This window comes from Athene noctua, chromosome 4, assembly GCF_965140245.1.
Source record: "Athene noctua chromosome 4, bAthNoc1.hap1.1, whole genome shotgun sequence".
NCBI classification, from domain to species: domain Eukaryota; kingdom Metazoa; phylum Chordata; class Aves; order Strigiformes; family Strigidae; genus Athene; species Athene noctua.
In genome coordinates this window covers 16,924,602-17,198,979 of record NC_134040.1, presented here as the reverse complement: position 1 = coordinate 17,198,979, position 274,378 = coordinate 16,924,602, and the positions used below count along the sequence as shown (strand labels likewise).

The 274,378-nt window shown below is 39.8% G+C and overlaps 6 protein-coding genes across 16 annotated transcripts; 2 read left to right on the top strand and 4 right to left on the bottom strand.

The window, feature by feature from the left end:
• The first annotated feature begins 15,412 nt into the window (after positions 1-15,412).
• FGFBP1 (fibroblast growth factor binding protein 1) lies at positions 15,413-17,638 on the top strand. The gene is made up of 2 exons (XM_074903762.1): positions 15,413-15,472; positions 16,785-17,638. Exon 2 carries the CDS (start codon positions 16,805-16,807, stop codon positions 17,516-17,518), a length of 714 nt encoding a protein of 237 aa, XP_074759863.1. The 5' UTR covers positions 15,413-15,472; positions 16,785-16,804; the 3' UTR covers positions 17,519-17,638.
• Positions 17,639-38,654: 21,016 nt separating this feature from the next.
• On the bottom strand, positions 38,655-65,214 carry CD38 (CD38 molecule). The gene is made up of 8 exons (XM_074903763.1): positions 64,976-65,214; positions 47,526-47,655; positions 46,738-46,873; positions 45,858-45,940; positions 44,197-44,273; positions 43,364-43,456; positions 41,059-41,145; positions 38,655-39,177 (listed from the first exon to the last, which is right to left on the bottom strand). The coding sequence occupies exons 1-8, from the start codon at positions 65,212-65,214 to the stop codon at positions 39,096-39,098; spliced, it is 927 nt and encodes a 308-aa protein (XP_074759864.1). The 3' UTR covers positions 38,655-39,095.
• A 15,330-nt stretch (positions 65,215-80,544) lies between these two features.
• Positions 80,545-97,859, bottom strand: BST1 (bone marrow stromal cell antigen 1). 3 transcript variants are annotated; one of them, XM_074904556.1, is made up of 10 exons: positions 97,471-97,858; positions 94,543-94,672; positions 93,324-93,459; positions 92,757-92,839; positions 92,093-92,169; positions 88,833-88,925; positions 87,576-87,662; positions 87,001-87,060; positions 84,813-84,878; positions 83,772-83,886 (listed from the first exon to the last, which is right to left on the bottom strand). In XM_074904556.1, coding segments are annotated over exons 1-10 (903 nt in total). In that variant the 5' UTR covers positions 97,641-97,858; the 3' UTR covers positions 83,772-83,885. The 3 variants fall into 3 exon arrangements, with proteins under 3 accessions (XP_074760655.1, XP_074760657.1, XP_074760656.1); XM_074904554.1 differs by lacking the exon at positions 84,813-84,878 and having other exon boundaries at positions 80,545-83,886; positions 97,471-97,859; XM_074904555.1 differs by lacking the exon at positions 83,772-83,886 and having other exon boundaries at positions 84,322-84,878; positions 97,471-97,859.
• Positions 97,860-101,676: 3,817 nt separating this feature from the next.
• FBXL5 (F-box and leucine rich repeat protein 5) lies at positions 101,677-137,738 on the top strand. 3 transcript variants are annotated; one of them, XM_074904553.1, is made up of 11 exons: positions 101,677-101,825; positions 114,993-115,159; positions 116,926-117,021; positions 117,816-117,999; positions 120,281-120,463; positions 122,891-123,016; positions 123,936-124,084; positions 124,259-124,341; positions 126,028-126,750; positions 129,561-129,709; positions 135,792-137,738. In XM_074904553.1, exons 1-11 carry the CDS (start codon positions 101,702-101,704, stop codon positions 135,866-135,868), a joined length of 2,061 nt encoding a protein of 686 aa, XP_074760654.1. In that variant the 5' UTR covers positions 101,677-101,701; the 3' UTR covers positions 135,869-137,738. The 3 variants fall into 3 exon arrangements, with proteins under 3 accessions (XP_074760654.1, XP_074760653.1, XP_074760652.1); XM_074904552.1 differs by having other exon boundaries at positions 101,678-101,827; positions 114,944-115,159; positions 120,284-120,463; XM_074904551.1 differs by having other exon boundaries at positions 101,679-101,827; positions 114,944-115,159; positions 135,792-137,737.
• Positions 137,739-137,742: 4 nt separating this feature from the next.
• Positions 137,743-205,164, bottom strand: CC2D2A (coiled-coil and C2 domain containing 2A). Of its 3 annotated transcripts, XM_074904548.1 has the most exons (36): positions 204,976-205,164; positions 196,783-196,871; positions 196,172-196,273; positions 194,235-194,336; positions 193,267-193,425; positions 192,944-193,097; positions 191,421-191,557; positions 189,845-189,976; positions 187,762-187,971; positions 185,068-185,174; positions 182,008-182,148; positions 181,432-181,588; positions 179,219-179,454; positions 178,111-178,288; positions 176,777-176,933; positions 175,581-175,728; positions 173,216-173,354; positions 172,233-172,436; positions 165,962-166,054; positions 163,959-164,050; positions 162,664-162,678; positions 162,059-162,226; positions 160,897-161,002; positions 158,400-158,509; positions 158,178-158,274; positions 156,820-156,918; positions 152,213-152,389; positions 149,637-149,657; positions 148,348-148,551; positions 147,786-147,875; positions 146,871-146,984; positions 144,835-144,969; positions 142,707-142,829; positions 142,050-142,108; positions 141,412-141,589; positions 137,743-138,925 (listed from the first exon to the last, which is right to left on the bottom strand). In XM_074904548.1, the coding sequence occupies exons 1-36, from the start codon at positions 205,016-205,018 to the stop codon at positions 138,737-138,739; spliced, it is 4,665 nt and encodes a 1,554-aa protein (XP_074760649.1). In that variant the 5' UTR covers positions 205,019-205,164; the 3' UTR covers positions 137,743-138,736. The 3 variants fall into 3 exon arrangements, with proteins under 3 accessions (XP_074760649.1, XP_074760650.1, XP_074760651.1); XM_074904549.1 differs by lacking the exon at positions 162,664-162,678; XM_074904550.1 differs by lacking the exons at positions 149,637-149,657; positions 162,664-162,678.
• Positions 205,165-215,882: 10,718 nt separating this feature from the next.
• C1QTNF7 (C1q and TNF related 7) lies at positions 215,883-269,620 on the bottom strand. 5 transcript variants are annotated; one of them, XM_074904542.1, is made up of 5 exons: positions 254,394-254,641; positions 250,433-250,613; positions 218,753-218,954; positions 217,604-217,849; positions 215,883-216,886 (listed from the first exon to the last, which is right to left on the bottom strand). In XM_074904542.1, the coding sequence occupies exons 4-5, from the start codon at positions 217,839-217,841 to the stop codon at positions 216,255-216,257; spliced, it is 870 nt and encodes a 289-aa protein (XP_074760643.1). In that variant the 5' UTR covers positions 217,842-217,849; positions 218,753-218,954; positions 250,433-250,613; positions 254,394-254,641; the 3' UTR covers positions 215,883-216,254. The 5 variants fall into 5 exon arrangements, with proteins under 5 accessions (XP_074760643.1, XP_074760647.1, XP_074760645.1 ...); XM_074904546.1 differs by having other exon boundaries at positions 217,622-217,849; XM_074904544.1 differs by lacking the exons at positions 250,433-250,613; positions 254,394-254,641 and adding an exon at positions 269,549-269,620.
• Positions 269,621-274,378: the final 4,758 nt, after the last annotated feature.

The window sequence follows — 274,378 nt, the reverse complement described above, 5'->3', positions numbered from 1 at the left end:
GTGCCTGTAAATCATGTCAACTATGCAGGAGTGCACTCTGCTGTTTTCTGAGAGAATTGTTTAGGAGTTGTATGGTCATTCTTGCCAGGTTTGCAGTCTTACATTTTGCATTCTTGATTTTTCAATAGGTGTGGTAGTTGCTTTGACATGGATTTTAGGGACAGAGATCTTCCACAAAAATAAGGTGAAAAAGGAAAAACTAAAATTTTCCAAAGTTGCCCATTGCCATTCCTGCTTCTTTAGGAACTTTGTGGTTGTCTTTCTTTTTTCTGTTTCTCTTGCTGTTACTTTTCCCAATCTACATCTCTGAAGAGGAGTCAGATACAGCAGAAGATTGTTTTTGTCTCTTTCTGCTTTTCCCCTTAGAAACAAGAGAATTGCTCTCATCAGACTTCACAGATCATTTTACAGTGTCAAAAAGTATGTGATATATATACAAAACAGGAATTAAGGAAAAAAAAAAAAAAAGTGGAAGAGATGCAGCCAGTATGATAACAAGACATGGGTGTTATCTCATGGATGTGTCATACCAGACATCCTGAGAATTGTTTATTTCACTGTCACATCATGTATACAAAGTTAACTGCATAACCATTAGGCAGGAGGCCAGGTGCTGAATTTCCAGAGTAGCTATATTACAGTATGTACAGAGCAAGAAAAACATGAAGCTGAGGTCTGATTGGAGTGGAAGTTCACATTCCCCTCCCCGCCTCCCACTCCTCAACAGGTTATAAAACTGTTTGCATAACCAGGTGCTTGCCATAGGCATCCCTCCCATGGTATGCTCCTGCTGCCTCCGGGCTTACAAAGATTGTAGTCAGGAGGGGAAACAGAAGTGTCCTTTTAGGTCTGCTGGCTGCAGAGGTAAAAACTGCTGTACCTCTGTTGCTACCACTGCCACCCATAAAAATTAATATGCAAATAGTTAAATTGCTTGCCCCTTTATTTGTCTTACCAGCGTAATATGGTGTGTGAGGAGGCCCTCCCCACAGACTCAGTTGTAATAAAATTAAGACCTTGCCTAGGAAATATAGAGGGCTAGAAATCTCCTGCCGAAGGAAGGGGTGAGCAAAATTCAGGCTCTGAACTCGGGCAGAGGGGCCTTGCCATTTCCTCTGCCAAAATGGCCTGGCAGGCAGGCAGGAGTGCTGCCCACCGTCTGTCCTCCCTTCTCGCCCCCCCTTCACGGCAGGCACAAGCCACATGGGTGGGTTGACCACGGTAATGAGGTGATCCCTCGTCTTCTGCACTCCAGAACTTTAACGCGGGAATCTACAAATTTGTGTTTGTAACTGGGAAAGATTACCTGATGCCTTTGCAATAATGTGGGAGACCTGGTCATTGTGGGAAGGTGACAGGAGGGAAATGTGGAATAGCGTTTCCACATTTGTGTGCAGAACACATTACCTGAGACCATCATGGCTCTTTGGTGCAATGAAGCTGAAGCTCAAGTGTTTGAGCAGCATCTGGTTTTGCATGGGAGAAAAGTTGTGTGGCCTCCGTGAGGGTTGTCATCTGCGTGAGCCGCCCATGGCCCAGGTGTGAGCAGGCTGTGCAGGCCCTGGGGGACCGCATGCTGTTGTGCTGTGGGGCCGTGTTGCAGTGTTGGGGTTGGGTTACGGTTCTGGGGCCCTGAGCAGTGCTGAGGAGGGTGATTTGCAGGCAGATGTAGGCATTTTGGCTGTTCTGCAGGGTCTGGCTGGATGCAGCAGTGTTCAGGGAAACTGTGGCTGGCAGGACCCTCCTGCGGGTCAGAGGCCAGAGCAGCAGAGACTCCAGTGCTTTTCAAGTCATGTTGGTAAAGTCGTTCCAAGACTTGTCATTAAAACCTATCCATAGAAATCCACATTGCGTCTGCCATGAAGGCAGGCTACACCAGGATGACAGGAGATATTTTTTCACAATATGCCAGAGAAGAAGAGGCAAGAGCCATTGAGTAGCACCAAAAGGAACACCATCTGTAGCCATCAGCTTCCCCTGCCTTCTTGGGTCTGTAATCTTTTACATAGTTGGAATCAATTCAGTAGCCTTTGGTTTTGCTTCATACTGATCACATGGCATCTGGACATCTTGGCTCAGAGTGAATCAACAACTGAAAGAAATCAGAAACACTGTTTTCCTTCAGCTTAGGGAACTATAAAACTTTTTCTAGAATACTACACTACATATTTCACCTCAGCAGCATCCTTTGGCAGAAACGTAGTTTATTTGAAGTACAGCAGATGAACCACAGTGATATGATGGAACTTTTTTCCTTCCTCACTATTAATTTTTTTTTTTATTTTATTTTATTTTTTTTTTTGTGGAGGACTGCATCATAAGTGTTTCTGACTTGGGAAAAACCCAGAATCCAAAATTAAAGATTACCTTAAATTCTTACCACCAGACAAATTATTCTTCTGGGTATATCATGGTCCTTTTTAAACATCTATGTATTAGTTGAATTCAAATAGCAAAGAGCAGTATATGACTACTTTGCAGCTCCAGCATAATTTACATGAGCAAAGAAAATACACTGTCAAGGACTAGAAAGTAGTGTAGAAAACTGACTGCATTCAGCATCTGTGAGAAGACAGGCATGTTGTAAATATCTGAGAGAAAAAAAGAAATAGGTCTGAAAAGGAAATCCTCAGGTAATTAATTTTTCATGTCATCATCATATCTGTTTTCTCCTGCCTTATCTAAAAGTTATTCAAAACAAAAATAATTGTTTGCTATTTAAAGAGACATATAACAATGTGATTGCTAGTGTGCTTTCTACAGTAGCTTTAAGTGCATCACTTGTCTGCCGGTAGACCTAGAAAGGAAAACTGAATACAACAGAATGCTGAACTCAGCTATAAGTTACTCAGCTGTAGAAATTGTTTAAAATTGTAATAGACTGTATTTCCACATTGCCTTCTATTTGTGCATTTCAGGATGTTTACAAAAAAGAAATATAAAGGTAACTTTCTTGTGTCTCTGACACAGACAAGTATCATTAGCCATTATTAAAAGGTTAGGAAACAGAGACATCTAAGGGGGCATCTGACAGCAAATGTTTCAACAGAAGCTAGCATGTTGAACAGTACTAGGCATGTATTTAAGCAAAAACAAAAATTTAACACATTTTTGTAATTCTACTAGATGAGTACACACATGGGAATGAAGTCTATCCCTCACATGCCCCAGCTTTGGACCTTGAACACGCAATGAGGGCTCTCACACGGAGCCAACCTGGTACACAGTTTTACTGTGGCTGTAATCAGTAGGTTATGTGTATAGATACAATAATGAAATTCTACACTGTAAACTCCATCTCTTTCTCAGGTCTTGCTGCTTACAATTTTATCTGCAGGCATATTTGTTTGTCCACATCTCATCAGTTGTTGCAACCATAAATCTGCCGTGCTGCAAAGTGCAGATTATAGTGTGCCCAGTGAATAGAGGAGACCTGCCTGTCTGTGCCAGTACAATGTAAATCTTCACTCTGATTGCAACAGTGTTTCTCTGGTCTAGTTATGTTTATACTTAATTAAAACCATTACTCTTTGGCTCTTTCTGTTCATTATCTCAAATATAATGATTCAAAGAATGGAGAAAGAGCTGATAAGGAGAGGAACAAAAATAGTATTTAAAACCTAGCCTGTATTTTCATATATAAAAAAAGCTTTGTTCAGATAGTAAGCAACTGGTGTGGGGTAGCTGGAGTAGGAGAGTACATATTGATGTGTTAATGGGAAAGGGCCCTTGAGGTTGCCAAGATTTCACTGATTGCAAAACTACTAGGTGAGAAGACAGCAATGAAAAACGTTGCTTTTGCCCTTTGTAGTCATTCTATTTTATGCCATCCTTAAATTATAGTTTTGAAATGATTTTGTGAGATCATTTCATAGATTTTGTTCATCTTCCAAAATCTCTTTGTTCTTTTGGAGCAGAAGCTGTCCAAATGTTATTATTTTTCTTCTTGATTTCAGCCTAATGCCGAAGTGAAAGAAGTCTGTCTGGTACACCCCATCTCACACTACCATAGTGGTGGGGCAGCTGTGGAGTCCTTTTGTGCTGTAGACAACAATTTGGTCAGCAGCTTATCCTAGTTCAGAGCAGCTTTAGGCTTTTAGTGGCATTGAAACAAGGAAGGACTAAGGTTTGTTTGCTGAGCTCAACTACAGAAAGCTATAAAATACTCTTCTCAAAAGGAATTGGCTAGCTCCATTTATTTTAAGATCTGAGGTCAAAACCTGTCCAAAGCTAACAGAAAGAATCCCACAACTGTCCCTACCTATTCTGAGACCTGGCTTAAGGAAACACTTTATAAAAGCATCAGGACAGACTGCTTTACCGTGAGTGACATATACTCTTGTACTAATCACTACTGGATGTGAGTTCAGACCATTGGACATTTATTAAAAGGACGGTTTGCACACCAAATCTAGCAGCACCTGAAGTCTCTTCTTTCTATATTTTCTTTCATCTCTTATTCAACCACAAACCTTTAATCAAAACTGTTAAATTTTTTTGGAAGTTACAGGCATACATCAGGTATTTTTGTGATGGCTGAAAGCTATCTGAACAACCTTTGAGAACAGGGGCTGTTTCCAGTTCAGCTGTGAGAACAGGCAGGGGAGACACTGTCTCTCTTCATACCACTTTTGTTCCTTCTGGAGGGGTGCAAGGCGATGGTGAGTGCCAGCGCCTACTCTCCAAAATTCCTGCAGAGTATCAGGTGGTTCTCTTTTCTTATCTTTTCCATTTTCCCCAAGCCTGATGCTTATTAGTGTTTAATGAAGCAATTTGTACAGTGTAGTTGTCAACATGCAGGTAATACTATATATGAAAGAATTGTTTTAGTTATTGCATTAAATAATCTAGGATTCCATTTCTGAAGACTGTGTGCAGGCGGTATGGGAAGTGGTTATGGGAAGGCTGTTCTTACTAAATACAGCCTTCAGCCCTGTTCCCAACCAGCAGGTTAGTTAGCCAGGATTTAAGTCCTCTTTACCAACATAAAGGAGAAAATCCCCAAATTCTCTGATAGCATTAAGTAGGACATAGATGTGAGATTCCTATACAGGTACACAGGAACATAAAGAATTAAACATGAGTAAAAATTTAGTTTGTGTAATTCATGTGATAACAGAGGAAAAGGTAATTTAGACTAGAATTGGAATTGTAAGGCTGCAGCATTAGCAGTGGCATTCTGATGTATGGAATTACTGCACTGCTTTTCAACTGTTTTCAGAAGATGTGTTTCTGTCTGGGCTGAATGCCTCTTAAAAATGTCCTGAATATTTAGAATACTGCTAGTCCTCTTCAAATGCATTAAAAAAAGCTATTAGTACCTAGTGTTTAGGATTATAAATTTCTTGGTTTTTAATGATCTCCACATGGAGGAGCTGTAGAGTTAGAAATGATCCAAGAAAAAAACAAGTTTTGAAAGAATATAGTCAGACACATCATATCTTCTCTAGGTTAACTGAGCAAAACCCAAATCTATCATAAATGCTGAGGGATGCCTGTCCTTTAAGCTTTTGTTAACCATAACAAGTTTCACTAGAACTTGGAAAGATGGGTCAAGAAAATTTTTTCTTTGTTAATGGCTTCTATTCACTATATAACCCAAATATGCTGATCTCAGTAAAATGAAAATGGCAGATAAGATTTGTCCATTCCCTCTGTCCTTTCTCTGTGCCTTCAGAGACTTATGTCAGATGAAAATGCTGAGAGCTACCAGCTCACACAGTAGGTGTGAAATACAGACCTTTATAGTCATTCTTCTGACTTGCTGAGCTTTCAGCAGGACTTCAGAGAGGCCCTTCCGATGTGAGCTCTTGAGCCTTAAAGCCCAAGTGCATTTAAAGGATGCTTATACTATGTTTCAAGGATAACCCAAAGATGATGGAGGATAAATGTTATGGCTAATCCTGTCAGTGCGTAGGTCAGGCTATGGCTGCTGGCATGGCTCATGGAGGCATAGCTTGTGAGATCACGTTTTCCGTGTATTTGAAATAGTTTCTTCAAATGTAGTAATCTAAATCAGCAAAGGAGTTGTCACAACTGTGACTGTACCTTCTTGTTGTGTTTGCTGTGATAACTGTTGTTGTTTAGAGGCATGGAGCCGAGGTGGTATCAGTATAGCTTTAGCCATCAGTATTTTTAGCAAAGGCGAAGTTCTGCACATGGACTGAACTCTCTGTTGGTTTCTTTCCAACTGGAATCCACCAAAATAAAAATTTCTATTAGCTGTTTGCAGAATTGAAGTCTCTGTGGTGGGTTGACCCCAGACAGCAATGCAGTATCCACCAGATACTCGCTCCCACTCCCCAGTGGGATGGAGGAGAGAATCAGAAGAGCAAAAGAGAAAAAAATGTGGGTTGAGATAACGACATCTTAATAAGTGAAGGGAAAAGGGAAAAAAAAATACCAAGTGATGCAAAGACATTCACTCTACACCTCTCACAAGCAGGCTGATGCCCAGCCAGTCTCCAAGCAACAGCTATCCAGAAGGACTATCCCCGGTTTTATTGCTGCGTGCAATGTCTTATGGTATGGAATATCCCTTAGGTCCCTTTGGTCAGCTGAGGTCAGCTGTCCTGGCTGTGTCCCTTCCCAATCTTTTGCCCAGCCCAAGCCTACTTGCTGGAGAGGGAGCAGAGTGAGAAACAGAGAAGGCCTTAATGCTGTTTAGCAACAGCTAAAACATCCGTGTGTTATTAGCACTGTTCTAGTCACAAATTCAAAACACAGCACCATATGGGCTGCTATAAAAAAATTAATTCCATCCCAGCCAGACTCAGCACAGTCTCCTACGCTATAAAGTCCCTGGTTTTCCATTCCTGGTTTCCTTTTTCTGGAACAATATGTTGATTCCTGTTTCAATTTTCCTGCTATATTTAAAAAGTGTAATTGAAATGAATGTTTATTCCATAGCAAGTGCTAGAAACATCTTACTGTGCTTGGAACCAGTGCTAAAACCCACAAAATTGCCAGGCACTGATAAACTCATAGGAGTTTACGCAATATACTTTCTTAGTCAAGGTAGGTCCATCTATTCTCTCTCCACACACATCTATGAACCCATTATTTCAACAAATCTACAAATAAACCCACTAATATTAATGAACTATAATGGGAGAAAAACTTTCAATGCTTATTTTATTATATATACATTTGTGTATGTGTACACATCTATACTTTGTTGGTACAGCTTCATCTGTTTACAGAACAGCTTTAAGCTTTTTGGAAATGATCCTGAGAATGAACAAAGACCAGAATTATCACTGATATCAAAAACGGACTTTTCAAAGTTCGTCTATTCATATCAGGACTACATTAGAGAAAAACGAGAAGGAAAAGGATATCTAAGTTGCTTTGACTGCTTAAAGTAAAAAGTAGAAACAATAATTGCTGCATCTTCCTTGAAAAAAATACTGTTGATTATATCAGTTCAGATGAGATGTGGTTTACAGAAGCCTCAGAAAAAGTGGTCAGCAACTAGGAAAGAATGTCTTTCTAATATACCACTCCCTGGACCATACACACTCTGTCTTCAACTCCATTCATGTTCATCCTGTATCACTCTGCAACCACAACAAGGTGTTGAAGAATTTCACCACTGATCTAGTCAGTATTTGAAATGTTCATAACCATCAGCTGATCTTGGTTCCATTCACCTATGTAGGAGCAATTAAAATTTTTGCTACCTGTAAAGGAAGTAATTAAATGGAGACCACTGTGTATACCTCAGAATAAATGCCTAAGTTATTTAAAATTCCCACTAAGAAACAAAATTTTACCTTTATGAAAAGGTGAGTTACACCTAGAAGAGGGCTGAATCTCATCTTACTCTTGTATGCCTGTAGTAACTCTACCACTATTGCCTTAATGCAATGAATTTTCAGCTATTCATCTGAATAAGCATATGGGAATATTTTACTGCACTGCTTTAACGAGAGATCAGGCATTCATGACAGCTGAATGAATTTTTTGGTTGAAACTTTAAGCTTAGTGCTTATGGTAAACAGTACTACCCATAAGACAGTCCCTTGTTTTCTAGTGATACATGTCTGATGATTTCATGTAGTGTGTCAGATTCTTCCTTCTCACAGATATGCATGACTTGCCATTACTCTGGGTAGACTCCAGTCTAATGGCAGGCAGTAATTTACAATGGCATCTTTTTATCATTTTACTCGTATTATTCTTCTGTAAGAGAGCAATCCTTTGTCTGATGGTATTTCTGAAGCTTTTCTGGTCAGACAGACAGGCTCTTGCATTGCTCTAAGCTATGAAAGTCTTAGCAGACTAAGATGGCAATTAGTCAACAGTTGTTTTCCCTGACTGCCAAAAGAACGTGAGCATACCCTAAACATAGTGAATCTATGTTAATAAATCAAGCAGCCAGCTTGCTCAAATAAAACCACAGGACAATGAAATGATTGTGCTTGGAGAATCTGTGATTGAGACAGGGAAGTGATAACTTCCATTACAGCCAAAATTAAATGATAATATGTAAAATTTGGATTTTGAGGTTAATTTCTTCCTGATATAGGAAAAATCAGTATGAAATACATATTATGGTATGGTATCCTTCTATTTTACCTGATTTTTCTTCCAAGATTGTGTTGTTTTCTTTTAATAAAATATAGCCTTTGTATACTGCAGAAGCTAAATCCTAAAGAAGAAAAAAACCCCACACTTCTTTGTATCTATCAAATCCCATCTCTTCTTTGGTGATCCTGTAGCATTATCAGATGCAAACATGCAGGGACCAAAATCTTAGGATCTGCTTAGATTGGGATATGTTTTCCAGCAACTGTTGTGTAGTAACTCATCTTTATCATGATATCTGCATTTAACTTCCTTTATAGAAGAGGATAATCAAGTTTAGTTAGCAATGGCAATTATTTATACTTGTCTTTGAATTGTTTCAAAATCAAGGCAAACTTTAGTTAAGGTTGGTTCAACATACTTTCACAATAAAATTAAGAGAGAGGAGGCATCTCAAATTTTCCTATTCTCATTTGAATTTAGACGGTCTCCTCTTGCCAAGGCAAAGTACGCTGTAAACTCCATTTGGCACGGAAGTTTTCTGTCTACTGTTATACATGTGGTCCACAGTATTATCTAAAGAAAGAAGAGGGATTTCCTCATGATTTCAGAAACATTCATAATGGTCATGCTCCATCACTGACTTGGATCTCCTTGGGTTAATTAAAACCACTTATATTTTTCTAAAAACACTGCTGTCCTTGCCTGCCAAGATAAAGCAATACTCTGAAGGTCTGAAAACACATTCTTCTTTTCTGACTGCATGCGAGAATGTGTTCAATAAGCAGCTAGCTAATAGATGAACAACTGATGGCTGCCAGGTATGAGCTGGGAGCCAACAGGGTTAGACCTCTGCTAAAGAGAAACTACACCTTGGCAGTAATGAATTTCAGGATATTTTAACCAAAATATTGCCGACATAATGGAACAAGTAAATTAAGAATAACACTGCAAGTAAAAACTGTGGAATTCATAGGTGAGGAAGGTAATCAGTAATATTAGGGCTATAAATGATGGATAAAATGAGTAAGCTGTTAGATTCACTCATAGATAACCGTTGTATGAAGAAGAAATGTTCACTTAATTTACTAGTGTTTCAGGAATTTAGTTCTTAAAGGAAATGTCTGAGCATCTGCAAATGGGAACCTCAGCATGAACTGGTTTGCTATAAAATAACCTTACCATTTAGTCTTGTAAGGTGCTCTTCTTTTTATTAGCTTATTAGAGCAGTCATACAGTTTCTGTTGTTCTGTGATTAATTTGAAGTCATCATTTGTTTGTTTCTTGCTTATTTAGGTTTCATGATACTGATTTTTCATTTGGATAGTGTTTTGCCAAATTCAGTTGTCAGTTTTAGCCCGTTTGTGGAACAACTGAACACTGTTAAAGACTCAGTGAAGAGATAATCTGGTGCCTTTTATTCATATTTATTTAACTAATATGAATTTAACTCCAGGTCAGAACTAACTAAAAATTTTTGTTAACTGATGACTTTTCTTCAATCTCCTTTAAATAATTATGCCTCCATGTAAAATAGTAAACAGATCTCAGTGCACAGAAACCATCACCACATTTTAAATTAACTAGCCTCTTCCAGAGAAATTCCAGAAGGCTATGGAATATTCTTCTGAAATGTTGTGCACAGGCAGAGAGATACAGAAAAGTTGGTATTGGTGCCACTACCTGTGTGACAACTTTTTGTTGCTATGTAAAAGGACTTCAGCATTAGGGCTGTTGGCTTACTGTCTTTTGTAAATACTAGATTCACAGAATTTAAAAGGAAATAAAGTTACAAGTTACTTGCCTGAAGCTTATTTATCTAGATGTGAAAGTGAGGTGCCAGAGAACAACCCACTGGCACAGTAAAAATGGTATTGAACTTGGAGCTAGGGGTATGACTGCCATATTTGTTAATGCACTTAGTCTTTTGTTAACGCACTTAGTCTTTCAGCAGGTATTTTCAGCAAAATGGTGTACATCTACAGCCTGTACATGATTTTATTTCATTAGTAAACAGTACATGAGCAGGCTAGTCTGTTTTAATTATAGTAAGAACTGCATATTAATCATGTGTGTACCTATACACTGGAAATGTCTGGCTTACATACATTCATGGTATTTATTTACTTGCAGGGAACACCTGGAATGCTAGTCTCATTAAAAACAAACAAAAGAAACTCCACAACCTCCCACTTCTGAAAGTAAATGCATCTTAACATCATCCATTTATTTGGGCTGGTAATTTTTAAAGGAACTCTAGATGTAGAGTGCTTAATGTAATTCTTTCTTCAGGTCTTGCAGCAAATATATATTCACTTCTGGTGTATATGTAAAAGTAGAAAGTGAGTTTATAATACACATGCCTGGTCCTGTTCTTTTAACAAAGTGCAAACTCACTCTAGAGAACTGCTGTGAGGTACAGTGTGCCAGTGACACAGTTTCCAAGGAAGCCTGTGTGCAGACTGTTTAAGCTAAAAGGAGTATTGTGACAGAGGGACTGATTCTACACATGTCCCTAGAGTTCTGTTGAAATCAAGTCCACCTTTTATATCCTTGGAATCTTACCTGATGCAGTGAGTCACTCTCCATCAGCAGGCTTGCTTGACTGCTGCAGACCAATACTCACAGACATTAATTTGAAATGTAAGCAGCTGTTCACTTCATGGATGCAGGATCTGTTTCAATTCACTCTGCCTAAGCATTTGCATGGAGAACAACGTCCTGATGTCTGCACGTATGACTAACAGATAGCTGGTATTCTTATATGGAGCCATACATGTAGGTGGCCAAGGGAATTAATTGATCATTTATTATTTGAAATTTAAATTAACTTTTCACTGTTTATATATAAAATTCTTATTCTGTGAGGAAAAAAAACTATAAATGAACAGGAGCCTCACAATGTCACATAGACGACACCACAAGCAAACTGCAGTTTGCAAATAATGCACCAATGCAACTAATAGTTCAATTGATAATAATTTCCTATATAAATATATATATAATTTGAGGATAATGTATAAGCAGCAATAAGGACTAACTCAGAAAATACTGCACTTCTTCCACATCCATGAATCATAGTTAGGAATAGGGATGAAACCTTTTCCTCTCTTTGCTTGAACAGCAGAAAGACACCAGCTAGATTTAATTATAACTAATGAAAATTTTTAAATGTTGATTAACTGTCTCAAGTTTCAGTGAAAAGGCACCAGGAATATGTCTGCATTAAGATTTTCATTACAAAACTCACATTGGGATCTGGGCTTCCATGTTTTTAATTCTCAATGATTGCTTTTATTTGCTAGTGTTGCCAACGTTTTTGGTGCCTTCCTATTTTAATAACTAAACAGCTCCCAATAAATTTGGGTCTTGCCATAGGTTGCATGGATTGAACTGTATTTCAATTACTAGTCTGCACTTTTTGCTCTGCCACAAAATGGTCTGCAGTTTACAAGCAAACAGTGTTTAAGCTCAGCAGAGGGCAAGACGAAGGTATTTTTTTAAATGTACATGATAGCAAAAGAAAAACCCAACTTTCTTCAAAATCATATTACAAACAAGTTTTTGCTGCAATTTTTTGTTGGCAATTAAGTGCTAATCAAGCACTTGAGAAATGAAGGTTCTACTTTAATTGTGTGTGCTTTCTTTTCAAGATGAAAGCTGAAGAAAACAAATGTTCTGATCACCTGATCAGGCAGCTTCCAGCTGGATTATCGGGGTACAGTATGAATATGCGCTATATGCCCAGGTAGGTAAAAGGCATCCATAAAACATCAGCTCATGTCTAATTAAAACAAACCAGAAAGATATTCTGGGGGCATGTCAATAAAACTGCAGGGTATCTAAGCCAGCCTCCATAGACTCAGAATCTATGCACCTAAGTGGGTAAATCTTGGTTTACTGGAATTTTGAAATCATCTAAGCAGGTTAGGCAAGAGGTTCAGCTGAGTCAAAACAGATCATTTCAAAGATGTAATTGCTCATTATCATCAAGCACTTGCAGAATTCTCTACAGAAGTTTCTGCATACTAAAGATGGGAAGAGCTAACGTGTCCAGTCTGCCACAACCTCAGGGAGGGAATATCGAAGCAGCAGAAAGGCAAATCTTCTCTTGTGCAGCCTTTTCTCTCCCTGTCTCCCCTGTTTTTATGAAGCAGAAAGACTACGCTGAAATGGTCCATCAACAATAGGGCAGCTGAACTGAGACTGACAATGAAACCTATTTTGTGAAGCAAAGCTGTCAAAATAGGGAATTTTGGAAATGATGAATGGCTGAGGGCTTAATTATTTTCAATACATTGTGATTAGTTTCACCAGTAAATGGTATCTTGTAGACATCAACAAAAAAATCATTGCAACATCATTACAAGAATATTCCCTTTCCAGGTAAAGAACATCTGGCATCTCCTAGTGATTATCTCTGCAAAAGTCTGTGGGACAGGAACATGTAGTTCCTTACTGCAAACCTTGTGCTTGGTGCTGTTACCTGTGGTTCCTTACATATTTTGTAACCTTCCTCTCTTCCCTATTTGTCAATCTTTGTCAGCCACAGTAGAGAGGTGTGTGTTAGTGGCTTGGTGGGGGAGTTTTTTGGTGATATGCCTGAACCAACCCCCTGATCTGTCACAAAAAAATCCATCTCTATAGAATCATAGAATCACCGATTGATTTGAGTTGGAAGAGGCCTTAAATATCATCTAGTTCCAACCCCCTGCCATGGCAGGGACACCTTCCACTAGGCCAAGTTGCTCAAAGCCCCGTCCAACCTGGCCTTGAACACTGCCAGGGAGGGGGCAGCCACAGCTTCTCTGAGTGACCTGCTCCAGTGTCTCACCACCCTCACAATAAAGAATTTCTTCCTTATGTCTAATCTATATCTACCCTCTTTCAGTTTAAAACTCTTACCCCTCATCCTATCACTACACTCCCTGATAACAAGTCCCTCCCCATTTTCCTGTAGCCTCCTTTAAGTACTGGAAGGCCACTCTAAGGTCTCCCCAGAGCCTTCTCTTCTCCAGGCTGAACAACCCCAACTCTCTCAGCCTGTCCTCATAAGGGAGGTGCTCCAGACCCCTGAACATCTTCATGGCTCCCCTCTGGACCCACTTGAGCAGGTCCATACTCTTCTTATGTTGGTGCCCCCAGAGCTGAACACAGTACTCCAGGTGGGGTCTTAAGAACAGAGTAGAGGGGGAGAATCACCTCCCTCGACCTGCTGGCCACATTATAGTATGCTTACACAATGTAATGGGGCATGATAAAAACCATACCTGAATTCGTGCCAGAACCTGAGGTAATATAGCCACTTTGGCTCGATGCTGTCCTCAAAGAAATTAGCCCTAATGAGAGGCTCATTAGCTAGGGCACATAACCACATGAATGCAGCTGCAGTTTTGAGGATCTCTGCTAAATGGTAATACTCCAGATGATACTGTGCCTGCTATGTGGTGTTAGTTTAGCATTCCTGAGCAAGATAGTCCCTTCCTTACTTAACTCTCATTATCCTTGTCCTCTGATTCCCATCCAACCTGACACATTGTTAAACATTTTCTGATCCCTGAGCCAGTGCTAACCACAAATCTTTCACACTTAGTGGACTGTTGCAAACAGTTTCGTACTAATTCATGCCAATCAAAGGCACACGAGGCAGATCTAATGGCTCAACTCGATCAGAAAGCATTAAAGGAACATACATAGATAGATTAGGAAACAGTCCTGGTACGCAGAGCAGACTCTTAGTATTTCAGGTAAGTGAATCCCATTCCCTGCATGTCTGTCATGTACTCATTGCAGAATTACAGTTTTTCCTCCTTTTTTGGCTTCTGATTTTACAGAAAGTTAACAATCTCCTCATTGCCGAACCAGTCCAGACAATGCCTTGCCAATAGCTTTGTCCCTTTGTCTCATTCCATTTATATCTGATGGGAAAGAGACAAAGAAGAAGACCTGCCTATATCTTACACCAGTTTTTACTTTCATCTCTTCTTGCATCCCACCTTTTATTCTTGTATTTCCCAAGCACATAACAAATGTCCCGCTTATATTTCTCCAGCAAAAACACTTGAAGCAACTGAGCTACAAAGGTAGTAACTGCTCTATTTATTCTTTAAGGGGTGCCTATTCTTAGCTCTGAATGCATTTTTATATTTGTCTAATGCCTGTTCTTTCACTGTCATTATCTTTTTCAGGTTAATATGCATTAGACATGGTCCCATAATGAAAACTCATGATGTAACCCACTTCTTTACATACACAGAAGCTGGCAAAGAGGGAGGAGCATAGATCAGTCCTGTGCAATTGATCTCAGCTCTTAGAGCCCATAGAGTCACTAATTCTGAGGGTGTTTGAATTTGTTTCTGAACTTTGTGCTTATGACCATCTCACCATAATGAACACTGTCCTTAATGCAGAATAATGATTTTTTTTTTTTTTTTTTTTTTTTTTGTGACAGGAGGTAACAAAATGCTCAAAAGGTAACTTTGAAATGCTTTGTGGAATGCTTTTCATTTCACACTATTTCCCAAATTCTGCTGAACACAATGGTAGTGCAACATTGAGGGTATTTCAGGATACATCCTTCAGTGGCTGGGAAAAGCTCTTTCAGAGAAGCTCATGATCTAATCAAGTTCTTATCATTGTTCGTGAAGAGGGAAGGACTTGGCTAAAGTAACATCTAATTTACACAAACACACCTTGTCACCCCACCATAGCTGTGGGGTTTTTTTGTGCCAAGAATGAGAACTGGCACTTTCCCAAGGAGGTGTGTCAGAGGTAAACGAACAGGGCACTGAAGTATCCTATTGTGTTTTAAGTCTTGCTGGAGACCTGAAGGTGTGTCTCTGCCTTTATAAATACTACGCTGTTTTTACAACTAGCTCTGATTCTTTTGAAAGAGAGGAGTTGCATCAGGAGGTGCATTTGGATATCTCCAAGCCTGTGCAAGGTATGTCTTTTAGTTATCTTACTTTTGCACTGTTCCACTTGCAACAGGTTACTGTCACACCATTATTCATTCTAATGTTATTAGGTGCTGTATTTGCAACAGAACTGTAAATACTATATGAAGTTATCTAAAGAGGGTTTTACGGAATTAAAATCTCTGTGTATAGTATAAGGCATGAAGCAAGTCAAGTAAGAACTATGTAGAAATAGGACTTGCTCACATCTGCTGCTACCTATGTATTCTAGATTCTAAATTTAAGTAACTTTATTTGCAGATAGTTGAGTGTTGAAATAGGTTCCTTATTAATGTGCCTACACATGAATTTCTGCTTTCTAACACAGAAATTTGGCTACAGAAATTACAATAATGGAAACATCAGAAAAATACATTTAAGGATTTAACCAATTAAATGGCAGATTTAAACCCTCTACTTCAGTATGTTCTGATCCTGAAGGCTACTTCATAAAGAGAAGCACCTACAGAAAGAAATGTGCTCTGTGCTGATGCATGGATCAGCTTGATAATAATTTGCTGACTAGCTACATTTCAAAACTGAAGTTAGATATTTGTCCCTTGAATTTGGCAGCTTTAGACACAGCCCAGTACATTGCAGGTGTCTTCAAAAGCAAAAAGATAGTTCTGTTTGTTTAGCAGTCAAGGCAGCAAAGAATGAGTTGTTACTTTTTGGTATCTGGAAAGACTATTATCATTTTTTTTTCAACAGAAAACTGAAATACTGACATAACCAGTAAATTAAGACAACTTTTAGGATGCCTAAGAAACAATTTTGCTCAGCTTGAACCAAATGGTTTCCTTTCTGTCTGACGTATTTTTGAAGAATAGCCAGAGGTTGGAGTCAAAAATCACTTATGTGCCATTTACAAAATGGGAGATCATGGGAACAACTGCTTTATATATTATAACTTAAGATATCCAGCTGAGATTGACAAATCCCAGGTCCAAATTCCTTCTCTGACTGCAGAAGAGATTTTAATTAAAGTAACTCACTCACTTGGCAGCAGCACGACCTCGGAGTCACTCTTTTGTGTTCCACATTGCATAGATAATTAAGTCATTGGAACAGAAAGACTTACTCCATAGCCATCTACAGTTCTCAAGGATAATACATAATGGTTCTAGAAACAAATGGTTCTGTCCACAAAGGACAGAAGATTTTGCTGTTAATATTATTTTAATAGGTACCAAAGAGCAGTGCAATACCATGTCTGAAATACTGCAACTGTAAAATGGAGTCCAGCATTAAGTGAAAATGTTTTTATATTTTTTGGTTTTTTCTTTGTTTTGAAAGCAGATAACAAGCAAAAAGAGACCATGAGGATCAAAAGCTTTGGACTGCTCTGTATGTTGATTCTGGTCTCCCAGATGCTACTAGCCAACTGTGAAAGACCAAAGGAAAGAAAAAAGGGAAGACAAGGTATAGAAAACAGTGGAAAAAAACCTGAATCTAATCAAGAAAATGAAAAAGGGCAGAAGTCAAAAGGAGGAAAAGCATCTCCAAAAGGCAAGTTTAAAACCAAAGAAAATGCTGAGTGTACCTGGGCAGTGACTGCAATGAATGCTGCTACCATGCACGTAGAGTGCAAGCATGGTGACAGAGAGTTCTGGTGTGAATTCTCTGGAGACCCTTCCACCTGTCCACAGTATGCAGCAAACCAGAAATCCTACTGGAAACAAGTTTCCCGATCCCTGAAGAAGCAGAAGCAGATCTGTCAAGACCCCAAAAGTGTGCTAAAATCTAAAGTATGTAGGAAAGGCCCACGAAGTGCTCATCTCAAGTTGACTGGCTCAAGCCTACTAACATCAGTGGGTCCTGCAAAAGGTAACACAACTCATCATGCAAAAGAAGTTGTTCAGACTCCAGCAGCTGCCTCTGTGACAAAAAAAAAGCTAGAACACAGTCCTCAAGACTGTGTTGAAGACATAGATTATATTGATCAGAAAAAAGTGGCTGAGGAATACTGTCCAGAAAGCTTGCTTTCTTTCTGCAACTTCTTTATCACAATGGTGCAAGACAAAAGATGCTGAGCAAGTGATTCTAAAGCTCTGTATCATGAAAGTTCAGTCTCATCTAAGTTACTGCAAACTATTTCAGGTTTTATTCTCATGTTTTATAGTGTATATAAGAAAAAAAGGCATTTATTTTTCTGATCTTGTATATACACACAGAGTACACTTGACATAGCTGAAGATGGTACAGATTTTATTTACACTTAGATTGCTACACAGGTGTTACCAATGGATGTTATATACTCTACAAAGAAGTATGTAAGTAGTCTCCTTGTCCCTCTTTGAGCTGTGCTAGCCAAAGTGATAAATTCAGTGCTGTGCACTTCTTGGTTATGTACAATACTTTTAACCTAAAAATTATTGAGAAAAATAAACTTCAAAATACATGCAAAATATTCTCTCTCTCTGTCTTTAACTAGATTTCTCTATAAGTGCTAAGCCTTTGTCAAAGATTGATATTTCACAGGATCTAAGTAAAGTGTTGCTTATTAGCAGTTCTAAAAAACTGCAGCTTTGAAGACTTCACCTTTCTCAGCCAGTGCAAGCAACATTTGATAGGGAACTACATTATCATTAGTTTTTCATCATCATTATAATGAAGGGCAACAAGATTTTCAGATGTTTCCATCATTTGCAAAGCTTCAGCTTTCCAATCTCATCAAATGATGTCAGAAAACTTTGCAAATTTCCATTCTTTCTTTTCTCCTGTAGTATGAAGCACGTTGCACTCATTTTCTGGTGGGTAAACAGAGACACAGAGATAAAATGACTTATGCAAGTTCATACATAGGCCCAGGACTGGGCCCCTTACTCAAGCAGCTGAAGCACTTGTGCTCAACACAGTATATTCTTTTGAGGTTCCATTTTCTGTTATTTTTATGTATGGATAACACTAATAAATACTTTCCTATGGATTAGACTTCATCTGTATTTTAAAAAGGGAAATCCAAACTCTACAAGAATAGAGATTTTAGAAAATGTAAAGCTAAATAATCACAACTGAGCTTTGTTACTATTTGAAACTCCAGCTGGAAGAAATGTAATATACAAGTTACACTTTCTGATGGCATATGGTTGGGAAGGATGGTCTCCTACTACAGTAGTCCACTTGAGGAAACTTGAACTTTCATGAAATATAATTTTCCTGAACATTTCTAGCAAATTAAGATAATATTTCTGAGTTTTGAGAGAATATAGGCAGTTCCCTTCTAAAATTATCTCACAACTAGACTACTTGAGAAAATATTTTGAGTAACTCGCCTCTTGCAACTTTCCTCTTTTCCTTCATTATCACATATACTCACTTTTTCATTAGATGAGCATGTATGGGGAGGGCATTTTAATACTTCTGTGTCTTGTTGCTACAGCAATAAAGGCCATTGCTGTTATTTAGTATCTACTACTTTCTTTGCAATGAAGAATCAACTTAGCAAAAATACTTAAATTTAGGTGAAAGTTCTCAATAAGGGAGGAAAATGCTACTAACCACACAATTTTTTTTTTTTTCATTTTAGTAGGAATCAAGACTTCTTACATGGGGTTGAAATTATTTTGGCAGAGTTGGAAAGAAGGCACAGTATCAGCTCCAGCATTAGCCACAGTATTTCAAAGAGGACAGCATTCTGGAGACTCTCATAAGCACTTCATATGATAGTCATTTACATTTTTTTTGCTACTTACAACATGGCAATCTCTATGTGACTAGTACGTTGAATGTAGGATGTTGCTATTAGTCAGGTAAACTGTTTCTGAAAAGGATTCATCTGTATTTTACCAAGTCTAAATGGCAAAAAAAGAAGAATCTTCTTCTTAGTGAAGTTCCAGCCTCTGCATGCTCTGTGGAAACACTGGGTATTACCAGACTATGCACGATAAATTCTGTTAGACAGATGCCCACAGCAAACCAAACTTCCAGTAAAAAGGTGCATCAGTACTAACTCTTGTGGAGGCTGGAAGACCCCGTCATTCTGGTGCCCAGCAGGGTGGAAAACTAGCTACCAGGTCCTTATTATTAAGGTAGATATGTAAGTATTGAAAGTGCAGGTGAGTTCCAGCTGCTAGACACTTTGTGTGTTGGCCTACAGCACTTCACATTAGGAGATCATTGAGATAAGAGAGTCAAAAGATGCAGAGGAAGGATTAGGAGCACACATTTGGCTCAAGCAATCATACACTCTCGAAATTAATTATGAATATCTAATCCAGTATACAGACACCCCAGATCACAACCAGAGCACTGGACAGGCTTGGTTTAAGAGGCTCAGTTGCTCCAGATGTTTTGGAAAATGTCCAATCCTAACTACCCTTAGCTGCTGTTACCCGCAGGAGTACTACCGTAAGTACTTTGTTGCCTGAAGCGTGACCCACCTGGCTCTGAGTTGCCAGGAGGCACTGCTTTCCAGGTGGCAGCAGGCCAGCCAGGCACACCGAGTTTTCAGTGACATATCCCAGAGCAAATTCCAACTTGGGATTCCAGAGCTATGAGTTACATCTCCATGTGTAGGACTGTCAGCACCTGGACCCACATGTGGGAGCTGCACACTCCTCTCCAGGGGTAAATTACATTTCTGATGCTTCATCTTCTTATTTTCTTTTAGGACTGACTTTTATCTTCACATGTGGCTCTTTGCAGGAGGAAAACGATGCTCAATCTCAACAGTTCCTGGGTACATTTCACCTATGATGCATGCAGTTGTGCCAGTATCCTACAAGGACAGTTTGGAGCATTGGGAGAAAAAAGATATCTCCATGCAGCCTTTTTCCTTGGAAGGTGGGCTAATGAGAGAGTGCAGATCTCAAAATTGTGTCACCCAAAGGATAAGATTTTTAACGTCCATGAATATGTAGCTCTGGCTGCTCTTCAGAAGGGTACATTTCAAAATAGTAGGGTCTGAGGCAAATATATCTGGAGTTTAACTACATGAACAGCCTTTTCCATAGTTGCACAGACAACAGGTCTATGGCTAAGTGCATCTAAGTTCTCATTGCACTTACCAAGCCTTGTGTTTCAGTCCTACATCTAAAAAGCAATCACTTGACAGTAATTACATAAAAGTTTCTTTCTTTTGGGCATTTACAGAGCCAGTTAGGTCAGTATAACTTTGGTACTTCTGTAGTCAAGCTCCTGAGGATAACTAACACATTTGCTGGCATTCTTCGTCTTAGGATCTGTGGTCATTATGAAAAAGTGCACAGCCAAACTCTATTCTGTGCCTCTCTTCCCCAGGTGTGCCAGTTGTCATTGTGTCAGAACTTCATGTTTGAATAACTTGAAATAATGGTGGTAGTGACTTTTCTAACACATTCTATAGTAGGTCATATAGGAACACAGTGAAGGAAAACAATGAATAGATTTGTCTGTGCAGTCCAAGTCCTCTGTCCTAACATTCTGAAAACATAAGGATCTCTGCTTTCATAGCATCAACCTGAGTTATGGAAAATCAGCTCCATTTTACACTTGAGGAAATGGGGTATAGGAAAACTGGATGACGTTGACAGTCATGGGGAGAAATTCAGTGGCTGAATCAGGAACCAAACAGAGGTCTTCAGAGTTCCAGTGGTCCTCTTCACATGCCTCATGATTAGATCATTCTGCACAAGGACTACATGTATTTGTTCTTGAAAACATCCAGCTAACTTTTGGGTATTTTAAAATTATTAGGACTATCTTTGGGAAAAAGTAGTTTACTTTCTAGGCAATATAGTTTGTTTCTCCAGACAACCCTGGATATTATAATTTGAGTATTTACTTGGAAAGAAGGACAGAGCTTTTGAAGATAGAAAACTCATTCTAGCTTCAGAGATAAACAAGTTTCAGGGAGTTTCCCTGCTCTCACGATATGGAATACTTATACATTTGGTAACTGCTTAAGACTATGGATGATCTTTTTAGGCAGATCCAACCCCCACATACTCCCACAAATTCTCAAACTCTCACCAAGATTTGGAGAATCAAAAAAAAATTTTTTTTTTAAAAGGGGAGAGAAAAATTTTTAAAGTAAGAGTTTTTCCAAAGTTATCTCCTAATATATGACAGTCATACCTAGAAAATTTTAGGTGTATCCTTATAATCACTAGGAAACGGGGAGTCACTGTTAATGCCCAGCAAATAGCTCTGGCAATGCAGTACTACTTAAGAATCTGTAAAATTTCAACTCCTTTAATTTTGAAGTTTTTATTATTTTATTATTTTCTGCAGTATATTTCCTACTCACTTTCACACACAATTTCATTTGAATGAGTTTCCGTTCCTTTACAACCTTCTTTATTCATTTACCACTTTGGCGACAGTACACATTACATATCTAATCTCCTATGTTGCATGACTACTTGTAGGAGAATAGAACTGAGTGACTCAACCTTCCTGCTTCCAGGAGAGCCCTACCCTCCTCTTCCCCTGAGGGGGCCAATGAGTACCTACCGCCTGATATCACCTCACCTCAATTTGACCAACCATAGCAGAGACTGAGGGTTCAGACAAGATACATTTTACACAGCCGTGCTCAATCCATGTAGACATAGCTGAACCTAGATAATAAAATCCACTCCCTTTTCCACCTTTACCTTATTTTTTCTTTCTGATACTGCCCTGAGCAAGGCAGCTCAATACTTGTTGGTAGCTGCTGCACCTCACCCATGCCTTTGCCTGGTTTTCATTCCATTTCAATACATTATATTGTTTGTTCCTCTAGGGTATTTCCAGGAGTGATACCACTTTGATTAGCATGCTTGGGAATTGATCAAATGGAAAAATCCAGCTTCAAGGATGGGAAGTTCATCAGGTTCCAGCCTGCAGAGGTTACTCACAATCTTGTCACTAGGGTGGTACCATCCCATCCCTGGCTGTAGCTTGCATGGCTCCTGTCTTTTAGCACCATAAATAGTATAACAATTCTCAAGACCACTGTAGGTATTCCTGTGTATTCCTTGAAAGAGCAGGGGAACTTTAAAGCCCAGCTGCAGTCATCACCTCTCTTCAAAGAGCAAGAGAGGAGAAAGAAGGAGAGTGCAAGATTCCTCGTAGGATCCTAGAGTTATCAGACACTAAACACCTAGAGTTTTCGAAAGGATATCCAAGTGCCTCACTTGCTCCTTCCATTGGCATTAACTACTGTGAGATAACATAGGGTCACACATAAAGAGAGAGGACTGGCTGTGTCACAAAGCTTTTTACCTGTTTGTAAAGCTACTACTAACAGAAAAGGATGCGTTAGGGCCTAGCTTATCTCTTTAACAAGGATTCATGTAACAGATTTCTCCAGAAACTTGCTCCTATCCATATAAAGTGTGTGTTTTATTCAACTCCTAGAACTTCTTTCAGAGTTGCTTATTGATCTCACTAGAAATAGGTGTTTTAATACAAAGAAGTGATAAGAGGTAGAAGAAGAAGATAATGAGTAGGTGGAAGACCTGTGAAGACTTCCCACGAAGTTGTTGTTATATGGCTGCCTCAGTCACTGATCGTACCAGGGCCCCATGTAGAAATGATAGACTCTAATTAACCTGAAGCTCCCAGTGGACCATGGAAGTCTCACTCTGATTTCCAGGCAACAAACAGACACATCAAAGGGACTTTGTTATATAATGAGAGCCTGCAACATGTTGAAAACTGTCTTTGAGTGTGCGCATATAAGCACTCTGTGGTGCTTTGTGCATACCAAGGAAAAGGAAAATTTTTCCAGTCAGCCAGAACGCTTGATGTTAAGATGAATCTTAAAATTCAGAAATTACAATATTATCTGTAACAGGAATGTATCCTATACTTCTGTAATACGTGCACTAATTATATGTAATGAGTATGCTTAGATAATAGAATGCTACTTAAATAATATGAGTCACCTTTACATCTGTTGCCTGAAGGTGATGTGGTTTCTAAAGTCACTTTAGGGGTGGTGTGATTCCCTGGAAAATCTTGGACTGCTTTTGGGCTCTTCCACAGCAGCTGAATCTCTACAGATGTACATGCCATGGCAGCTCTGTTCCTACTCCTTGTTCCACAGGGCTCTCCAAAGGATGGCTGCAGTCCTTCCCTGCAGTGCAAGCTTTCAGGGAATTTCGTGTCTTGTCTCTTATGAGTGCAGGTATGAACATGGTCTTTGGTCTGTATGTGTGGCAGCCTATAGACCTTGGTCTCCTATAGGAAGGACTCCAGTTAAACGTTGATCTCAGAGACTCTATATTCCTCACTTACATGTGCAAATGACACAGAAGTGAACTAAAGAGGTCAGTTTGTGGACAGAGAAAAGTTGGGACATAAGGGATGCTGGTTTGTGTGAGATTTCAGATGACTTCTTGTTTTTGAAAAAATCCTCACACAAAGCATTAGGGGCTGCATGAGCTGCTGCAGATGGATTGTTTAGGTTAACAACATTCCACTTGGGTTAACAATCAGGTTGCTGGTGGTACAGGGTCGTTAGAGCTCCCAGGTTATTATCACTGTAAGAGTGAAGATGTTAGCTGATGCTGTCCTGGCTAATGTCCAGCCAGGTTATTACACTCTGCTGCCGGAACTCTTAAATTTTCAGTCAAATACAGCTTTCTTCATCTTAAACTACTTTGTGCTCTGAACATTAACACTTAGATGTGTCTGATTTTACTAGGCAGGGGACAAGGAGGATATTTACTGAAGTCCCCCCAAGCCTGAAGGAGGACCAGTTCTTAAGGTAATTTCCAACTGTTATTTACACAGAAAGCAAAAGGAAAATCAAAAGTGAGGGTGTAAAAACAAAAGGAGGAAAACTGCTGTTTTCAGAGAGGTAATGTTCACAGTTAGAATCAAAGTATTCTTATTCAGTGTTTTTATCTCGAAAGTCCTTGTGCTTGATATTTCATTTATACTACAACCCACAGAATCCTATGAAAATGTGAGTATCTTAGCATTCATTCAAATAAAGAAATAGTCTATCCCTCCCAATATGAGCAAGGCTTAAAAATACAGAGAAGTCAACATCAGCAGTTCAAAAGCCAAATACAAAGACCCCCCTATTTGTTACTCCCTTAAAATTTGCATTCTAACTTAATCTCATAAGGATGACCCATGACTTTTAAGTGCTTTGAATTGGTAAAATAGAGGAAGAGGTTCCTGGCAACAGAAATTACATTTGTAAAGTTGGCTTACTTTTTCAAACAAAAAGGAGAGAAAATGTACGTGTAAAAAGAAATGCTAAGAAATTATCACATAAGATTTTGCAGGTGTGATGCTTAGTGATGAATTAAAAAATATAATTTACAGAAAAGTGGTAATTTATGTCTACTTCAGTGTATTTTGTTCAGAGTATAGGGGAGGCTCAAAAAAAAATTATATCCATAAAGATAGAAGAACAGTGTGTGTTGCTATATTATGCAGAATAAAAAAAAAAAAAATTTGAAAAAAAAAAAAGGAAAGACCTATTTTAACGTACAATGATTTTACTACCAAGAGTAAGACAAAGCTGTCATGGTATTAAAAAGACTTCTCAGAATCTGAATATGTAGTATTTCCTCATGCAGCTGGAGTATGTTTCCAAGTAATGTTTGGAATGTGAGGAATATGTTTCCATTCCAGTGGAGTTTCCCTTTTCAAAAGCTGGCAATGTTTAGCTACCACTGCTATCATATGTAATATTTCTTTCTTGACATTATGAACCTACCCCTTATCTTCAGGTGGATATTCAAGTAGCAAGTTGTTTTATAGCCCTTTGTGGCAATTAAAGAACAGAAGAAGACATACATAAACCAGGATCACTCCAGAAGAACATCACGAAAATCTATGCCTCCTAAGTCTCTAAGAAGAACAGATGAATTACCATTCAGGGGCATATGGGGAAAAAAAACCCAAACCAGAATTATATTAGAGCAGGTTTAGTGAGGCTTGGTGAGTCATTACAAGCTCCTGGACTGGCAGGTGCTTGATGGCTTTTTGAGCCCTTTCCCTTAAAAACTGTAGGCGTTGCTTTTTTCCATTTTTTTATTTTTTGTACCTAGTACTGCAGATCTGAAGTCACCTTAATGCCTGAATTTAGGATTTTATTAGGACCTGATGATACTGGATGATGCCTGCACAGATGATTTGAATTTTCCCCATGCTTGCTCCTGTAGACAGTTCTGGCAAGAGTATAGCTAACTTTTCTATTAGTATATTGGCTTCAGTTTTTGGAAGCAGGGCAATACTTACTTAGAGATGAAAATTAGCTCATCTTCCTACAGATCACCAGTCTTCATACCACCTTTCCTGTCTCTTAAAACTAAAAGTTGAAGTTGGCTTCTCATCTGCATCTGGAAACTTTACATTTGTGTTTTCCTTGGCAGGCCCAGTGTTCTCCTCCTGAGGGCCTCCCATTTACAAACACTATGATTTTCAGGGACATATGTTTATTCAACACTAATGAAGTTCCTCTGGACTTACATAAGTACTACTCAGAAGTAAATCTGTTTAATAGCCTATCATTAGGATTAATTTTATTCTTTGAAATAGTTACTGTAAATTACTATTGACCAGGAAGCCAGAGGTGGTCAAATAATTAACTGCTTTCAAATAGGATTAATTGAATAACTGAGAACAGGACTAAAGAAGAAAGTAGCAAAGGTACAGAAAAATCACTGTCAACAGCTCTGCCTTTCCACACTCTTTGTTAATGTGAAGAAGTGTCATATCTTTTAGGCTACTTGAGTCCAGCAAACACTCCAGTCAATATGACCCCAATATGACTACACTAAGTCAGGTAGATGAGAACTCATCCTCTGTGTAGACACAAATTCTTAGAATCATAGAATGGTTTGGGTTCAAGGGACATTAAATATCATCTAGTTCCAACCCCCTGCCATGGCAGGGACACCTTCCACTAGGCCAAGTTGCTCAAAGCCCCGTCCAACCTGGCCTTGAACACTGCCAGGGAGGGGGCAGCCACAACCTCTCTGGGCAACCTGTTCCAGTGCATCACCACCCTCACAATAAAGAATTTCTTCCTTATGTCTAATCTATATCTACCCTCTTTCAGTTTAAAACTCTTACCCCTCATCCTATCCCTATACTCCCTGATCAAAAGTCCCATATTTCCTGTAGCCCCCTTTAAGTACTGGAAGGCCACTCTAAGGTCTCCCCAGAGCCTTCTCTTCTCCAGGCTGAACAACCCCAACTCTCTCAGCCTGTCCTCATAAGGGAGGTGCTCCAGACCCCTGATCATCTTCATGGCTCCCCTCTGGATCTGCTCGAGCAGGTCCATGTCCTTCTTATGCTGAGCGCCCCAGAGATGGACACAGCACTACAGGTGGTGTCACATGAGAGCAGAGATTAGCAATATCCAGTAATCAGTGTAGAAGTTAATGTACTGAGGTATACAGGGAGAGAAAAGAACAGGTTAATTTATTTCTTGCTAGCAACCTTTGACTCTTACAAGTGCAACAGATTAGATGCATTTATGTGTGTGTACAAGGCTGCATTTACTTGAAGATAGATTCAGAGAGAAAAAAAATCACACAATTTAAAGACTTACAGTCACACTTCTTGTTAAAGTTCTATGCCAAAAGTCTTTTTATTGAGTAGATAGCTCTTTCTTTTTTTCATAGTTCGGAAAGTAGAATTTATGTTCTTGGGGAACAACGGGCAGAGCTGGTCAATGAATGGTTACATGCATGTTACTGAAATTATTTCAGTTTTACAAACAGGGGAAAGGAGGTAGAAGACTAAAATAGCTAAGACTATATAACAGAATCATCTAGGTTAGAAAAGACCTTGTAGATCATCCAGTCCAACCATGAACCTAACACTGACAGTTCCCAACTACACCAGATCCCTCAGCGCTATGTCAACATAGTGGTAGAATCTGTAGGCTAAATTTGTTTCTAGTTTAAGTGCATGCAAGTTCTAGCTTACATTAAATATTAATCTGGTTTCAGAATTTGCAAATTGACTGTTCATTTCATTGAGTCACCACAGTATTGCACTTGGGAACATCATGATGCCAAGTGATCAGGAGCTATCAATTTCACTGCAACTTCTGATTAGTCTGTCTGAATGTAACAGCACTCTCCTTGTAAATCCTTAACGACTTCCATCAGCACCTACACTCTCCAAGAGCTCAAAATGTTAACACTTGGATCAGCTTCTCAGTTCCTCCAGAAACTGGCAGTGTTTATGTGGGTGTATGCCTGAACACAAGCAATACGAACAATTATGAAGTGGGAATCCAACCAGTTCCTAGTTTCTGGAAGAACTGATATGTAGTGCAAAGCCAGTCTATAAACTTGATCAAACTTCCTTGTAAAAATTATCAGTCTAGTGGGAAATCTACTCTATTCACTAAATCAACCAATTAGATTCAATTTACAAGCAAAAAAAAATCAACTTAAAATTTTGGGCATCTTAAAAACTTTTTTATTAGATTATATAACTGGTCACGTGAACAGAAATGTATGGGAAAAAAACCCTTAAAATTATATGCTCACATAAACTATATAAATTATGTAAAATAGTTACATGCCTAAAAAGATCCAGGCATATTTATTCTGGCTGGTATTGTGGTTATGACATCCAGTTATCATGGAGTGTTATTCCTACTCCTGGGCTGGTTGCTCCTGATTTTTTTTGATGATGAGAAGTTCTTAAGGGTGCCACTCCCTTGTAGCCCAGAGCTCACACTGATTGTTGATAGTAAGCAATAGTCTCATCCAGTGGCTGCTATCATGTCACAATATCCTTCCTAATTTAAGTACAGAAACAAACTTCACTGTTTGTAGTAACACTTGAAATGTTTGTTTTCTTTAGGCATGTTCCCACTAGTTTAAATGTTCTCATTACTGCAACCAACTATGATGAGTTACTGCTCATCACAGTCACCTCAGATTTCATCTACCAATTGCAGGCATGCAACAGACTACAACATATCTGCTGTTTGCTAGAAGCGCCTTGTCACGGATGCAGCGATGCACTTCACTCATAAAAGGAGCAATAGGTTTATTGATCTGCAACAGCAATTTAACAAAGTTTGACAGTAAATGTGATTGTGGTTTAATGAGATTTGATGGCAAGGTTCACTTGATATTTTCTGCATAGAGGACGGGGTCAGGTAAAACTGTCAAGGATACCCTCCTGTTGAGTCACAGTGTTCATAAAGGACCTCCTTACATCCTAAACTCCTTCTCAGAGAAGAGTCTAGGTGTGGCTGGATCCACTCCTAGCCCCAGACTTGATTACCAGTTTATGTTTAAACAATTACATATGTGCACAATCAATCCTTTGTATCAGTTAGGATTTCAAAGTTTAGCATGCTATTTTTATTCACTTACCAAGAATCTGTAGCAGCAAGGAATCTCTCAACCTTGAGGAGTAACCTCAAGAAGCGTCCCTACCCAAGGGGCGATCGTGACATGCAGCCTGCTGCCACGCAGGAGAGCTCAATGGGCCCCAGACTGTCCACTGTTTATGCAGTAAGTGGATTGATTTATAGGCATATTTGCATACCAGAAAGACATCTGGCTCACTGCTTCAGACAGGCCTTGGCTACCATGTTGCCACCTGTTCCCCAAAGTCCAGAGGTGACCTGGATGCAGCCCTCACAAAACCCAGTAGTGGTTATGTCTTAAGCAGGGGTGTGGGGCAGGGGGAGCACACCACCGCACGCCTTTGAGAGTAGACAATCTTATGGTCCTATTTTCTCCACTGTATTTGGGGTGATAAGTGTTTCCAAATACCTCTGGTCCTCAGAAGTCAATCAATAGGGTCTGAAACTTCACCTCTGAACTCTGAATAAGAAAATATATTTTCATGGAATCAGCAATCTTTGGATTTGATCCATCAGCTGATGAGTTAGACATAGCTGAATTATGCTTCAGAGCTCTGATGGAAGATGTGAAGCACTCCTTCTACTGTGTGCCATTTCATCATATGGTACTAAATCACCAAACACATACTGCTGGTGCATAGGAAACAGCATATAATGGGCACAATCTGAGCGGTGCACTGGAGTGCAGACCGTTCAGGGGCTGCAGGGGGTCTAGGCTGGAGGTGTAAAAGAAATCTCCTCTGACAATCATTGTAGAAAAACAATTACCAGTGCTCCTCTTTTACCAAGTTGATTTATTGCACGTTGGATACACTTCTGTCTGGCAATGAGCAGCACATATGAACAAAGCTTTTTTTGCTATTTCCAGAAATCAGCTTGCTTCACTGAGATTTGCAGAGACCTCCCACTGAGGCGTTAGTATGCAGTGAAGTCTGTCTGATGAAGGCATTGTTACTGGTGAGCTGCCAGGTAAGCTCCAGCTTGGAAAAAGTGTTTGAAAAATAACTCTTTTTCACCCACAAGGAAATTCATGTGCCTCTTTTGTGGTCAGCATCTCAAAATCTATGAGCAATGGATGCAGCAAATGAAGCAAGCTGGCAATCCTGGGCATCACTGTGTGCAGACTTTTAAAATGCACATACAGTGACTTCAATTTTCTGCACATTTCAAAAAGTTTAATGTCTTCTACATCCACATTTAAATCACTCAAACCTGTATGTTGCACTAAAGAAATATCTTCCCTGGCCCTACCATTGCTTTAAACTTTCAGACTATGCTGACAGCTGAGCAGGTCTACAGTATCCATCCTACCTTAGAGACGGAACACCACGCTCCAAGGAAACTCCCAGAGATGGAGGTGAGTCCCTTTTATATGGCTTGTACTTGAATTTGGCTTATGCTTTCCACTGTAAGGAACAGAATCATAGAATCATAGAATGGTTTGGGTTGGAAGGGACCTTAAAGATCACCTAGTTCCAACCCCCTGCCATGGGCAGGGACACCTTCCACTAGACCAGGTTGCTCAAAGCCCCGTCCAACCTGGCCTTGAACACTGCCAGGGAGGAGGCATCTACCATTTCTCTGGGCAACCTGTTCCAGTATCTCACCACCCTCACATTAAAGAATATCTTCCTAATAACTAATCTGAAGATGCCAAATCGAAAGGATTAATGTCTGTACACTGAATTTTTTGTGAGATGCAAGCATTTCAGAGCCATAGAAGTGTGCTATTGTCTAAGGTCCTATAGGTCATAGATTGAGTTTCTGTTATTCCTGTGCTATTTCCATGAAAGACTTACCCAAGACACATGAAATAACCCCATGGCTTAAAAGCAGCATTTTGTCCACAAAACCTGCTGATGTTGATCCTGTCTGCAGAAAATTAAAAGTTATAGCGGAAGCTGACAAGTCAAAATCCAACATTACTCACCCTTTAATTGCTTAGCACTATTGCCAGAAAATTGCCAGTAGTATTTGCAGGAAAAGAGCCTTTACCTGGGGCTATCTTGTGAATTTTACAGGCAGGAATATCCCAAGAAACACTGTTTTCTATAGGGAACAGTTTGTACTGTTTCAGTTGGTAACAAAAGCTGTAGTTTTGTTGAGACCTGTGTTGAGATACTATATCCATGACAGGGAAAACTATAATTACAATAATACAAGTTCTTTACATCTTGATTATGCTTTTCTCTTATCATAATTATTAATACATGCATATTACCCATAAATCTGTAATATTTCATTCAAGCACTGAATTTGGATTTAAATTCCTCGCATCTGCCAGTATGCTGAGCATCACAAAAATCTGAGTGATTCCTGGGTGCTAAATGGGAAAGTAGTCAGAGAAGCTAGATAATCCACTCTCTTCTGACTGCAGGTAGTGCTGCAGCATGCTCAGTGACACCTTCCAGAGACTGCATACATTTTTCCAAGCATTAACCTTTTTTAAGGCTTATGTATTCTTAGGGGTAACCAAAAATCTCAACAATTACACCAGGAATTAAAATTCACCACTAACAGTGATGCATCATATTTCTTCATGCCTCCTCCAGCTTTTTATTTCTGGGAAATGTTAAGTCTCTGGTGACAGAGTTCCTATCCAGCCCCTGGGGGATTTTTTCTGCAGTGGATCCTGTTTGCCCTTCCTCAGGTCTGAGATGCTCAAACAGGCTCAGGTAATGGCTGATACTCTCTTTCTCTGAGTAGTCTTCCACTGCTAGCACTGCTCTCTGAAATGGTGTCCATCACTAGTTCTGGCACACCATGGACCAGGCTGTAGCACAGTGACTACATTAAGGGTGCTGCTCCGTCTACACACACGGGGGATGGACTGTTTCTAGTTGGACTCAGAACTGGGGATGAAGAAGCACAAAAGTCTGAGTTCCATCTCAGTAATAATTAACTGGAATATCCCTGTCAATACTAAGCAGACTTTTAAACTGAATTCAAGTAATTAATAATAATAATAATAATAATAATAATAATAATAATAATGGCATTCTTGTCTCTGGCTAGGGATGTTTTGCAATAGACTTTACTGTGGGTTTATGGACTAGTACGTTCCTATCAGCTCACGGGACAGCCCAGACATTTTCTACTTTTGCTGCCATTAATATTTAGTGGAACTCACCTGCTGCTGAAAATAGTACAGAAGGAGATATATAAATAATTTCCTATCTGTTTTTAGTTTACTACATCTAGCTTTATCATAATGAGACTTGGCCAAAGTAACCTTTCCTGAACATATTGAACACACCGTCAGTGAAAAGAGTGAAAATATTCTGGTGTAAGTTTGAAAAAAAATCTTGCCTACTGTAATGTGTTAATTGATGCCATGATGTTAAGATATGAAAAAATAAAAAAGTGTGAAATAGATTAAATGAAAGATATACTTGAAAGAGAGTTTCCCTGAAATTTCCCTGCAGCTGAGTATTTTGACCACAACCACTTCTGCTGGTTAGAGTAACAAATGAGTTGGTTTCCAGCAGTGGAGAATCTGCCTCTCGACTTTGCTCCAACAAACCTGTGAGTACTTTCTGTAATCATTTTACTATGACTTATCAGTGATAAACACAATACAAGCAGGGACTGAAATTCAGTCTACCTATGTCAGTCTCATCCAATAGTCAACATACCAAGGTGGTTATAAGATGTCTATTTGCACTACAATAATAATAAAGAATGGGAGAGAGTGAGTCAAAAGTCACAGATTTAAGCAAATGTATCTTCCTGAAATGTTTACAAAACTTGGTCTCTTTAATTCACCACAAAAAGAGAGAGAAGTGTCTGGATTAATATAATTCCTTTCAGGAAAAGCTGCCCTTCCCCACATCAGAAAAGATCTTTAGTAGAGGATACAAGAAGAAGTTGCTAGAACCTGAATATAGGCAAAGTATATGGTGCTGAGTAATGCTTAAGAGAGTATGAGGCTAGTGCTTCTCTGCAAAGGGTGCATTAGCTTAAAGCAAAATTTGAAGACTAGAGGCATGATACAGGATGAAACTGAACAGCTGTAGTATCCATACCATCAGCTTAGATGTTATGATAACCCTCACGATCTTAAAATTTTACAATATCAGTCTATCACTCCTCCCATTCAGGCAGGAATTCTCAAATCTGAAGGGTAAATTGTTTGCCGAGAAATGAATCTACATAATGCATTCGATTCAGTTACAGCTCAAAGAAAAATGTAGCTGATTAATGAAAAAAAAATTCAGGCATCCCAGGACTTGCTTAAACTTATCAAACTGTATGTTATTATTTCACTTCTTCATGTGAAACAGCCCCACATATCACATATCAGAAGTGTCTGATATTACTCATGAAATTTATGAGCCTCTGATAAAAATTTGTGGGAACTGTCGCTGTCTTCCTGCTTCCTATTTTTAGTAATATTTTTAGTGTAAATAATGAGCTATTATCTGTATTAATATTTTGTTTATTTATATAACTTATTTCTGTCTAGACCACTTCTTACTCTTTTCTTAATGTTTTCCTGCTGTAAACCAAACACATAGCCACATACTGATGTTGAAAGTGTGACTTCAAGGGAAATAAAGCTGGCTCCTTCTGGTCACCTAATGTACGTAGCATATTATAGCACAAAAATACGGCTCTGCATAGGGCTCATCATCAAGAAGTTTGTTATCTATCCCAATGCAGCTCTAACAGACTGTTCAGTGAATTATACATCCCCTCTGTGTCCAACCCAGACAGGAGCAGACATTTTGCTAATGTTCTCAGGAGACCTTTTGCTCGAGCTCCTAAGGTTCAGACTTCAGCTGCAGAAGTCTCAGGTCTAATTGCAATGCAGTGCTATTGACTTGATTATTATTTCGAGTAGCAATGGAGAAAAGGTTTTCCCTGGAGTTTGTCCCAGTCCTGTGCAAATCATTTAGCATAACTCCTATATTAACTAATTTCCGGATTTTCAATTTCAGTAAGAGAAAAAAAACATTTAAGCTACACTTTAAGCTATTTAAAGTGTAACTATAATTTACACCTCTTGCATTTTTACTCCATTAGGCAATAGGAAAGAAATGGTAAGATTTTTGCCATGGTGGCATCAGGCAATTTTGGCTGTGCTTCTGTAACTAAATCAGCAAAAAAATTCTAAGTAGAGCATGTACACAAAAAGAAAACCCTAAAGCAAGCAAATGTGGTTTCAGTCTTGAAAATAGAGGCAGTAAACAGAAAAAAATGTATGAAATAGAGGCAGCAGATTAATAACAGGGGTTTTTTTCTTTAGTACAATGCCAAATTTTCTAACTGACTGCATTGGATATGTTTGAAAGACTGCATTATTACCCAGTCAGTTCCTGAAACGGCTAGCAAGTTTTAGAACTGTGGCTTTACATACTCAGAAAATGGATTGTGAATTTATGATTCTTAAAAGTTTTGCAAAAACCTTTCCTCTCTTCTATGTGAGAGGATGTTTAGATGTCCTTTTACATTTAGGAATATTTCTCACAAGGAAACATTTTGTGTTTGGGATTTATTTTATGCAACTTTAGCCACCTGGAAGCTGATTTTATAAATTTGAGCTAATAATCTAGACAACTTTCATAGTCAATGGAGATAAGCTTCTGCTGGAGTGCATATCATCTCTACTGTCTTACCCCACCAGTGCAGAGTGGGATAACCACTTTCAGGAGGTGTCTGATTTGTCCCTTTGACTATAGAGAAAGTCTGTAAAAGCAGATGACTAATCTAAAATACTGCTAATCCAATCTAAAGTATTTAGTATGGATTTTAACCTTTTAACCCTCCCCACTCTCTCTCACTGCACACCCAAATGCCAGCAGTGAAATGAATCAGGGTTAAAGTAGCTGTATTGCTGTGAAATGTGCTGGTGTGGAGCAGATGCTACTGTATGTGCTTCTTGGGCATTGCTGATTTGGACAAGCAGTGTTCCACAAGAAAGGAGGATCAGCGGGCAGGCAGCTGCCCCCTCCCACTGCACAAAGCAGTGATGAGAATAAACATGCGGTTTAAGCAAAATACTCCCATCGACTGGCCTCTTTTCTTTTTTCTTTTCTTTTTTTTTTTTTTTTTTTTCTCCAGCTAGATATAATGTCTTCTTACTCCAAGCAGGGAAAAAAATATTATCCCAAACCATTTGCCTGTCCTGGTTCATCAGGAGTTCCATGAAACATTTCTTGTTAACAGAACAGAGGGATGATGCTGCTGCAAGATAAAGGAGCAAACTGAAAAGGTTGCATGGGGACTGCTTAAACCTGCACAGCTCTCTGTGGCTTAGTCAAATGCTGAATCCAGCCCTTTGATTTTAAGGACAGGCAGATGGAGTGTACTCCATGGTCACAGATATGTAGGCAGTATTATATATCTTTTTCTTCTGCTACTGCAGCTCCCGTTGTATTTACTGCAGTTTTGCTTCTGTCATTCAGCTACACTATTTTTTATCTTTTTGCCAGCCTTCATGTTTTACATGCAAAGTGTTTTCTTTAAAACTATTTAATAGGAAGGATCAGCCTCTGATGAAGACATGAATTGTTGTCTTAAGCCTGTAAAAGATGTTGTTATTAAGAGAGAGGTTCAGAGATGCAGCCTGTTCGGAGGGTTTCCTATCTCAAGCTTGCTGATCTCATTTTTCTACTCTTTCTACTGAGCTCTTTTATGTAAGATGGTGTCTGAGGGTCACTGATTTGAGTATCAGAGAGTCTTCTCAGGTACGCGCAGGAAGGGTAGCCCGAATCAAGCCCAAATCAAGCAAGGGGAAACTTCTACCTCTGACTGACTGCAGTGCTGCAGCTACGTCGAGTCCCATCCAAAACCACTCCCCTATTGCCAGTGTCCAGGAGGATGCAGATCCATTGCTCTATATGCTGCCAATACGTATATACAAAAAATCAAAACCCCGTCTCCAAAGACTTTCTCCATAAATTATGTTACAGGCACTGCACTAAGAATTTTGGACTCAAAAAAAGTAGCATAATAACTTAAAAAAGAGGCTTTTAAAAAAAATAATGCCGAGGGTAAGGTTTATTGCCATTCACCTGTTTAAACCTCTATTTCTAGTTTTCAGTTTCTTCTCTAGACTCACGAAGCTTGTTATTTTAAATGAAGGCCTATAGTCCCATATATGTCCCTTTATGTGTATAGACCCATGTCCATACACATAAGCAATGGAGAGAGCTAGTGGTCCCTGACGGGTGACTGCAGGGAGATTCTGGAGGCGCATGAACCTAAGTGGAATTCAGGCCATTTGCACCCCATCCTATTGAGCCTCCTGACCCTAGGAGAGGCTGACACGTTTTAAATCAAACACAAGGCCAAACAATAGCTAGCAAGGAGAACAAATCAATCTGTATTTCGTTTCCTAACCTCAAAAGGAAGTTAAATAATTATAGGTTCTTGTCAGTTTAAGTACATCAAAGACAGCAGGAGAAGCAATGCTGTGGTAATAGGGTCATAGAAGTAGCTTTCCCAGTGCTGAGTGGTTCTGGGAGTGCATAACATTGATATCACCTTATCACACAATAATTCAGATTCCTCTCAGGTTTCTGGGCAGTGCTCTTTGGCAGTGCTTGCCTGGGGCACAAGCTAGCCATTTATCTTGAAGAAGTGGTGACAGAGGTTAGCTTCATCAGATTTAAAGAATATTTTCAAAACCCAACATGTTTCAAACTATATGAAGAAACATTACTTTCATGTAGTGGAAAAAAACACAGATTATTTTTCCTTTTATTTAGTTTTCGAAATTTGGGGCACTTTGTATTGGTTTGGGAGGTTTTCTGGTTTATAAATTTTCAGCAGAGCAATAGGATTTGGAATTATACTTGTCTGGTAGAGAATGTCTGCATGGCATTTCAAATGTGTGATCAGGGATAAAATGCTTGCTGGAAATGAGCTCACTCATGTTCTGCTATGTATGTAATCTGAGCAGCACAGACTCGAGCATGTGTTAGTGGGCCAGATGAACACCTACAGTGGTGGGCCAACGTTAATGCTCCCTCCTTAAGGGCAAGCAGCAGGACACAGTAGATGACACCAAGCTCTGTGGGCCTTGGGAGTGGTACTGGGGAAAGGGGCTGTTTTATCCAGAGAGTGGAATAGCCACACTGCTTAGGCTGACTCTTCTCCCTTTGCAAATGTTAATGAGAGGAAAAGCAAATGAGCCATTAGTGTCCTGCCCTCTCTTCCCAGTACATCCACCTGCAAATCCACAAAATTTGTCGCCCCCCTTGGCAGTGGAATAAACAGTCAGAAAGAAACCAGGCAATCACAAATTCAATTATTTCCCTACCATTAATTGTGTTTCTTGCCAAATTTCCCTGTAAAGATGTGTCATTTTACATACCTTTAAAAGAAAGCCTTCTTTTCTGGGACAACATTCATGCCAACCACCTGTGTTACAAAGCTGTCATTTACTCCAGCACAGTTGCCTGTATTAAATGTGGACCTCAGCTTTCAAAACCAGATTTGCTTCTTAGCATTTTACTATATAACCGCTGATAAGAACAGTCATCTTTCTTAACTAATATGGCTGAGAACAACATATATATTTGGATGTCTGTGTTCAAGGTAAAGACACAGGATGTTTCACTTCTAGCCACCTACAAACACATTGACTTCTCTGTGTAAGACAGAGAGCAAGGTAGCGAGAATACAGTCCGGGTAGGATGTGCACTGTGGCCTTTGTCTGTTTTCATGGGTGGGTATATGGAGAGTTTCATATGTTGACTGAATTTCTGAGTTATTTTTAGGAATTGCCTTATTTTCATGTTCAGTCTGAAGTAAAGTAGAATGTCAAACTGAATTAACAAAGTGCTATCAGCAATTTTATTATGGATCTCGATTTTACAGCCAACTTTTATATTAAAACAGAAGAGGTACAAAAGTGAGCATGAAGACAAACTCTTGACCTATAGTCAGAAATAACCTATTTGGAAGTATTTGTATGTGTCTGCATTGATGCATCTAAGCAGTTACGCAACAGAGTGCAAATAAAAATACATTTCACTTAATGTAAACATTATGGGAGAGGTCTTGGATGTGATCCAGCTATGCTCAGTGCAGGCCTGTGTATTACAGAGAAAAGGTTTATCTAGAGATGCTTGAAATTACATGAGCTTGTGCAGTTCCTTAAAGATCATTTGCAATCTGGGAAGTCACTAAAACATATACCATTTTAACCTTCTGCCTGTGGGATCATGGAAACCTCAGTCTGCCTAATAAATTGGCAGTTGCTGGTTACTCTGACACTGCAAAACCTAGGAGTATATCTGTAGCAAAGCCTGCTCTGTTTTTTTAGTGTCAGTGGTGCTGCACAAAGGCATTACAGCTGCAGCCACAAGTTGGCCTCAGATCTTTGTTTTGTTATAAACGCTGCACTTGACTACACATATGAGACTGGCAAAATAGAAATCAAAGGAAATCAATGAAATGTGCTGTTATTGGTGTACTGTGGCATGTCCATGTTTGTGAATTATACACCCACTGCAAGACATCACCTTTCACCTCAGAAACTGAGGTTAAGAGAGACTCCTTATTGTGACAACCTTTTGATGTTTGTCCCTCTTCCAGTGGATGGCCAATCTGTGGCCTGAGGGACCTTTTATGGGAGTTGGAAGGCTTATGCTTACTGCTATATTAAGAATAAAATGTAATTTGAACTGCAGCGGTGTTTCCAGTAGGATTTTAACGGGGTTGTCTGAGTCAGTCTTGCTATGTTCTCTCCCCAGCTACACAAAACATACTGACAGACGCTGGCAACTCTGAGCTGTTTCTGGTCTTTTCTTGGCTCACCTCAGCCATTTCCCCACCAGCCACTCACTCTGATGCCCATTAAAAGTGCCTCTTCCATCTCTTGCTTTACCTGCTCAGAGGTGCCACAGTCCCTGGGGGAAACATGATTTATACCACGTGTCACTGTGATGCAGGGAGTGTAGTATCCTACTCCAGTCACTTCCCATCTGGCCTTCCAGTGGGGAGCAAGCCAAGCACTGATCCCAGCAAGTTCTACATCTGCTGGAAAGTCTCTTTCTTCTCTGTGCATGCCCCAGGGAATCCCTGCTCTGGGGCTGAGGGCACAAGGGGAGCTCTACAGGAGGGAGAAAGGCAGGGCAAAGCATTTGCCCTCAATCACTGAACACGCCCCCAGCCCCTCTGAAATAGCATGTCTCTGTGTGTGTGTACAGTAATCACACCTAAAGTATCATCTCCTGCTATTTGGCTGTTAGTATTACAGCAAGGATTTCTGGTTATGGACTCTGTACACACCACGCTACTATTTATCACTCTAAGCTATGTAGCCATATCTTTTCCAGCTTTACACACAAATAACAAAAGTCTTCTGCAGTGCGGAGGACTCTGTTTCATGGAGCTGCTGTGGTGTTGGTGCAAAGGCTGCAGTCTGTGTGGTCAGGGTTATGCACACACTGAAGGAGCTGAACTGGCCTGTGATAAGACACAAAACCAAACAAATATTTAGTAACCATTTTTCAAGTACAACGGAATAACTCCACAGTTATTAAACGCAACAGTCAAAGTACATGTTACGTCTGTGCTTATCAAATGGATGTCTTGTCTTGGGATAATTTTTTTAGATGTTGCCACAGAAAGATAACTTTGGTGTTTGTTTATAGGGGTTAGGGACAAGAGCAATTGAGTAAAAAATAAAGTAGGGTGTGAATTCACAGCGTGTCAGTTACACAATTATTAACAGAATTATGAAAAATTAAGATTTCTTTCACAGACTATGGAGTTGCTGCTGTGCTGAGAGTTCACCGTCTTGCTTACTCAGTGGTAACGCCTACTGCTACAATGTAAAGCTGTTGCTAACAATGTCATATACGATTACATTTTTTGCTAGAAGTATATTCAGCTAATCTGTTTTTTTTTTTAGTTACTTCTGGAAGGCACTGCTGACATGGACAAAAGCAAGAGAAAATTATCAGCATCAATTGCTATGTGGATGAAAAGCTCAGCTGGCATGGACCCACATGGTTCTGCATGCAATGACTTGGGGGGAGTGCAGCTAACTTATATGGTCTATTCTGAAGAGTTTTACTGCACGTATAAATTGCTTGTTTTATTATTACTCTGTATATAAAATAGTAAAATTGTCTCTGTTGCTCTACACAGTTGTTTATGTGTGTGTTAGCTGAGCTCTGACAAAAAGCCCTGGTTATTCTATCTTAAGAAGTGAGTTGTGAGCCACAGCAAGTACTGTGTCTACAACTCTTCACCTGTTACAGGTTTCTCCTTGTGCTGAGCCACAAGGGATCTAAGCTACTACATATTTCCCGTTCCTCCCTGGCCCCTTATCTTATTTCATCATATCTGAAATACTCTCTACCTACTTACAAGTCCTGGGAGTACTGGTTACAGGCCTTGTTTACCCAAAGAGAGAGCATCACAATTTGACAGATTTATGCACCACACCAGCATTTTTTCACAATGTGCAGAGCACCCATTAATTAGGTTCAGCAATACCTAAACAGGAATGCTTTGCTCTGCCTTCAGGATTAAAGTCCTATCACCAGATAAAGCACTTGTCTCCTTTGCAGACCAACTTTTCCTTATTTAAAACTAATGTCACAAACTCAGTAGTTTATAGAAATATTTACTTTGGAAATGTTCTTATCCAAGTATGAGTTTTTCATTCTGAATAGCTGCTCCATACAGAGAAGATATGAGTAATATTGAACTTTTGCTGCTTTTCTAATGTCACTAAAGAACACTTTTGCTCTCTGTGAAGGTCTTGCATGCAGAGGGATAAGGGGTCTCAGGCTTCTGTATCTCCACAGAAGGCAGATAAGGGATCTTGGGCAAGTCAGAACTTGGGGTGCTGTTTCCCAGATTCCTGTTTTCTCTCTTGACAGTGATGAATTATAATAATTAATAATGCTTATCATGTCTCATGTCTCACTCTTTGACAAAGCAGCTGGACAGAAAGTAAGCTTAAACTATAGTAAAGGAAGTAAAGATCGTCCTTGATATACTGTGTTATCTGCATGCAGCGGGGGTGAAAGCTGCCTATTTGATTCTGATTATTGTAGACGAAAGCCCAGTCAGATTAAAATCTGTTGAAGGAGGCTGGATTGCTCCTTCCCTGAAGGCAACTGAACATGCCCAAAGGCAAGAGAGCAAGCCCAGCACTCAACCAACATGAGGTGCGAGTGGATCCCCTGAGAATCACACAGCCATGTTGAAGGGATGTGATGGCAATAAGTGGGGAGTCTGCTCTAGCTTGCTGTAAATATACATTAAGTCAAGAGGGAGATGCAGTATTAGTTTTATGTTAGCAAGTGGTCACCAATAAGAGCAGGTAATTACCTGTAATTGTCTTCACACGTGATCTTAAAGTTTCGCTCTTCTAGGATGCTTGTTAACCTCCTTATGGAATGACCTGAGCAGGATTCGCTGGAGAGAAAAGTCTTTCATTACTTATGTTCCTTGTGTGTACAAGCTCAGCTAAATTCCACACCATGTCACTTCATTTCAGGTAAGATTCTTTAAAAACTTGTTTACTAATGTGCTGTAAAGTCCATTGAGTTTGTGGAGCTTTGGCTACCATTCGGCCTTTACTGGTAAAAACTATGTGATATTTGGCTGTGCATTTTACACAAGAACTTTGTGCAGGAAGATATCTGTGGGAAATAACTCCATTAGATTCACAGTTGGATGTGCTCTAGAACTGCTCCAAAGCTGCTGGTGGCCTCCCTCCACAGGAACACAATACAAGGATCATTCAAATCTGTGGAAGGACAAAGGGATCAAATCCTCTGTGTGATGAGAAAGGGCTGGTCATGAAAACCAGTAGCTAAGTCCCAGGTAGGACATAAGACAGGAGGAAGCAGATAGAAAACATGGAAGGAAGCAGGCTATGAGCACCTCCTCTCTGTTTGACTCAGTCCATGGCTGCTGCTAGTGTGTTTTGATAAGGAGCTGTTTCAACCACTTTTCCACTGGTAGGAGTCCTAACCTGTATATTTATTTTCTATCCAGCTAATGGTTTCATGAAGCATGTATCAATGTCATTCCTTTGAGATCTTTATGCTTAATTTGCTTGAAATAGCCCAAGGGGCCCCAGAGCTGTAGTGGAAGATTGACAAATGTCAGACACAGACAGAGACACTGCAAAAGACTTGTTACCTCAGGGCAGAAATCATCTCCTGGTCCTGAGCACAGGACACATATCAGGGCAATAATACAATACTAGGGCAAATCCAGTTCCTAACATGTGGAATTAGTTTAAAGCAGAGCCAGCTCTTCTTTGTTCGCTATACTTGCCAGATGTTATCAGTGATTCGACATGGAATACAAATCAGAAGATAAAAGGAATACATATTATTGGAGCTACCCTCTCTGTTTCTCCTTGGAAGTAATTAGAAAATAAAAAGGAAACTGCTGTGAACTTGGCACGGGAGGAGGAGGAGGTGTCAGGAAGGCTGGCAGAGCACTGGGTTGTTGAAGCTGTTGAGGAGGAACATGATGGCTTTTCTAATGTTGGGAAATCATGGGAGAAAGGATCAAGTGCCATGGCTGGGGCGTCATCTTCTTCAGCAAACCTCTATGCAACAGGCCACAAGAGTATGTCTGGCATGCTGAGCACAGGATAGGTGCATGCCTGTGAGCTGCTGTGATAGATATGCCAGCTTGTGTGGCAAAGAGACACTTATGGGTGTTGGGGCTAGGGGAGGGGTTGCAACACGGGAGCTGGTACTGTGTCAGACAGTGAGGCTGTCTGAGCAAGGGTCTCTGCTGGGTCCGCACTCATTCCTGAGTTGCACTGCATCATCACTGCCTGCTTCCTGACCCACAGCATCAAAGCTGCTGCCTCTCTCAGGAATGGGAGAAACCATGGCAGTGCATTATAACCATGTGAACCACAGAACTGACTCTGAATATAAGGGTCAAAGGCACTGAGCCTCATGCTCAGTGCTGGAAATGTGATAGATCTGCAGATTAATCTGATCAGGACAAAAGAGGTCACTCAGAAAGGCTCAGATGTGATTTGAGGTCACTGTTCTGGTATCAGTAATTCCATGCTAAGTATTTAAACTACAGATTTGTAATTAAACATCACAGAATCATTTAGGTTGAAAGGGACTGTTGAGATCATCAACCAATATCAGCTAGAGCCAGCTGCCCAGGGCCCAGCTGGGTTTGGAGTATGTTCACAGGTGGAGACTTCACAACCTCTCTGGGAAACCTGTTTCAGTGTTTGAAATTATTTTATAAAAAATGGTTCTACTCAGCATAATTATACTGTTCCTGTGGACAAACATATTTTCCAGCTGTTCACTTTTGCAAACATAGCCTGCTTGGTGACCTCAGTGCTGCACCTGTAATAAAGGTCTGCAGAGCTCAGTGGGGTTGGAAGGACTTTAAAGGTCATGGTACCTCTTGAAAGCAAGGAAAATGTCATTGTGACTTAGTTATAACTGTTCAGCAGTTCCTATGAAAAATACTAAAGAAAGCAACAGTACATATGTTATTCTTTCCAGTAAAGCAAGCAGCTAGGAAGAGTGAATGTAGAGCAGGTTTAAGACAGTGTCACTGTTAGTCACTCGTCAGAACTGAGCTGTGCCTTCTGCCTTCTACACGCTGCTTGTCATTTTGTACCAGCATGACTTACATTTGAGGTCCACCGATGTCATGCATAAGCCAAATGTGTACTGTAGAGACTTTATTTGGATTTAGGTTAAAGATCTCAATACTTCCAAAGATGCTGTAAGAGTGGGACATGAAAAAGCAAAACATTCTTAGTTATCTGAGAAAGACATACAGAGTATGTTCCCCAAATACTAGTGCATATTACTGCTGCTATTATTCTCAGTGGAAGAACATTATTTTGCCAATGGATTTTCATAGACTATTTAATTGCCTTATGGTAAAATATTTCCCCCCCATTCTTATTTAATTTTCAGGAGAACTTCTGAAACTGTCTGCAGAAACAAAACTGAAACAAACTGAAACTTTCCCATCTTTAGTGCCTTTTCTCCTCTTTGGTTTATTGGCTATTGATTTGGTTTGGTGCATGGGAAATTAACATGGCTGTTCCCCTGACCAACACCTTCATCTTTCAATATTGTTCAAGACTGCACTTCCAACCAGGTAACCCAAGAAAGCCAGAGTCTGGAGGGGTAAAATCCAGTTAGCTCCATGAACAGTTAGAAATGTGTCATTCATGTGTAATGAATAAATAAATTGTAATAATAAAGTTACTTTTTGCAGTCAGAGCATACTGAACACCCCACTCACATGCCCTTTGAAGGATTTCAATTACAGTCACTGTATAGACGGAGTTAAGTCAATCAGTTCTACAACAGCCAGTGGTTTAGACCCCTGTATGAGTTTATCAAAATCCATCCTGGATTGAGTCCCCCATTCAGGGACTCACTGACAAAGACATGTTCACCAGCATGCAGGCCCCACAGAAACATGGATGGTAGCACGCTGAGTAAATACCTGCTGCTTCTGAAAGCTCCGGCTTCTACTGATCCATTGAGCATCACTTGAACCACACCACATGCTGCTTCCGCAAACTGAACAAAACAAATGGACATTATACCCTTGACACCACCTGCAGTGCCATGTCAGACTCTAGGCTAGTAGAAATCACTACAACTTCTTTGATGTCATCAGAACTGGTTTATACAAGTAGAGAATCTGACCACTATTTTTGCAGAACAAAAAAAGCCTCTAAAGGCTATGACAAAACTGTGATAGAGCTGCATTAGCCGCATATGAGTAGGTAGTCTGAGGTTGCATGGGACTGGTATAAACTTTGCTGTCACTGCTGTTTTCAGTTTTTATAGGGCTTTCCAGAGCCCCAGCAGCTACAGCTGTTTGACGGGGCTGTAGTAACCTGGAATAATCCCCAGCCTGCCTTAACTCAGGCAGTGAGGACGAGCCAGAACAGAGGTACCACTAGTTTAAGGGCACGCAAACCATCATGTATTCATTACCTTGTGACTCATGCTCTGTGTTATTTTGTGGTTTGGGATTTTTCTCCCCAGTGCTTTTGGTAAAACTCATCACCGAGTTTTGTTTGATTTGCTTTTTAAATTACTGGATCATGTAATCACTGCTCTTTTATTCTTTAAAACTTATGTCCAAATATTTAAAGACTACAAGGGTTACACATAAAGTACCCACTCTAAATATATAATCCACTGGTAAGACAAAGAATTCTTAAAGAGCTTAACACAGGTGACTACTTATCAAATCTTCCAAGTCCTGTTACATCTAAACAACATGGCTCAAACTCAGATCTCAAGAGCTGTGAAGTTGCAGGAAAGTTTCATTATGTGTAATATAATAAGCATGAGTTTTAGTAGATCTTAAATTTATTAGGACTAAAAAGCCTGCAGTCAAGCAGGCCTGACTCTGTATGGTGGTTTATGGCTCCCAGACTCTGGATCTGAGGGGATTAATGAAAACATCGAAACTGTTTTGAGCTTGGAAAATTTATGTAGTCTAGTTTACCTACAAAACAATTTCTTTTACAGTGAGTAGACTTTTTCTTACATACATGAGAGCTGAATCATAAGAAATGCTTGTTTTCCACCTGGGCAGTCATCTACTAATAGTCCTACCAAGGCTGAAGTCTTTAGAAACATGTAAAAATAAATTGATACAGGAGAGCAGATTTTTGGCTGGCAGGTTTTTTTGTTCAGGTTTATGCTGGGAAGGTGCAAGGGGATTCTCAGCTATTTGGAAAAATTCTGTGCCAATGTGGGCACTGATTTCAACATTAACACGCTAAAATGCATTTTGTTTCAGCAATTTCAGTCCTGTGATTTAATTTAGGTGGCAATTCTTATTATTGTAAACATTAATTGTAAACCTCCAGCTGTTTGCCAAGTGTTGTTCTGGACACTGACAAACAGTGTCTACAAAGAAGAATGCCCAAACTACAGTGACATTAAATTCTGTACATAAAATATGGGACCTTGGAAACAAATTTCCAATGCTGTGATTTTTAGCACCCGAAGCTAAAAAAGTTCATGTGAACTTTTACTATTCCATGTTTTAAGTCCAATCTGCAAACTCACATTTTTGGCAGTGTCAGGAACCTAGTGCCATTCAACATGCTTGGATTTGGAGAGATTTATTCTAGATCTTACCATCTTGGATGCCATTTTCCAGAATACAGAGCTAGGGTTGCTCTCACATTCACTTCGTTTGGGACAAGATTCATAGTTGATTCCTGAGAAGAAATACATTTATAGAATAGCTAAGATTAGAGTGAATGTTGTTGCAATGTTTATATGGCTTTGAGAGCTGATTAACAATGGCAAAAAGATTTGACCCCTACCAAAGCGAAGAGGGCTACATGAGAAAAGGGCTCTAAGAGGAAAAGGAATTTGCATGTGTTCAAAGGTCTTCCTGTTTGCTCACACACGCTTCAGGGAGGTCGCTGCAGGCCCTGTATGCAAATCATTCTCAGCAAACTGAGAAGGGAAAACATGCAGTCCTAAATGTGAGAAACGGGTTGGTTCTTGACAAATACTGTCTGATTGCATTGAAAGATTAAACTTTGCCTAACATTTTCAGTAATTCCTGTCCAGTTTAGAGGTTGGTAAGCCTTAGCACCAACCCAGGAGTCACGAGGGCAGGGTAACCCCAGGGTACCTACATGCTGCCCCTGCAGCTTGGACCGGCCTATGGCCAGGACCTTTTTTTGAATAGCATTCTTGTTTTGCAGTTTGTCCCACAGGACGGGAAGAAAGTGAGTAATCTAGATAAAGAGGGCTAGGTGTGAACATTAGTCCAAGCAGCATTTTCATGTTTTTGTAACAGCCAAGGTGGTGTTTTTTAAATTAACCTGAGAACTAACTATTGTCAGTCTTCCATAACATGAGATAAATACTGTTAAGGTTTTAAGCAAAATTACAAGAAAAGAATATCTGAAAAGAATTGTGTTTAAGTCTAGATGTACAAGAGAAAAGAATAATCTGGAATTCCAGTATTCATACTTGTTTTGCAAAAAATAGGATTAATTACCTGGGTCAGAGGGGTCTCCACACCATGAAACCCTATCAGCCATATAACCCAACAAGGTGTCCTCCAAGGTAAGGAAATTTTGATTGGATTTTGTATAACGATGAGCGAGGTCACTTGTCTTGCTCCAAAACAGTGACTGTGAAATAAGTTACAATGTCTAATAAGTGATACTTATACTAGAGCTGATCAGGAAATTTTCCTGGAGAAAAACCAAAAGCTTTCATGATAATGAAGGAGTTTTAGTTTTAGTGGGTCTGCCCACCTTATTTCTGCAGCCCACACTCCCATTGCTAAAATCTTTTGGGGTGATTATTTTTTGTGGAAATGGACGTGTTTAGCCTGAAAATAACTTTGAAAGAAAGGTTTTGACTAGTTCTCGTAGAATATATACCTAATTTGTTGTACGCTTTTGAACTGCACGTGGAAGAGCAGCTTTTTGGAAGCAATGTCCCTCTAACAGCATGAATGACAGCGTACTCCTTACAAAGAGCCGTACACGCAGGGAACAGGCACATCTCTGTCATTTCACCAGAATGGCCCTGCTACTGAGGTTTGAGGAAAACCTTACACAGAGATTATTTCCACTGATAGAGAATGAACAGGGTTACTGGGGTCCAAAGGTGATAACTGCAGGACTATTGCAGTAAGCACAAGGGCAAAATATCCTCCTCATCAACATACACATCCTCATAATCATTACGGACAAGATCCCATCACTCTGAGCACTGCACAACATGCCATCCCACAACAGTCCTACTTCAGCAGCCCACCATACATTGTGCTGTTACCTTGTTACAGGGTATAGGATGACTCGCTAACTCCATTAAAGGCTGATAATCTTCTGATGTAATATTGCAGGGATTCTTGTAAATGAACGCATGTTTTAATGATTCCCATATTTTTAGGCAATCCTTATCTCTGTCAAAAGATTAAAACGTAGTTAATTAGTGTTTATGAGTATTTATGGCTCATAAAAGAAGGATCTCCTTCTCTTATGGTCAAACACTATGGATAAGATTTTAAAGGAGTTCTAACTATGCACAGACACCAAAATACATTGTCCATTACAAAAGCAGAGTATCTTCAGCAAATTAAGTATAAACTGAGGAACAAGTGGTTCTAACATGCCTTTCTCTTTCTCCTGCATTTTAAATTACAGATTATTGCAATATTTAAATGTCCTCTGGTTTTGTCCCTTAAAAAGAGCAGTGCTGATATCACATAGCCAGAAGATCAGATTTCTTGATTATTCATACCAAATCATGAGAAGCAAGTGTGCCAGACTATAGCTTGTACTTTTCGAAAGTATGGCTGAAGGATATTGCCTCCTCAGATACAGTGAGCCCAAAATATTCCTATGTGTCTCCCTGTGGAGTGTTTGACCCTACAGAAATAATATCTATAATTTTATCTATAACAAAAGCAGGGGTCTGGCTGGTTTGGACCAGATATTATTTTCATTTATACACTAATTTTCAACTACTGACTTTGCTGGAGCCCAGCTGATTTGCACATGTACAACCAAGATCCAGATCAGGTGCTTTGTCTCCAGCGGGTTTTTCAGTCTCCTTCTGATCCTCCATCCGTTACAAGTTCTGGCCCTTTTGTTTTCACTGACATGAGTCAGAGGAATTCCACTAAATTTACATTTGAGAATTGCTACATGCCATGACACAACCCTATCACCTCGGCCTACACTTGTTTCTTAAGATGCTGCTTGGACAGCCTAGGAAATAAAGCACCTCTCTGCTGACAGAAACAGGGCTCCTTCCCTACTACCAAGAGGAAATCTGTTGCACGGTGTGGGCAAGCAATTGTATCTCTGTACTGGAGTAGTGCCATACTCCCTTCCTGAAACTGCAGGATACAGTAACATTTGGGATGGCTCAGGACATTTGCTTTCTTGTACCTGAGGTAACGAATGAAAACTTTGCAGTAAGATAATTTGTTAATTATTGTCTGATATGTGTTGTCAAGGCTGTCTCCCATGAGTGCACTTCCCTTCTTCTTCATGTTCCCATAGTTTCAGGCCCACTTGGAATGCCTGCCTCTCTCATTACAGCAGTGACAGTAATGCAGTGATTCTGTATCCTTTTCTTCCCCGTTTTTATGTAAATTTAAAACCCTGACTGCATTATCCTGCTGTCTGCATGTCTGAATGGAGCTACTCTGACTGTCTTTGACTCATCCACTCTTTCTTCACTGTTTGCAATCATCTCCCAGTGTATTCCCACTAAAAGCTGTTTGAAGAACGGACTTTATCTTGTGTGAAGAAATTAATACCTTCAGAACACTATAAAAATAGCACTGATCAATTAATATGTGACACAGCTGCAGCCTTTGTTAGCAGTTGGTAGTCAGGTAACATGCAGGATGTGGAATTTGGTTAGTCTTAAAAATAGTCCTAGAGGGATTAAGAAAACCAGTAGTAATTCATTGAAGATATCCAAACAATTTCAAGTTAATCTTCCCTATAGTTGTATGAGCTCATTCCTACTACTGAACTTGATCATGATTTGTACTGAGTGCCCATTTGAACATCAGAGGGGCAAATTGGAACACAGAGAGTTGAGCTGTTTGTATTATGTGGACATGAACTCTCTTCCTTCCCTTCCTAAGCCTTATGGAAAATAAACGTCACACAAAGAGGAGGCCAAACTCTGTCTGTGTTCAGAAGGAAGCGACAGCATCTGACAGGACTACGTACCAGAGGGAATACCTCTATCAGAAACACTGCAGGGGCTTGGGCCAGTATCATACTGGGAAGGACCAGGCAATCCACAGCAAGATGTCCCTGGCTGCCTTTTCCTTCTGCCTTTATTTATGCAGTGACCAATCTAACTTGGCCTTACATATGACATTGGTTACTGGGAGGTCATACCACCAAGGTGGTTACCACAGCAGGTTTCCATTCCTCAGCTTCTTCCAGTCCTCCTCTGTGAAGGGTCTGTGGTGGGTATGTCCTCATCTCTCACTCCTGGGGCAGCCAAGTGCATTACACTGCAGAGCTCTATCTCAGCTGCCGATATCCCACAGCCTCACCTTGATGATTTAAAATGAGCTGGGTATTGCCGCTGTACAGTGTTGTCTGAAATGGAGACAGAGCCTGGGGGCAGGGACAAGGCTGGTCAGCCTGGCATGTCTCTGGCCATATGGCCAACCGGGGCAGTTCTGGTCACATGCCGAATCTCATCTCTTACCATGCCAGTCTGTTACAGGGGCAGCCCCAGATGTGTTAGGGACTGCACCTCTTGTTTACATGAAACAAATTTACCTCCAGGTAACTAAAGACTAAAAACAATGGCAATGTTTTACTGGGCTATTGTCTTTTACCCAGGAGCCTAAATGTACTTTCAGTTACAGTCACTGTGGAAATAAGAAGCCAAAACTGCAGATGCTCTAGGGAGCACAGTCATTATTTTGCTGTTGCACTGACATGTTGGGGGATATTCATGTTTTACTTAGCAGAATTTAACTTGGGTGTATTAAATTTTCTCCTGGAGGAGCCTGACTCTGGCTGCAAACTGTGTAAGTAACACACAGAGACCATCCTCTCAACTTTGGTACTTCATTTAGGGGTTGCAAAGTTGTAAATACCTCTCCCTGGCCCATAGGATTACATAGCCACACTGAATGAGCCCAAAGAGAGGGCTCCTGCTGATTAAGCGGTGACATTACAGAATAGGCAGCTGTCCCTTTTGCTTTGCACAGTCAACAGTATCATAAAGAGAATTTGTAGGGCTTGACTCCAAGCACTGGTACATCTCACAGACATTTATATGGCTCACACTTTCTAATCTGTCAAATTATTTTTCCTCCTGGCAGGATTTCTTTTTTTTTTTTTTTTTTTTTTTAAGTTACTTTTGAAATCTGTTATGTGTACCGTGTTAACAGCAACAGGTGACAGCTGGTTACCTGGTCATTTATCCTTCCATACTGCAAAGTTTTTAAGCTTGGTCTCAGAAGACAAAATATTAGTCAAGGAATCATAAGAAAAACCTGGGTTTTTATTTCCAAAGCAGAGAGGGAAGTGATAGACACAGTACAAAGCACTTCCACTGCTGCACTCAAGTCATGGCCATGAGAAGCACAAACCAACAACTACCCATGTGATTCATGATGCTGCCCAGACAGCTTGCTGAGTCACACATTCAAAGCACCAGTTTTCTAATATTTCAACACTCAAGCACAGTACTTGATGATGTGCATAGATGTGTCATATCTGAGGGAAGAGTCTTACCCATAGTTCCAACAGAAAAACTATATGTTTAATGTCACAGCGTTAACTCAGCAAAACTATATGTTTAATGTCACAGAAGTGGTAGCCATCAGATGGGGGAAGCTCTTCTACAGCTGGTAACTGGTGTGATACTTTTAGTTGTGCCACACAGAAGAATAAGGCACAAAGATGGGCTTTTATAGAAACTAAGTAATTTCAGCATTGTTTTCAAAATCAAAATACAGATCTTCAGTGTAAAAAAAGTGCATACAAAAGATAAACAATATTTGATTTTTGCTATCCTCACCTATCAACTTGTATATTTTTACAACTAAACAAAAATAATTCACTGATTTGCCATTGGAAAACTGTTTCTCTGATATGAAATACAGGTTTTGCCTCACATCTCAAAGAAATTACCAGACACATAGAACTGTGATTTTGGTTGATATATGAAAAAATAAGCAGTGAGAAGACTTCAGGATTTGTTAATCCCAGCTCCAGGAAGATATGCTACTCTTTTGAGCCTCACTGTGAGGTAGATGCTATCAGTAAAGTTTCACCTGTCCCTTTTTCCATCATAGTAAGAAAATATTTGTCTGGTGTACATCATTTAACTCACACTGAGTGGAGGTAAGGACAGAGACCTGCTGTAGTTATGGATCTCCTGAAAACTATCTGAGAAGTTTGTTGGCACTTGGTATACTAAAAATTCCAGCAAGAACAGTTACAGGTTGAAACAAACACATCTGCCTTGCCAAAAAATGCCTGAGAAACAAACTGTCCTCTTACGGCTACTCCCAGGTTCTCATTGGGAAATTCTGAGTCACAGAATGGGCTCATTTAATTTTCTTTCTTGGTTTGCAAAAGAAAGGAAGAGTGTGAAAGAGATCACCAGTCTACCAGTGAATTAAATTTATCTAATTCAGGTACAGAAGTCCATGGTGAATATGCTTATGTTCCACACTGCTGCAGGGCTTGTGTGGTCTCTTTCTCTTGTTTTTGTTTATATGGTTTGGGTTGCATATTAATTCTGCATTGTATCTGCAAATATCATATCTTTATGCATAATGGATTTCTTCCTTTGAGGCTAACTTTGCTTATGCTGAAATATTTTATTCTACTACAGAATCTGAAATATTTGATCCAAATCCAGTGACATGTGAAAGAAATATACCCTAATTTTATGTTTAATAGCATTGAATAAGGAATGGAATACATTAAAATTACATTTCTTTAATAAATCCAAATGCTATACATACTGCAAAGCATATCCTGCATTTGTCCTTACATTTGGGTAAAAGTTACATTTTCCAATGAATTTGAGTATTTCTACCTATTTACCTTTTATATGAATATCACATTAATTTATCAAACAGGAGCTGGGGCCAAGAATATTTCCATTAGTAGCTATCCTAGCAGCCAAACTTTAATGTTCATATTAGAAAAATGGACAGCTTCTGCATCATTATCTCTTGCATGTCAGCACACTGGTCTGGCTAACCTTGAAAGAGTATCCTTTCGCTTAAAGGAATGGGATGGCATTGAGTTACGTGGGAAATCACTATTAAAATAGATTCTTTTTTTTCTTTACTAACTAATTTTTTTTTTTTTCTTTAACTGGACAGTTCCCACCTACAGCATATCCTTAAGCTCTAAATCAACCCTACTCTTGAACACCTCCAGGGATGGGGACTCCACCACCTCCCTGGGCAGCCCATTCCAACGCCTGACAACCCCTTCTGTAAAGAAATGCTTCCTGATATCCAGTCTAAACTTCCCCTGGTGCAACTTGAGGCCATTCCCTCTTGTCCTCTCACTTTCTACTAGGCTAAAGAGGCTCAAACCCAGCTCTCTGCAGCTTCCTTTCAGGTAGCTGTAGAGGACAATGAGGTCTCCCCTCAGCCTTCTCTTCTCCAGACTCAACAATCCTAGTTCCCTCAGCTGCTCCTCATAGGACATGTGTTCCAGACTCTGCACCAGCTTTGTTGCCCTTCTCTGGACACGCTCGAGTCATTCAATGTCCTTTTTGTAGTGAGGGGCCCAAAACTGAACACAGGAATCGAGGGGCGGCCTCACCAGTGCCGAGTACAGGGGTCAGATCCCTTCCCTGTCCCTGCTGGCCACGCTATTGCTGACACAAGCCAGGATGCCATTGGCCTTCTTGGCCCCCTGGGCACACTGCTGGCTCCTGTTCATCCGGCTGTCAGTCAACACCCCCAGGTCCCTCTCTGACTGGCAGCTCTCCAGCCACTCCTCCCCAAGCCTGTAGCGCTGCTGGGGGTTGTTGTGGCCCAAGGGCAGCCCCCGGCATTTGCCCTTATTGAAACTCCTCCAGTTGGCCTCAGCCCATGGCTCCAGCCTGCCCAGGTCTCTCTGCAGAGCCTCCCTACCCTCGAGCAGATCAACATTCCCACCCAACTGGGTGTCATCTGCAAACTGACTGAGGGTGCACTTGATCCCCTCGTCTAGATCATCAATAAAGATGTTAAACAGGAGTGGCCCCAACACCGAGCCCTGGGGGACACCACTCGTGACCGGCCACCAACTGGATTTAACTCCGTTCACCACAACTCTCTGGGCCCGGCCATCCAGACAGTTTTTTACCCAGCGAAGTGTGCGACTGTCCAAACCTCGAGCAGCCATTTTTTCCAGAAGAATGCTGGGAAATGGTGTCAAAGGCCTTACTAAAGTCAAGGTAAACAATATCCACAGCCTTTCCTTCATCCAATAAGCAGGTCGTCCTGTCATAGAAGGAGATCAGGTTTGTCAAGCAGGACCTGCCTTTCATAAACCCATGCTGACTGGGCCTGAGCATCTGGTTGTCCCGCATGTGTTGCATGATTGTGTTTAGGATGAGCTGCTCCATCAGCTTCCCGGGCACCAAAGTCAAGCTGACAGGCCTGTAATTTCTCGGATCGCTCTTCCGACTCTTCTTGTATATGGGTGTCACACTGGCCAATTTCCAATCTGTCGGGATGTCCCTGGTCAGCCAGGACTGCTGGTAAATGATAGAAAGTGGCTTGGCGAGTCCCCCAGCCAGCTCCTTCAGCACCCTCAGGTGTATCCCATCCAGTCCCATAGACTTGTGTGTGTCTGTGTGATGCAGCAGGTCACTGACTGTCTCCTGGATTGCAGGGGGGTCGTTCTCCCAGTCTCTGTATTCTGGCTGAGGAGGCTGGATTTCATCAATACAACCAGTCTTGTTATTAAAGACTAAGGCAAAGAAGGCATTAAGCACCTCAGCCTTCTCCTCATCACTTGTTACCAAACTTCCTCCTGCATCTAGCAGGGGATGGAGACTCTCCCTGGACTTTCTTTTCCTACTGACTTACTTCTAGAAACTTTTCTTCTTATCTTTGCAGAGGCCAAATTAATTTCCAGTTGGGCTTTAGCCCTTCTGATTGCCACCCTGCATAGCCTCACAGCCTCTTTGTAATCACTGTGTGTGGCTAGCCCCTTCTTCCAAAGGCTGTAAACTCTCCTTTTCTCTCTGAGTTGCAGCCAAAGCTCCCTGTTCAGCCAGGGTGGTCTTCTCTGGTGTTGGCTTCTCTTAGAGCACCTGGGGACCGCCTGCTCCTGAGCCATTAACACTTCCTTCTGAAAGAGCGTCCAGCCTTCCTGGGCCCCTGTACCCTTCAGGACAGTCTCCCAGGGGATCCTTCCAAGCAAGTGCCTAAACAAGACAAAGTCAGCCCTTCTGAAGTCCTGGATGTCAGTCTTGCTTAGCCCTCTCCTGACCTCTCTAAGAATAGAGAACTCTATTATTTCGTGATCACTGTGCCCTAGTTGGCCTCCAAATTCCACATCCACCATCCCTTCTCTGTTCACAAAGAGGAGATCCAGCAGGGCACCTTCTCTGGCTGGTTCACTCACCAGCTGTGTCAGGAAGTTGTCTCCCACACATTCCAGGAATCTCTGGGACTGGTCTCATTCTGCCGTGTTGTATTTTCAGCAGATGTCTGGGAAGTTAAAGTTGCCCACAAGAACAGGGGCAAGTGATCGTGAGATTTCACCTAAGTGCCTATAAAATATCTCATCCATCCCTCTGTCCTGGTTGGGTGGCCTGTAGTAGACTCCTACTACAACATCTGCCCTCTACTACAACATCTTAAGAAAGGCAGTGTTTCCTGGGGCTGTGTTGCCTCTGTTTTTTTACTCAAAAATTTGAGAGAGATGCTTCAAGTATGGGATGCATTTTAAATTTACAAGTGAAAAATTACTTCCAGGCTTTGTTCTGGTAAACTCAATCAACTCTGTCCATATTGTTCAAATCACTCTAGCAGGCAGAGACACTTGTCTGCTGAGACATGGTCTCCCCTGCAATCAATAGCAGTCCTGAGATTTCTTTTTAAAACATGACAGCGTGTTCAGACCACACTGAGTTTTTAATTGTGGCTCTGTGATAAAGGTTTGAAGTTAGAGCTGGAAACAGTCCCCTGAGCCCTTTGTGTAACTGGCTTTTGCAGGGATCAAATCTCACCAGCAGTTGCAACTTGTGATGCAACTCAATAAACTTCTCATTTGCTACCAATTTGCTAGCCAAAACACTAATGCAGATATGCACATAAGCACTCCAAAATCTGGCTCTTTAAAAAGTCAGTGAGAACTTTGTGGTTATAACAAAGTTCCTTAAAGGCATAAGACCAGTTCGCACTGCTGGGACTCTAAGGCATCATCTTCATGTTTCAGAAGGACGATGCATATCAAAGGATCTAAATGGTGTAGCAATATTTCTGCATCCAACAGACCCATCTTTGTGTCAGTTCATCTGCCTCTTTTAGGTAAATTGTGATGGCTGCAGACAGCGGTGCAATTTATACATCCATATACAATTTGTTTTTTCATGTGAGCTATGTCTTTATGTTGTCAAAAATTATGCAGTGAACCATAACCTTTATGGCTATGTAATCCAGAAATATTTTGCTAGCTTTTTTGCCCTAAATATTTTTGTTTTTTCTTCTGCTGTCCCTTCCCTTCTTCCAGCCTTGCCGTATCTCACTGCTGCTTTGGAGCAACTTTTCTGGAGCTGCTGACTAGCCCAGCCCAGGCAGCTGTGGTTGTACTTCTCTGCAGTCAACTTGAGCAGGGGATGCAAGGAGCTAAATGCAAGGAGCACACTGCCATCACGCGGGAGAAGGGATTTCTCAGGAGCAGCAGCCAAGGTCACCCCCAAAGGCACAAGGTCCTTCATGCTGGGTGGTAGCTCGACCCATCTCCAGGCCACTGAGTCAGAAAATGGGTATGTGCCTACAACGGATCAGCTTCATTTCTATTATTCTTGCTCCTAAAATCTCCCATCAGTTATCTTTGTGCTAAAATCAGACAAATGTGAATTAAGAGAGGTCAGCCAATATGCTGTCATCACTGAGGATTTGAGGGCACTATTGTCTGCTGCTTTTAGCATTAGGATAATAGAGGGGGAAAATTACCAAGGGGAAGGATGAAGGAAAAAAATAATGGAAGAGCTGTCAATCTCAGTGTCTTCAGTGCACTAATCTCTCACTACCCACTTAGTTTAATGATTACAAAGTGTCTGACAGTGTAACATTTTAATCTCTCACTACCCACTTAGTTTAATGATTACAAAGTGTCTGACAGTGTAACAGTTATGGTAACTTTTTTTTCCAATGTGAGAATGACATGCGCTTTTTTTGGCAGCTTGATTTTCTAAGTATTGCTCTCTGTTAATTAAATAGTTCAAAAGCCAGTAAAGAAAGCATCAGCGGAACTGACTGAGGGTAGACACAGAAATTCAAAACTCTGCCTCAGAAAAAAATTACTTCTGGAAAGGTTGCCTGTAGGCAGAGCAATTAAATTCCTCACAACAGAGGTGGGGACTCTGGAGGTCCAGAAAAAAAGTACAGTCTAAGGTTTCTGCTGGGTGCACCTCAGGGCTGTATGTTCATGTACAAGGGGTGACCTGGAACAAACGATAGCTTCACGTCATGCCGATCCTTCACCTCGGCAGAAATGAGAAGGTTTTAAGGGCAGGCGTACTTGTGGCTTTGGTTTATAGCTTCTAGAGTATTTTATGTGAGTTGGGAATTGGGCTCCAGGACAATATTATGTCTTATCACCCTTCTGGGAAGGGTTGAGCCAAGAGGTGGCAGCTGAAAACCAGTGAAGAGTTCATCTACATAAGCAGACTTTTTTTGCTGGCTGGTTTTCAGCTTTCTTGGGTGAAAAAACAAGCTGCTTAAGCAGATGGTGTTTTCAGCGATGCTCTATAAGTGGGACACAGCCTCTAGAAGGTCAGAAGTCTCATCTGGCCTGCATTTTGACAGAGGATCATAGTTGCTCTACAGTTTAAGCTTCCAAATAAGGGTGATGTCACAAACAGATATAGAGGGAACAAATTTAAGCTGGCATCTTGCCCCTTGATTAGAAAGTATATTTTCAGTATTGTTTTATTTTTAATATTAAACTTGGAAAAACACTTCTGTAATAATGATCTAAATAAAAGTATGTTATAGCAGGGAGACACTCAATGGCTTAATACAACTGTTGGTTGTTGGTTTTGTTTTTCTCATAATGTAAATTTGCAATACATTGGGGTTTTTTAAGGGAGTTAAAACTGTTGGGATGTGGCATAAATGCAGTAAGTCAGGAGAAGTCTCTGCTTCAAGGGTAGCATGTATCAGGAGGACAAGGACAAGGGAACAGACTGGAGATTTAGTATGACTGAGAGTGAGCCTCTTGCTAATATCTTATTTTGGTGTCATCTCCTGGGAAGCTAGACTACATCTTTAGCATCTCTTTTTACCCTTGGACACTTGAAGAAGATTTTCATTTGACCCTAGAGGGAAAAAGGATCTATTCCTCATGTCACTATGGATAAGCAAAGTTATATTTCCCTGTGGTGCTCTGAAGCATTAAACAGTTCTTGAGTTTTAACTGTACCTTAGCAATGATAGTTGAACAATATCACTTCTGAGCACAGCTGTTTTCATTGACATCTCTACAGCTGTTACAGGAAAACTAGGGCAGGAGGAGGTAGGAAGAAACAGGATTCCCCCTTTCAGCAATAACAAGCTCTTAGATTGGCTCACACAAACATATAATTTCAGTCCTAGGATGGTGCTGTAATTTAGACAGCCACCAGCCATTGCTCTGTATAGCCAATTCTATAAAATCAATAAACAAGCGAGAAGGCAAAGAACAGGCAGCTAACTGACTGTGCATGACTAAATAGCAGCACAAAGTTGCAGTAAAAAATTAAGTTGAACAGTCTTCATCAACAAATACTTCCAGTTAATGTGTAGGAGGTCAGTACAGACAGAATGATACTCTCTCTGGTATCTGGGAGTAAAACCAAAGGAGACTTTAACTGCAACATTCTATGTTAGCCATGGATAAAAGACAATATATCTTTTGACATCACCCTCTTAAATTCACAGGACAGTCTCAGACTTTGAGTTGCTGTTGACAGCCTGGGAGGGTAAATTTTCTGTGAAGAACTGAGTATAAGCTTTGCACAGGATTGGATAGCTTTTCACAGTCTAGCATTGATGTTTATACTCCAGAAGAGCAGAAATGAATATGTTAGCAATTAATTATCTCAAGAACAAATAATTTATAACTACCCACTAACATATGAACTTGTCTCTTGCTAAAGAGAAAATTATTTCTTTCTAATGAGCTGTCTCTAGAAAGAGATGACTATAAAACCCAAATGGACCCCTAGCTTACAGCCCAGAATAGTTACGGAAACTAGCCTTAAACAGCACAAGGACCCACTTGAAGGACCAACCATAGAACCAGTAGCCCTACCTCTACATCCTGAAGTTCTGATAACTATCTATTGGTGCCTACTAAATGTTATATTCCAGTTCCCTGTTAAAGATCAGTAGAGCATATTTGACTGGAAGTGTACCTTTGAGAAAGACTCCAACAATAGTTAATGTTTATAATGATTATATCTTAGTTACCAAGAAATTACAGGAACAGACAGTATCTTATATACAAGTTAGGGAAAACAATTGTAAAAAGAGATCTTGATTAAAAGACAGAAGAAATGAAAAACAGAACTATGCATGTTTCCTATAACAAAGGCTAACACAGAAAAGGTATCAAAGTCAACACACTGACACATGAAATAGGGAGGGAAGTACTAAGAGTGTACATTGAAGCATTGTAACAAATGTTCTGACTTCAGCATTTTAATAAGCAGTGTGTTATTATGATGATACAGTGCCCTTGTTAATACCAAGAGACAAACCAAAAGTAGGAACAGATATCAACACCATTGCCACTACATACAAGCCAAAAAGTTTCTGCATCACCATTTGTCCCAGTTACCCAGTTATCTAGTTACCCAATGGACCTCTTAGAAGTATAAAAGCATTTTCTAAGATGTGGAAGAATAGAAAGACACCTCTGGATATCATTTAGTCCAACCCCCAGCTCAGAGGATGTTGCTCAGGGCCATGTCCAGACAGATTTTTAGTATCTCCAAAGATGGGGACACCACAATCTCTATGGGCAACCTGTTCCACTCTTTGATCACCCTCACAGTAACATAAGGTGTTTTTTTCCTATGTTTAAATGGAATTTCCCATATTTTAATCAGTGCCCATTGACTTTTGTCCTGCAATGGAATAGCACTGAGAAAAGCCTTTACTCCCCCTTCTTTACTCCCCCCTAAGATCCCCCTTCTCTTCTCCAGGCTGAACAGTACCAGCTCTCTCAGCCTCTTCCTGCATGTCAGAAACTTCAGTCACCTTTGTGGCCCCTCAACAGATGTGCTCCAAGTATGTCCATGACTCCCTTATACCAGGAGCCCAGAACTGGACCCAGCATTTCAGACATGTCTCACCAGTGCTCAGTAGAGGGGAAGGATCACCTCCCTCCACCTGCTGCCAACACTCCTCCTGTGCAGCCCAAGTTACCATTGGCCTTTGCTGCAAGGGCACATTGGTGGCTCATGTTCAGTGTGTTCACCAGCACCCCATGACTTTTTCCACAGGTAGATAGTGAAGATAAAGCTGTTTGTTTGCTCTGGAACAATAAGAGATGGTGTAACAATTCCATTTTTAGAATCCAATTTTAGAAAGTGTATTAAAAAATTTAAAAAAGCTAAATCCTTTGCAGTTTGATGTATATTCGATCAAGAAGTTTAGCATTGTGCAGTGCACTCTAATAGGGGTGCTAATGCACTATGATTTGGTAGTAACACCACACGCTTCAGAAGACTGGGATTCAGTAAAAGTTTCTCTTATGTAAGGCATTTTTTCCTCATGAAAACACAAATCTCAGATAGGTTTGCATATAACATCATGGTTATATAAAATAAAGCTAAGGTTTTTTGTGACACCAGTTCAAATCATGACTGTTATTTAGTGCTATGCTTGATGTGAAAGTGTTAAAAATCAATGAACAAACACAAGGAAATTAAATTTAAAATGCCTAGCAAAGCATGAAGGCAAAATGCAAAAGTAAGCATACAACAACAAACCCCAGATTTCTTTCTGGAAGAAATTATGCTGCAAGTGCAATAGTATCTCACACAAAATCACAGTTCCATATGTTCTTTTTGACAATACATATCTCCATCTCCACAGGCTATAAAGGAATTGAAAGACAAGTGCATTCATGATCATGAAGTCAGGAGACAAAGCCCTCCGGAACATGCACCAACTTTTCCTAAATTTAATGGAACTACAGACTGTTAAAATTTGTTATAAGAGGAATTTACCACTAACTACAGAAACAATTGGTCCAATTGCATTTAAGGGGAAATCTATGTTTCATGTCCACACAACACTGCATGAAAAATATGTTGAAGTTCTATGCTTTGCATCTTCATTACTGGGTTTTTGCACTACTTAGGCGCATTAGCATTGATGGGCCTGGGAGTCACATATGTTACTGAAGTGACTCCCTGTCTGCATCCTTGGTGCTCTCTGCCTGGCAGACGTTAGAGACAAAAAAAATCTGGTTTGACCTCAGCCATTTTTAAATAGTAGGTCCTTGCAAGCCTGGCCTAGCTTGGGTGAATCAGAGACCAAGAAGTGACTGTATAGCTGAGGAGGGAGTAGCCATTATCTGGGAATGAAAAATCTCTTGAGCTGCAAGTGTAAGATGAGTCTATCTCTAGATTAAAAAAAGAGCATTGTTTGTGTTTTGGAGATCAGTGACTACAACCTTTTAGACAATGTGTCTTCTCCCCTCCCTCCCTAGGTCACAAAGTGCTGCTCATATCTGACCTCAGCCTGCCAATTCAAACGTGGTGAAGAGGAAAACTAAACCAGCTAACTTTGTATCAACAAGTTTCATGCTACATCTGTTACTACCTATTCTCTCCCAGTGGGTATCAAGGTGCAAAACCATCATAAACACCCTCTTCGGAGCGATGGGTAAGTTATTGGGTCACCACAACTGGTCTCGACCAGCATTGCTCTTCTGAATGATCTGGCACTGACCTGGCCCTGCACAAGCCTGGTGCTGCTGAGCGTGCAGCTCTGTGCACCCCATCGCGCTGCCCTCCTCGGATTATACCAGCGAGAAATTCTTGTAAACACAAAATTTCATTGTGTGAGACCTGGAGAATGAGAATTGCAAGTGGTTTGTTAGCCACAAGAGGGAGTCCGTATTACGGGGAAAGGAGACGAAGTAATTTGAGGTCAAATCCTTCCTTCAGACCAAACTGCCTTTGGCCTTTATTCAGACAAAACTACAATACCAGTGGCCATGGTTGATGAGTAAGGATTTTTTTTTGCAAGACTGGTGAAAGCAGAACTTGCAGCTTTTGTTAATGTTGGAAAAAAAAAAAAAAAAAAAAGACTGTTGAGCTGTGACAAACTATTGCTTTAGCTCTGTCTTCTGGCAGCAGCCAGTATTTCCCAGGGAAGCCAAAAAGAAATACTGCTCTCTAATGTGTGTATCTAGATGTGCAGCTGTGTGTGCAGGGAATGAAACCACTAAAGTCTGCTGCTATGCCATCTTCATCTTTCCCTAAAAATGAGTCTAATACTGCAAATGCATTATTTGAAGAGTTTTATATTCCGTTTGTTTCTCCTGAGCTTTTTCACGACAACAGTTCTACGCAAGAAGGCTAACTGAAGAAACTGTATGTGTACAAATCATGAGTCATCCAGCCAGCAGCAGAAATAAAACCAAAGATTGTATTGTATGCATGCAGTTAAACAAAATTAAACAAAAGTGAATTTTAGGAGTGTAAACAAAAAAGTTTTGTTTACAAAGTTAAACAAAAAGTAGGTGCTTTATACAGTACCTGGGAATTGTTCTTTAATGAGCAAGTTCAATACAGCACCTGGATGTTTTGATTATTTTGGATAATAAGTGAATCAACAAGAGAAAATCTGATTGCATGAAGAGCTACAAAACTCCAGTGCAGACAGCAGCAGTCTTTCCAGTAGCCTCATTGGGTTTGGTTTCAGCCCACAGTTCGTATCAGAAAAGAAAAGAGCGTGACCAGAGCGTGCTGGCTGTGCGTGGTGTCCAAGGCACTGGTAAGATGAGGGAGAATGCAAGGAGGTATCCTCTAGAACTAAAGCAGTTGTGATGGTCAAGGTGTACATTAACATGTCTGTGGCCTTCTCACATGACTTTAATGCAGTTGCAAAAGCAGATCTGCATGGGGGCTGTAGATTTCTGGCTCCCAATATCCATCCGTGGTATCTAGAAACATTGTAATGTCCATATTCAGATGTCAACAATCCTTTTTTCTAAAACTGCCAGCTTTTGAAATGTGGCACTCCAAAATGTAGTAAATATCCACACTCACTAACTACTGCAGTGGATATATTGCCATTAAAAAAAAAAAAAAAAAAAAAAAAGGAAAGAAAATATCGTCAAAGAGGGAACTCAGTGGTTCTGATAGAAAAAATTAAAAATATAAAGAAATGTCTATGAGTTTGCTATAAGCAGAGTTTTTTAAACAAACGCACATGTTGGTGTAAAATTTAAAGGGCAACAAATCTATGAGGCAATTAGAAGATTTCTAACCCAGGCAGCAAGGTTCCCATGATGGGAGTACTGACAATGAAAGTCCTAACTGAATACGGGACACAGCTTGCTCAGCTCATAAACCTGCCCGAGTTTCTGCAGTTCCCTGTTCCTACTCCTTTTCTTTGATTAAGTGCACAAAAGATCTCACACAACGCAAGATCCAGGGCCTACATTAATGATGAGAGAGCGTGGGATGAAAGATACGGGGTGTCTCTGATGTGTCCTAAAGGTACCCGCTTCATTATCAGAAAGTGCCAGCGACAGAAGCGGTTGGTTACACAAAGTGCAATGAGCTCAGCAGGATCAGAAAAGAGAAGTCTCAGATTGAGATTCCCAGAAAAACATCTACAATTAATTCTCTGTTCAGGAACCTCCTGAACATTTCAGGTGTACATAAATGAGCATATTTTTTCCTTTTTCAGTGATCTCTCTGTCTCGGATAAATTTGCCTCTTAAATAAAATAAAACAAAAAAGGGTCCTACTATACAGAAGTCATTTCACCTGAAAGAGAGCTCACAGCCATGAAACGATTAAACACTGTTGGATTAAGAATAGCACAAAACTTTATGTCTTGTAAAAACAACGTTTTTAGAAAGCTTATGATCATGGGTTTGTGATTTTTTAAAAAGTGTCCTTGAAGGAATTGCTTAAACAAATGAATCCAGTCTGATTCAGACTGTGTTGAGAATGCAAACATACGTGACATTGGCTGGAAACTTATTCACACAAGTATTTTTCACATTTTCAGCACCTTAAGTTGAATGAAACAAGCAAAACTAGTAAAGGCTATTTGGCTTCAAAATTATTTCAGATTCAAATATGGAATGTATACTTCTTTAATAAATTAATGTATGCTTTTAGAAACGTTCATGATTTTGCAAAAGCTTCAGGAGCATTTTCCTTTTCTTTGCAAGAGAAACTCCCTTCCCTTCACTAAACCCACTTAGGTATTTAATGCAAAGCATGCACTTAAATCTCTGCGGCTGTGATTTTCCACGTGCCCATTTCCCTTCAAATGCTGCAGATCAGTGTTTTCGTACAGCACCGAACATCCGAGGCCACGAAAAGTCCAAATGCAAGCAAACCACGTACAGCTTCGTTCTCATCAGCTCCAGGTCATGAAAACAAGGTGGCAATTCCCTTTTTTAAGACAAAGGCCAGGATGGTTCTGTCCCTGGCCGAGGTGCGGGGCAGCCCCACAATCTCTGCCGGGGGCTGACTGGGGACACACGGCGGGGTGGCTGGGTCCCTGCTGGGAGACCCTGACTGCTCCGGGTCCCGTCCTGAGGGGCTGGGTGGCCCAGATATTTGTAGGGGTGCCCGTGGCACTCCTTATTTCATGCTCCGTCTTTCCCCGGGCGAAGGGGATCAGAGGATCCGTTCTCAGCCCCAAGCCGCTGCCGCAGACCCGGGCCCAGGGAACGCTGGCCTGGAGCGGGGCAGCGGTGGGCTGTGCTGGGGCGGCCGCTGGGGACGGTCTGCCCCGGGGCTGCGCTGCCAGCCACCTGTACCCCCCGTGCCACTCACCCCAAAGCCTTCCCACACGCTAAAAACACCTGGTTTGGATAACCCCAGGGTACTTCTCAACGCTTTTCTAACATCCTTGTCCGCCCTATAAGTATGTGCTGAACCTTCTCCTTTTCCTCCCCGCTGTGTAGTTCTGGTTACGTGAGTGCAGCGTCACACGTTACAGGGGGTTTGGCAGATTGGCTTTATAGCGAATGGCCTTCACCTCCACGTACTGAAACCTGTTAGAAGCCAGCTTTTATTTTAGCCTGCTGTAAGGAAGTTGCAAAAATGCATTTATGATTGAGTTTTGACCTAGGATCAGTATTACTTACACTGGCTCTGCAGGTAGTTTCTTTACAAAGCCACCACTCGGGCACTGACAGCTGTTGTCTGAGTTTGTACGTTTTGCTACAAGACAGGGGTTTTACTCCCCTGATTTTTCTCTGCCACTGCCAGTGGACACAGCCGGTGGAGGTGGGAGACAGCTCGGCCGCTCCCTTTACACCCCTGATGCACGACCGGGGACCGCTACTCACCCCAGCTCAGGGTACCGCGCCATGACGTAGTTGTAGCATCTTCCCAGGATAACTTCTTGCAGATTCTTAGTGGTCCCTCTGTCCTTCCACTTCAGCATTTTCGGACTGGCCTCCTGTTTTCCGTGAGTCAGGACAGAGGCCAGCACGACGGCGAGGACGAGCGCGGCCAGCAGGACCACGACCCCCACCAGAAGGACGGTGCGCTGCCGCGTCCGGGCAGAGCCCTGCCGGAAAGGCATCCCGCCAGGCCCGCGGGGACCGGCGGCTGCTCTCCCCGCGCACACACAAACAGCTTCTAGCGTGCGCTGCGCGCCTCCCCCGCCCCCCCGGGCTCATCCCGGCGGCGGCCCGGGAGGCCGGGCTGACCCCCCCAGCCCGGGGTCGCCGCCCGCCGGCCGCGGTGCCCCCGCGGGGCGGGGCCGGGCCGGGGCCGGCAGTGCCGGGGGGAGGCCGCTTCCCACCGGCCCCTGCCCAGCCGGCTCGGGCCGAGCCAGTGCTTTTTAAAGCCGAAGAGTGGCTTTCCGGCGCTCCACGCGGGAAGGCAACAGCATCGCTGCTGTCTCGTCTGTTTGCCTTCTGTTCTTCGCTTTGCCATGACCTCCCCGAGCTGAACTTTGCGAAATTATCAGCAGCAACTCCCAATACTGGTAAGTAAGCAGTAACTCACAATACTCTCAAAGTCTTTGTTCAAATAAAGGTCCCATTGCAGTGACATGCTCCGGCTAATGTGTGTGTGTGAGTAAAAGCTGAATTAAAATGGCCCTGGCTTGTTTTCTCTAAATTGGTTTTTAAATGATTGATGTTGAATCTGACTTTACCGAAGGCAATGATGAACTTTGCAGTAGTGATAAAAATATAGTTCATCAACACACAATGGGGTACTTTATTTCTCTCCTTTGCAAATAGGCTTGGATTAGTTGCCACATGAATTTCTAAGACTAGTGTGTAAACTGTGGGTGTTTGAGGCTGTGTGAAATCAACTACCGAGGCATTAAGTGTTCTCTGGAAGAGGGAAGTTAGTTCCTTATTGTCCTCTCCAGATAGGGCGATTCTACTTCCTCTGTCAAAAGCCAACATAAAATAAAACTCAAATCTCAAAATCTAATAAAATAAGCTATGCAATGTCAGAATAACATTAACCATAAATTATTAATAAACTGTTAAGAATTGCTTACCAAGCATCTGTCTTTAACACTGCGAGAAAGTGCATTCGGACACATCATAGTTAGGACTTGGCAGTTCTGGAAGACCCAAGAAATGCTGTGCTCTGACCAAAGCCTTCTCTGGTAAGCAACACGTTATGCGCATAATCTGATTTTTTTTTGCGAGAAATGATGCAAACTTCGGGAGGGTTTTACTCAGAATTGAAGCCTCAGTTTTAGAGTGGCATAATCAGGCTGTCAGCCCTGAAGTGGTCAGGCAGTTGGGCTGATTGTTTCAGGTCATTTCCAACGGAAATATTCTGTATCTCTTCCTAACAGTGTCATCTCTACAGTGGTGAAACATGAAGAGAGGTAACTGTGTTCTCTGTTCATGACACTGACTGTGACCCCCAGCGGTCCCTACTGCAGGTTCTGCAAAAAGCACAGGAAGCTCTGTAGAAGACAATTCAGTAAGAACTAGCTGATAAAGGAAGTTTTCCCCCATAATTCTTTCAGTAAGCATGCAGGTTTTGTCTTGCCAGGCTGAGATGATTGTTCTTTATTTGTTCCTTGTTTTCATCATCCTGTAAATATGAATGCAAGGTATTTACTTCTGAACTTTGTGAGCTTTTATTATACCCAAGAGATTATTGAATTTGGTTTATTTTTCCCTTAATGTTTGTTTCCATGCGTTTTCAACTTGCTGTTCTTCAATTTCATTAACTAAGCACATACCACATTGGAGAAAAACCCAACAAGTTATCCTAAGCACTTTATGCAGCAAAACTGCAATCTCTGCTTGCTCTGGGTATTGAAGATACCTGTCTTCAATAAGCCTAGGAGTCACTTTTAGAGTTGAACAATTGAATAGTTAATTTAAAAGTTTAATTAACTTTTTAAAACTTTTTTTTTTTAAATAACTTCTTAAAGACACTCTTTTCTTCAGTAACCCGATGTGAGAAGAATTTTTTCTTCAGTTCACATGTGACATTATCTCATTAAGAATAAATAAATAAATAATGTGAGTGCAGACTCAGTGGCTTGGGAAAGGTGTCCTTGCTGCTGATTTTGTAACACCTCAGACTACATAAGGAATGTCCAAGAACAAGTAACTGTGAAGCCTCCTTTCAACAAGCCTTGGCAGCCTAATCAGAATGAATAAATGGGACAAGCAGAGTTGAGAGGGCAGCAGCAAAGCCAGTAAAAGCACATACTCCCAGTGGTTCAGAAGACAGTAGGGAGTTTCTCTCCCAGTATGAATGTGAGCATGAACTCACTCCTTGCAAATGTTCTGGCCCAAGAGTATTTCCACAAGGGTGTAAGTAAGATGATAATGGTGCCTTAGCCAAGGAGGGATGAAATCGTATTCCCTGGACAGGACGGTGGGAGGGGAGCACAGAAGAGAAAGTGAAATGAGGAAGGACAGAGGGAGGTGAAAAGCAGCATGTTTTGCAAGGGTCTTGTAGGGTCTTGTATCCTCTTCAGTCTGTGGAGTGAGCTGGATTTCACATCTTTCCTAAGCAATTTTCCTAAGCAATTTTCCCAAGCAGACTACCTTAAACTGACTGACTTTTTCCACAGGAACCTTCAACAGGACCCTAAGGAAATGCAAATTTTTGATTTCCCCTGAGATTGCAGGGAAGCCTCATGGATCTGTATGCTTCTTGAACTGTTTTGCTAGTGGTTATTTTTGCCCTCTGTAAGGAAAATTATGGTTTTAAAAGCACGGTGTCTCATAAACTGATAGCCAACTTTTGGAGCCTTCTGAGCTACATGAATTTCCAAGATGGCAATTCTAAACTAATCCTCCTCTTATCAGGTGTGTCCGCTCTTCTGCCAGCATTTACACTAAAACTTTGGGCAGGGTGCTTAGAAAGTGGGTGTAAAAGTTGAGAAGATAGAAATACTTCAGGCATATAATTGCCAGCCTCTGCTATGATAAACACATGCAGGGGACTTCTATAAGAATGGACCTGTATTATGCATAATTTATCAGTCTGTGTGCGTAATGCTAGGAGTATCATAAGAGAAAAGCAGGCAGGTCCCACTGCTACCTGCAAGTTCTGCAGATGGTATTTTTGAGGCAGCAAGGTATAACAAACCACCGCCCCAGCCATTCCCAAGATCTGATGGCCTAAAAGTTTGATTTATCCTTTTCTTGTTTACTATCTATCAAATGTAGATAGTTCTGGGACCCAAAACATGGCTGAGGACACAAAAAATCCTTCACAGCAGAAATTGCTGGTAAAATGTGGTGTGCAGCAGGTGGAACTGTACCTGTCCAAAACAACAGTGACTGGGAAACATAGGTAAGAAAATATCTTTAATGCATCTTTTCAGTGCTTCTAGGAAATTCTGGAAATGTTTCTTGCTCAGCGAGTAAAAAGTTTGTTAGAAATATTTTATGACTATGTGGTTTGCCTGTGTCCTGGTCATTCTTCACTGGCCTCTGTTTCTTGCCCAGGTGTGCGTGCTGTGTAGCCAGCACTCTGGCAGAAACAGAAACAATGCCTCTGCCTTTAATGGAAGTGAGCTCAGTTATACTAGCAATTAATTTGTTCATATAATAGGAAAAAAGGCTGCTTCAAATGCTACACAGTTTGGGAGTCACAAAGACTCATTTTAAGGTAATGTCCAGCTTACAATGATACCACAGTATTCACAGTGCCACTAATCACTCCCAGTCTTGTCGACACCTGTAATTACTGGCTGTCACTTCTCAGCAGAACTTATGAATGAGAGAATTTGGACTAAAAAAAGCAGAAGCTGTTATAATAATTAAAGAAATTATGTCTTTCCTGGCTTTCGTTGGAATAGCAGTGACTCCCGTCTTCTCATTGCTTCCCAATTTCACAGGGTAAATGCTGTCATAACATTTAGAGAAGGTTCGAGATGAACACTGAAAACAAAATGATAAATGGGCTGAGATACATACCCTGTCTAGGCAGGACCCTCGCACAAATGAGGTGTAAATGTATGAGTAAGATAACAAGAACAGCAGTTCTGCAGCCCAGCCCATTAGAGTTTGGTTGAAACTGACCAATAAATTCACAATTTTTTGGGAGGGCAAAGGCTGACTGATGTAGGAATGGACAAGCAAACCAGGAGATTGCATAGGTCTCCTTGCATCTGTAAACCAGGCTCAAGATAAATTATCATCCCACTTACAAGGGTGCAAATGACTCTGCAACATCAATGATGCAGAGTGCTGTGTTGTAAATAACAGTATACTGACATTGCTAACTGCGGTATAAAGTCTAGCAGGCGAACTCAGACCTTTGTTAGCTAACCCGATACCGCAGTGTTTCATCAAGTTTACTTTTTAATATCTTCAGCATTTTCTCCATTCTTTGAAAGGATATCACATGCTTTTCTCTCTGCCTTGTTGGACACAGAAGTTGTTTGAAAGTTCATAAACCTTTTTAGTTCTTCCTGTGCGGTTTGTATACAGAGAGCAGGGCTCTGCTGACATACAGCAACAACGCTGCCCTGAGACAGATCGTGTGGCAAGTATAGAGAAGGACTTTGCTTCCTCTGAGCAACTGAAGCTGAGGGCTTGGTTCATTTGTCTACAACTTTGGTCTGTTCCATTAAGTCACTGTCTTCTTCTAACGATGACTTAGTTTGTACCTGACCTATGTCTAGGTAGTTCACTGAAGCAATCACTAATGTAGATGTAAAAGTGACTGCTGAGTTTAAAGATACATGGATCTGCATTTTCACCATTTTGTTTTAGACACTTGCAGCATTTCAAATCTATAAGATTTCAGTCCTGAACTCTTCTTCTAATTATCCTGAAAAATTGTAGAGAAATTAGTTGTGCAGCAGTCCTCAGAAGTAGAAATGTGTATGTGTGTGTATATGTGTGTGTGTGTGCATTTATTCATTGCTACCAAATTTTGTGTGAGGAGATGCCCTGAACTAATTTGTTGGAAAATCAGTAATGTCTTAATTGCTACCTGCCTCTGAGTCCCTAATGGACACTTCTGAACTTGTTAATACACCCATGTTTAAGCACTCAGGACTTTTTAGTCCAAATGGAAACACCATTAGATCTTAGGCATCCTTACATTTAAGAATTATAGGATAGAAAGTGGTATGAAATTGCTTTCTCAAGCCCAGATACCTATATTCATCATAAACTGACTTTGAGCTCTGTGGATGTTCTGAATATGGCCACCTTAATCTTATTTTTGCTGTAAGTAAGGATATCCTGATCAGTATTACCCTTCCCTAGGAAGGAGGAGAGGTGTACAGAGAGACTGCCATTACCTGCTGCTGTACTGCAGAGGGACCACTGCCTTTACCTGCTGCTGTACTGCAGAGGGACCACTGCCTTTACCTGCTGCTGTACGTGCTGTCACTTAGGTAGGAGACATACCATGTCCCATCACTGTTATCGCTGCATCTAGCTGTGGATGCATGCACATCACTCCATGCTGATGGCATGTTTTGGGGTTAACCTCCCCTTGCGGCACGTAGGTTTGAAACTACAAAGTCATCTGGGCTTCTTCATACACGGTCCTCCTCTGAGTGCTGCAGGTGAGAGCAGGCCCACCTGACCCCAGGGCAACAGGCGCAAACTGCCGAACCTGGAGTAAGGAAATTATCCTGTAAAATGGCACCCATGAGTCATTATTTGCAGTTTTCCCACTACAGGCTGCTGGGGCTTTCCATCTCTTTCATCTGTATCACGTGTAAGCAGCCTGTTTTTCCATGGAAGTTATTCATTTTGTTCCATGTGTTGTGGAGGGGTTTAGGTGGGGAAATGAGAGTGCTAGATCAGCCCATGCTGACAAGCGCGATGCCTGTCGCCTCTCAATAATGCATTCTGCTCTCTCGACCGGAATGTACTATTTTTTTTCTATGCATTCTCACCCATGAGGAGAGTGTGGGAGGACCAAATGTCACCACTATGCCTCGTAGTTGTTGGTGACCTTTTTATTACCCTACGTGCACTCCTGGCTACATGTGGTGTGGCTGCTTCTCATCTCGAGACGTGTGGGAAGTGTATAAGGAAAGAAAGAAAAAACAATACAGATAAAATCTAACAAATATGATAGCATTTCTGTTTTTTGTGTAAATAATGTGAAGAAGCACACATATGAAGGGCTTAAAACTGGAAAGCATCCCAGGCCAATGCACCAGTTTTGAACTGTAGAGCCAGAAAGGCCCAGCACAGCGGCACACGAAAAGCCACATCTCAACCGAGAAGTCTTCATTTAAGATAAAGCTTTTCTGTACGTGCACAGGCTCATGCCAGTAATTTCTTCTCCCCTCGCCCTTTTGCCTCCTGTTTCTCAAATACAATACTTGTGCACTGTTGAAGGGCAAGGTGGAGTATGTCTTAAGGTGACCAGCACAAAGCTATTTCATTCCTGTGTGAGTCACTGGATGGTCTGGTCCATCCGTCTATCACCTGTAATTGTCCATAAGCTTAGACAGGTATGGGGCAGTGCCCAGTAGACCTGGTTGGGTTGCTCAGGGGGATCCCCCCTCCACACTCCCAGCTGCTCTTGCCATCTTCCGCAGCTCTTTGACTCAGCCTCACTTCTACGGTTTGTCTTTGTCCAGGCAAAATCGACCTCCCAGGACAGATCAGTTCAATGCTTTGGTGCTGGGCACCAGCACTGACTGGGAGAGTAGAGACCAGTGTCCTGGTGTAGTAGAGGAGTGGTGCTTCATTGTGTCTTATTGGGCAGGAATTGACATAGTTTTCTCAAAGTCGGTGACCTATTTCTAGATGTTAAATCAGGAGGATGGGGAATTTTAGGAATTTTATGCATTTTATGATCAGAACAGGCAATTAGTCAGAAACTACTGCTTAGGAAATGCTGAAAAATGGCCTTATGAAGGAAAACAGATACAGAACTGTAGATGGACTCAGTTTGGTGCAACGGAAACATTTGTGACTGAATGACTGTGGCTTGCCAGGGTTGTTATCCACCCCTGTCGGGGTCTTTATCTTCTCATGCGGGATCAGGAACGACGCAACACCAATATGATGATCAGATCGTTCGTTCTTTCTGTGATTCCGGTTACATTTATATAGTACTCTTAAGTTCCATACATGTGTTTATCTGTCCTCTAATAGGCTGCATGCTATCTACACGTGCTGTCCATGCGCTTCTATAAGCATTTGCATTGGTTAATTGTATTTATGTATATAAAGCCCAAAACTTGCCAAAACTTAATTATCTCATATCTTGCTTTGTTCAAACTGGTATGCTTTTGCTGACCAAGCTATTTCTTCTTTTGCTGACCACAAGTGTTCATTCTCTTGCTATCTGTACAGCTGCTCCTTTTGCTAGCTTTGCCTTTGGCCTTGGATCCACCTGTCTGCATTAACTCCTCTCTAATGCAGCCCAGACTCCTACAGTGGCTTTTCTGGGGACCTAGTAGGTGTGACACCAGCAGACACTGAACATCAAAGGAGCCCAAGATAGCAAGCTGATTCAAGGACAATCTCCTTAAAGCACAAGAGTGGTCTATCCTGATGGGCAGGCAGTCGAAGCTGTGGCAGGAGGCCCGCTTGGCCCAATCAGGAATTCCTGACCCAGCTTAAATGTTGGAAGAAAGTGTAGGGGGAAGACAGAAGAAGGAATGGACTGTCTAGGAGGAATGTAAAAGCATTGCTGAGACTGTTAAGATATGTGATAAAGCTCATCTGCACACCTAGAAAGGAGCTCAGAGACACAATGGCAGGATGGGGAAAGCAAATAATACCTTGCTTGGCTCCTCCCAGGCCCATCACAGGGGCCATCTGCCCATCAAAGGCCCATCTGCGTATGCCCAGAGGAGCACAAGGGCACAAAGGCAGGCAAGAACCAGAATAAGGACTCCTGAGGAGAAACCACCTTGTCTGGTTTACTCCAGGGCTGTCCCAGCAGAGCCTTTGCCCCACCATCCAGATCTGACACCTATCAACATGAGTACTGGGGGAAGTTCTCTGGATCACCTTTTGGACTAACTGGTTTGCTGCATAGGGGTGGGATATACTGTGGGGTGCAAGGGAAAAGAAGTTCATGATCACACAGGACTTATTATAGGATGTTTAGGAGCAGAAGCATGGGTGTGACAAGAGAGGGGTTCATGTAATTTGGGAAGAACAAGAGTGGTAAAATAGGGTAAGGGAATAAAAAAGGTCAGCTGTACGTAAATAGTCGGCTGGTCAGTTCACTTGACTGGCCACACCCTGTGCCTGACCAGGGGAGTCTGTTCTGTCTTCTTCTTCGACTCCTTTCCAGCTCTTCCCTGGGTGATGACTCTCCATTCTGTGTGTGTACAGCAATGGGCGTGAGTGCAGCAGTGGGTCAGACCGTGGGTTGGAGGGCCCGTGTGTCCCTGGTGCCAGGGCCTGGAGTGAGTGTGCATGTAGTGAGTGACTGTGTGAGCGCTAGTGAGGATCGAGCGGGATGAGCTGGTGAGCAGATGGCATCACTTGGGAGCAAGGGTGTGAGTAGTGATACAGAGAAACGACCACTTTCCTGCCAAATTATTTACTTATAGCAACATATGATGATTTCTGAACGTTGCCTAAGAATCCGGCTTGCCCAGACTGTTTTCTGGATTCAGTGTAGTTTACCCAGGTAGTTTGGGGATTGGCTATGATAAGAAAGTAGCCGGTAGCCCTGGGGTATGAATTAAAAAGACAGCTCACTGACAGCAGACTCAAAGCCCTCAGTGGCCACTTAGGCAAACTTAAACTTGAACAAAAGGACTCTGAGATGTTATCTAGGGAAGATGATCTCCTAATTTAGGAAGAAGACACCTGGACTTTGCTTCACAGTGCATGCCCTGGAAAGAGCAGACACCATAAAGAAGACCACATACTTCTGCCCTTGACCAACAAAGACCCTCACCTTATTCCTACTACACATGCTCATATGATTAAATGAGTTTCGAGAAAGAATTATAATAATCACACCCATCTCCCAAACTAATTGTAATAACCCAGCCTTTCCTAATGAATATGTATGCTTTGGTTTAATAAATATTTGGCTACTTGCCAGAGATGGTGTGCAAGCTTTGTGGAATCCCCTTGCACCCCGGCTGGAATAAACATACCTGCTTTAGAACTCTCTCCCAGTTGTAGAGCTTGTTTCCGCACATCAGTGGGTCTCTAAGGGCCAGCTCTGGCTGTGAGAGCACCTGGGTGTCTCTAAGAGCACAGGGTTGGGGTTAGCTATGGGGTCACAGAAGTCCTGCCTGGCTCTCTGCCTGTGACAGACATGCAGGGAAGAAATCAAGAAAGCCAAACCAGAACTGAAGTTAAAACTCGTGATGTGTGGAAGGGCACCAAGAGTAGCTTCCACAGGCACATCCACAGCAGGATGAACACCAAGAAAAAGATGGAGCTGCTACTCAATACAGTACGTGACCTAGTCTCAAAGGACACTGGAAAAGCAGAAGTGACTCAAAGCCTTGACTTAGTCTTCACTGGCTGTTACCGTAAATTTGGCTTCAAAAGAACCCTCTAAGATGTAGTTTGAAGTTTTTAGAAGGCAGGCATTCTTTATTGCAGTGCTGGATCACTCCACCTATGTGCATGCCGAAAGACAAAAGTACACTTACTATATACAACAACAGAAATGAATATTAATGTAATTTCTGAGAAGTACACACCTATTTCCAGAGAATCTAATGCATATGTTAATGCATTGCGCAAGTGTACTAAAATTTGGGGAAGGGTCTCTGAGGGGCTTCTATGGGGATTTTCAGTGGTCTGTGGTGGTCCCTAGTGGTTGTTGAAGAGGTGTCTCTTAGTGTCCTTTCCATGAACTCTTAAGTTTTTTTTCATATATGGCCTTGTCTTGACTCATTGCTCTGTCTGTAAAGTTTCTCAGCTTTCTTATCTTTGACTACCACAGGTGTCTGCTGGTTTCTCTGCCCTTCCCAGGATGTATCCATCACAGTTGCAAAAATTATGTCCTTGGGCACATTCTTGTCTGAGACCCCTTACAGCAGTTAGTACCAATTGCTTGCAGGCATTATGGCAAGGTCTGTTCTCAGGCTTCCTACAGTCTTTTTGCCCACAGTGCCCAGGTCGGATTTTGGGGAGAAAATTGCTATCCATAGTAGAGACAAACTGAGTTATGGACCATTGTTGAATACACACTTGTTGAATACAAGTCCATGTGTCCAGATGAGATGCATCTGAGGGTAGTAAGGACAAGTTGTCTTACATCACTGCAAAGCTATTCTTGTCTTTGAGAGGTCCCTTCCAACGTATATGATTTTCTGAAGCTATTATTTTGTGATAACAGTTTGCAGAATGCAGACAGATCTCCATGCTTTCTAACGAATAACTAGTGGAACTAAAGAACTTTATCAGACAGGTCTCCAAAGATACTGGGATTTTGGGAATTAAAGACAGATGGAAATCTAGATAATCTTTCCTTGAAGACAGTAGCTGAAATCAATTGCGTATAAGAGCAGATCTCCAGGTAGCTTAGGTTGACTGTGAATGCAATATGCTGTGGAATATTATTTGTGCTGCCTAAGTTAGAATTTTAAATGTGCTTGGTAAAACATGTTAGCCATCAGGTTTTAAAATAAATGTACCCAGTATGATTGACTGCTAAAATTCTATGGACAGCTAAAGATGTTATAAAAATAAAGTTGTCTTTCCAGTTATGCCTTAGCATTATGAAATAAAAAAGGGGACAGTACTGTATATATGTATGTATATATATATGGCAGGCCCTTCCAGAAGGAAAACATTTAGTAATTGTCATTCTTGGAAAACTCACAGTATCATTGAACAATGTAGACTGGAAGGGAGCTCTGCAGGTTATCTGGTTACTGCTTGCTCAAATCATGGCTAACTTCAAGGTTATATTAGGTTACTCCAGTGGAGTTTTGAAAACCTCAATGGATGGAGAATCCAGAACCTCTTTGGGCAGCCACTCTCACAGTGATATTTTTTTTTTTTTTTTAAAAGGTTTAATCAGAATTTCACTTGCTGACTTTTTGATGATTGCCCTTAGTCTTTCATTGCGCATCCCTGAAAAAGAATATGGCTCCATTTTTTTCTACAATGTCCTCTAGTTAGGAGAAGAAACTACCCTTTCTGGATCTTCTTTTGAAATATTTGTTGCTATAGTGTACAGAAGTGTCTCATGGACAGTCATGTTGTTCAGGCTTTTACAACATGGTTTCTGACACCCATTCACCAGTAATTTCAGAAAGATTTTCAGAAATGCTTCCTCTTAGATTAATATTTTTGAAAAAAAAAAAAAAAAAAAAGAGATTCAGGGAATCTGTGGTGAAGAGTTACAGCATGGCTGTGTTCAGGATCAATTTCTGTTTTTTTTCTTCAAATGACTTCCATTAGGGATTTGGTAAAACAGAAACAGTTGTGGACTTGTCAGCTCCCATGAATCCTTGAGTCCTAGAATACAATCTCTGTCTCATCCTATTCTGTCCTTCCAAATGTCCTTACTCTCAAATCAGAGATCACAACTGGAGAAATAAAGGAAGCAAAGTGTCTTTTCCTCTCATCAAACATTGTGCTTTATTATGTAGGATAAATCTTTTATCAGTAAGTGCTGAACTTTCCTCATCAGGAAATTAGTTTTCCAAACCTTTCTGATTGTCTGGACAGGTAAGGTTTGTTTGTCTTTGTATGATAATTATTCCTGTTTGACTATTTTCCTGTGAAGTTCTTTCAGTAATGATTATTGGTTGTTCTGAAAAGCTTTTTTAGTTGTTTATATGTTAATTTTTCTAAAAAACCTTTCAGATCAGGAAACTCCTACCAAACACTGCATAGAAAACTAGCTCCAATCTTTTACATGTTATTGTTTCACAGCAGACTATGGAGATAGCGTAAGGGATGAGAGCTTTTCAGGACACACAACAGAGCTTAAGATCCCTAAATTAGTGGCCTGCTTTTTCCATTAGTGTTGTGCTCTGCTGAAATGGCACTGGAATGACTAGATTTTAAGCTGCTTGTTCCGAGGACATGATTTATGGACAGTCAAGAGTATTTCAGTAGGATCAAGTGGTGAGATACACTGACAAGAATGTAGACATACCCTGAGCTTTCTCAGAAGTCATGACATCTGTCCTTTAGCTCAGATGTTTCAAACTTTTCTGCAGTTTTGTCTGCCTTACAAATGGATAACATTATGGTGTTTGGGAACAGCTATTCCTTAATCATTCTCCGCACAGACATGCACAGTCTAGTTCCTTCCCCCTTGTCTGTCTGAATGGCACTTGCTTCTCTGCTTGTTGCTGTGCGAGCTCGCTTGTAGCCAGCTGGAGCCATGACAGTGCTGACTATGCTGTTCAGTGTGAGACAGGATAACAGACACTAATGACTGATTTTTTCTTTGTTTATCACAAACAAAGATCCCAAAGGGTCCAAAACGTTCTCCCTCTTTGGACCAAGCTTCTTTCTCCCATTTCTGTGCTTGTTTTCCTTGCTGGCGCTCTTGAGTGTCAGGCCATCTGCTCCTTCCCCTTCGCTTGGAGAGCCTGGAGCTTGTACAGGTGCTTTCTAAGCTTTGCTGGTGCCTGAAAAATGTCCTGCTGCCACCAGTGCTGCTTTTTGCATTTTGCAGTTCCCAATTTCTTTCTCAGCCAAAGTGGCCGGTTTGTAATAAAATGAACTCATAGCTGGGCTTTGTACATTAGTTTTATCACTGAGCATGGCAATGTGACAAGAGATCCCTGACATACAAACACACTGCTGGTGAGGAAGGAGGTGGAATGGAGACACAAGCTGTGGAGTAGCTGCAGAACAGTTCCAGGAAGGAGATTGCTTCATTCTTCTGTATCACAGAATCACAGAATCATTCAGGTTGGAAAAGACCCTTGGGATCATGGAGTCCAACCGTCAGCCCTACTCTACAGTTCTCCCCTACACCATGTCCCCCAACATCTCATCTAAACGACCCTTAAACACATCCAGGGATGGTGACTCCACCACCTCCCTGGGCAGCCCTTTCCACTGTCTGACCACTCTTTCCGCTAAAATTTTTTACCTAATGTCCAGTCTAAACCACCTCTATTGCAGTTTAAAAATCACTTTCACCTTTTTTTTTGATATGCCTGCATAGATGTTTGGGGAAATGATGTCCTAGAAAAATTAAAACCACACACATTCAAGGGTATAGTGTTTAAAGCACTGATCTGCAGAGTGGAGGACCCACATTTCATCAATCATGCATTAACATGAATCAGGCTATGAAGAAAATATTTTTTTTTTACTCAACATGTTTAATTTATACAAAATGGAACAGCTGCGATAGAAGAGTTTGCAAGAAAGTGAGAGCTATACCAAAGCTATAACCTAGCAGTGAAGGATGTTACCATGATTTCTGATGAGGTTGCTATACTTTTTTTGTGCAAAACATTTTTCAAGGTTTAGTTTCAGTGCGGAGGTAAAGCACATGCAGTAACCTCACGGACTTTCATGAAACCGAGTGCTTGTTTTCTGGCTGGTACTAATTATTATGCTTCTCACACAGTCTGAAGGGAAATACCCAGCAGGCTCCCATCCCACTGAAGCAGTCAAGAAAACACAGTATGCTATGCAAGCACAGGAATGTGTGAATTGCAAAATTCTCCCAAAAGAACTATAGAGGGTAGATCTGTCACTTGAAAAGGATCCATGACAGTTCAAAGGTCAAATAACAGGAGACTTGAAAAACAAGATCTTTCCTGCTTGTCAGCTGTGTAAAATACGCTTTTGTATAAAAGCATGTAAATATTTGTCCAGGATTTGATGCTGTGGCCTCAAAGTTTATAGGTTATTCTTGCTGTCCTTAACTTCTTCTTGCATGATATATGACATACACTTGTCATCACTCCTTTTTCATATTATTCCAGCAGCTCTTTTTTTATTTAACCCTATGTTAATTGGCAGTGGTGACAGAAAATTCAGAATGAAAGCCCAGAGCGTTCATTCTGCTTAGTGGAAATAACAACTCTAAATTTTCTGGCATCTTACATTAAAACAAAAGGAAAAGTAAGAATGAAACATATCACAGGCCAGCATGTCCAACAGTTAGGATCTGGGATTGCAAGATTTTGGTTGAATATTTATTTATGCTCATTTGCTTCTTCACTTGCTGCTCTTCAAAATGGCACAGTGTGACCTAGGAGCTTTTCCACACCTGTACCTAGATTTAGCATATCAAATAGAATACCTGTCATTTTCTTAGCACTGTTCTCTTGACTTTACCCATTGCAAACAGGGAAAGAAAAAAAAAAAAAAAAAAAAGAGTCCTGCAGTTTGGTAATCCAGTGTTTGCCAAATTCTTGATGTATCATCCTAGTTTATGCCTGCAATACTTGACATTCCTTGTTATTTATTTATCCAAGCACTCCTTAGCACCTGATATCAGACTGTATCAGGTGTAATCACTAAGAGATGCCCAGGCAAACACAGTTATTGGATTAAAAAATGTTATTTATTTCTTAATTATTGTAACTAACGGTATAACTCAAGTTACCCCAGATATACAGTTCTGGAGAATCCCCTCTGCTCACACTTTGGGAATTTACCACACTGACTGCTTACATAGTGCAGAGGTCTTCCAAGTCATATACTCACAAGTCAAGGACCAGTCACTTCAGTGCCTATTATTTAAAGGCAATGTGTGTTATTAAATATAATTTCCTCCTTTATTTTCCTTCTATAAAACTTCCAGCCTCATAATTTTCCACTCACATGCTCTGATAAAAATACGAGAGATCAGGTTCACCTTTGCTGTGAGTGTCAGGAAAGAGAGGAGAAGGTAAGCAAAGAGAGGCTGCCCAGGCAGGGTGGATACCCTGCCACAGTGTGAGGGTATGTATGTATGTGCTGTGCTCCCAGGCTCCAGTTTCCTGCACCCCTCTCCCTGCCAGCCTCCACTTGAACTGTGTTGCTGTAGTAAGGGAACAAGGGTCTCCTCTGAGCTTGCCTTTGTATTTCACAGGGAACTATAGGAAATGAAATGCCTACAGATTATAAATAAAATCTGGCAGATTATGTTCTTCACTTCTTAGGTAAAATGACAAGTAAATTTAGACTGAAGCCGGAATTAGGAATAACCTGAAAATCAGAAAAACACTTGTGTTTTGATTTGACACACCCTAACATTTGCCTAAATTAAGATGCCATGCCTCCCCATACTAAGCCATTTTAAACCAAACATCTTGTCTCTGCTGAAAGCACTTCAATGCTCTCTATTGTTGAAGCAGAATACATCAGAAACATTTCTAGCTAATCCAATTGAAAATTATTGAAAATTTAGCTTTCTTTGAACAAGATGTATTACACAACTTCTTGAGGTTTCAGTTCAAGTTTCACTACATTTGAGATTGCTGATTCAAAACACAGTCACGTCAGCTGAATATCACATCAAGGCCAGTATGACAAAAATAAACACCAGCAGTATAAAAAGGGCAGGGAGGTGAACAAGTTGTCCTTGCTTTATTCTCATAACTTCTTACTCCAGAGCACTTGAGAGTTTGCATTTAAAAATAGACAGAACAAGTATGAGCAGATGTATATGTATGCATGCACATACATGCTGAAAAAAATAATTATTCTGAATTAAGAGTTTGTTTTTTTTCACATGCAATGACTGGAACACAGGTAGCAGGAAAAAAAAAAAAGCTAAATTAGCAGAAGTAGAGATTATTTCTATATATGAATGAAAAGGGTGACATAACTGAGTTGTTAAGTGGTCCACAAAACGGGCAAAGACAGGAAAGACTACCTTAGTATCAGTGGCTTCCACAGGTCTGTCTGCAGAAACGCAGAGCATCTTGTACGTGATGCTTTCATTTGCCACGAGTAGTTGGATAGTAACAGATCTACACAGGACTGTGGCATCCAACTGGATTCAAAATGAAGTGATATACATAATGTTTACATATGAAACATTTTGCCCCTTGAATTCAGGTCCAGAGACAGCTGTTTCTGCAGTACTACTAGTATGAGTGATTGAAACATTCTAAAACCACATTTGAAGCACCCTGCTGAACATTGCCAGGCTTGTATGAGTTTATGTAGAAGGGCAGATGCCTTTTAGACACTATGATTCCCCCAAATTTGACATGACTGTTATTCGATTCATCGCTAATCAGAGCATTTACTGTGAGTTCAAGACAGGGCACAGGCATACCTAGCTGATTCTCATGGCATAAATGTAAAATGTGTAAATAGCACTATTCACACATTTTGTATATGTAAAAATAAAAGAGAGATATAAAGGATTCTCTTGCTTACAACTTTTTGTTCACTTTTCTCATTCCTTCCAGGAGTAACAAATTACCTTATTGTTTTTTACTTTGCTGACACTTTTTTTGCCCCTCTGCTTCCGAGATATCAGTCACACTGTTCTTTCACACAGATTAAAACCATTATACTAAATGCAGAACAAATGATCCACACCCAGCTTGAAATTTGCTGCTTTTAAGATCTCAGGAAGCCTACGTATCTAAAACTTTGCCTTGATTTTTTTTTTTTTTTCACCCCAGCTATATTAGTTGGTTAGCTGAAAATCTTTACAGGTCTTCCCAAGTTTTTCCAGCAACTTTGAGACACTTTATTCAAATGATACTGGAAAAACAATTGCTGTCTTTTCTACCAAGTTGAAGTAATGGGAAAAGAGGCAAGAACATTAGAAATAAGAAAACAGTGCAAGAGGTTTCTGAATGCGTTGTTCTTGATAGAAGGTTATGCCGTAAATAACCTCAAATTATTTGAATCGTATCTATCCTACTTTGCATTTTACTTTTTTTTGTTTTTTTAAACAGAATTATTTAGTGCTTCCTACAGTGTGTTTGGTATTACATGTAACTGACTGTGCTGCTGGAGTGGATTGCATCCAGAGGCTGGAAAGCTTTCATAGGCTGTAAAGCAGAACTTGGACAGCTGGGATGCTTGGCTTGTGGTTAGAAGTTGCTCAAGAGGCACATGGCTTGTTAACAGTATGAGGCTATTCTCCGAATCCCACACACACTCTAATCTACACGTCAGTGGGTAGGACAACGCTAGACCAAACGATGGCTTGGACACCTCTTTGTGAGCCTCATATGCACTATCACTACAGCCTGCGGTCCAAAATGTGTCATGATGTGATCTGCTGCAGACAAACAGAAGACTGATCGAAATTGCTTGGGTTTAGTTATCTGAGATGTGCCTGTGTTGCAAACAGATACCTCTTATTATTCTGTCAGTGGCTGTTAAGGACAGCATCAAACAAGCAATGGAAACGAGGAGGATGTTGCTGGAACTAATCAAAGGACTAATGTTCCAGCAGAGGTAGGGAACAATTTTGAGGTGTAATATAAGAAACGTCTGTAACTTCTGATTTCAGTACTTTTGCAAGTGTCTAATACACAAAAACCCTTCAAGCTGGAGCCTAAACCCAGCTATGACAGCAGCAAATGCAACTATGTGTGTAATATACATGGATTTTCATTAACACCAAATTAAAGATTACAGGAAGGAAGCTAGACAAATAAGCAACAACAACATATTTTAGATATTTTATCTTTCAAACATACAACATGGTATAGTTGTTCCAGGGACGGAATGGATGTAAATCTACTATGGAGTCCTAAATCAGTTACACTGAGGCAACAGGAACATCCTATCCCAGTTTCCTGACAACCAGCTAATACAAACACAAATAAATAATACAGAAGCTAACTGAGAATGTGCAACAGAATTCTACTTAAAGTTGTTTTCTAGAACAACTATTTTTTTCCAAAGATTTATATGTCATCTTGGTAGCTGGATGTCTTGGTGGTTTAGAGGAGCATCTAGCTGGAACACTTAGATAATTCACAGAAGTAACTCAAGAGACCTTCAAGATGGCATCTGCTCTCTCCTCAATATATTCTGAAGAATGCTAGCTGAGTTCGCTGCAAGCAGACAGATGTCTGACTTGGCACGTTCTCTTCTGAATTTGATATGCCATAAATCATATCATGGTGATCAACCATCACATCATGGTGGAAAACCTGTGGAACTTTCGAGACCTGGTATTCCTGACCAGGGGCCAGGAAACAGCCAGCTGAGGAACAGCTGTGTGTATGATGAAGCAATTGATTATTACGTGGTAAAAAAATGTATGCAAGCCAGAATCTTGCTGTACAAAAGTTTCAAATAAGTTTGGCCTAAGTACTGGACCACTTATGAAAATGAGTTTAATTTTTCCATTTTCTACTGTCTCACCTATTGTATCTTGTACCAGGTGAGAAATCTAAGTTCTCTCCCATTCAAATTCATATTTCCCTTACCAAAACATGATAATCAGACACTTAGTTTCCCAGGCCAAGTGCTAGGACTGTTTTTACGAACAAGTAAGCTGTGTGGGAGATGTTTGACAGGCAGAGTTTTACTTTTCTTTCTGAAATATGTGAACAGGAAGTATTATTCTCAGTTTAATTCTGGAGAATAGGATAAGTGGAAAAAGCAATGGATTTCTTCTATTCAAGAAGAGGAAATGGAAGGTGAGGCTTTCTAGCAGCAGTAGAATAATTTTTGATACTAAGAGTAGTTGGTATCTTGACAGAAGTATGCAGGGTTTTAATATGCCAGTTTGCCAGTCCCAGAAGAAAGGTGAAATTGCAGTTAGAAATTCGTTGAAGCCAAAGTTATAGCCAGCTAAGGCAAATGGAGGATATGGATTCAGTTGATTAACTTAGTACACTAAAGCAAATCTGAACAAAAAGCCTACAAAAGAAACAAACATGAGCTTGTTCCAGCTGCCTCCTCTGTCTGAAGATACAGGTCCTCTTTGTGCTGCTGGTGCAGATCTGAAGAAAAGAAAACAAACAGGATGTTCACAGCAGAGAGCTGAGTTAGGATTCTTTTAAATATCAGGGGTTTGTTGCCAAGGGTAAAGTTTGCAGCCCAAGTGCTAAGCTAGAAGTTTCTTTATAAGAGCATGCCACCACATTCCCTTTGGCTGTCATGATTTTATAAACAGGATATCTGTGCAAAACCCTGGGAATGCTCCTTTCTATCTTAATACCTGAACCTCCTTGTCTCTCCACATACATTTACTGTCTCTGGCCTTATGCTTGAGATTGTATAGAGCTCTTCTAGACAGCAGTGGTCCTAGAGATCTGTATTTTACACAGCACTTCATACAACAGTATCCAGATCCATTTCCAAATCTCCCCGACACCGCAATAATGCAAGTAATAAATACCGTTACTAATATGTTGCACCTGGCTTCCTTTCTGCTTACGTTTGTAAGCCATCTATGCCATCTAGTGGGTATTTTTTTACTTACAAGTTTTCTTTAAACGGGGTGTCAATTTAACAAGCCCAAGTTCAAATTTTGACTCAGCAGGAACATAGCTAAGTCTGGAGAGGAGTTGAGGGGCACTATCACTATGCAAGCAGCCCCAAGTACATTACAGCACCTTCTAGGTCACAGCCTGACACAGCCCTCTCCTTTGGTATGTCAGTGTAACAGGAGTTTCAGTGACAAAACATGTCACTTCCACAACTCTGATGTTTTGGGGCTCAGGACGTTATTCTCTGGAGGCTGAGAAGGCAGCTATCTTATAACAGCAAATAGTCATTGCAAAAGGGGATGTAACAGAGCCTGCATGTATAGTCTCACTATTTATTATGGAAGTATGAACACTGAACGTACACTGAGCGCACGTACTCTGCAAACGAAACCTTTTCCTAACAGATACATGCTCTTAAGAGTGATACCACTACTGACCAAACTGTTCCCATGTCAGTTAATGGACCATCAGAGAGCGGGGATCCGTCCACAGAGAAAACAGATCTAGAAGATAATCATCAAATAATTTATGTACATCTGCTTATGGCTCTTTCTGAAAGGGCAGCTAATTTCAATAGAGATGTTTGTTACTGCAGACAAGTAAGTGATTTGGGGAAGAGTGTAAGTATTCATTGGCTTGAGGTATTTCAGCTACTTAAATTTCAGGGGAGGCAATGACAGTTAGCATTCAGATTGGGAAGCTCTGTCTTGATTAGGGATAGTGTAGATATGAAGTGAATCAAGGCTATTATATTGCCATGCATACAGGAGGGAATAGAAGATTCAGGAAGGAAAGAAGCAAGGAAACTTTTCCTAAGGAGGACGATAACAGCTGAGTTGCTTAGTAGTTACCCCAGGAGAGTATGTGACTAGTGCTTAGAATACAGTAGTGATTATGTTAATTTAAGTACCAACATGGATGGAAAGGAAGGGGTGGCTGCTCCCCTGCTTACATACTGCAAGTGCTATGTGGTAATGGAGAACTGGTATGGTCATCTCTTAGGTGATCAAAAAAGACATTAATGGTTTCCAAAAACTTTTTAATCCACATTCACTCAGGTGAGGAATGCACCCACATCACAAAACTTTGAGGGAAATGGTTTAAAACCTGGGAGAAGAAAAAAAATCTGTTAAAAGTTCACAATTTTATATTTTTTAAAGTCCTGTAAAGTGCTTTTTTCTCCAGTTTGTTAATATTGTCACCACATTCACAGTTGTGATTTTGCATGGGACAACTGTATTTTCCTTTGACACATGAACAAAAGCCCTCCCATTCACTGGCAGAACAAGGAAACCCTGTTTTAATCCACCGTGCAAGTGGTACTGAGTAACAAACAAATGCCTCAACAGGCCTGGAAGCCTGTTCTATGATCTATGACCTAGAGGGAGTCTGGAGGTATCAGTGATATCTAAAATGCCAGTTTTCATCACGCATTTATAGGTTGGTGCTGGGATATAATTTGGCTATAAGAACAAATGTTGTTGCATGACAAGATGAGTAAAAGTTTTCAGTGACTAGCAGGAACAGAGAATACTCATTTTCTAAGGGTGTATTAAAAACTGAACATATGCTACAGAAAGTTATATACACCTCCTTTTCTGCACTGCACGAAGAACTACTGCCACACAACCAGAGACAGGAAAGCAGGAGTTGCATCTCTTTGCTGCCATAACCAGGGACAGCAAGTTAGGGTATTCATAGCAGAGGTTATTACAGCAGTATTAAATAAGTATTAACATACAAAAGATTTGCAGGTGCTTGAACAGGGCAGAAAGGACAGTAGGAGATAGGATGTGGCCAAATGTATGGATTATGCATAAAAATAATATAACTAGAGAACAACTTTTATGCATCTATGTATCCTGCAACTTTCTAAACTGTGACGAAGTTTTGATATTTAATAAATTTTGATATGTAACGTTCAAGTACGTTATGTGTACTTATACATGCAACAGCATATAGATTAAGAAACAGCCACAAGTGAAAACAGTTATCTTTACTGTAAATTCATTGAAATACATAATAATGAAGAAAAATATGGAAAGGAAGGGAAACTATTAAAACCTAGTTTGGGAGTAATGCTTGCTAATTAAGAAAGCTGTATCTTGGATGTAATTTGCATTCTCCGCAGACAACCTACTGGCCCGAGGTAAATACATTAAAATTGAGAAATTGGGTTTGCACACAAAATGGAAAATTAAAAAAAAACTTCCTCAAAATTTGGAATTGAAAGTTCCAGTAGCTGGAGAAATGTCCTTTAGATCTGTTGCCATTTGGCCTACAATTTCATTATTCAAGGAAGAATATTAATTAAAGCAGTTTCAAACTTGTAATAGATTTTGCATCAGAACACAGATATTTACAAACTTCATTCATAACCATCAGTGGTACACAGTGTGATTATGTGATTGATGAGAACTAACAGGTGCTCACAGACAATTATGCACAATTTGTAGATAGAAAGTGTTCACTCAATACACAGTAAGTAATAAATTCAAGAATACTGTATATTGCATATGAGTGGTATATAACAGATGATAGAGGCGGAATCTCTTGAACTGTTGACTTCCGCATATTTATTTGGTTGTAATGACATCGAGGATGGATTGAACTTCTTTTACTTACGATGAAAAGGTACACTTAGGGTCATCAGGATAATCCAGGCAGAGTAAGAACATTACAGATCTGTAAAGATATAATTTTATTTAGCATTTTTCATCAGAAAACTAAGAAAAACAAATGAAAAAAAGAAAAAACTCAACAGTATTATCATGTCTAAAGCGTCTCTACAATTATATTTATCTTACAATCTACTGTGAATAACTAGAACTGTGAATACTACTGTGAATAACTAGTAATTCTGCAGACATACAATAGCATTTTTAACTGTTGTTTAGATTTTCAATCCAAATAAAGATTTTGAAGTGAAGTGGAATACCCAAGGCCATTTTCTGTTTCTGACATTGGGTAAATACGATGTTCCACTTAATTATACAATTCTACAATACACTGTAGACTTTTGCTCAATTCACAGCTGAAAAATGCTAAGTCTGAAAAATGTGACATCACCTTTCCAACATACCAGTTTCTTACTGAAGGCACAACATTAACGGCACTTAAGTATTGGAAGTTAAGAAACCACTTAAAATAGATGAGGTGCTTCTGCAAATACACCATATTAATGAAGGATTTTCACTTACTTGTAATTATCAGTGCAGGTGACATCATAACCAAGGGTGCTCAGCCTGTTTTCTAATACCTTTACAGTATGAGTTCCACAGGAATCTCTGTGAGAAGGATTTTAATATTATTGCAAGTCTTTTATTATCTCATTTCCTTTCACTGAACTTGATGGAATTAGTATAGTAAATCCGCATTACTTTGCTTCTTCTATATTCCTTAACACCTACAGAAAACTGGTGTACATTGCTATTTATAATGCTTACAGTTGTTTAACATTTTATACTCAGTTTGCAGAGACTGGAAGATTGGCTTCAGCCAGTGTAGCACTTGCAGATTCTATTAACCAATATTCCCACATTTAATATTTCACTAGACAAACAGAAAAGGAGCTAAATGATTTTGTAAAACAATAAGTGTTTCCTTTGTAATATTCTTTGGCAGCTATTTAGGTGGTGCTAAAGTTGATGCTAGCTGTCTTTACAGAATAAGTTGTTATAGTAAATTAGAATTATTCCTGTTAGAAGCTTGTCCTCTCTCTTGAATACAAAACAACCGAAAAACACAAGGAGAGAGAAAAAACCAGAAACAATCTTAAATACAGCTTCTGTGTCTAGCACTGATTTTTTAACTTGTGGTCCAATCAGCAAAAGAAAGTTTAGCATAGTACAGAAGCTACTGAGACCTCTAAAACTTGCACCAACACCAAGTATGAAGGCCAGTGTTACTTACCCACTGGTCAGTAAATACTCGTGACTCTAAAGAAATCATATGGGAACCAAAAAAATCATTGTAAAAGGCAATTAATAAAAATACACAAATATTCCCTTGCATCTATTAACTGAAAGATAAATTAACATTCAGTGTTTCTCTTAATTTTTCTTTGTAATAAGGGCAACTTGTGCAAAGGTGAGCTGTATGTTTGTTTCCAAAAGGGTAAGATTCTTTGATTTAAAGAGAAAGGCTGAGAAACACTGACTTGAACTATGCTTCGTAGACTCCACAGCACTATGGTAAAATCATAGAATCACAGAATGGTTTGGGTTGGAAGGGACCTTCGAAGATCAGGACTCCAGACCTAATATTAGATCTTATTTATATTTTGTCTAATTCTGCTATTTCTATACTCTTCGGGAATGACAGGGTGTGTTAGTGAGAGCATCTAAATTTTTTTTAGTTTAATTGCTATGCAAATACAATCAAACAGAAAGCTAAGGTGAAATTCTAAAGACAGGTCCAAAAAGGAAAAAAATATTTTTTTGGAAGATGTAACTTACATATCTGGTCCTTCAATATCATCCACAACCCAGATGACAATTTGGGAGATTTTGTCTTTCTGTAGATTAGGTATTTCATAATCTGCAAAAAAACTGATTCAAGAAACAAATTTTTACAACTATGAAGGACATGAACAATAAACAATCTTTTTTCCCTTTGCATTAATGAAGGCTGTGATCCTGCTGGATGATATGGGCTTGCTTGATTTTACATTTGTATCTTCTGATTACAATCAGACTCAACACAGAGTAGCAAAAATCAAGATTCACATTCTGAATGTCCTCAAAGGTCAAAGGCATTTAATCAGAAGTTTTGTTTCCATATTCTTCATCTTAGAGGGGCTCAGCTGAAAAAAAGTTACAACTTAAGAGGTGAACCAGAATGAACTGAACTTTAAAAAAATGCAAAAACAAAACAAAAACATTTTGATACTTAGTAGAAAAAGAAAAAGTTCATTCTTGTAGTTATTGCTTTTAGACACAATACAATTTTGCTTTAAATAAAAAAATAACAACAGCCACAAGACAAATATATTTTTAGGTACAAAATCACAGCAATAGTAACATGAAGTATTTGTCTAGGATATACTAGACCATAAAAGAGAAACTTCTACATATGTCCATCCCTAGCCTAGGGAATCTTGCACTTTATTGCTTTGTGTAAATTGACTTGGATCAGGATTTAAATAACAATTAAAACAAGATAATAAAAAGCATCTAAATCATATAATGGTTTGGGTTGGAAGGGACCTTAAAGATCATCTATTCCAACCCCCTGCCATGGGCAGGGACACCTTCCACTAGCCCAGGTTGCTCAAAGCCCCGTCCAACCCGGCCTTGAACACTGCCAGGGAGGGGGCAGTCAAGCCTCTCTGGGCAACCTGTGCCAGTGTCTCACCACACTCACAGTAAAGAATTTCTTCCTAGTATCTAATTTAAAGATGCCAAATCCAAAGGACTATTTTAATGCCTGTAAATTGAATTTTTTTGTGCAATGCAAGCATTTCAAATCCATGGATTTCTAATCCTTCCAGCAAGAATTACTGTAATGATTTCCACCTTTTCATTGCTGTTTGTTTTTTTTTTTTTCCCCTCAGAAAGCTTATAAGGGCTGTGTCCACACCGAAAGCTTGGTCCAAGTCTAAGCCTATCATGGCTCTTCTTAAATGTCTACATCTGGACTGCCATGTCTCTTAGCCACTTTAAATGGTTTGAGACCTCCCAGGCTAGAAGGGATATTTGTCACCTCCTGGATGAGACCAGCAGTGGCAAAGTGACCTTTGCTCTGTCCTCCTGGTGCCTGCAGGCAACCTACTCGTGCTCTGGCATGGAAACACAAGATGTGTAGTGGTTGTCAATGTCTGTTGGCAGCCAGCCAAGACCTGTTCATGAAGTTAGAAAGTTAACTTAAACTTCTGGAGAAGTAGAACCTGAAGGGGTGGATACCAACAGTTGCCCTCTCTGGTCAAGTTTGGAATGGCAGTGGCTAGTCAGAGACCAGTAGCAGCAACAGCAGGTTTGCCTGCCTGTCCAGGGTATCCAAGCCTGTCTTAAACACATAGTGAAAATATAACCAAAAATAAAGATTCCAACTATTTTTAACTCATTTGCTCATTCATGCATATGTTATTGCCAGCAAAAATGCAGCTTCCTCCAAAATATGAAGGATCTTTAACTAGGGGAGTCAGAAACTGTGAAGAAACAACGTACAAATGACTTCAGTAAACCAAGTGATATTGTGAACCAACTAATATTATTAAAGAAGTCTACCAACTACACTCATACTGTGTGAATGAGCAAAGTTATTTTGCTGTGAAGTGAGAAATTTATCTTAACTGAAATGGTAACAGGTGACAATGATGATTTAAGTGTACGAACTGTAATGCATAATAAACTTTGGAAATGGTTTTGAAATGCTTGAAAACAGACCACAGAGATGTTTAGGAAGACAGGTAGACCTCTCAGATTACCTTCTGCTACCAATTATCCAACCCGAAGTCTCTTTCAAACAACATCTCTTAAGCAAATTCAGTCATAAATGGACCAGAAGATATACAGCAAAGAAGACAAATGGAGTAACTGGCTTTGGTTTTTTTCTTGGCAGGCTGTGTTTCAGTGGTGGAGATTTCACTGGTCATGATACCTCCAGAGAGGCAACCCAGGGAACTGATAGAATTAATTTATGTGTAAGAGGTTTCTGAAATAAGGAATCTTGAAATTAACAGAAACAAGGAATCTGTTTGTAAAATAAGGATTCTATACTGGATTCTGGGCATTGACCTGCTGCCAGGTATTATCATCTACAGAAGACTTGATCCTAGGTGACCACCTGACCAACCCAAGGAGTCTTTCTGATTAGCTGAAAGCTGTGTACAGAGATGGACATTTGGGGGGATGGAGGTAAGTAGATAGTAGGTGTTTTGGAACAGATGATTCTTGTTTCTCTCCTATCTGGAGATAAAATTAACTTTTCAATTATCATTTTTAGTCCTCAGTGAGCACACAGGAGGAGTATCTGTTCTATGGGTTTTTAAAAGGATTTTTTTGATCTGCCTTGGACAGGACAGTTGATGAGGTAAGGAAAGATGCATTTTTCATCAAAGGTAGGCAGTCACTACAGCCACGTATTTAGTAAAAGACCTTAAGGGTGTACTTTTACAATAAATTTAAAATGTATTCTTATATGAACTTCTGCATAGCTGTACACTTGTAAAGAAAGATACATCTGTCCTTAATATACAAGGGAATAAGGAGAAGAGGAAGCTAATCCTTGCTATTATCATTCTCAATGGAGCTTTTTAGCTTTCTTAAAGCATAATGGATCTCAAACTAGCAGGACAAAGCACCTTCCCTATAGAACTTAACATGTTTGCTCCTAGGCCTAATAGAGGCTACACTTGTAACCACGTCCTCTCCTTGAAGATGGCCTTGAACAGAAATTTTGTAATGCTCCTGTTTTTGAAGACATACACATTTTGCCACAGTATGTTGGCTGACTTGAAGGCTGCTTTCAAAGTGCATTTATCCTGCTTGCCACAGTGGTTTGTAAAATGCAGGAGTCAAAAGGATTGTTTCTATCCATTTCATGTTAATTCCTACAGCTGGGGACAATTATCAGTCATCCCCACAACTCAGCAGACTTCGATGCAACAGGCTCTTTCAGATATGCTTCCCATGCTTTGTGTAGCAGAAGACCCAAACAACTGGTTGACCCTTTTTTGCAAACATCAGACCTTGTACACATATATCAGTTTTCTTACCCTGGCTGTGGATAAGCTCCTCCGTCTGCAGAACCATTCAACAAGACATGTATTACTCCAGAACTGTGTTGAGCATACTGCAATATATAATGATTTTTTCTTAGAAATCTTACAGATTTGTCACATGACTTGGTATTGTATTGCAAACAACAATGACCGAGGAAAGACTTTTACCAAGAAGAATATCAGAATTGAAAAATAATACCAAACTAGCATCCTAGCAGGTCACTGCAGTAGAGAGGACAACTAAACAGCCAATGTACTAATTCAATGCATTTTCTTAAACTATTTTCTCACACCTTTAAATAGTTTCTTCAGCATAGGAAAAAAGCATTTTGGCACTCTGTGTCAGGTTTGATATGTAAATAAAGGGTTTCCACCAGGGTTGTCAAATGTCACTTAGGACCTGTATTCAGGAGACAACTAGTGTGCTTATTGTACTTAGTATATGCTTAATATATATTAACAAAGCTCACACAGAATTTGAACACCTTATCTAGCTAAGGTGAAAGTTAGGTTCCTCTTGCAAAAACAGTGTATTTGTATCAGAGGAAATAATCTAGCAGAGTTACAGACTTAAATCTGTTTTGATCTGGCGATGTTTTCCTGAACCACCCAGGACACACTCACTAATGTACGAAGTCAGCACTAATGCACTATTTACAGTGATTGAAGCCATCCTCCAGAAAGATTCCACTGCGTTGTTTTCACACTCCTCTGTGGTAGGGCAGGATTCATAGTCCAGTCCTGTAGGAAAGCATGTGATTTTTGCCATTAGACATAATGACAGTAGAAAGTGACCTTAGAAAGCAATTAAATATATTCACGCATTACTCACTGAACATACAAGAAGGTCTGACATAACACTCAAAACTGACAATTGTTATTTTCTTCTATCATTATCTATCCGTTGCAGTTTACATGAACAGTGACATTCTGTGGATTCAATAATCTGGCTGAAATGACTCTAACTCTATACCTGGGATGCAGAAAGCTCCATGTTCAGAGGACTGAGAAGGAGGTTTTTCTCTTGTGCAATGCTGTTTAGATTTCACTGTGTGCTCCCCTGACTGCAATGTTAAATATTCACACAAAACAGGAGAGAATGAGACAGTGAAGCTATTCCTGATTTTTCATGTGGTAAGATCAAAATAAGCTCCTCCAAAACACAGTAGTCAGCCTTCATTATGGTTTTACAGACAGATGTTTAATATAGCACTTATCGTTTTACCAGTGCTGTCTGCCTGCCCACACCAGTGTAGAAAATCTCCAAGGAAGCCAAACAGAGTATCAGCCAGAGACATGTAGCGACGGCCTCTATCAGCAAAGCTGTTGACTAGCAGCTGATTATTTTCCCAGAAGAGAGACTATATAAAAAAAAAGGAAAAAAAAAATAGAGAAGAGATGAACCATCACTTAGGCATGGACACAATGAGATTATGGGGTGTTGAAAACAGTTTAAAACATGTTTTGGTATTTCTTTCAAAAGCAAGCTAATAACCAGAAATTTTAGCTATCTCTTTAGAGGAACAAAGTTTTAGTTTTTTACAGTGGTGTAAATATAGATCACTTAGAGGCCTGAAGGGCATTCATACCATGATGGGAATGGACATAGATCTGTATTAAATATAGTTAGGCCTAGCTTTGCCTTCCTCAGCAGACAGGTTTAGGAAAAGGGAGAAAAAAAAAAAGACAGATACTTATAAGCCAGATATATCTTATCAGAATTCTCTCACACTGCTATGTTGGTTTATGGTGTGAAAAAATCATACCTCTAGCTGTTATTTCTGCGTTTGCAAAACTCTTTCATGAATTAAGATACACTGACAGGAGTGTTTACTGGTTTAACTTGTATCATTTAGGGATAAGGAATAATTATGCTAGAGGAAAAACTGCTTTAAATCACAACCTTTTAGAGAAGGTCAAAGCACACATTCTAATGGAATACGATGGTGCAGAGACATGGTTTTTGCACTTTCACAGTTCTCTGCAATTACCAGCACATCAAACCCTTACTGTTTTCTAGCATATAATGGTGTCCTATCTTACTTCTGCTTATGCTTAACATGTCATTGCCCTGAGACTTGGCTGTGAAGAGTGGAAGCAAAAGATGATAGCAGGTATAATTTTTGCAGGCAGAGCACATAACTTGAGGAAAAGTAAAAGTGGAAATTCAGGGACTATGACAGAGCTCCTGGCACAGCAGGAAAAGTGGAGGGTCTTTGTAGTATGAGAATAGAGAAGCTGCTGAGAAGTTACCCCATAAAATAAATGCAGCCAAACACATTGCAAAATGCCAGCAAGCCTAAGCTTAGTTTGTAAACTACAGACAGGCCAAAAATAATGAATTATGAGTCAGCCACAGAATGACTCTTGGTCATTTTTGAACTGTATCATGGAAAATCTGCCGGATGTCACAGGACTGTTAATATAACATTAATAAGCATTACCTTGTTAGGTGGAATTGGGTGAAAAGACAGGTTGATGAATAATTCATAGTCCTTAGGTAGAATGCTGCAAGGATCTTTGTTAATAAATGCATTTTTAAACGCTTCCCATATCTCAGAACAATTCTTCTCACTGTAATCATTGAAAAAAACAAATAGCAGAATTGTTTTTTCAAAGCAGAGCAAGAAAGCAGTTTGTTCCCAACTTCTTCAGATTCCCAAATTAAAACTCCTACAAGGGTAAGATAGAACACTGAAGTCAGGGTGGTACAAAACTTTCAACCCAGGAAAAGCATATAGACCTTTTCTTTTCCTGACTCCTAATAGCAGCTGAGTAGGAAGAAGTAGCAATGACAATATTAGGATTTGCAGTGTGGAATTAAAAATACGTAGCAATTCAACAAAAATCTTAGAAGGTACAGTAATACACAGTGAGCTTGCTATCTAGCACTGTAGAAATACTAAGAAAAGCTATTTTTGAAATTTTCCAGATTCAAAAAGTCATTTCGGTTAAAGCATAGCTAAATATGCAAGGCTACTGGAATGTAAAATTACGCCTAAAATGTTAAGATTTAAATGCAGGAGTTACGAAAAAGTTTCGATGGTAGAGTAACAGTTTTGACAGAGATGCCTTCTGTCTCTATAGGCCCTAGGATTACGTAGCTTTACCTTGCTGGAATGAGTACAGTGACTGTGTGGGACATGTACTGTCATTGTGCAGTAGCTACAAGAACACTGTTAGGATTCAACATTTAAATTGCTTGTGAGAGGAGGCCTTAAATAAGATGCTAGGCTGTGCACTTCAACAGTTCCCTTCTGCCTGCTCTGCCTTGGGGCAATAATCTCCCATGGAAGGCCAGGCCAGGCCATCTAGGGACAACTGTATATACCTATGTCTCCTTCTGCTAAAGAGCTGTCTACTGTAAGCACTCACTTATTCATGCTAGTGCTTGTAAAATACGATCAACTGAACTCTTAACATCTTCCTTGACAGTTGAATCTAGCAGTAATTTTCTGGTTAATTCACTTACTGCATTTTTTTTCTTCAAGTCTTCTCATCCAGGTTTGAAGAGCTTGTAAATCAAAAGGATTATTCCGCTCTTACTCAAAATTTTTTAGCTGGCAAAAATACTTCTTGAAACTTCAGGGTGGGGAAGGACTGTTCCTTCTAATCTTAATAGACACTAATAAGTCATCCTAGATTTAGTTCATACCAGTCAGTTAAAAAAAAAATGTTTTAAAAACTTCCATTATATACTACCAATAAAGAAATATGGGGGAAATGCACTACAGTAACATTTGTATTACATAGCATACTTCTACTAGAAAATTTCAAATATGATTTTCATTCAAATCTCTCACTTCTACATGACCACAACATTTTGTAACATGCCTCTTTTAACTGACATTTTGCATGTTCTGTTTTAATGTAAAGGAAAGTTTTTCTTGTGTTCCTATAAACACCTTTATGTTTTAACTATGTTGCAGTGTAAAGACAAGGCTTACTAGCTTCTTTTCTTGTTAGCAAAGTATTTTTAAAAAATTATTCTATTTGCATATAAATCCATAAGCAAAACATATCCAGGTGGCTATGCCTCTGTAAAAGCTAGCCTGGGGGCAATTAAGAAACAGACAATGAACAGAAAGGGTTATAAATAATTAGAATATCTGTTTTGCACCTGTGCAGTATGAAATTTCAATTTTGTTTAGATTACACGATCTGCTTATAAACCTAAGGGAAAGAGAAAAAAACACATAATATGAAATTTATTGTGCAGCTCTTCTTTCTATAATGCCATTTTGGGCCTTAATAAAGGAAAGCAGTCTAATGTCCAGGCTGGCTTTATGCTCCTCTGAGTAAGACCAGTTTGATAAATGGGTTCAGACTTGTCAATTTTAAAATTATATTGTGAATTATATTGTGCATAGAAATCTATAGTTAAAGCTTATTGGCACCTTCCCCTGTGATGTGTTTATAAATTTGCCAAACTTAAAATGTTCAGCTGGAGTTTTAGTACCACGTTAATGGTATTATGATGATTTTTACTTTCATAGGGAACTTGAACAAAAACACTTCTGATAAATTAAGAATGTTATTAGGAAGAAACATGTTGGTTTGCTTTTGTTAAAAGCCATGAACCTGTTTTCAGTCCTGTATATCCTGTTTTGCAGAAGGAACTGAACATGGGAGGTTGCGGGAAGGAGGTGGTATTTACTGATATTATGCAACATAATTTAACCCTGTTTATGATTCAGTGCTACAGGAACCCAGCCAGACCCCCCCTGCAAATACCTCTTCAAACTATCAGTAAAAATTTTAGTGGCAGAATAAAGGAGTGAACTCTAAGAGACTATCCTTAGTTTTTTCCCTTTTACCAAAGCCCAAATAATGTAAGGAAGACTGAAAAAGTGTTCGGTTTAGTGTGATTTACCTCCAGTTCTGTGTAATTAACACAGACAATGAAAGCTCATGGGTAATCATACTTCAGCAGTTGATTACTACTTGATTTTTCAGGTGGATGAGCTGAACAGCATCTTTCAGTACCACAGGAGAGCTATAAAGTGTGGTGCTTTCCTTCTTACATGACCTGACATACAAGGCACGCAAAGTAATGCTGCTTTTCCCAGGAGCACTGTCAGATTTGGTACTTTAGGCCACCATTTCTGTCTGGTGTTCTCCTTACAGAACACTGTGGCACAAGGAGGGGAGAAATGTGAAATAAAAAGTTGAAAGATTAAAAATCTTGCCTTAATTACACTACTTTTATTAACACGACATCCATCAAAGTTCAATTTCTGTTTCCACATGGCTACAAGCGTGTTGGCTTCAACAGGATCACTTTCATGGCTAGGAGCAAAACTTTAGGCTTCTGATTAATAACCATTTTGTACAGAACATAAAAAACTAATCCAGAAACAAGCAAAACTTACCCAACAGCAGGATTCACAAGTCTAATATAGTCATAGCATCTTCCAATGACAATGCTTTCCAGGTTTAGTGTTGTACCTTCACCTTTCCATTTCTTCCCCTCCACTTCTAATAAGCTGTTCATAAGCAGGACAGAGACAAGTAACAGAGACAAACAAAGGCTCTTCATCATGAATTACTGACAACCCAAGTTCTTAAAAAAAAAAGAGTTAAATGATACAGTTTGGATGGAAAACTGAAGGCTTAAGTAGTATTTTCAATACTGGCTATAGCTCTGTACACAAAAGACGAAGTTAGACAGAAATCTGAACCTTTCTGGGGACTGTAAACTAACTGTTTCCTGGAACGATTGCACAAGGATACATCACTTCCTCATATCTGTTCCCCACTTCAGAAAAACGAGACTTTTAAGGTCATGATATTGCCACCTGGTGATAACTGCGAAGAATTACAGTATATTTCAGTAAAGGGATTTAAAAAAACCCTTACCACTTCAATATTTACAATGCCTTAGGTTTGCTTAGTACTCACTGCCTTGCTATACCTTCTTAAAACATCACAAGTGCTTACAAGCAACATGTTTTAAACCAGTTTCTTTTCGTTTTAAAAGGGCTATATTTTTTTGCACACATTTCTCTAATGGCTGAAAAAATGGTGAAATACATATCAAAACAAAGTTTGAAATATGCAGGTAAAGCAACGATTGCATAAATACCCAAATTCTCAGGTGAACTTTTACCACATGCAGGGTAACATTAGTCAGCTTTTTTCCATCTCTCCCCTGGATACTGACAGCAACATTTTTGGTGCAATGATACGTGTTTTAAATTTTTCTTCATGAACAAAAGATCCTTGCAGGCAGGAATCAATCATAACAAGAACTAAAAAGATTAAGATGTACTCCCTGCAAGTGTACTTGTACTGAAGAAATCTCTTCAACTTCTGTTTACTCTTATTATGCCTCCAGCTTCTTTTCCTTAAGTACTTAGTTGGATCATTAAATGGCATCAATTAATCTAATCTTCAGTGTAAATATTCTGTGGTGTATGTTGCTGCAAATACAATCACACTATTTTTTTCCCTTTTAAGAAAAAAATTTTTTTCAACCTTAATTTGTCTGTGGACTCACATTTCTGAGGAACATGATGGTTCTTTATCTATTAAAGTATCCAAGCCTCAGTGAATACATACATCTTTATTATTTATGTACTTATTTATATAGTGTCATTCTTACAATGATGCACTGGTACTCAGATGATGGATTTTGCTGAAGGCAAAATCTTGCTAATCATCAAGTAAATTGCTGATGATGGATTTCTCCCGTAAATGTGATAGAAAGATAACCAGTCAGTTTGTTACCTGCAGGAGAGTCTTCGGGAAACACAGATTTACCCAGAAAGGGATGTGCAATGTTGTGCTTGATATGGCGGAGACACAGCAAATGCTGTACTTCAGTTACTTCTCCTATGCTTTTTCCTCATATTTGTCTGATTAACCTGTCTCAAACATGGACATCCTGATAGGGCACAAGCACATTAATCGAAAGGTTTCAAGTCACTGCTTTGGGTTCAGGATTAGAGAGTGCAGTAATCCATGGAAGTCAATGTTGTTTTTTTTTTAATTACCAACTTCTCTGCAGATTTTGTTCAGTAATTTCAGGGCCAGCAGAAACCAGAGGTATCACTGATGTGATCTTCTATATAGAACAGGGCAGAAATTATCATCAATTTTTGCATCAAGACTAAAACTTCTGCTTAAAATACACAGTGTAAGTTGAGGATTCATCAACTTTGAGAAGAAGATGTGGGTGCTGCTCAGTTGTGTTCTTCAAAAAAGAGATGACTTCTTCTAACAGCCCACAGGGAGTGGAAATGAGTCCAACAACTTGTGAGATCCCCATCTCACCCCCTATTGAGCTCCCTTTACTCACTAGCCACTTAGAGAAACAAAACATGGGGCCAGAAGGGCCTCTGATCTGACTCAGCACAACCATTTTTAATTTATGTTCTTAGTTTTGATTTAAAAACTTCACATGATGGCTAACTAACACACCTCCAGGGAAAACGTGCCAATGGTTTGAGAGCCAAACCTTAGCTCTGGCCTGAACTTGTCTACTTTTAGCTTCCAGTCATTGGATCTCATGAATTTTTTTTCTGTTACATTAATGAAGAGTCTACCCTCAGAAATCTCTCTGTGAAAATACAGTAGAAAATGACCAAGTCTCCCCTTAAACTTGTCCATGAAAAATTCAGTATTTTAGTCCCATTATCAGGCACTTTCTCTTGTAGTATTGTACTTCACTGTCATGAAGCGGCTGCCCATCTTGCTTCCCAAGCTCCGGCAATTCCTGCTGGAGGCACATCACTGTCCCTCACTCTCTGCCCCTCTCTCCTAGAAGAGGTTATTGCCCATGAAGCAGAATCAGCAAAATTGGCAGGCTATCTGCTCTGGAAATACTCTAGGTCACAAACTGAATATTAACTCTAATGACCACGAAACCCAGCATATGTTTATATTATGAATCCCTCGAAGATGAGGAAGGGACATGTTCTCTCTTGTTGTTTCCACCACATGGGAGTGGTAACTTCCAGCAGAAGAAAGGTGTAACAGGAGGGAACATTAATCTATTATTATTCAGGCATGAATTGTTGGCAGAATAACCTCAATTCTGTATGACTTCACACTTTAGGCAGGGAAATATGACCTTGCAACTGCTCACATTAACAAGCTTCTCTGTAAGCAACAAACTTCACCAAACATTGTTTCTTGATGGTTTGTGACTTCAGTGCACAATTTTACCTACAGCAGTAACCCAATGTCTCACCTGCTCCCCTGTATGCTATGAAATGCACAAGCCAAAAGCCAGAGTTGTGCTTATTAGCCAAGCAGTAAATGCAACCAGGTGCTCACTGGCCAGCTGCATAACACCTGTGCTTAGCCTTCCTCTTTTTCATGCATGTGTAACTGCTTTTTTTCCCCAAAGTTGTATGAATTTAACCTTCCAAGATTCATACATATTTGCAAATATGATTAAGTAGGCCAGCATTTTGAAAAGTCCGTGAAGGTGGAAAGGATGAGCGGAAAAGGAAACACCCAATACTGCAATTGCTTAAGCCTCATTTCCTTAAAGAGATAAAAAGATTATTGTGCATAGTGTGATCTAGATAAGCCTCATAACATGATCTCTCCTTCTCAATTCACTACTGCTTTTACCAGCAATAGTTTCACATTTTATTTGCAAGCATTAGTATGTTGAGGAATACTGGACTAAAAACATGTGCTGGAAATACCATCTATTTAGAATTAATTGCGTACATCTGTAAACTAGCTAGCTTTTAATCTATTTAACATCTGCAATGTAGATTTTTGTACAGGAATAGTTTTCAGTCAGGAAGGCCTGCTGCATTTATTTCAAGGTTGACAGTGCATTTCTGGGACATTTACTACACGTTGCCATGCTGGCTGGGAGTTTTACTACACATTGCTCTGTTGACTGACAGTTATACCTTTTGTCAAACTCATGTGTAAACTCAATTCTGTGAGGTGTTCCTACTTTTTTCGAAATGTTGCATGGACTGTTGAGTACGAAGGGCTGTCATTCCTGCTCTTTTTGTCTCGGATGTTGAACAAATGCAACATTTAACTCTGCTTATTTGGCACAAACGCTGCAAAAAGTTGGGGGCAGGTTCCCTGCTGCAATCCAGTTTGGGACACATCGCACATCCTCCATCAGCAACACCAGTTCATCTGCAGACACCCTCTTTATTCCTCACGCGTTGCCATCTCCTCAGTTTAATTGGGTGAAGCAAGTTTTCCTGGCTTTATGGAAATGCACAATGTAATTTTTAATTTCTCGCGATTTAGTCAAAGGCATAAAAGCTGCCGTGCCCCCCGGCGTGCCAGGTTACCTGGTGGGCCTGCAGACCCGCTACCACGGGGCAGCGGCCGTGCCCCGCGCACAGCCCGGGAGCCGCTCCCGCAGCGCCGGCCAGCCCCGCGCTCTGCAGGCCTGGCGTCTGAGGGCCGCCCGCCGCGCACAACGGCGGAGCAGCCACGCTGCGCCGGGGCCAAGCGGGCGCCAGGCAGACGCCGCCACCGCCCGCTCCCCGCGGGAAGGGACGAGGGGGCTGCGCATGCGCGCAGCGGCGCCGGGCCGGGCCGGGCGGCGGCGTTCGCGGGGCGGCCGTGGTCACGTGGCGGCGGGGCGCTCTCCGCGGCGCATGCGCGCGGCGGATGTTGCCGCCGCCGTTAGCGCCGGGGCTCTATGGGGAGAACATGGCTCCCTTCCCCGAGGAGGTGGACGTCTTCTCGGCTCCGCACTGGCGGATGAAGCAGCTCGTGGGGCTCTACTGTGACAAGGTAGTGGAGGGGGGTGGCTTCTGCCCCGCTCCCCTGAGGCGGGAGGGAGGATTTCAGGAGTGCGCAGCTGTCAGCGCCTCGCCGCCCCGGCCCCGGCGGCAACTTCTCACCGCTGCTGTGGGGCTGCCGGGCGCTCCGGCCCTTCCCGCCGCGGGCAGTGGGGCTGGTGGTGCCGCCGCGCCCCGCTCGGCCCCTTCAGAGCCGGGCCGGGGCTCCCCTCGCTCCTTCTGCCCCGGCGGCTCTGCCGGCGGGGCGTCCCGGTCTCTTCAGCTCCGGGGAGCGGCGCTTCCCCGCGGGACCACGCCTTCCCGCCGCCTTCCCTCTTGCTGGGCCGCCGGGCAGGGGGGCGCCGGCGCTCACCGCCCCGGGCTTGCTGCCCCGGAGCTGGGGAGCGGGCGCCGGGGCCGGCCGTGGCGGAGCGGCCCCTCCCGCAACGGCGCGGGGCTGCGGGTGAGGGCCCGGGGGGCCCGTAGTGCTGAGAGGGGAGGCAGGCGGCGAGGCCTCTTGATTTTTGTGAATTAACCGGTGCTGGGCGAGGAGCGGTGCTGTGCATAGCGCTCGCTAACAGTCTGCAAGAGGCTGTGTTTGCGTTTTTATGCACAGCGTTTAATTGGCGGGTCGCTTGAAAATACCCTAGGTAGGTTTTTTTTATTTTAAACATACATAATTTTACTCGTGGACAAAAGTAATTTTTATTCTTGCACCAGGGTAGTTAATAATCAAGGCTGATGTGTCACCTGAAAGGCAAACTTTGCTGCAGCAGCCCTGAGTGTGACGGAAGGGTTTCAGGCAAATACTTCAAAGGCAGCATTGTACTGAAAGAAGTAGTGCCTCCCATCTCTGGGTATAAATGGCTGTTTGGAGAACCAGACTGGCTCAAAGACACTTAAAAGGAGGGTTAAGTTACATGAGAGACAGTATAATATCTTAACTACTGCCAGCAGGATGGGGGAGTTCTAACTTCCTTCGCCTGCTTTCCACATGCCACCTTGTACTGCTCTGGGGCTCACCAGCTCCCTTCGCATGAGCCTGTTCAGTTTGCTAATTGGGTAAGGAAATGTGAGTTGTTTTTTGCTAGGTTAGCTAAGTGAACAGGGGGTCTGAGGGGAGGAGAAGGTGAGACCTTCCGTAATTTCACTTTGCCTTTTATCTGTGAGTGTGTTTGCAGTTAACTTTAATTTGTGACAGCGTGAAAACTTGTGGTATCTCCACAAAGTGGATTTTACACGAAGGGAAGCAAACACCTGAGACTCTTCTCTCCCCTGGCCCCCAGTAGCAATGTTAGCGGATTGACAGGTTTTATTTGAACCTTCAGATACTGTAGTCATTTGGGTTTTGTTCCTAGAGAGGCATTTCTGTCACTTCTATTGAGCCTCCCACAAAGTTTTGACCAAATTTACCGTGACTTGATAAAAGTAAAACTGCTTTTGCAGGAATGGTTGGTTTTCCCAAATACTGGCAAATTTGATCAAAACTACCCAGTTTGCAATAAACATAATTTCTCATTTTCTAAAAATTTTTATCCAGGATGCTTGCATCCTTTAACCCTGTTCCAGAGCTTGGAGACTGTGCCTGGCCTATGACCTTTGTATTAGAGTAATGCTAGCTTTGCATCAGAGAAACCTCTGAACTGTGTTTGACTTACCTTCTTGTGTGATTGAGATGCTGTAATTAGATAAGACTGTAGTTCTGCTTACATGGCAATTATAATTTGTAAAGCCACGCTCTTTATAAATTTAGTTAGTCCTTAAAGGGTCTTTAATTTTGTGAATTACATATTACCTGCTGTTCCTCACGTTCCCTGTACACTGTAGTGTAGTTGCTGTCTGTTAGTGGCTGAATTTAGTAAATTCCAGCAAATGTTAGTGAGGGTGAAATGGGAGCATCTGTGATTTGCTTTTCGGGGGAACAACCGTAATGTTACTGATCAGTAAAGTGTGTAGGTACTTAATCCTTTAGGACGGAGAGCTGCAGTTTATTTGTGACTTGATGCGAGACAGAACAGTGAAGCAGACGTTTAAGAAGTTTGATGCATTAGGAAAGTTCTGCTTCTTTTTAATCTGCTGCTAGCAAAGATCGCACTATATATTTGCTCCATTCTTAAGTGGCATTTTTACCTGCTTTTTATGCAGTGCTCTGGACTTGGATAATAAGAGTAACTAAAATTTTGTTTTATAAGGAAACCCATGAAGTTATCAAATATGTTGCCTACTTTGGTAAGTAGATTCTTTAAGTCCTCAGAGGATGTATCCCCCTGTAGGTAGTGGAGTGCTACCACAGGCCGTCTTTATAGTTAAAATGCTTTTTCTAATGCCTGACGTCATCTTTGCTGCAAATAGAGCAGATTCTGTTTTCCTATCTCTAGTGAACTGTTGTTTTCAGAAGGATCTTGTGCTGCTCTGCAAATGTAGCTGTGTCCTCCATCTTAGTTATCTGTTTTCTGGCCTAAGCAAACTGATTCCTCCTACTTCACCAAATGGGTCACACTTCCTGTACCTCAGCGTACTTGTTGATTTTGTCAGGACTAAGCTGCTGTTCTTTAACAGTTTAAGCTGACGGCCGCTGTTAAGACTGCATGCCTTTCTTGCTCCCATCAGTGATTGAAGTGACTCACAAAGGCTCTAAGCTGGCAGAAAACATTTTTTTTTCTGAAGTGGGGTAGTTTTTCTGATGATGTAGTGCTGCCAGCACTGATCAGATGAGTACTGGAGCCAATGCAAGGCAGAGGGTGGGACTGTGACAGCCAGCAACTAAATTGGCTTAAGCTACTATGAAACCTCAACCTAATTACGTATATATGTTTTCCTGAAATCTGTTGTGCAAAACAGGACACTGATGGTGTTGAGTAGAGTAGATGTGTTATACTTCAGTCTTCTTTTTTTAATAGCAGCATACTTGCTTTGTGCTTCTCTGTAATCTCATGCTTCTCTCAGGACTGATACTGAAATTTCCTGTCATATTTGTCGTTAGACTTATGTCCTGTATGTAGAAGTATGCATTTGTCCAAGTCAGCATGTCAATGTCTGGTAGAGACCATTTCTGTTGTTGCATTACAGTCTCATGTTTCCCGCACTCGAGAACATGCCGGTTGTGTATTACCAGCTTTCCTGCTTTCCTGGCTGTGCCTGAAAGTACCATATCTGTCATGAGGCAGCAGGGATTTCAACTGGTCATGTATTGAAAATCCACAAAATCATGGTTTGGCTGTAAACATTGGTAGTTACAGCTTGAGAGCACTCTGTGCAAGTGCTTAAGCTATGCTGTGATTTCCTATAGACTGTATTAGTTTGCTGTAAGGAAAAACTATCAGAAACCTTAGAGAAATCATGATCTGTAACTTTTATCATCTTCCTCTTAAGTGGTTTGGTTATCAAAAGGAAATCAGATTCTTTTTTCTAAACAAATCTGTGCTGGCCGATTGTTACCTCATTAAGCTTCAAGATCAGGGCTACTCAAGTAGCAGACTGGTTTAGATACACACTGGGATTAAATTTTGCCTGGGCCTTGCCCGGAGACAAGATACCTGGTGTTACTCTGTGGGATTTCAAACTTCCTGCTCTCTTGTGAAGTTACTGCAGTTGAAGAATATGTTTTCAGATCTATGTGTTATAGCACTACCCAGCAAATTTAGGCTGCTTTAGGAAAAGAAATAGGAAAAATAGTCATGCTCTAAATGCTGTAATGCATTTATTGGTGATTGATGACTTGTTCTCATGTTTTTCTGTCTGCCTCTCAAAACTAGCATGAGACTTCATACTGTGGTTGGATCTGACAACTAGCTGCTCCTGGAAGGGTTAATTGTTGATAGCCTCTGTGCTTGTCTGGCCGCTTGATGAGCAGCTAGTTCATCTAGTGCACTGAAGCGAAATGTGGCTCACTAAGAGGTCAAACAAAGCTCCAGAACCAGGTTGACAGTGTGGGAGGAGGGAACAGGACTCACTATTGCAGAAGTAAACACCTACTTTAATAGCTCAGCTTTATTGTGAAACCTTTGGGTGTTTGATCAAAAACATCTAAGGTCTTTCTTCTGTTTGCCTGACTTCAGTCTTCTGTGATCTCACCTTTCTACAAAAGATCTCTGCAGTTATTTCTCATGATCCAGTAATTACTTTGGCTAGTTCTTCCAGGAAATTCAAATCAATTTTGTCATGTTCTGCTGACTTGAATGCATTGAACTTGTATAAATATTTAACTAGTATTTTTCTTTTCTAGCCTACACTTCGGACTCCTTGTTAAAAATTAAATGCCATAAATATTTCTCATAATTAATTTCCTTATGAAGATTTGAGCAAAGACATTTAATTGTGCTGTTGTCATCTCTGCCTTTCCTGTGAAATAGTTGACTTAAAGTATCTCTCTTCTTCGTTTATCTAAGGGTATATATAGATTTGTTTACTGGTTTTCTGTGTCCTCTGTCCTCCTTATTTGAAGTCTAAATGCTGTTCTTTTCTTACCTGCAGTGATAAGTTCTTGGTTATTTTCATAGGTTTCTTTTCAAAACTTCCCATATAGCTGAAAAGTTCCTCTATTTCCTAATAATGGTTTCTTTTGATAACTTGCATTTCTCTCTAACCTTTCTATTTCAGTAGCCTGCTATTGCGCTTCAGTTGCTTCTCTTCCTTGCAAGCTTTAGCTTCTACTGAAGAGAATTTTTTCATGTGTTGAATTTGTGATGTTCTTACAATAAAGGGTATTGCAGATTAACCATTTTAGTAGTGAAAAATACTCTTGAATTAAGTTGAATTGATGTTGTAAAGCACTGAGCAGGGAATTATATGACCACATTATTACACTTTTTGTGGCAAGCCAGGGGGGCTGAAATCTGGAAAACTAGACAAATTACCAACGTTCTGACTTTCTATTTCAAAGTTGAGTATTTTTTGCTTGATGTCCGTGAGAACAGAAAATGACTATTCCATGAAGATAAGTCTCCATTTCTAATTAACGAATGTGGGTAAAGCTTTCATTCTACTTTTGAAATGCCTTTTAAGTATTTTAGTATGCTGCCATTCATTTTCCACTGCTGCTTCAAATATGTTGTGTGTTGATTTAGAAATTCATAGTATTTGGTTATTACCAATTAACATTCTGTAGCATTGAAGCACTTGCCTTCACCTATGTTTAGAATGAATAAACAGCTACTTAGGGTGCTTAATGTTAGTAAGTCTGCAAATGATGGGCTACACTATCATTGTTGGTAGAAGACGGAGGGAAATTCAGCCGCCTCATTAGCATCCAGAGATAGGTGAGCAGTTTGCTGTCCATGCCTCTGACTGTTTCATCAGACATTCTACCAGTCATCTTTCCATCTTAGCTTCTGAATGCTGAATAGTTGAGTAACTTCTTGTTATACCTATTGGGAAATGACAGCTTTGAATTAATTTTTCATGCAGAAGAATATTTTGAAGATGAATCTTGAAGTGACTGTGTGTTTTAAATATCTACAATTTAAAGCAAGTGCATTTTAAATACAGTGTCAAATGAGGTCTGAAATGGGGAACAACAGTAATAAAACATGCTTGGAATTTAAGCAAGACTCTTCAGAGACCTGCATAGCAATTTTGCTCCTTTCTTCAGGACACTTTTAGCTCTTGTTGCCTCTTCAAACCTTCTTGCCGTTTCTTTATTTTTTTGTTGAGCAAAACACCTGTTTTTTCTTACCCGTAAGATGCTTTGACCTTTTATCTGTTTTGCCTTCATAAGAAAAACCTGGGGGTATTTCCTTATGTCAGACATAGTAGCAGGGTTTTTTTCCCAAGTGATTGCTTAGCACCTATTTTTGCCCTCAAATTGTAGGAAAAAAGTTTTTGTTCACCCTTTGCATGTTGCTCTGATCTTTTGTCCTCTCTTCCAGCCCACTCTGGAGAGCGGTAATAACGCATCTTTGTCCTTCTCTGCTTTAAGTAACAAGTTTATTCTCCTACTCTCTGGCACCAAAAAAAAAGCTTCTAAAAAGCTAGACTGTAATTAGTATGTTCATCCATGTTTTATGCAACTATCCTAAGATATGCTTTAACTGATTAAATAGACTAAAAATTGTCATTCTTGAGAGACTGTGGCTTGTTTATTTGCAGTTAGTGCCCAAGACAGATTAAGATGGAGGGGTGATTTTTTTTCTAGTGCCCACCTTACATTGTGTTAGGAAATTGTAGTGTCACTGGTACAGAGGGACAAAGGCATTTTTGATGTTTAAGTTTGACTTACTGCTATAGGAGAATGGAGAGGAGCCTTGAGGCTGCTGTTATTTTACTCTTGAGACTTCAGATATGCCCTGACAGAAGGCCAAATGGGCAGGTCTTAGCAAGAGCGTATCTCTGTGAGGATGTAAGACAGGAAAAAGTAGTCTATGGCACCTAGAACGCATATGAGAAATGCTGTGACACAGGTACCTTAACAACAGCATCATTGCAGGTGTTCATCATGCTGTCATTTGGTGCCTCTGCATTTCATATCCTTCCTAGATTTTCCTTTTTTTTTTTTTTTTTTTTTTTTTTGTTCATCTCTGCAGACCTGGTGACAGCCTGTGTCCCTTCATCCCTGGTAGACTTCTGGAAACCCCATGGTGGAGGAAGCTTAGCTGGTTTTATCACTGCTTCCTGATCTTTGCTTTTTGATACAGTCCCCAAGGGGGTCTGACACTTGTAGCAATTGCATCACTGAAAATCTTCGTGCAGTCAGTCCTGTACTGTTATTTATCTCTTTGTGAAAAGGCATTTTTGATTCAGAAAGTGATCTATAGGTGTTCATTAGACAAAATTGACTGTGTATATAGTGCAAGAGAGTGATATGAAAGACCCCAATAAAAATGAAAATACAGCTGTTTGTTTCCACCTCTACTGTGCTCTTGGCATATATTGGCTTGACCTTAGCCTTTCACAATATAGAGTACAAGGTTTTACCTGCCTTGTTTCCTGTGCTGTTTGAAACAAACTTATTTTGTCTGCCCTAATATTGAGTTAATATAGTGCTTGTTGTTTGGGTTTTGTTTTTATTTTTGAAAGGCTAATTTCAAGGTTTTAGTTAAGATGCAAAACAATTGATGAGATTACATAGAGGACAGGATTATATAGAGAAGACCACAGACAGATGGGTGTTTGAAACTTTTGTCTTTCTGTCAGATCCTGACCTGCTTTGCTTGCCTTACTAATTATTATTAGTTTGGGTTGACCCATAGCCAAGAAAAGCACCCAGGTTAGAAAACCTGTATTACAGCTGGATCTTGCTTAATTCTCTTACTGATCACCTCTACATAAAGATAAACCAAGGAGCAGGTAACACTGGGCGGACAGTCATCCTTTTTGCTGGGCTGTCTTGGCACTATAGTTCTTCCTTGGGGACAGTATAAGCTGAACTTCTTGTGGAATAAGACGTTGCATGTAATTGGGTGTCACTGCAGCTGTCTGTCAGACTAGCATGCTGACCAGGTGAAAGATGAACCCAATAAAAAGGCACATCTTCTTACTGAGTCAGTACCCCGAATGGGTTCATCTTGCAGCTGTGTAATTGCTAGAGCATATTCCAGGGAAGCAGAAGGAATGTACAGCTGGAGCAGGAGCAAGGCTGCTGCTTCTGGGTGCTTCCTCCTCCATCCCACCCCCTAATTTACAGCAGATTCAGTATAACATGAAACCACATGCTCTTGTGTTGACGCAGGCACACCTTGTTATGGTCTTTGCCCCGCCATTTTCTTGCTCATAAAATTGAGATAGTATCTCTGCAGAGTCCCAAGTTCCTGTCCTCTGAATTTTAGTGCTGTTGCGTATGTGAAGTGGTAATACCTAAAAATGGGAGTGAAAAGTTTTAACTGACTAGTAATGCTATCTTGCTTTTTCTTTTTTCCTGGTCCTATTCTATTCTAAAAATGTTAGGTCTTTTAAATCAAAGTGATCTGACAGCTCCATAATGAAAAAGATTTTACACTTTTTTTTTTTTCTAAAACGAGTTTTAAATCTGAGTTAACTAGTGGTAGAAATCTAGTCTGCATTGATTATCAGGAATACTATATATTTTGCCCTCAGTGACAATCAGCTACTTGTATAGGTCTTAATGAGCGCAGTGGTTACACATGGAAAGCAGAATATATAGGAATGGCCTATCAAATGTTACTTGTGATGATACATGAAAAAGAAAAATTGCCTTCAGGTTTTTTTTAGATACTAGTCTGAATTTTTAGGGTTGTTCAGAAGTTACAAGTGCTGATGGGGAAACCCTCATTTGAAATAAAGTTTGTGAAGTTGTAGCCACTTTTAACTTCTTTAACCTTGAACAATTATTCCATTTTGAATTTTTGAAATCTTTGGGCCGGGTGGAGAAAACAATTTTCTTCCCTTTCCTGTGCCCTTTCCTCAGTTTTGTTGTTTTCCAGCTTGTAGTTGGGAGTAGAGAGATACTTGTAGCTGGGAAAGTTAGCACACAGCCTAGACTCTCCTTACTGTGGTGCTAGTCTGATAACAGCAGTGTACTACTTTATTCCTCCTTGCTGCTTTCTCCTTGCCAGTTAATAGTATGCTTGGATATTTTTAAGGAAGAAGAAAACCTTTGCACTCATTAAATGTATTTTTGGCATAAGTATTATTTTGTAACTGTTTCAATTTACTCACTGTAAACTAACATTTCTGGAAAATTAATTTTCTTCTTATTCTAGGAAGACATTTTTCCATATTGGCACATATGTGAAACATTTCCAGAAACCAAGTAATACTGTGTTTTGTTTGGTGATTTAATTAGCAGTGTTGAGTTAGCAGTTACTCATTCGTAACATTTTGGGTAGAAGTAATCTTTTCATTTGACAAAGTTTAGTTGTTTTTTTTTTTTTTCTTGGAAGAACTAAGAGGAGATATAAGAGTTGAATGTAGATGTACCTTCAGTTGAGCAGCGTAAATGTGAAGCACTGCATAAATAGCAATTACTGTTTATCTTGCTGGTATTATCATCTTGTTCTTGAAGCATAGAAATTAAAAAAAAATAGCTTACAGTAAGGAAGGATGTTTGTTTGCATGGTACATCTCTGTACCATGTTCATGCTTCTGTGGTAGTCCAGTGGAGTTGGGCACTCACCTGATTGAGTATATGATTGAGCTACAAAGATTTTTCAAGCATAGCTATTCTTTAATTTTGTAATTTGAGGTTTTAAAAATATGTTGATCAAGTGATTTGTTAATTCAGAGTTACTGGGGTTTTTTCCTGCAAAGGAAGGGTGGAATCTTGCTGATCCTGCATCAACTGCAGAAAACTTCTAAGATGCTTCTTAATAATCCTAATACTAGTTTATACATTGCTTCAGCTGTGATGAAAAATTAATATTTCTGATTTTTGTTTCTGCCTTGGTTTTAAGTATTGTATACTGTAGCCCTCCTAAATTTTAAGTACAAAGAATTTTAGAGGAAAACAGCAGTCTTAGGTTAGCATGACTATCTCCTTGTCATGCTGTTACTTGGAATAGATTTTGTACGTTTTGTGACTTCGTGCTTTGCTTCACTGCTGGCACCACAGTGGCCCTAGGATATTGGATGTGCCTTCCCTCATTTACATGAAATAAAGTTGATGTGTTGTGGGTTTTTTTTGGTGTCTTTGTAAGGGTTTAATAAATAAAGTTAATACTGAATTAACAGCTCCTGGCTACTTTTAAAGTATGCCTGCATCAGCCCAAGGTCTATGAAATGTTTCAGGCAGAATTTGCAATGGGTTTGACTGTCTGTTTGGCTTGTTGCTTAGGCTGCTTGGATAATGCATGATTCTTAAATTTCATGAAACTTCAGGAAGGCACCAGGACCATTTCTGTAGTGGTACCACTCCTCAATTAGAGTTTGCATTCCAAACACAAAACCAGTAGTGTTGTAACTTAAAATTGTTTAACTGTAATGTCTTCAAAAGTCCAGAAGGCTCCCAGGTGTCTCTTAACACGTGTGGCTGTGATAATCAGTTTAGTACGGTGTGTTGTAAGGCTGCTCAGGGATCACACATGCACTGTGCTTTATATTTTTGACAAGTCAGCAAATATCCTTCATATGATCCATTTCCTCCCCCTTGCCATTATCCTGAGATTCTCTGAGTTTAGGGTCTGGTGTTTCTCTTTTCGTACTACTAAACTCCTGCACTGGTTTTCCATGTGTAGAGCTGGTGAAAAGTGGACCTTGGAGTGGAGCAGCTGCTCTCTGTTAATAGTCTTGGTCCCCTGTCATAAGACTTCATCAGTCCTCGTAATGAAATTACGGATCTGACCAAGTGACTTTGTTGCTAGGCTACCTGTCCTCTGAAAAGCCAGTTTTCCTCAGCTTTGTCTGACCTTTTTAATGTACCGATTGCTGATTCAAGTACAATCATTAAACTTCAATATCCTCTCCATAGTTCCTAATCTTTTGGATATCTGCTGGAAGCCTCAGTAACAGAGGTGAATATGCAAGTGTTTCATGTTGCAGTGGCTTCTATAACAATACATTTATAACAGGAATTCTTAAATTGCATGCATGAAGAGATTCTTTATTTTCCAGATTTGTGGATGATAATAGATTCAACAGAAGTTTTTGAGTCCTGAAAAGACTTTGAGTGGGGAGGATGAGAAGATGCTATTTTATATCAGAAGCAATTTTGTGATTTTTTTTTTTTCTTGACAGCAAAATACAATAGTTTGCTTAACCTTCCTGTTACACACTTCAGCAGCCTTGTTTACATTTTTACATGAATCAAAATGCCGAGCAAATGGTATTCTTGGGGAAAAGGGTCTTTGGGGACTGACTTCAGGTATTGTGGATTGTTATCAGTAGAATGGGCAATTTTGAGACAGTCCTTGATGAAGAAAAATGAAGCCAAACTTCAGTGTTGTAGAGGTCTGAATTTTAAATGGTCGGAGGTGAGGAGGCTGTCCTGAACAGGTATTTCTGCATCCATCTCCTGTGCGTGTTCAGCCTTTAGTTCTGTAGCGTGGAAAGTCTCACCTTTTGTCTCATCTAGTACTACTGCTCTGTATATTACATTCTCTGAGCTTAGCATAGGATAGAAATGGTTTTTGGAGCCAAGATCTTTTCCCATTTGTGATAAGTATGTACCAATGCATGCCTCATCCTAACACAGTGCATCGCAAACAGGAATTTTTTCTGACCTGTCAGTGGTTGTTCTAAAAGATACTGGAAGAACCCCCAAAACCTGTCACTTTGCTCTATTTTCTGTCTCTGTTGAGGCTAAGTAAATTTGTTATTTCCATAAAATGGTCATTTTGCTCATATGTACAGCATGTAATGTACTGTATGCACAGCTGAGTTGGAGTTGCGTAAGTACTTGGCAGGTGTCCAGTGTGTTTTGGTTGCATTGCTAGTGCATTGCCAGGAAGTGGCAATGCAATGTCAGAATGAATAAGTACATTTGGGTTTTTTTAAATGATAGAAGTTTTAGATATCTCTATTTATGGTTGGTTTTGATGTATGTATTACATATGAACATATGTCTCAGATTCCTATTTCTAGTAAATCCTTTAGATTCCAGAATCTTTGTAAACTAAAACACTTCTGAATATTACAGTGGTTTGTTTTCTGAATTAGATTAAAATATTTTTACTTTTAGAATGCTTGCTGTTGTATACTGCTGTAGGCTATAACTGTTGAAGCTGCATGTGGAATAAAACATAAGAATGGGAAAAAAAATACTGGGTTTTGACATTTACCAAAGAAAAATCCAGTTTTAAAACGTGTTGTTGCTAACAGTGACTATATGCATGTAGTAATGACGCTACCGTGTTACCTCAAACTTTGTGCTGTCTTAATTTGTTGGTTCTTGGTCCACTGTAAACCTTTTGAAACAGCTAGTATAGTTTGTTTTCACTTGGTAGGACGCAGGGTACCTTGTGGATAATATGTTGCTAAAGGTAGGCTCAAGGGCCTATGGAAATGGCTTCCCAGCACGGATTAAAATGTAGATCTGGGAAGGTGGCTAAGCCCTTCACTTACCTGCGAGTTGGGGAGATTGCATTGATTTCTACCAGGAAATCTTTCTACATTTGTTTATTTCAGTGTTTCACAAGATTGGTTAATGTTGCTTAAACGCAACTTTGATTTTTTACTGGCTTAAAGCTAGTGGTATAACTGCATTGTTCTCTTAAGGATGATCTTCCTATAAAAAGTGATCATACGACTTTCCTGTTTTCTTAAGCTCTCTTCATTCCTGTGGAATGAGACAGTTGCCTTAGGAATTTGTCTGATTAAACATAATGCACTTTTCTTTACAATATGCATTACTGCATATAGTATGATTTGTTAAACTTCCGTAGTTATCATTAGTTCTTTGCAATATTTCTAAAATTTATAGCTGCTTTTTTCCTTCAGAGCCTGTGATGGGAAATGCAGTTATGTAGTTGTCACTAGAAATAAGGGAATTGTGCAGTTAAATCTCTTAGTTTACTTAAACCTCGTTCAAAAGGCACAACATTGTAGTAAAACTGCTTGGTTAACTTATTTTGGGGAGCTAACAGAATCTGAGTGTGAATGGCATAATGTTTTGATGAACTGTAGGAGGAAACATATACATGAAGTGACCATGCATAATGAGTTTTTGGAAGTTTGAAAACAAGCTTGAGGTTTTTATGTAGAATTTGTCAGTTGTTAACAAAAATCAAATGGCAAGTTCAGTCATGAAGGTGAAAATAGTTACAAATTCTGTGAAAAATTTCAAAAGTCATATTAATAGGGCTGTTATGTGTTTGTTAATCTGTAGTATTCAAATGCCAATATTAATCGTGCCCACTTCTGGAAGAAGTTGTGTTAAATTATATTTTAATGCACCAGTTAGATAAATTACTGGAAAGTTGGTGTTCAAATAGAAGACTAGTTTGTGTATTCCTAGGTATGCACTTGAATTCCGATTTTTGGGTTTTTTAAATCTATTGCACTTGAATGTTGAAATTAAAAGCATTCATTACTCTAGTTTTTGATGTCTTTGAAGTGAGTCACTCAAATGCAAATTCAAATTTTATTTTTGTCAGTTTTATATAGAAAACTGAAGGTTTTCAGCTTTTACATTACAAGTAATGTGAGCGATGAATAACAGGACCTAATACCTGTTCTAAGGATTTAACTTAACCTTGATATGATTTTCATTGATTTTTTTATGAGCTTTTCTTTCTTCTAGCTTTCCAAGACCAACTTCTCCAATAACAATGATTTTCGGGCTCTTCTGCAATCTCTTTATGCCACATTCAAGGAATTTAAAATGCATGAGCAGATTGAAAATGAGTGTATCATTGGTTTACTTCAGCAACGTAGCCGGACAGTGTACAATGTGCACTCGGACAACAAACTCTCAGAGATGCTTAGCCTCTTTGAGAAAGGGTTAAAGAATGTAAAGGTAAGTAGACTATAAGAAGGCCTTGTGTCGAAGGAAAACATACTGTGCTTATGTATTAGTTTACCTCAACTTTTCTTAATATTCTTTACAAATAAACTAAAGAGGAAGAAGAAACATTTGTGGTTTATTCATACAGTAGTGAAAACTTTCCAGTCTGAACCAAATTCTTTTGCCATTCATCACAGTTACTAAATTTCTAGTAAAAATTCTCTAGGGGGGTGTATGTTGTGACAGAAGTCCATCACTGCATAATTGGAGGTGTTTTGGGAGAGGCAACATGGAAGTTTCACATACAAAGACTGCTTTCTGCTAACTGGTCAAAACTGTTCCTAAGTATAGAAAGAATGGTTTTTATTTATTTGTTAGGAAACCAAGTATCTTTTTTTTTTTTCTTTTTTGTGGCACATAGCACTGTATTATTGTCACAAATGGAGATGATTACAGGACTTAAAGGCATTGTTTTATTCTGTTAGTCCTTTCAATAATAGGTTGCTCAGTAATGCTGTTAATGTTTCAGTCCTCAAGAAACTCTAAATGTTATTTCTCCATCTGGCTTTTTCACAACTTAAAGTTGTTAAATTCTTCTCCAGTAGAATCCTGCTTGAATTCTCTGCCTTTCCTCTGGAGTACCCAACTCAGCTCCTCCTTCCTGCACTCTTAAGAACTATAGTCTCCAGTAATAATTTGGCATCCCATATTACCTATTTAGTTCATAATTTCAGTAAGAAAAATAATAGATAAGCAGATTCCGTTTTATTGTCCAAGGTTGGTTTTGACCTGGGAATCCTGAAAATAATTATTTTCTCAGTGCATATCAAACCTTAAAATTTGTGTTGTTTCCATTAATGAGTTCGAAAATGAAGGAAGGTGAAGGAGAGGGAATATTTAACACTTGGATTTGTGTTATACCTTTTCTGATAGGATGCTAGTGTTATTCTGTTACTTGATTTCTTAAGTGTGGAAAACCAGACTTCTCTAGCTCTCAAGATATGTTAAGTGTTTAACCTTTTTTGAGAGTCTGGCTAGTTTAATTTAGACTGATGGCTTAAGCTTTTTTCTGTAATAGGGTTTCTTGATGTTGTAGAATTTTGAAAAGAAAAACTTACAACATTTACTGTAAGAGCTATGAGGAACTTCAATATGTTGCAATTACTAGGCAGACTTCAGCTTATTGGTGTTACAGAGAACTAGCTGACATTGATAGATGAGCTTGGTCTAACCTTAACATTTAAGTCAGTTACATCTTTATTTAAGAGTTCTTTCCATTTCCAAAGTAAATATCTATAGAGCATGGCTGACTAGAAATTCTGATTATAATTTGGAAGGTGGAATTCTAGAATGACTAATGACAAATGTACATTGTTAAAAAAATGAAGTGGAACGGCTGTATCCTAGAATAATTCTTATGCAAAACATGCAAACACTTACATTACTGTGTTGCTACTTTGACCTTTGGGTGAGACTGCACATTGGCAGACTTCAGTCTTTGCTCCAAAGTAAAAACATGATTAGACAAGTTAATTCATATCTGTTAATATCAGGCAGGAAGGGAATACTTTGTTCTGCCTAGTAACGGGCCAGTACAGATTGTCAACTTGTCATGAAACTTTGTAAGTGAACACATTCTTACCATGAAATAGAGGAAACATGCTGCATGCATGGGGAAGACATAATGGGCTTTACTGTGAAACACTGATTTATTTAAATTCAATCCTTGAATGAATGGACAAGATTAGGTAATAGTTAAATCTTTGATTTCTTCTCAGAATGAATATGAACAGCTAAACTATGCGAAACAGCTGAAGGAGAGATTGGAAGCCTTTACCAGGGATTTCCTTCCTCATATGAAAGAGGAAGAGGAGGTAGGTAAAAATTTTCCTTAAATATTATACAGATCTTCCTTGGGGTTTGGAATGACTGAATAGAGACAGAGGGCTTAAAGGTTCAATTTTTTTACAATTCTCTGTTTTTATTACTATACCAATTTGCATTCAGGACTGTGGTGTCATTGTTATGTTCTCTGACTGCAAAGTCAGACATTCTGAAACAGTGAATATATTGAAAATTTGATGAAATTCTGGCCCTTTAAAAAAAACGATAGCGAAAGTCCACTGGTGCTGGGGTTTCTTTGCAGCAGGTAGTTATTTAAGGGGATGTCTAGCAAGGAAAAAGAGAAGTCCTGTAAACCAGTGCTTCATGACTCAAACTGACACTCCCAAACAGCCTCTGACCTATATATGAAATGTAGACTAGTACTGCCAGTCTGATGATTTATGGGTATCTGAAAACTGGGAAGCATCTTCTGGAGAGAGTATATCTTCCGAAGTCTGTTCAAGAGGAATGCTTTCTCATGTTTTCTTCCTTGCCACTTTGCCTTCTGTGTGAGTGCCTCGGTAAGTTACGTAGTTTAAGCAACTATAATCACTTCCCTTTTCTTTTGGGGAAAACAGTTAAACAGCTTGTCTGAGATCATGCAGTGATCCATTGGCAAGCAGAGCATTGGAACTGAAAACTTCCATGGTCCTGTTCTTAGGTTCACTTTATGTATGACATACTTTACTTGGAGATAATTTGAAACAGGCAATTCTGTGTTGGTATGTCTGTGTATCATTGGCTATCTGTCTGCACTGGACTTTTTTTTTCCTTTTTCCTTTAGGTTTTTCAGCCAATGTTGATGGAATACTTTACTTATGAAGAATTGAAAGATATTAAGAAGAAAGTAATTGCACAGCACTGCTCACAGAAGGAGGCCGCAGAATTCAGGGGTCTTAGTAAGTGGAATCAAGCAGAAGAGCTTCAGAAAGTCTTCAAGTATTCTGTGGATGAAAAGGCAGATCAAGGTGAAACATCTAATTAAAGTGATTTTCAAACTGCAGTTTTAATCTAAAAAGCCTTATTACCAGTGACATACCTAAAATTACATATGAGCAGATAAAATAGATGGGAATTTTTTCAAATGAGTTGTGAAACTTCAGGAACTTTACTGTTTGATACAGGTGGCTTGGCAGGTTGTAAAGTAGATAGTACTTAACTGTTTACTTTTTCTCAACCTTCTTTCTCTCCCTTCCCTCCTACGGTAATATTTGATATAATAGAAATGATAATGAATTTCTAATTTCATACTTCCATTGAAATTATATTTTCTATTTGCAGACCCTGCATTTAATTCTTGTTTTTCAGGACTGCTTTGTAAGCTTCTCTGTTAATGGTTTAATAACACAGAATAGTTAGCTAACTGACAGTATTTCAGATTGAAAAGCAACTCGCCTTCGCCAGCTCCACTGCTTAACTTCCCTGGCCCTCTCAGGAATCAGAAAGGAAGAAACTCTGGGTGTGGAGTAATGCGGGGGAATGAATCTGTGCAGCATGCGAGTATGTCAGAGGAAACATGCATTCTGAAAGTGGATATTCGTGTTCATCTGTGACTACCTTTCCTGATGAAACTTAGAATAAATGAATAACTATTAAAGTGTACTTTAGGCTTATTTTATGATTGCTGAAGCAGCCCAAGTTGCCCATGTTTACAGTTTCCACTCTTAATTACAAAGAGGATTTGATGCTCCAAAGAAAGGGAATTCTTGTGCCAGAAATGTAATACTGGGGTGTGAAACTGCTAAGTAGAACAAGCCCTCATGAACTGACTTTGTGTGTTGATAAGATGTGGTGCTCTCATTAGAAAAACAACTCTGTAATCAGTTTTTTGGAACTTGACTTCTCTGAACTACTGAACTGGTCATTTTCTGCCCTCCAGGTGAAGCCTTCAGAAAAGATCATGGTCCATGGTGTGAAATACTATTGAGTCTGAACAGATGAATGTGACAGAAGTAGCATTATGGCATTACTTGCTGTTAAGTCTAGCTGGAATAGCAGTTTTGGGACAGTAGTAATTCTGCAGTGGTTGTGTTCTGGACTTTAGGAAGAGGCAAATATCCTCCATCCATTTTTTAAAAATGGAAGAAAATAACACAGCTTGCACTCCTCAGTTTTAGCTGCATTTTAGTGTGAAATTCTCTGTAGTTTACCTGCAGTGACTTGCCAGGTATATGAATAAATATATTGATTCATCAAGTGAAATTGTTTTTTTTTTTTTTTTTTTTTTAAAGTAGCAATAGATTATGACACGGTAAAGTTATGCTCACTTTTGAAACTTCTTTGTAAAAAGAAACCTGATTGCTCATCTTGCTGTAAAGTCTTATGTACTTTGTATGCTAAATGTAAAAAATAAATTTATATTTAATTTTGGAAATAATACTAATTTGGGAAACCTGCTATTTCTAAGGACTCCTGGAAAGTGTTTTAGAAATATTTATTTCTCAAGTAAATTGTCCTTAAAGCATCAAAAATTCTCTTAAACCAACAAAAACCCCCACTAACCAAATCACTACATTTGTTATTTTATGTAGTTTGCAGCTCTTTTGGTGCTATGGCGATACGGGAGAGCTATTAGAGATGGTTCCTGCTGCTGTCTGTTGAAGTATTAATTACAGTGGACAAACTTTAGTCTCTAATATTTACGGGTACTTTACAACCTGAATGGCTTGTTACCACTCAGAAGTTAAAATTAATTCTGTGCTACAGTTAAAGCTCCAAATAAAATATGAGACAGCTGCAAAGAGTTAAGCATGGGCTTCTTGCTGTGTCCCAGTCAAGAGGTTGAGCGCTGTCAGTGAGAGTGGTCCCAGCTGGTAGATTCGGTGTGCTAGTACTGTTTCCTGGGAATGTGGCAAAGCAGGTATATATATCATCTATGACAGAAGACATTTTTTAAAAGCATTTAATTTATAGCAGATACTGCTTTCATCTTGATGTGGTTGAATAGCAGCAGTTTACTTTTGTCCAGGGCCTCTCTGGACCCTAGGGGGGTCAGGATTGGAAAAAGCCAGTTGAGAAAATTGCCAGCAAAAAACTGAGCCGATTTTTCTTGTTGTTTTGTTTTTTAAGGTGTTATTACAGTGAAAGATTTTTAAAGCCAAAGCGATACCTATTTTTTTCAACTCTTTACAATTGTTTAAAATTTTTTTAGACACTTCTTTCATTGCCCTAGTCAAAATGTGAGTTCCACTACTATTATTTAAACTTATGAGTCTCTGCTTCACTTAACACACCCTTTCTATATTTCAGAAGCTGAAGTAACAGGGCACACCACAAATATTACTAATCTTCCTCCTGAAGTAATGCTGACCATTTTCAGTTACCTTAATCCCCAAGAGTTATGTCAGTGTAGTCAAGTAAGCACTGAATGGTCACAGTTGGCTAAAACTGGATCTCTCTGGAAACATCTTTACCCTGTTCGCTGGGCCAGAGGTAGGTTAAATTTAATTATTCCTTTGAAAGTCTGTCAATTATCAGAATTTCTGAGTCTATAAAAGAGAACTCTTTAGTATAGGCTGTCATGTACCATGAACCTGAGAGCTGAGCATGCTGGAAGTTTCTATCAAGGATAGTGCCCTGAAACTTGGTTAGGTGTTAAAAATCCCCAAAACATGCTACCATCTTGTAGAATTAAGAAACTAAAAGTTGTCTTGGTTGTAACTCATGAGTAGCTCTTGTATGCAAACTGTTGATGAGTTTTACTGAGGTTTGTTTGCTTGTATGAACACTAACAAGTATATTTACTAATACATATTAGTTATGATTTATGAATCTAAGGGGTTTTGAATTATAAATGCTGCTGTTGCACCTATATCAGTAAAATTTTTATTTTACTAGGTTACTAGGTAGAAAGTAAATACATAACTGCAGAATGGAAGTTTGAAACAAATAGAATTCTAAGATTTCCTCACAATCTCTTCTTTATATTCAAACTTTGAAGAAACCTGTATGAATGTTAGTTTTAGAATTGATTTTTAGGTATATTACTTCAGTAACTTGTACTGCGGTAAGACTAAGTGGTTTTTATAACTTCCGTTCTTCAAACTCTCATGTTAATTAGAATTTCCTATTGAGAAGTGTAACCTTTGCAAAAGTACCAGTTCAAATAGACAAAATACTCTGTATTCCAATGAGGCCTCTTACAAGTCATCAGAGTATATTTGTAGGTTTAAATACTTGTATTTTTTCATATTTATGTGAGTATTAAATGATCACAATTGCTGCATTACAGGCATCACAATTGCTGCCATGTCAGTGTAGTTGAATAGAAAGACAATCCGTGCTGTTTAATAAGCTATATTGTATGTGCTTTTAAGACTTAAGAGAGAAAGCTAATAATACATAACTTACATTCTGAGATACATACAACTGAAAACTTCTTTCTGGCCAGACCTTTATGGCTTCTAAAATCTGTACAAGGCAGAGAGGAGTTATGTGACTTTTGGGTCTGAATTAATATTTTTGGTTGAATGAATATTACTGAAAATAATAGTTTGGTCCCTGAACTGCAAAAGACTGAATGGAGAGGAGGGATTTCAGAGTTCAAATCGTTAAATTTTCATCTAAAACCTAGATGTCTCAATAATTCAGTGCTACGCAAAAAAGATAATTGGCAACTGCTTAAAATGTCTTATTCCTAAACCTGATTTTGGCACAAAAGGAGGCTAGTGTCATGATGTACTGTCTATACTGCTATAGTTGTCTGTGCAGAAGTGCTCTAGCCTTGGTGGAAGCTTCTTAAATGGGTTTTACTGCCAGAGGGTAAAAAAAAGAATATAAAACTGCAGGCTTAGTTAAAAACTTAACTTTTTTCCCCTCCTAATATAGAGAGGGCTTCTGGCACTTTTTATGCATTATAAAGATGGGTTAGAGAATATGAGAAATGTCACTGAAACATTTTGCTTCACAGCTGGTTGACAGTCAGTTAGGATTTCATTGTCACTGTGTTGCTCCTATAAGAAACCTTGTTCCTTTAGATACCATTCAACAGGAGTTGCTGTTGCTTTGGGGGTAGTAGGATCCCTCCGCAGTGAGAGGGTAGAATAAGGTGTTTGTTTAAAGCACTGAGGGAGGCAGCAGACCTGCTTATACAGAGCCCAGCACTACCAATATACCCAAACTAGAAGTAAATGAATGCCTGTGCAGTAACCCTCGGGGAGAGCAGGTGCCCTACCAACTCAAACAGTAGAGCTGTTGCTGATACTCATGTTCATCCAGATGTTCTAAAAAATTATTATCTATTGATTTGAGTCATATGTATGTTATAATTGAGTATTGTATAGCTGTTTTAAGTAGGCTACTTCTGGAACTTTGATTTCTTGATCCAGGAGTTGTCATGTGCAGTGACTAAAAACAGGCTAATAAAATACATCCCAGTTGACTGTATATTTGTGAGATTCCAGAGTAAAATGGAAATGTCTTAAACCAAGTGTTATACTAAAAGTTGATGGTTAATTTATCTACTTAAAGAACTACTGAGATTACTGAAAGAACTTCAGCAACTACATGGTCCAAATATTCCATAATAGTTTCTGGGTTTTTTGCACTCATATTGGTGGTACCTACTAAGAAAATAAGGACAACAGGCATGTCTCAGAATAGCATAATAGGCTGTGAGTTCTGTAACAGTGCTGAAACTGTTCCAGGAATCTTGTGAAGCTTTAAAATACAGATCAAACAAGAATTATGTCAAGGTTCAGTCAGACCTTAGTTGAGATGAATGTAGAACTCATATATAACTTCGGGTTAGGTCACAGTATACTGAGAAGTTAACATTGCTATTTTCTGCAGTGATGAGAAGTTTGTCTTAACTTTTTTTTTCCTTTCCTTCTTTTTTGGGGGTGTGTGTGGGGTGAATAGGTGATTGGTATAGTGGTCCTGCGACAGATCTTGAGATGGAACCTGATGAGGAATGGGTGAAAAATAGAAAAGATGAAAGTCGTGCTTTCCAGGAATGGGATGAAGATGCTGACATAGATGAATCTGGTATGTAAATTCTGATTTTGGGATTTTTTTTATTTTTTTTTTTCTCTCCCCTGAAGATGACACAGCTATAAGAAATAAATGTATAAAATGGAATTTTTTCTGTAAAATTGGTTTAAAATCCATTTTTTATCATAGTTGATATGAGTACATTAAATAATGACAAATGCAATAATAGTTATTTTCTGTCCAGATTAAATGGATACTAAGCCAAGTAGACTTACACAGTAAAAAAGAACTTGGGATGTTTTGTCTAGCAACCATTTAAGTTTCCTGAAAGGAGTGCTCTTTTTCCTTGTCTTCATGTCATCCTGACTCCCAGCTGGTCAGGAAAAAAAAAAGGAAATGGAGGATGAGGAGGGGGAGAAGCAGGCAGCTGGTTTTAATGAGCTGCATTAATTCTAGGAGAGATGAACAAACATGAGTGCAGGTAGAAGAGTTACAGGGATGTGTCTGGAGTTAGGAAGGAGGTAAAAAAGTTAGACTTCATCTCTTCATGAAGTTTGGATGAATCATCTTTCATACTAATGATTTCTAGGTTAATTTAAAATTTGTCTTAAGCTGTTATATCACAGGATATGAAACATCCTTTGAGATAGTGTTTCAATGTATAAAGCAAGTTTGTGGAAACAGATGCCTGAGCCCTAGCAGCCCATAATCTGTAGTAAATATTTTGCGAAGTCCTTTAGTGACAATTTTCTGTTAAGACTCTTACTGTTTTTACTTGCTATTGGAGTTAAACTCCAGGACTGTCAGAAAGACAAGCAGGTATTTTTTAATGATGAGGCTTAAGTAGGTACTTCCTGAAACTTAGGCCTCTGTAAGCTTTCTTTAGTTTCCTGATTACTTGTTTGGGGTTCATATTGTCATCTTACATCAAATGGCTCAAAGAATATTTAAAGTCTTTGGTTTTATTTTGCAGAAGAAGCAGCTGAAGATTCACTTGCCATTACTATAGCACAAATGGAAAAACGTTTACTTCATGGCTTAATTCATAATGTCCTCCCGCATGTAGGCTCCTCAGTGAAGACATTAGTATTGGCCTACAGTTCTGCAGTGTCCAGCAAAATGGTATGTAATTTGAAACTGGCATTTAATAATTGTAGCTATGCAGTCTGTAATTAATAACTGATGTGCTTGAGTTTAAAACACTTGGGTAGTGAAAATGAGTTGCAGTTCAAGAAAATGTTAATTCATATGTTGTCTGGCTTGTGTCTTTACTGATTATTTTCCTTCTCTTTCCAGGTTAGACAGATCTTGGAGCTTTGCCCCAACTTGGAATATTTGGATCTCACTCAAACTGATATTTCAGACTCTGCATTTGAAAGGTTAGATAATTGTTTGTTTCCTTTAAAAAAAAAAAAATCCATTTTTTTGAGGGGGGAAGATGTTTAAACATGTCTTAGTTTGTTGCCAATGAAGATAGAAATAGAGAAATCACGTTCAGGATTTGCACATAACTGAGAACTAAACCAGAGTTAACAAATTGCTGAGGCATGTAACTGTGTTAATGTCCATTTAAAATGCTCTGTCTTCACTACTGGATATATATTACCTATCAGTCTGTAGCTCTTCTTAACAATAATTGTGTTAACAACTTGAAATTGTCCATAGATTTTGTTGATTCACTCAGTTACGGTAGTTCTCTTGTCCAGTGTAGTTGATAGGGTCTGGAATAATGCTGTTTTAAGACGCTGATCAAATGGTAGGCAAAGCTCTAAGATTTAGGTGTAGTAACTGTGGATTCCTGACTTTTACTGAAGCCTGCAGAAATTTCATTGATGTCAGTAGGACAGTGCATGAATGCAGAGCCTGCACCAAAAGATTTTATTGTGATACTGCAAGTCAAGTGACTATTTCAGGGTTCAGTACTTCTATCATATAGTGCTCTCCAGTTCTGAGTGTTAACAACACAGAACTGGCATGGATGCTGGTAGCAACACTCTGCTACTTGTGCAAGAAGTTTTAGTTGAAATAAAGCCTTTATGAAATTTATGTGGCTCAGAAATGAATCTTGGTGAGCTTTTGTCAATCTCTAGTGAAGCTAACATTATTTGCTGCTCCCCATCTGTCTATATTTCCAGCACCTCAATTTCTAGCTCAGAAAATTAGTTTGGCTTGCTGTAAATATGAGTAATCTCTTACAGAAAGTAAATGATAGTTACCTTTTCCTATCCATAGTTAACATTTCCTTAAATCAGCTATATACTTTTATAGCTAATAATACAGCTATATTACTGTAGATCAGTTTTCTATTTCAGTTGAAAAAGATAAGGCTGAATGTTATGTTAATATGAAAAAGTCTAATTTCATTACCATCTCTAATCACTTTTACGGAATAATTAATACTGCATGCAGAATGTATTTCAGGAATCCAGCTATTCTCTGAAAGAAATGGGAAATGACAGGAGGATATATGATCTAGGTACACTGATATTTCAATATGTGTAAACAGACAAGTCTGAGAAACTCAAATACTAGAAATTGCAACTATTAAAATACTTTGAACTGAGTATTACATCTCAGGTGTATTTGGGGGGTGGGTGGGCAAGATTTGCTAGTTCAGTAACTTTTTTTCAGCCTTCTGAGAAGCTAACTGATTTCTGGTAACTTAGATGGCTCTTGTCAACTACATTATACACAGCAGAAGCTGCTTATTGAAACTGTCATGTATATGGTGTTTGCAGTCTGATCTACTGTTTAAAAATTTGTTCAATGTATGGCAAATTTGGACTCTGTTTCAAAGTTTTGGTTTATGAAAGAAATACAGGTTGTTAACTGATTCATGATTTATTTCATGTTTCTTTAGACATAAGTTTTCTGGGCCTATATGCAGCACTTGGAGTATCAAGTCTAACCTGTCTGGGGTCTTTAAATATTCTGTGAATTAATATAATTATCTTGTGAAATGTTCTTTTGTATATTTAGCCTTAATACCTGTTTCTGAACAAAAAAATGACAAAAACCCTCCCAAGCCCAACCAACCAACTAATATCTTTTTGTACTGATTTCAGTTGGTCTTCGATTGGTTATTGTCAAAATCTACGTCACCTTGATCTGTCTGGATGTGAAAAAATCACAGATGTGGCTATAGAGAGGATTTCCAGAGCACTAGGTATCATATCAACTCACCATACCAGAGGTGTTCTGAAAAGCTGCAGAAACAGGAATGCTAAGACTTTGTGGAAAAACAGAGAGATTACTCTGCAGTCCAGCAGGAAGTATAATTGTTTGCGTGCAATCAGCAATGAAAACCTCATTGAGGGAGGAGATAGTGAACAACATTGGACTAAACCTGATGGCTCGGAAGACTTCAATTCTGCTTATGTGTGGATGCTAGATGCTGATGATTTAGCTGACATTGAAGATGCTGCGGAGTGGAGACACAGAAACGTTGAAGGATTTTGTCTCATGGAACCAACATCCCATATTAATTGTTCTGCTTCATGCTACAATAGAGACATTTATGGATTAAGGACTAGAGGGTGGCAGCAGCACTGTGCTTCTACTGACTTGATTTACTGCGGTCACTCATTTTGTTGTGCTGGGACAGCACTAAGAACTATTCGAGCACTTCCAGAGTCCTCTGCACTGTGTAAAAAACCAAGAAGGACTAAGCAGTCAGAGAAAAAAGACTCTGCAGACTCTGGGAGTGAAAAAACAGATGAAGAGACTGCCCGAGTTCTTCAGTTTCTCAGTCTGTCTGGATGTTATCAGATCACAGATCGTGCTCTCAGGTGAGGAGACATTTTTGAGGTGTTCTGGTGCAGTACATTTTTTCTGATTTTATTTGTCGGGTCAGTCTGGGGTGAATTTCCCTAGTTTCAGTAGAAACATTTTTATGGAAGAAACTTTGGTAAGTCTTTTCGTCTTAAAATATTTATATTACCAGACTTGAAAACTTTCTCTAGCTTTTCCTTTGTGGATTTAAAAAAAAACCCCAGACCTTTCAGATGTATCCCCTGAAGTCAAGTATTTTTGTGAATGTGTTGTTCTAGGCAGTATTTATGCTTTTAGATTTGATCTTTAGTGATTTCGTGTTAGGAAACTGTGTTGTTTCACTGATTCTTTCATTATGCCTGTCAGTAGGCTTGTTACTCCCAGTTTTATAAAGTTTCGTCTTATTCAGCCTGTCTGGATAATTTATGGACAGGCTGAATCAATGGGCCAAGGCCAACTGTATGAGGTTCAACAGTGCTAAGTACCAGGTCCTGCACTTGGGTCACAACAACCCCATGCAACACTACAGGCTTGGGGAAGAGTGGCTGGAAAGATGCCTGGCAGAACAGGACCTGGTGTCTTGGTCAACAGCCAGATGGACATGAGCCAGCAGTGTGCCCAGGTGGCCAAGAAGGCCAGTAGCATCCTGGGTTGATCAGAAATAGTGTGGCCAGCAAGACTAGGGCTGGGATCATCCCCCTGTACTTGGCACTGGTGAGGCTGCACCTCAAATACTGTATTCAGTTTGGGCCCTTCATGACACGAAAGACATTGAGGTGCTGGAGCGTATCTAGAGAAGAGCAACAAAACTGGTGAAAGGTCTAGAGCACAAGTCTTAACGAGGAGCGGCTGAGGGAACTGGGGCTTTTTTAGTCTGGAGAAGAGGAGGCTGAGGGGAGACCTCATCACCCTCTACAGCTGCCTGAAAGGAGGTTGTAGTGAGGTGGGTGTTGGTCTCATCTCCCAATTAACAAGCGATAGGGTGAGATGAAATGCCCATAAATTGTGCCAGGGGAGGTTTAGATTAGATATTAGGAAAAATTTCTTCCTCAGAAGGGTTATCAAGCATTAGAACAGGCTGCGCAGGGAAGTGGTTGAGTCACCATCCTTGGAGGTGTTCAGAAGTCATGTAGATGTGGCGCTTAATGACAGGGTTTAGTGGTGGACTTAACAGTGTTAGGTTCATGGTTGGACTTGAGGATCTTAAGGCTCTCTTCCAACCTAAACGATTCTGTGATAATTTTGTATATATAGAACATTGCGTTAAATAAGACTTCATGTAACAGTTAAAGGAGGAGAAAAAATAGTTGACTTGAACATCGAGATGGCTTCAAGAGTTACAAAATTTCCCATGTGTCATAATATTTGCCACTGATTTTGCATTGTGTCAGAAAAATATAGTTATTGCTTCATAATGAAAATGTGATAAGGCTGAAGTACTTGCAGACACCTGCTCAGGTGTGCTGTGTCACTTAGGGCTGTTGGAGTGGGAGGACCTCATGTCTGCCAGTGCTGTATGCTGTAGTCATCTGAGAAAGTGTGAGGCACTGCTGGCATTGATTTGTCTCTTCATCCCCATTTGATCTTCAGAAGTAACAGCTATTCAGATGTTGCCTATAGTGGTAGTTCTGACACTCTTTCACTCACCAGTGTTAGCCTTGCTCAGACTAAGCTTCAGATAGCTGTGCTTTGTGATTGAGCTTGTTGCTGTTCAAATGTTGGAGTGGACTGGTACTGCTAAGTTTCATTAGGTGCTGATTAGGTGTGTAGTTTGCATGTTACTGGTCTGTTTTTTTCATGACTTGGTAATCTAGGACCAAAGAAAGACTTGGTCATTGAGTCATGGGAAGGGTTTAGTTGTGGTGTTGGTTTCCCCTTGGTGCTTTTTGGATAAAAGACAGTATTTAAGAGCTGAGAGTGTGCTTCAAGAAGTGCTTCTTGCACTCACCAGAAATAGTTTGAGTCCTTGAGGAAAGAGAATAAAACCTCCTAATAAGAAACACTTGCCAGTTCATTTCATAGAAGAGTTGTTAACTGATAGCTGGTTTTGTGGTCAGTAGTTCTTCCTGCTGACAGGAGAAAGTTGTGTAGTGATGCTCTGAAGGCATTTTAAGTTATATGTTCTGATTTGAATCTATAGCTTGATGATTCAAGTCTGGTGTTTTTTTCAGATGGGTGAGCTTATCTGTGATTGAACTTGGGCTGGCTGCCCTGTGAGCTCTCAGAGAAGCAAGCACACTAACACGGAGTGATTGCTCAGGTGTGGTACATCCATGAGGCTGTTGCATCAGCAGCCGAACTCTTGCACTCAGAGGCAAAATAGAGAATTCTACTTGAATAAAAACATGGTGTGTTGGGAGAGAGAGGCTGTGCTGTCAGTTCTAGGAAGATAGAAGTCTGGATTCCAAAATAATTTTAACCAGAAAAAAATAGAAAGCATTCAAACTTGGGAGTGTCATGTTTTTGGGGTGGGTTGAGCAATGTACATCACCTCGAAAGAGTTGCCAAAATCCGTGATGTTTTGGAGAAGAATGTCTTGGTAGTTCTCTGAAATACTTGGTCACCTCTGGAGTCATTCATAACAAAGTGATTTACCATTTAAGTCGTGTCAGAAGGAATTCTTAGTTTCTGTAGAAATGGGTTCATTTTTCAGGTCTGTTATGCCGTTTCAGGGGTGATCCCCTTTTATAGGGTATGAAACTGCCAGATTTAAAACTACATGGTTTATTAGAGGTATGTTTTATGTTACAAGACACCATTAAGCCTGTGACTAGGCGGCACAGTCTAGTGTTCAGGTTCTTAACACCTCTCTTCTGTCTGTTAACAGGGCATTGACTCTGGGAGGAGGACTGCCACATTTAGAACACCTTAACCTCTCGGGTTGTCTCACTGTAACTGGTGCAGGCCTGCAGGATTTAGTTTCTGCATGCCCTTCTCTAAATGATGAACACTTTTACTACTGTGACAACATTAACGGTAATGTCTTTTTATGAAGATTGATGCTTTTCTGGGGAGCAGTGTTTGGTGTAAGGACACTTTAAAACAAAACAAAAAGAACTGTCAAAACCCCACTTTTTTTTTTTCCTTGGCTGTGTAGCACTGAGTTTCACAGATTAATTATGAAATGACAATTGTTAAGTCACTTTTTCCTCATTTGTTCCTCTGGGATTTTTTTACACTAGTACAGTTCTGTGTTACCTGTAGTCCATGTATCTCATTTAGTTTAGCATACGTAATAGAGGCAAGAAAGTAAGTCTCCATATAGCTAATACATACTTACCCTTTACATATCTTCCCTGTGAACCATGCAGTTGTATGTTTTCTTTATGGTCATAACTTCAGACAGAGGATTGATTAGATTGGTACCAAAACGGTGATTTTTAGGAAAGGCATGACTTGTGTTTTGCCCTGAAAACCTCCCATATTGCAGTAGTTTTGGATTAGGATATTTTTGATCCTACCATCATGTGTCTTTATGGAAAATGTAATTTACTTTTTTTGGGTTTGCTTGAGTCAGTAAGTTAGGGATGGATCTAAGCTGGAGAAGTATCTGGATAAATGCATAAAATGTCTATGGTGGTGCAAGTGTTTTCACTGTCCACCACACTGGAATTCAGTCTGTTATGTTCAGCCCAGTCAGCATTCATAGATTAGAGATGGGAACCATGGTGTGACTTGTATTCTATGTGTGAATTTAAAACAGGTAAGTGCAACAGAAGGGAAGGGAAAAGGAGGCTAATAATTGAGTTCACAGGCTTATAAGAGCTAATTGTGTGTAAAACAAAATTATATTCCCTGGTAGTTCATGGTGTTCAGCTCAATAATTTGCATCTATATTGAGATGCAGCCACAGCAGGGGTAGAGGATGCCAGAGCTTTGGTACTGCAAGTAAATCTCTACTGACATTTGGGTATTCAACCCATTGAAATTGGTATAAGATGATGCACTTGGATTGGATCCTAATATTAGAAGCGAAAGTATTAAATCATATTTTGCTTCCATAACTTTTGCACTTAAAGCACTTTTTTTTGACACTGACTGCTGTTTTTTTCAAGATGCTTGCTTTTTGTTACTTCCTTCCATTCCATCCAGACTACAGCTTTTAAAAATCTTCTAGCATTTCAACCTAAAAATTTTAAGGTTCCTTTTTTATAAATCATTCACTGGCTTTCTTTCCTGCATTATGTTGAGTTTAAAGATGTTGTCAGAGACCAGTTAAAAGCCTTTTTCTTTTACATCTGATTCCTCGCTATTTTTCCTCTGTTTTCACTTGTCAGTAATACCAGATTTCATGTTCTGGTTTTAGTAGACTAAAGCTAAAGAGGTAGAGCAGCTGTGGTTAGACAGACTCAGTTCACAGACTGCTGTTGCACAGCAGTAATATGATGCAGTTTTTATGAGCAGAGACTGTGAATTTGTGCACACTTCCAAATTTATTTTCAGCTTGTTTACTGTTAGTATGACTTGAGTTCTTGGTTTGCATACTAATGTTTAGGATCTCTACCTATGTTTTGCTTAACACTGGAGACTTGGAGTTAGATAGTGCTCAGCTGCAGCTGAAATCAAATCTGTCAGGATACACCCCTTCGAACTGCTGATTTTGTTCAATGTCTAAAACTTTTGGTTGTAGAGCACACTGTTTGAGTTGCCTTTTGCCACTTAGACTTTTAGCTGTTTTGTCCAGTTGTGTTCGATCTGTATTCTCAGTTTTAAAGCCTGGGGTGCTGTCAGCTTCAGGCTTAGGAAAAGGGGGCTCCCTGATTTCTGCAGCAGTAGCTCTTTGCAGCCTTCAGGTGTGATTCTGTTTCTAGAGTTTTTTAATGTAGTCCTCAGGTGCTGTAATTAAAGAAGTAGGACATTAATGAAATAAAGTTCTGGTGATTCTGATGATTCACTATTTTCTTCTGGCATTTAGAAATTAATTGGTCATAGTTTGATCTGTTTTCCAGATCAAACTGTTTTTTTTTCCTTTTTTTGTGTCTCCCTCTTTTTTTATTATTTTCCTAGATGTGTCAGGGATTCATCTTGCTGTAGACCACATGAATGTTTCTGCTGCCACAGGCGAGAGCTAGAACAAGTGGCCAGAGAGGTGGTGGCAGACAGTTGTCCTGTCTAGAGTGGTTCTTTCACCATGGTCTTGGTCTGCACTGTCATGTATTATTAGTGAAATGCCGAACTTCTTTCTAGGAAATTTTGACTAATTTTTGTTTCACTGGTATGTGTAACAAAATGACTAATCAAACAGCTATGCTCCTTTCTTACATTGCAAGACGTGTTTATATGTATTTTATTTCAAAACACTGAGAGCTGTTCACAATGACTAAACAGACATCTCTTCTGGGTCATCTGAAGCATCTGAGTAATCAGACGTGCATGTAAAGAGCATTACAATAATCTGGTTTAGAGGTAACTAAACAAGTAATGTAGACTGTGGCAGGTTAGATGAGAATGATTAGTTTTGTGTTCCCAGGTGAAACAGCCTAAAACACATTTAAGTTAGGCATATCACTACTAGCACTTGTTAAGTCTGAAAGTGATTCCAGCCCCACTATAAGATCTGAAATGACCATCTCACTGGACAATATAAAAGGGTCTGTATACGGTTACCATATTGCTTAACCTGATGCATTGGTGAGGTGAGATGAATTTGGAGACCTTGTATATAGAGTCCAAAGGAAACGGGAGAGAGTGTTTTTTGGCAACATTAAAGAGGCCATTTGAACTTTGAGATAATTTGAAAACAAAGTCCGGTCCAAATGAGGCGAGTAGCAGAGACTGGGAAAATCAGAGATTAGGAAGCCAAAGGTCAGCTGTAGTATATAAAGCAAGGGAAACAAAACCAGTCTCTGTGGCTATCACAAGCAAAGGCATTTGAATTTAGCTATGTGTATCAAATGTAAAAAGCGCAAGCTAAGGAGGGCTAGGGCATTTATAGAGGAGATAAATGACCTGTGATGGAAGAGATCAGTTGACATGTCAAAACATAAATTAAGTCAGTCATAATGAAATAGTCTCACTATTAAAACAACCAGTAGTGACACTACCTTGTAATAAGAGCATAAAATACCTTCCAAATTATGGGAATTACCTGTATATGCTAAGAAAGAATACAGGGTGGCAGCTTCTGGGAGATGTGGTTTGAACCCTGAATATTTCATCAGTTCTTTATCAGAGGCTATAAAAGGAAAGCTGGTGATGCTATGAGGATTGGACACGGGACAAGAAATGCTGCATAGGAAGAAGGGTCAATTTTCAATGTGATATGGTTAATGTAATTTGTAATTCAGTGCCTAATAAATTAGGAAATGAACCTAAAAACTTCTCAGATGATGCAGTTTTACTTAGAAGTTTTGAGATTTTTAAGTTGCTATAAGACTGGTTTAAAATTAAAAACTGAAAGCTAATTAAAAGATAGGAAGAAAGGGCAGGGCTTAATGGTCAGTGTTCAGGATGGACTGGAATCTGGGAGGTGACGTCTATCTCCTTGTTCTACCTCCCTGCAAGAGCTCTGTGCTGTGATAAGTCTTACTCAGCATTTTCATTGCTTGTGGGGTATAAGAATTGCACATGGTAATTTCCAAGTTTTGAGTGGTACTGGCCTGCCTCAAGTAACAATACTGGTGCTGAAGACTTCCAGAAGAACTTCTTACGAGCTTCAATACAGCTGTATGTATGGCTATGTGTCTGGGTGGTTGGGAATAATCAAACAGTGCACGAAACTGAATTCAGAGCTGGCAGTTGCAGTGTGGAGATGAATGATTTTGGAGAGCTGTTGGTGCTAATTCTGAGATGTTTCCTGTTTGCAGCAGCAGCCAAAAAAGCCACCAATGTTATGCATCATCAGGGTGTTGAGAACAAGATAGAGGGTGTTGCTGCATGGTCCTGGAAGCCTTGGGGCACTCACATGTTGAGTACTGCATGCGGTTTTGGTCTCCCCATCTTGAGGAGTGTATGTAATGGAGTTACAGAAGATACTGAAGAGATCTGCTGAAAAGAGTTAGGGAACTGAGCAGCTGTCTTGCAAGGAGACACTCAAAAGGCTGGAGTCTAGGAATGAGAAGGCTGAAAGGGAGATGATTGTTTACAGAACTGGGAAAGTGGTAGATGGGGTGACTGTACAACAGTGACTCTCCAAATTCTGCAGCATTAGACTTCAGTGACAGTAGATGAAGTGGGTAGGTGATTGATTTAAAGCAGATGCACAATGTAGTGAACTTCTGGAACTTGGTCCTGTGGGAAATTGTGTTAAGTGGTTAGTATCAGCAGGTTTAAAAAGAGGTTAAACAAATGCATGCACAACTGAGCCATAAACAAATACTAAATGGGCTTTAATGTTGCTAATACAGCAGTTAGGGATGCTGGGAAGACATAAAAGGTATGCACAGTAGACTTGTATAGTCTCCCTAGATAACACTTGCTGTTGCCAATGATGAAGGCAGGGTTAGATGGGACCAACGGTCAGACCTAGAAAGGCAGTTTTTATGTTCCAGTTATGAGCATGAGGAAGAACACTCTTAAAATGAGCAAGAAGAGGACGGAAAACAAAATTGAAGTATAGTGAGTATTCTCTTGGGATGTGGTTCTGTATATTTTGTTGACAAGCATTTTACTAGAAATGTGGAAGTTGCTTCAAAATTACTGATGTGCTGCTTAGCTGTGGGAATGATGAGGAAAGTCAGCTACGACTTGGAAAATGCTGCTGCACAGAACATGTTCTGCTAAACCAGCTATTCAGAAGCACCGAGTCTTCTTTTTAAAGGACTTATGAAGAAGCTTTCAAACTCTAGCTCGTAAGTGACTTGAGGATTCAAATTTAGTTCAGGTGAATAGAAAGATTTGAAAAGGAAAATGAGTTTACTGAAAAATGAAGTTTGGTATTTTGCATACTGTAACCATTGTCCTTCATTATAGCTTCAGGTTTGTTTTATTCAGTCTCATGCATATTAACTTAATTACCTTGTAGAATATTGCCCATCGGTGTGTGGCATGAAGCAGAAAGCTGACTTCCAGACACCAGGTTCTTGGAAAGTAATTGAATTATGACTTTAAATTACTGTTCAAGGGGAAAAAAAAAAAAAAAGCCAGACATAGCATAGTGCCCTAGTTCCTTACATGATTTTGCTAGTCTTTTCTAAATGTATTAAAACCACCTTAAATATTATTTGACTTGTCTCAAATACAACAGGGGGAAATTTGGGTTGTCCTGGTTAGGTCTTTACCAGCTTGTTTTAGTTAACTCATCAACCCACTTCCAATTTATGTTGGGTGCCAAGAGTTCAGCCAACCTGAATGTAAATGTTTGTGTGTCTGAAGCAGGCATATGGCTGCAGGAAATAAAATCCTGTATTAATAAACTTAATAGTTTCTTATCTCATGATCACTTTTAACATTTCAAATTAAAGGGGTAACAGTAAGCGAAGGTAAGTGGAGGTGGGTAGAATTACAGTGTTGGTTTGTGCTGTCCATATTCGCAACTTTTTCTTTTCGAATGGCTAGTTTTTACCCTTCTGGCCTCTGATAACTGCAGTGATACTAAAGGTGATTTTAGTTTTTGAATATTCAGTCAGAGTATGTGAGGTCTAGCCAACCATAAAGTGTTCGTGGAGGGGAAAAAATCCCCCAATGTTCCATGCTAAAAAGCTGTCTATTATAGTAGAAATAGCCTTGGAGATTATGGTTTCTTTGGTAATGGCATAAATTGTCATCCGAATTTGAGAAATGGGAATATGCATTGTGAAAATACACCTCAATTCTGAAAGCTAGCTGTGAGAGCTTGCTTAAACTTGTTCATTTAGTGTTGCTCATTGTACATCTGTGTATTTTAAATGTGTTATCTTCATGGGACTAAGCTATCAGAGCAAAAATCTCTTGAAAAATAACTGATCCAATTGAAGTTTTTATATTGGGATAGTACTGGCAATGTTTCAGACTTCACAGTGCTTAATCAAGTTTAGTCTATCAGAAAAAGAGACATTTTCTGAATTACCAGGCTATGAGAATTCTGAATCTGAAAAAAATGGCCTTTTCTTCTTTTCACATTTGTTCTGTTTTTGTGCAGGTCCTCATGCTGAAACCGCCAGTGGATGCCAGAATTTGCAGTGTGGTTTTCGGGCCTGCTGCCGCTCTGGCGAATGACCGCTGACTTCTGATCTTTCAGTCTACTTCATTTAGCTGAGCAGGCTTCCTTTCATGCACTTTACTTACAGTTTGCATCTTGTGTTAACAATCCTTGGAGTGAGATTTGTTATACTAGCCTGACCCTGCCCACGACTTCAAAATCTTAATTATGAGTGTACTGTACAGTGTTGTAACAATCTCACAATCTCATTTGGTTTGAAGGGTGTTGGGTTTTGTTTTACTTAATTTGGGGAAGATGGGAAAAAACTCATAATTTTTTTTTTTTTTGCCACTTTCTTCCAAGTTTGGCACTTAAATATACTTTACTGGATTATTTTGTGTTAAGTGAATGTTTGTTTTTTTTTACTTTGAATCCATAAGTACAGTATAAAGCTCTGCAGAGAATTTGAAATTTATTGTTTGCATTTGGGTAACAGTTATACATCTTTAGGAGCCTTGTTTCTTCCCCTTTCCTCTCATCCTCAAGTCGTTCTTTATATTGCAAAATTAGAGAAATTCCCACCTTCCTTTTGCATTTGGTTTTGTATTTGGGCTTGAAAAACATACTCAAATAAAACATTCCCACCAATAAAAAGTCGATGTAGCAGTTGAATATATATGCTTTTAAGGTGTAATATCCAAGTGTACTGTCCCAGTAGGCTGCAGTGGGTGGGTGTTGTGATGGTTGCAGAGCCATGAACCTTGCAGTGTGTGTATGAGGTTTGTCATGGTTTTTTCTTCTCAAGATTGTTTTAAGATGCATTTTTGAAACAGCTTCCAAAGAAGTCAGTTTTCATTAATATGAAATCCATGGAGGACAACAACACATTTTCTGCATTGCTTTGATTTTTAAAAGGACTGCTCGCTGAACAGTAGACTGACAGGGAGGGAGAGGTTGGGCTGAGTGAAACCTGTGCTAGGAAGAGAGATGAGTAATGTATGAGCAGTGCCCAAGTGTGTGGGTCAGGCAGTAAGGGGAAAGCCCATTGCAAGAGGAAGTGAGTACTGTAGCCCACGTTAAGTTGCCAACTTTAATGGCTGCTTCTTATGAGTGGCATAGTTGCAGGGTGTTTTTCTCTCAGGCAGAGCTAGAGGTAAGTGGCAGCCTTTGTAGAAAGCAGACAGGTTTTTTCCCCTCATTCTGCCTAATTCTGAAGGCTGACAATATGTCAAACTAGTATTTTTTGCCTGTTTTACTAACTCATAAATTCTTCTGAGTAGTATTTATTTAGGACAGCAGTTACTGTGACAGATGTAGCTTTCAGGATTCTTGGTGTCTGGGAAGTCAGCTTGCAGGCATAGCTGGAGATTACAATAAACAGCAAGTTTTGATACCATCTTACTCCCACTAATACTGGGGTAGTAAGGTGAGAAAGACTAGTGCATGTAGCATTGGTGCAGAGTTGGCTGTTCATAGTTGACAGCTGAACGTGGGCTGAAGGCAGAATGTGCAGTGCTCAGTTAGAAGCCTACAGAAGAGGTATAAAAGGATATTCCATTATTCCAGCAACTGTTGCTTCAAGTAAGCTTCACTAAAGTTACTTCGGTGCCCAAAGGTTAGAGTAGATCCATGGCCATTTGTGCAGTGCTGACTGAGCCAAGGTGAGAGTAGTAACAGGGTACATGGTGGGCTTTCTTCCATCAGTCCTTGTTCTGAGGCTGGGAAGGGGCAGCTAGAGGTCCTTCTCTTTGCTAGGTGCTGTTCTCTGTGCAGATTGGTAGACACAGTTGAGGGCTAAATCACAGCTGCACAAAATTCTGTCGACTTACTTATATGTTTTTCTTCTCCACCTTTCTCTGAAGGGGAGCTGGACTAAACTCAGGAGATGGCATCAGTGTTGTTCAGCAAAGCATCATGTGATGACATACAGACTCCTTTCTGTGGGAGTTTTATAGAGGGGAACCTGTGGCAGCAACCCCAGGCTCTACACCAAAGACTTTGATGTCTAGTATTTAGTTTGGAGTTAAGCTCAAGAACAATCTTAAATCTGATATATTCTGATGAACATTCTTCCTAAGCTCAACCCACCATCATTTTCACTGGGAAGGGTTTGATTAAAGATTACTGAAGGAAAAGGACATCTATCAGTATTAACAGTTAACACCACAATTAACATCCTACCTAGTAAGTGAATCTGATTTTTAGTAAACTATTCTTTTGATAATCTTTACTAGGGTAAATTGCAGATAAGGATTTCAGACTCCAATGTAATCAAATTCTTGTATAAATGAATGAACTTCCACTTAAGTTTTGGTATAAATATTTATTAAATACTTGTCTCAACTTCTAAAGAAAATGTGATCCTACACTTCTAAAGGGTGCTGGCATTACACAGACACTACGTATGAAGCAGCCTCTTAAAAGCTGAAGAATGGCCTTCATTGATGGTTCTTTGGTGCATGAAATTTATTCATGGCTAAAGATCCTCATCTTCATTCAGGAACTTGGGTACTGGAAAACTCTATTTGTATTTGCCAGTGTCTTTCAAGAGGAAGAAAGTGTGTAGATCAAATAAAACTGATGACCTAAAAACATAGTCTTCAAGGCATCATTCCAGGAACCAAGTTTCATCTGAGAACAAGGTGGCTAAACTTGACCATGCCACCATACGTGGGCATATGTAATGCTTTTAAGACTTGATGTCCCCCTGGGAGTGATAAAATACTGCATAAAAATCACCTATTGGTACTGGAATTTTAAGCTTAGTACTATTAAGTAGTATCTTAAGTGGTTGTAGGGTGAGTAAAGCTCATGTGTTTGCAGCTACTAAAAATCAGGTTCTCATTCAATTTTTAAAATACTTGGGATAGCTCAAATCAATAGTGTGATAAATCGGTTATGTTTGCCCCTATGTAAGAAAATTTCTTGAGATAGTCTGGTCTGTACTACCTATTTCGAACAAGTGAAGCAACATAAATCCATACAGAGAGAACATTTTGGGGATAAGCATGAATATACACAGCTAGAGCAAATTCAACATTGAAAACATCAATGGTATGAACTCCTGTGCTGTGTACAGCTTCTATTAAAGGTCTCACTTCAGAAAATGGCATATGAATAGGAAATCCAGAGACCTGTGAGAAAAAGAAGAAAAAACACATAAGGTAAGATGAAAAGGTAAACACACCTGAATAAATACATCATTTTAAAAATCTGTTTTACTGTGCATGTAAATTTATCTTTTCTAGTGCTGGCCTGAGGAGATGCAATAAAAAAGCCTACCACCTCCCTATTTCATATATTCCAGGCAAGCTTTTGATATTTTTTCTCTTTAGTCTGGCTTAAGTTTGAAGTGAAGATGTTTAGAAACCCACTAGAATAAAGTTATATTAATCAACACATATGGCATAACTTCACTGCTTTTCTGCCTCTCAACTGGTTTTAATTCACTGTCTTCTGGGGATTTGCAGTGGCAAATGTCTCCTGCCAAAACGACATCTCAGGTCCAAGAGGAACTGTAACCTCAACTCATTTTGCAAAGTGTCATAGTTGTGTGCAGTACTGTTACCATGTCTTTTACATGAAAAGCAGAAGGACCTAACCTGGAGGAAGAATACATGGGTACACCAGAGGCTGCAGTGGACACTTAAGTAAATTTTACCCTGTCTTTAAAGAGTGGAGCAAAGAGTACAAAACTGAAGTAAAGCATGTTGTGTGAGCCTTCTGCACCTGTAAGTAATCTGTGTGCAGTGCTACACAGCTCTAGTGCCAGGTTCTTCCTGAGCAGACTTGAGAGCTAATGTACCTATCAGCCTGTAAGCATCCAGTGCCAGTGGAGTGAGGGGACTTGTATTTACACACTGGAGGTAGTGACTGTTCTGGTACAGCATAATGCAAGAAGAGTGCAGCCAATTTATCTTTACATTCTTATCTTTACTTTCAAGGGAAAGTTTATGTTCAATATCTACAAGTGAAATAAAATATATCATCGCTCATTCACTCTCTAAAAAGAAAGACCACTTTCTATCATTTACCAGCAGTCCTGGCTGACCAGGGACATCCCGACTGATTGGAAATTGGCCAATGTGACGCCCATCTATAAGAAGGGTCGGAAGGATGATCTGGGAAATTACAGGCCTGTCAGCTTGACTTCAGTGTCCGGGAAGCTGATGGAGCAGCTCATCCTGAGTACCATCACACAACACATGCGGGACAACCAGATGCTCAGGCCCAGTCAGCATGGGTTTATGAAAGGCAGGTCCTGCTTGTCAAACCTGATCTCCTTCTGTGACAGGGCGACCTGCTTATTGGATGAGGGAAAGGCTGTGGATGTTGTTTACCTTGACTTTAGCAAGGCTTCTGACACAGTTTCCCACAGCATTCTCCTGGCAAAACTGGCTGCTCAAGGTTTGGACAATCGCACACTTCTCTGGGTAAAAAAACTGTCTGGATGGCCGGGCCCAGAGAGTTGTGGTGAATGGAGTTAAATCCAGTTGGCGGTCGGTCACGAGTGGTGTCCCCCAGGGCTTGGTGTTGAGGCCACTCCTGTTTCACATCTTTATTGATGATCTGATGAGGGGATCGAGTGCACCCTCAGTCAGTTTGCAGATGACACCCAGTTGGGTGGGAGTGTTGATCTGCTCGAGGGTAGGGAGGCTCTGCAGAGAGACCTGGACAGGCTGGAGCCATGGGCTGAGCCCAACTGGAGGAGTTTCAATAAGGGCAAATGCCGGGGGCTGCCCTTGGGCCACAACAACCCCCAGCAGCGCTACAGGCTTGGGGAGGAGTGGCTGGAGAGCTGCCAGTCAGAGAGGGACCTGGGTGGGTTGATTGACAGCTGGCTGAACAGGAGCCAGCAGTGTGCCCAGGTGGCCAAGAAGGCCAATGGCATCCTGGCTTGTGTCAGCAATAGTGTGGCCAGCAGGGACAGGGAAGGGATCTTACCCCTGTACTCGGCCCTGGTGAGGCCGCCCCTCGATTCCTGTGTTCAGTTTTGGGCCCCTCACTACAAAAAGGACATTGAATGACTCGAGCGTGTCCAGAGAAGGGCAACGGAGCTGGTGCAGGGTCTGGAGCACAGGTCGTACGGGGAGCGGCTGAGGGAACTGGGGGTGTTTAGCCTGGAGAAGAGGAGGCTGAGGGGAGACCTCATCGCCCTCTACAGCTGCCTGAAAGGAGGGTGCAGAGAGCTGGGTTTGAACCTCTTTAGCCTAGTAGAAAGCGACAGGACAAGAGGGAATGGCCTCAAGTTGTGCCAGGGAAAGTTCAGACTAGATAGTAGGAAGTATTTCTTTACAGAACGGGTTGTTAGTCATTGGAATGGGCTGCCCAGGGAGGTGGTGGAGTCCCCAGCCCTGGAGGTGTTCAAGACACATGTGGGAACTGTGCTAGGTGAACAGCTGGACTAGATGATTTCCAGGGTCCTTTCCAACCTAGATGATTCTGTGATTCTGTAAATATTAAATTGGTTTATTTTTAATTATTAAATCTCTTGTAAGTTTGGGTGGTAGAGGAAATAAAGAGCCTAAGAGGCTCTCCTGTACCTCAGAGTAGTGATACTAAATCCTAGGGATTTAGCTTTCTGCTTTTATGTGCAAGCAATACATGTCCACAACTGTACCCTGTAATCTCCTAGCTGTTTTTGCAGCTCTGCCTGATGGTCATCTTCTACATCTTTGCCTTGGTTTTGTTCCAGAAGTGGCAAAAAGTTACGCAGGGTAGAGGTACAGTATCTGTTCCAACGAGTTAGGTGCCTTGGTCTCCATTCCATAATCTTATCTTTTAATATTTTTTCAATCCTGCAATAAACAGACATCATTATTACAATTCTGGTATTTAGTGGACATCTAAAGTGGTGTCCATTGACACACTTAGATTATAGGGAGCACAAATGACCTCTGTTAAACTTACTGCCACTTAAAAGCACAGAAAAGCAGTGCCAGCATAGCTATACACTGCCTGCATGTTCAGTAACAGAATGGGAGACCAGGGGCTTACAACCCTTTCTAGTTTATACCATGTCCTCTCATCTCTACAGCATTTTGCTTATTAGGAAACTGCACAGCAATGATTAATCAGTTCTTTATATGTGGCAATCTCTATTAACAAGAGAAAAAAACCCTGTGAACTATAGCTTCTGTTTTTTGGGTTTTTTTTAGGCCACCCAACTCTTAGCATTCAAAGCAGGTTTTCAGGACCTATGTGTAAATACGCGCCAGTGATCAGCACTGACAGCATTTGTTCTGGAGGTAGAATTACCTGCCCTGTAGCTCCACTGCAGCAGCCTTGTCTGAATGCTGGTAAACTAATTCTTCAGGCTAGCAACAAATAAAACAAATATTAATATGTATGATCTCTTCTTCATAAAACAGTGTAACTTCAGGAGTTAACTACCTTGATGGTATTCACATGAATTCACAATTATGCTATCTATTGTTTAGTAGAAACATGATAAAAACTTTAATGTTTGCACTTTTTCCAGTAAAATTCAACTGCTTCTACCTTTGACAAACTGTAGAGAAATTCCTGTTTGTTTAGTAAGGATGTGTGTACAGCTTGAAATAATGCCTTCCTAGCTATAAGACAAAAGTTGACATTTTCTTTATAACACCAAGCTACTACTTCAGATATGTTTGTGTTAAAAGATTTGTCCCATTTTCTTCACTGTTGTCCTGAGATTTTACATGGACAGTTAGAGGACAACAGCTGTGCATTCATTCTGTGTAAAACCAAATACTTCACAGCATTCCTGCTTTCATTTTTTTTAAGGAGTGCCTGGGAAAATCCTTTTAAAACCCAATGCTATTGCATAAATACACTTAACCACAGAATTCCAAAGAACTTAGTCTGCTTATTTATACTAAGTCTGTGATCTCTCAAACCCTCAGACAGAGTTGGTGATAGACCCATTAATACCTGAACACTGCAGAGACCAGGGTAGGGAAAACTTCTTGAAAAGAAAGACTTCCAAAGTTTTGGTTTGCTGATATCAAAATTTATCCTTACTGGGGAATCATATTCTTGCATATTAAACCAAATCTGCAAGAAAACAAGTTTGTTTTAACTTTGAGCATCTAATAGTATCTATGGAACATGGCAATAAAATACTATATAATCTTGACCTTCTACAGCAATTACCAGTCTTAGTTCATATGAAACAAGGCAATCTTGTACAGTCACAGCTGATGAGCAAGTTCTGCATTCTCACATCAAAAGGGATGGTGCTGGTCTGTCATGTCTCATGCTTCTAAGTATGAGCAGAATTACTGTCTGCAGTTGGCAACTCCTCCTGCTGAATCTTTCTCTCCAGGATTTCCTTTTTTCAACACTTCATCTATTGTGCACCATGGAAGTTTCTATGCTTTCAGAAACTTTCTGCCTGTACCATCACTTCAGCATCACATGGTGTTGGGGTACAGTATACTCCAAAGTTTTTTCTGCTGTCCTGAGCTGCATTTCCACCCCTCAGGATTGCTACACAGCTCTTCTGATGAAATTCTTCTAAGGGCCCAGCACAGTGCAGCTGTGTCTGGGATGCCTGCTAGCCTGCTGCACCCCAGCACCATTGCTATTTCAAGCTTATGATGCAGAATATAAGTAGATATTGGAGACACATGCAGCTCCTATGTGTATTTTGTCAAGGGAAACCCACGTCTTGCACTCCATTTCTTAGACATTCAGTTTGGTCAGTGTTTGAACCTAGTCTGAAGCATGCAAGTATTGTAGTCTTGTTCAAACAAGCTTTAAAGAACTACTACTAAGCCTGCAAAATGTACCAACAATTAATACATAAATGTAGTAATTAATATTCAGCCTTCTGTAACTAACAGTTCTGTGTACAGCCTGTATGACACAACACAGCCTGTGTTTTCCCTGGTTGGAGATGGAGTTGGTATTGCTCTGCTGGCAGCACACCTGCTCAGTCACATGTACATTGGAATTGGTTACCTTGAAAGATGTTGAGCTCTGTAGTTCAAGGTTAGCTGATTAGATTGTCAGTGCTGAAGTCCTTAATTTGTAATTGCCGGTGAAGCAAATAAGCTACATTAACTGTAGGGTTAGTACTACTTAAAAAAACCCCACCCCAAACCAGCTCAACCATTTCCCAGAACATTTTCAAGACAGAACTGACACTTTTAAAATAAATATGGTTTAGAATATTAAATTCTCATCCAAAGTCATTATTTGTGTTTAGAATAAAACCCCAGAAGATTTAAAAAAACAAAAACTTGTAATGCGTGACATTACTAATGACTTCTCCAGTTTTCAATGCAGAAAATAAAACCGAATATTTGCTGTAGTTTGGTACACAATGGAAGCCTCACAGTTTCCTTAGTGTTTCCAAAAAACTGAGGAGCAAATTAAACTCAGCTTTCAGTATTCATTCAAATAAAACCTAGAGGACTTTTTTTTAAACTCGTCTCTTAAGAGCTGCACAGCTCTTACAATGTCTTTCCTCTCCCCCTGCTGCTACCTCTCAGAGGGTTTCTAGCCACACAGTGAATAATATATTGTGAACAGGCACTAATATTACTTGTATTTTACAGCAAATAAACAGGACCACTTGATACCAGGCAGAAAATCAATACAGTTTTTATGCCTTGTAGTGCTACCTCTGTGTTTTGCACACTGAACCATTCAGGGCCATGCTCACCATTACATATGCAGCTCAAGTGACTCCTTTCAATATGATTTATTTTTAATTTGTTAGTTACATTTCACCTGCAAACTATTAGCTTTGCTGAATTACTACTCCTCAGCTAAGCAGTGGTAAACTTAGGCCATCCAAGTTGGGAAATATGTAAGTAAAACCCGTTAATGAAAATTATATGAATGGATGTCATGATCCACCTAAATGCTGATTTAAAAAAACCTTTCTTATTTTAAGTATTTAAAGTAGATGAAAAACCTCCTTAAGACTGAGTAAAATCACTTTTGACAGCACAAATATAGTTATACTGATGAACAAAGGATGCTTAAGGTCAAGGAAACAAGTTCTCAACTCTCACAGGTATAGAAATGTGACAAGACTGGGTACACTTACGTTATCACAGCTGATCAGACAGTACACATTTTGTAAGGGGCAGAAAGTATCGTACTGCCCATAAAAACATCCAGTACTGGGATTCCAAATTACATACTGACTTTGTTCCAAAGTTAATACATATGCAGTTGATCCCTAGGAGGAAAAAAAACATGAGAAAGATATTTTAAAACTGGCTACAAAGATAGTATGCTTTATATTGTTTGAAATACTAAATTTTTCCTTTTGAGATTAATAGTACTTTTGGGGGCAATCTGGAAGAATTTACAGATTCATTACAATTCAACCAACTAACACAGAATAATGTGTTCTCTGTCTCTTACGTGGCAGAGGAGTGTTAGACATACACAGCCCTAAGCCATTCTTAAAGTACAGATTCCAAAAGTTGTCTCAGTTCAGCTACAAACTAACTGATACGAAATTCTATATACAGGTAGTGCCCCAAGTATTATCCACAGGCAATCTCTGAGTTGAACGACTGCTGCCTAGGCAGCATGCTTTGTGTCCCATCCATCAGCCTTCCCTCAGACAGGCACATAAGGAATTTCTCAGCTCTCTTTCTGTATTCTTTATCAGGAATCCCTAAACTGCTCTTCTGTTTTCTTGTTATTATTTCCCGTATTATACAAGTACCTTGAAATACCTGGAATAATCCCCCTCCTTACAGCATGCATAAGCTAAGTGCTTTATTAAGGACTACCATCTCCATCAGATTTGGACTGGAAGGAGTACCTGGTCCTGCTGCTGCAGTATCTGAGAATGTGTTAAGAAACTAGTCTTGACGGGAATTTTTATTAAAATTCTGCTCAGCAGAACTTTCATATGTGCTTGGTAATTTGAGATACTAATGGTGGAAATCTGCATTATAAACAGCCTTACCACAGAATCATAGAATGGTTTGGGTTGGAAGGGACCTTAAAGATCATCTATTCCAACCCCCTGCCATGGGCAGGGACACCTTCCACTAGCCCAGGTTGCTCAAAGCCCCGTCCAACCTGGCCTTGAACACTGCCAGGGAGGGGGCAGCCACAGCTTCTCTGGGCAACCTGCTCCAATGTCTCACCACCCTCACAGTGAAGAATTGCTTCCTTATATCTAATCTAAATCTGCCCTCTTTCAGTTTAAAACTGTTATCCCTCATCCTATCACTACACTCCCTGATCAAGAGTCCCTCCCCATCTTTCCTGTAGCCCCCTTTAAGTACCAGAAGGCTGCTATAAGGTCTTCCTGGAGCTTTCTCTTCTTCAGGCTGAACCACCCCAACTCTCTCAGCCTGGTTATTTGGGACATCTGAGTGGTTCTCTGCAAACAAATGCAACTCATAAGGGACAAAAGAATCTAAATGTTTTCATTCTTAGCCACTCTAAGCCAGACTGCTACCAGAGTGGGCTCACAGCACTGACGGTGCACAGCAGACCAAGGCAAAGCAGAGGGCCTAACCTGCCTGCATTACAGAAGGTAGATGAAGATTGACTTGTCAAGTCTGAACAAATCTTATCATTACTCTTATTGCAGCTTTGGCATCAGCTGGAGAGAGAATCAAGGGACATGTATACACCAGTAAGAATCCTTGGCAAGCCCCTAAACCCTCTCCTGTCACCTCTCAACCTTTACCCAATCCCACCCAAACTCTGTCGCAGTCTGTGTGTTCATGGCAGATGCGGTGAATGGACTGTTTGCATTACCTTGGTCCTGGACACACCATTTATACAAGCTTTATACAAGTCTAATTAAGGTTTATGGATCCTTGGTAGTATACTATGAGGACAACAGCTACTACCAGATTAAGTGAGGAAACATCTATGCAGGAAAAAACCCCCCAGACAATATTTGTATTACTTATTTATATATTTATTACAAGACTTATATACTTCCAACTTTTTTTTTCATCTCTAAAAATAATTAGTTCAAGCAGCACCAAAGTGTAGATAACTTCCTGGAAAAAAACAGCACGAAACAATTCCATCCATTGGTGGGAACTAAATGCTTCACAGAACAAAAGTTAATGTTCCAACCAATTGAAAAAATCCTCTTACCTCAGGAATAGCATTTCCAATGATAAGCCAGGCTTTTTTCCCCATACCAAGAAAATAATTACACAAGAGCACAGCATGTTCCTCCTCATCTCCCGCCAGAAGATAAAGAAATTGCTAAAAAAAAAAGCTTTCCTTGCAGTTATCAATTGTGTTTTCAATTTCCATTATTTAATAATATTTCTTAACACTTCTGAAGCAAAATAGTTCCCTCCAATCTTTGCAACTGATCTTTATTGTTTATTGGGCATTGCTTCAACATGCAGGATGAAGAGTGAATGCTGGGAAAATCCACGCTGCAGATCTGAGCCATTAGCACGAGAACCAGGGTCTTTGTTTTTTGAGTTATTCTGAATTTTGCAGAAAATTTCTGAGATGGTAAAAAATCATCAGTGAGTAACTTAGGGTCTGCTGTTACTCTACAGATGACAGTATTTATTTGTATGTGACAGAGAAGCCTAAATATCCCCTTATTACTGACATTAAGTTCAATGTCTTTTCTGTAGTTCCTTGGAACTACAATGATCAATTTTCAGTCTCGTTGTAAAGTCTACATCAGTCAGCATCCTTTCACTTGTGCATAACTAGCCATTTTGGATTGTTTTATAACTGAACAAAACCAGCAAAAGCTGAAAGCCCTAAGCATTCTTACGGTCAATCAGTTGCAACCTATCAAAGATAAAAATTTTGGCTCGTATCAGGGTGAGCAACTTTTCTCAAGCTTTGGTCCTCATTCTTTGAAATAAATGGCTCATAAATAAAAATACTTAAACAATTAAAACAATAGAATCAGAATAATATAGATCTGAAAGAACCTCAAGAACTCATCTGGTACACTCTCCCCTCAAAAGCGGGGGCTGCTACAATATTACATCACAATCAAGAGGAGAAAGAACTCCTGTTCAATGCATTGCTTACATCTGATGTACTCCATAAATCACAAATTCCAGCAAATGACACACTATCTGGCAAAAAAGGAATCAAAGCAACATATCGAGCCACCAGTTCCTGCAAGAAAACAAAACAGAGCAAGTCACCCCTTCAATTCACTATGTGAAGATCTAACAATTGTATTATTATACCAGATGTGAAGCATAGTGCTGTTTCCACATGAATGACAAAACACTGACCAACCTCATTACAATAGCAGCTGCCTCATTTTAGAACTTGTATCAAAGACTGGTACGATTTACTCTCATTGAAGTTTGGCATAATTCTTTGTCCTTTAAAGGACAATACTCATTAATATACCTATTTTCTCCAAAGACAAATATCCTTTTCCAGCACCATGATGGATAGACTTACTGTGTATTACAGTCATTACTACTTTATTTTGTATCTCTAGTTTTTTCTCTGCAAAAAGCCTAGCTGTACAGCAGACATGTAAAAGTGTTATATGCCTATGTGCATGTGCACATGTCAACACACACATTCCAAAAACTACATCCCAGAAACTTCACTATCTTTTTTAAGTACTTACTGCTGCTGTTTGAGAACTGTTTGGGATGGCATCAAGAAGTTCCTGTGGTGGATTCAGAGGTTTGATATATCTGGTAATAAAAACTGTTTTCCCATTGAGGTCAATTACAGTTGTTAGGCACTGGCGGCTTGGAAACTTTGATGTACACTCAGCTTCGTACTTTTCTGCTGCCTGGAGCAGCTTCTCATCTTCTTGAGTATCAAACTTCAAAAGACAGTAGAATTTATACAAAAATAGTTTTATTATAGTTTGGGCTCAAGTCTTTACTATATTCAGCCTTATTTCACCATTTACAGGAGCATAAAAAGAGTGTAAATAATAGCATTTTGAGCTTTCCTTGTAGTATATACTTTGCCTCACAGACCTAAAAAAGGTCAAGGTAATGGAAAATTGGGCAGTTTGTATTTACTTTTGAGTGTGCATAGAGACCTGTACCTATAAGCTGGCTTTATTAAAACGTAGTGAAACTTACAACCAAGTAAAACTGCAGGGATGAGTATGTAACACCACGTATTAATTCAAAAGTAAACAATTATGGTTAGGTCCTAATCCTACATGCTACTCACATAACACACTATTAAAACCACAACCGCGGTACTGCACAAAATTCCAGTAATTTTTGTATAAATAATACTGCGACAACCCTGTGCAATGCCAAAATATTTGCAGAGAAGATACAAATAATTTTCAGATGAATTCTTGTAATTCAGACTTGTCTAAAGTTTTAATGCTTTTAGATGAAATTTTCTAGAAGCAAATCTAGGACTCAAAATTAATTATATAACAACAACAGTTATTTGTTCATATGTCACCTATGATGTCATCTTTTAAAGGTATTAGGATCAGTCAAAAGAGTTTTTTTCATCTACTTAGAATGCTGGGTATATTTCTAGTGGGAGTTAAAGCTCCTCATTCTGGTGAGAATTAAAGCTCCTCGTTCGTAATATTTTTGTTCAAAATAAACCTCTTTTTGTCATTTGTTGCCCTTCTCAGACTAACCAGAGATAGAACAGCTGCACAGCACCCTGTAGCTAGACCTTCCAAGTCAGCAGAGAAGACACACAGTGGTGATTCTTCTCAACCATAATTAACAGCTGAAACATACAGCCTCTGGCACTTGGTAAGTTTAAATGTAGCAATTCACTGCAAATATTATGGACAAATAACTACTACCTCAGAGTCAAATAACACAAAGTGCAAAAAGACTGATGAATGGCACAAAACCAAGCTCAATCTTGAACAGGGAACAACAGGAATCTCTCAACTGATCTAATTTATTAATATTGTACCTTTTTAAGCATTTCATTCATCTATATGGAGATTCAGGAAGGACAGCAGGAAAGAGAAAAAACAGATAAAGAAAAAAAATGGTATTGTAAAATTAAACTAAAATTAATCTTAGTATCCTAAACCAGTACACAAGGATTTCAAATTACTTTAGGAATACGAAAAAAGGACAGCAAAAAATTAGTTTTTATAATTTTATGCCAAACACTTTCTTTAATAAGTGTATGAGTTACATCTGGGGAGTTGCAGCACAGAATTGTAACTTCCAGTGACAAAATACAAGCACATGTCACTTTAGTAGTGTTTTTATGTACAGATTTCATTAGATACATACCACCTAAAACAGTATAGTCTCTTAATGAATGTAGTCCTGCTTTACTTAGTTTCCTCTAACATGAAATCATATTTTCTTGTTTTCTATTTATATTGCTTTGAAAAAAATGGATTATTTGAAAATCCTGTACGATGTTTGCTAAAGACATAATTTGGTTTGGCTTAGTATCCATCCATCTGCTGCTAAGTATAATTTTTGTAAGATTTAGAAAAATTTCTTATGCAAAGAGTGAACAAAAATCTGGCAAAATTCCCACTGATTTATTAATCAGAACTGTTTTTTCCACTGTTCTTCAAATTTTAGAAAACAGATCTTCTGCACCAATAGTTTTCCTGCCCCAGCAACATTTTCCTTATTCCTGGTTTTACTTTCAATGCACTTTAGTGACAATGCATACTTTTTGGTACAATTTAGCTGTCATAGAAGCCCAGGTTGGAAGTGACCTCAAAAGACAACCTGGTCCGACCTTTTGTGGGAAAGGGAGCCTAGATCAGACTACCTAGCACCCTGTCCAACCACATCTTGAAAACCTCCAGTGATGGGGTCTCTACAGTGTCCCTGGGGAGGTTGTTCCAGTGAATGATTGTTCTCACTGTAAAAAGTTTTTCTTATATCAAGATAAATTCTCTCCTGGTGCAACTTGTATCCATTACCCTTTGTCTTAAGTGCGGCTCTTTGTGAGGAGAAGCTTTGACATGTAGTATTTCTTGCTACTTAGAACAGGCTTCATTTCCTATGTTGTGATTTACTGTGCTGTGATTCTTTGCTGCATCTTCAGAATGGAAGGTACTTCAGCCTCTTCCTAGTTCTTTATGTCTGAGTTCTAGAAAGGAACAGTTTGCTCCTACTGTCATATTTGAAATGACCGTGAATTTACGTCAGAAAGATCTATAACTAATAAAATATGCTGTTTTTTCCCTGTGAGAAGTGTTCAAATCAGTTCTAAATATAGCTACCAAACCGCACTATTTTACTAAACATTAATACAATATGTAATGTTTCGGTAACTACACACCAGATTGCATCTATGTAAGAAATTCTGAACATCTGCTCATTATTTAAAGAGGTCAAGGTTTGCAACATGTAGTCCATAGTATTTTGCAATAATCTCGCATCTTATTTGAATTTCTATTATTTTGCTTTTGAAATAGTACTGGAGACAGGTCTTTCTATAAACAGAGATCTGTTCCCTTACAAATTCAGTACATTATTTTTCCGGCAACTAGTTACTGTACGTGTAGATTAAGACTATGAAACTCTTGAATAAGGTCTCATCTATTTAAGGTGCTTCAAGGCTGTTAAGTTTATATTTATGGCTTTGAGTTCTAGTAATATCTTACCAGTCAAACTAAATAACCTTAAAAGGCATCCATGAATGCCCTTTATTAATTTTCTTTATTTTCAACAGTACTAAATTGCGAACAATGTATTGTATGAAAACAAGAAAACAGGACTGAATAGTTTCCAAGACTACAATTTAACATAAAAAGGGTTTTTAGAATGCATCATATGATTTTATATTTACTCTGAAACAGAATAGAGCTTTCCCTCCAGTTCCTGTTTACCTCTTATAAATGACCAGTGTAGCACAGAATTGGAAAAAAATGAACTGCTGCTGTTTGTGCATGAAAAACATACATCCTTGCTGAATGGATCTCAAAGTCATTGTATGTTACATAAAATAGCAAGCGGTGTATGCATTTTAACTACATATTGTTGTTGTTAGGCTAAGGCATTTCTGGTTTTGTAAAATAACTGAAAAAAATAACAGCTGCTGTTTAGAAATAATTCTCTTCAATATCTGGAGGCATGCATGAATCCATTAATAATAAATCCTGTATCTGAATAGTATAAACACAGAAGCAAGAAAATACTATGTTTGCACTTGCCACCTCCTTCTTGTCCACTGTTCACAAATACTTTATTGTTCACAGAAGTAAATGGGAAAATTATGTGGTCACAGATAATGAATGTAAATTTGCTTTCTATTAACACTGGAACCAGATACCTGGTGGAAGTTATTTCTTATGCGTTAAGTGTCCATCTAACTTAATGGTGCATCCAACTAAATTGAACCGAGCTAAAAAATCTGAAGTAGAACATTCAGAATTTGTATTAATGTCCCTCTCTACTTGAATACGAGTAGTGTATCCTTGACACTGAGCGTACCTATTTATATGCATCTCAAGAACTGCACCACTGGAAACAACAACCAAGAATATGATAAATTACTGATTTGGTTACCTTCTCTCTGACTGACTCTCCAGGAATGAGCTGTGGTTCAATGGTAATAAACAGTGTTATATATGAGCCCTCACTCAGATTTCGCACAGAATCATAACCTCTCTCAATTCCCAGATTCTTATCTTTGCTGTAGCCAAGGAGGACAGGAGGAATATCCACCTTAAATGTGCCATCAATCTAAAACATATACAAAGGAAAAACTTCTCATTAAAAGGAAAAAAGCAAAACTTCCATCTCAAATACATTTGCTACTTGTATTAAAATATTTTATTCCTTTGATTTCTTTATTACTTTAAATTACAAAACAATAAAATGAGAGAATATAATATATATACTGGTTAATGGTGGGGAAAACATGAAACATCTCATTGTTAAATGTATTAATTATAACCGGATGTCAGCCTCTCTTGCATGTTATGGACACTAATAATGTAATGGAAATCATACACACTAGTTTCACAGAATTCACAGAATCATCTAGGTTGGAAAGGACCCTGGAGATCACCTAGTCCAACCATTTGCCTAGCACAGTTCCCACCTACAGCATATCCTTAAGCTCCAAATCGACCCTACTCTTGAACACCTCCAGGGATGGGGACTCCACCACCTCCCTGGGCAGCCCATTCCAACGCCTAACAACCCGTTCTGTAAAGAAATACTTCCTAATATCTAGCCTGAGCTTTCCCTGGCACAACTTGAGGCCATTCCCTCTTGTCCTATCGATTACTACTTGGTTAAAGAGACTCATCCCCAGCTCTCTGCACCCTCCTTTCAGGGAGCTGTAGAGGGCGATGAGGTCTCCCCTCAGCCTCCTCTTCTCCAGACTAAACACCCCCAGTTCCCTCAGCCGCTCCTCGTACGACCTGTGTTCCAGAGCCTGACCTGTGTTCCAGAGCCTGCACCAGCTCCGTTGCCCTTCTCTGGACACGCTCGAGTCATTCAATGTCCTTTTTGTAGTGAGGGGCCCAAAACTGAACACAGGAATCGAGGGGCGGCCTCACCAGGGCCGAGTACAGGGGTCAGATCCCTTCCCTGTCCCTGCTGGCCACGCTATTGCTGACACAAGCCAGGATGCCATTGGCCTTCTTGGCCACCTGGGCACACTGCTGGCTCCTGTTCAGCCAGCTGTCAATCACATCCCCAAGTCCCTCTCTGACTGGCAGCTCTCCAGCCACTCCTCCCCAAGCCTGTAGCGCTGCTGGGGGTTGTTGTGGCCCAAGGGCAGCCCCCAGCATTTGGCCTTAGTGAAACTCCTCCAGTTGGCCTCAGCCCATGGCTCCAGCCTGTCCAGGTCTCTCTGCAGAGCCTCCCTACCCTCAAGCAGATCAACACTCCCACCCAGCTGGGTGTCATCTGCAAACTGACTGAGGGTGCACTCGATCCCCTCGTCCAGATCATCAATAAAGATGTGAAACAGGAGTGGCCCCAACACCGAGCCCTGGGGGACACCACTCGTGACTGGCTCCCAGCTGGATTGAACTCCGTTCACCACAACTCTTTGGGCACGAACATCCAGACAGTTTTTTACCCAGAGAAGTGTGCGATTGTCCAAACCTCGAGCAGCCATTTTTGCCAGAAGAATGCTGTGGGAAATGGTGTCAAAAGCCTTGCTAAAGTCAAGGTAAACAACATCCACAGCCTTTCCCTCATCCAATAAGCAGGTTGCCCTGTCACAGAAGGAGATCAGGTTTGACAAGCAGGACCTGCCTTTCATAAACCCATGCTGACTGGGCCTGAGCATCTGGCTGTCCCGCATGTGTTGTGTGATGGTACTCAGGATGAGCTGCTCCATCAGCTTCCCAGGCACTGAAGTCAAGCTGACAGGCCTGTAATTTCCCAGGTCATCCTTCCAACCCTTCTTATAGATGGGCATCACACTGGCCAATTTCCAATCAGTCGGGACCTCCCCAGTCAGCCAGGACTGCTAGTAAATGATGGAAAGTGGCCTGGCGAGCCCCCCAGCCAGCTCCTTCAGCACCCTCGGGTGTATCCCATCTGTTCCCATAGACTTGTGTGCATCTATGTGATGCAGTAGGTCACTGACTGTCTCCTGGATTGCAGGGGTGTTTTTCTCCCAGTCTCTGTATTCTGGCTGTGGAGGCTGGATTTCATCAATACAACCAGTCTTGTTATTAAAGACTAAGGCAAAGAAGGCATTAAGCACCTCAGCCTTCTCCTCATCACTTGTTACCAAACTTCCTCCTGCATCTAGCAGGGGATGGAGACTCTCCCTGGACTTTCTTTTGCTACTGAGTTATTAGTTATTAGAATTGTTAGAGAAAGACTGAGAGCCTTTCACTGCTTTTCTTTCAACCAGCAATCTCTACATAGCACTGTTTACCTGGAAAAATGACAAAATGGCAAAATACAGGTTGCAGGACTATGCTTCTGAAGGCAGCATCACACCAGCAGGCCTTTGCCTATGTTTGAGCGATGTGGGAATGATGTTCCAGCATCTCACAGATGGATACCTTCCATGCAGAAGCTTCCGATGCTTCTTGGGTACAGCTGGAACTAGGCCCATTCAGCCAGCTTCCCCATGGAAGAGTGCTCTGAGGGACTCACCAGCCGTTTGCACCTCCCTCTGCCACCACAAGCAGAAGGTAAGATCTTTTTGAAAGGTTGTGTCAGACAAGAGGTGGCATGACCCACACTTGCTCAGGCAAATCTCAACTGTGGAAGTACATAGCTTTAAGAGAAAAGCAAGAAGATTTACATCCTGATTTGGGCAAAGTTCAGACGACTGCCATCAGGAAGGATATCCTCAGTGGATGCAGAAGATGGACAGATGACTTGCTGGGATGGCTCATCAAACATTTAAGAACAAAATTAAGTTTTGATGAGGAGAAAACCAAATCACTAAATTTCTGCTGCAGTATAGTAGAAGAGGATGAAGAGATGCTTCATTTGCCACTAAAATTTAATTGCTAGATGCACATTGATATAACCTCTGTCAGGCTTTTTCAAATTCAGTAAGAAATCCTGTTCAAATTAGAAGAATCTCTGACACTGGGAAGATCTATGCAGGCACTCACACTATGCTTAGGGAATCACAAACTGCAACACCTCCTCAAAGAGAATCAGGAGTGCATCTAACAGGAACTCTAGAGCTACTCTGGTTCTACAACAGAAAGACTGATACACAAACAAGAAGTGTGAAGAACAGAGGTTGACATCAGTATTGGTAATCCTCAAAGATAGATTACAGGCTCTGTCCTTCACTACAGGTAAACAGTATGTTAAAATGTCTAAATGTGCCCATTAAGTCTCTCAGGACTGTGTACAGACACACTTCTTAGGTGAATTTCATGCATTTGGCATGAAACATTTCCCTGAAAAGAGTAAAAGTAAAGGATCTTGTTCTTTCTTGTTTGTTGATCTATAACAATTGTGGTCACATTATGTGACATTGTCTGCATAGAATGGCCAAAAACTCATGAAAAGAAGGATAGATCTTATTACTTGCATCTTCTTTGAAGCCAGTGAAAGCTTCATTCTATAGGGCACCACAACCCTCAAACACCTAAATTTATTTATTAATGTCCCACGTTGAAGACAGCATATTATTAATGATCTAGCAGAAGCAAATGGACTGACACTGGTTAGACATACACTGTCCAAAATTTCTCAGCAATTAAAAGAATCCCATGCCTTCTGGAATCCCATGACAATTATGTTCTGTTATGCCTTGCAAATGGAGGGCCCAAGAAAACCACTTTGAACTCCAAGCACTGCACTTCAATTACGTGACAATCCTATAGATTTACCCTCCACCCAAAGAATCCAAAAGGCTTACAGTATGTCTTAAAGTCCATAAGGTTCTGAGAAGTGCCTTGTAGTCAGAGAAGAGCAGATTAATGAGTCATTAGGTATACAAGTTATGTCAGAACACTAATAAATTAAGAAACTGAGCTTGTGATATGATGACTTGATCTACACGTGAAAGCAACTGCCCTACAGAAAAAGAGTACTACAGCAAGATTACAATAAGATAGGACTATTGATGTGAAAAATTAAGTTTCCTTAAGCTACGTGCAAGATGGGTGGCTGGACAGAAAAATGCCTTTCTCCTATGAAGAACGGCACGCTTTACTATTAATCCCATGACTAACTGCTGATATCTCTTGAAGAAAGCTTTTCTTGAAAAGTTCTAAAACTGGAGGAAAGAAGGGATTAGGAGAGGTAAAAGTGAAAACTTGATTAATGAAAAGTGCAAAAAAAGCAGTTACATCAAATTTCCTACCACCTTGACAGGTGATATTTCTAGTTCACCTATCTAGGATGCGCAATACCAGAAATCTCAAAAGCCACTGACAAAACCACCTAAAGAATTTGCACTTTTAATCTCATTACTGAAGGAAGCCAGGCTGCATTGTCAGTGTAGAAGTAAGTTTGTTTACCTCTTCTCCCTTCAGAATGTTGAACTTACTGACAAATACTTACTAAATTCTACAAAAACCAGTGGTTTCAAAGACATTTTCAAATAATTCCATACAAATAAACTAATAAGGACAGATAACATCATTAAATTTGACATTCCATTACCAGCCCCTTTCTACTCTGCAAAACGTATTTTAAGAGATTTCCTCCAAGTTACTGACACTTACCCTTGCTTGAAAATATATGGTAGTAAATGGCATCTTAACACATCCCAGCCAGTGTCTCTCAACACGAGTGCGGATTCCACTTCCTCTTTCAAGATCATCCTATTAAAAAGTTGCCCAAGTAAACACTTTGTAAGACAGCTTTATTTCCTTTAATTCAATCACCAATTTAATCAAGGCATTAATAACAATTCTGTATTGTTTTAATAATTTACTATAAATATCAGTTCAATTACTAGTATGGCAATGATTATTCTGCATGCCTTTCAAGCATGCCAAATGCTGAACAAATACAAGAACATCATGGTCCATGATACAATGTGCTTGCACTTCAGAGTTTGAGTCCTGTATAACCTGTGATGGAGAACTCAAAAGTCTGACAAGGAACCCACAAGAGTCTTCTCAGACAATATAAATTAAGCTCTGGTCTTCTAATGAAATATTTTACTAGTATTTAAAAGAGCTTTTTCAAGGTAAAACTATATTAAAATCTAACTAAACCCTGTGGAATGGAAGCACTGTTTTCATGTGTATTGCCTATCAGTGGTTTCCAAATCTAGTATAATCAGCCTACAAGTTACTTGGAAAAAAAAAAATTCTCTAAAGGCTAGAGTGACATCTGAGTTTCAAGACTGTTATCTTTCTTCCTTCTGTTTCATCAAATACCATTTCAGTTTTGAGGACAGAATTCTGTTCTCAGTGAAATGTGTTCATTGTTTATTTTTGGGTTATATTTTCAAGAATGTTGAGTGCTGCTATTTTTGTGCATGCTGAATTGACTGGGAAAGCTTTCACTGGTTTTAACAGGGGAAGGAGTTATGCCAACACTGAGAGCTTACAAAAATTTCTTGTAACTAGTACTTGCAATTTTCATCTCATTCCAAAAAATTATTATATACAACCAAAAGGTTTTTTTCACCAAACAGCTTGCAAAACAGGAGAGACAGAGCATAAAAAGAGAGCTAATAAAAAATACCAGAACTGGGATCATTCATCTAGAATTTAGTAAAAAATTCTAAGTTTAAGAAGAACAGAATTCAGATCATAATTCATATGTTGTCTCTCAGTTTTAGTATCTCCAATTTCATTAAATATCAGTAAAACAGATTACATACACATGTTCAACTCTAGCAGCAGATTATGTAGTACAAGCTTAATTTGTACAAGGGTTAACGCTGAAAAGATTGCTCCCTCTAACAATATTGAAGTATTGACTACATATAAAATCATAAGGAATGACAAGCTAGAGAAAAAGGAGGCACAGGAGGGTGAAAGCTATTACACTGAAAAGTTTTACCCTGTCAGCTTCAAAAAGCTAACAATATTCTGTAATGTACACTGTTCTTACATTATGAACTCACCTCTACAGCATCATGGAGGACTTCATCAAAAACATTAATGAAGACTTCATCCTTCACTGACTGCAAACTGTGGGTGCTGTAGTCACCATTAGGAGCTCTGAGAAGGTTAAACCAAAAAAGTGATTTGAACAGAAAAGAACAAAACGTGATAATATGAATAAATTTACATTCTGAAATTAAATTATTATTACTCAGAAATAATTTGGTTTAATTTTGCTGTACCTAAATGGAAGCTCAAGTTCCTCATTCCAGTTGGGGTTTGGACCCTCTGCTGTTGTTGTCCGGCAGACTGTTCGCTGAAAAGAAACTTCTACAAAGGGACGGACTAAAACCTATAAACATAGATCAAAACAAAGGAAACGGATCTCTATAAAAATTCATCTGAACATATTAAATTACGTATTTTCATGTATTTAGAAAAATAAACATATACTTCGTGGAGATCAGGCCGGTCTGGCCCAGATAAAGCTTTTAATACACATTAAATATTGCACTTCCCAGGCTTCTAAGCATTTATGAAAATTTAAATTTTTATATGTTAGCATTTCCAAAAGATTCAGCATGCTTGACATTTATATACACCAGCAAAACCACATTTTCTCCTGAGACTAAGAAAGCTACTGGCTATCTAATCAAAGACAGTAACTGAAACAGAATGTATGATCCAGAAACCAGTATAAGAAAGTGCACTTGTATCTTCTTATCTGTAATCCAAGAAGCCTACTGCTCCAGTCCTGGTTGTCTCTGAAACTTGCTCCTATTACAGATAAGCAACTTCCACTAGACACAACAAACTCCTAATGTGATTAAAAATTACTTAATGGAGCATTTCCTTAACATTCAAATGCATATGGCAGAACCTTTTCTACATTTCAAAGAGCTATAATTTTGAAGGAAAATAGTAAGATTTTCATAAGAATTCATAAGAATGGCTGTGCTGATTCAGGCTCAGAGTGCACTGGGCCCAAAATTCAGGCTGTGAAAATGGCCATCAGCAGACACATACAGAACAGAGCAGATATATATGATATTTTCTCCTATTACTCTCCCAGGCTTTAAGTGTTTTCAGATGAAGGACTTTCCTAAAACTGTAATGATTTTTCTATTTAGTAATTCCCAATGGATCATTCTTCCAAGTACAATATGCACTTCAATGCAAGCAAACCTCTTTAGTCAACAATACATGTAAACAACTTCTCTGGGCATCTGCTAACTGCTGCATGGAGAATCACAGCCGTCTGTTTATGTTGAAGATAAATCCTAACAGCTTCATCTGACAATCCTTCACCCTTGTAGTGAAACAGCCAGTAAACAGTCAATCGCTATCCACAGTCTCCGTATTACACGATTTTGTGCCTCTCTACCATATTCCTCCTCCCCTAGTTGCAGTTAATGCTCTTCTGGCTGAAAAGCCCTACCATTTTTCACTGTACAGTAGCCACTCTGTATTTCTGACATCCTTACTGCCCTTCTCGAAAACTTCTGCAGCTTTACTATCTTTTTGGCAATCAAGGAGTGGGCAAGGCAACCTCACAAATAAGGTATCACAGAATCATCTAGGTTGGAAAAGACCTTGAAGATCATCCAGTCCAACCACTGACCTAACACTGACAGTTACCAACTACACCAGATCCCTCAGCACTATGTCAGCTCTACTCTTAAACCCCTCCAGGGATGGGGACTCCACCACATCCCTGGGCAGCCCATTCCAACGCTAACAACCCCTTCTGTAAAGAAATGCTTCCTAATATCCAGTCTAAACCTTCCCTGGCGCAATTTGAGGCCATTACCTCTTGTCCTATCGATTACTACTTGGTTAAAGAGACTCATCCCCAGCTCTCTGCACCCTCCTTTCAGGGAGCTGTAGAGGGCGATGAGGTCTCCCCTCAGCCTCCTCTTCTCCAGACTAAACACCCCCAGTTCCCTCAGCCGCTCCCCGTACGACCTGTGCTCCAGACCCTGCACCAGCTCCGTTGCCCTTCTCTGGACACGCTCGAGTCATTCAATGTCCTTTTTGTAGTGAGGGGCCCAAAACTGAACACAGGAATCGAGGGGCGGCCTCACCAGGGCCGAGTACAGGGGTCAGATCCCTTCCCTGTCCCTGCTGGCCACGCTATTGCTGACACAAGCCAGGATGCCATTGGCCTTCTTGGCCACCTGGGCACACTGCTGGCTCCTGTTCAGCCAGCTGTCAATCACATCCCCAAGTACCTCTCTGACTGGCAGCTCTCCAGCCACTCCTCCCCAAGCCTGTAGCGCTGCTGGGGGTTGTTGTGGCCCAAGGGCAGCCCCCGGCATTTGCCCTTATTGAAACTCCTCCAGTTGGCCTCAGCCCATGGCTCCAGCCTGTCCAGGTCTCTCTGCAGAGCCTCCCTACCCTCGAGCAGATCAACACTCCCACCCAGCTGGGTGTCATCTGCAAACTGACTGAGGGTGCACTCGATCCCCTCGTCAGATCATCAATAAAGATGTTAAACAGGAGTGGCCCCAACACCGAGCCCTGGGGGACACCACTCGTGACCGGCCGCCAACTGGATTTAACTCCGTTCACCACAACTCTCTGGGCCCGGCCATCCAGACAGTTTTTTACCCAGAGAAGTGTGTGATCATCCAAGCCTCAAGCAGCCAGTTTCACGAGTATCTTTCTGATGGTGAATGTAACTGTTTGTGAAAAAGAGGAACACTCACAACATAAGAAAATGTTAGTTTTGTGGTATACCTGGTTGAATGCCCAATCTGGGCTATCAGTTGCACTCTGAGCTGATGGAGAAGCTGCAAACATTTCATTAAAGGACCTTGAAGATTTTGATGGTTGTTGAAGTTTGCTACAAGAGGAAAGAGAAATGGACGACAACAACAACAACAACAAAAGATGGACAACACATTACAAAATATGAATCCCTCACATTCTGTATTAAGCATACAGAATTATGTAAATAGTTCTGGTCTTTTTATGGTATGACTTGAACCTTAGAAAGATAGTTATTCAATCAAATAACACAAAAAGAATGACAGCAGGGGTAATGACTGTATAGCTTTTGTAAGCCTCATTGCTAAAGAGTGCTTTGTGCCTGGAGGCTCTCTTTTCTGGAGAGCTTATCAACTCCAGACTTTTGGGGGTTTTTTGCTTCCTCCTGTACCATCTCCATGAGCTACAGGTTTTTCAGTTTAAGGAGATAAATCCCCACAGAATTCATAAACAGTGTAGACTTCATGGTATCCAGGCAAGGCCTCTATGACAAAATTAAACCCATATGAATGTTACACAATCAGCAAACCATGAGTGAAATAAATGTTAATATGTTTATTTTTACAGTGCTTCCACATAACTTTTTTTTGTAATAACACCACAGTAGAGATTATAGAAGAATATCTATTCATGGAGAAAGCAGCTCAAAATAAGATACCATATAATGCAGAAAGACTGGGAGGTTTTTTTATTTCTTTTTGTAATACTGATAATGAATTGAAATGTTCATCTTTTCCTTCCTGTCAACATGTTTCTAATATGAATTGCTTTTCTCAGTATGAACTTACTTACAGAAATCCAACAGAACCTTTATTATAGTAAAGAGATAAAACAGCAGAAGATGCTAAATTCTGTATGAACAGGAATTGGTCAGCTTTAAAACACCTCTGAGTTAAATGCAAGGTGTAATCATTTTGGGGGAGAGAGAGAATGCTGCACTAATAGATTGCTTCTGGAACTGAACCAGTGTTCAGAATTCAGTATCTCTACATGACACAGCATCATGCAGTTTTTATCATGAGGATGAAAACAGCATGAATGGCTGAATTTCAACATTACTTGCTTCAGCTGTCCTCAAAACAGCTGCAACTAGAAAAATGAATCTGTACTGAAAACAGGCATTTAAACATACCTCAGCACTGGTTTTCTCACTGGAATATCATAAGCTCTAACGACGTTCACTAACAGTTTTATGTCTCCATCTGATAAATTCTGTGCTGTGACCTTCTTCCTTTCTTTTCTTCTTGGCTTTAATGGTCGTTTTGGCTCTGTCAGTTTAAAGAGGCCAAGTCCCAAAATACTAATAATCATAAAACATGTATTTAGTCATTTTTGCATAGAATCCAGCATGCTAGTGTTTCCATGAAACACATGCAAATTATGCACTAACAGACAAAGAAAATATATGCTCCTGTTAGTGCCATACAAAACTCTATGAAATGTCAAAATGTTTTGTTTAGTATGACACAGCCCAGTTCTTCTTATATTTCAGAATATATTTCTTATATTTCAGAATCATAACTTAAATGTGCAAAAAAAGTGTTGGTTTTTTTTTTTCCAAAAACTAGGTAAAATACAAGACAATTACACAGCTTCAAGACAGATCTAAACTATAAACAAGGTATCTAGCAGATGACAACCACCACTATGGAATAGGTGAAAAAATCTAATTATACAGCTATGTACAACAAACAATAGGCTATAGAAGGGAAGCAGAATGAATATGCTACAACATACCCTGGACCCTCAGAACTTATAACCCAAGGCAAAGCAGAACCAAAGGAAAAAAAAACAAACAGGAAAAAGAATAAAAAGCAGATGTATGTTTTCACACATCATTAACTGCAGACATTCCAAAATCTACTTTAAAAACTGACAGCCAATGGCATTATTTCCTTATACATAATAAAAAAATCACAGTAATTACTGTTAAAATAATACAAACCCATGAGTTAGTGAAATATCTCACTAAGTAGATGTTTTAAACAAATCATGGTGTGTTTTAAATTCACTAACCATATAAGTTAGCAAATAGAATCCAATATGAATTAGTAGTCATTATAGGAAATGAAGCATTTAATTTTGAACAACTCCAAAAGCTGATTATAGTCTCATTCAGATTCTTCCATTCTGTGATGTGAAAACACAGACTAAAGAATAGGATGAACTCTTTTGTAAGAGAGCAAGTCTCTGTATTTCCAGCAGATGGGACTGTTTAGATTTATACTGCTGATTGAAAAAAGCTTTGTGTGTACTTTAAGGGTGTCATGTTCATAGCAAACACAAGCAACTTCTACATAAAAGAAAAAAATAACTATCTTTCACAACTTGTTTACTTACATAAATTTTAAGGGAGCAACATTAAGAGTCATCTATGCTGTGATGACTGATCAATGTCAAAATCAACAAGCATAGGATTTGGAACAAAAATTCAAAGAAAGTGCCTTAAGTAATAAACCAAATAATGATCTTAAAAGAAAAAAGAAGTCCTTTTCAAACCCAGTAACATTTCTGGAAGTAAATGACATCCAGCATATGACATTTAGCAACAGCAAACAGAAATACACAAGTAAAATAAAGGAAATTACTGTTAAAAAAATTTAATTAAAAGTTATTTGCAGGGCATTTGCACTGACTCTGACGAGCATCACCTACAGAACCAGCAGTAGTGTTACTACCTCTGATGCTTGTCTGATATTTAGAAATCATTCAATCTGGGACCAGCTAGGGCTATGGTCAGCTTATCAGATTGAATGCCAGATGCATTATATCCTCCTAAGTCTTATTTACATGCTGTCACATTACTTCTGCCAAAACCAGACTTTTTCTTAAAAAAGTTTTTAAGCATTTTGTGTATCAATACACTGTCTGTATTGGCAGAGGTGTACATATTGACCGGAAGTTTATATATTATACTAAACACAAAATTGCATCAGTTTGTCACATCAATACACTTTGCAAAAAAAAGATCAAAGACAGAGATGGTTTTACATTAATTATTTTGATTTAAAACAAATAGACAGCCCCCTCACCCCAGGCTGGGAATCTCCTCTTCATTGACAAGGTCAGAGAGAAGGAAATGGTGTTTTGCTATGAGGAAACGGTTTATTACTGATTCTCGAACCTGTGAATGGGGAAGGAGAAGAGACAAAAGTATACTTTTAATCCAAATCCACTGCAAATATTTGCATTCTGCCTATTAAAAACAAAATTTCCAAATGTATCTTATTTATTTTTTCCCACTTCTAAAAGAGTCACTGTCCGAGGAAAATTTTCTTTCCACAAGGTATTTCTTTAGAACATACTATAAGCTCATTCTACAAATACAGTAATTCTCTAGAAACATACTGGATAGCCAGATATAAGAACATATGAAAGCATATAATCAGAAAATGAAGTCTTATCTGATTACAGCTCATCATCAGAATCAATCACAACAATAAACAACACTAACATATCTCTTTTCCATGTCTAAATGCTGTAGAGAAATCTATATGGTATTTGTTATGGGGAATAAAAGCAATACTTTGGACTGCAGAACAATCGATGAAGCTCATATTACAAACACTGTGATTTCAAATAAATGTTTAAAATCCTTAATTCCTTTCATTTCTACGCTGAGATCATAGACTGAAGCACTGAGATGAGTCCTCCCTCTACTCCCTACAACTATGTGGAAGCAAACTGACAGAGTATTGCCTTTGTCCTTTTTTCCTACCACTAATGCTAGTAATGCCCTTATATACTGTGCTATTACAAGATCAGTTGCAGAACAGCAATAGCAAGCAGTTTTCTGCAATACATCTCCCTTGATTACTTTAAAGTTTTTATTTAAGGTATTATCATTATATCTTTGTGTTGAAGTGACAGGTGTATAAAGATCACATTTCAGAGTGAACTGCATTTCAGTTCCGATGTAAGTAATCTAATTTTCAATCACATCTAACAATTTATAAATATAAAATATGCAAATATTATTTTAAAAAAGGCTACTTGTATTTAACCTAAAAGAGTGACAAATAAAGGTACCATAATGTATGTTACTTTGTACTACTATACTATTATTCAGCATGCTGCATAAACCATATGTTTGAGTACACATTTAAATACCATGCAAAACATACAGGGCTGACATAGACACGACAGCTTTGTTAAAAATAATTTTTTTATATTATCATATTGAATCTGGGCTCTGGCACTTGCCTGGTAAATTGAAATACTCTTCATTGTTTATAATTCTTTAACAAACCATTCTTTCTAGCAGACCATTTGTTTTGTCCTGCATCAAATCAACATATCAGCATATTAAATGTTTTTCTGGCTAGCTAGGATGTGATACACTTACTGATATTTCCACTACTGGTAAGAAACTGATAGCCATGTTTTGTATTTGCTATTTTGTCAAAATAATCTGAAATTGCAAACTTCTCTTGGTTATATAACCAATGTTTTCCTATAATTCCCTAAGGATTAAAGAGAGTATCATCCTAACAGAATGAACAAACTAGAAAAATAAATTAAATCAAGATAAAGGGGGAGAAGACGGTACTCTAATACTACACAAAGGTAATGTGATGGAAGATACACCCTCTGCCTTAGGCTACAGGACAAGACACTCTCTATTGCATTAAATGTTTCTTAACAGTGGTTAGGGCCACTGTCACAGAGAGAATTAAGTCCTTTGCATCACATCTTGCTATAAGGAAAATAGGGAGGAAAGGGAAATCAGTGAATACCTGGGACACAACAGCACAAATCTCTGGGACACTGAAGCAAAAAAGAATTTACAGAACACTAGAAAAATCCATAATGGCTGGTCATTTTGTATATTGCATCTTTCTCAACAACATCAAATAAGTTATTCACAAACTTGTTCAATTTGACCAGTTTCAGACCTAACTTGGAATTTTACAGGTGTCTGTAAGTCACGTTTACACATAGATCAGTTTTTAGTATGCCTGAAATGAAGCATCCAAGTACAGAAGCAACATATGGCCTAGGGAAATACAGTGGATCCATATTTTTTGCAGCTTACCTTCTGTAGGTAGTTGGCAACAACTGCTCTGTGTGCATCTAGGTAATTTTTTCTGTCAATCACATCCTTCTCCTTCAGTCTCTTCTCATAGTCCTAAAGATATTTACTAGAGTTTGTGATTCAATATATATTCAGTGCTTTATTACATACAAGAAAAATGATAAATATTTCATTAGTATTCATGTAAGGATCACAGTAAACCAAAATGGATGTCAGAGGTTTACAAAGCTATTTTTAGCTAATGTATACAGCAATAGTACTGCTAAAATTCCATGAATAGACAAGAATTCCATTGTTACAAGACTCATGTGGTTTAAATTACTATGAATAATTTGTCTCTTCTCCTAAAGATGAACTTTGACCTGCTGCTGTAAACTGAAATTCTGTTTGAACTGGAAATGGCTTACTGCAGCTGCAATAGAGATAATCCTTCATGAACAGAAGTGATGCAGTATTCATGGAAGATGACCTGAAATCTGAACTATGTTTTAATACACATAACCAGTTTTCATAGTGTCTGACACTGGAAGAAACTCTACTTGTAGGAGAGTTAGTTGAGAAAACAATTATTAAGCTATTTTTAAGTGATATTCAAAAAATAAAAGAGATTTAATAGCATAATAAAAACATTTGTTTGTACATTGTGAGAACATGAAAACTCTTTAAGCAGTCAAGAGTGTGAAGATTTTGCTTTGCCTGAGGCTTCATAAAAGAGTCTGTAGCCTAATCGAGGGGCTGAGATGAATACCACAAGAAAAGATTAATGAGAAGCACTTGGTTCTTGAAGAGAAGACTTGATGGAATATTTCTCAGGGTTGTGGTTACTATTCTGGTGGACTACAATGAAAGCTGTACTGACAGATGCAACTTTTACTTAAAAGTTTAGGAAAGCATCTCATAAATTAGGAAGAGGCTAGAGCTGACACTCAGCTTCTAAACAAAACACAGAGCCTGCCAGTCCAGGGGGTGTCCCAGGACCTGCAGCTTAATGGCAGTCTGCAAATCAGGTTGGCTTTAGAACCACAGCTAGTTATCATGTAAAAGCTACTCAGTAAAATTAATCTTCAAGTCTTTTTGCTACTGTTGTTACTTAAGAGAACATAATTTTTTCCCCCAAGATAAAGTGTCCAGGAAGCACATTCTAGAAACACAGTAAATCTTTTTCTGAGTTTTTCAAATAATTATTGTTGAATGACTTCAGATTAGCAACAAAATAAAATAAAAATAGCTCTTTTCAGCCAGAAATCTTATTTTTTAGGCAGCTCTAGTAATGGCTGAACTAGAAGTCCTATAATGGGAGTTGAACATCTAACTGGCACATGCATATGCACTGCTCCCTTCAGAAGTCTTTTTACTGCAATACAGCAAATCATTAATTAGTACTTGTTAACTGTTAGTAAACCGTTGGCATTAAATGAACTTTCAGAAGAAATAGGAAAAGATCATAAATGTCTAATACAGCAAATACTCAGATACAAATTGAGTGGCCCTGAGTCTAGTGTTGAACACCAAATTGAAACTCTTCCCATCTGACTCAAGACACATGTGTTGCTTTATTTCTGTAAGTGTATCAAGACATTCTGCTTGCCCATGAGCATGGCACGTCTTGGATTATCAAAATCATACAGCCTACGCTGCTGGGTTCATTGGTAGATGGACCCATTCGTTCTGAGAAACACAAGGAATCAAAAATATTAAGGAATAGAAGATTTCACAGCAGTACTATTACTGCCATACACTGTAAAAAAAGTGGAGAGGACGAATAAAACAGAATCACTTGAGGAAACACCACAGTGGGGGAAAAAAAAAAGATTATTATTTCATGGCCTAATTGTATTGGGTCTGGTTGGGATCGATTTAATTTTCTTCATAGCACTCAGCATGCTACTATGTTTTGAATTTGTGACTAAAATGGTATTGATAACACACCAGTGGTTTGACTATTGTTGGGAAGTGCTTGCACACTATCAACACTCTCTTTTTCCACCCTCCCCCCAGCAAGTAGGTTGGGGGTGCACAAGAAATTGGGAGGGGACACAACAAGAACAGTGAACTCAAAATAATCACAGGGATATTCCATGCCATATAATGTCATGATCAGCAGTAAAATGGGAAGGGAGGGGATTCTGGGGAAAGGAGCCATTGCTCAGACTGGCTTAAGATCAGTCTACAACTGGGAGGTGGCAAGCCCCTTTACATCACTTGGTTTTTGTTTTTTTCTTTTTTATTCTTCTTTCTTTCACTTATAAAACTATACCAACACACGAGTTTTCTCACTTTTGCTCCACCTATTCTCTCCCCTGTCCACAGTGGGAGGGAGAGGGGAAATGAACAAGTGTCTGTGTGGTACTTAGCTGCCTACCACAGTGAACCAACAGCAGGAAAATTCCACTATCAGATTTACGTAGGACTACAGAGTTTATAATTTAGGAATAGAGACAGGATATAGAATCATAGAATGGTTTGGGTTGGAAGGGACCTTAAAGATCATCTAGTTCCAAACCCCTGCCATGGGCAGGGACACCTTCCACTAGACCAGGTTGCCCAAAGCCCCGTCCAACCTGGCCTTGAACACTGCCAGGGAGGGGGCAGCCAAGCCTCTCTGGGCAACCTCTTCCAGTACCTCACAGCCCTCACAGTACAGAATGTCTTCCTAATATCTAATGTAAATATGCCCTCTTTCAGTTTAAAACCATTACTGCTCATCCTATCACCACACTCCCTGATCAAGAGTCCCTCCCTATCCTTCCCTTTAAGTACTGAAAGGCTACTATCACATCTCCCTTGGAGCCTTCTCTTCTCCAGGCTGAACAACCCCAACTTTCTCAGACTGCTCTCGTAAGGGAGGTGCTTCAGTCCCATGATCATCTTCGTGGCCTCCTCTGGATTTGCTCCAACAGGTCCATGTTCTTCTTATGTTGGGGGACCCAGAGATGGACACAGCACTACAGGTGGGGTCTCACAAGAGTGGAATAGGTGGGGAGAATCACCTCCCTCAAACAGCTGACCACACTGCTCTTGACGCAACCCAGGATACGGTTGGCTTTCTGGGCTGCAAGTGCAGGTTGCTGGGTCATAGTCAGTTTTCCATCCACTACTATTCTCAAGTCCCTCTCCACAGGTCTTCGCTCAATCCATCCATTACCTAGCCTGTATTTGTGCATGGAATTGCCTTGGCCCATGTGCAGGACCTTGTACTTAGTCTTGTTGAACTTCATGAAGTTTGTATGGGCCCACCTCTCGAGCCTGTCAAGGTTCCTCTGGATGGCACATCCCTTCCCTCCAGCGTGTCCACCACACTACACAGCTTGGTGTCACCTGTGAACTTGCTGAGGGTGCACTCAAACACACTGTCTGTGTTGCCAACAAAGATGTTAAACAGCACTGGTTCCAGTACTGACCCCTGAGGAACACCACTTGTCACTGCTCTTCACTTGTCACTGCTCTTCATTTAGGCATCGAGTTGTTGACCGCAACCCTTTGATTGTGACCATCCAGACAATTCCTTATCCACTGAGTGGTCCATCCACCAAACCCATGCCTCTTCAATTTAGAGACAAGGATGTTGTGCAGGACAGTATCAAATGCTTTGCACAAGTCCAGGTAGATGACATGAGTTGCTCTTCCCTTGTCCACCAATGCCAGAACCCCATCACAGAAGGCCACCAAATTTGTCAGGCATGATTTGTCCTTAGTAAAGTCATGTTAGCTCTCAATCACCTCGTTATTTTCCATGTGCCCTAGAATAATTTCCAGGAGGATCTGCTCCATGATCCTGCCAGGCAGAGATGAGACTCACTGGCCTGTAGTTCCCCAGGTCTTTATTTTCCTTTTTAAAAATGGGTGCTATGTTCCCCCTTTTCCCGTCAGCAGGAACTCTACTGGACTGCCATGACTTCCCAAATATGATGGATAGTGGCTTAGCCACTTTATCCGCCAGTTCCCTCAGGACCCATGGATGCATCCCACGGACTTGTGCACCTTCAGGTTCCTTAGATGGTCTCAAACCTGATCTTCTCTTACAGTGGGCAGTTCTTCATTTTCCCAGTCCCTGCCTTTGTCTTCTGCATCTTGTGTGGTATGGCTGGAGTGCTTGCCAGTGAAGACTGAGGCAAGAGAATCATTGAGTACCTCAGCCTTCCCCGTATCTCTGGTAACCAGGTGTCCTGTTTCCTTCTGAAGATGGCACACATTTTCCCTAGTCTTCCTTTTATCACTGACATGCCTACAGAAGCTCTTCTTGTTGCCCCTGACATCCCTGGCCAGATTTAATTCTAACAGGGCTTTGGCCTTCCTAACCTGATTCCTGGCTACTCAGGCAGTTTCTCTGTATTCCTCTCAGGCTCCATGTCCTTGCCTCCACCCTCTCTGTAGGGTGAAACAGATTGAAAATATCACCAACAAGTAGAATGCAGTTATTCCTGATTGGGAAAACTTGAGGAAGTATGATTTTGAATGGACTGCTTGCTGGGTTGAAAACAGGATGGACAACTGAGCTCCGAGTAAGATCAATAGCTCTAAGGTGAGTCTTGCTCTGTTTTCTCTCCACCATCTGTTGCCACCATCTCACTAGGTACCTGAAGGACACAGTAAGATAGCTCCTTAGGCTTGCCTGCTCAGGCCAAACCAAACTCAGGCCTTTCAGCCTCTGCTTGCCCATCACATGCTTCAGCCCTGTAGATATTCTGGTAGCTCTCTGCTGGACTTGCTCCAGTATTTCAGTGTCTTTCTTGCACTGGACAAAGTGTTCAACTTAATTAGTCTGTCGAGGAAGAGATTAATGAGCAATTCAATATCTACCCACAACTATCTGAGGGGCAGTTACAAAGAAGAGAGTGCCAAACTCATCTCTGTAATTCCAGACAATATAACAAGGGAAAATGGCCATTAAATACAACTTGGAAGACTCAGGTTGGACATGATTTTTTTTTTTTTTTTTTTTTTTTAAATAATCACTGGAAGCATAGTGCAGCACTGGAACAGGTTACCCAGAAAGGTGGTGGAATCTCCTCTTCAAGGACATGGCTAGACAAATACACAGCTGACCTCATCTAGTGCTGGCAACAGTCCCAGCACTTCAGTGGAAAGCAGGACTAGATTACCTCCAGACAGTATTTTCCAAACAATATTTCCACGATTCCATGAATTTTCAGACTTCTTTGCCAAAGAGCTAGTAAACCAACTAGGAACAATATCACTTTAAACTTAGTTTTGAAGATCATGTCATATAAAATGAACTTGGAATGGATGATCATGGGTTTATCCAATTTACCCTTAATGGAAAAAAAACCAAATAAAACGGTTCTTAAACTACGGTTTTCAATTTTAAAGGGTATCTTGAAATGAACACAGTTAGTCCACAAAATCACCTGGACCAGAAATATGTATCAAAGATGTGGCACATCTTTAAATAAAAGACACAAAACTAACCTAAAATTTAAAAAGGAAAAATATTTATTGGAAAGAGCCAGACATGATTGAATTAATAAATATCTTTTTTTAAAAAAGATATAATCCAAAAGAACTGGAAGAAGGGCATTTTTCAAAGAAATTTATGTAAGAACAAGTAGGGATAAAGCAGGAGTTACCAGAATCTGAGATGATTCTGATCCTGCTAAGGCAATGAACACACTAAAATGATCCTGAGCTACATGAATTGCTAAAGAACAAAAGAATGTGCAACTAAATACTAATAATGGAGTTGAGATTAAAAATAATTGAAGTATGACCAAAATAAAAAATGCACACATTGCATTTCAGTAAGGTAATTAACAGACAGGCAAGGACAGGGTAAAATAATTGGAACGATGTACTAAACCAGAAAGAACTGCAACATAGGCTGTTAAGTAAAACATAAAAAGGTTTTAATTCTCATTAGTGTCATTGCTTCCAGCAGTCTCCACAGAAAGGGCTCAAAAGTTAATAAGCCTAAGCCTGAATTATATCTGCATTATTCTTTCTATATTTAAAATAACTTTTTTTTTAAAAAAAGTCTCTTGGCTTTAAAAAAACCCACTCTTAGAACATTTGTGTCTACGGCAGTTACTGTGTTTTATTTTTCTCCTTCCACAGTATAGCTGTGGAAAAAATGACCTTGGAATGAAGCTATCTTAATTAGATTAAAATAACACTAGAAAATAACAGAATGAAATTCTGATTTTTTGCATGTCAGCATAACTGTACATACTTTGAAGGGACCAGTTGACTCAATTGCAAGTTAAATATTACTAGCATTAAAACTAGAAAAGAGGTATCTTGAATAACATTCTACCTGGAAAATTTTCTCACTGATTTCTCGTTCATGCAGAGGGACTTGCTTATAGTTTCGGAACTCTGCCACCTCCCCACTTCTGAGCTGCAAGAGTCGGAATCTCTTTGATCTACTAAATTCCTCATCAGAAACAAAATTAAATTCTTGCTGCAACTGTTCCAATCTGAAGAAATCAGGAATGTGTGCCTCTCCACTTGTAGCAACCTAAATTAGTCAAAAAATTATTAATCTTTTCATACAAAGTGACACATCTGTAAAATAACGTCTGTAAATCTTACATGTATATTGCAGAAATGTTCATTTTAAGCAAAAGCAATTGACGTGGATCAAACTGAGACTGAAACACTAAGTGTTTTAAAGTAGGTTTTTGTTGAGCAAAGTATATGAGATTATACAATTAAGAAGGACAATAAGATTCTATTTCCTTGTAACAGAAACAAAATACTAAATAGTAGGAAAATGATAACATAGCAGAGTAACCTAGGAAACTGAACTGTAAAGACAACTCATTTATACAACTTCAGCTATGTAAATAGCTCCTCAATTTGAGGTTTAGAAGAGTCCCAACTTCTACAAGACACTAGATCTCTTTGTGCAATTGTCATCAATGAGCAACTTCCTATTTAATACCATACAAGTACATTGGGAATACCCCTGCACTTCAAGGAAACAACAGACTCAAAATCTGTATTTTTTATAAATTAATCAGTTTGTCTATTCCCATATACCTATTTTTCACCACTAGAATACTACTGAACAGATTAATAAATCATACTTATGAATAAATAATTAACCCACTACTAAATGGATTAATAAATCATATTTTTAATAGACATTTTGTTTCTTAACACTCACACAAGTACGTCCATCACAAATTCAAGTGCTACTGCCTCCCTGGCATGCATGCAGATTGCTTGAGAAGGTACTGGTGACTAGGTGTTTCATAGGTCCATTAGCCCTACAGCTCTGAAAAAGCCACTTACCATGACCAGCTGCATCAGAGCTGCATTGTTTGGGTCATTTGGATCAAGTTTTGCTTCCGCTGCCCACTTAGCTAGTTTCTTCATGTCAGTTAAGCCTGATGTGCCAATGGATGCAATAGCGTCAATATTTTTTAAAGCACTAAAAAGACAGAATTGACAGAATTTATACCTAAACCATGTATGATTTAGCAATATAAAAAAAGTTTTTAAAACAATTGTAGAAACCCCCCCCCAAAGCTCCCTACAAGCTGAATAGTAAATTCCACTATGCAATTCTTAGTTGTAGCTGTTCAACTGAGGGAATTGCAAAGGAAAGTAAAGGGGAAATATGAAGGAACTGGTGGAAGAGAACTTTAATACAAGCTAGCAAGGTGCTTATTGATACATTTATGATACGCCTACACTATTCCATTTGCTGATTACTAAGATGTAAGATAATAAATTGCTCTACAGCATGAAAAGTTAACATAAATGTTTGACAATCCATACTGAAAGAACTTCTCAGATGTACAGTCCTTGCCTGGACTATGTCTTCAATCCTGTCTTTGACCTGTCTCCTGGATGGCTCTTTCAACCTGCATTGTAAGCCTAGGTCTCTATCCCCTTCCCTGCTTTTTCTAGATAGACGCTGGGGCCTGATTCATCACCTTGCCATGTCTGGGCCTGCTGCCAGCACCCTGCTCTGCCTGTCATGTTCAGCCCCTGTAAGACTGTATGGTGTCTGGCAAGGACACTGCCGGTGCTGGCAGCCTTCTCCCTTGTGGTGCAGCCCTGCTTTGGGTCCTTCCTGACACTACGAGTCCCAGCTCCACTCCTTATCCTTTGGATGTTCCTGCTCACTTTCTTGTACTTGCAGTAGACAAGGAAGTATGATAGGGAGTCTGGAGGCCACATTTATACACTGACTTGCTGGCCAGGCTTCTGGCATGTTCTCACAAAAGCTACCCCAGAAGCCCTACCACTCACAAAACTTTGCCACAAACCCAATACACCAGGACATGGGTGTTATTAGCCAAATATCACAGAAGGTGGATGTTGACCCTTCTCTTGTTAGGGGTGCTAATTTGAGTCTCTGTTCTCCACTTATCCAAATATTTTCAAGAAAGCTTTAAGAACTCATGGATCTTTCTTCCACTTGGTTAGAATCAGCCGAATATCCAGCAGTTACTAGAGCAGCAGATAAAGTGGTAACATCAAGGTTGTATCTTTAAGCACCAGTCTTGAACAAATGCACACTGAATCACAATTGTGCTGAAAAGCTAATGGACAGCAAAAACTAGCTTTAGGCAGGAAAATCCTGTCTCTGACGTTCACAACAGACAATGGAAAGTCACAGGGGGCTGTTCATCTCTAGAGGGTGATTCAGAGAGTGTTTTACAGCTAACTTCCTTCTGAAATTCCCCATTTTTCCATTTACTATAGCGATTAGTCTCCCAAGTTTAAAGTTAGCCTTTGGGAATGCACCCTTATGTTTTAATCTCATGCTATTCTAGTTTCATTGAAATCAGTAGGTTACTCATAAACTGATCAGCAAATTAACAGCTGCAGCTTGGGTCAAAAATAGTAACAGTGATTTGGATGCCAAGGTCTAGCCTCTAAGTTAATAAGAATCTGACAGAACCTAATCAGCTGGAAGAGGTTAATAAGTATGGGGAAACTCTTAAGGCTTTACAGTGAAGTTACCTGAGGATATTACAAAAGCAGACTTTATGTATCATCTCCTTGACTTTACTGGAATTATATAAAAGCAACAAAGTGAACAAATAGTCTATAATATCCAACTTGCAGCCACAGGGCAAATTAGATTGTTCTGAATGGAATAATATACTAATTTCTGCAGGTCAACAGGCTTCTGATGAAAAAAATAAGAATATTTTCTTAGAATGATCTAACATGAGAATTTTTCACTGATTAATTCACTAACAGTGTCAAGCCCCCATACTAACTTCTACTGCTTCCATAGTGTAAGTTTTATCATTAATTACAGAAAAGGCATTTAAAACACGTGTCCCAGTAGCCTCCTCAAATTCACTTCAGATAAGAAAGAGCTGGAGCTTCTGTTCTTAGCAAAATTACAGGAAAGTTCCTTGCCTATATATGTATATATATATAATCTTCTATTAGAAAATTATAATAGTGAATTAATCACCTTGAGTGTAACTTTAATATTGTCTAGAAATAATATACTAAAAGATACAATTTTTAACTAAAATATTTTCCTAAAATGTGTACCCTAAGATATATGCAGAGGGTTACAGTGCAAAGTAAAATACTTCAACTTAAGGAAAAAGATTTTGGAAGTTTATTTTTTAAAAATACTAGTATAATCAGTTTCCCATGAATCGCTGAAAATTCATCATATTACCTTGGAATTCCTGTGTTTTGCTGAGATGCTGGAGGAATTAAGGGGATTCCTTTTTCTCCAACTGCCCAAGAGACACTATTGGATACTTTCCCAGAGGTCATTAAAGTCATTTTGTTGCTACCATCAGCTTCAAATGAAAAGGACGCACCTATCAAGGGGGGCAAAACACAAAATAGTATATTTATGCATTTAAACACAATGTCTAATCATTTTAAAAAACACTTGGTGAAAATAAGTAGTCAAATAACCTGTGCTTTTATATAAATGGGGTAATGTGAAACTTGATTCTGCTGCACGTTGTGGGGAAGGACTCTGCTCTACAAAAGGAGTGGAAGATTCTATTCTGCCTACAGAAAGGTTTTCCATTTGGTTTGGAAGGAAAGGCTATGCCTTGGAAAATACACAAAAGGTGTTTTATTTCCTTCACAGATGCACACTATTTAATATTTCTGGTAGTTTTCAGATTCAGTATACAGTTATTAATGAAACAGAAATTCAGAGCCAAAAGAATTATGCATGACTGAAAAGCTCTGTGATACACAATTGTATATACAGTTATCATGGTCAATGTCATTTACACACACATTTGTTATGATTTTTTTGCCACATTTCTTTCCTCCACAGTTTTTCATCTATTCTTCTGCTCTATCTTGACCTCTACTTCATATATGCCAAATTTATGCAAGTCAAAGTCATCTTGTAAATGCTGTTCAAACTTACTACATAAACTTGAAAGTTCTATATGCTACTATGTACTATTCTTGTTTCCCCTTTTCCTATCTCTCCCTTGTTTTACCTTTCTGAAGTTCCAGGGATAAAATGTGTTACAGGATGTCAGCAAAGCAAATAGGATGACAAAAAAAATTACTCTGCATATACACTTACACAGTCAGTTCTTCAATGGTTTAAAATATTAAAATCACTGGAGCTATACTGATTAATACCATCTGCTTGCTCTGCAGTGTCACTTAAATACTAAAAAAACCCAAACACCTTCTATAGCAAGCCAAATAATACATATACACATTTTTATTATATACAGATTAAAATTAGTAAGAGATAAAAATTCCACAGATAAGATTCAGTTACAGAAGCTGTAAATGCTCTTAACAGAATTTACTCTGAAACTTATACCAGCCTATTACTGCTACATGGTTTCAGCAAAATGAGAAACCCTGAATTGAAATAGTCCCTACCACTCCCAACTCCTTCATGGTCCAACATCACACGCTGATTGCTGCTGAACTCAATTTCTTCCATAGGAGCACTGCCTGTCAGAATTGTAGTCTCAGGAACAGGTATGAACACTTCAGCCAACAAGGTGGTGCCGCTCATACCCGTTGTTTCATATATCTAGAAGAAAATATAGTGATAGACATAGTAAAAAATTTACGCATGTATTCATGAGAAGTTGAAAACATATTGGGATATTTGGACAAAAGGTTTTACTATGACTTAAGCATGAAATAATTAAAGGCAATTGTATTAATTTACTTTCTAAAATACCCAATTAGCAGACATTTCAGCTACCAGCAGTTAACTTGGTCTGAATTCTTACAAGTATATCCTCTTCACTTTTCTAATGCACCTGAGAATAGTATGACAAACTCTAGGCTTTAAAGGGCATCACTGTACAATATATAAGGGCTTGTGACAGTTACTGGCATCAGGTGAACGTGCCAGAGGGATTCTACCTCACGAATTCACCCTGCCTTTTGTGGTAAGGGAAAGGCATAGTCCCTGTCCTGGCAGTACTGCAGATTGCTTCCCTCTTTCCTGGCCAGCTGCAAGCACAGTGATGAGAATTATTTCTCCATTCAGATATTTTTAACCCAAGATGATATTCCTTCTCCCTTTCAATTTGTGTGTTACATAAATGGAGCAGGCAAGGGCCTTCCTCTGAACTACCAGTGGTTAAGTTACCTAACAGAAAAAGTCACTGAACAGGAGAAGTAGGATCCTGACTGTGTTCCTCCTAAAAATACACTGTATTGGCTCTCAAAATTATTCATGCAGGTCATTAATTCATACATGGAATGGTGCTGGTAGTTTGACTTAACTGCACTGTTGATCGAGTCAAGTGCAGTGATGGACATTACTAGCAATTAGTTTTTTTCCCACCCCCCTCCAGCAAACATTATGATGACTCTACTGTGTTGACAATAATATTTTAAGACCCTTTTGGCAAGTTTATCTGCAACATAAATCACTTTTTCTAAAATTAAGAGGCTGCTCTACTAATATTTTTAATCATGTCCTAATTATTTAATTTCCCCCATGCAGCCCACAGTGTTGTTTTTGGTTTTGTTTTTAAATATTTATAAAAGCACAAGCATAAAAAATGTAGCAGCAAAGTTAAAAGTCTGTGACTGGGGAAGCAAGGAAGGGTTATAAGATGGATGATTTAAAATGCGTCTTTCACAGGTTTTTCAGTCATTGCAATACTACCATAGAGCAAAATACAAGCATTACAGGAGTAATTACATTTCAATAATCTTTTTAAAAGTTACTATGAGAAATCATTATCTACCTGCAGTTTCAAACTTTCTGGCCAATTGAATATTTGTAAATTGAAAATCTGCCCAAAGTGAACTCTGAAATCTGAACTTATTGGTCGGGTAACAGTCCTTGATACTTCTTTCGAGTTGAAAAGGACTTTTATAAATGCAGAGCGTTTCTTCACATCTTCTCGTCGCAAAACTTCTGCTCTGTAAATATGTCAAACAAGATGTCATATAATTTTTAATAACATTTTTTTTCTTTCAATATTTTTGATGAGAATCTGATTTCTCAAGGGGAAACAGAAGTCACTAAATAAAGATGGTATTCTAAAGATGTCACTACACAGGAATGACTTTAAAACAATTATTTAACAATTGTTTTATCTTCTCATGAATATAAAATTATTAAAAAATGAACCGGTCACATTTCAGATCCACTAAAGCCACCTCCATATAAAAGGAGTTATTTAGGGAAACATTGCCTTCTACTCCCTTCCTCCAAAGCACAACAAATGATACCAAATTTAGTTAATATTTTGAAGTTTTTAGTCACTGGGAGTAGAACAGCCAAGCGATATTCCTCAATGAGGCTATCTGCTGAATAATTATGAAAAAAACAGTTTTTAAATAACTAAAATCTGTTAGATGTATGTTAAATTGCATGCATAAATGTGGAAACTAACACAAACAAATTTAGTAAATTTGTTAAGTAAATTTACTTATTTTATCCACAGTGAAATCTCTGGTTTACTGCATGATTTCTTTTACTTTTCCTTTGTTGACTATAGGACAGATGTGGTGTAAAGGACTAGCTAGTGAGAGTGGTATCGTCAGAGGTGACCCAGACTCTAGACTGAAAACAACTTCTTCATATATATACCACTGTTCCACGCAGATGCTCAAGGAACGTAAAGAGGTTCAAAGGTAATGTGTAGACATGCCTTCTCCAAGCCCGCTATATAAAAGGTTACACGTGACTTGAAAATGAATAGTTATTTTGGCTTCAGAAGCAGAAGTTTTATCACTAGGCTAAACAGAATGCTGAGCACATGCTTCTGAAGTTGTACAATCAATTAATTAATAAATAACAGCACAAAATCATGAACAAAGTAATTTGCACACCAACATTTATCTTACCGAGGGCATAGCTCAGTTGGAGTTATGCTTCCTGACAGGACTAGTTCAGGAATTAGAGCAGGCACTCCGGGTTTCCTTCTGCAGTTATCAGCTTTTTCTCTCACCTGCTGCTCTATTTCCAGGCTACTGACCATTTTAGGTGGGATGGGTTTTACACGTTCCTCACCAAGATCGCAATCCTCTACTGATTCTTCTTCTTCATGAATGCCTTTTTTCTTCTTTTTCTTCTTGGACTTCTGCATATTAAAATAATAATGTTCTTCCTGAACTTGTTTCAATAAGTAGTTTTCTTCTCTTGATTCACAAGTGATAAACATGTATGAGAAATGACTTTATAATTTTAAAATCACCACACACAGAAGTAAGACTTCTCTCATTCCATAGTACTACTTCAGATTCAGAATTCAGCAACGCATTCCATTCATATGCTTCAAAAACATAATCTGTTGTTTCAAACAAAACATTTATTTAACCTTCCCAACCATCTTACAAAACAAACATGTTTCTTGTACATTCTGGCTAGCAGCTTATCATTTAGCCTTCTGTTAGGATTGAAGAAAGGTTACTCAACCAGTAGACACAGTTCTTTGAGATGTATTATCTGCATACACATTGATGAAGTGAACACACATGTGCCACCAACTTTGGAGCACAAGATTTTCAGCTTAGCACTGTATTTAGCATGAGCAGAATGATTCCTTCCATTCTTCTATGACAAACAGAAGAATAAACAGACCACCGCATCCCTTTCAGCGTCTTCTAAACTGCAGAAATCCAGTGTTACGTGCATGTTCAGCTTTAAACAACTGCAAGCAAGTTCCTCCTTCCACAGACTTACAGATTACTTGGAAGTACACCTTGCTTGGAAGCACCAGCCACTTTATTATTTAAGACACCATAAGCAAGAGAGAGGTGAGGAAAGCAAACAGTTTCTCCTCAATAACTGAAGTATTTAGCCAAACAATTTGTTCACATATTTTATAAATAGTTTCTTTCTTGGCCTAACTTGACATTACCCTTTTTATTCTTGTATTTGCTTTTAAATTTAGCTAGTGTCTTTCTTAGATTTATGTGATCTGTGCTACTCAGACGCCACCAGCAGTGATCAACAGAAAAAGCACTTTGAGTAAAATAAAGCACTTCTGGGCATAAAAGAAAGGTCTGTGTACTACATTTCACTCTAAAAGGAAGGAACCACAGTGATTTCAGTCTCAAGACAGTTTGCAACTAACACAATAAAAAGATGCTGAGACAGCTTTGGCTGGAACAACCCCCATGGTATTCGTGAATGCATAACTGTCAAGAGGTAGATTGACAGAGAGCTCCTGTTAGGACCAATGCTCAAGACTATCTGCCTTCATTTTAAAGGTTTACATTTTTTCATCTTATCCTACAAGTGAATTAACATGGTACTAATGAGTCATGTGCCCACTTGTGTTCAGCTAACAGGAATTTCCAATACCTACAGATCCCCTGCACTAGATTCTTGAAAACTGTGTTTGAAGCATTTCCTTAATTTTGCTTTGGTATCCAAAAAAAGAGTGTTCAAATTGGGCAGTAATTATATTCAATTATAATCACCACTACCCTGAGGCATCCACTACACTGCCACGTAACTACGAAAGCAAGTCTGATTTTGCCAGCACTGCCACAGAATATTTCAGAGAACATCCTGTTGCAGTGTATCATTCTAGCTCCTCTATTGTCAGCATCCTCTTGAAGCAAAACTGACAACTTAACTACAATACAGATTATTAGCAATAAAGCTTTTCAGAGGTAAAAGGCTAGTATATTAATTAAATTTTTCAGTATTGGGACATTCCTGACCACAAATTTGCACAAGATGATGTCAACTGTCTGTTCATTAGAAACACACGCACACAAAATTAATTCATGGTCTTTGTTTGCAAGAAGGACATGAATTTGATGGGAATGCTACAAAACTATTAAATTTAAAGAAAGAACTGCTGAAGTGCCGAAAAATCAATAGCAAGAAGACAAAGCTCCATAAAAATCAAGCAAATTTAAATTTTTTAATTAACAATTAATTTACTACAAATTCTAAGTAGACAGAATGCATCCAAATACATTACAAAATTTATGCATAACTATCCTGAAACTGATATTTTTTTTTTTTGGTATTAGAAGGACAAATTTTCAAACACATTTAGTAATCATTTTATTTTTTGTGAAACTGAATGATTTAAACAAACCTGTGTCTTCTTCCAGGATTTCCACTCTTGTAGCTCAGTTTTATATTCCTCCATTTTCTTTTCATATTCTTCCATACATTCTTCTAGTAATTCATTTATCTCAGCCTGAATTTCTGCTTCATATGCTTTTTCATCTAATTTCTGATCAACCTCTTCCCTTCAAAACAACATTTACCAACACATTATATAAATTAACATAAGGGCTCCAATTAAGTCTATAACATATATACTTCTCCATGAATTAATTTCATTATATCAAAAGTGTGTTCTATTTAAAAGTAAGAGCATAGACAGTTTAGGAGTTGATAGCAGCTAGTTACTATCCAGAATGAATACAACTATTCTTTGTTTATTCCTTAGCTAATAGAAATTTCTGTTACAGTAATTACTTGTAATTTTAACCTTCCTTCCTCCCCAAACTCAAAAAGAATAGTGTCAGGCTCAACCGGTGCCAGACACTACTCAAATTCTTACTTTTGCACCCTATGTATCAGAATTGTAATTTCCCAAATTGATTAATCTTATTAAAACTCCACTGCTGGCAAATGAAATACAAAAAGTGTTATCAAAACATACTTCCTCAAATAAAGTTTCATGGGTGTGTTAGTAAACTTCTGAAAGTCACGGAGGGATTTAATTTGTTTCCAAACTTTTATAATGGTCTTAAGCAACATTCTGTCTTTTTCTTGTTCAGCATCACGAAGTCTTCTGGTTTGCCTGGAAATATATATATATATAAACACGTGCACAAAATCAATCAGAATTGTATAACTCAGAGGAACAATAGAATAAAAACTTGTGATACCAAAAGCCAAGTGATGTGGGTTTCAATTTGATTGATGATGGCTGCAGTGGTTTAAATCCAAGAAGCATACACACCAGACTCAAAGATGGCAGGATTTGATTTCCTTCTGTACTTCTAGTCTCTTGCATTTTGGACAATCTGACTCCAATTACAGTTCATTCTCTAGAGATTTCAAGCTTTTCTGAAATGCTTATTACAGCTGTACATCATTAAAACCATTTTAAAGTCAATTCATGTAAACAACAGCCCAGGAAACCTAATCTGCTGTTATGAAGTAATGTTTATTACAATCATACATTACAAAATATGTTTTAAACCTAACATGCTTCTAACTCCAGTAAAAGGGACTTGCAGAGATGAAGTAATGTAGTAATATATGAAGTAATGCAAGTCTTTTGACAGCCCTACAAGATTCTTAACAAAAACATAATTAACTGGGCTTTTTTTTTCCCCCTCAGAATTGGTGTTTCACATTTCCATTCTCTAATCTGTTTGTAAAAGAGCTATTCATTAGCACTTTAATGACCAACACACACTTCTGATGTAAATGTCTATGCAGCACAAGCATAGACTGTTTCTAGTACTATCCTGGTTAGCTAAACATGTCTAGTAAATATAATGTGATTTTAAAAAAAAAAAAAGTAAACTAACACATTACTACTTGTATTCAAAGAATGTGGAAGACAGGAAGGCTGAGTTAAAGCTGAGAGAAATACATTATACATTATTTAAAAGCATAAGCAAATTTAGTAAAAAACAATAAACAAAGAAGAAACACAGACTTTCCAGAGAGCAGTATGAGCAACTTCTCCACTTCATTAGCTAGCAGTTTAAGTATTACTTATCCATGCAGCTTAACAAGCCTTTCTTCTTTGTCTACGAGATGAAACTAGAAGATGAAGCTTAAAGACATGAGGAACATATAGGTCAGTAATTACAGTTATCTAATGTATTCAATTTGGAAGCAGAACCTTTCAGTAGAGAATCACCTCTGCTAAAATACATCAGTTGGATGAGCCTGAAACCTGCGATCCGCAGCATACGTTAGCTTCATCCTCAGCAAACGAGGGCAGTAGGGCTGAAATTGCTAATTTGCAAAATTTTTCTGTATTCAGATGACATTTCTTCCACAAACCAATGGAAAACTACAGCACTGATCTTCAGATAGCAAAGAGTACACTTCAGTTATATTATTGGAGGGTGGAGGAAACAATCAGATTATTTTCCATGCTACACTCTCTTCATATCTGTAATTTCTCATGAGTGTACTAGAGTGACCATCAGGGAAATGCAGTATTAAAAGAGAGACAAGGCAGGTCAGATGTTTTTACCAACATATGTGGTCCAAGTCAATATTAAACACCATGACAGTAAAAATTCCTGAGCCCATCTGAGCCTCATATGTGTAACAGCTTCCAACAACAGAGCTGTAGCCAGAAATAATTAAAGATATGAAAAACCTTAGGATAATCCCAGCCAAACTCATCTCACATTACTTATGGAACACTGATCTCACTGATTTCAGCTAGTTTCTCCTGATTCATAATAGTGTGACACTAAACTAAGGCACTCAATACCTAGAAAAACATTTAAGATACCCAGAAGGAATATACTATCTAATCAGAATTAACCATCGAGCAAGCCTCAGGGTTGGTGCCAAAATCCAAGAATCTTAGTCCCACAGTGAACTTTCTCATTACTGTTCTCATGCTCTTTGAGAACTCTCTTGGTGAGAGCTCCTGTTTCCAAAGTACTGTATGGTAACCGCACACCTCCTGCTACTAGTCCTCTAGCAGATGTGTTAAGAAAATATTTATAAAAGCTGCTCCTTTTTCAATGGAAGGAAGACTTTGTCCTTCATTATAAAATAATACATTACAGATTTCTATACATCCTGCACAGATACCAATGTATTACAAGATATCGTACTTGAAGAATGAAAATCTGAAGCAGCAATTCACAAACTAAGAATAATGAGTGGATGTGTAAGTGTAAGCAGATGTAGACTTCAAGGCTGAAAGTAGAATTATTATTCAAAAAATTTTTTAAAAAAATTGTATTATCATGTGACCCATTACATCAGTCTAAACTTCCCGTTTATTCAAATTAATACATTGCCTACTTTCAGATTGTAAAAAACTTTCAGATTTTTATTAAATATCTACTAGTTAAAAAGCTGTCCAGCATGGATCTCCAAAATAACTTAATTTTTATCATACTGCTTACACTTACAGCTCACTACTGTCCATCTGCCAAAAATAATACTAACTTTCACTAGCAAGCCAAAAACTGTAATATATTTTTACTACCCAGTTACTGTCCAAGAACAATAACTAATCTTGTAAAACAAAATTCTACCATTTTATGTATATTAACCCACTGGCAAAAACATGGACAGAAATACCTAAGAATGGGAAGTGAATCAAGAACACTTGTATAATGAGGAAGAAGGTGGAAAAAACTAGGGCTTTTGTCATTTCAAAAAAATTACATCACTTGCACTGTTGTGAGAGCTTCATGTATCCAGCTGATGTCTACTGACACCTTATTTTAATTTTAATTGTGCAAAACACAACAGTAAATAGTTACAAATTAATAGAAGGTAATCAAATCAGACCAGTTTTGAATCAAGATTTCAGCCTAAGATATATTTTCTTTGTACTTTTTTTTTACTCAACTTATCAGTAAGAACCCTTAAGCCCTCAAAATTCTTACAGAGCTTTTTACAGCAGAATTTTGAAGCATGACATGAATCATATTTTGTACCAGCACAGAAAGGAAAAAAGGAACACAGTTTTAAAAAAATAATGATTTAATGAATCCATACCTACCTGATCTCAATTTTGTATTCAGGTATGCTCTGTTGTGCCACAGGTCTAGGAACACCATCACCACCACTGTCTATACTATACTGCACAGCATTCCTCAAAGCATGCAGCTTAAATGAACAAACAAGCAATTAACAGATGGTTTGACATTTATGAGGCAGTGTAATGCACCCTGACATTAGTTACTACATAAGAGAAAACTCTTGAGTTGTCTTCATTCTGTATTTACAGGGTTTTGGCATGTGCAAGGTGCTGAGTCTTGAAGATGAAATTCTAGTTAGGATCCCTGAACGTATGAGGGAGATTTACTGACTTTGATCACTGTGACAGATCTAAACAAGGGCAATAGACTGATCTAAGGATTATTCTGAAAGCTCAGGCATCAAAGGGGTGGGGTGGGCAAAGTGAGTCTGCCAAAAACCCCACCTTCTATAAAAGGGATTTTTTGGTGTAGGAAGGGCCACTAAAGGTAACCCTAATACCAAAAATGAGTGGATTGTGGGTTTGATGAGTGCCTCACAGAAGCTGGGCACCCTGCAACAAAGCATTTCAGCATAACATATTGCATGTAACAACTGGAAGAAGAGAAGGTCTAAGCATAAGACAGAAGTGGGAACAATGGTACAATTCAAATGCACTTTTGAAGCCATACTGTCAAGACAAGAGACCACCCCTTCAACTAGGATTTGAAGATAGGCATCAAATGATTACATGGAAGATGGACACCTACTTTAGGATAATGTGAAAATATACATGGCTGTGAAGATAAGAGAATGAAAAGGACTGGCTAGGAGAAGAGAGAAAAATAATGAACAGCAGTAGGATAGGAACCAAAATTTTAGTTATTATGTTGCTGTAGATCTCCTTAAGAATAATACTAAATGTGAAACCAGAATGGCTAATAGCACTGCAGGAGCTGAAAGCAATTATATCCAAAGTAGAAGCAATGAAATTACAAATATAGGAACACAGATTTTTTTTTCTAAACACATCACACTGGAGAAACAATATAACTGGAGAGGAGGAAGCATGCAGCTGAGAACATACATGGGCAACCACAAAATTAAACTCACTGATATAAAAAAAGATGTTGAAAGCCATTTTGAAATAAAGAATAACTGAACACATGGGAAGCTGCTAGTACCATCTGGGGCACAGAGGATGTTTTATAAAAGAAGACAGAAAGTGCAGTTTCTTTAGCCTGTCAAAATGAGGACTGAAAGGTGATATATTTTAAGATATAAAGAGCAAGCATCAGAACTGGCTAAGGAGAGTCCACTGGGGCATGGTGGGGAAGGAGAGGAAAAGACAGGAAGAGTTCTTTAGGCTTAAAACCGATTTGGCTGCAACCATCTGGCCATTAAATAGAGAAGCAGAATGGTGGCTAAAATACTTAATTGTCAAATTTCATTTATGAAAAATATATTGTGCAGTTGCCTAGAATACTGGCAAAGTATTGTGGAAACACTCAGGAAATCCCTTCCACACACAGGTTCCTGTAACGCAGGCACAGAGAACCCAAACGTCCTGTTTCACGGAGAACTAAAGCCAATCCTTCAAAAGTGAGGACAGAACAAAGTATACCAAATAATTATTTTGAGGCACTACATGAAATATTTGTCCAGCATCAGAACTATAACGTAATGCTTTATACCAAAATTCAGAAGTATCTGTACAGCACCTACTGACCCTCATTACACTAACATAACAATGACCTTGCATGCAATTACTATTTTTTCCCTTATAATAGCCCTTTAAGGTAGAAAACTGCCATCACCTTTAATTTATGGAAATCTGAATTTATACGTACTCAAACTAATCAAGCCCTACTACATAGAGCTATGTCATATCACAATACTTACCTCACATTTCTAAGGAACTGTTATCCTTTCAGACTTCAAAAGCATTTTAAAGTGTTTTTAAAATATCCTTGTGTGCCCTGATGATATTAGAATTGTACTAACAACGCCTAATGTTCAGGTACAAATTTAAACCACAGAAGACCCCTACCATTACTTCCAACATACAGATGGAGGAAGAAGGATGGTACGCAGAGGGTAAGCAGCCCAGCCAAGGTCATCCACCAAGTCAGCAATGGAGCCAGGAACAGAAGAGTACATTTGGTCTAGGGTTTTGCCATGTCACAAGAGTGACACAATAGATGTGACAACAGTATGTATTTAAAACACAGCATCTGTCACAGATATACCTGGCAATGGGTCATCAACTTCTGCAGAATTTGGTGATATTAAACTGCTTCCTTTTACTTTTAATCAACAACTGAAACTAAACTTCACTAACTTCCCTCCATCGTTGAATACTGTCTTTTGCTGTCTGTCTGTCAGAGGTGCTGTATGCAATCCTGTAAAGTCTTATCTGTAATTCACTGGAAAACATTTTGGATACTCTAAGGAATACTATGTAAATGTTATTGTATTCTATCAATTATATTCCCTTTACCTCAGAACCTGCATAGAGTTCATTTGAAATAGATCCAAGAAATTACTAATCTTAAAAATGCAGTTCTGCGCTGAACACACAACAACCTAGGTGAAATAGCTTTTTACCTTCTGACAAAATGCCATTCATTCCATACAATTAGAATTTCATCACTCTACTCCGAAGAAAAAAATTCAGCTTTTACCTTAAACTGTCACATCATTATCTCAATAAGCTATGACAATGGAATAGAAATACCTTGTCTGTGAGAAGTTTGGTAAGATTCTTCTGTTTTCTTGCTAAATACTGATCATATAACTGAGCCAATTTAGCTGCTAACACATGCTCACGGCTAAAACAGGGATGATGGGTGAATATCAGTCCAGAAATATCAATATCCAATTGAAATGGCCCCTGATAATCTCCAGGTCCAACAAGATACTGACTGGCAGCTGTCATTTTTATTGCCTGAAACAAAAAAAAATAATAAGATGGATTTATAAGCCCTGCAAAACTATCTTGAGAAGAGATTTTGTGACAGAAAGTGACCCATTTAGCACTGCCTACAACTAACTACTGAGTCTTAAACTTTAAAAGGCTTCTGCAGTAACCTCTCTGCTTTATTGATAAGTGGGTGTCATAAAACCACCACAGGTATTCTACACAATAGAATTTTGATAGCCCATATGAGCTGAAATACGAAATCATCTACCTGTATTGCAGGTTTTGCTGAGCAATAAAGACAATGACATTGAAAAGCCTGCTATTTCTCTTTTTACCTGCTTATTTGGTATTGCCTTAGTTTATCTTAGAACTGAGCTTTAAGATAAACAGTCCAGCTCTCAGAGAGCAGCTGTCCTTGCAGACCATTTGGATTGTGTAGAAAATTAAATATGTTATTTGTTTCCCCATTCTAACGCCAGGGAAATTCACACCAACAAAGCCCAAAGCAAGCTTTCAGCAACAAAGCTTAGTCTGCTTCAACTTGCTGCAACCGAAGGGTAATCATGGCTTATATCCTCAGGTTACTGAAATGAGAGGAGAATTAGCAGTCCTTCTTGCACAAGTACTGCTGCTGCCCTCTTAGAATTCTTCAGAAGAGATTCATCAGAGATATTCTGGTACTATAAAACATGAAGTGGTTAGTTACATAGTGTTCGTTGCAGTCCCTTTCTAAGAACTGTAAAAAGGGGGATTAAAAGGGGAATTCAGCTGTTGCGCAGCTCTTTTACAGGACTAGTACAAATGGTCATGAAACACACTTAAGTCCACCTGATCCTTCCACATTCAGTTTCTCATCAAAATATTTAATATGCCATAATCTGTCATAAAAATGACAACTTTGAATTCCTTATGTTTTAGCTATATTTCTGACCATAAAGGATCCTTAAGCTTAGTATCTTACTTTCAACAGTGATTTGGGTATTTACATGTTACTTTTCATGTAAACATGGTGTTCTTGAAACATAAGCTCTCTTGGCCTATCTTTATTAAGATCTAAGCAGCAACCTCTTTTCCACTCTGCACAGATCTGTAGATCTCACAGATCTCATCCTGAGAACTGCATATTTGTAAGCAGCATCAATTCAAGGGAAACATTCAAATCTGTATCAACAGCAGCAGACAGAAACATTTGTGTATCCCAAAAGAGCAATCTACTTTAAAGTCTACAAAGTGACAGTTTTTACAAGCAGAACAACTAAAGCTTGCTTAAAGCCTGCTGAATGGTTTCAACTGAAACTTTGATTTGTACTGACTACACACCGCAACTGCTGTTTGCCAGGGCAGGTAAGCTGCAGTTGAGGGAAAAACAAAAAACAACCAAAAAAAATCTGAACTAATGAAACTTAAGTCAAAATTAGTAGCTTTCTACATGACTGAACTGCATTTTGGAGGAATTTCATCGCAGTAAATAACTATCATGAATATGCCCTTAAATTATTTCTCTCAAACTGCAAAGAGCACCTCTCTCCTGATTACCATATCTGTCTACCAGCTCCTACCACAAGGAGTTTTATAGATACACTAATACAGAAACTACCCTACTTCGGCATGAGAATATCCAAGGGTGCCTCACAGAGACCTCAGTGACTCACAGACTTGAAGCAGTTTGTCATGGACTGTCACTTCACTATTTTAACCAGTACTACTGGCACAACTCTTTATCCTTTTGTATGCATTATTTTTCAAAAAAATACAGATGGAATATACTAGAAGAAGTAGAGCACACTGTGGAACCCCAAAACGCAGTCAGTACTCATGGTTCTTAGCAGAAAACCCTTTGGCTCACGAGGGTTTCTGGTACAGAAGAACTAGGATATTCAGTCTCAATCTGCCTTACCTTTCTATACACTGTTTCAAGTTCTGGTGCAATGCCTTCTTCCAACGAGAATACTGGAGGCCTAGTAGAAGACTGTTTAATTGGATTAGGCAATGCTAAGATTTTGCCATCGTCACCAAACCACTCTTTCCCCTGAAAATAAAAACATAATACTGTTGCTTACTTTATACAGAAATAACTTGGAAAATTATAATTCTTATTGAAAACAGTTATGGAATAAGAGGTGACTGAATTGTTTGTAAGTGAATCAACCAAAACTTTTTTAAGACACCAAAATTAAATCTTCAAATATACTACAGGTAAGTTTTGAAATTTAAAGACCAAGAGCTTGCTCAAACGTTAAAAATAAATTTTTTCCTTTAATATTCAGTGTTACAGATTTGAAAGAAAAACAACAACAAAAAATAATCAACCCATCACTTATTTAATTTTTGTTTTCTCAAACCACTAAAATTGAAAGAATTACGTTTTACACAAGAGCTAAATGGCAGCTCAGAGAGATCGTTCATCAAAACATCTCTCAACTCTTCTCGTCTACAACCTGAACTAATTAAACAGCACCTATGAAAGCAGATGAGGCAAGTATCTTACACACCAACTGCTACCCATGGCTTCACATGTTAAACATTGTCCTAATTAATCCCTGCTCTCATGACCTGGATTCAAGAATAGCTTAAACTAGCAGCTGCTGAAAGATGCTGGCCTGCCCTCTTACTCGCACACCTGGTTTAAACTGACCCTAGAACCCACCGTTGATATAGTAACACAGTGAAGTAAACCAGAAAACTAACTGGGTTAAAGCTGGCCAGTTAAAAATTTTAGATCCAAATATTCCCAATGTGATTCACAAAAGTACCTTTGCTAGCCCACAACGAATTCATAGAATCATAACAAAATATAAAGGGCAACTGCTGGACAGTAGCTTAAATCTATACTAAACCCTATGCACTGTCCTGTGTACAGGAGGACAATACAGCAGGATAAAATATATCCAAGTCAACAAACATCATGGGTGTTTCCATAAGCCATTCTTAAAAATCTAAAATTATTCTAAAACCTCTCCAGATAATCTATACCAATATTTAATTACCCTTACAGTCTGATCAGTAAATTTCTTTGTATTATCTTCCGAGGACACAAGGAACAACCATTCCATATAGTTTTCTTTTGCTATGTTCTTCTTGTAAATACTAACACCAGTGCCTAGTTCTTGCACAAGTCTTTATACATACCACTAGCTCACAGCATTATATAAAAAGAGTAAATTATAATTAGCCCTGCTGTAGTGGCAACTAAACCTTGGCACAGACAAGCAAAGTGATTTGTTCCCCAGCAGGCTATGAACAGAGCCAGGAAAAGACACCAGTTTTCTAAGACTCAGTTGGGTGCTCTGATTACTGTGATACACTAAAAACATACTCCTACAGAAGTCCACTTTTCCTGACATCTGATACTGCTAAAAAATTTGAAACTGAAAGCCCCATATTACTGTGACCATCTACCTACTTAACTATAACAAAGTAAAATACCGATAAATAGTTTTAAAAAGACAACTAAGAAGGTAGTGGTGACTTACTTGCTCCTGTCTAAGTATTCTGTTTTCTAAAATATTTTGATTAGACTGTGATACAAAGGGCCTTTCTCCTGTGTAAAGACCCTCATCTTCAAGGTACCTAGGCTGCATGTTTCCAGGCATCTTCTCAGACGTGGGCACTAATGAGAAATTAAATAGAAAAGCATGTAAAAAATATAACTGTAGTTATAGTTTATTAATTCTCTAAGAGCTTATGCCATTCTTAAAGTGAATGCCACTGCATATTAAGCTTGCTGTCAGAAATATTCTCCTAACTAGAAAAAAATAAATAAATATATAACCAAAACAGGTTCTTTTCTTAATCAGGCCAGATCCACAGTTTAAACCTATCATAAAAGTGTCACGGATCTTCTAAACAGATAACATGTCCTCACCACAAAATACTTCAAATAACTTAGTGGAATTTAGTTTTAATATTTGTTTGCATAACATGTAAAAACCCTTTAGCAGCAACAACTGACTAGACAAACATATCTAAGCCTTTCCCTATAAAGTGAAACTTTAGCTAAGATTAATCTGAACTACTATTAACAGCTTGCTTAAACTACTCTTGTACAAAATACGGAACATGCATAGAAAGTCATGTTAGCACAGTAACAGCAGATGGAATTCTTTAAAGCCTGCCTGCAGGATTATTTCACCGGTGTGTATGGGCTCAGTATTCTTCAAAGAGCAATCTCAAAACAGGGAGAGATTATCCTGAGAGTTACAATAGAAGTTATCCCCGAAATCAGAACACAGCAGACCACTAAGTTACAAGACCTGAAAAACCAGAGGCATCCAATGTCAAACATTCTGACATCATATTACAAGCTGTGCCGATACATTTTGGTACAGACCAGAGAGAGACTCATTTCTGTTTCTTTCAGTTCAAATACTAAATAGCAAATGATATTATAAAGCAGTTTTTTAGGACTTTGTAGTTCTGTGGGCGTAAAGTAAAAAGGTCAGAGACATGACTGATGTTGACAAACCGTTTCCAATTCACAAAATCAGACTTTGGGAAGAGGGCCCCTTGAATCACAGAAATTCTTATGTTACTTACATGACACTTTAAAAACATGCCACATGGAAAAAAATGCAGATGTTGGCAAGTGAATAATTGGTGTAAGTTATAATGTACAGTGCATGAGCCACCCTTAGTACCTAAATGTGAGTACCCAGTAACATCTTGCATATGTTAAATAATGTAATAGCTGAACTCTAGTAAAAGAGGGGCCAGCCATCTTACATTTACTACAGTCAGCACTAAGTTAATTGCTCCAGAGCAACTGATGTGCCCTAGTTCGCTTGCTAGTGTACCAGCTGGTGACATGCCAAGGTGGGTGTGTTCCTAGTTAATCCATTTTGTCAGACCTTGTCAAACTTGACTGGATGATCAGTGTCAGAGAACCACAATTAAATCTCTACTGCCACAGACCGTCTGATACAAGATTTCTCAGCAGATCAAAGGGTGCCATGCTATGCAAAATCCAGGACAAAATAGATAAGCACAATCTTCATACCTGCTAGCATGCTGGGAGTGAAGAGAAATTCTTTTTCCTTTTTCAGTTGCTCAGAGTAGCTTTCACAATCAGCAGGTTTCACTACTAGAAAATCTTCAGCTGTCTGTCCTATAACGAATAAATCATCACCTTTAACTAGGCATACATCTTCATCCTATAGTTTAAGAGTAAACACCTGTTAGTCTAGTTCTTAAAATGGAGATATTTAGAAAGTATAGTTTCAAAATTTTTAAGGAAACAAAAGTTGACACTTCGTATTAGATGATTGGTATTAATTCAAGAAGTCTGAATAAAAATAGAAACATTTGTTCTATAGCTCATACCATTTCATCCTCCTCATGGGTTTCTACACAGTCTTCTTCTGTCTCCTCTTCTTCATTTAATTCATTCCTCTTCCTGGATCCAGCCTTTATACTCTCTGGTTCAGGATCAAAATTGAAGGTAAAGAAATTATATGCTTCTTCAGCGGAAGGAAAATCGTTCTGGAACCATATAAGACAAATAAGACAAAGATACTTTAATATGACATTTATAAGAAATTTAGGGCAAGTGAAGATATTTTTCCATTAGTAATAGCAATAACACATATAAACACTTGTCACAGGATGATTATCTCAAACAGAACTCACCCAAATGCTGAAGCTGACTGAAATTTTTAAACGATACATGAAACTTTCTCTACTGCTATACTATTATTTCATTAAATATTTCTTGTAATGTGTTATTAAAAAAAGTCACCTGTTTAATTTTAACCAGCTTATTGTTTTAAATATAAGCAATTTACAAATGAGAAATCCCAAAATTTAAATTCTGACTATGCAGATATCCAGGTGAATGATAGAAATTTCTAATGGTATTTTGCCTCTGAAGGTCCCAGGCCTCTTTAGTGTTACAATGAACCCTCTAATAAAAGAATTAATAGTGGCATTTTATGGCTAATAAACATCATATCCTAATCTGTAAACTGCTTTAACTGTCAATTGGTGGCATTCAAGAAAAAGAATTTAAACAGAAAAAACATTTTTTGTCCAAGCTCTAGTCTGTATCCAGATGATTTACTTGATTTTTTTTTTTAAATCAAATGACCCAAAGGCATTCTTATATTTGATGAAGGTTCCCTTTCTATACTTCCAAATGCTAGCATATATTGTTTGTGAATTTTTAAATTAAATAAAACCCCCTCCACTGCTTAAGACTGAATTCTGTCTGCTTCTTCAAACAGAATCATGAAGCCATATAAAGTTTAAATGAAATTAATATCAGTTATTGAATTGAAGGAATTAGTACTTACTGTTGACTTTTGCCTAAGCTTTTTTACAGAATCACGAAATTTTATTTTTGGTGGTAAGTGGGATTCATCCTCTTGCATCTCCCCAAATTTATCATTATCAGACTGCACAAAAATATATACATAAGTTGTAGCATATTTACCGAGCAATTAAAAAAAGACAAATAGGTGAATACAAAGATTAGATACTGCATTTTCACAGAAAAAAAATAACAAAAAAGAAACACAGTCACTGTGGTAACATTTACACTGATTTTATATTTATTTTAAAAGGGTACATCTAATTATTACTTAACTCCTTTCTCCTTTGGGTCAAGAAATAGACTGCAGAGCATCAAGAAATGGTTCATTGCATAAATGTTATCTTACTTTCTTCCCTGCTGATGAGATCATCATTTCTGCACTCCCAAACATAAGCAACCGCATGCTAATCTCCGCAAGGGGGAGAAATGGGGTAGCAATGTGAAATCTTCCTATCTGCACAGACAGCACAAGCCAGGCAGCAGCAGCAAGGGTGCTGCTGACAGACACTGCTGACCAGGGAAGGGAATCAAGGAGCTAAGGCCAGCTTCTCATATAGCTCCTGCTGCAATCAGAAAAAACCTATTTGGTATTATCCAAAAAAGGTGGTGTCATTGCTTGGGTGATTAAATACAGACTTATTTGCTTTGTTCTCTCTCAAACAATTTGCATAGCCTACTCTCAGACTCCAGGGGTGATACTCCTCCAACTTTTCAAGAAAGGAGGTAGCATGGTTATCCATTTCCAGTTTTCGGAATCTGTCTTTACACACAGATCACTATAAACATCACTGGTTCTGAGGTTGCTTCACCAAGTTCACTTAAGTGCTTCAAAGTGATTTTCATCAGGTTCAGCCAACATAAACACATCTAACATTCTATCCGTTTTTCCTCCTTGTGGCCTGAATTCTTGAATTAAAGGAAGGCATTTCTCAAGTTTACAGCTGTTCAACCTAAACTTCAAACTAATAATAGCAAAAAGAAAATCTCAAACCCTGGCAATCTGATGGCCACTTAACAACAGAACAGTATTTCATATATGTATGAGTAAATACAGGAAAGAAAACCAACACATGGAAGGTTTCAGATATACTTTAAATAGAACTAGTAACCAACTTCAATAAGGGTATCACTTCCACATTTTCCTAATACAAACATATTAAAACACTACTACTTAACTGAAAGCTATGACAAGTCCTTTTTTATAAGAAAAACACTGCCAAAAACCTCTCCACAACCTACATGAAAAGGTAATTCTCCCCTAGACAAGCAATTCAGCCAGGCTAATTCATACTGTTTGGAACTTCAGATAAAAACATTACTGCTACATGCTGTTACTTCCTGGGCATACATCATCTTTGGAACATATTTTCTACAGGCAAGCAATCTCTTTGTGAGTTCTGAAGAATATCTGGGCACAAGTTCTGCACAGGCATAGCCTTTGTTATTTTTTTTAGTACAAAATTCATTTAACAAAGAACATGCTTATACTAAAGAAGACTGAATATAAAATACTAAGGAGGAAATGAAGTAAACTACAATGACATAAAGTTAATATCCAGCCTTTAGCAATTACACTGTGCAAATTTATATAAAGCTATAACACAGTGGTCCTTTCTGTTACAGAAACTTTTAAACACTTCAAGGCATCTTAAGCAACAGAAGTCATAAACCTGTAAATGACAGAAGTTTCACATGACGTCTATGCTACAATGAAAGCAAATTATTATTGTTAAATATGTACATTAAAAGCAATAATCAGAAACATTCCTTCCTGGTTACTAATTCAAACAATTACATAATTTTTATCCCATTAAAATAAATGAAACTGATCTTCAAGACTATGTGTAGTCTTTGATGTATTTCATGTTTCACATTCACTTTCTTATCAGAATAGCAAGACAGATTGAACCTTCTTACCGCTTTATCCAATCTGACTTCTGCTTTCCGTTCTCTGATGCTTTTTAAACGCCTTGTTCGTGGACTGGGGTCTTCTTGCAATAAAGTAATTTCTGCTTTTGACTAAGCAAACAAAGAAATGCTTAGCTATAATAGAAATATAATAAGACCAAAGCTACAATAATTCCCAGGAACTCAACAATTTATGCGTGTTTGTGTTAGGGACAGAACCTTTCAACTATATAATCAGCTTAAGTGATTTTACAGACCTAGATGTTAATACCCCTTATTAAACTGCACAGTAAGCTTACAAGGAAATCTATTGATTTCAAAACAGTGTAAGATTTTTTGACAAAAACACAGAAGGATCTTGTAATGATTGTATAATTTTGAATTATAGAACAATAACTTTTATATTATTACAAACAAATTAAATAAAAACTTGAGAATAAATACAGCAATAGAAAAGCACTGGAAAATAAGTGTACTGATGAACTGAGTATTATTTTGGCATTAGAAATAAAAAAGCAGATATCCCAATTCAGATTCACATGGCGCTAAGCAAGCAAAATGAAGTGGGTAGTACTTATAAGACTAAAGTCAACCAAACAGGACTTCTGAAGGATTCTCACCCTTGCTGCTTTGAGTTTCTCTCTCATTCGCTCCCTAACAGAAGATTCTGCAAAGCCTGTCCTCGACGTAGAAGGAACAGGTGGCAATTCTGAAACAGAGAAAACAGGGTAACATGTTTAAATTAAGTATTTTCTGAAAGAAACTTAAAATTATGTAGAATAAAACCATACATACCATATGGAGTCCCATGTTCCAACAGGAAGAATTTGCAAGAGAAAATGTGAAGGAATTAAACATTTTTTGTAATTCAGACCTTATAGACTATGACTTAAATGCCTTTAACTGCGATAGATCTCCCTTTCATTATATACTACGAACCACCTGAAATAAAGCATATACAAACTTTTTTTTCTATTAAAAACACATAAAGAATTACCTTGCATTTTATAAGCTGTCAGAGCTGCCTAAATCTAATTTTGAATGGTGATGGGCTTGAAAGCCTGATACAGGTGTGATTGCAACAGTAAATAATTTACAGACTTGTCCCCTTTCTCAGCTTAAAGCTACCTGGTTTTTGTAGTGACAAAATATTAATTTCACCAGTGTTGGTTTTGTGCTATAGCTCGAGTACAACCAAGAGAGTAAGATGTATTTTACTCTGTCCCATGTATGACTGACTGCATCACCAAGTAACTTCACACACAAGCTACTCTCAGCTCTACTTGTGCCACCCCTCTGGAAGCAGCAGACCACCTCCTCCAAGCTCAAGAGCAGTCCATCCTCGTGCTCAGGAAGTCAAGCAAGACCCACAGGAGGCTGCATAGATGAACTAACTCAACTCACGCATAAAAAGAAAACTTACAAGAGATGTAAACAAATAGTATGACACTGTCTGATCATGCAGGGATGGGCTCAGGAAAGCCAGAGTCCACCCAGACTTGAATCTGGCAATGGATGTGACAGCCAATAAGCTGGGATATTACAGGTGTATTAGCAGCAAAAGTAAGACCAAGGAAAACAGTTACTGGCTGCTGAATGGGGCAGGGGACCAGGTGAGAGGAGACACAGAAAAGACCCAGGTAATCAGTGCTTTCTTCATCTCAGCTTCTACCACCATCAGGAACACCAGGCTCCGCAGACCAGAGGCAGAGCCTGGAGCAGCAAGAAGTCACCCTCAATAGAGGAAGACCAAGGAAAGCCATATTTAAACAAACTGGGCATACGCAAATGCATGGGTCCTAATGGGATGCTTCCGTGAGTGCCAAAGAAGCTGGTCAATGTCACCTCAAGGTCACTCTCAATTATCTTTAAAAGATCATGGTGATGATCAAGGGAGGTTCCTGAGGACTGGAAGTGAGCAAGGAAGGTTCTCCCTTCAAGAAGGGGAATCTGGGGAACTACAGGCTGGTTAGCCTCATCTTGATCCCCAAGAAGGTGATGGAGCAAATAAATAATCCTGGAAATCATTGCCAAATATGTTAAATACAAGATGAAAACTGGAAGTCATCAGCACGGATTTATGATAGGGAAAAGCTTCTACCTGACCACAGAGACAACTTTCTATGATGAGATAACTGGGTTAGCAGATGAAGGGAAAGAAGTGGATGTTGTTTATTCCTGTTTCCTATAATGTCCTTATAGAGAAAATGATTAAACATGGACTATATAAGTAGGTGGAATGAAAATTGCCTGGATTGTTGGGCTCAAATGGTTCTGATCAGTAGTGTTAAGTCCAGCTGGAGACCATCACTAGAGCTGTACCCCTGGCACTGATTTCAAGAAAACAAACAAATCCCACAACCCACCCTCCAACTCCAAGAACTCATCAAAACTCAAGTATTCTCTGTTGATCCTGTGAAACAGATAAATCTGAGTTTTAAATATGTGTTATATATTTAGATTTTTTGACAGACAGTAAATACCAGGTGTGGACACTGACTTGGGTAATCATGTGATTATGAAAAAGAAGAATTACTGTTTGTTGCAGCCTTTGAATTGCTGCTCCCAAAAAGCCCAGGCTTTTCTTCCATAATTAAAGCTGAATGAGAACATGTCTTTGACAACCAAACTTATCAGGGCCTACTTTTTCTTTGAAGGAAATGACAGCATTTCTCCTCTCCTCCTTATCTTCCACGTATCAAATCCTCTTAGATTATGATTTCTTTAGGCAGATTCAGTAAATATTAGTAGGATGACTCTATACCCTACTGTATTCCCTGATACCTAAATAAAAAGTATTAATAATTATCCAGTGGTTTACAGAGAAGCTACGCTCTTGGGGTCGGAAATACTAAGGAATGGATACCTACAACCTATCCACTCATATAAACACAAATGAAAAACTTTTAAAATGTACAATATAAATGAGATTATATGTGTAAGCAAATGGCAACACTTCCAGCAGCTTTATGTATTAAACACAATTAGGGTCATCTTCTGCACAGTGTTTTGAGAAGGTACACATCTCCCTCTCTTGGACTGTACCATCACTGAAGAAGAAACAAGGTTATCCTCTTTATAGAAGTTTCCAGAATATTTTTAACTGAAAACACAGTTTTATATACCTAACAGCTTGGAAAGTCATCACTTAAGTTTTTTTCTTTTTGAGAGACCTAACTCATTTCTTCATTAACAGAACTGATTCTAGCTACATAATTGTCTTCCCAACTGCACAGACCTCTTCACTGGAGCCCTGGACTTCACTTGGAAATTCTCAGGACCTTACTGAAACTTTACCTTTGACTGATATATGCAGTATTAACTTTTTAAAGATAAATGATTTACATTCCTTCTTATATGTGGAATCCTCCAATCTTATTTTTTTTCTCCTGAACTTCTGTAACTCGTTTTTATTTTCAGAAGGAGCACCGTCATTCCACACAACACAGTCGCCCTTTTACTAGATCAACTCTAAGATGACTATCAGAAGAAAACTAGTTCTTTTTGCACATGTTCTTTGTGGTGCATGGCTTTTTTTTTTTTTTCTCCTGAATTATTAATCTGTGAACACATGATATTCTAGGTAAAGAAGATTTTCTAGTTATCTCCACTTACAGAATTGTATTACTTGTCAGTTCTTCAAGCCAAACACTGATTTGTTCTTTGCCCTTACGAGAGAACATTGTTTGCCAATGTCCAAGTAAAGGGTGACTACAGGTTTATATAAGGCATTAAATTAATGAAAAGGAGATAAAACAGTAAAGGGTAAGGAGTGATAACGTCACACAACATATATCCATTATGGCTGATTCAGTACTATTCCAAGAGCTTTACTGGCAGTGGAAAAATACTGTCTGTTGAATATACAACTTATAAAGACTACCTACTATACCAAAGTAAAAGTGCAATGTAATTTCTAGGATTATCTTGGTTCACTGTCATTTAGAAAGAAAAATACATTAAGACAAACCCCGCTAATGCTGATTCTACTCAGAAACATCAGAAGATTTGGGAGAATCCTAATCTTTTCAAATGGCACAATTTACTGCCTGTATTTGTAAGAAGCAGCATTCATTGTGTTTGGAAACTTTCAAAAGAAAGAACAAGGCACAAAGTGAGTATCACTAGCATGAGACACATAAGAGAAAAGCAAGCATCCCGCAACCAATTCTTTACCAAGAGGAATGCTAGAGACAGAAATCAGCAAGTACCCAGTAGAGACACTAAGAGATGACACACGGAGAAGCCTATTTGCATTTTGTCTTTTCTAACAAGGAATGCATTATGCGTAAGAACAGGGTAAGAATTAATGATAAAACAGAGAACGAGATCTAGATAAATATTAATCAGACCGAGCTAATTAAAAGCCATCATTGCAGGGTATCCAGTAATGAACTGGCTGCAGCAAAATCAGAACCATAGGTGATTCTGAGAAGTGATTAAGAACAGGCAAAATCTCAGGCGAGTGTCTTTAAAGAAATGGGAAAGAAGCATACACAAGTCAGTCTAACTTCAACTCTACAAAAAAGACTCAGCCTATTGGTAAATATTTAAAAGACAGTAAAGTAATAAGCAACAGACAATAAAACAATAAGCAACAGAATGCCCAGATTAGCCAACATCAACACCTATCAAGACAATTTAATCAAGACAATTTAATGTTCAACATATTTTCCAGCCGTTCTTGTAACGGAAACAGCATATGTCTCAACTTTTGAGCCTGCCTTATATAAAGCATCTCTCAGTAGGAAATATTTTGATGAAATGACCGGGGGAAAGGGGGCACGTTCAAGTCACTGGAAAATCACATTTTAAAAGATAAGCAAGTAACAGTTAATAAATTCAAACCCCATATTGAATAGGTATTTTCAGGGTCTGCCTCAATCTAATGTCTTTAAAACATTTATTAATGGTTTGAATGACGGAATAACATCTATCCGTGTATAAAACATGCAGACAAGAACTGTCAGAAGTCACATTTGTTCAAGACAGACTTTGAAGAGTTTGTTGCAATAGAGAAAAAACTTCAGTATCTTTTACAACTTCAAGCCCACAAAAGGCTGCAGCACACAAAAAAGCTCTATGCGTCTGCTGGAGATGGAAATGACGGACCTGAATTGCAATAAGGAAAGTGGTTACACACTGGAAAAGGTTTTTAACTTTTGGGGTATTCTAGCATTGTAACTGAGACCCCTAAACAGTTATGGAACCTTCACCAGTGCAAGCTTCTAAGTTTAAAAAGTAAACCAACAACAACAAAATCAACCAAAAAATCTCCACCAAAACCAGGTATCAAGACCTAAATAGAGTTGAAATGACCTAAAGGGAGAAGTTAGTCTAAAGCTACCTTTTGATTTGCCCTCTGTGACTTTTTTTACCATTGTATTCTGCTCAGTGTCTAAAAACATACTCTTATTTCAGTGGAGGAAATGCTTCAGTTCAATTCCATTCTGATAAATGAAAACTAGAAAGCAACAGATTAGAATCTGCTTTCAATCTTTTGAAATACTTGACAATTGCTTGTAAACACTCCCAGACAAGCCAGGTTGAACAGCATAAACACACAAAATTAGGGCAGAAACAATCTGCCACTACTTTAACCACTTCTTAAAGCATCAGAATTCATATTCAGTATGCAGAATTCTCTATGAATTAATCAGTTCCTTGTGCAACAGGGGAATTATCCTTTCCATATATAACGAAAAACATTTTAAGGCTTTAGTAGCTGCAGTAAAATTAGTTCAATATATCAATTATTGTGGGATCCTATGGTTCCTTGAAAAAAGGACCACATAAAAAAATACTTTATTTCTCTGTACACATACTCTTGTTCTGCTTACGTGAATTGGCTCTACAGCCAACTAATTTGTGCTTAACTTCAAAACACATTTTTGAAGTGAAAGAATAAGACTGATATCCATTACTTTGCAGGATCACCATTACAAGCCTGTATCAAAAAATTTCACACCGCATTTTACATTGGAAGCGTCATCATTCTACAATGGCTCCATATTTTACTTTAGACAGATCTAAAGAACTTGCTGGATAGTCAAAATGAAATTAAGATAAACTTAGAACCTGAAAATGCCATCTAGTAAGTTCTTCCTTGATTTTACCTGCACTCAGAGGAGCCCAAACACGCTCGATCTCTGTGTGACTTCAAAGCTCTCTCCACTGACATGCACCCAGAATCGCTGCAAGTGTCTCAACACCAATCCTGAATCTGAGCAGGATGCAGAAACCAGGCATGAGGGAAAGAAGACAGAGGGACATGCTGTGACAAGCATGAGAAAGAAAATACGGAATGGTAACTTCCAGCATAAGTCCTGGAAACACTTGTATATTTTTCATGGATACAATCACTGCATAAATGCATAGTAAGACACTCCAGAAACAACCAAGTAAGTAACAAATTCAAAAAATTCAACAATGAAGAAAAAGATTTTGTAAAGTCAGGACAACTACACAGTTACAAGGGAATAACTATGAGACATGGGCTTTTCATTTAAAGCAATTCTTCTTTTGCAAATCTTATTTATTAATCTGACTAGTGGACTGACATACAGCCAAGACTTTCTATTTAAGGAAGGTATATAGGCATCTAGGCACACACATAATTAAATTATAGTAAAATAAATTTCTGCAAACAGACTGTATTAAAAAAATATTAAAGACTGACTGAACACTTTAATAGACAAACAGAGACTATGATAAATACTAAGTGAAGAAATAGTTGATGGATATGTTTCCAGGTAAGTTTGCCATAGCAGTATGAGAATGAGAAAATGATTATACCATGCTAGCATAAAATCAACCAAGTATTTGAAGGACATCACAAATTGATAATTCCAGAAACATTACCTAACTGGTGTTAAAATATAGTTCCCTTTTCATATAAAGGGGTGTGTGCGTGTATATACTTTTAGCACCAGAAATTTAACATAAACAATGAACAAATGTGGTGACAACTCTGACAAACTAAAAAGAGCTAGGAACAGAGGTAATGTATTACCACAGGTACTCAAGCAAAACGAAAACAAGATAGTAAAGACCCTATGTAATATTTTTCAATGGCACTTGGAAAATGTGTGTGTGTGTTGTTACACTTTAGTATTTTTTTTAAATGGTTAGTTATCACTTGGCAAGACAGTGATAAACAGAAATTCATATACAGATAATCACCCTAGTAAAGGCAGTGAAGAAATTAAAAGAAATCTACTTTTACCTTACGAGTGAGCAACAGAATAGGAAACGTCAGTGTCAGCATATTCAAAAGCTTAATATACCAAGGATGAAAATTTACATTATTTATAAATCTGTCAGACTGAATTCCAGCAAAAAAAACCCTGAAATAAGTGTTGGATAGATGCATGAAGACTTTAGCTCAAGGTACAGTCTCTCAGAATTTAAGAGGTAATTTTGAAAGATGAATCAGATGGATAAGTTATCCTGCAATTAAGTAAACCAATCATACAGACTATTCAGAATACCACATGGAGTACTTCTCACTCGATCATACAAAATTAGCAGAATTACAGGATTTCAGAAGCAGGAACAAGTAAGAGTAAAACACTTAAGAAAACAAAACATTTATCCCATAAGGAAACTAATGGCTAGCTTTCTTCTCAGACTACTGCTGTGCTGTTATTTATTCTTGGAAAAGGAGCTTCTGTAGAAGAAAACAACCATCACTAGAGGGTGTCTCTTGATTTCCTCATACAATCAATTCTGAAAACTGTTTGGACTCCATCTGTCAACAGTGCATCACTTCTAGCACAAGCTGGCACAGTGAGACTCAAAAATCATTCAAAAGGAAAGTACACAGACCGTGAAAGAGCTGGAAACGTCCCTAAATTGTAGATATCTGTAACAAATATCTTATTTTGCTAAAATGAGTTTAAAGACAATACAAAGATTTTATTTAATAAACCTCGGTATTGATGAAAAAACTAAGAATGTTTATACTTTTCTGGATTTTGGTTTTGTTGGCTTTTTTAATACCGTTCTTAATTACCTCTTTTATGCATCCTGTTTATGTAAGCCCATAAAAACTACGCAGCAAGATTTACGACATTATTGTTGTCCTAAGTATTTATCAGGAACATTGCAGAGATTCTGCCAAAGAAACTGAAGGTTACTTTCAAGTACCAACAACTTCTCTCCAAGCCTGCAATCATTCATTTTTAACAGCTTCCCACTGCATCACTCTCTTGCACTCTTCTTTGTGGGTAAATAGAGCATTTCACATGTGACACAAACCAGCCCATCAATCAATCCACGCGCCATCATAAGCACGAATGACACTTGAAGCACAAAATATAATGTTCGTATACGGCATGTCTACACTAGCACTTCTGAAAAACGCTGTGTATTTTATGTAAGGACATTCTACAGTTTACTCGAACACCGTAGCAGCATGTCTTTCTAGTCCGGCGCTCTAACTTTACGCATAACGCTCCGAGATGACTTGGCACACGACAGACACCCCTCCATCCCTGCCCTAATCCTGCGGCTAAAACCGAGCTTAAGGAAGCTCCTCAAGGGCAAGCGCAACCAGCGCGCCCCACGCGCCCCCCCTCCCGCGCGGACCTGGCAGCAACTTCTCTGCCTACGAGCCGGCGGGAAACTCCCGGCGCTAAGGCTGAACCCAGCACCGCCCCTGAGCCAGGCACGCCGCGCCGGACGCCCGGGGGGAGGGTACCGAGCCGCCGCCGCCACCGCCCATGACACGTGTAGCGCGGCGGGCAAGCGCCACGCCCCGCCCCGCCGCTGGGCGGGCAGTCCGTCCGTCCGTCCGTCCGTCCGTCACTCACCGCGCGGCGCCGGAGCGGCAGCGCCGGCCGGGCCGGCCGCCATGCTGTCGCGGCTCCTTTCCTCCGCCCGCCGCTCGGGGGGACCGACAGCCTCCGGCAGCTGCAGGGGGGCAGAAAGGGCGAGGGACAGGCCGCGGAAGGAGCGGGCCCGCCCGCGCCGCCGACGGGCCCCGACCCCGCGGGGGAGGGCGTGGGCCTGCGCGTGCGCGCCGCCCTGTGCGCATGCGCGGTGGGCGCGGCGGCAGCCCGCGGAGGGCTGCCCTGAGGCGGCCCCGGGCCTGGGCGGGGGGTGGGAAGCGGGTCGCGGGGTTGAGGATGCTCACCGTTTGCTTTCTCCTGTGCCTGCGAGTTGTCAAGGGCCTCCTCAGCCTTTCCGCCTGGGCAGCCTCCTCGTCCAGGAACTCCTTTCACAGAGAGAGAGCTGTGCTGCGGGGTAGAGGCTGGCCTTGTCCCCAGACCCGCGGAAATAATCTCTCGCCTGTCAGAATACCCGATATAAGCAGTTTTCTCCGGATCTGTATGTTCCACTGATGCCATTGGCAGGCTACAGCCCTGAAGCTGGCTGAAGTTAGCGCATACTGCTCTTTGTTGGCAAGATTAAAGCCTACTGACAGCTCTAAAGCATCTTGTCTTTATCTTTACAGTTTCCTCATACCACAAAGGGGTTTGTTTTGGGTTTTTTTTTCCCCTTCTGACATTTTGTTGACATAGTACCAGGCGCAGTTTAAACATGATACATAAAAGTATTTCTAGTGATGAGGAAACAGGGTAGCTGTTTTTGCAACCTGCTCAAGACTAAATATATTTCCCCAATAATTTGAAGATAATTTCATCCACTAAATGTTGGATCGATATGAAATAGAATAAAAGACAAACATTAAAGGTGCCGATTTAACAGCATATGTTTTCTATGGTTGAAATGGAGTTGTACAGAAATGAATTAATGCAAGCCTGCATTAACTAGAATGGTACTGACTGATCTAGGGTTAGCAAGAGTTTAGACGACACTCCTATTTCACTTTTTGCAGTTACATATATAAAATATTCCTATTACTCTCAGTGAAAAATGATCACACACCATTTTTGTCTCAACTAACTGGACACTAACCTCCATGATTATCATCTGTGATTCTTCACTGGGGTTCATCTGGTTGGGGGCTGACAACTGCCTGTCACAAGCAACGCAGGAATTACTCACAAGAGATAGGCTTTAATATGTGCATAATGAACATGAGATACATTCTGTGTAACTTTTGCACCCTGAACACTCAAATTAAATACCATTTAACATACAGACTTAATACTTTAAAAATGCCATGTTTTTTTCAGAATGGAATGATTAAAAATATATACATGCATTTATTTAAGTATTGCATATAATAGTGAATAATGTGGGCCTGTACATGCTGTATGAACACTCTTGTGACATATTTTTTTAATGAACAACCCACCTACAGTCCACAAAGCAAGCTGCAAGATCCAGATCACCGAGACATGTTCAGTTCCTTTTTTCCTCCATTTCCAGCATTGGGCTTGGTAGGTGTTTCAGTTTTACCAAACCTGGAACCCACCAAATCACTTCAGCTTTGTTTACACTAGAAAGTTGCTTTATTTGGTTACAAACATTTAGGAGATTTTAAGATTTCTATCTGTACAACTCAGTTCATTGCGCCCATTATTGCAGATTCCTGTCCTGCTTCACCTGTAATTGGCAGGAAAACGACCTCAGCTGTATTTGTTCCCCATGCACAGCTTGTGCCAACGTGTCTGCACCAAGTGCAAAATCTGAGAGCCAATGAATGGAGCTAACAGATGATACAACATCATAATTTATTCTGGATTTCAAAATCCCCATGAAACAATTCATGGGAGTAAAACGTGTGGCCTTTTTCCATACCTGGCTAAATGTCTTCTAGCAAGAGGGCTAAATGAGGCCCGCACAGGTCATCCATTGTTTCCTCATCACTTCATTGTACCAGGTATATACAGGCTCATGCATACTCACCTTAAAAAGTGCTTCCAGCCCAGACTAGAATATGAAGAGTGATCTTTATATTCCTCTTTATCTTAGGAGATTCCTAATAAAAAAGCAGAAGCAGCTGAGGAGGAGCAGTGTGGTTATCTCCTGCCAAAGGCTTAGCCAGTACCAGCTACTAGCCCCAAGGATTTTCAGGTTTCTAAATAAGTCTCAACTAGCACAGGGAGCTGAACTTGTCCTAAACAAGAAGTTCTCTTAGACAAATACAACTACCTCCCAAACCACCTGTGTGTTTGCCTCAGCACCAGGTGATGTACCCCAAAATGGCAACATTACCTTGCTGCAGGCAATGTTCACCAAATACCCTCCTCATGGCACAAAATATATAGCTCTGCAAGAAGCGGCCGCATTTTTATTGCTTGGCACATAAACGTCTTTTTCATATCAAGCTTTACGTATCAAATTTAGTCTTTCCTAAAGGCACATGTAAATGGAGAACAGTGGCAACAAAGCAGAAGGGCCTTATGGCCTCTTTCTTTAACAATTTTCTAGCATTTCTTGAAGTTAAGTACTATAGCAGGCACATTAAAACGTAATAAACTGGATGCAAGAACTATAAAGCTCTCCATTAGCTCAGAGGCAGTTTCCAAAGCACTTAAAATAACAGGAATGCAGTGAAGTTTCTCTCATCCCTCTTTAAAATAAAATAACTACATCAAAAGTACCTAGAAAATAATTTTGAGGGTTTTGCATTCTTAAATTTGTCTCATTCAGGAAAATAGGCAGGATGCAATGATACTGAAACAGATCTAAAGGAAAATGGTTTTTTCCTACCTGGGTTTTCTCATACAGCAGCTTTCGGAGTACAGACAAGAACCAAACACAACACTCCCCCTAGCAACAAAGTTTCAGCTTTACTTTTTAAAGAGAAAGAGTCCGATTCTCCTCCTTAAGACACTAAAACAGTTCCGGAAGACTTCTTTTTTGTAAACAACTTCTTCTACAGTAAAAGGGAAAGTCATGAATAAAGTATGGGGAAGATGAAGTGACTGCAGCTCCTTCAGGCAGTAATGCATTTCAGTTACTGCAGTGACTTGAAAAAAAAAAATCCATAGTATATTTTTGCAGGACCAAGGATAGTTATTTCAGATTGAAATACAATAAAGATAGTCACTCCTCCTAACTTTAAGTACCTAACTTTGCAAAATCATCTGACTTAATTTCTGTGTACTTCTTATGTAAGTAGAGGCACAGACTCTTCTTGAGACATGTAGAATTGAGAGCAGCGATTCCTGAATATCAATCATTTTCAGAAGAGCCTGTCCTGTTGATTAAAGGGAGATATTAAACCTCTAATTCAGACTATATGCCAACATTCCAGCAAGTAAAATTTTTTTTAGACTAATTTCACTCTGAAAAAAATCCCTGACATTAGTCAAGTAGGAATAAATCCTTGAAAAAGATGGTTAGTAGCCAGTTGTTTTTCAGGTTCTTTTCCAGTGCCTTAAAGTACTCCGAGTATTAACTGAAGCTGTATCAGGAGGACAACAATGCATTATTTTTTACAGATGACCTTTACAAATCAGCATAGGCCTTACCAAACTTCTTAGCATGTCATTTTGGCAAAAAATAATGGGAAATATAGCAGAGTTCAAACGGATATAATCTCTCAGCAGCTGTAATTTGCAGACAGGCTTTTTGCCACACCAGCATTAAAAAATGTTTTAGTAAATGCTCTGAGTCTGGGCAAGGCAGATCCTGAAACCAAAGTAAGAATTAAACAAACCATAACTTTATAAAGTAATGAATATAATACTTCTGTAGCAGAAAAAATAAGGGTATGACGGCTTCATTAGAGTTGTTCTAGAGCCTGCTTAAAGGTTAATACAATCCTTAAGCCCTGGTTAGAGAAGCAGTGGAGGGATGGGTTATCTACGTGTTAAATGCTCACAACCATCTTATGTAGATACTAGGAATGGCAGAAGTATCAGCGCTATCAGATAGTTTGTAGAAACATGGATTGTCTTATATAGAGTTCCTAATTTTTATAGGTACAAAGTGATTTATAGTTTTCCTATCAAGTATGGAGAGAGGTCTTTTCTGCTGCACTGAATTCTTAACAAAGTAATTTTTTATGTTAACATTTGTATTAGTATCTTTAGTACAACCAGAATAAACAATATTGCTGAGATTAAATGGAGTTGTTATTAGACCTATTTATAGTTGTCTTTATATAAACAGTCCCTATAACATCTGAAGGTCTGTTACTGCAAAGTTTTAGTAGCTGGAATGACATGAAAGGAGATGGCTGAATTGTTTCCCATTTGTGAATACTGCTGCAAGAAGGAGATGATGGAAAGAAGTAAACAGTCACAGTAGATAAAAAGATTGGGAGTATGCATTTTTTAATTGCTAAAAGAGGAACTATCACAGCTAGAAGACAACTGACATGACAATAGCTTTTAAGAATGGGAAAGAAATGTAATCAGAGGGCATATTTCTTAGGGTAACATATACCATACACAATCTGTTTTCTGCTAGGTCTCACCGTATGTGGGACTGTGGCAATGATGCAGTGGGTGAACCTTCGTACAGAGTTTTGGCATGGACTCAGGTTCAACATCTTGTTTTGCTAATATGTATGCGTCTCAACAATTTATTCCAGTCTCAGAAACAGTTGTACAAACAGTTTAAATGATGGACAAATAGGAGCAGCATTATGTAAGGAACATTACTATAATACCCTAAAGAAGCAGTGGGGGACCTTTGCTTAACAGGATGTAAAGCTGCTTAAAAACACATGTCAGTACAATGACTCTACTCACAGGAGACATACAGTATTCAAACCACATATGTTCCCTGGGGTGGAGAACAACTCATTTATCATGGTCAGCATTACAAAAACAAAGGCAAGCCCAATGTCATTGATTACACCGGACAGCAGATTTATTGCTCCAAATAAGATGATGTGAGCTGTTAGATCTGACACTGTCACACTTAGGCATAAATTGTTGATGGCTTTTAGCAGAGGCAAGGTAGATGGCAGCTTGTAGTGACCACACTGCAGGCTGCCCCAGGAGAGGGCAGGCTAAGGGGTAACAGACCCCAAGTTCAGCGTTAAAATCATTTTAAAATGAGTAGTGGACAATTAATGATAGAGTTTATTCTCAGGGTTTGAAGATAATGTAAGTTTTGGAACGCCATATACTCCTCTTTTTACCTGTCTAGAATCAAAGCCAAAACATGTAAAAACAAATTAAAACAGAAGCGAAACTGCAAATTTTACAAGCCTTGTACAACATTTACAGAATAAGAGAACATGTTGCTGTGTTCACAGAATAGGAATTTCAAGTACTATGTGCAACTCTACAGTGATCCTAGTTTCAGGGAGGTTAAAAATGAGGAAGAAAGAATTCTGATCATCTTGATCATTTTAAACTGATCGCACCTTACTCCAACATGACAGAAATTGCAAATAAAATTTCCTGAAATTTGTCACATGTGGTTTAGAAATCTGTGTTCATGTACCAGAACATCTGACAGAGTGTGGGTGAACGCAGGCGGTGTGTGAAAGGGACATCAGCATCCGTGATAAGCAAGTTTTCGGAGGATTGAAGAGAGAGATTGTTCTTCAACTCAAAAATTTTAAATCCTTTCTACTGTCTTCCAAGCCTAGGGATAACACTTTGTTGAAATCACAGAAAGAAAAGGGACTGCTGGTATATTTCCTTCATACAATTCACCCATTTCCAGAAATTCCATCTGCTTCTTGCTAAAAATTTGCTTTAGAGCCTGCTGAGAATCATAGTTAATTAGTTTTTCAAGAATTCCGTATTTTTTATCCCTTTATTAGCATGAAATATAAAAGACTATTCTTTCACAGAGATGATTTTACAACTACCGTGTTATGCTTTGTATTTTGTTTAGGATTTTGACAGATGCTTTGAAGTTGAAAAGAAATAAATTTATAATTTTCTTGGTATAAGTAGAAACACTCCAGGATACATTTAGGTTTTCCACACCTAAAATAAAATAACCTTTAAAACATCAATTTTTTTATATATACTTAAGTGTGTTGAATTTGGAGGTATGAGGGTATTATCTGGCCCACCTTAATATACTGTAAAATTTTCTGGAGGACAGCCAAGTTACTGCAGTTGAAGTTGTCCTAGGAGGAACTTGAGCAATACTTTACAAAAGGTTTGACAAGGGGTCACTTCCACCGTTATAAGGGTACTTCTCTGTTCTCATCAATCCACATCTTCTGCCTAATTGTGAGACATTTACATTGCCAAATTAAATTATGCCAGTTTTTCCACTTAGTGGATTGTTCTCTAAGAGCAGACATCTTATTTAACTTTTGCCATCTCAGACTTAAAGGCCAACCTAAGTTACTCATGTAGATACAGGTTAGATACTCCTGATTCCTCCTTTCTTAAAGTAGGTGTCTAATACAGTGTCATCCAAACAGAGATTTACCTCACCTGTTTCTTTACACTGATGATAGGAGTGCTAACAACTAATGTAGCCTAGGCAATGATCTTTGAACTTTTAAAGTCAGATAAAATAAATTTTGTACTAACACTTGCTGCTGCAGGAACAATCTGCATAGAGGAAAATGTTCTTACACTTCTTCCAGCAGATAGCTGCTGGATTGTACTACAATAATTAGAATTGAGGGATATCAGCCAAATGCCAAATAATCTAAGGCACTTTTTCTTTGTATATATTTACTATTAAAAGATAGATGTATAATATGTCTATTTAATTTTTCGTTTGCTTTAGGTAGTAACTAATTAATTGATCTGATGTATGCAGCTAGTATCAGAGTCTGAGAGTTTTGTGAGAGTACTTGGAAATGTCTTCCTGCTGATGTGAGGAAGAATCATGCCTCTGAAATTCAGAAATACTGACACAACCTCAGTTTGGAGTGTTGACTTAAGGAGTTAACAGGGAAGTGAATGTAACCTATAAATGTTCTCTGAGCTGAAGTCTAAATAGTTTATACCAGGAGAAATAAATTGCTTCTTGAAAGCAATGTATTACTCATTGAGAAAGGTTGTGGTATATTGCTTTCTCAACCGTATTTTTCTCCTGTTTACTCTTATGTATTATTTCTTGGATGGGATTCATCACCTACTGAAATACATTTATAAAGTAAGCTACATTTCTACATAAAACTGAAGTTCCTACTGACCAAATTGCCTAGTACAGCATCAGTATAGTTATCCTATGAATTTCCTGCCAATGGATAAATTAAACCAATGGGTGAAAAGTAAATTATTCAGTGAATCTCTTAGTGAATGAATATGAACTGCACATAGTGGGTGACCTGTAGAAGGTAAATAAAAATAAAGTGTTATATGAACTGCACCAACTAATGAAACATACTTGGTGGGGAACAAAATAAACTGCTTGTCAGTTTATATATTTTTACCTATCCCAAAAGTACATAAATGTTATTAGGTAGATTTAAAAATATTTGAAGAGTGTATATAATGTTCTCAGTACTGATATCCCTTACTAACTATTTTCTCTATATTGTCTGATCATTGTAAAAAAATTGCTGCTGAAAAATTGTATAACAGCCTAAACTACATGGACATGAATACCTGTAATGAAGAAAGTGAAGGTAATTATTCAAAGTAACATACCCATATCAGTTTGAAGATAGACTTTAATGTTTAATTAGTCATCTAGGTTAAAAATGTTCAGCAGTGAAACATGACTGACTTCTTCCTTGATGTCACTCTACCAAGTATAAAGTCTGAAAGAATAAAAAATTGTGGGGAGCTATTTTGTTTCAAATAGCTTTATTTTACTTATGTATATTTACATACATATATCCCTAGTAAATATATATATATATATATATATAACCTATGAATCTCAGGAACACTAATCTTATGGATATTGTCTGAAGGTTTCCTGGTGGTCTCAGGTTTGTATGAGTTCTTGCAGCCTCAGTAGGAAGCCCAAGAGCTGGTGCTGCAGCAAAGACATGCTTCCTCCTGAGAGTTTCTCCTGGTGATACTAATTTCTCTCTGCTGACTGTAGTCAAAGGCTAGTTGACTAACTTGATCTGGATGCCTAGTTTTATACGGCACTATGGCATATGTTAGAATGACATATATATTGTGTGGAAATCTTTGATTAATTTCAAATTTAATCCCAAATAGATTTTGCTCTTTGTTATCCTACATCTTGAAACCAAACCAGACCATACAAGATATTTTCTATATAAATTCAGATTTAGACAGAGGGATACCCCTAATGAAATATCATGTCATTAAAGTTGATCTATTTTCAAGTAAAATAATAGCAATAGCAATGATTTGCTTTAGGATAACATCTTGAGATCATGAGTGAGGGCAGGGACACATGCTACTTGTATACATATGTTGTCCATACATGTAGTAAAAAGATCCTTCCTGCCAAGACCTATAGGAATAATTCAACAGAATTACTTAGTTTTAACAGTTCATGCCAAAATATTACACTGTTCAGATAACTACAGAATCCAAATGGGAAAACTTAGGGAAGCTAAAATTATTTTTCTAGGATTGTACAAACGTATGTCTAAAATTATTAAGGGAAGAAATAACTCTTGGTTTACTTATTCTCATAATGTGATTTTCAACATAGGTGTGGTTAAAATATCTCTTATATTTCCTTCATTTTTACAAGATTATTACATGGAAGCAGTTTACTTTTAGTTAGGCTTGCAACCAGGAAAATTTCACTATAAAGCCCTATTTTTCCTCTATTCAATTGTGAAAAATTAGTTTTGTCTGAAAATTTACAGATTTATTATAACTACCAAATATGTTTCTGTAGAAAGATATGTTTTCTGAAGAAAATTGGTCATACTCTTTTCTTAAGTTTGGCTTTACAGATTTTCCAATTCTAATAAGAATTGACTTGTTACCTCAACGAATTTTCTATTGATTCGAATGTCATAAACTATTTCCATATTTTTTAAAATAAAAATTCTAAATTTAAATTAAATACTTCTATTAGTTGCTTTTGCCACATAATACATATTATAGGTCCAATCCTGCATCTATTGAATTGTGCTTCCTGAAAGTCATGGGCCTGATATGATTGTCTGTTCTGTCCTGTGGAGTTTCAGTGCAGACAGCACTGAGCAATGCTGACAGTCTTTGTGCCTTGTGTAGGCTGTGGAGCATTGGTATCAATCATTATTTTAGATGATGATTGAGCTGTATTCTGCACTCATATTATGCTTAATTTGCAGAAGTATAAACGATTGTACAGCACATGATAAACTGAATCTGTAAGTGTTCTCTTCCATATTTTTCACAGGAAGCAGCCCTTATATAACTGTAATAAATTAGATGTCTAGTTAGAAATATAATCCACTTCTGTCTTCTACCACACATCTCTCACTGTCAAATAAAATAAGGGTAGTGCAGGCATTGCCATTTTGATTTGTGGACAGGACTTTGCACCTGTTCAGTGCATAAAGCAGCTATCATGTACTCAAAGACATGTATGTTAATGTATGGGGAAATGAGGGCACAGGTACAGGGTGCATAGATTAATGTTCCATACATAAATGTAGTGCTCATTTTGCAGTCTCAGCAGTATTTTTGTGTAATTTTCTTTGGTTGTAATTTTCTTAATTAAGTCAAGTACACAGAAAAAAACCAGAAATTTCCCTCTTCCTTGGTCACAAATAAAGTGGGAACAGGAGCTATGCAACACAGACCACTACCATTTGAAAGAATCTGAATAACTCTTAGAAATAACAGGTTGCTGTAAATCTGAGATAAATAAAATAAGATTGTAAATTCTTGGAAAGTAAGAGCACCCAATTAAGGATTGCCAGTCTTGACTTAAAGATGTTGACTGCTGGAGAACCCATGATGTTCCTAGGTACTTTTACAGTGATTGATTACAACCACTGGTAAAATGGGTTTCTCATTTCCAGTGGGAATTGATAGTTTCTCATCGGTGGACCTTGCTGTATTCCTATCTGATAGAAGAAAGTGTCAGCTACTACCAGAAATGTTATGTCCAGATGGGTACTTGCAGGCTGTTATCAAATCACCTCTTAACCTCATTGACAAGAAAAATAAATTGACCTTGCTACATCTCTTGTGTAATCCGCATGGGTAGAACGACAACCATTTTTTTTTTTTTTTCTATTTTCAAGTAAGTTTCTGAAACATTGACAGAAGTAGCAGCTTCATAAGTACTCTTTACTCCTACTTGTAATTCGATGTATCATACATCCAAAGGGCTGTAGCAGCAGCCTACTCTGATGACTTATACTTAGCTGATTATCCATGAGGTCCCGTGTACCTTTTACAAGTTCAGATTTCCTGAATGCCGTTTTTTGTCTTGTGTGTGACCTACATTTATTTCATTGCATTTGGCCATATAAGTAAGTCTGCTTTAATGCTGTGACTTGGTTTGTTCCATATCATTTATTCTTATTACTGGTTATTGTTCTATCAGTTTTTTGGCATCCATAATTTTCTTCAGCAAAAATTTTATATTTTCATCCACATTTCTCATAAAGTTATGAATAGCATTGAAATAATAGCAAGGCCGCTTGGGATTGCACTGAAAATACCCACGTTGAATACTGATTGTCTATCTCCAAGTTTTCAGATCTCTCAGTTTCTAATTATTTTATGTTTAATACCTTTGTTCTGTTCTGTCCTTTGGTAAGTGTCATTGGGCAGTCCTCAGCTAGTACAAATCTTCATGTATTTATTAGGAGGTTATTTAATTATGAATATAATTTGGTGGTGTAAGTATCAGACGGTCTCTGTGACCTGTTCAGCTGCATCCTGAAGCAGACATTCCTGTTTTATTCCTCGCCTTTTCCAAAATCAATGTTTTCTCTGTTTTTAATGTATTTCCTGTCTTAAAATGACCAAAGATCATATTGCTGTCAATTGTTCAATTTTACTTTAATGTCATATACAAAATATCCATTCTACATTGCAACTTAATATATTTTATATAAAATCCAATGTACAGTATCTTAAATTTGTTTAAATAGTATTATAAACATAACTTTCAGGAAGAGTCAGTCCTGGAGTGATGCAGTCTTTTGTTAGTTGCAGTTCCTTTTGATATCCCTGCTGTTTGGTAAAAAATCCAGCTTAGATTCTAGAAGGATCCTTATGAGCTCAGATTTGGTTCCTATCAAAGCAAAAATAAACTCCCAGATTTTTTTTTTTTTTTCAGATTTGTTCCCCCTGCACAGCTAGATAAGATTCTGTGCTGGGGTGTCCAGTTTTAATGTCATTTGACATCATTTGCTTCAGAGATCATCTTCATCTGATAAAGCATCAAGGTAATCTGTATCAACGTATAAGAGAAATCCAGAAAACAAACTGTCTGCCCATGTTGGATCAGAAAAGAGACCATTTTGGTCAGTGTAGAAGATCTCAAGCCATACTTCATCTTCTGGCTGAAGGTAGATCACTGTGGATCCAGAAGCTACATCATGGTTGCCTGTGTTCGCGTCAAATGTCTTTATCCGGTACTTCCCATTGTGAACCAGCCCAATCGCAAGATGCTTGTTTGCTAAGGTAATATCATATGAAAAATAATAAATCCCTGGGATGGCACAAATAAACTTCCCTGTGGAAGGGTTGTAATGCTCCCCCTCATTGAAGAGGACTTTATTGAATACAATTGGTAATCTTTCCTCTGGGTAGCTGGTGGTGATGCCAACAGAAAAGGCCGATTTCAGCACTATCTTTCCACACTTACAGACCCCTGGTGTACCTGGCTCTCCTCGGTCTCCTTTATCTCCCTTAGGTCCAGGTGGTCCAGCTGGACCTACTTCACCTTTGGCACCAGTCAATCCTCCAGGTCCTTTTTTACCAGACTGACCTTGGTCTCCTTTCTCTCCAGCTGGTCCTAATGGCCCAGTCTTTCCTCTTAAACCTTCAAAAACATTTTAAGTTAGTTAATCGTTGCACATATCACCTCAGTAAATGATTGTGTGGGCTACTGTGTGTGCCTGAACAAACAAGAAAAACATGATCAGAATTTCAAAATACTCCAAAAATCCTTTCAAAATTTTCTTGTAAGTTTACAAAAGCACTGGCAGGTTAGAACAGAGAACAGGGCTCCACAGCCCAGGGGTCCTTTGCTTCTATATTACTACTTTTGTTCATATGTCTTGATTACACATTGAAGAATTTTATTTGTAATCAGTCCATTGCTGACTGAACTATGGGCACTGCTGATGGGAAGGACAGCAGCATGGCTGCCTACATAATGATACTTGTGCTCTAAATATCTCTTACTATTGAGCATTTTTAGGGTGTACCTAGATACCTGCTCATCCTTTATTCCTGGCTAATGGCACAAATAAGACTGTTTACTTGACACCACACATGCTTCATTTTTCCCAAACTCTTTCTTAGCATTTATGCACAGGAGGTTATGCATTTACATTTATTTACACAGATTTCAGTATATGCATATTAGACATATCTAAAATAGATCTTCATATTTTCTTACTCTCACTATGTATACATGCATCACACTTAAACCACACAGGCACATACACATTCATCATATATATATATATAACAGTGACGATGAAAGGTCTTACTTTGTTGTACTACTGTGTTAGGTTACACAAATATTCAATACCTGCACTCCCTTTTTCACCTTTTTCTCCCTTCCTGCCATCTCTACCATCTCTTCCTGGAAGACCAATGCGTCCGTGTGGCCCCGGGGATCCGCCAGCTCCAGGGGGACCCGCAGGGCCTGGCAAGCCAGGGATGCTACAGATGTATCTGGTGTAGTAATTTTCTCCTTTGAGCTGGCTTTGAAGAGGTTGTTCGCTTGTGTAGATGGCAAAACTCGTAACGTAGAGCAACACAAACATCCTTGGATCTGGAAAAAATACATCCAAATAAGACTATGCATATTATGGCATTCTAGTCACATGCAGATGGCTCTGAATATGCTAATAAGGGTGACACTGCGGTGCATTATGCACAGGTACACGTGCACAGATCAACCTGGGATTTCTGCATTACCAGAATCCATGCAGCAGGCAAGGAGGAAAATCTGTCCGCTTGGACATTTTTCTGGCCACCGTATATGTTACTGTATGTCTTTCAAGTAACCTGTAGACTGACAGAATAACTGGTGAATACCAGCTTTTTTGGATGAAATTTTGACACATTAAGAAAAGAATCTGGATTTTTCAATGCTAAGTCCTTTGCTTGCATAGTTTATTTTGTCTTTGGGACCTCCATAAGCTTTACACAGAAAACTCCTCTTGCTGGTGGGGGTTATATTTGTGCTAGGAGGATGTGCCCGTAGGAGCAGTCTCTTCTAGTGAGGACAAAGCTTACACCTTCATTTCATTTTGCAATTTGCCCTTATGGTTGCAAATGAATCTCCAACCTGAATAGCTGCAGCAGAAAATTGCTGAGCCTGCAGAAGGGGTACCAGTAAACGAGCTACAGCTTCAGTGCCTGGTTGGAAACCCTGATGACTGCAGCACTAATAACCACTTCACCCTAATCGGTCAGGTCCAGCGAGTCAGCTGCCCTGTTGGAACAGATGGAGTGTGAGTGAGCTGCTAACAGGTTGGGGTTTTTTTAAGCCTGACTTGGACTGTCGTATGAAATCAACCGTATTGCAGTATCTTGCAAGAAAATTGTTTAAAGCTTTGCATATAGTATTTGGGTGTTTTCTTAAACAATTGAATGCAAATTGGATTTCTCTGTTCCATTATATACTGGGAGACTAAAGAAAAAACACTGTACAAACAGTTACATGCAGTACCTGATGTACAAAGGTGTCTTAAATTAGTGTTGCATTAACAGAGAGTCAGTTGTGGGTCAGGTGAGATTTTGCAAGTCAAACTGTTGTTTCTTCTAGTTCCTTTGTTGTCTTCTCAGAAGTCTTGTGTGTGTTTTTTTGTTGGAGTTGTCCATTCCTTCAGAGCTAATTTACAGCATTCAAGGAAATCAGAATCCACTGGTTTCTGTGGGGAGAAAAAGAAGAAATGCAGTGGGGGATTCAGAAAAATATCTGTGTGAAATAATATCTGCCTTTTTTTACAGTGAAACTCAGATTCATTCTCAAACTCAGAGTTAAAAGAAGTTGCAAAGTAAATTAATCTAAAAATTGCTGTTCCTATTCCCTTTTCTGTGATACTGATTGGCATTGTCTGATTAAAAAACCCAAACTGTTAAATTTATTTGCAGTTCATGATATTTCTACTGCTATATGGCAGTAGAAATAGTCAAACCTATTCGGCAGGGAAAAGGACCAGCATATACACATACACAGTCTTAATGAAGAATCTTTTCTGTTTCACAGAATAGAAAATTAGAAACTGTCTTGGTATCAATGGCAGTGCAGAAAAAACATGAAAATATTGTAGTTGGAGAGAAATATGCAATTCTCCAAAATTTTCTGCAGTGATGTATATTCTGCTTTTCATATGGAGCATCTTGTATCAAATTGGCAGAAACCAAACTAATAATTTTGCTGTCATTTGATAAAGCCTTGCAGTACAGTCAGGCACAACAGCCTCTGAGAGTGGATTAACATATGAATGCTTAACATTACAGCAGAGCAGCAAATGATAACTCCAAGGCAGTAGTTAGCTACAAGCACAGACTTCACAGCCATGTCTGTTCTGATGTATTACTGAGTGTACCTAAATAAAGCTTGTGGGTTTTCATAGGACTTAAATCAGGAACAACAAAGCTCTCCGCAGAGAAGAACAACTTTGAGCACTTAGCCAGGAGGGAGCAGCTTGGAGGGAGCTCATGCCTGAGACTGCATATGCATCTTACACAAAGCTGATGGATAAGAAGCAGACACGACCTAAGGATCAAGGACTGGAACAAAAACTGTCCTTTGCCAGATGGAAGTCTGAATCAGTAGGCTGGATTGTTCCCACACTGTGTTGCATGTAAGCCAAGAAAAAACAACCTCAACAACTGTTGGTTTTGCCTATGTCCAGGATCTTTTACAAATCAGAGTAAGAGCCTTCACACAGTTGTTCCTGTCACTGGCTGGCCAGTAACTTACTGATGCATGAATCTGTCTCCAGCTCCCAGACCTCCCCTGCTGTTCTTCCCATGTGCCTACAGGAAATTAATTAGTCTGGGACATGTGTTTCTGCTAAGGCCATGGGAAAAAGGTCATTTGGGGAAGGTGAGAGGAATGTGGTTGTTGAGATAGGGATGTGCCTTAGATGACTGAGGCATTGTGGCTGGAGAACCACTTTGGAAAGGAGAAGGCATAGACAGGAATATGTGGAGCTTTCAGCTATGGGTTGGGGGTCTTAAGGAGTGATAGGGCTGTGAAGCAGAATGGTGGGACTGTAGGAAGTGGAACAGAGCTGGGATTGGGAGGAAATGGTGGTAATGTTCAGGTGATGATGTTTACAGTCTTGAATTTAGGCTTGGGGGGAATACAGAAGGATGCTTGCAACAGTGGTACCCTGGGAAACCATTAATTAGGGCACAGAATCAGGACTTTCCTTGCGCTTTCACTTTAGACTCTTGCATTTCTTCCTGCATAATGGTCCAGTTTTAAAAGGAGGGGTGGAAGGTGCTTCTCTTTGTTATTGCAGCAGTCCTTTGAAAAGTGTGAATCTCCTCAGACCAAGGAAGGATGTACAGCACTGAACCCATGCCCCCTGGTTCCTGGTGAGTGCTCTAGAAAGGAATTGTAAAGTTAAAGGTGAATGATAACATAGGACTGTGCTTTTAAATTTTAGGCTGAATTAGGAGGCCAAAATAAGAGATTTCAGTTCTCATTGCTTAAAAATTTCGAGGGTGGAATAGACCTCCCAGATCCCTTTCTCAGAAATCAGAAATGTTGCAGTGAAATATTTGATCACAGAGAGTTAACTGGTAGGCAGAATGTAAGTCATAAATTACACTCTGTTCCTGGCTTCTGGTTGTCCTTTTCAAAGACATAAACTTTTGTCCATAAACTGTGGCAGGAAACAATGTCATTTATATATGCCAAATAATTTTTCTTCAGGGAAAAACAACTTTTGAGGAGTTCATTCTTTTTTCCAGATATTGAAAGCCAGAAGAAGCACATGGTATTCTTGTTCATAACAATAACCGTCATCTTCATTAAAACCATCACCAAAAATGATAACAAGAATTATATGAATACAGCATTAGAATAATCTTATTCCAAGTTTAGAAAATGGCATTTCAAGAGGTTCTAAATCCACTAGGTAGAGCAAGAGTGCACTCCAAGGCATTCACTGGAAGACGATGGACATGCTGATCAGTTCAAATGTGCAGTGATTTCTGGAACAGCTTTTCTAAGTGAGGGTGGCAGATTAATTTGTTCTATCACGGTTCAAATTGCATAAGCAGCATAATCATGCCCTTGTGCATAAACTCAAAAGATCATCTGATTCATTTGATATTAGAAAAATATTAAAAATGTTTTCTGGACCTGATAACTTGTGGCAGTCTGTTAAGATGACAGATCTAAAGAAACAATGGATGCATCAAAAGTAGCATGGCCAGTATGTTGAGGGAGGTAATTCTGCACCTCTACTCTGCTGTGGTGAGACCCCCACCTGGAGTACTGTGTCCAGCTGAGTCCTTGCTACAGGAAAGACATGGACCTCCTTGAGTGGCTCCAGAGGAGGGCCACAAAGAGGATCAGGGGGCTGGAGCACCTATCCTATGAGGACAGGCTGAGAGAGTTGGGACTGTTCAGCCTGAAGAAGAGAAGGCTCTGTGGAGACATTATTGCAGCCTTTCATTACTTAAAGGGGTCTTATAAGAAAATGGGGTCAGACTTTTTAGTAGGGCCTGTTGCGATAGGACAAGGGGTGGTGGTTTTAAACTAAAAGAAGGTAGATTCAAACTAGATATAAGGAAAACGTTGCTTATATTTTTATATTTAGATATAAGGAAGACAATGAGGGTGGTGAAACATCGAAACAGGTTGCCCAGAGATGTAAATGCTCCATCCCTAGAAGCATTCAAGGTCAGGTTGCATGGAGCTCTGAGCAACCTGATCTAGTTGAAGATGGCCCTGCTCATTGGACAGGACGTTGGATGACCTTTAGAGGTCCTTTCCAACCCAAACTATTCAATAATTCTATGATTTACCTTGAGAAGATGCTCTGTACGTTACATTCCCATTGAAGCTAGGTGCTAGACAGAAAGTATTTAACATCAAGCCACCACCACTGACCTTTCTACAGAGCTTTGGAAACAGTGGCTTGCAGTTTAGCATGCCACACTGCAGTTTCTTTGCACTGTATTATTTTTATGTTATTTAAAATGTAAGTCTTAATTATGGCTTTTTTCTCAGGTATTTTACATTGATCATTCACCTTCAGCTGGGCACAGGTTTATGCATCTTCCAGCTTGGTTTGTGTTATGGGGCTCTACACTGGACTTCCAGAGCTCCACACATAATTAATAATGAATAATTAATTATTAATAATGAATAATTAATTATTAATCAATAATTAATTCCATGTCTTATGCTAAGGAATCAAGACCACAGTTGGCCACCACCATCACACTCCTTGGGTTAGCTACACAATCAAGCAGTCTTCACATGGCTTTACTTTGTCTTCCTTTGTTTAAGAAGGGGAGAGTGACCTGACACTTTTTGAGCAGTCTGAACTTTTGATTCCCAGTACCAGAATGGCTGATGGTGCCCAAAGGGATCAATCAGCCAGTGGGAAGGAACATTAGCTAAGTATTTCTGAGAAAACAATCCTTAAAGGCCTTATCAGCAATGCAGACATTTAACAGTCTCACTCACTTAAGTTTGTACTCAGTCACGTTTGAACGGTCTCCTTCATAACTACATCGAATGCAGTCAGATTCTTCAACCACATTGCAAGCATTCATGAAAAATAGAGCACTTACTTATAATCAGGACCAGAAGTTCAATGTGTTTGATTTTTAAAGCATCAAAGGACTGGGAATCATTTTATTTCTCAGCATCTGACTTGAAGCATAGTCTCTCTGGTTGCAGCCATTACCTTTATTTGGAAGGTTGTTTTTACTAAAAATGCCATAAAAGATGGTCAAGGCATGTATCAGTGAGATAGTCTGACTCAGCTTGGGGGAATTTTAACATGAGGGCTGGCAGGCGAAGCAGTTTCACTGCCAGCTGTACCAGAACACACAAATAAATGAAACCTGTCAGAATTTGTCTTGACAGAGAGATGAGAAGCTAGGCCAGTTGCTTACACTTGGCAATTAACATGGAGACTATAATATGTTTGCTTTCAATGTAGTGAAAATCGGCCAGGACTTAACACTGTAAGACTCAGGATACAAGTGTCCCTACAGCTTGGGTAGGGGCTTCTTTAAAAGGTTTTCTTTGTTTTCTTAAAATAAAAAAGAGTCAGGAGCCATAAATCACAAGCTGTCTTCAGGGATGACCTGCAGTTTTCAGAGTTAGTTATGAATCTGAACTGGAGTTAAGCATGTGGAAGCATGTAGGCATCTGAAAATGTGGATAGTTGCCTAGAGGAGTGTGCTGATCGCCCCTGGATTGCCTTTCAGTTCAGGTGGGCTTCCTCTTCTTGGTTCCTACCCAGCCCTTGCCAGGAGGATTTCCATCTCCTATCTTAGATCATTCTGCTTTACCAACCTTGCAGTGATAGAAGAGAAGTGGAGAACAGACTGGGAAAACCATTTCGGGTGGCATGGAACGAAGAAAAATAGAGGTTGCCAAAAGAAGATGTCAGACTGCAAGGCACATGAGGACAAACAAGAACAAAAGTCACAGATTATTGCCACGAGCCATAAGGGACAGACTTCCACTGCTTTGTGCTCACTTGTGTTCACACCTGGGCTCTGTGAGCAAATGTCCATAAAGAGCTCCCACCATGAGAGCAATCCCTTTGCACAGGGGTAAATGATGAGAACCAGTCAGCAAAGCGAGCTTGTGACGCACACAGCAAGAACAACTTTAGGAACTTCACTGGATTTTTGCCTGAATACATTCTAGTCCCTGGGCATGGCTTAATTCTCATCCCCTCAAGGCAAATGTCATCTATTAGCTCACAGGCATCTCTGAAGATGGATTCTCCTTCACCCAGTTGCTCCCTTGGTAACACCATATTGTACCAAAGAACAGTATTCATCATTTAAAAAGAATCATGCAGAGAAGAAAGCTTCCAGACCCTGAAAGGGACCCTCCTTCCCCAGCATATTTTTATTTTGGAAGTTCATCAAATGATATCACCCAGGCACGGTGCCTTTCTGGGAACCCTGCAGAAAAGTAGACAACCATCCAGGGACTACATTCAACATCCAGTTAGGCAAAGACCAAAGAAACAGTTTAAATGCTTGGGTAGGACTAAGCTGGTTGATTTCCCCTGAAGCAAGTTGGAGAAGGCTCCCATAAACTTCTCTGCCAGAGAAGCAGTGGGGGCTGTGACATGGGGCAGGGAGCAGCCGTGTTCAGCTGAGTATCAACCTCTTGTCCCTGTTATGTACATGGAAGAGGACATCTGTTTGGGGCTTGACACAAATTTTTTCACACTGCAAACAGTCACTGTTAGCAAAACTTTTAAGTGTACAAAGGGTCTCTCTGCACTGCTGTTGCAACACAACAAGCCATTAGACTTTCCAAGAGGGGAACTGGAAATTTTGCCTACATGGGCAAATCCCCAACTAGAAATGGCTTGTTAAACACCATGGTCCCTTCAATCCAGGTGATATTGTGAACAGTTCTTTAAATACTGGGGAGTGCAAAGGTTAAAATATAAAGGATATAAAGGATGAAATATAAATTTTCTAACTTGAAAATTTGGGTAAGTATGCACGTCTGACAAGACTGTGGATGACTCATTAGTTTTTATTTATATGACACTTAGAAGATGTAAGGCATTGTAAAAGCCATATATGGTAATATGAATTTAATTATCTTAAACCACTCTGAATTTTATTGCTGAGAGTTTATATGTTGCAGAATAAAATCAGGAATTTCTGAAGTGCTCCATGATAGCCAAGCTGTGCTACCAGGTACAGCAGAACTGCACAACAGAGCTCAGATATTACCAGTCCTGAAAAAAACTCACTGCAGCTCCCAGGTTCCTGCTTGAGAACCTTCAAAAGATAAAGGCATTATTGTGTCTTAGAGGATCAGCATTCTGGAATTAAATATTCCTGGGTAAAAAATAACTGTGGTGTGTTTTGGGTTTCTTTGTGTGGTGGGGGTTTTTGGTAGAGGGGAGGGAGCTACAGCAGTGGCCCCTGTGAGAAGCTTCTTGAAGCTTCCCCGGCTCCAAGTTGGACCCACCTCTGCCAAGGCTGAGATGATTAGCAATGGTGGCTGTGTCTCTGTGATAACTAAGTAATAATTAAGAAGGGGAACCTGAGAGGAGGGGGATTTGTGAGGGAGGTACCTATGCAAACACAGAGTTCAGTGGAAGAAAGGAGGGGGTGGGGGGAGATGTGCTGGAGCAGAGACCCCCCTGCAGCCCTTGGAGGACCTCATGCCGGAGTAGGTGGCTGTGCCCAAAGAAGGCCAGGACTCTGAGGGGAGCCCATGCTGAGGCAATTCACTGCTGGGAGGACTGTAACCTACAGGAGGGACCCACACTGGAGCAGTTTGTGAAGAGCTGCAGCCTGTGGGAAGGACCCACATCGGAGTTCTTGGTGGACTGTCTCCCATGAGAGGGACCCCCACACTGGAGCAGGAGGAGCCCTCCCCCTGAAGAGGAAGGAGCTGCAGAAACAACGGGTGATGAACTGACTGCAACCCCCATCCCCTGCCCTCCTGCGCTGCTGGAGGGAAGGTGGGAGAAAAATTGGAAGCGAAGCTGAGGCCGGGGAAGGAGGGGAGGGATGGGAGGAAGGTGTTTTTAAGATGTGGTTGTATTTCTTACTGTCCTATACTGATTGATGAATTAAGTGTTGGTGGTGGTGGTGTTCAAATGAAATTGATATTCTTTTTCTTCCCCAATTGAATCTGTCTTTTGTTCATGACCATAATGGGTGACTCATCCCTCACTGTCATTATTTTAATTCCCAAGCCTTTTGTTTTATTTTTTCCTTCCCATCCCTGAGGGCGAAGGAGTGAGAAAATGGCTCAGTTGCCCTCTGGGCACAAACCATGACATGGTGCTCAGAACTTCAGGCTGAATTTTCAAAAGTTCCTGTAAGTTCCAACTTCTACATATGACTTTCACACATAGAAAATGCATTGCGGGGGTAATTGAGTACCTAAGTCCAAATTAATGAACCGTAAAATCTGTGACATACCACCTAGAGCATGAGAGGCTGCCTTAGCCTAGAGTTTCTGTGGAAAGGGTCTCTTCAGGCACATCCGCAGGAACAGTGTTGTGCAACAGGGGTACTCAGGACAGCAACATGAGACCTAGGCTGTGCACACCTCACATGGCTCAATGCCCAAGAAGCCTGTAGCCACACAAATACTGTTACCTTTCTTGCAGCGCTATGTGCACAGTGAACTGCACTATCCACTGCCCAGAGTTAGCTGCAAGGTCTCCATCTTCTGACCCTTGGTGCACTGTTGGCATGTTCAGGAGAATGAAGCCTCAACATGAAACCAAAGAGACAAAATTAAGGGGGAGGTTGTGGCTGTTGTTCTGGTTTTGGCTGGGATAGAGTTAATTTTCTTCATAGTAGCTAGTATGAGGCTATGTTTTGGATTTGTGCTTAAAAGAGTGTTGATAAACCAGAGACATTTTAGTTGCTGCTGGGCAGTGCTTACACAGAGTCAAGGCCTTTCCTGCTTCTCACACCTCCCCGCTATGGAGTAGGCTGGGGGTGCACAAGAAGCTGGGAGGGGACACAGCTGGGACAGCTGACCAAAGGGATATTCCATACCATGTGATGTCATGCTCAGCATGTAAAGCTGGGGGAAGAAGAAGGACGTTGGGGACATTTGGAGTGATGGCGTTTATGTTCCCAAGTAACCGTTATGTGTGAGAGCGCCCTGTTTTCCTGGGGATGGCTGAACACCTGCCTGCTGGTGGGAAGGAGTGAATGAATTTTTTGTTTTGCTTTGCTTGCATATGTGGCTTTTGCTTTACCTATTAAACTGTCTTTATCTCAATCCACGAGTTTTCTCACTTTTAATCTTCTGATTCTCTCCCCTATCCTGATGTGAGGGGAGTGAGTGAACAGCTGTGTGGGGCTTAGTTGCTGGCTGTGGTTAAACCATGACAGCTGTGAAGCTGAATCTTACCGAGGTGTAAGTCTTAGGAGGCAGTGTATGATTGGGACAAATGATAAATGCATTTAAAAGCTTAAGCCTTACTGTAAATCAGTGGGGCTTGAACTTCTGAAAGCCTAAAGCATTTTGAAAATGGTGCGAGCTTTGAAGCCTCACGTGCTTTCAAAATGCCACCCACGTTAACGTATATCCTGGGATGGCCAGGCTCTCACATCAACCCCGGTGGTCTCCTCCATGCTGATGCTCTAACTTGTCAGTACAGGAGATAAAAATCTGGTCTCAAAATCAGCATAATTTCCTGACTGTGACTGTTCTAAGAAAAATCCTGTTCTTGTGGCGTGAGTCTACCTCAATGCTATTACTTCAATAATATTACTTCTATATTTATACTGGAATAGAAAAGGGAGAATTTGGCCTTGTTTAGTCACATGTGTGATTGTTATGCTTAATGTCAGATTCAGGAGATCGGAGCCAGGAAGATATAAAAATAGAATGAAATTTATGTAATGTCTGCTTTTGGGTAATAGCACATTTTAAAAGTATGTTTCTTCCTGATTAAAGCAAACCTTTAAGTAACAACTTGATTTTCACCGAGGTTGACCTCTTAGCAAAATTGAAGGACATGCACATTAGAAAGACACCTCTAAAGCATTTGGAGCTGTAAAATAAAATTCCATTTAAATTCTATATGCTATGGTATTTTCTTACTGAAACAAAGACTTGTGTTTTCATAGAAGTGCAGAAGGGGCAATGCATCCTGCCTCCTATCAGGCTTCACAGGAACACCAGCTCCACCCAAGCCTGTTGGTACCCAGCAAGCACTCACACAGGACCTGCATTTCTCGTTGATAGGCCTGATGTTCTACAACTTCACATCTTGTCAAGGTTTTTGTGTCAGGAAAGGGCTGGCTGGTCCCTGGGGCTGGGAGTGGTGGATCTCCCCATGGGGTAGCAGAGCAGGGTCTCACTAGCCAAAGTCTGTCCCATCACCCCAGCAGGTACCAGGGCAGCCTGGAGGCAGCCACGGGCATCCCCAGCATCCAGGGCCAGACCAGGACGTCAGCCTGTGGGTGGGGGTTGGCTAGGCTGAAATGGGGTCCTGGACCATGGACAGGGTGGTGGAACACCCCAGGAGAGGCTGGCAGGGACAGTCAGGGATGTCAGTGACCTCATGGCTCTGACAGTTTGTAGTTATTCAAAGAGGAAAAAAGCATTGTGACCCAATCTGGCAGCATAAGTCTACTCTATGCATATGGAAATAACAATTTTCAGCACAAGACATTCAAAAGTGTTTAATTCCATATGGATCCTTATCCCTCTCCCCACTGCAACATTTACATCACATAGCCAATTTGTGTCCGTCAGGGTTTGCTCTTGGTTTCATCAGTCTCCTGGTGAGAACCTTTTCTATGGTGGACTGTTTATATTTGCAGGGTCTCAGTCTCAGTTGTTTGGGTTTTTTTTAATGCATAAACTGTTAGGTATTGTGAAGATGTAAGTGTCAAGCTTGCTTATTTGAAGAAATGTTTTTAGAACACATTGAGAAATCTAAAATCTATAAGAGCTTTTTCTTATTGAAGTAACGCTGACACTAATATTTTTTCCTCTGTATTTCTGACTTGGACTTTTCAGGCAGACAGCTTTAAATCTGCAAGAAAAAAGCTTACAAAGGGAAAAAAAATCTCATTTATTTGTTTTCTAATTTGTACAAACCTCGAAAATGAAAACCTCATGCTGTTGTATAGAGCTTTGGAGACTCCATCAATCTGTTTTGCTAACTACTATAGCCTACTATGTATGCTAACAAATTTTTAAAAATAATTTAACAAGCATAAGATGGAGAGGAGAGGAGAGGAGAGGAGAGGAGAGGAGAGGAGAGGAGAGGAGAGGAGAGGAGAGGAGAGGAGAGGAGAGGAGAGGAGAGGAGAGGGAGAAGAGCTTTGTTTTCTTTTGTTTGACACAAATTCGTTCGACAAATTTGTCTGACACACATTTGCTTAGAAGAATGACGTTTTTTCCTGTGATATGATAACTTCAATTCAATACACATAATCATTTGCTATCCTATTCTGTACATACTGAAATCAAATGCAAATCTCTTATTAGTGGTGTTTGATCAGATTCACAGAGTGGAAGAAAGGAAACAGAGCACAGAGTTTTCTTTCAGGGGATCTGATATTTGTTCCCGGATCAAAAATGTCTATTCCATGGCAATTATTTAATCTTACGTGTTTCTATTTCTTCATCAGTAAAACAAAAACATCAATAATATCAGACAATATTACGCTGCTGATGTAAGAGCAGGTTATTTCAAAAGCACTTTCAAGATTCTGCTATTTAAAGTAATTGTGAACTGCCATTTCAAATCAGTTCTCTCATGGGAAATTAAAATGGATGAAGTCAGCATAATTCCTGCAGTCTTTTCTGTACGGTACAGATGAGGTCTAGCATCTGATAGCTGGTCATTTTTGACTTTGTAAGAGAACATCAGCCATATTCTGCTTATCATTAAGTATAAAATTGGGCCTCATGTAGTTGGGCATAGCTCTATTGAAATGACTTGCATTGTATTTATATCTGGCCTTGAAGGTGTTTTCTCACTTAAATTCTTGCAACAATAATTTGACAGTTTTTTGAAATCTCTCCTGTCTGGGAAGTGTTTGCTTCCTTGGGTTCCTCCAGGGAATAGAAGAAGCTGCAGCTTCTAGTCAACTTGCTGTTCTTCAGTAGGAAAGTCTGACTTTCCTTACCCACTGGTAAAGAGTATCTTGACTTTGTTCTGTATGTGTGTGATGCTTCGGGGTGATCTCAGCAGGGTCTTCATGGGACATAAGTGGGCATTCCTGGATGGTCTGAAGGTCACAGAGTGTTTAGCAACCAATTTAATTTCATTTTCGCTTTAATTTGCCCTGATCTCAGCCTGCTAACAAGTTCCACCTAACCTTGAATCACGGGCTGTTAGAGTCACACTAGGAGTTCCCCAATACAGCTGGTCTTCCCCACATTGATTAAGACACCACTGTGCAACAAATAGCACAGATGGAGACATCTTACCCAAATGTAGCTTGCTGAGGGTAGTCCACATAGCCAGTAAATGTACATTTGGATGGACCCTGGATTGCCGAGGCACAGCACCAGAGGTGTTCCTCCGGAGAAGGAGTAAACAGGACACACAGGCAGCACAGAGTCATATCCACAGATGACAAAGTCTTGGGGTGCACCTGCAGTGCAAACAGGGCCCAAGGTAGTGGTATGTAGTAGGCTATGCCAAAGTATACATATTTCTTAAAAAGAAAAAGGGTTTATATATAACCCTCTTTGTAATTCCATTATCAGTGAATATGACTTTGCCTTATTATAGTATCTGGAGTTTGTCTCAGGTTTTTCGTTCAAATATCTGCTGATATAATTTACAATGATGACAATAAACTCAGTGTTATTTTACAGTTGCAACTCCATGGCAGCTGTCTGCCATGAGCCTTTTTGCATTTTAAACAGAAACCTTGCTTTAAATTTATTTCTTAAGAAATTCTGGCTAGTCTAAGACAAACAGTATGCTAGAAACACTTCTAATGATCTGTCCCCCAGAGATTTCCTTACATAATTGTTAATACAAATAAAATATATATAAAAAAAAGAGGAGTCATGCAAGGCTTAGAGCATATTAACTTCAAGTTTCCATCAGGGTAAATGGTTTTTCAATTTCCACTTTAATGGAAACCTACAGAGATTCAGAATGTATTGACTTGCAAATAAAGTTGAAAATACATAAAACATGGAGAAGCTTTCTCTTGCCTTGGTTAAAATGACCTTTCCTTTCAGTGATAAAACTATTTAAGTTTTATGGCATGGAATCAAGATATAAAAGTGAAAAAAATTCTTATAATTTAAAGTCTCTCAGATCAGTTCAGGCAGTTGTTTTTCCCTCAGCCAGGGCATAATTTTATCGCAGACAAGTGTGTGTGTGTGTGTGTGCGCGCATGCATACACATAGACATCTGTACTTTTACCAGCCAAATGGGTCTTGTTCTCACTTAGCTTTTCTTCAAGGCCCTGGAGTGTGGTGGATGCATTTTATGTCTAAGATATTATTAAAGATTTTTTTTTCTATTTGACTTTGACTGATGGAGTTAATTTTCTTGAATACAGATCTATTCTCTGATGGCCTGAATTAACGATGTACTTAGATTTGTTTCTAGCTGATAAACAGTAAGCTGGCATGTAATAAGCTATTTTGTTGTTCTTATCTTTGTGATAGGTATCTTCACTGGGCACTGCAGAAAGCTCTGTTTTGCTATTTGTGATTTTGTTTATTGCTTAAAATACACATTATGTCTTGAACAGGATAATTGCAATTGAAAACTCTCCTATGCTCAAACGTCATGTCTTTCCTGCTTAGAATTCTCCTTTTCTTTCTGTGAGATGCTGTGATATCTTATGAGGCTTCTGGTTTTCCTCTGCCTTTGGGAAAGTTTAAATGTATGTACATATATATATATATATATGTATGTACACACACTGTAAAGTTAAAAACCAAGGTTTATAAATTTATCAGCTCATGGGAGAGAATAACAAACCACTTCATTTGGAGACAATTTTACTGGCACAACTTCTCTCTTTAGTTTCTATCTATTCTGCTTATTTTGTTAATGCATGAAACTAGATCTCTGCAGAAGTTCATAAGCCACTGCTGTTCCTTCTCCATAAAATTAATTGGTGTCCCAGTTTGTTCTCTTGGGGCAATTATGAAGTTATCCATAACAGTCATTTCATTATGTCTCTGTTTTGGGATTAATGTTACATATGAATGACTTATAACTATGATCAAAAGCCTTCTAGCCCTGTACCCTCACTCCCTGGCAGTGCTCTGTAGCAGGCTCTTGTGCTCTTCCCAAGGATGTGGGAAGCGTGCAGCGATGCTTGACGAGAGGTTATCTTCCAGCTTCCAGTGCTCTGCAGCTGAAGTCTTCTGAACTGGAGACATTCTCTGAGTCTTTGCTCTGTATCAGACTTGCTGGACTCTTATCTGTAAACTTGGAAAGAGTTTAAACTCGCTTTTCAAGACATTCCTCATTGGTAAATTTATTGGATTAATTATGCACAGAACACAATTGTCTCCCTTAAACCTTTTTGTCTCCCTTAAATATTTTTAACTGATATTTTAGTTTGGTTTCATTTGCGTTATAAGAGACAGTGATTGATCTGCTTCTTAGTGTGTTATCTTTCTCAGAAAAGCAGTAACTTTGGACTTCCTATGATTGGCACAAATGTTTTTGTTGAATATTTTAAATTTACAATTAAAATTCTAGTGTTTATGTGGTCCACTAAATTGTAAGACCCATATTCTCTTTGGTGTATTAACATTAGTTAGCAAGATTCTGAACAACACATAAGAGCAGCTTTCATGTTATGTCCTCAGATCAATGTAAACCCATCATCTCTAGAAAAAATGTAGTACAACTGCAAAAGTACGACTGCAAAAAATGCAGCTGCCTCAGAATGTGTTGTCTGGTCTCTGTCAAAGATGTACATGGACAGAATTTCCCCACTGTAGTGATCAACGTTCTGCTACACTTAAAAGGCAAGAAAAGCAGTAAAAAGTAAAAATAATGTTTTCCAGGAGACATTTGTGGCTCCTATAGAAAGAAAAAACCCTTTGAATTCATCAAAGCTGCATAAACTCTCACATGTTTGCTACAGACAGCTGAAAGGACAGTATTCCAGATACTCTGTAAAATACTGCTTTCATTGGCACACTTTTAACAAAGCAATCATGGTTTCTTAATACAGATGTGTCTCATTATTATTCAAAATCGTCTGTTTATTTATCTGTTTTAACCACAGAGTGTCAGATTATACAGACTCTTGCTTTGCTTTCCATGAGTAGCCAGCTGAATGCAGTGGTGTCACTGATGACTGCATGGCCTCACAGCCACAATGCTGACTAGGTGACAGGGTGATAACATTTGCCATTCTCTGTTGGGCAACTCTCTTCCTCCTTCTCTTCCTCTTTCTCCTCCTCCTCCTCTTCCTCCATCTCCTCTTCCTCCTGCTACTGCCAGCACAGAGCTCCCTTCTTGCTGGGCTCCTGACACTGTTGAGCTCTTCTCCCAGCATCAGGAGCCCAAAGGTTGAAATCTGTCCTGCTCCCAACAGGCATATGGTGAAAAGACTCTTTTTTTTCCTTTGTTCCCTGCCTATTGGGAGGCAGATTCATCTCAGTTTTCTCTTTAATTGCCAGACACTGAGGCTGGAGATGAGGAGGAAGAGGAGATGCAGCAGCCTGCGAAGCCCAGGGGCAGCCAGGGCCATCCTGCTGTATGTCCCCCCAGATTGCCTGCGTGTCCACACAGGACTGAGAGGAAGACCTGCCTGTTTGGAGAGCAGTGGGGTGGCAGGGAGGTGGCAGTCTGAAGGCTGAAGACATGTATGTCCCCACAGCATGATGCTACAGCTGGCTGAGTTGAAAGATGACTGGGAAAAGTCCTTAAATGGAAATCTCAGATGTGGAACTTGCTTTTCCTGCCAGAAGTCTGGACAAAGTAGACTATTTGTTGTAGTGAATGTTCAAGCTGTGGTGAGCCCAGATACCATAATCACTTCTTTCTGTTTGAGGTCTGTCTTCAAACCACGACAGGGATGCAGTATGCCAGCAGTTACAGAAGAAGGACCTGTTGGAAGGCCACAGGGTGTAGGGTATACCCTGACCACCCATGCACTGCTGCTGCCCTCCCCTCATTTACGGACTCTTGAAGACTAGTCCTCTCTTTCAAACTCCAGAAGCAGAATCTTGTGCAAGTGGTACCACATGAGCAGAAGTAGTTGCAGCCCAAACAGCCTTCATTCCAGAGACCTTCAACTATAGAGAAAAGGCAATAATGACTCACCACCTATTAGCAAATGTTGTGGGTTTGGCAGAAACAAGGATCCCATTTAAGCGAAGAGGTTGTTCTGTTTCAGAGTTTCATCTGTAAGCTTCTTTTTTCTATCATTTTTGAAACCTTTCCTGTTCCTGCCCTGTTGGCAGGTGTCACAATGAGGCCTGGGGAGAGCCAGGCTGTCTGCAACTCTTTCTGTGCCCAAAAGCTCAAAGACTTGGAGGTAGATGGGCAGCTGAGACCTGCTGTGTATAGTGAGCACATGGAAACGATGCGGCTGCCATTTCCAAATGACAAATTGTTGGTTCTCCTGGGTTTTGCACAACTGTGTTTTGATATCTCTGAGGGAAAAATGAACATAGCCAGAGAATAAAGCAAGAGGTCGTGCAAGTCTCTCTGTGATAGCGAAAGGGGAGTTTGTGCTCTTGCCTGGAGAAACATCTGCTTTCCAAGAGCAGGCAGGGGACAGGCTCATCTGAAGAGCAGCAGGACATGGCTGAGGCTCCTCAGCCTTCTCACCTGCAACAGCAGCTAAAACCACAGCGGGGAGAGGCCAGCAGGAAGAGGCCGGATGGAGGCTTTGTTCAATGTCCCTCTTGCCCATGAACTTGTACCACTTCCCAGAAAAAGCAGACAGCTCAGGAACCCTGAAGTATCCCTGTCTGCCTATGTACATTCCTGTTTACCATCCTGGTCTAGTCTGAATACCAGGAAAAGGCCAATGGAACATGAAGTCCAATCTGACCATTTGATGGGTTACCAATAATATTCTCTCCATAAAAACAACAGAAATTTTGTGAGGGGCATCTCTTCCCTTCTGCTCATTGCTTGCCCCTTGCTGTGGCCTGTCTGTGTAGGATAAAGCAGCTCCAGCGTTATCAGGGGGTTTTAATGCTCATGGACTTTTCTCATCCTTCTGATTTACAGCAGACTAAAGCTTGTAAACCTTTGACTCCTGTTTACAAATAGATAGCCTGAAAAACATTAACAAACATGAACAGTAGTCTCCTTGAAAATCCCATTTTAAACACAGATTTCTAAAGACCAATTTTATCTCTACCATCTGTAACTAGTTAAAATTCCAATTGTTTTTCTTAAAAAGGATTTTAAGAATGGATAATAAGCATGAGGTAGATTAAAAGTAATTTAAATTGTAGGTTTTTATTAAGAGTTTAGAAGAAAATCTATTAGAGACCTGGGTTATCTGCAGCCTCCAAATGGTGCTGAAAAAATGATGGTGATCTCAGTTACCGTAGATGATTTTTTTCTTTTAAGTTGTATGATATATTTTTCTAACATTTATGCAAAAGCTTACATTGGTTTATTTTCAGAAAATTTAGTGAAATAAATGCCAGTGGATGCCTTAATGGATCTAGAATCAACCAATTTATTTTTATTTGGCCTAAGATGAAATAAGGAGTTATATAAACTAAGGATATAGTCAGGCTATATAAACTAAGGATATAGTGAGGCTCTTGCTGCAGAAATGTGTATACCAATTTAAAATGTAACTATCCCTCTGCAGTTTGTTACTGCTGTTCTGCTGGGGCTCCCTTCCTTTGTAGATTAGCCACTTCCATAGGCTGTTTAACCCATTCAACACTGCATTAAATCATATGGGGAGCATGTGTATGCTTTGCTCTCCAGTACCATTGTGTAGGGGAACGTAAGAGCCAGATGGGTAAGGGAAGAGTTCTGAGGTAGTAAATGGCTGACCAAGGCACAGTGCAGCGTAAACCATTCCGACACTTATTGGACCCACTGAAATCAGCTGTTTCAGCTGAGACACTGGGCTTGGCACAGCTGTAGGCACACGTTCCTCCCACTGCCCTTTCGGTGGCTGTGGCCACCTTGGGCAGGAGATCTCAGCAGGTAGAAACTTTGTAAAGCACCAGGATACACCTGGAGTATTTGTCAAAAGTTTAAGATGCTAGTGTGGCTGATACATCCTCCTTTCCTTCTAGTCACTTTGCAACTTGGGCAGGTGAAAACAAGTTTTATCCACCGTCGTTGTTTGCTAGGTGAATGGGAGCCAAAGCACTGAAAGTGTCCAGATGGGTGCTTGTGCTGGTCTAATTAAATCAGTTTTGAAACATATCTTTAGGCTGTGGACAGATGTTCATTTTGTAGAAAGCTGTGCCAGACGAAGATTACAAGCCACACCGCTGGAGGTTATTGCCCTTGCAGCTCTGCTGGCACAGCCATCCCAGATCCTCTTCAGCTTAAACAGGGTGCAGACATGTATTTCAAGCGGTGATGGCTGGAGAGGTCACCACCTACTTGCCCATGCTGGCCTCCTTGGCACAGCACCAGCTCTTCTGAGTGCTCCGAAGTGCATCTCCTGGGTTCTTTCAGTCAAAATGAACCAGTTTGGCCTGTACAGTGGTAACAAGAGAGTTGTTGTTTGCTCTGGCTCATTGTGTGTGACAAGGAGTGGGGAGACCTAACAGGCCAGGGGACAGTGGGAGCACAGGGGACAAGCTAGGACACAGCTGGATCTGGAGGAGGCAATCGGTTTGCAGCTCTCCTGCACTGGGGTGGGAGCAGAAACCTGTCCTGCTGCTGAAGTCATGAGGGGTGACCTGTGGGTGAGGAGTTTTGGAGTGTGTCGGGGAACTCAACTGCTTTGGGCTGCTCACTTACCAGGCTTGGCGTTGGTTTGAACTAGGGCTGTAGGGTTTGATGAAGGATTGTCAAAGACTGTCCAATCCAAACAAGGAAGCTTTTCTCATCAAGCTGTTGCATTTTTACCAAATGTGTTAATGTATGTACAGACAAAGTATGACACAACGTTGACCAAGTCAGGTAAACTGCTAGCTTCACTTGGCCAAAACTATCTTAGCAGATGGCATTAAACTTTCTATGTAACACTAAGATCAACTGTGACAAGCTAACGTGGTTTTTGTGCCTTAAACGCTATCTGCATTAGGAACTATCATATTCATTCTCATGTCAATTCTCAGTTAAAATGTATTAGCTTAAAAACACTTTAAATACCTTATAAAAACATCTATATAGTTATTGAGCTGATCTGTTTTCAAGCATGCTAAATTTATGGGTTCTTCTCATTGTTCAACAGTTGCTTATTATTAAAGAAGGCAGGCAGTGCTGTTTCCACTGAAACGTTGGAAAAATGTCACTATTGCTGATGGTGCTGTCTGGCTTCCCCTAACTCTCCAAGCCAGTTTTTAATTAAGCATACATAATGCAGTCCTTCCTTACTGCCCTTGTGGAGTAATTCTTTTGACTGCACTTTTAAAGTTCATAGTTACATGCAGAAATCAGTCCCGATCTGTATTTTTTGAGACGTGAATAATAAAGGTGGCTGAACATACCACCAGATCCCAGTCCTATCCCCAAGGTCCTGCCTGTGCATTGCTTGTCCTCTGTGCAGGGACAAGGTGGTGAGCCTGGCGGGAGCAGCCAGCTCTGCTCTCCCAGGCACCCGGTTGTGTCCATCTCCTCAGGAAACAAATGATTAACCTTCTGTGTCTATAAGCTACTATTATTTATCGGTTGTTTCATCAGTCCCCACAGTTTCCTTCACATGCTCCAAGCAGTGAAGAAAGCCTGCTCTCTGTTCTATAGAAACATGGCATTTATGTAAGTTGGGAGCACTCCTGAGAATATCCATTTACTTAACTCTGTTTTCAGGCCACTTCCTACTGCAGCTTTCCAGAGTTTTAGCAGCATAGCTCGCAGCCATCCAAGTGAAAGAGTGCCAACAGGAGGAGCAAAAGGAAAAGAAGCACAAGCAGCCCTAATCAGGGCAGGGATCATCAGAGCAGGAGCTAGATTTGCTGTGGCACCTTTGCTGGGTGGCACACTGGGTTTGAGCTTGGCATTTGATTTTCTATGACCACTAGATGGCATAAAAAATTCTGTTGTGGGCATCAGCTTGGTCCTGAAAAATTCCTAAGTATCAGGTCATGCTGCAGTTAAAGGGGATTCTTATGTTGCCTTTAATCAAAGGCATATTTTAATGTTTCTCTCAGATAGAAATTGAGTGGAAACTAACCTTAGCAGCAAAATGCAGCTTCAAATAGCAAGAACTGCTGAAGTCAGTGCCATTCTCAAGTGGAGGATGACACAGCAGAAGATGAGGGGAAGGGAGGTTGCTCTGCTAATTGCATTACAGGACCAGATGCTAAGAAAAATCATCAGTTCTCATCTTGGTCCTGATAATGGTTCTCTTTGTAACTTTTGGCAAATCACATACTCTCCTTCATTTCTCTATTTCTGTATGAAGGGTAACGATTTCCTGCCTTGCAGTGGTGTTGGAGGAGTTAATTAATACTTATAAAGCACAAATGGAGAGAAGAAAAATACTAATGACTCCTGGAACCTATTATACTTGTAAGGAAGATCTCTCCTAGTCTGTCTATCCTGCACCATCCAGCTATGGCTGTGCCACTGTGATGGTTATAATAAGATGATAGAATATGGATAAATTTAAAACATACTGAAAGAAATGTTGCTGAATGCTTCTAAAAGAAAGTAAAACCACTGAAAGAAATTGATTAACTTTTTTTTTTGTTACATTGGTAGTATAAATAATTACGGAAATTTCATGGGGAGTGAAAACAGCCCGCCTGCTGCCCTCTGAAACCCCTCTGAGTTAAAGAAATAGCCTGATGGATGACGGTTTGCATGGTCTGATCCCTCATCTGCAGTCCAGCTTCCCTCCAGCTGAGGGCAAATTTCAGTTCAAATCTGAAGCTTTGGTGCAGTCCCTGGTTGGGTTGCTTATTTGTAATTAAAACTGCTCGTTACTTGGAGTGCTTTGCAGCTGCTGTGAAAGGTAATGTCTCTTGTACATCTGCAGGATCAAGATCTTTGGTGATTTTATCACTAAAATATGCAATCTGATTATAATGGCTTCTGATATTGCCAGACCAGAAACAAAGACATTTCTGAACACTGTTAGGAGCTAAGTGAAAAGGATAGAGGATTCATTGCAAATTATTAGTGACTGGGAAAATCTCGCCACAGCAATTGGTATGACTGCTGTGGTCACGAGATGATGTATTTCTTTTTACTCTTCCCTTTATTGAGTGAAGTGGATATGAATACCCTAAGGAGAGCCAGAGGATTTTACAGGGTATACCAAGAACTACTTTTCATCATTTAGAAAGAAAGGGTTTAAAGGTTCAGGTAAGGACAGTGCTGAAAAAAGAGAATTTGGCATGATGTCCCTGAGAAAACAATATTGCAACAATGAACAATGATATTCAAGCACACTTTATACACTGATTTCACTGACAATGAAAAGAGACTGACTGTATGTCTTCCCATAATCACAGAGGGTATTTATGGCATAAACGTAAATTTTGGTTTATCTGAAACTGAGTTTTATCAGCTGTCCTTTAGCAAACTGAAGAATCAGACTGTGAATGAGAAAGACATGAGAACTGTCAGACCAAAACACACCCAACAAAACAAATGATTACTGATTGGCCTTGAAGAAAACTGAGAAAAACAATTTTCATAACAAAAATAAGACACTGAAGTGCGGTAAATGCAGTGCCAAACTGATTTCCAAGAGTATCGGCTTTGTTTTTCCAGTGATAAATTTAGTTTTCCTGCTTGTCCTCACTGCACATTTTAGTGATGATATTGGAGACTTTTCAATTTCCATTTAAGATTTTAAAAAACAAATAAAGTAATCTTGGCAGCCTGTGTGAGAGCTAATGCAGTAGATGCAAGATGTGTAGAAAAAGGTTTATACAAGGGCTGAGTTCAGGTTCAACTACTCTCTCTGAAACCACACTGAGGCCAGGTGACAGCAAGCACTGTGCAATCTCAGGAGCATCCAGGAGTCCTTCACATGGACCAGAAATTCAGTGAGGTATCTTATTGGCTTGTTCTCTTGTTCTGCTCTGTCTGTGGTGCCCCTGTGCTTGGGCCTCGCTGGCTGCAATGCATTACCCTCTGTAGAGGAGAGGCCATATGGCAGCACCTGTCCCCTATAGCGACGTGCCTGCTGTGTGCGTGCAGGATGAGCAGACCCAGCACGTGCTGTAAAACCTGCACACCCAAGCAAGGCCAGCCCTGCTGCATTCATACACCAGGTGAGTGGTGAGAAGGCCTTTGAGTCTTCTGTAGGAGCCTGCTGTGATAGAGAACGTGGGGCAGTAGGAAGACAATGAGCAAGAACAGACTGGTGCTGCCCCAAGGGCTATTGCCTGGTCCCTCCAGGAGCAGGCTGTAAGCCAGGCTGATGTGAGTGTGCTGCTGTTTATTTATCCCTAGTGCTGAATATGCTGCTATGGAAAAATGTCTCTTGGGTTCCAGCTTTGGACGCTAGTACTATAAAAAATCCTTTGGGACCCATGACTTGTGCACTCTCATAGCCAGGGCTTGCCCATGTTCACTGAGCAACTACAGTGCTCTCCTCCTGGCCAGAGACTGTGTGAGACAGTTACCCATCATTGCAACTTGCAGAAAGTGTTTTGTGATCCTGAAAACAGACAATTTATATAAGAAATACAGTAATATGCCTAGCAACAGTACTAATTTTTAGCCCTTAGCTTCATTTTGTTCCAAATAAATAGCCTTCTGATACTGTTTTTTTCTGGAATCTTGGTATGTTGTTACTCCTTCAAATGGATCAGTATGAATCTCAAACCATAATAAAGCAATAGCAAATTAGAGATAATTTTAGTTTAAAAAAAAAACCCATCCAAACACCACAAAACCCAAAAGAACAAGCTGAGATTGAAAGTTGGAAAATTAAATGAAAGAAAAACACCATAAAGAAATACAAACATTTGACGAATAGCTAATAGACTTAAGAGATTCTATTATCCTTACTGCTCAGAGAATTTACTTATTTTTCCCATGTAGAACATGTACAATACCTTATTTAGTAATATTTCAAGAAGCTTTTTTAGCATCTGGCATTGAGTGTAATTGTTGCAATGCTCTGGCAGCATGCTACACTGTAAAGCTAAAACATTAGCATGCCACAGAGATGAAAATAAATGAAGGCGGCTCTGGAAATTTTCACTACAAGGTGCAGCTTCTGTTACCTCCAGCTCCATGGAGGACTCCTGGTCTAATGTCATTCTTCTGCTTTCTACTTCTCTGACTGAAAGCACAGGCATTTTTTCTCTCCTTCTCATTTATTTTTGGTGAAAGGGTTGTCAACTTCAAGTGCGTTGTGCATGTTACAACACATCACTATGTGGAAGTAGAGATGTGAATCAAGTCAGACATGTGCACCGGGTTTATAGGATTATGCAAGCTATAAGCAGAGAAGCTGACCTCGATCAGGCGTGCAGTATTTTCTGAAGCATCTTTAATGGCATGGGTAGAATTAAATAGAGCCTAATAATAGACCTAGTACATTTTTCTATTTGAGTTTGCTACAAATGTTGCTATGCAACTGATCTTTAAGTAAAACAGTTTTCATTAACAGTTGTTAAATACTGCTCTGAATGGTATTAACAAGGTCAATTCAGATATCAAAGAATTATTATCAACATTTCTTATAACAGCCTAAATTTTGTGGACATCCTTTTCATAAAGGAGATAAAATAAATTTTGATTCATGACATAATTGTTGGATGTTATGTATTCTTTTTCTTTCAAAACTCTACATGGAATTTTTCCAAACATAGTAGTGCATTCTGGAGTTAAAAAGACAAGACTAAGAAATCTAAGCTGACAACAAAATACTATGACAAATAAAATGAGAAGTGCCAAATACTTTACAATGTTCCCTAAAGACTTTGCAATTGCTGTTCGTTTTTATGGCCAAGGTGCTCGGCATCTATGGCAACAATAGCAGAAGACCAAGAGGGGGTAGAAGTAGTGAAGATCCTCAAGAAATAACATTATTATTGGACACTTAAGCATCCAGATAGGTTTTAACACACTGCATGTATTATCCGTGTCCACTGGGATGTGATGTAAAATCAGTGGACTAAATTACGTTCTCACTGGCACTGGTGTAAATCCAGAGTAAGTCACGGGACTTCATCATGGTTATTTGTAGTTTTCCAATTAGCAACCAAATAGAAATTGTTCCAATATTCCTTGCCTCTCTCTTCCACTCCCTCATGTAGGAACTACTCATAAATAAATCAATGAGAATATCATGCTGACTGCATGTTCTCCACTTGTTAATGGAGGAAAAATAACACTACAATGTTTTTTCCCATGTGCTTTCTTGGTAGACCCCTTCTCAGTATGAGAATTTCAAAGTACTGCCAACCTTGAGGATCCTGTATTCTAAAAAATATCAACCTGGTGGGTCTGGGGAGCAGAGAAAGCATAACTGTGAAATCAGGAGCCACCTGTCACCCAAAGGAACACCTGGGGACAGGGGAAGTGACGTGAGAGTATCTGATCGTGGTCAGATGGAAAGTAAGGAAGGTGACAGAGAAAGAGGTGAAATGAGTGGAAACTCCCACCGGAGACTTTCAAGCACCGGGAACTGAGGTAAACAAAGATCTCAGTGGCAGAAATGCGAACTGCTGCTGTTGTTCACAAATACAAAGGCCAAGTCTTATCCTGGCCAATACAGGATAAAAACCCAGAGTAGCTGCCTGCCTGAGAGTGCTGTTGTCCAACTCACACCTTGCTGCACCTTAGTCTGACACTGCATACAGAGTGAACAGGGGAGTGCTAAACTCTCCTTCTACCCCAGCAACTAAACATGCAGGAACTTGATGTACAGGCTGTTTATTTATGTTATTTCCCAGCAAACACTCACCCCCCATGGCACAGACTTACCATTGCCCTGATATGTAAGTGGACATGCGGTGGTGTCTAGGAAGAGTATGGTGGGTAAGACACACAGTAGAAAAAGCATTTTGTCCTCAGTCTTCAAAAAATGATGCTACAGCCCTGTCCAGAGGTGAATCAGGCCCTATAGAAACAGCACGACCAAGCAGCTGCAGGCAGACATGGACCTTTGTGACTTCATTAGCACAGATCTGCTCCACCTTCAGCAGCAGTCCGGCCATGGCAAAGTGAGGGCGCTGTTAAAGGCCAGACCTGGTAGAAGAAGGGCTTTGCATTCCTAAATGATTGAATCAAAAAGCAGATCATAAACCCCATAGGCAACACGCCTTACATGAGGTTTATTTTTATTCTGTGAATTCAAGTGCTGGAATGTCCTGTACTGATTCCAGAAGGGTTAACGCTTTCATGCCTCACAGCCTGGCCAGGCAGAACACCCAGTGCCGCAGGTACAGGCTGTATCCTCATTTTCCTTATACCTCAGTGGCTGAAACAGCTGTGTCCTCCCTGCTTTCTCAGCTCACCATTCCTTTGGGGGCTTCTTGAATTATTGCTCCCACATGTCTTGTTTCTCTTCCCCCTTCCTTGTCCTGTTCCAAGAAACCTTCACAAATGCCAGCCAACACAACTGTTTAGTCTTGTTTCTCCAGCTGCAGCTTAGCTGGCATACCTCAGAAAGGGGCAAGTAAAAGATGCATGGTATAACTGGTAATATATGGTAAGGTTGCTAATGCTGGCTGTTGTCCTGTCTTTAAAAACCTGACTCCCTGGTTTAAAAGTAATGCCAGGCTGAGAAGGAAGATACTCCACTACCAGTTCTGAGACGTGTCTGGAACAACACGTAGAGGAAGATGCTCTGCCATATCATAAGGGGAAATGCTGCTCCCATCTCCCTTCCCAACTGGTGAGACCACTGCAAGAAGCAAGGGCAGGAGGGGATTGCAGCCAGGCTGGTAGGGAGCAAGGTGCTCAAATCCACTGTGGCTGAGATCTGTTGCTGCTGAGCTCACAGTGCCGACCGAGCTCTCCAGCCTGCTGCTAGAAGGCCCATGTGAGACCAGATGGACAATTCCTTCTTCTGAACCTTGGCAAATCAACACTGTTCTGTTCACTGTTTGGTTTTTCACTTGTGGAAGTGTTGCCTTGCATTACTTTAATGAGAGAGAGGCACTTGCTCAGAACAGAGCTAAGCAGTTAACAGAAACACGAGAAGCCACTCATACTGACAAATGGCAGCGTTGCAGGCAGCTGCCTGTTTATGTACTTCCTGGAAGAATTCAGAGAAAGTGGAAAACATTAGTAGAAAAAAAAATTGTTTTCTATAATCTGTTTTTAGCTGATCTTCTAAAAAATGTCCTCTTTAAACCAGGACTCTAAGGTCCTACTACTGAGCAACCACAGTCACTTCTAATGCAGCTTTTAAAATTTTTGGAAGACGGTAAGATAGGCCATGTCGTGTTTCATCCCGGGTTTTGGTATATTCCTTTCTGATGGAAAAACTGAGAGGCCAGTACTGGAAAACTTCTTCAGTGATATGACTTCTCCAAAGTCTGCTGTCACCGCTTCCATTTTTTTTTCCAGTCAACACCACTTTGGCAAATGAGCAGGTTAAGACAAGTCCTTGTGCTGTGCAGACTTCCACATTGCGTTTCCATCCCATAGGGGGTTCTTTTCTCCAAAATATTCCAGTTTTCTTTCTAAAATCATTTCTGCATCTCCAGCCTAGGCAGGGACTTTGAACTTCCATTTGAAGAAACAAGACAGTTAAAATGCAGAAGTATTTGTTCAAGAACCAAGACAAAGACCATAACAGCTTACTCAAGGGCACAGAGGATCTTCCCAGCAATGAAAGGTTTAAAACTATGTACCCACTCTGTAGCTTTACCATAAAAATATTCCCTTGTCCAGAGAAGCAATAAAGCACCACAACTGTAAACTCATCATAATCTCAGTTTAATTTTTAAATGGAATACTTTTAAAGGAAAAATACCCACATATGTATCTTCTTCAACACCTCACTACCCATGGGCTCTGTTTCCCTCCTATATGTAAGTGAGAATTAACATTTCTGTAGTTCTAATGAGAGTCCATTACTTAGTGGCATAACCCCACCTCAGCCACCACCACGGATCTATACCAAGCACAGCAAATTTATTCATTAGATTTATCCTATGTTTATTAACAGCCCAGCTCAGAAGAAGAGTCAGTGACAAAAACCATCTGGAATAAACATAATGGAAAACAAACAACGTAATATATTCCGTCACTCCAGCCTAATTACACTGTTTGGTGCAAACACTATCAATCCAAGTGACAATTTACAAGCTGAATTCTTATTAAAGGGAAAAATGAGCTGTGCAGGGGAGCACAAATCAAAGTAACTAATCAACACAGACAACACATTCAGGGATTTAAGAGCCAAGGTACGGTAGTCTTTTATTCCTCCTTGTTTTCAATTTGGGAGGCCTGCTGTGATGTTGCAGTACATTATACATTATATCTACTTATGCAACATTGGGGAGAAGCATGTTTCTGGCTGTTGTCTTATTTTTCACCAACTACAGCCTGTGAATTTTAGGTTTAAACACTTTCCTTGTCCTATCATTTAAGCTGAGAGCAAGGTCCACTGTCCCAGCCACCAGTTCTCTTTTAGGATATAGTGAAAGCTTGGAAGTAAGGAGAAAATTAGAAAAGCTTGGAGTTAGCTAAAAGCAATGCCGATTTGATCTAAACCAAGTTCTTATTGAGTGAATTGGTTCAGCAAGAGAAAAAGGAAAAAGATCTCTCCCTCCCATGCAAGCATCTGAACAACACATGGCTGCTGTCCATGAACTGTTTCAGCTTGGAAACTGGAACTGACTCATTAGATGCATCTGGTGTCCCCAGGGAAGCAAGAGAAAACACTGGCAGCAATGAAGAAAAGATGGTAGAAGCCATCTGAAGCAGAAATTAGCCAACCATCCTGTCTGCATTAGAGCATGAACTTCAAGAACAGCATTAGGCACCTGCATGAAAGCTGAGCCCTAAAAGACATAGTGAAGTGCTACAGTGCTACAGTGTGTAACACACTGTCAGTTTAGGGAAAATACAGCCATAATCTGGAAAATACTATCTCAGGCCAACAGTGAAAAACTTAAAACCTCATTACAAGGGGTAACAAGCTAGCATTAAAGTGAAATCGATATGAACGAATGCAGACACAGTCCTGACCACACAAGTGTGGTCATAACTTCCATAAATGTTAGCAAAATACAGTTTATATAATGCTACACTGAAAATTTCCCTGTTAATGAACAGATGCTGGAGGAGTTTTATCAGTTTACATGGGAAAAAAAAAACAGTGAAAAAGGGCTACACTGTGGGGGACAAAGATGACAAAAGACACATGTGACTTTATCTGCCATAAGGAGAGAGATCACCAGTCACCAGTCACCACCTCCCCATGTGCAGACGTGCTTTTCTGGACCTTCATGTTGCTTCTTTGCCTGCAAGGACCCAGGGTCCTTTCATGCTCTGGAAATGGCCATGTAGCTCAGAATCACAGAATCACAGAATCATCAAGGTTGGAAAAGACCTTGAAGATCATCCAGTCCAACCATTAACCTAACACTGACAGTTCCCAACTACACCAGATCCCTCAGCACTATGTCAGCTCTATTCTTAAACACCTCCAGGGATGGGGACTCCACCACTGCCCTGGGCAGCCCATTCCAACACCTAACAACCCCTTCTGGAAAGAAACGCTTCCTAATATCCAGTCTAAACCTTCCCTGGTGCAATTTGAGGCCATTCCTTCTTGTCCTATGGCTTGCTACTTGGTTAAAGAGACTCATCCCCAGCTCTCTGCACCCTCCTTTCATGGAGCTGTAGAGGGCGATGAGGTCTCCCCTCAGCCTCCTCTTCTCCAGACTAAACCCCCCCAGTTCCCTCAGCCGCTCCTCGTACGACCTGTGCTCCAGACCCTGCACCAGCTCCGTTGCCCTTCTCTGGACACGCTCGAGTCATTCAATGTCCTTTTTGTAGTGAGGGGCCCAAAACTGAACACAGGAATCGAGGGGCGGCCTCACCAGGGCCGAGTACAGGGGTAAGATCCCTTCCCTGTCCCTGCTGGCCACGCTATTGCCGACACAAGCCAGGATGCCATTGGCCTTCTTGGCCACCTGGGCACACTGCTGGCTCCTGTTCAGCCAGCTGTCAATCAACCCCCCAGGTCCCTCTCTGACTGGCAGCTCTTCAGCCACTCCTCCCCAAGCCTGTAGCGCTGCTGGGGGTTGTTGTGGCCCAAGGGCAGCCCCCGGCACTTGCCCTTATTGAAACTCCTCCAGTTGGGCTCAGCCCATGGCTCCAGCCTGTCCAGGTCTCTCTGCAGAGCCTCCCTACCCTCGAGCAGATCAACACTCCCACCCAACTGGGTGTCATCTGCAAACTGACTGAGGGTGCACTCGATCCCCTCATCTAGATCATCAATAAAGATGTGAAACTGGAGTGGCCCCAACACCGAGCCCTGGGGGACACCACTCGTGACCGGCCGCCAACTGGATTGAACTCCGTTCACCACAACTCTTTGGGCCCGGCCATCCAGACAGTTTTTTACCCAGCAAAGCGTGTGCCCATCCAAGCCTCGAGCAGCCAGTTTCGCCAGGAGAATGCTGTGGGAAATGGTGTCAAAAGCCTTGCTAAAGTCAAGGTAAACAACATCCACAGCCTTTCCCTCATCCAATAAGCAGGTTGCCCTGTCGTAGAAGGAGATCAGGTTTGACAAGCAGGACCTGCCTTTCATAAACCCATGCTGACTGGGCCTGAGCATCTGGCTGTCCCGCATGTGTTGTGTGATGGTACTCAGGATGAGCTGCTCTATCAGCTTCCCAGGCACAGAAATCAAGCTGACAGGGCTGTAATTTCCTGGATCATCCTTCCAACCCTTCTTATATATTGGTGTCACACTGGCCAATTTCCAATCTGTCGGGACCTCCCCAGTCAGCCAGGACTGCTGGTAAATGATGGAAAGCGGCTTGGCAAGCCCCCCAGCCAGCTCCTTCAGCACCCTCGGGTGTATCCCATCCAGTCCCATAGACTTGTGTGTGTCTGTGTGATGCAGCAGGTCTCCTCCTGGACTGTGGGGGGAACATTCTCCCAGTCTCTGTCCTCTGACTGAGGAGGCTGGATTTCCTCAGTACAACTAGTTTTCTTATTCAAGATTGAATCAAAGAAGGCATTAAAAGGCATCAAAGACCTTCTACCATGAGATTGTCTTGGGAACAACATTCATCTCATGAGAAGGCATTTCATATTTCTCCCTGAACTGTTTTTTTCTGGAACGGGGACTAGCACTCTGTTTCAGTAGTCCCTGAAACAGCTTTTTCTCAACCATAACATAGGCTTATTCTCAACAAGAAGGCTGATGATGAACAAGCTTTTGTCATAGCTCGTGTGCATGAAAAATGTCTAAAACTCTGTTTCTGCACCTGCTGTTTTGAGAAAGAAATAATAAGTGTGCCATCCTTTTCTCCTTGAAGAGGAGATGTAATAGATGTGGCCACAGCGGCATGTTTCTTCATGTAAGAGGCAGGGTACAAAGTTAGAGAAACATACCCCTGAGAATTTTGAAATTTCAGTGATTCATAAAAGCCCAAAATTTTATTGCCAGCTAACTGTGGATCCATCTCTCCAGAGCCTTACTGTATCATCTGTATTAGCATGCAAATCAAGATGACATAGCTGTTGCTGACTAATTTCAAGTGTGATATTCACAGCATAGATGCACTATTGGCATGGTCTTTGGCAACACTTTCATCCAAGCATCTCTGCATGCTGTCTGCATGAAGCTGTCAGTCTCTTCAGCCAGGAAGATGAACATGAGGATGGCTCGTTCCCTCATGTGCTGAGTCCATGCCTATTCTTAAAACCAGTGTATTTAAGTCACATGTCAGACCCCACAGGCCTTGTGTTCTTTTATGTCTCTTTTTGGCCTTAAATACTTTGATCCAAGCAGGAACATCGAAAAGTTGTTTTATCTCTGATTCCCACCTGAGCTATGGGAATTTAAATAATGTTCAAAAGCAAGTATGAGTAAAAGAAGGATGACTCCCCATTTATAGATTACAAAAATCTAGGAGTATGTAGTGTCTGTAAATAATTATGATAAAATACCTTAATTTTCAGTTTGTATGGATTCTTAATCTCTTGTTCTATGACTGTTGCTGCTCAGTCTGTCTAGGGAATCTGAATACTTCCCTTCCCGAACAATGAATGGCCATGACTATGGAGCATTTTCCTTAAGGAGCAGGACATAGCTGCCATGGTATGATCAATCCAACATGGTCACATAGTGTCTAAATCCTCAGCTTTGTAACTGGGAATTATTCTGCCTGTTTGGGATGCTCAGACACTTGTGTTTTGGCTTTCTTGAACCTTGAAGATTTTTTGTAATCCTCCAGGATTCCCTAGTCTGGATTTTTTCCTCAGAGGGAGGAGATTCAGGGGACATGCTAATGACACTGTGCAGGTAGATGGGAGGTTGTTCATGCACTGAGGCAGTGATCAGGGTGTGCTGACAGTGCCCTTGCTGTTGCAGCCATGTGATGCTGAATCTGTTTCCCCGTTGCAGCAAAAAACCCTAAACAGTCTCAATGCTTTCTTTTGACTCCTTTTGACTCCCTACTGTCACCGTTTCCCACATGTTCCACCAAAGGCTTTCAGTGCTCTGAAGGATCTGAACTACAGAAAACTGCCAAAGAATCTGTGGTGAACACTGAATTTTTTCTCAGTGTTTTCAAGGACCTCACGGAGACAAGGCAGCTGAGATAATGAGCTATCTCAGTGAACTATCTATCAACAGCCCCTCAAGACAGGAACTACTTGCTAGTGCATCAACTGATAAACTAAAAGGAGATGAAGTTTAAAGAAAGAATTGTTTTAACACCATGTAGTCTGCTTCAGAGTTATTTTAGAAAAATCTGGATGCAGATGTTACATGAACATAATTGCATATTTCAGGAAGCGTCTTAGAAGCCACAGAGGAAACCTAAAAAATGTAACAGAAATAATTCCCTCTGGAATATGAACACAAGCAGATTCTGCTTCCACACACTCCCCCCCCCTTTTAAGGTATCAAGTATGTTAATTATTTCAGTGAACTTCAGAAATGGGCAGTCACTGAAAGATGGGTTGCATTACCTAACAGCTATTGATAACTAAGGATGACAATACCTGTTCCAGCAGGTTCATTTTCCTACAGGCAAAAAGGCCATGTTCCCATTGCATCCCTTCATTGCAGCAGCTTGCTTAGAGCAGCTTCCAGAGTAGTTTTCCATCTGCAAACCCGTATGCTGCTGCACTGCTTCCTGGCCTGCCAAGAGCTTTTTCCGTTACAGGAACCCCAGTTATGGTGACTGGTCTCAGCTCTCCATACTGGCCACCTCTGAATGTTTTGCTACTTATGGTCCTTTTGCAGTCAGTTTTGCTGATTGTTTTGTACAACATTTAGGTTGAGAGCTTTCTGGCAGGTTTGGAGGGTTTGTTTCTGCTTTTGACCCTATGGGAAGACTACAGGCACACAGCAGCACATTAAGGATTAAAAACTGTTTTCTTTCCCTCTTTACAAAGAACCTGTTTATTTATGGGTGGCCATGGATGGACACATATTTCCAGAATTCAGGAAAACTACCTTCACTTCTCCGTATCTTCACAGACTTCTAGCATGATGTCAATTCAACAGCCATTGAGTCTTCCCTCAGTCCTCACATCTGTAAGCCCAAGAGGTGGTATCCAGAGAAATAAATACATATGGGCTGAGGTGATGCACCAGATCAGTAATGGATAGTAGGGCTCCACAGAGAGAGAGAGATCTTGAGAGAGAAAAACAAGAGAAATCTGGCACATATCAGAGTGTAATCTCTTTATATCACTGCAAGAATTTATTTAGGAGAGCCTCTCTCTGAGTTACATTGCTGTCAGGTAGCAGAGTACCACCTGCAGTTTTTGAAGTATTTGAACATTTGCAGCCTTTAAACAATTAGAAATGTCAGAAAGTAAGACAGCCCATCAATCAGAAGTTTTCACAACTTCTCATTTGTATGTAGATTTATAAACCTTACGATGTCAAATAATAGACTAAAAAACAGAACCCTTCAACAACTTTTTTTTTTCTTTTTTTTTTTTTCCTTTTCTTTTCTTTTAAACCCTACAGTGTTGGAAACAAAGAGATCTTAAAACTTTCAAAGTGGAACTGAAGGAACTGCTGCCTTTGGTGAAACTAATGGTTCTGTCAGTCCACTGGTAACGACCAGTCCCAGAAGTCATCTGGGTGAGGAAACCACCAGGAAAGGTGGCAGTCAAGGAGTAATTAAAGCAGTTTTTAGCCTTGGGCAACAGACTACAATTGTCAGCACCCTGCATCCTTTGTTAAATCTAGGCTACTTTGCTTGCACCTGCAGAGATGGGGATTAGCCACTGAAGTCCAAACAGTGGAGAGTTTGGCCCACCAGCTATGCTGGGGTGTGCCATCCCCATCAGGCCCTTTCTCCATCCCAAGGCTTCTCTTCTCCAGCAAGGCTGAACACCAGCCACAGTGCTGTGGAGTAAAGAGGGATGGATTTAAGATGCAAAAATAGGAAAACCAGTATTCTGGGACAGCCTGGCATTAGCTGTTACTGTATCTTGAAGAAGTGAGAAAGGAAAAGGTTCCCAGAGGGGGTGGAAAGAGAGGAAAGAAGGGAGGGAAAGAACATATCCTGCATCACCACTGAGCTAAAACCACCACTAGGACCCCTCCACCACCATGAACCCTTCAACAGCCCTCTTCCTTCTCAAGGTGGAGGTAAAAACTCTGAAGCTTGGTTGAAATGAGGCATTTATCTTCTTTCAAGTCAGGCTGGTGCCTTGTGTAAGCACTGAGTTCATGCAATAACGTATCTTATGTCATTATAATTAACAAAGCCTTTGACAATCTGTGGTATAATCCATTCTTAAGATCAACTAATTCAAATTTAAACAGTTCACATGTCACAGGCTGTCTTAAGAGATTTCTTTAAAAAACAAACTCTTCAAGTCTGAAAGTCAGGTGGAGAGGGAGAAAAGAACTATAATTTTTAGAGCAGTAAATGAATATCCAATAGCAAAACATTTGGATGAAATCTGTTTATCTGGCTGCTTCTCCTTGAAAGAAAATGGGAGTTATCTTCTTATTTGCAATTTATTCTTTCCATTTGTGTTCTCAAAATTATTCCTGATCTAAGATCTTATGTTCTTAGATTCTCTGCTCATCGAATTTCATAGCTGTACCTCCTTAAAAATGAAATTTTAGAATAAGAAAGATCAAAAGATTTTTTTTCTCCGTTACATCCATAGGCACTCCATTATTTCCTCTGGGAAGTTCTGCAAGAGGAAGATTTCAGCCTTCTCACAGTATACATTAGAGTGAGAATGCAATTCACAACCAGAGCAGCTCCTTTGACTATTTTAGTTGCTTGTTTACTTTGAGCTCACATCAGACTAGTGCATTTTGCAGTTGGTTTGTAACTTGAAAACACAAGTTGAGTAATGGGGTGAAAATATCTCACCACAAATAATCCTGAAAAACGTGGTTTATTGGTTTGCAAGCTAGGAGGTGACATCAAGCATTCAGACATGGATACTCTTCATTTAATGCATCAGTTCTGCATAGTAAGACAGAGTACATTCCTCCCCATAAAATATACACAACAAAGTATTTAAAGATGTTCAGATTCAAAGACATAACCATCTGCTTATCACAGACATCTGTTGCTTCAAAGCAAAGGACTATATGAAAGGTTCAGAAAGCTTTAGAGCTCAAAAGATGCATTTGCCAAGAGACTAATGGAACACATGAATATACATAAATTCCAAAAATATAACAACTGCTGTTTTCTCCCTGGAGTGCAGTTACACCAGCTAGGTGTGTGAGAGTTCAGTTGCAAAGAAGAAAAAGCTACCTCAGCTCTTACCCATCTCTGTACTTAAAATTAAACTTTTTGTTATTCTCCAAACAGTCTTGAAAAGCAACATCTTCCTCCATCAGCAGACGAATCTGACTTTCACACCGATCTCCTACATCTCTGAATCACTCCTGCCGATGCGCCTTCAAAATGTGATTGTTTTCTCTCTGCAAACTTCTTTCTACAAAGCCTTTCTCTATTCTTGCTCAGGGAGATGGCACCCCGGATTCACTGGGAGCAGCATGTTGCAGCTCCACAGCCCTGCATGTCTATTAATTTCCTTGATACTTTGGCACCCAGGTCTGACTGCCTGGCTGAAGTCAACAAGGGCCTTCCCACCCACTTCAACAAACCCCGAGCATCTCCCTTAATGGGTGGTGCCCCTTTCCCCATGTGGGTCTTGCATTGTCATGGAAATTAAGGTCTACAGGAGGACCGGGATAGGTAGTAAGCTCTTTGGGGCAGTGTCTGTGTTCCTCTGAGCCCCTGATGAAAGAGGTGATTGCAGTGATGTATCTGCAAAAAATAAAATTGGTATTTCCCTAAGGATATGTGTCAGATCTCCACTGTGAGAGTTGGAGGGCAGAGTTTGCACCTTTCATGCATGTGGGTCTGGAGGGAAGTACCTGCTAAAAGTCACTGGGAAACGGGGAAAAGTGTGAGCCAAATACAAGGTGCAAAGTCAGAGGGGTTAGGTGCTTTTGGAAAGGCTGCAAGGAATGCAAGGGGGCTAGAGGCTCTCCAGACAGGAAGATACTGGGAACCATGAGTGTGTGAAATTTCTGTCTCAGATTAATACCACCTGTACCTGGTCAATGGAGCTATTTGAGCTTCCTGGCACAATACCCAGTTTCCATTTATTTATCACCCTATCTGCATATGGGCAGCCTTCAAAAGGGCAGGGAGGACCTCACAGACAGGAAGAAAAATTTGGGATTTCAATGCCTGTCTGCCAGGCCTGTTGATGCCAATACATACATGAACTGCATAGAGAACAGGGAAATATTCATGACCTTAAATTACATTATGAAGCTCAGAGAAAACTGATCCATCCCCTGCAATAAACTCCAAATAACCATGTAGAAAGAGGTTAATTTAAATATGACCATGAACATCAAGATAAATTTATAAAGTAATCAAAATATTTCTTCTGTCATTTTATGTTCCTCTTAGTCACATAATCTGTGACTTGTTAAACCTCACTGTAAAGCATATAGAAATCCCACAAGAAGGCAAGTTTAACATGGGGGTTACACACCACCTTTAGGTTCACTAATGTTGCTTTATAAACTACCCATCTGCTCTTTGGTTTCCTTTGCACAGGTTTTGCATTTTCCTGCCAGTTTCCCGTTGTCCTTGAAATCAGAGTAACAAGAAATTGAAGAAATGTAGAGTTCTCTGTGCTGATCACAGAGAACAGAAATGGTCAACGATCAGAAAAGCAAACAGTCTGCCCGAACTGTGTACAGATTCTGCTCCTTACACGACTCACAAGCAAAACATTTCTAGAAAGGTTATTTATTTATTGTGCCAACACACTATTCAAAGCAACAGCAAGATAACGACATTACTAGTCTTAGGAAATTAATCTGAAGTTTAGATTATCTCCAGTTTTTATGATGCAAGAGAATATACGAAGTTTGCTTCAGCGAAGTAAAGCCCTTTACTTACATGGCTTGCAAGAGCTTCCAGCAGCTGGAGTCTCTGAATTGCGGTGCATGCAGATACTGTGCTTTGCTGAAAGCCCCCTAACTTGGGCACTGGAGACAGCACATAACTCACTGGTGCTTTAGCTTTATAAATAATTTCCTTTAAAAATACTCTCGCATGTTTTTTTTATCAGTGGTGCACACTGAGAGTAGACTGCAAAGCAGAAAGCCTGTCTGGTGATATGAGGAAAGAGTTCCCTCTCAGCTGAATCCCCAAAAAAAAAGGAGTCCTTGACCTCGACAACTAGAATAAATCTGCTCTATCTGTTGGCTCTTTTCTGAATGCATACTTGAGCAGTAACATAAGAGTGAGCGATCGGAGCGCAGGAACTGTGGCATGTCATGCTCTGTACCGGTAGGGTATGTGAGCAATCCTTCTAGCCCAGGCACAGCAAAATGAAACACAATGTGTGTTTTCAGCTTTTATTTTGTTCACATATTTTAAAAATAAAGATGACAGGCTTCTCTATTTCAGTTCACAGCTCCCAAGTGGCAGCACTCTCAGCTCTGTCCCCTCTGCTGAGATTCCTTGTGTTCCAGATGAGGTTACTGTTGACTTTCTATTTCAATTCTTGATTTTCTGAGAATCTCTGTATCTCAGCCAGGAAATGTAACCCAGACTGAAGTTTAGCATTTTGGACATCATAAATGCAATGAATCGCCTGCAAGCAAAATGAGTTTTTTTCAGATTTTTTTTTTTTCTCCTTCAAAGGATCTGTTTACTTCTTTTTTCTCTCTCTCTCTTTCCTTTGGTCTATTTAAACTTATTAAACTTCAGAAAAACGATCATAGCTTTTGGAGGCAGCCCTTAGTAGAACAGTGAGACAAATATGAAAAGCAAGCTAATGATGTAGCTTAAAATAGTTAAATGTAAGGTTTCAGCAAAAACGAAGTTGCCTGCTCCATTGTAAAATTATATTTACAAGAATAAAGACATCATTTTAAACATAGTCATTCTATTCCCAGACAATGAGGACAGAGGTTTTATGGAGACAATTGAAAAAACCCCATATTTTAGGCATAATAAAAGGAGTAGCAAAGAGATAAGAAAGAAAGAAAATGGAAGTCCTCATTATTCCATTGTATTGTGTTGCAAAAGAAGGAAAAAGGGAAACAAACCATGTAAAAACCAGACTTTAATATATTGTAAATGCAATATTCCTGGCTTTATGAAACATAAAGAAAAAAAAAAGCCATAAAAACTTTGAATAATAATTTTTAGATTAAGGAAATAATAGTTTTTAATGAAGAATGATCAAATGAACTCTTTTGTCCAGTGTGTTATTCGCCTTATATGACAATGGACTTGAAAAATCCCCTACACATTTTATATGTGTGCTATCAAGGTTTTTCTTGCACCTCAGACTTGGGTTCAGTTTCTGTTGCTGCTTCTTTTTTTTTTTTTTTTTTTCAACTTTATTAAGACACTAAACCATGTACAACTTCAAAGTTGTTTTTTGGTAATTCAATTGTCTCTCCCAGTTGTAGCTGACTAGTAATAGCAGTGATATATTGTGTTGAATGAGAGAAGTCTCAGTTTCAATTTAGTTTCCATTTATATCCACTTCCTTTGTCAAATACTGAAACTCTAAGTCTACAATAAAAAAAACTCTTTTCAGCTCTTCCTGCTGTTTCCCCTTCCCTTTCTCTACTAAAGTTTTCAAAATGAGGCACTATCAAACCATATATGTTTATCTTGAATTTCAAAGTACTGGCATTCTTTTTTTTTTTTTTTTTTTTTTTCTAAATTAAAATTCATGTTTGAAAGCTGTTTCTTTAAAACTAGTGTGGGTGCAAGTATTGTTCTTCAGACACCAAAACACTTTTTTCTCCGCAGTGGCCTGAAGTCTCATACCTAGGGCTTATTTCCATAGGTTGCCATGCAGGGGTGAGCCTGTTGTCACCTGCTGTGATAGACCTCTTCCCTCTTTGCTAGGCCATCAGCAAGCACAAGTTTTCTCCCTCTCTCCCAGTTCAACTTTTCTATTTTTAGAAAATAGCTGGGATTTTTTAATCTTGTTTTATGATGCAGAAGCCTTGTGACCTGGTTTGTTGGAACAAGGCTTGGCACACAGGACTACTCACACACGCCCAGATTTCAGACGGCAGCCCCGTGAGTGGTGTGTACCAGGATCCCATCCAGCTTTATGTCTGTAATTACAAGAGGCTAAACTTCAAAAACTCCTTGGGACCTATTACCTGCTTCTTTGTGAAGTGTTTTGAGGAAAGCAGAATATATACCTAACTTCTGAGAAGCCAATCTGGTTGTTTTCAGTATGGACATCTGAAACACACCACTAATCTGAGTGCCAGCTAATTGTCCCCAGGTGTGACTCCGTTTCTGCTCCTGGCTTTCCCCTGAGTAAGTAACAAGCCATCGGGCAGGGCACTTGCTGCTCCCTGTGTATGGACGGTGCCATCTGTCCCCCAGCCCATTTCAGCCACAATAGAGGTGTGTAAGCCCTGCAAGCCTTGGGGTACTGCATTGTACTGTGGCCATGTACAATTGTGCCTCATAACTGGCGACAGCGTTAGTCTCTGAAAATATCATCTGGTTTACTGAGTGTCGTATATGTATTCACAGACTTTTATATAGGAGTTAACAGTTCACAAACTAAGGGTCATGGTTACAGTTGCAGTTGTGTATGTGAAGGTGGAATCTTGGCCAGGACCCCAGAAGCTATAACATAAACAGAAGTGTACAAAACTTGTTGGGTGAATTGTATGTTGTAATGTACTACATCAAAAACTTTATTTTTTTTTAATCTCCCCCCCCCCCCCGGTAGTAGTGTAAACCCTTATATGTAAATTAAAGTCTTAATGTTTCTCATTTATCTTTCAGACACCCCTCAAAAGATTGGTTGAGATGTGCTGTCTGCAGGCTGGGAGTGCTGGCCCTGCTGACACGATGCTGTGTGGTTACACCTGAGACCCTGAGAAAGGAGGTCCCCATGTCTGATATGACACAGTCCATTAAACTACCTTTATCAGACTTTGTTTTGAAATTGTCTGCTTTTACACACAGCTTTAAAAAGTTTGGGCATCACAGGGATATACAACCCAGAAATGCACCCCAGAAGCTGTTATTTCCAATGGCAGCTCATGAGGCTTTTAGAAAGCCCACACTTAGTTACTTAGTGAGAGATCCAACATACACAGGGTCAATAGGAACCACAAGGCTCATTTTCACTATTGCATGCAAACTGGGGCAGAAGGACTGAAACACTGATTCAGTGGCAATGCAAAATGACATGGCATGAACTAGAGGGCAGTTTTCCCTAGATGGTAAACTTTCATTACCTTTAGATTGCCATCTGGAAATAAAACGTTCTCTCTGTAGAGGTACAATGCTACCTAAGGGAACTTACACTGTTTCTCGGCTCAGGGGCCACTTTTGGTGGAGGAATTGAGCTGCCCTGTCCATCATGACTTGATCTGTCCCTGATACAGGCAAGCTGTCTCCTGCAGGGCTGCCTTGGGGATGTGCACCACGGTCTTCAGTGCTCCAAGAGAACATATTTGCAGAGGTGCAGCATTAGAACAGAATAACAGGAGTAATTTCAGTTGGAAGGGACCTTTGGAGTTCATCTCATTCAACATCTGCTCAAAGCAGGTCTAATCCGCTGGCAGCTGTCCCTGCAGTATGAACCATGCTGACTTCATTATACAGGGTTTTCCACTCCATACAGCACACCTGACCTCCATTACCCCCAAGAGCAAGGACATGACTCAATGATCATGATTTTGCAACCCTTATCCCAGCTAATTATAAACTCTCAGTTATTTCAATATTTGATCATTCAATCATTTGATTATACTTATTTGGCATGGAAGCCAGAAAATAATATCTCCTTTTACAGATGTGGATCCAGGACACAAAGATGACAATATTTGCCAGAAATCACATAGTCTGTGTGGAGTAAGAAATTGAATGGTCATCTCTCAGGGCTGACATTCCACCTGCTGTCAGCTCTCTGTGTATTCCTGCTATTAGTTAGCTATTAGTTATTAATAACCACTCTGCTATTACAGATCATTTTTTTGAGGCAAGGGGCAAAGTAACACAGCACTTGTGAGATGTCAGTTATGTAATGGGTTCCAGTGCTGAAGCTGAAAGTGGGGGAAAAATTAAAAATTTAGGAGCTAATGCTGCTCCTATACATGTGGTGGGCAGCTGTAATAGGGATCATCAAATGAATGATTCTTCTTAAAACACAGCCCTTCTGACAGTCTGGAATGGGATTCAAATTAATAAAAGCTGGTTTTGGAAACCAAGAAAGGCTCCCGTGATCTCCACTGCTGTCAGTAAGAATTCATATTGTAATGATCAAAAACTATATGAAGGTGAGTATTGCTGTAACTTGTTTAAATTGCAGGCCTGAAAAAACATACTTAAGACATCTGGAATCAATTTTTGTTTTGAAATCCAGTTCATACATAAGGAGGGCTTAGGAAGAACTGAAAGACAAGACAGTCTTGTCTTGAAAGACAAGAACAAAATGAAAATGTTAAACAAGTGGCTCATATACATGGTCCTCACACTTTGATCTCACATTCAGTGTTTGGTGAGCAATACTGTTTCATACATGGCCCCACCAATATATATATATATATATATATATAAATGACATGTAGCTAGAAAACGATAAACAAAAAGAATATAGCGTGAGTCACAGATCTATGTTAGACTTGTTCTGCTTCCTGGAGTGATACAGTTAAGCTTCTTTGCAACCCATGTGTGGATATCCTATACTTCCAACTTCTGGCCTGGACACTGTGCTGCATACCTGCTCAGATTTGCCAAACCAGCCGGATTAGGACTGTGGCAATATCACTTTGGGTGAGATGCTAATGGCTGTTATTTACCGGGTCTCAGCTAGTCCAGGGACTAGTGAACAATCAGCAAGAACTCAGGAGCTGCAAATTACTGTTGATGCTTCAAATAGCACATTAAAAAGGAAGAACTCTGACTTTTAAATTGTAATTTATTTTAATTCTAATGTGTCATTAATATATAAAAACCAATCTCCTTTTAAAATGTGTAGCGTGTAATATCTTGTTCGTACAACTTCTCAGTCTTGAAATCTGAATGGTCAGATCTTGAGCTGATATAAAACAGTACTGATACACTGATTGCAAAGGCAGCATAATTAATTCACACCAGTTGAAGTTCTGGCTCAAGAATGTGCAGAAGCGTGTATATTCCTTTTCTTGTCATGTGGGTGCCACTGGAAGGTGACTCAAGACCTGACAGCTACCATGGCTCTATATTCACATCAAAGCTTATCCTTAGGCCTTTTACCATACCCCATGGGGACTGAACATTTGTTTTTGAATGCTTCACTGAGCTATATAATTTAGGAACATCAACAACACATACCATTAAAATGCATCAAAAGCAAATCCCACACTCAGATACAAATGTCCTGAGCCTGCACTTGAGGAGCTGCATGATCTTCCATTTGAGGGTCAGAAAGGATTTTTTAATAAACTGCTTGCCTCTTAGAGATCAGGCAAAATGGATGAAGCCTGGAGATGCTTTAAGGCAAGCACATTCTCTCTCTTCCATTGCAGGGTGTATCTTAGCCAAAAGCAAAACCCGCTGCAACTACTGCTACTTCATCAGAGGTAGGAAGGCAAAAATAAACTCCCTTGGAATTAGAAAGCATGCTTTCTATCAGTAGCTTGTGTCACTTTCCCATCAAAAAACTGCTGCTCACGTACCTTTAACATGATGGTAAAACAGTATGTTTAATCTTCTGATAGCTGAAGAAAACGGTCCTTTTTGCAACAGATCAGATCCCCCATAAGTTAAATGTGCAGCCCTTTCTCCTCTACAACCTTGGAAAAACCAGTCAGAAACACAAATCAGTGCCCCCAAATATCATGTACGAGATATACCTGGAAATTTGATACAGCTTTCCTCCTTCAAATTCATCAGTATTTTCCTCAGACCTGGAGTGAGATTGAGGCTATTTCAGACCAAGCTACTGAAAACATCAAAGAAAAAAAGTTCTTTTCTCACAATCAGCTGCAATCAGTCTCCTTCCTGCAAGTGCAAGGCTGCCTGACACCAGGGTATCTCTGACCATCCCTCATGGGCACAGAATGAGGGAGGGCACCTCTTTAACTAGGTAGAGAAGAATCCACCTACACTGTATATCACCGTTTGAAGTGCAGCCCTGTTTGCAAGAAGTGAAGAACTGCATCACTGGTAAAAACTAATTTAATGGCATATGGTTTTTCGTTTGGGAAAAGGCTTCAAAACTGAGAAGCAGCTTGCAGCTTTGCAGAATAAACTGGTGCTGGTGCTCTCATTGTAACTCGGTACTGCTTAAGTGATACAGGCTTGTCTGGATTGAGTTTAAAAAAGTGAAGGGTTTTTTGTTTAGTCCAGGAATAGAATTTCTTCAGCTCTGTTCAAGCTCAGTGTTGTTCCAGTCATCTTCAGTTTTCTTCTCAAACCCACTGTTTTCCCAGATCTCTTTATGGATATTATGTATGGGAGGGGCAGGAGTGTAGTAGCTGGAGCAGATCACTGACAGCTCGATTCCTGCTCGCAGTGCTGCTGTTGACTCTAATCCTGTTTTCCTTCTGTTATTCTTCTGTTCTCCTTCTCACTCTTTCCTTTAGCCTACCTGACATTTGGGCTTGATGAGAAGTTCCTTGCAATCCCAGTACATTGTCTAATCCTACCATTTATTAGAAATAATGAAGGAGAAGGATTTCCTGACTGCTCTGGCCCCAGAAAATTCTGCTCACAGCAGAAGAGACTTCTGAGGAGAGGAGCACTGGTCATTGCAACAGCATCCCACAGCCTTATCACTATTCTAGCATAAGGCTTAATTTCCAGTGACTCCAACAGAAAGTTGTATATGAGGCTGTTCTGCCTTTTCTTACAACCTACTCAGTCCAATTAAACCTGAAACCCCTAACTTCCAAAACCAGCATGCTATGACAAGGCTGCAGTACGGGCACCCACATGCCTGGGGTTGCAGGGGCTTATTCTTGTGTGTGAGAGATCCAGGGGGAACAGCCTGTGTTGTTGGGTCCCTTTCTGCAGCAGGGGCACCAGCATATGAGGAATGAGGAGCACTGCAGAGTCTACCAGGATAGGACACCTAATTAAATCCTATTTTTAAAGGTGTAGCTGAAGGAATTGGTACACCTGTCCATTTCCTATGTAACAGGGCTGGGTTTAGCACAGCAGTTTGCAGATCGAGTTCAGTATTCTTTCTGATTTACCTCTTAGGTAATAAACCCATAAACCCCCAGGGTTCAAGTAACACTGTGCTAACGAACCTGCCTCTCTGCCTCCCTGAGCACCATGTTCCCGGCTGCACAGTGACCCACCGCATCTGGGAACAGCCCCACTGAGCCCTGCTGTCCCCAGCTTGGTGCCCCAGGGTGGGGGTCCACAGGCTGCTGAGGCCCTGCACAAGGACCCTCCTGTTCCCACAGCAGATTCTTTCTGTTTTGTGGATGCCCAGGCATTCTGACCTGCCTCCTGCTGGTAGGGGTTGTCTTTTCCCATCACCTCTCACAGACACGCAAGACCCAGAGACCTCTGGTGGCAGCTCCCAATTTCTGCCCTTCTGCAGAACTGGGCTGGTGTTGATGCCGTGTCTCCAGGAGCCATTAAGATTTTTTTAAGCCTACTGTATTGCTGTTACTTCAGTGCTGCTTGTGCACGGCAGACGTGCTGTGGCTAGGTGCCAAGCTGCCTGGGGAAGAGCCTTTTTTAATGAACAATAGCACAAGCTGTAAGCAGTAGGAACTGGTGGTCTGAAGTGTGTGTCAGCAGCAGTATGGTACGTATATTGTTTGTGTGCTGAACGGCTCAGTGCATGTGCATATGCTGAAATACAGATGCTCCAAGGTTGGGTGTGGCCTCCAGCACTGACACAACACAGGTAAACACAATAATTTTCTCAGTCTTATCTGAAATGGGTTTGGACTTGGGCTCATTCCTATCAACACCTTCAGCCACTTTGTTGAGCGAAGTGAATACGGTCTCTGTGAAAGCTTTTGGCACAGCCCTGCCTGGGGTTTTGAGCATGGCCTTGTCTGAGCACCGCGCTGCACTCCAGACTTCGTTCTCAGGCAGACAGGGGTGGAAATAACGTCTTCAAAAGCGACAAGGCGTGTGTTGGATCTGCTGCTGAGGCCTGCCTTTGGCACCCCTACAACGGGGGGCTGCAACATCTATTACATATAAATAATGCTCTGAAGGCCTAAATAGATAAATATTTGAGTTGTTGATGAAAGGAACCATTGCCAGCCGCTTTTGGCCAGTAGAACAGGAGTGTGTCCCACTGCCTCAGGTTGAAAAGGTTTTGGATGTTTAAGGTTCGCAAAAATTAGAGGGAGGAAGATCTGGTAACTATCTGACACATGTTTGCTTCATTCATGGACAAATTAACTTTAATTATCCAATTTCTAAATCAGCTTTAAGTGGAAGGGCCCCTCCTCACCCCCCACTGCTGCATATTTGGGGGATTAAGTTGTTTGTTTTTAGTGATAAATTAGAAACATCTGCTTCCGCTCCACACTGGAAAGAAGGCACATACAGCAAAGTGGGCTGCTCTGACACTGGGGGGATTTGGTACCAGGGCATGGTCCTGCCCACCTATGGTCATGGGATCCGAAAGGATCAGGCTCTCTCCCCTCTGCACAGGGGCTCGGTGGGGCAGAGGAGGTGCATGGGTGCTCCTGCGCTTGCTCAGGATGGTTTCTGGAGAGGTTGGAGCAGTGGTGAGCATCTCCAGCAGCGTGAACTTGGCAGAGCCTTCCTTTTAAGGGTGTCTTGGCAGTTCTGTGCAAGCGAAACTGTTTCTGCTATGGGATCATCAAGTCTTAATGTCAAGGAATCCAAACCTTCTGCCAGAGTCGCTGCAGAGGTTGCTCAAGCATGAGCAATGATGGCAGTAAGCGGCCCGGCCACCCCTTCTGATGAAGAAAATGGTGCTAACTGAGGGAAGGGAGATGTTTTACAACCCCAGTGTATCCCTGCAGAGGTGATACAACTTCATAATTGCTGAGGCAGGTTGGAAATGGCCAAGAGACACACCACATCAGAGCACTTCAAAACACTTTCACCTCATGCAGGAGGTATGAAAACAACCCTCCTGGCTACAAGCCATTATCTGCAGGAGTGGAAAGCTGGGTCTAAATCCTGCCAGATGCAGCAATCCAAATATACCCTGGCCATCCATGGAGCTACACACACGATGGACATGGTCCGTGCATCCCCTTACAGCATCCCCTGAAGGGAACTGCGAGGATTATTTTGACTTCAGTGCGGCCTGGATCTCACTGCAGGTTTTAGTACATGCCCGATTGGGCTGCAGAAACATATGTTTTACACACATCAGTCAGATATATTTTATTCAGCTTTCAGCAATCAAAACTCTCAGACAGCAGCCCTGATCTGCAAGAACAGAGCATGTTTGCAGAAAGGGAGAAACCTAGATGCTGGGTGGTTTCTAACAGCTCTTGTTCCTAAGATGCCCCCTTTTTCTGCCTGGATATTTTCTCCAGGTGAGTTTGAGGATTATGTACATTTAACCAAGACTTTTCAATAATCTATCAGATCTGTCAGCAAGAAACCCGAGGCAGGTTCAGTGCATGCTGTCAGACTGGCTGTACAGTACAAGTTGGACACCTCCTGGTAGTGCAGGAGACACTGTTTAGGTGTAATGTAAAGTACATGTATATCTGTCTGAGAAATTCCACGCACAGAAATTTTAAATCACAGTTCTGCCTGAAGCAGTCTACAAAATCATGACCGAGGGGCATGGCCTGTCAGTGTGCAGGGAGTCATCCTAGGCAGTCCTGAAGAGGAAACTCTCAATTCTTCTTAAAAAGCTGAAGGTAAACTCCAATGCAGCCTCCAAAACCCCATTCCAATGTAAAGCAGTGTAATCTCACTGTAAAGCTTAAAATACAGTGAAATGCATCCTCTTCTCTAGAGAAACTAAAAAACACACTCTGCACACCTGTGGAACTGGGTGTGCAGCAGGGCCTGTCTGAGACCTGGGGACCAGGCCTGGGCAGAGATGTCCTGCTCTGTCCGGGGGTGCAGGAGGGAGGGGAGAGGTAGCAGAACAACCTGTTTCACAGTTAGCCAGGATCACTGACCCTGCTTGTCCTGCCTGAGCTGTTTCCTTCTGCCTGACTGCTGGCCTTACTTGATCTTTGCATTCCCATGGGGGACCTTTGGATACATGATGAAGTTGATGATAATGAAGTTGAATCAGGAAAAGGAACTTTTTTTTTCCCAAGCTGGGGAGAGAAGTGAAAATTCTCTTCTTCCAGGAGAGGAGCAGGAGATGTGACCTAGATCCCAGACCTTTATGCTAACCACTTCTCTGGAGCATAGACCGTCCTGTTCCCACCCCCAAAATCACTACCTCTCCCTGCAGTAATTTCTTGCTGCCGCACCTCAAAGCTGGTGCTCAGAGATCGTCTGCAGACACGTATCACCACTTTCTAACAGCAATGTCTGCACTGAGTAACAGAAACAGTAACTCAGGAGAGGCCAAAGCAGCCTTGGTCTTCCTCCAACCACTGGGAAATCAGGTCTCAGGAAGATGGAGAGTGCTTTCCCACATTATTTGAGCAGGGGTTACAGTATGGCCCATTGACTGCCATCACTTCTGGGAGGAACAGCTGCCAGCAGGGCCCCCCTAGAAGCCCCCTATGAGGGGTAGTAAAGGGGGACCCTGTGGGTAAACACACAGACATGCCAGGAAAATGGAAGGGCTATGAGAAGGAGGATACCAGATTGGTAATTTGCAGGAGAAAAAGGGTAGTGGGACTGAAGAGAAGTTGAAAAGATGTGTGGGACTGGGAGGGTTGCTAATACAGGGCTATGATTAAGGACTGTTCTTGGGTTTTGGGACCGAAAAAGGACAGGATCTGGAAGATAATTTTCAGAGCACATCCATGCAGAGTTGGAGCTCATAAAGACTCAAAGGAGCCAATTGCTCTGTAAAAAATAATACCAACATGATGTCTAGAATAAGCAATGGATGCATAGAGTAACCTAGGTGTTTCTCTGCTAAGTCCCAAAAGATCCACTTCCACTGTTTAATGACAGTGAAAAAGGATTGGAAACAGCAGTCTGGGGTGTGTTGGGGAGGTGGGATCAATCCCCAGGTGCATTGAAATGCAGCAGACCGGCGCTGTGCAGGGCTATCGAGGCTGGCGTAACATCAAGTTTTTATAGACTGCTGAAAAGGGAAAAGACTTTTGGTCCTGAGTTGTAACTGCTAGTGAGAATAGCAGATGCGTGTTCCAGCATGGGGAATGTCTCCCTCCAAGAAAAGGGAGAGTTTTCCTGGACAAATCCAGAAAAAGTTCAGACTTTTTTTTTTTTCCAAAGGGTAAGAAAAAAAGGGAGGTTCCTCCTTCAGCAGCTCACAGATCAGATCCCCCTGTGCTGCAGTGATGGGACTCCCACACTGGCGTGGACCCAGCCATGAGGCCCATTGGGCCAACAGAAAGAGGTGGAGTGAGCAGGCTCGACACACACCTCTTCAGCTCTGCCCTTCAAGCCCTCCTTGTTTTTATAGCATTATCACTCCCTGTTTTTATTGCACATTTTTTAAACTGCATTTCAGGTCCCGCCCCCATTATTAATATCCACTCCACTCTCATTTTTTCCTGAAAGAAAAATGTCTTTATTGAAAGAATGTAGCAAAAAGGGAGAGAAATAAAACAGAGCACATGAATTAATACATCCGAAAAAAACTCATTCCCTTACTGAACATTTCCCTTCCTTCCCCAGCTTTAACCTCAGACTCATGCCAGATGTTCCTGTTTGTTGCAGGGTGTCTGATTTGGGGTTTGGGGTCTCTCCAAAGGGGGAGGAAACAGTGTAATCTTAAAATAGGGTGGGTGGCCTGATGGCATCTAAACACAGTCAACTGGATCCATTAAATCTTGTCTGAGATTTGGCCTCCACTTCTGTAGGCTGCACCCCATTCAGGTCTGAGAGACACGATACTCACACAGATGAGGAAGACAAATCCAGTAGATAGACTGAAGATGAGCCAATATATTTAAGCCAGCGCAACATATGGACTCTCACATCTCTCAGCCTAGGAAAGATTGCTCCCCACAGATTTCTTCTAGGTTTGCCCAGACTATGTGAAACATCCCAGCCAGTGAGACTTTTCCCCTCTTTCCCTCTGGATTATTTTATAACTGTATACCTCTTGCTGCCAGGACCTTTTTCTCATAATGCATTTTTAAAATGGTCCCCATTATCCTCTGTGATAAGAATTGGTTTTATACTAAACAGTTCTGCCCTTCCCAGAGCTACACTTTACAGAAATGTGTAGACTGTGTGATCATATGGTCCTGTCCTGCCCCCATTCCAAGGTTTAGTGAAACCGTAAAATATCTTTGAAGGCTTGAGTCAGGTCCTCTGCAGTTCTGCCTTCATTGCTTTGAGCTTTCCCATCTGCATCCAACATCAGGTGAGGCTTGAGGCTAGACACTCAGGAACAAATTCACACTGCTTTCTCAAAATGAAAATTAAATCCTAATTTTTGGAGAACCTGAACAATTTATTTCAGCATTGAGAAATTGGAGTAATCTGGATTTCTTCTTCAGCCCAACAGAGAAAATACCCTACTGATCTGCACCTCTTTAGAGAGTCTGTGAGCAGAAATTAATAGCTTTTGCTGACAGCTGCAGCCTGATGCCTGTAACTAGAATGTAAATCTGGCCAGTAATTATCTCACTTGCAGCGTTTATTTTCTGAGTATGATCACGAAGATGAGTCTGCAAAGCCTCTAGATTTCTCTGCCAAGGCAATCACATAATTGCTTTGCTGCCCTCTCGACTAACAAAGAATCCACTTCAGCAGATAAAATGAAGTTTTACCTGTCTTTGTGACAAGCAACCTCTAGGAATCAGAAACTTTGAGTTTTTTTCATTTACATGTATAAAAGTTTGCAGCCTTAGGATTTTCACTCCCCTGTGAGGTTAAGTTTTTCTGGTCAATCTAAATTGTCATTTTATCATCTGCAATGTGTCTCTTTGGTAACATGGATGTTATTTGATCATGCAATGACAGTATGCGGAATGTTGCAGTAGCATCTGTTTAAGTACTATAGAAATTAGGTTTACCAGTACATGGGACAGACCCGTGAATGGACGGAGAATAAAGGATATGTCAGCTCTATCGCAGTGGGACAGAGGATCTTCTCCTTCAGGCACTCAAGCCCATCCCTCAGAACACTGCTCATATGTGGATTTCCATCTACCTTCTCACCTTGCCACTGTGACTGAACCATAGGTAAGTGCAACAGTGAAGTGTGGAGGTGACAGAGAAGATGAAATAATATCAACACCATGGTCTTTATCTGCATCAGTCCCTGCTATTGCTGCTGAGCCAGAAGCAGTTCCTGTGGCTGAGATACTCAGTTTCAGAAACCATCCTGTCTCCTGTGTCATTAAGCAATATGGAGCTGGACCAGACTTCACCACCTTTACTCTCAATTGCCCATCAGATCAGTGGGGTATTGTGGAGGAAGGACAAGGAACAGGCAACCACTAAGAGAGAGGAATACGCTTCCCAGTCCCCACACCATGTAGTTCTCACCCAGGTAACACCTGGTGGAGATGTCCCTAGCTCTATCTCTCCAGAGCTCAGCAAGGATGGTGATGGTGGCCTTCCCACTCATCACAAAGCTTAACCCGGGGGCAGCTTCAGAGGGAAACAGGTTATCAGGATTTCCTCTGTGGCAGTGGGCAGGCATATCAGCCCCTCCACTTTCAGTTTTGCTTTTCCGCACCCTTTCCCCTGCCCTCTCTGCTCCGTATTTCTCTACTGTAAATGCATTTCTTAGGCAAAGCGTGGCCCATGGGGGCACAAAATCGGGGGACTGACAGCCTTGCCTTCCTACCAGGGAAAATCTGCTCCAGTAGCACAGGTGAAGTTGTCCCACGTCAGGCAAAACAGGAGGCAGGAACTATAGAAAGAAGGGATTTTCTGCCTCTCTAATGCAGCATGCTGTACAATGTAACTGTGTGATTTCTGAAGCAGGTTGCTCTTAACAGATTTCCATAGCTTGCACAGCAACAAGAGCTGTGGGTAATGCTGCACTCACACCCATATTTTCCTAAAACTTCAGCCTGAAATCTTCATCATTTCCTTGAAAGTGAGTGGGATAGAGTAATTAGCCACCATTGTGAGTATCAGGTTTTGGGCAGCTGGCATGCAGGCAAGCCTTGCCTCACCCTTGCCTGGATAATGGTAACCAGAGACTCAGGGGAAAAAAGGGAGCAGGAAACCACTAATCCACTTACACTCTCACCTACTCAGACCAAGGTTTTGTTTAATCACTTATGCTCAGCATTTAATTTATATTTAACATTAAATTCTCCCCTCAGTCTGCACATAGGTACAAAGTACACTGCTGGTAGCAGTGGAAGCACAAAAAGTGAAATGACCTTGAAAAAACCCAGCCAAACAGAAGAAACACCCCAACAAAATAACAAATGGATATATTTGTTAGAGTATAATAAGTTAAATGCAGGAGCTTAACTTTGCAAGATCACAACCCTAAAGCAAAATGATTTATTTGGTATTTACAGATATTATTTTTTTTTCAAAACAAGTTTCTATGAAACCATAGCAACAAAGGTTAAAGTGAAAGTTTGGAATGATGTTGGAATCATTCACAAGGGAAAAAACCAATAATCTCTGTTTCGAGTTGATGGAATGTAAGATTAAAGCTAAATAGAGAAAAATATTTCAAAAGATTTTAGACAATTTAATCACCCAAAACCCTGTGAAAGGTAGACATTTAAAACCATTCTTTTTCCAGAAAACTGTGTCCTTGATTTTTAAAAAAACCTGTCTGGTAACTTTCTGACAGGAATGTTATATGCATAAATGTCCCCACGTTTATTACTCTTCTTTTTCAAGACAAAACACATAAACAGATTTCACTGGAAGCCCTACCACAGTCATTTTCTAATGGAATCACACGTATCCCAGCAAAAATCTGCATTTCTCTGAAAGGTCGCTCTATTGTGTTTCCTTCTTCTAATGCACTTCAGGGAAGTCAGAATAGGAAAGTAGAATCGGTTACAACTTACCTTCATGCTCGAGTAGATGGCATCGGATTTTTCAGGGAAAGCAACATGCTCCTTTTGGGTAGTATAAGAGTTGTAAATTCAAGCCAACAGGTAATTGTTGGTGATTCAAAATCCTTTTAAACAAATTTAAATGCAGCGATGACAAATAATGCACTTCGTGAAAACTTATTTGAAGCTTGATGCTCTTGTATTGAGTTTTGTAACTGTCTGTCTCAGCTAAATAAGCTTCCACTCCTTTCCTTGGCCACTTGCCAATTTTTCTAATTTAAAGCAACTGTGAGCTTGCTGTAAAAGTCCTGCTGGAAGGAGCTCAATGTATACCATGGAGCAAGCGTGTGCTCCGGACTGAAGTGGTATGACGGCGTCCTAACAGGACCGGGGACATAGCCTCCCCAAGGTAATGTTAAATCATCTTCGGAAAACATGATACGCTAAGTTGTCTCTTTCTTGGTAAAGACATGAAGAAGAGGAAAAAATCATGCTTCTTCTGGCATGTAGTCCTCTCAGTGTGGGATTTGGGAGGAGCAGCAACTGTCTCAGAGGAAGAAGCAAGAGCGTCAAATACGTAAAGTGTTCAGAGCTCCCAAAGGACCCCGGTCCCCAAATTGGCTGGAAGGCTCCCAGTACTTTTAGAGGCACTAGTCTCTGGTCTGAGGCTCTGGGGACAGGACCAGGGGCTTTCTCCTGGGCTTCCTCTGCTAGTGCAATGCCAGGTGCAGAGCTCTCTCACAGGGTGCACTCTCACAGGGTGGTTGGGACACCCAAGCTGAGGATCGTGGCTGAGCACAACTCCAAACTTCTTGATTTTGGAGAGTTCCAAACGTGTGACTTTGGACATTTTCAAAAGGCACTCAGGGCAATGATCCTATCTTTGGACAAGCTTTGAGTAACAGGCGTGATTTTCAAAGGCAAAGCCCCACTTACTGGGGATGGCTCTGTTCTGCTTTGCTCGTTAAGATAGTGGAGCATGTGGAAATGTTGTTTTGTTCGTACAGGAGAGTTGCCTGTGTCCGTGTCAAATTCCTCCTTTTTGCAAGGAATTTATTTCAATCAGTTATGGTTTATACATGTGCTGTGCATTTATGAATTAACAGATAAGGTCCCCTTTTGCAAATATGATTTTTCTCTGCAGAGTAGGTAAAAGCAAGCAAATAAAAAGCCAAATTCTAGAACATTATTGTGATTTTGGAAATTTCAGTCTCTGGGTTTCCACATTAGTACCATAACAAACTTTTGTTTAAAAATGAGGGTCCTGAAAAGCCCACCTCACACTATGCCCCAAATCACTCGGCACTTTTGGAAATGCATCCAACTGACCTGCTGATGCTAAAGTGACATAAGATTTATTATAGTGTTATTAAGTGACTTTGGTTTTGTCAGCCATATTTTCTTGCAAAACTAATGTAAGTGAAGATGGAATCATTAGTCTGAAATTTTCAAAGGTGTTTGATGCCCCTAAAAGAAGAAATAAATCTTCTGTGACAAAACAAGTCAATGTCAAAATGCCACTTGTGAAATAGCTATAAAAGATCTGGCTCATTTGAACGATCTAATTTACATGACACTGAAATATTAAGTATTTTATTTTAAACTGAGAGTTAAAACCAGAGTTCTGTGCATTCAAGCAATATAGATAAAATATTGCTGTCAATGATGGGAGAAAGGGTTTAAGGAAAAGCAAATTTTTTTTTTTCTTTTTCTAATGGAGTTTCATTCCAGTACTAAATGGTAATTACTGGGATATAGAACACTGTTATAGAATCATATGGTACTGTGAAAACTTCAGTATATGATTTTTACAAGATTTTACCCCAAAGTATAACTATCAGAGTATTTTTATTTTGCTTTGTGGATCTGCTGGTGAACTTTTTTGCAGGTGGGCAACAGTGAAAGTACAAATACCAACCTATCATGTCACTTAAATGTACCTAAATGTTTTCTGTAATTTTACTTTTCACTTAGTGATCAGCTATTAGGCATATCCTTTTAGGTACTGACACCTCTGAAAACTTGTATCTGCATGTTTGTGGGAACTTTTTAAGATGATCCAGAGAGTGTTGCCCCCATTCTCTCAGTTGATCTCTTTCTGCTCCTGTTTTGGAAAGCATGAGATGGTGTTTTCTCCTCCTAATGAGTCTGTCTTGGGGAGGCAAGGGATGTTGCCCCATCTCATGGGAAAAAAACATGTTTTCTAATAGTCTGTGGAGAAGACTTGCAGGAATTATGAACCTGGACTCTGCCAGTGAGTCATACCTTGCTCTGGATTGAGTCTTCCTCACTTCCATTTATTTACCTGCCTCATAGGAATGTGACTAGGGACTAAATAGCCATTGGTGAAGTAGTAAATAATATTAATCACAGTATTTTTAAAGCAGAGATAACTAAAATGAAATATTTCTTCTGAGCTGTTAATGTTTTATGCCCTCTGAGACTACCAGAATATTTTCCTTGTTCACACCATAAAGTTAAAGCACTAGCTGGCAGTTTGGCTCTTATAGGGAAGGAGGCTTAAGGAGGAAGATGCAGTTAAAGCTTTGTCAGTGAGAAAGGTACGTGAGGTCCAACAAGAGTCTTAAAAGGAAGGAGTTGAACCCGTTTAATTTGCTTACTGAGCTTTCCAGATTGGAGGTGGGAGTCAAGAGTAAAAGTGGAGGAGAAACTGTGAAGTGGTCTGCAAGCCTTGGCAGTTTAAGTGTTTAACAGAAAACAGGTTCTTTTTGGAAGAAAGATTATATTTCTATAGGGTTGCTCACTGGTGTCTGTGATAGACTCATTTTTAATCCCTCTGAAGTTACAATTCTAGGCAACTATTTCACATTTTAGCAATTCTCCAGAACATTGGTTTTCTTGCTTTTGGCTTTGTCTAGACACAGCTGTGGTAGGATTGAGCTGCTAGCTGCAGCAGCTGAACCGGGAAGTGCTATTTGGCATTCATGTCCTCACAGGTACAACATAGGGGTTAGGAAAAAAGGAATCATTCATCTTGGAGAAATTTGAAGGGGGAAGAAAATCCTCTTGCCTCACCTGTGAGTGCAAGTCTTCATATGGTCCTGTACATGTGGATATTTATTGCATAACAGATTGTGGCATTTTGAAGACAAAAAAATTAATCCATGTAATAGATGTGCAAGAGTAAACGTGCTCTAGGGAATACAGTTGTCACACCCTTGACAAATTGTGATCTTTAATCCTCTCATGTGACAAGCAGCTGAGACTTTCTCCTGGTGATACCTTTAAGTCCTTTCTTTGACCAAAGTGTTTTAAGATTTAAGATTCATCAGGTTCTAATAAGTTATCAAGGATGTTTCCAACACAAGTATCTGAACCAGGAATCAAACAAAATCCTTCATCTGCAGTGAACCACTAAGAAGTTTATTTGCTGGCAGGAAGGCATTATGACTTTATGGCATTAAAAATAGAAGTATCCTTTGATGATGGAATTTGGGATTTTCCTGTGTTATGGCTGAATGCATTTATATTCACATAATACTCAGTTCAATTGCCAAGATGTGAATGTAACTACTCAAGATTCATCTTGCATCAATACTGAGAGAATGAGCAGGTTTATATGGCACAGTGCACTCTAGGAGGTCACAAAGCTGCTAAAAGCCAGAAGTCTAATTCTCCCCTCATACAAAGTGATGTGAATGAAGACTGGCTTCATTCAGGTAAACAGAAATATGTCATTGTCCAGTGGCCCTAAATGAGAAGATAAATCAGTTGTCACGTGGAGGTATGATGTCAAAACGCATGGAAGTTTTAGTTTGGTTGTTGGGGTGTGTGTGTGTGTGTGTGTGTGTGTTTAATAGCTCTCGCCATTTACAGCTCGGTCAGTAGAAGAGCTCATAAAATATTCCCAGAGTGATAACACAGAAATAGCTAAGAAAGAGATCAATGTGAAAACTTCAGTAAATTCAGGTATCACTGTTAAGGAAAGAAAAGAGGGAGCGATGTGCAGTCTGTTTTTAAGGGGTGCTGCTTTCATGACTCCCAGTTGGTGCACCCATCTAGAGATCCCTAACAAGTGAATGGCTGCAGGATGGGGACACATCGGTGTTGAACAGCTCATATCCAGATGACTGTGCAAGTCAGGGGGGTCACACACCTCAGGGAGGCATCTGGGTACTAGTGAATTAACTCCACATGCATTTTTTATTTATCTGAGACACAAAGTGACATTCCAACAGGGCCTGTGACTTTTCAAATAAGTATAATTTATTCTAAGCCTAAATTTGCTAGAAAACACAGTCCAGATCTCATTTACCCAATGAGATTACCTAACTAAAGACACCTCTGCTCTGCACCTCCATTTGTTCATTAGTCACCAGTGTAAAACTAGCATGCAGTTTCTAAATCTTATCTGCTTGGAACAGCTTGGAAACAACTCTGCTATACTTGCTGTTTTGAAATTGAATGCTATTTGTGGCAAGCAGTACAGCACATTACATTTCTCACCCTCCAGTGAGTCAGATCACCTCAGTGTTAGGGCTTGGAGTCTTAATGGGGCAGAGCATTGCAGGTCCATTGCCTCCACTATACATCTGCAATTAAAATTTTGGTTGGAGTTTCACTTCACCTGCCTACATCTCCACATGATAAGGGAGGCTTATTTCCTGCTGTTTTTCCCCCCTCCTTTCTCCTTTCAACAGCACACATTTCCAGCAGGAGTTTTAAATGCCAGAGCCCAGACTTGCAAAGATGTTTTGATGCCTCTGGCCATCACTGGGAACCTAGTGAGATTTACAGAGCTCCTGAAATGAGCGGGGGCTGTTGTAAGCTGACAATAAGTGCAAAAAGCAGTGCTTCGTCTAAATCTTCTATCTCATTTTC

Coding starts and splice junctions, on each gene's coding strand:
- FGFBP1 (XM_074903762.1), top strand. CDS start 16,805: ATGAGGATCAAAAGCTTTGGACTGCTCTGTATGTTGATTCTGGTCTCC.
- CD38 (XM_074903763.1), bottom strand. CDS start 65,214: ATGCCTTTCCGGCAGGGCTCTGCCCGGACGCGGCAGCGCACCGTCCTT. Junction 47,656..64,975: donor GCGCGGTACCCTGAGCTGGG/GTGAGTAGCGGT, acceptor ATCTTTTGACAG/AGATAAGGATTGCCTAAAAA. Junction 44,274..45,857: donor GGAAAATGGCATCCAAGATG/GTAAGATCTAGA, acceptor TGTTTTGTTCAG/TTTGCGGAAGCAGCATGTGG.
- BST1 (XM_074904554.1), bottom strand. CDS start 97,640: ATGATGAAGAGCCTTTGTTTGTCTCTGTTACTTGTCTCTGTCCTGCTT. Junction 92,840..93,323: donor TGGGCAGGCAGACAGCACTG/GTAAAACGATAA, acceptor GCTTTCCTACAG/GACTGGACTATGAATCCTGC. Junction 87,061..87,575: donor ACCTGCACTGATAATTACAA/GTAAGTGAAAAT, acceptor ATATCTTTACAG/ATCTGTAATGTTCTTACTCT.
- FBXL5 (XM_074904551.1), top strand. CDS start 101,702: ATGTTGCCGCCGCCGTTAGCGCCGGGGCTCTATGGGGAGAACATGGCT. Junction 115,160..116,925: donor AAGGGTTAAAGAATGTAAAG/GTAAGTAGACTA, acceptor ATTTCTTCTCAG/AATGAATATGAACAGCTAAA. Junction 129,710..135,791: donor CTACTGTGACAACATTAACG/GTAATGTCTTTT, acceptor GTTTTTGTGCAG/GTCCTCATGCTGAAACCGCC.
- CC2D2A (XM_074904548.1), bottom strand. CDS start 205,018: ATGGCGGCCGGCCCGGCCGGCGCTGCCGCTCCGGCGCCGCGCG. Junction 193,426..194,234: donor AGCTTAGGCAAAAGTCAACA/GTAAGTACTAAT, acceptor ATATGGTTCCAG/AACGATTTTCCTTCCGCTGA. Junction 193,098..193,266: donor CCCATGAGGAGGATGAAATG/GTATGAGCTATA, acceptor CTTAAACTATAG/GATGAAGATGTATGCCTAGT.
- C1QTNF7 (XM_074904544.1), bottom strand. CDS start 217,841: ATGTTTGTGTTGCTCTACGTTACGAGTTTTGCCATCTACACAAGCGAA. Junction 216,887..217,603: donor AGGTGAAAAAGGGAGTGCAG/GTATTGAATATT, acceptor ATGTTTTTGAAG/GTTTAAGAGGAAAGACTGGG.